The sequence below is a fragment of the Phocoena sinus genome, chromosome 16, assembly GCF_008692025.1.
Source record: "Phocoena sinus isolate mPhoSin1 chromosome 16, mPhoSin1.pri, whole genome shotgun sequence".
In the NCBI taxonomy this organism is placed as follows: Eukaryota; Metazoa; Chordata; class Mammalia; order Artiodactyla; family Phocoenidae; genus Phocoena; species Phocoena sinus.
This window is the reverse complement of record NC_045778.1, coordinates 66,052,767-66,341,124: the sequence shown is the minus strand read 5'-3', so window position 1 is coordinate 66,341,124 and position 288,358 is coordinate 66,052,767. Positions and strand designations below refer to the sequence as shown.

The 288,358-nt window shown below is 40.1% G+C and overlaps 4 protein-coding genes across 12 annotated transcripts; 1 reads left to right on the top strand and 3 right to left on the bottom strand.

The window, feature by feature from the left end:
* Positions 1-85,679: 85,679 nt before the first annotated feature.
* Positions 85,680-87,603, bottom strand: ADRA2A (adrenoceptor alpha 2A). The gene is given in 3 exon segments (XM_032608481.1): positions 85,680-86,549; positions 86,552-86,642; positions 86,645-87,603. Coding segments are annotated over 3 exon segments (1,395 nt in total). The 5' UTR covers positions 87,521-87,603; the 3' UTR covers positions 85,680-86,121.
* Positions 87,604-111,247: 23,644 nt separating this feature from the next.
* On the bottom strand, positions 111,248-223,938 carry SHOC2 (SHOC2 leucine rich repeat scaffold protein). 3 transcript variants are annotated; one of them, XM_032608664.1, is made up of 10 exons: positions 223,833-223,938; positions 182,780-182,844; positions 156,537-157,467; positions 141,460-141,597; positions 127,038-127,168; positions 122,595-122,783; positions 117,362-117,484; positions 115,275-115,412; positions 114,836-114,953; positions 111,248-113,348 (listed from the first exon to the last, which is right to left on the bottom strand). In XM_032608664.1, the coding sequence occupies exons 3-10, from the start codon at positions 157,237-157,239 to the stop codon at positions 113,140-113,142; spliced, it is 1,749 nt and encodes a 582-aa protein (XP_032464555.1). In that variant the 5' UTR covers positions 157,240-157,467; positions 182,780-182,844; positions 223,833-223,938; the 3' UTR covers positions 111,248-113,139. The 3 variants fall into 3 exon arrangements, with proteins under 3 accessions (XP_032464555.1, XP_032464554.1, XP_032464556.1); XM_032608663.1 differs by lacking the exon at positions 182,780-182,844 and having other exon boundaries at positions 223,833-223,904; XM_032608665.1 differs by lacking the exons at positions 141,460-141,597; positions 182,780-182,844 and having other exon boundaries at positions 223,833-223,904.
* A 285-nt stretch (positions 223,939-224,223) lies between these two features.
* Positions 224,224-241,088, top strand: BBIP1 (BBSome interacting protein 1). 4 transcript variants are annotated; one of them, XM_032609281.1, is made up of 4 exons: positions 224,224-224,400; positions 225,346-225,443; positions 236,280-236,350; positions 240,811-241,088. In XM_032609281.1, exons 2-4 carry the CDS (start codon positions 225,403-225,405, stop codon positions 240,975-240,977), a joined length of 279 nt encoding a protein of 92 aa, XP_032465172.1. In that variant the 5' UTR covers positions 224,224-224,400; positions 225,346-225,402; the 3' UTR covers positions 240,978-241,088. The 4 variants fall into 4 exon arrangements, with proteins under 4 accessions (XP_032465172.1, XP_032465173.1, XP_032465171.1 ...); XM_032609282.1 differs by lacking the exon at positions 224,224-224,400 and adding an exon at positions 224,419-224,698; XM_032609280.1 differs by lacking the exon at positions 224,224-224,400 and adding an exon at positions 224,756-225,228.
* A 1,380-nt stretch (positions 241,089-242,468) lies between these two features.
* On the bottom strand, positions 242,469-274,940 carry PDCD4 (programmed cell death 4). 4 transcript variants are annotated; one of them, XM_032608873.1, is made up of 13 exons: positions 274,523-274,940; positions 265,621-265,727; positions 261,775-261,822; positions 260,764-261,066; positions 259,089-259,183; positions 257,892-258,005; positions 255,542-255,763; positions 253,888-253,985; positions 252,835-252,949; positions 250,158-250,265; positions 248,658-248,768; positions 247,841-247,980; positions 242,469-243,199 (listed from the first exon to the last, which is right to left on the bottom strand). In XM_032608873.1, the coding sequence occupies exons 2-13, from the start codon at positions 265,661-265,663 to the stop codon at positions 243,139-243,141; spliced, it is 1,458 nt and encodes a 485-aa protein (XP_032464764.1). In that variant the 5' UTR covers positions 265,664-265,727; positions 274,523-274,940; the 3' UTR covers positions 242,469-243,138. The 4 variants fall into 4 exon arrangements, with proteins under 4 accessions (XP_032464764.1, XP_032464765.1, XP_032464767.1 ...); XM_032608874.1 differs by having other exon boundaries at positions 260,764-261,024; XM_032608876.1 differs by lacking the exon at positions 261,775-261,822 and having other exon boundaries at positions 260,764-261,024; positions 274,523-274,934.
* Positions 274,941-288,358: the final 13,418 nt, after the last annotated feature.

Below are 288,358 nucleotides of genomic sequence, written 5' to 3'. Positions count from 1 at the left end.
AGGACAAAAAAATCTATGAACCATAAAAGAAAAATATAATAAACTAGATTTCACCAAAATCAAAAACTTCTGTTCTTCAAAAGACTTATGAAAATTAAAACAATAGCATCATATTGGGTGAAAATGTTTGAAAAACACATATCTGACCCCAAAAATGAATACAGAACATATATTTTAAAAACTCAATAAGAAATAAAGGAGTAAAAGTGGGCAAATAATTTGAACAGTTTCCAAAAAAATGTTTATGAATAGTCAATCAGCACATGAAAAGATGCTCACATCACTCACTTGTAGCCAAAATTAGAAGGACTGACCATACCAAGTGTTAACGAGAGTGCGGAACAACTGGAATTCTCATACATTGCTAGTGGAAATGCAAAATGATACAGCCACTTTAGAAAAGAATATGACAATTTCTTACAATGTTCAACATATACTTACCGTACAACCCAGAAATCCCACTACTAGTTATTTACCCAAGAGAAATAAAAACCTATGTTCATTCAGAAACCTGTAGGTGAATGCTCATAGCAGTTTATTTATAATAGCTGAAAACTGCAAACCACTGTCCTTCATCTAGAAAATGCATTAACAAGTTTTAGTATATCACTACGGTGGGCTACAACTCAGCAATTAAAAGGAGGACCACTGATGTGTGCAACAACAGGGATGAATCCCAAAAGCACTTTGTTAAATGACAGAAGCCAGACACGAGAATTTCCACACCATATGATCCCACATACATCACATTCCACAAAAGATAAAACAATAGGGACAGAAACAAATCTGTGGTTACTGGGCTCGGAATGTGGAGAGGGGACTGATTGCAAAGGGCCACAGGAACTTTGTCAAAGTAATAAAAATGTTATGTATCTTTACTGTTTTGGGGGCTGCACAATCATATTCATTTGTCAAAACTCATCAAATTGTAAACTTTACAAGAGTGAATTTTGCTGTGTGTAAACATTATGCCTTGATAAACCTACATATAAAAGAAGTGATGGAGTTTGTCAGGCATATTAAATATAAATATCACTTTACTTACCAGCAAATAAAGATGAGAAGGCGGCTTTTTTTTGCGGGGGGCGCCTAGCTTGGAACTCCCTTGAACCTCCTGAATTATTAGCCTCTGGGCCAACAGTCACCATTGGGCAAAGTAGTTTACTGCCTGCAGAAACCTCTCTGCTCTACCTCCCTTAAAGAGGCTCAGAAGGTCCATATTTTTTAAAATGGCACTTCCTAGTTACTGAGCAATGTGCTCACAGTAAATAAATCACAAACATGTAGACTGAAATGGTTCTCGAAACAGAGACTAACATTTAAAAGGAAGAAAAGGAAATGAAAAGTTTAAAGCAGCATATGTGACCACCAACCATGAAATTATGATGCCAGAGAACAATTATACTGGTCCACAGACCCCCCCTTCACCCTGTCTCTCTCAACTCACCCTGGATGAGAGGAGACCCATCATCAGCAGCTTCTTCTTGGGGATGATGATGGGGGTGATAACAGCAGCAGTAGCACAGTGCCAGATATACCCTAAGCACTCAGTACATTTTCACTGACTGTTATATATTCTCATTCAGACCACAAGACAAGCCTATGAGCAAACACTTTAATTATCCCACTTTACAGAGCTGGAAAATGAAGCAAAAAGATGCCAAGTAACTTGCTCAAGTTCACACAGCTCTTAAGTAAAAGAGCTGCTGTGGTTTTTAATTTTCTGTATCGACTTGACTGGACCACAGTCAAGCCCTGAGAGCTGGTCAAACATTATCTGGGTGTGTGGGTGTGTGCGTGTGTGCGTGAGGGAGTTTCTGGATGTGAGAGTAACATCTGAATCAGTAGACTGAGTAAAGCAGGTTGTCCTCCCTAATGTGGGTGGCCTCAGCCTATCAACTGAAGACCTGGATAGAAGAAAAAGGCTAAGAGAAAACTCCTCCTTCCTGACAGATTGACCTGGGACATTTGGTCTTTTCCAGCCTTTAGACTCAGACTGAAACACTGGCTCTTCTTGGGTCTCAATCCTATTGGCTTTCAGACCAGAACATATCAATATATCATTGGCTCTCCTAGCTCTCTAGCTTGCTGACTACAGATCTTGAGACTTCTCAGCCTCCAAAATTATGGGAGTCAACTCCTTCTAATAAATCTCCATATTAGAAGGAGTTGATACATGAGATGTCCCAAGACTGATAGAGATGTGAGAGAGAGATGTGAGAGAGATGTGTGAGAGAGAGAGCAAGAGCGAGCCTATTGGACTATTGGATCTGTTTTTCTGGAGAACTCTGACTATTGAAGCTGGGCCTTCAATCCATGTATGTTGGACTCCAAAGCAAGAACTCTTGACAACATTGCAATTCTTCAGATACAATGTGTCAATGAAAAATCGACTTGTTTTCCTAAAAGGTGAATATCTTCTCCAAGTTCTAGGATGTCCAGAGTTGTGTTGTTGTTATTTTACATCTCTCCTTTACTTTCCACAGCTTCTAAAACTCAAAAACATAAAACACTTTGATCATACGTGGCTGTCCCGTGTTGGGACCCACAGTTTCTCATCCACTTGTAGTAACTTCAAAGTTCTCCCTAAGTCCCAAGTCCTGATAAAATGAGGACCTCCCGTTTGATTTGAACTTTTTGTCCAAAGCAATCACATAATAGGGAATCAAACACTGAAACAGGAGGCAAGGTGGCTAAGGGCTAAGATTAAGATCTAGGACAACATAGAATTATGGGAGAACTAGAAAAACAACTCCCATTCCGTCACCTCTAAGCTCTGTGACGTATAATCATACCCACCAATCTCCATCTTCACCATCAAGATCTACATGGAGGCAGGAGAAGAACATGGATTAGAAAAATGCCCAGGAAATGAACCAGGAAGAAAGCCCATTTTACCACCTGGATCTCTGATACAATGAGAGAAAACAACATGAAACATTTTCATTTCAGCCAGATCCTCCCAGAGTGGCTCCTCCAGCCTTCAATGGTAGGGATCTATTATCCATGAATACATCTAATCTTCTAAGATGGCCTATTTCTGGACTCTCCCACTCCTTAGGTCAGATGCTTACGCTCTGCTACATAAAGTGGTACCTTCTTTAAAATACCTCAAAAGGGTAACTGAACTGGTAGAGTGCTCAACAGTTCTCATTTCTGTATGATCTCATTGTCTCTGTTCTATGGCCCACGTGACTAGCTCTGGCCAAAGAGTTCTGAGCAGAGATGATGCGTCATTTGCAGGCCAGGGCATTTTTTGCTGAGTGGGATGTTCCCTCTGCTGGAAAACTGCAGTGTTGGGGAGAGGTTACTCCATCAGCCTGAGTCTCAAAAAGAAGAGACAAGTTCTAAGTTCCCCAAAGATGTGCAGCAGACATGTGCTGTGTGTTGTTACAGCCACTAAGATTTGGGGGTTACTATTGCAGTGAAACAGAGACTATCTTAAATGGTACAAGTTGTCAAAACTACCTCTTCTATGCCTCAAAAGGTATATTCGTGAATTAGATAAGCTAGTCCTTGCTGACCCTTCTGAACCATTCATGAGGTTTAGGCCTCGATCGAATCCCTCATCGGGTTTGGTATTTCTAGTCTGAAATACCGTAGCACTTAAAGTCCGCCCTGATTAATCTCCTCCACCATTATCATCGCCGAGCCCGCTCATGCATGCACTCTCACACACACACGTATACCGGAGCACTCACATGCACTCATACGTGCTCCCACATTTACACATCCTTCTCCATTCAATGGTGCCAGCTTGTCAAGGACCTGGCAACCTGGTACCTTCCTTGTTACATTGGTTGAAAGTGACTTCACAGAGCTACAGAAAGGATTTCACATAAAAGGAGTGTCCAGAGGGAGTGGCCTCTGGCCTCTTCTGTTTTACAGCTATGTGACTGAAGATGGGAAAACACAGCAGAAGGGGCTTGTACTGCTGAGTCAGATAAAGCAAGACAAATTACAGGAAGAATGAGATGAGCCCTGGAGTCAGGGACAAAGAAGGGAATAAAACTGCGGAGCCTTGAACAAATTCCTAATCAGGAAAATCATCAGATATTCCCAAACCAGGCTGCCCATCAGAATCCCCAGCTAACACTTGGTAAAATGCAGCTGTCTGAGCCTCGTCCTGGATGTCCTGAATCCGAATCTCTAGGGATAGGAACAGGGAGTATCACATTTTTACAATCCTGCCGGGGACTCTGATGATGAACCAGGTTGGTGACCCACTGGATTAGGAGAGGTATAAAGCCCCTTCTAATTGTGAAACCTCATGGTCTCTAAGTAAGGCTAGGGATATAAGAAATCAGTGTCCCCAGATGTGAAAACAGGTGCTAGTCTGTACTCAGGTGAACCTTGGTTCACTGGGTGAACTAATGAAAGGCTTTGATAAATGTGAACGGTAAAATGTTTGCAGAAAGGATAAAAAAATTTTAAATGGCCCTGTTGAGGCCGAGGCTGGACATGAGGGAGAACTTCCTGGAGTTCTATCTTCCTGGAATATGAAGATAATTCACCAGAAACTAAGCTAGGCTGCATGTGGTCAGTAACTTGCATTCCTTCAATTGGCCACATTCTCTAGTCCAGGAGGGGCAGGCTTCACGTGTATGTGACCTGTGCACTCACAGAGGGACTCGCTCCCAGAAGGGACCCCATACTTGGTTTAGGCTCTAGGGTTGCTGTCTTGAAATTCTTAATAATTTTATCGCTGAATGTGCGTTTTGTAAGTGAAGTCTGATGTGACAATGGAGGATACATATGAGCAGAGAGGATGTACACCAGGCAGCAGTACAGGCCAGGGGCAGCCAGGATGTCATGCGACCCTGTGGGGGAAGCCAGGGCTGGGACCTGAGCCCAGGTGGGGATGGCAAGGGCAGTTACAGCAGCAAGAATGGCTGCAACAGCCCAGGAAGCAGGAGGCCTGCTCACCTGTCAGTCCTCAGAGCCCAGCCCTGTGACATCTGCATTAATATGAACTCCCTGTCCTGAGTGCCAGGACAGGAACTGCTGGTGTTTAGGCAATAAACTTTGTCAGTAAATTATCACAGAATAAAAATGTACACATGGACATTGCAATAAAGCATATCCACGAGTTATCAGGATTCTTCAAAGAATCCAGTTTTGAAAACTGCAACATTGCAAAGCAACTATCCACAGGCTTCGAAACAGAAATTGGATTTCAAGGTGGTCACATTCCATGGAAAAGAACATTTTCATATGAACCTTTAAAATAACCAATTTTAAAAGAAGGACAGTTTTTAAATTAATTCAGCCTTGTATGAAGAAAGACCTAAACAAGCATTTGGAAATATATATGAATTGTGAAGCCACTTTCAGTTGCTTATGGAATCTTTACAAGTTACAGGAAATGTCAGAGAAAACATTAAAATGACACTCTGAAAATTTACATTTAAAATTAAATCCGAATTTACACAGAACTAATTTGTATGAAGAGTTAAATCTTTTTAGAAAACCTGTTAGGCCAGAATCATCAGCTCTAGATGTACCGGTCTATATTTCAAAATAATTTTTTAGAAATTTATCCTAATGCTATTATAGCCAATAAGATACGCTTAACTCCCAGTAACAGTTACATCAGCAGAAAGATCCATCTTAAAATTTAAAATGATCAAAACTTATTTGTGATCTTGCACTTGCAAAGAGCAACTCCTGCTGCTTTCAATTATATCAATTGAAAATGAAATTGCTAAAAGGATCAATTTTCATAAATCTGACAAATGGATTTCCAGAAAAGAGAGCCAGAAAAATCTTATGGTCAATCAATATATCACATTGATAAGGTATTATTTTTATTGTAGTATATAAAATTATGGCAACAAACCTATTTTTTTACTATTTATAATTGCTGTTACTGATATATCACAATTACACCATTATGTTTTATAAGTAATAACATATTTTTAAAGGAAAAGGTTGATGTTTTAACCTTTAACTGTACTTTTTTTTTTTTTTTTTAACAAAGGACCCCACATTTTCACTCTGCATTTGGCCAATTATGTCACTACCCTGCTTGAAGGGTAACTATTCTGAGGCTTTGTAGTAAACTTCAGGATGGGCCTGAGATCCCCATCTTGTCAAAGGTTTTTATAGTGATTTCTTCAAGTACAAGGGAGTACAGTGTATCCTGTAACCCAGAAACCAGGAGATTTATAGCAGCTATGTTCTCAGTGTCTACATTCTTAGGCATTCTAAGGCATCCTTGACCTTGGGTTCCTCCTTTTGCACTAAAGCCCTCATCTTCTGAAACAGAAGGAGCTGTATTTCAAGCTTTCACTCAGTGATTCATGAGTCCAGCATCTTTAAATAAAAACAGGGCAGGGAGGGGAGAAAGCATCAGACTTCTTTGAATTTGGGCCAGTCTTTCCAAACGCAAAATACTCAACAGCCAATTTCCCCTGGCTTTGTAGATAAACAACAAGATGACCTTTTATGTCAGAAAGGAACAGTGAAATTTCCATTTCCTTGTGGAACGTTGGGTTTGAAACCAAATTTTTCTTTGTTTCTTCAAGATAACAACCCACAAAATGTCCCAACAAATGCAAATTATGGAGTTCCTATAGCCAATCCAGATATTCAAACAAACGATCTTGCCTCTTTTCTAAACAAAATATTACAATTACATCCTTAGGAATGTTTCCCTGCAGGAGTAGAAATCCCCCCTTTCCCTATAATGTTGCATCCTGGGGCTCCTGAGAAATGATCCCCTGTCCAGTGACTGGGTATTGTGAAAGCAAGCCATACCCCGCTCTCCTTCCAGCCATTTCAGAACGAACTGAGGCCATTTCCCTGAATCCTTTCTGGGAAGGGAGGGTCAGGGAGTCAATTTTTCCCACGGGAGAAAAATGAAGCCATTGTCCATTCTCTGAATAACTTTTGATCCATTGTTTCTTTCCTGATCCCCCAAATTCCCTAAGAATAAAATCATAATTCTCATGCCACACACCAGTCTGGGGCTAAACCAAGATGGCTGTAAGAGTCATGTTCCCACCTTCCTTCAAAGAAACACCTGCTGCCTCCACGAGCTCTAAATTTCAGGGTGTCCTGGTTATTCTTTTTACAGGATTTCTTTAAATAACAACTGTTCGGGGTGGACTTAAAATAGAACTTGAGTTACAAAATTTTGGTTTACATGCAATCTTCCAGGACTAGGTCAAATACATACAATGAGGGGCTTCCCTGGTTGCGCAGTGGTTGAGAGTCCGCCTGCCGATGCAGGGGACACGGGTTTGTGCCCTGGTCCGGGAGGATCCCACGTGCCACGGAGCGGCTGGGCCCGTGAGCCATGGCCGCTGAGCCTGTGCGTCCGGAGCCCGTGCTCCACAACGGGAGAGGCCACAGCAGTGAGAGGCCCGCGTACCGCAAAAAAAAAAAAAAAAAAAAAAAAAAACAATGAGGTCCATACATGATTATTTTGCTTTTAATTTCTCACAAAACCTTTACTTCCATAATAAAATGTTGAGAAAAAATACTTTTAAAAACTTTGTTGGGTTCTGTTTAATTTGCTTTTTAAAAAAGTCCTGATATAAAAGCTCTTCGTCAGAGTTCAAAATGCGAGGGAGTTTTCTGCCAAACCATCCAATATGGTTTGAGAGAAAGAGAGGAGCAGGGGGAGAGAGAGAGAGACGTTGACCTTGAGGATATGAGAGGAATGAATAAAAGTGCACTAAGTGACCATAATGTCTTTCTCTGATCTCTGACAACCATCCCATCTCCACCTGCCTTATCAATATCAACATTCATCGCAAGCCCACTGGACCTAAAAGCCTCTGTGTTCCCACCAGCACTGGCACATGAGCAATGAATCAGGCACTGCTGGAGGTACAGGGTCCATCTATGAAATTGCCACAGGTAAGTGGACCCTAGATTGATAAGAAGCACTGCCATGACCATGGGAATCCACACAGCCGGACACGGGAGCAGTGCTTGGCCCAGAGCAGCCATAGATATCTATTTTTGGCTAAATGAGTAAGTGGCCTTTACCATCTAAAGATATCACAAACATGGAAAAATTCCACCCAACATTTGGATTGGAAGAGCAACAGACCAGTGGGCCAGACAAGAGCTATGTCAACTCGAAGGAAAGAGAGAGCTCAGAAGATGTTTTAGGAGGAGGGCGAGGCTAAGAACTTCACCCAAAGGTAATTCCAGACAGACCTTCTTTTGTTCCCTTGTCACACTGAGAGCGGAGATGAAGATGATACCTATAGGATTGCGGTGAGGCACCTTATAGATACCAAACAAACGGCTCTACTGGTGGGAGTTACCCTCAGCATTAGATGTCTCTGTTCACTTTCAGGGACGAGTGTGGAACCACCTATACCTCCCAAGGTTTAGAAACCACAACAAAATCATGACAAAACTGCTCCCTTTGTAAAGAGGTGGGACATGTACACAGCACAGGAAACTCTTCAGAACCAGCATTCCTGCTGACTCACTAATGGTAAAAAGAGGAGGACAAAAGAAGAGTCTTCCCTCCCATCCACAGTCAAGCAAAGTAGGCTGCAAATGAAGTCCACGCAGCACCAATGAGCTGGGTGGGTGATGGTGGCTCGGGAAGACACTTGAATGGCTGGAGGATGAACCTTCTGCACTCGCTTTGTTGAGGACTGGCTCCTTGTTCAAGCCAGAAAATTACTCTGTTTGTGAATAATATGTAATTGATCTCTTTTCTTTTCCCTTTTTTGCTTTAGTAGCTAATGAATCATTTTAAATGAATAGTTTAAAAAGCATGTGAGGCTGTCACATGACATACGAGTTGGGTACCCAAGCAAACAATCCATTCACCAAAAACATCTCCAGTATGAGCCACATTGCCAATGTCATTCCTGCCCTCTTAAGTGTAGTCACCATGCCCAACCTGGACCTTTACACGGAGACTTGTAAAAAATTCACTTGTCAACCCCTCCTCCACACACACACACACACACACACACACACACACACACACACACACTCTGCATGATTCATTTATGCCTCATTTGTTTGTTTACAATAATCAAGATGATACTGGGAAACTGAAGAAAATTCGGAACTGGGCCATCCTTACTTGCTCTTATCATAACACAGATCACACGAACTGAAATTCAAAAGGAGTTACTCCCCTTAAGAGAAGAAATGTGGGCTTTTGCTCTTTTAAATAGAGATTTAGGAAACAGCTACTTTACAGTCTTTTTTCCCAGTCATCTGACTTTTAATCTCTACTTCCTTTATGCCCAAATTTGCCACCTTTGCATAACAGGGGAAGGAAGGTAGAGATTGATAAGCCTTACATTTCAGGGGAAAAAAACCTTCAGTCTCTTCCAATGAAATTTTACCTGCCTGCCCAACTGCTGGCTGCCATTTATATGTACTTCGTGCTGTGTTTTCTCCACCTTCATGAAAATATATGAAAGTTCAGCCTCGGTAGAGACATAAAACCATAGGATTTTTAAAATGAGAAGAACCTAAGGGATCCCCTAAGGATTATTCACCCTATTAAAAGAATTAGCCATGGGATCCCTTAAAAGGACAAGGTCCTTTTTTGCCTTTAGAATGGAATTTAATTACAAAAATTCACATAGATAGGCTCACTTTTCCCGGAATATGCCCACTGTATATAGTGAAGTGGACCTACGACATTATTTGGTTTATCTTGTGAGAGCTATAATGCAAAAGGATAAAATACAAAATGAAAGTTCGGTGTTCATCTTACCATTGAGAAAAATATGATGATTAACTGCTCTCAAGCCTGGTCCCACCCCAGGGCCTTCTCATTCCTCCTCCTTCTACCTAGAACACTGTTCTCCCCAGAATATGAATGCCTGACTCCTCACTTCATCCAGGCCTCTATTCAAATGTCCTCAAAGAAAGTTTCCCTGGTCATTCCAGCTAAAGTAGCTCCTCCCATCCCCCTCTCCCTAATGAAGCCTTATTCTTCTTCACTGGACTTATTGCCACCTCGCTTATTAGAGCTCTTCTTTCATTATCATTTGCCCCTGACTAAAGTATAAGCTCCATGAAAACAGGAATTTTTTGTTTTGTTCACCAGTGATATTTCCAGCATCTAGAACTGTGCCTGACACACATATACATTAATAAATATTGAATGAGTGGATGAAGGAACTAGCAAGCGAAGGGGTACTTGGACAGGCCTCAAGCAGATTCTGGAGAACCTTCAGAATTTCTCATGCTGCCACACATCTGTGACCATCTCACATGTGACTTTCCTATAAGGTGAAGGAACTCTCTTCTCTGACAATTCCCTCCTAGATGGTGGTGGGTACGAAACAAGTTGTGTCATCCCTCTGACCTCTATTCATTTTATTTATCAGATTAACCATCTTCCCTCCCTATTTCCTCAGCTATTCAAAAACATGCCTGCTAGGTGCCAGAAAATATGTATGAACAAACAGGGAGTGACTAAGTAGTACAGTAAGAGCCAGGATGAGAGCAGGAGGGAAATGTGAGCCAATCAGGGGCCATGTTCTGAAGGATGAATCAGGGCAGCCAGAGAAGGATGGAGACATGGGCATTCCAGGAGGAAGAAACAAAAGACACACACGTATTAGAGCAGCAGAAATGATGAAAGGAAAGAAACTAGCTAACAGACAAGGCAAAGAAGAAGAAGAATAGATGAAATTTGAGTTTCTTGTTTTGGGTGAATGAAAAGTCTTTTGTAAAGGTCTAGCCCCTAATCGCCTATAATCCAAACGCAGACTGTTCTGTAATGATCCCTATTATTCTCATATGTGTAGCAGCCACCACAGCCCGTCCTGGGCATAGCTGCTGGCAGCCACTATGAAAGGCAGGACAAGTGGCGTCCCAGGCTGTGTGAGGGACCGAAACTGCTGCCTGGGCAGCCAGTTCTGAAAACTGTCAGATAAAGATAAGCCTCACCTGGCTAGACTCTCACAGCCATGAATTTGATGATAACCTTGGTAGAGATCATCTGCCTGGTTTTATTTTCTGGTCCATGAACAAAGAGAGGCAAGAAATGACACAGAGAGTCGTTCAGGTCCTCAAGTCCCCTGCAGCTCACCTTAGGCCTGAACACACCCAGCTCACAGCTTTACATCCAATTTTATAAAGAAACCCTATAGGCAGCTAGAGAAAACCTATCCTGTATCAGACATGATACCCAGTGCTCTTGAGGATATTATCTCAATTAGACCTGATAATAGCCCAGTGAGGTCATTATCCTCATTCCCTGTCTTACAGGTGAGCAGAGGCTCTGCAGAGGTACCACGGCTTTCCCAAGAGCACTTTATTATTGAGTAAAGAAGCTGAGAGCCTCAAGGCTAAATATGTCTGCCATCGAAAGGCCGTGCTTTTCCAGTTTACATCCAGCTGCCTGGACAGCAAGATACTTATCTAAAACCAGAGGTATTTATTTGGTAAGATGAAAAGTCAGGATATGATTGGAGAGAATGGATAAAAGTGCAGCTATAAGGGAGGACACGACGTTTGTCCTCATGGAGCCCCAGGGCCCCAGTGTCCTACCTGCCATAGCCCAGTGGTCCCTCTCCCCGTGTGCCAATGCCTCATCAGGACTGAGGCCAAGTCCCTGGCCTTATTCTTCAGTCCAAACACACAGTATCCTAAGGAGTTTTTAATGATGAGGGAAATGGTTTTGAGACAAAATAACTGAAACAAAGAGATACAACATCTAGACACCATAGGGTTTTTTCTTTTTAAAAAAAAATTTTCTGTTTCTTTCATAGGTCTTAAATATGTGGGAATAAATAAATATGCCTTGATAAGAGTAACTGGGAATACATATCTCCTTTTACTGTAAGCAACTAGGTAGTTGGAAAAATATACAAACAATGGTTTCCAAATATTGAATGACAGTCATTGCAGGGCTATGATCTCTGAAAAAAGAAAAACAAGATCAGCCCTGTTTTTGCCCTAGCTCTTGACCAGAGGAACTTTATAGACCACAGAAAGGGAGGAGAGTCCCAAGCAGGTGGACAATCTTGATGGACTGAGGATACAGACATCTCAATTTGAGTGGGCTGGGACAGCTGGACTTTGTAGAGGCAAAATTCTAGAGAGGAGAGAGCTAGGCAGAGAGAGTTTCAGAAAACTCCTCTGAGCCCCCTTCACTTTGCTGCCCAGTATTAAGGTGTGCATTAGTAGGGTGAAACTCCAGAGCCAGGAATATAATGGCCAGGGATTTGTAAGCTGAACACTTTGACAGCTGAAAGGACTGAAAGGAACTTATGTTCTGACCAGCCAGGGTAGTGACTCATCATTGATCACCACTCAGAAGGACCATGCCCTAGCAGTGGAGCTAACCAGATCTAGGGTAAAGGCTTCTATGGAACTGCCCTAACAAAACTGAAAACAAGCCCTGAAAGAATTAGGCTGTTCCCCAAGCAACATAACTCCCTGCCAGAACAAAGCCTCATTAAATGACACTAAGAGAAAACAAAATGAAACAACAATGTTATGGACTGAATTGTATCCCCCCAAAATTCATATGCTGAAGCCTTAAGCCCTCTCAATGTGACTGTATTTAGAGATAGAGCTTTTTAAGAGGTAGTTAAGCATAAATGAGGTCATAAGCCCTGATCCAATATGACTAGGGTCTTCATAAGAAAAGGAAGAGACATCAGGGGAGCACGCACAAAAGGAAAAGCCATGTGACTCAACTGGAGAAAAATCAATCAAATGAAACAGATCCAGAAGTGATGGAAATAGCTAAGATTTTTTAAACATCTATTAGAAACATGCTCAAGAACAAAGAATAACATTAGCATAATAAGCGTAGATATTAAAAACATAAAAAAGAGAACCAGGGCTTCCCTGGTGGCACAGTGGTTGAGAGTCCGCCTGCCGATGCAGGGGACACGGGTTCGTGCCCCGGTCCGGGAAGATCCCACATGCCGCGGGGCAGCTGGGCCCGTGAGCCATGGCCACTGAGCCTGCGCATCCAGAGCCTGTGCTCCGCAACGGGAAAGGCCACAACAGTGAGAGGCCCGCATACCGCCAAAAAAAAAAAAAAAAAGAGAGAACCAAAGGGAACCTCTAGACATGAAAAATATATCAAAAGGGAAAAATTTACTGAATGTAATTGTATCAGAATTCTACAGAGAAACAGAACGAATTTGAGATAGATAAGGATTGATTTTAAGGAACTGCCTTGCATAATTATGGAGGCTGGAAAGTCCAAGATCTGCAAGATGTGCTGGCAGCCTAGAGACCCAAGGAAGAGCCAATGTTGCAGTTCAAGTTTAAGGCCATCTCCTGTGAGAATTCCTTCTCACAGGAGAGAAGGAGGTCAGTCTTTGTTCTATTAAGACTTTCAATTGATTGGATGAGGTTCACCCACATTATGAAGGGCAATCTGCTTTCCTCAAATTCAGGAATTATGTCTTTAATCAAGAAGACATAATCCTAAATGCCTACGTACTAAATAAGAAACCTTCAAATTACACAAAGCTTCAAATAACTTAATAAACTAAAGGGAAAAACAGACAAATCTAAAATTATAGTTAGAGATATTAATAGTCCTCTCATTAATTAAAGTAGCAAAATAATCAGTAAAGTATATAAAAGATTTGAACACTTTGCAACAACTTAACCTAATTGACTATAGACACTACACCCAAGAACAATAAAATACACTTTGTTCCCAAGTGCTCATGGAAATTTCACTGAGATAAGTAATCTTCTGGGCCATAAAATAAATTTCAATAAGTTTAAAAGGACTGAAACATGCAGCGTAGGTTTTCCGACCACATTGAAGTTAGTAATAAACAAGAGAAAATATGCAAAATCTTGAATTATTTAGAAATTAAGTAAATGGACTTGTAAATAACCCCTGGGCCAAAGAAGAAATTACCAAGGAAACTAGAAAATATTTTGAACAGGATGAAAAGAAAAACCAATGTATCAAAATCTGTGCAATACAGCAAAGCAGTCCTTAGAGGGAAATTTAAAGATGTATCCAAGAAAAGAAAAACAATCCAAAATAAAAGGTCTAAATTTCCATATTAAAAGCAAGGAAAAAAAACAAACGTTAAGTCCAAAATAAGTAGAAGAAATGAGATAAAGAACAAAAATTAATGAAAGAGCTGACAAAAAAGAGAAAAATCTATGAAACCAAAAGCCAGCTCTTTGAAAAAATAAATGAGGAAAAATAAAAACAGAAAAGAATACCCCAAAATGTTAACATTTCTTTTTCTTGGACATTTAGATTATAGTTGTTTAATTTTATTCTTTACATTTTCTAAATATTTTTAATAAGCACGAGATATAGTCATAATCAGAAAATCAAAACCTTTTTTTTTTAAATTACCACTTCTGTGTTTATTTCAGAAGAATTTCAGTGCCTTGCTCTCCAAGGAAAGACAGAACTGTCTTCCCTAAAGTCTGTTGATCAGGTAAGGTAACTCAGAGAGGGAACACCTCCTACCCAGGTTTGCCACTTAAGAGATCCCCAATCTACTCCAGATGGCTCCAGTCCTGGAATGAATACACCTGCTTCTGCTCACTACACTACACCCTTTCACCTCCTGGAGAGCCTGATATACAATTAGTCCTTGTAACCCACCAGCACTTCAAAGTAGAACTGACCTCCTTCTCTGCCTGTCCCTCTCCTTCTATTCTCTTACTCTCTAAGTCAAGTCTGAATTCTTCCTCACCTAGACAGGCTTCTCCCCACCTTCCACTCATCCTATCCCACTGCAAGTCAGATCCACTGTTCTCTACCTCTGCCTCAGAACAGCTGTGACGTCCCCTTGAGAGGAAGCTGTCCCATTGTATTCTGCAATGCATCTGCATCAGTACTGAATGTGATACTAGACCCGATTCCCATTTGGTAACTTGTGTCTATTTCCAGCTGGTCAGAATCTTGAGAAAAGGAGAGGCCTTCCCTAACCTCCTTTCCAATATATTATTGGATTCAGAATCTGCTCCACCAAGATCACATAAGTTTTTCCTGATTAAACTTTACATGTGTAACAAAGGAAGCTGATTTATGACACCACCTCTAGAAAAACAGGGTTTTATCTATAAATACTGTAACGCTAAAGACATAAAGGCAGAGTAGGGCAGTTGGTAAATCTGTTTCTCACAGGGGCATAGGTTAACAAGTCTAAAACTACTTATATACTAGACTGAACAATAAATAAATACATTGAACATAATGAGAACCATGTTTTTCACTATGAGAGAAAGAAGATAAACCACAAGTGGGAGGGTGGGGGCGTGTCTAAAATGAGCCCTGCTGGATTTGAGTCAGAGATATCAGTAGAAACTCTTGATTTATTCAAACACATATACAAATGAACACAGAAATAAGTGTACATATGGAAGAGTAAGATCCATAGATCTGTGTGTATGTGTATGTTGTATATATCATTTCCTAGCTCTGTCCACTCAGAAAGCCTAGAATCAATGACATCCCAGTGGCAATGAGCACAGCTAATACCCAGATCTTGGTTTCTAAATACCATTTCCCAATAAAGGGCCTTGAAGCATCTCACAGTTCTATAAAGTAAGAAACTGCTTTAAAAAAAAAAAAAGAGGCATAAACCAGTTACAGAAAGACAAATACTGCACAATTCCACTTACATGAGGTAGGCAAAATAGTCAGATTTCATAGAATCAAAAAGTGAAATGGTAGCTGCCAGGAGCTGGGGGAGGAGGAAACGGGGAGGTCCTAGTCATTGGGCAAAATGTTTCGGTCAAGCAAGATGAATCAGCTCTAGAGAACTGCTGGACAACATTTTACCTATAGTTAACAATCGTGTACTACAGAAAAATTCCAACGTAAAAAAACATAAGGAATGAGAGAAACAGAAAAACACTATTAGAACACTACAGTCATAGTTGCTGCAGACAATATCCTTTAATGAGTGTTAACATTAATGGGTGAAATTTTAAGGAGAAACAGGATATTTGCATAGCCTCAAAGTATGTCTCCTAAAATATTTGTTAACTACTGTGGAAATCTTAACACATCCACAAATTCGTTGACACTTCTCCCTTTAGAAGGTGGAGTTTACTTTCCCTCACCTTGAGTGACAGCTGGACTTAGTGGCTCACTTCTAACAGACAAAGTATGGAAAGAGAAAAATAGCAATTTTACAGTGTAGAAACCTGGCAGACACTACCTTCATGAAGTGATCAAAGTTAATAACACCAGTGTCTCGTCATACTGACATCATGTAACCCACAATCTGATGTAATGAGTTATCATTTCTGAGGTATCCTTCCCCAAAATCTATAACCTTAGTCTAATTATGAGAAAATAGCAGACAAAACCAAATTGAGAAACACTACAAAATACCTCACCAGCATTCATCCAAAGTATCAAGGTCACAAAAGACAAGGAAAACCCAAAAAAACTGTCAAAGGCTGGAGGAGACTAGAAAGACATGACAAATAAATGTAAGGTGGTATCTTGGATTGGATCCAGGAACGGGGGGGGAAGGATTCTTGTGGAAAAACTTGGGGGACATGAAAAAATGTCTACAATATAGTTAACAGTATTGTGCCAACAATAATTTTTTAGTTGTAAAAAACGTACCATGGTTATATAACATGTTAACATTAGAGGAAACTGAGGGGAAAATATGTGAGATCTCTGTACTATCTTCACAATTCTTCTTGTAAATCTAGAATTACTGCAAAAGGAAAAAGGGGGGGAAAATATGGCTTCAATCAGCAAATCCAAAAGTTCAACTTTGAAAGATTAATAAAACGGATAAACTCCTAGGACAACTGACCAATAAAAGAGAAAATACAATGAAAAATGAAACAAATTAAAAGAAGATCTCTACATTGAACACTACAACACATTATGAAATAGGTAAAGAAAACGCAAATAAATGGAGGGCTATATCACGTTGGTGAACTGGAAGAGCCCATGTCGAAAAGATGTCAAATTCCAAATTAATCTACCAGTTGTGAGTAATCTCACTCAAAATTCCAGCAGGTTTTCCTTTGGAAATTGACAAGGGATTCTAAATCTATGTGGAAATGTGCAAAGAAAAAACCTTGAAGAATAACAACAAAGGACTTATATTACCTGAAGTCAAACCTTCGGTAATTAGGACAGTGTGGAGGTATTGGCATAAGAACAGACAAACTGACCAAAGACACAGAAGACAGTCTAGGGACACAAACACACAAAGATGCAGTCATCTGGGCTATAACAAAAGTGAATACGCAGCACAGTAGGAAAGGCCACTCTTTTAAATTACGGGCGCTAATTCAATTGGATATCCATATGGGGAAACATGACCCCTACCACACACCACTCACAAACATCAGTTTCAGATGAACAGTTGGCCTAAATGCTGAAAGGAAAAACGTAAAAATTTTATAAGAAAACACAGAGAATACTTTTTTACATTAGACTAGACAAAGATGTCTTAACCAGTATCACAGAAAGCACTAGCCAGGGGACTTCCTGGTGGTCCAGTGGTTAAGAATCTGTCTTGCAATGCAGGGGACGTTGGTTTGATCCCTGTTCAGGGAACTAAGATCCCACATGCTGTGTGGCAACTAGGCCCACGTGCCACAACTAATGAGCCTGCAAGCCACAACTAGACAGAAGCCTGTGCACTGCAATGAAGAGCCCACATGCCACAACAAAAGATCCCGTGTGCCACAACTAAGCCCAGATGCAGCCAAAAAATAAATAAATATTTTAAAATTTTTTTTAAAAAAGGCACTAGCCATAAAGGAAAAGATTGATAAATTACGCTATACTGCAATTGAGAACTTTTCATCAAAAGACATCATTAAGAGATTTTTTTTAAAGCCACAGATATATGTATTTGCAATACACTTATCTAACAGAAGACTCATCCAAAATATATAAAGAAATCCTGTAATCATTAAGTAAAAGACAGCCCAATAAAATAGGCCTAAGACTCGAACGGGTGCTTCTCTTTTGCTTCACAAAAGAGACTATCTAAATTAGCTAACGTAGATGAAAAGGTGATTGGTTTCAGTTAGTCAACAGGGAAAAGCAAGATTAAAAAGCTACAGATACCGCCATGCCCCCACCAGAATGGTTACAATGAAAAAGGCAAACCATGCCAAGTGTGGGAAAGGATGTAAATCAACTGAGACTCTTACACACTGCTGCTGGTAAAAGTACAAATTAGTACAACTATGTTGAACAACCATTTAGCAGTAGCTGCTAAAATTGAACATATGCATTCCTACAACCCAGCAACTTTACTCCCAAGAACATACCCAGCAGATATGGGTACATATGTTCACCTAAACACATGTGCAAGAACGTTCATCGTACCATAATAATACCCGAAAATTCAAATAACCAGGATGTCCATCAAGAGTAAGGTGAGTATTCATAAAAATACAATTGCATGATGTGGAACCAAATAAATCAGAAACACAAAAAAGTATAATTTGAAGTTCAAAAACGGGTAAAACTGATCTAAGGCATTATAAGGCAGGGTTGCGGGTAATCGGTGTCAGGAGGCCAGGTGGCATCCAAGGTGCTGATAATATTCTGTGTTTTGATCTGGAGCTGATTCGACAGGTATGTTCAGTTTGTGAATATTCATCACGTGATACATTTTGATTTGTGTACCTTTCTAAATGTATGTTATACACATTAATAAGTTTACTGGGGGACAAAAAGTTATATACATGCGTCTAAAAGGCATGTATATAGGTTACCAAGAGAGATATGAGCACCGTCAAACACACACTTTACTGATCAAGTGGCGTCCAAGAGCCTGTGTATGGGGTCAGCCAGTGGAAACAGAACTGGGAGGAAATAAAGATCCCCAATCAGCCGGGATGTAAGGCTCCGGTTAAAACAGCTCCTTTTGGCGAGCAGTCCTTGACTCAGTCGTCCCCCCTTTCCCATTTCTCTCTCCTTTTCCATCTCTAGTTCTTCTGCACGAGAATAGGGTTGGAGAGAGACAGCTCACATTGGACTCACTCCATCCCGAACCGTGTTTCCTAACCACCTCCCAAGTCAGGATGCCAAAGTCTAACAAGCAGCTTTCTGGGGGGAATGCAGTGCCAGGAAGACCAACTCTAAAGACCAGAGAAAACAGAGGCAGGTCACCAATGTGTCCGCCAAAGCTCTTCATGGGATAAACAAATGTGAAGACATTGGGAAAACATGTTTTCTGTCAGTAAGAAACTTGAGGCCCTGTCCTTCACCCTGCTATCAATCAAAGTATCTTGGTGATTTCATCTCAGAAAAAATATACGCTCTGATGACACCTGGGTCTTACCTGTGGACTATAAAGTCAAGATTTAAGAACAACGTAATGCAGGAAGCTTAGGGATTAATTAGGATTATCGAAATTCATCCTTAGATCACCAACTAAGCTCTGATTTAATGCCAAGTTCTTTCAAATGGGGGAATGCGCAGAACCATGTGACTGGCCTGTAGAAAACTGGAGTTGACCCTCTGTGACTCCCTTAGAACATGTGTCTTTAAAGTGTCCCCTCCATTGTCTGGCCTCCTGTGGCATTTCATGAGTCAGAATGTCCCAGGGACGGAGACACTTCCTGAGCTACCAACATGCTGGTGACCATTTTGAATCCTCACTGGGCACTTGTTGAGGTAGCTTCCTGGTCATGGTCACACTGGGTGTTTTTCCAGACCATGCTCAGGATCAACTTCCCTGCAATGCCCTTCCAATCACCCTTTCCCCCACCCTGCCCCTCCCCATGGCACCTGTGCCCCCTAGACACAGTTCTATCACTGCAGGGCTCACATGATGGCATAATTCCTTCAGTGGCTTTCTCCCCTACTGGACTTTGACCTTTACAAGGGTGGGGACAGTAACTTATACATGTTATCCACTGCTCCCTGCACAGTACTTAGTATCTTTTTTGCTCCTTCTGATAACACATGTAATACAAGGCAATATAAAATTCACACCTCAGAGAGATACAGAGTGTAGGCAATGAAACTTCCCCCAGAATCTTTCTGTCACAAGATAACCAATGCCAGTTTGGTGCGTATTTTGTCAACAATTTGTGTATCAAAAAATATAAATTATTAATAATTATAGTTTTTCCTGAAGATGGAACCATTGCCTACATGCCATTTTGCAAACTGCTTTTACCACTAAGTAGCATAAGACAGGAGCACACTTCCCTCATGAAGTACATGGCTCTGCCTTATTCATTTTAATAGTTGCACAGTACTCCATCTTTGGGAGGTCCTATAGTTTACTTACCTACTCCTCTACGGAAGGACTTCTGCATTATATCCATTTTCCTTGTTATACAAACAATACCACTGTAAACTTTTTTGTGCGTATCGTTTTGTGCCCACAGGGAGTATCTTTCTGGGTTACATTCTAGAAGTTGAAAGCCTGGGTCCTTACAGCTCTCCTTCCCCTCTGCAGAGAACTGGTGCAGTGTCCGTAGCAAACTGTGCCCCAGAAATGATTAACTGACCAAACAATGGGAGTCAATAAAAGAAATGGTCCTAAGAATACAATTTCTGTACCACTGCTAAAGCAGCTTTTGGAAACTGGCCCCTTGTGTTGTATGTGGTCCCTTAATATACAAGGATACACATGACAAACTCCTTCCCGCTAGGCTAAAGGCAAGGTCTTATTTGAATTTGTTCAATTCAGCAAATATTTTGAGCCTACCCTAAGCTAGAAGCAGGGCATACAATTACCAGCTGTAATTTCTGGTAAAAATTTGATGACTCCTGCTGAAATACTAAGCATCGTTACTAGCTTATTTCCCTTTATGCCTCGTTTGCTAGGAAGTTCAACACTCAGTGCTGATAAGAACTCTTTGGCCTCAGATTTCTGCTATATGCACTTGCCCTCCTTAGTGTTCATTGCACTGCTTTCTTACGTTTTTTTAACCCATATTTCTATAGTTCTATTGTATATGCAACTGAATTCAAATTCATGTCAAGGGGAATAACAATAACTAATTACTTTATAAAGAATTTACATGTGTCATTTCATTTAATCCTCAATTTTTAAAAGTTGTCATGAAGGTAGGACAGGGATTACCACTGTCATCTCAGATTTTCAGTAAACCGAGAATCAGGAAGATTAAGTGACTCACCCAAGACAACATGGCCAGGAAAACACAGCTTTGAGAATCTAACCGGGGTCTCATAATTTTGTAACTGAAAAAAAAAAAGAAAAATGAATTTATGCACCGAGTCAATATGAACACGCTTTACCGTGAAGTACACTCACCTTCTCTCACCCAGGCACCCACCTTCTCTAAATAAACAAATCAGAAGTTCTTGGGGGAGAGGCAGGGGAAGCAGAAGCCTGCCTCAGTATGTACCGAGACTAACAGTGCCCTCCACCATCACACACGTCGCGGTCTTTAACCGTGATTTCTCACTTTGCACCACAACACAGCTATTTCTCTGTCTCTTATGACTCCACCTAATTATTCCAGAATCTCCCAGAAATGTTAACTCACATGGCAGAAGGAGTGAAGAGGGAGGTTGGGGGAGGGGGTTATGTAGGGAGAAGGATCGGGGGTGGGGAGGGGAGAGAGAGAGTAAAAGGATAGAGTCAGCCAGTGAAAGATCCTTTCCAATGTCCAAACAAAACCCTTCCTTTTCTCCTTTGCTTTGCTATTTTGATGGCTGGGAGGAGTATGCTTTTTACACTGTGGCAATACAAATAGAACTAGGAGCTACATTTCACAATTTATGTAGCAGTTTCAGATCATTTTGAAAATCTATTAGAGTTGCAACAGTTAAAAATTTTTCCTCCTGGGAGAGTTTTTAGGAGGCATGGACCTGCTACCCTCCCAGCATCATGTATTTATGACCCGTATCCTGGGCATTTCACAGGCTGGTTCCTATTAATTTGCCCTACCAGCCTCTCTGAATACTTGACTCAGGGCTTTTCCCTGCTCATCTCTGGTATCATTCTTCTCTTTCCTTGGAGCTTGCTTACCTGACTCTCCATTGACTTTTGAAACCTGTGGATCACTCTCTAGATGAGACTTCAGATGGGCTGTCTTCATCCGCTCCCTAGCTGATGACAAGCCCTGGTACCACGGTGCCTCGTGACCACTGCCTGCTGCCCCAGCTCTGTAGACTCTAGTATCCGATGGTGATGGTTAATTGTATGTGTCAGGGTCTCTTTCACCCTCCCTCTCTCTCTCTCTCTCTCGTCCACTTTGAAGGGGTTTCAGACACCTGTTATTCAAAGTCCAAGCTGGTAGAACAAGTGTTTGGCACTTTTGTGAATCCTGCATTGCAGCTGAAGTGGTAATGTTCTTTAGGTAAGGGACATTCAGAGTCAAGAAAAGCTTGTTCTAGCAAATGGTGAAATTTCCAAAATGTATCTTTCTGGGACAGATCTGTGTTCCAAGCACAGTCTCGCACATCACCTGCCTTCTCGACAGCTCCACCGGGGTGACAAAGCAGCTTCAGCTCCACAAGTGCAGAACCAAACTGGCCTTCTTCCCCACCTCCAACTGTCTCCAGGTTCCCCATCATAGAAAACGGCATTTCTGTATGTTCAAAGAAGAAATGCTGGAGTCATTCTGACACCTCCTTCTCCCTCAATCATCAATTTTACCTGCTGGATATTTCTCCAATATATTCTTTACTCTCCCACCTCACTACCCTTTCAAACCACCATGATTTCATGACTCAGCTATAATGGCTCCTGGCCAGTCTTCCCACTCCTCACTCTTGACTCTCTTCAATTAGCTTCAACATTAGAACGCGCTTTTAAAAACACAAACCATTGCATAAACATTCCCATGGCTTCCTATTGCTTTTAGAATTAAGTACACAGATTTGGCTTTGGCTTACAGAGGCCTGCATAGGTCTGAGCCCTGCAAATCTCTCTCATAACATATTGGCCTTCTTTTGTTTGCTCAAATGCACTGTGTTTCCTGCCCCAGAGCCTTTGCACATGCTGCTTGTTGATATCTGCATGGAATGCTGGGCCCCTATTCAAGGTCACTCAGCCAACCCCTCGTCATCCCTCAGGTCTCAGCTTAAATGGCACCTTCTCAAGGAAGCTTTCCTGACCCTCTGTAAAGAGCTCTCACAGCACCTTGTGTTTTTTCATAGTATTTATGAAAACATAATCATTTCTTAAATAATTTATTAAATGCCTATCTCCCCCTCCCTAACCCCAATTCCCAAACTGTAAGCTCAGTGAGGGCAGAGACTATACCAGATGATATCCTACTTTCTATGTATACAACTGTGAACAAGATAGACGCAAAGAAAAACACTCAGTGAAGGTCCTTGGGAGGACAGATGGGAAATAAAGCGGGAGAATCAGTGAGAAGGACAGTTGGTTCTTTTTTGAACAAATTTCTCCTTTATGTTTGGAATACAGGAAAAATAGTTTCCTAGATGACTTGAAGGAAAGTTGTTTTTGAAGAAGTATGTGCATTTGTGTATGTATAAATATCAATATATTTTCTTTCTTCCTCATTACTTTAATAAGGAAATCCAAAAAATCCAAGCTTAGGCTTACACATAAAACTTGACAAAAATGGAACCATTTGAAGGAAAGGCATCAATTAAAAATCAAGACCATGTTCAGAAAACTCAACTCACTATGGCAAACCACCATCTTCCTGGATTCCAAATAACAGGAATAAACAAAGAACTGAAGAAATCCCTGGTGTCTACTGTACTTTTTGTGTGATAATCTTCTTTTAATAACCTTTTTTCCCCCTCTTCCAAAAACTGCACAGGTCCTTTGGGGACACTAAAAATTTTCCAAATCTTTGGTGGTGGCATCAGTGTAGTTCTAGAATTCATTGCTGTGGGACAGCATCGAATCTGTTTCAGCATCGAACTGAAAATGAGAAATGTCCAAACAGCTGCTAGATTGGAAAGTCTGTGCAGCAGGGTTCACACCAGTCCAATGTTACCTGGGCTCAGGGCTGCTGAGGGTAATGAGACCACATGACAAACATCCAAACACATCCATTCCACAACCGGCAACCCCGCCACAGCTGTCACCCTGAGAGATCAAACACTCCTAACATACAGCTGCTATCCAAACTACCTTTGCAACTATCTTTACGTACATAACCTACAAGTAGTACATGGCTACTTCTACCTGTTGAGGTTCAAAGAATGAGGCCTTGGGGAAGTGTCTAAAAAACATTTGGGGTCAAGTCTGGTGCCTAACTGGAAGGTCAAGCAGAGTAACATAATGTTTTGGTTTTCATAATACCTCCTACGTATTATCAAGGACATAGAAAGTCTCTTATATCACTTGGCTTTTCTACAGGCACTGCCCAAAGAGGACTTCTTTTCTGCTTGCATTTCTCAAAAAATTGTCTTGAGCTGTAGCAGCATGTAAGAAAACTGCCCTTACGTTTTCCATGGAAGTAATGGACCACCTGCATTAGAATCATGGGGTCGAGGGAGCTTGTCAAAATGCAGATTTCACAGCCCCATTCAGAACGTGAGGAAATTAAAATGAATCCACTGATGGAGAATAAACAAGGGAGTCCAAGGGGGCTTCTGACAGGACCTAAAGAATAAGAGGCACTGACCTGGGGGAAGGAGGATGCAGAGTGCTTGAGGCAGGGGAAACCAACGCAGGAAGACTACATGGGGGCATGCTTCAGAGAGTGGAAGGGGGGTGTAATGGGAGGTGGGTGAGAAGGAAACCAGATAGGATGGGGCAGAAGGAGCGGGCTGGGAATGGCGAGTCCTTGAAGAATCTTAAGCAGTCGAATACGGTGGGTGGTTTGTGTTTTGTAAAGACTGCTCTGATGCTGAGTGGAGAAGACATCTGGAGGGGCAAGAGACAAACTCAGAAGACCATGCAGATCTGGATGAGGCTAGTAAAAGTGGAAACAGAGAAATGTACAAGTCCCAGGGACACACACTCACAGACTGAAGGTCAGGGTAAGGGGGAGGAAATTTGGGACAACAGCCAATTTTGCAGCTTCTACAAGGGGAGAGCGGTGCCTTTTGCTCAGATGGGCAAGGCTGGGCATCAAGACGTCCCCTTGGACCTGTTCAATGCATTGGGTCTTACCTGTAAGGTGGAGATAATTCCACCAGCCTGAATGGCTTTTGTAATGATTGGAGATAATACATGCAAAGTTCTTTAAGAAACAGTAGGAGCTCAATTAATAAAAAATATTTTATTTTTTTAAATTAAGCATCAGAATATTTGTTGGTACACTGGACACGTTTAGGCTATAGTTCTTCCTTTTTCTTCCTAAAAACACCATTGTCTTGAAGCTAAACTGAATAACGCCCGCCACACAAATCCAACCTCAGAGATCTCGCACAGAGATTTTCTCTGCCTAACTCCAATGTCCAATACCTGACACCACACACTTGATTCACTTTGTCCTACTTTGTTGTCAGGAAACATCAGAACCATAAGAATTATGCTCCCAAGGACATGTGTGTGGACGCAGCTCATCAACTGTCAATCTCACATGCCAATGGCTTCTCCCCCTCTTTGGTCTCACCTCTATACTTCAAGCCCACGAATCTTCTCAAGGTTTCCCAGTACAGAGCCAACCATCACAATTTCACCACCCCTGAGACTTAAAGACGTTGCAGAGAAAATTAATCTCACGCTTCAATGGAGAGCCAAGGAGACCCTTGCCCCTGGCAATGAGACAAAGTAGGTGCTCACGGGGAAATCCCTGAAGTCCATTTTAAATGTCTTAATGTGATCAAGAATACAGCCCTGTTCACACCAGGAGAATTCAGATGGGCTTTGAGCAATTAAGCAGTTCCAAAACTGTTTGCTGGAAGAACAGGAAGAGTCACTGGGGGAGCAAGCGACACCTGATCCCTGACACTGGGTGACAGTTCAGCTTCTGTGCCTTTCATCAGATTTCGGGAAAGTAGGCTTGACATCAAAAGCCTTTGGCTGCCAGAAGAGGAGGAAAGTGAAGATCATAGCTGAAGCGACAAGTAAAGCCAGAAAAAGAAACATTCAATAACTCCAAAGCACCTAGAAAATGACATGATTGGGGACAGAGGCTGAGAGTTCATCACATCAGCCTCAGCAAGGACCAATCAAGCCTGTCTGTTCCAGGACCACAAGCACAGGAGAGTGAGTGGCAGAGTAAAGCCTTTGGAACTCTCAAGAGCCGGAGAGCTCAACCCAGAGGAGGGAGCAGTCCTCACCAAGGGACCAAGCCATTACCATCCAGCCATAACAACCGGATGCAGGTGGAGGGGTGGCAGAGGGCAAGAGCAGGCTGGCAGAGGTGCTGCTAAAGAGGCTGCCAGCCCCTCTCCATCCATCCTGATGGAGTGGACTTCCCAGCTCTCCAGGTAGATTGCCTGCATGCTGGCCTCTCTAATCAGGGAGAAGGCAAGGGTCAGGCTCAACCAACATGCAGCATCACTGGGACTGGTACAAACGTCATTCTACGACTGTAGTCACTGGTCAAAGGAATGTGAGACAATCCCATTGTCTTCTCCCCAAAACATCTGCCATAGGACATTTAACCGCGGCCCTGGTCACAGTGTCGTATCACCAGCATCGCGCTAAACAGAAGGGTGTCAATCCCATTTATAAATTATCTTCCAGCCCAAAGCCATTCAAACATTCGATAACCTTGCTGATCCCCTGTCAGGACTGCAACTGTGGAAGGAAGTCAACACCCAGCAGAGTAACAGTAGAAATAAGCCTTTCCAGCCTTTCCTTTGGTACGGCTATTACCAAAGGAGCATGACTCGTGTCTTGTCAATTGAAGTGTGAAGAGGCAGGGGTTGAGGAGTTTTTATTTTTCATTTGATTTTTTGAGACACAGCAGAATGTAATCAGCTTATGAGTTAAACAGAGACATCTGTCTGGTTCTACTTGAGACCTCCCAGCTTGCTGTACTTAGCCCAGAGTCCTTTTTAATAATAGGATAAAGATTTGGAAATATGCATAAACACCAAAAAATGGAGAGTGGAGCCACCCCCTTTCCATTGCCCTCCCCCCACTTCCCCTCAATCACTGATTCCCCTGCTCTCTCTCCAACAGGTGAGAACTGACAGCTTGTCTACAGCCAAACTACATCTAAAGGTCATGGCACCTGGAGGGGTAAGAGGGGGAGCTTCCAGAAAAAGGAGGGAAAAAGTCCTTCAAGATTGGGGTCTTCCCTGTACTGCCCTGGTTATGGATTCTAAATACTGCTGCCACTATTGGACACCAAGGGCCTGGAAAAAGTATTCAATTGGTCATTCAATGGGTATTTATTGAGCACCTACTTTGTGCCAGGCCCTTTGCTAGATGCTCAGGAGATAAAACACAATAGATATGCAAGTGACATGCAAGTGCGGATAGAGAACAAAAACAAACCAGCTCTATTTTTAGTTTTTTAAGGAACCTCCATACTGTTCTCCATAGTGGTTGTATCAATTTACATTCCCACCAACAGTGCAGGAGGGTTCCTTTTTCAAAGAGAAAAACAAATACTGTATGCTAACGCATATATATTGAATTAAAAAAAAAAAAGGTACTGATGGACCTAGTGGCAGGGCAAGAATAAAGACATAGAGAATGGACTTGAGGACAAGGCGGGGGAGGAGGAATCTAGGGCGAAGTGATAGTAGCATCGACATATATACACTACCGAATATAAAATAGTTAGCTAATGGGAAGCAGCAGCATAGCACAGGGAGATCAGCTCGGGGCTTTGCAATGACCTAGATGTGTGAGACAGGGAGGGTGGGAGGGAGGCTCGAGAGGGAGGGGATATGGGGACGTGTGTATGCACACGGCTGATGCACTTTGTTGTGCAACAGAAACTAACACAGTGTTGTGAAGCAATTATACTCCAATGAAGATCTATTTAAAAAAAAGCACACAAATGAGAAAGGTTAGATGGAGAAAAGGTTAAGGACTATGGGGGAGACAGAGTGATGGAAGAGAGGGTCACTGGGGGCTGGGTGCTTGCTACAATAGCCAGGGAGGGCCACTCTGAGCACACGACACCTGGGGCAAAACCTGGAGGCTATGAAGAAGGCAGGTTTCAGCAAAGGGAGCAGAAAATGTATCACTGGCGTCAGCAGGCATAGCGATGGAGCCATTCCCAGCCATGCAAGGTGAAAAGAGACAACAGACAGATGGAAGGAATTACTCACAGGGCAGTTCTGACTCATCCACATGCATGGCACTGTGCGCACTTATACATGCATATTTGCATATAAGACGTCCCATGTTCCTTCCATGGCTAGAGCGCCCATCTGGCTTTATTTAGCAAGCCCAAGGCAGATCCAGAGCATGTAAATAAATGGCCAGATGAATCTATCAACCCAGTTCACAGGCCACGGAAAACCATCCTGCACTAACAACAGGGCTTCCCGCTCTTCTACACTCTGAGGGTAGCATCACCTGATGCTCCTGTTGTATTAGGGAAACCTACTGGACATGCACGGAGAGCAAGGCACCTTTCCTCCAAATGCTCTGGAGCAGAGACAGAGCTCCCTCACATTTTACAGTGAGCTTGGGGCTGGATTTATGCTGGGTCATTGTGCCCCATTAAGGTTGCCATGGTTACACCAAGCCCGTGTTACCTGGACTTTTGATGTGCTGGTCGCAGGGGGCAACAGCTGCTTTGCTTCTTCTGTAATTTGCCAGGAAAGTGGCAGAGAGGCTCGAGGTAGAAATGCTGGATAGGACCCCAGGGTTCAGAGAGACTGCAGGTAGACAGGGCACACCCCCTTCCAATGAAAAAGCAAGGCTCTTCCCTAAATCTACTAGCCTGTGAACGCCAGCAGGGCAGGGACCCAGACTGATAAATCCTAGTCTCCCCCAGCACTTAAAACAAGACCTGGCGCATAACAAACTCTCAATAAGCGTGACGGATTCATTTTGTGGCAAGGGAAATATTCCTAAAAGAATTCAAAGGAAGAATCCACCTCGGGCACTACCTTCTTTAGAAGTCAAGGGATAATGAAGAGGTTACAAGGGAAACTATGTGGCTCTCACTGCAAACTGGAGATCAGAGCGAGTGAGATTTCTCCACATAAGGGAAAGGCTCTGAATACGTGGGAAGGGAGGCAAGTCAGTGTCAGCCTTCTGAGACGCAGACAACAAGACAGCGTTAGATGAGCAGAGGTTTATTTAGGGGAAATGTCTGTAAAGGATAAAAGGGGAGGAAGCAGGAGGGGGGAGAAGAGCCTTCAGACCACGATGCAGGCCTAACCCCCAGGAGAGGAGGCGGTGTGGGGGGGAGGGGGGGAGGGGAAATTAGACTTCAGGGCAGCTCCGGGAAAGCCTTGGCCAGGCTGATGGAAAGGCTCCGAGAAAAGGCTGTCTGTTAGAAGAGTCCCACGCTGAGGAGGAATGACCAACTCTAGTGACCCTGCTACACTCAGTCAGGGGCCGGGTGGACCCCGGGGAAATGTGGTCTCACCATGAACATGGCGGGGAATCGAAAGGCAGGCAGCTGAGGCTGTGCAGCAGCTGTGCTCCCTGCACCCCAGCAAGAGATCTGAGCAGGGCACCTCCATGACCCCCCAGAGTGGGGGGATATTTGGGGTGGGAAGGGGAGTCTGGAACCCTAATGGCTGGAGTCGTGGGGAATGTCTTCAGGCCACAGAGGCAAGATGAGGAGGTGGCTGGGAGGCTGTGCCTATCCCGGCTGGTTGCCTGCCAGTGTGTGCTCTGCCCTTCCTGCTGAAACCCAGAAACACCCTAGACTCCCGTGCAGCCGGAAGCGGCCATGTGACCCAATTCTGGCTGGAGAGATGGAAGCATGGAAGCAGAAACCTGCTGGATGTTGATAAAAAGGGACCAGCTAACTGGCAACGTGACAGGCTCTCCTCTCTTCTCCTCCTTCCTCCAGAATATGGACCTGAGGCCTGCAGGGGAAGCAGTCCTCTCGCTACCATGAGATAAGCCTGAGCATGAAAGCCATGTGCTAGAGATGGCAGAGCGCAAAGACAGAGGAAGCCAGGAAAACCTCCACCAAGGTGGAGCTGCTGCCCGTGGGAAGCCCACCTCCAGAATCCTTGTTATAAGAGAAAAGTAAACTCCCATGGGATTAAGCCCTGTGAGTCAAGCTAGCACTCCATGCAGCCAAGCCCAAGTCCCAAAATAATCCGGAGGAGATTCAGACGGAGAGTGAGCAATGGAACTCCTTGTCCTTGGACAAGACATTCAGTAAAATCCCCTCCCCGATGCCTTTGGAGAGCCTTGGCAGGGTCAGAGAGGGGCTTCTGGAGGGAGGTGGGCATGATAGAGTTGCTCCGTGTTTAAAGCATGCATAGGGCAAGAGAAGAGGCTGTCCAAAAGAAGCAGTCACCTGCACTATAAATGAACGACTCCCAAACCCTGCCCTCAAGTAGTTTACAATCTAAGTGAGGGGAAAAAAGCACAGAAATTCTACCTTAATCTAAACATTAATCTTTACATTCTGTGGCTTCGTCCCCAGGCCACTCTTACCCCCATGCCCACCACCCATGACAGACATCAGTAACAGTCTCAGGACTTTCCCCTTTGGGCCTAGGGAAGGCCTGGCATCCTCCCTGCCCTCAGGCAGCCCCTACCGCTCAGGTGAGGTTAGCCCTTGAAATGAGACCTATTTACCTGGCTGGATGTCATCTGCAAACTTGAAGATTTTAGGCCACGGAAAAGAAAGTTGCAATATGCTTTTTCCTCTTATCTCAACAGACTTAAGTAAGACAGTTTTCCCGTAGGGATCCCCAGAATATGATTTGCCTTTCAGTTACCAGTGAACATGAAACAGGCACCCAAACCCACCCCTCTCTTTATGGCTAATGTTAGAAAGCGATCTAAGTGATCCAGTCCTTCCTCTGGTCACCAGAGGGGGAACTCCTGCTTCTGAAGCTCTGGGAGGAGGGCTAGACCAGGGCAATCACCATGACAAACACTGTACATTCTCAGTGATGGAAAAGATTTCCAGGCCACACTTCACTTGTCACAATATCAGTCTCAGAATGTTAGCAGAGACGTTCACTTACCGTCACTGCTCCGTGGGTCAAGCACTGGAAATCTGATCAGTTCTGTGTTCTATGAAGGTATGGCTCATGGTCCAGAAAGTTAATTAAGGCCTCCAAAGGAAACAGAAAATTCCAGTCTTTAAAAAATGAAACCAACTGCCCGCCCCTCCCCTCACCTCCCCAGGAAACTCACCTGGAATCAATCTTATCTAAGTGCAAGGTCCACGGCCTTTTCCAATTGTCACATCAAGAAGTTCCCCATGGACTTTTTCAGTTTTTTCTTCAATCTGGAGGGAAAAAAAAATGATTAATAATCATGTAATTACATTGCCAATTCAATGACCATTATCACTGGATAGGGCCACCTCGGGGCTTCAAAGATGAAGTCCATCTGACAGTGAAGAGTTTAGTAAAGGGGTGTCACTGGTGATGAGGGGAGGCTTTATGAGAATCACAGTCACCACCTGGTTACATGATTGGAGTCCTACCCTTTTGCACTTTTTTCTTTTTTGTTGGGGGGGGCAGAGTAAACAAAAGACAGAGTATTTATTTGGGAAACAATAGTTTCAAAATTATCCCAAAACCAGAATCTATGGGCCAGAATACACCCCCTAAGCAAATGAGTGAGGTCTACATTAATTGCTCAGTTATTAAATAAAACTTTTCATTAACTGACTGTGTTTTCCCACATTTCCATGATAAGAATCACTTGGAGTGCTAGAGATTAATTCCATTAACTAATACATGGGGCCTGGGATGGGCCAGTAATTTGGAAATTTTAATTTTACAAATACTTCCAGGTGATTTTAATGATCAAGGAAATTTGGGAAACACTGATGAAACGTGCTTTTCTGCTTTCTTTGCAGATTTTAAGTCTTGAACACCTGGTCCCAGAATGACCCAGTGAAAAGTCTTATCCAGTCCAGCTCTAGGAAAGGAAAGTAAGTCTTCTGAACATTTGGTTCATTGATTCCTAGAAGACACTGTTTCTCATTTCCATTTCCAGCCCAGCTCTTCCAGATCAGGTTTTTCCTTGAGTTGAGGCATGGCAATCCAGTCATTTTTGAAGAGTGGTTTCTTATTAAAGGATTATCACATTTAATTAAATAACCTTTTCTTGCTTTTGTCTTGTTCCCTTTTCCCCTGAAACTTCTGTTAAGAAGTTAGGGTGCTTTGTATAGACTCAATATTCTGGCCTTTCCACCTTAAATCTCATACTGACGACCCCCTGTATACCAGCCTGGATCTCACTGTTCTCTTTAACAGGTCCCACTCCCTTTGGCTTCCGGGTCAAGATAATATCTCCTTCTTCAAGTTCATTATCTTCGAAATGTAGCTGATGGTGTAGGAGGATGGAAAAAAATCATGAAGGATATTTCACCCGCCTGCCTGAGTTAGCCATTGACTTTGAGCCAGAGCTTCAGGCTTTGAGGGTCAGGAATCTTCTCTTTGGGCACCAACACTCTGACAGGGCAGGAGGCCGTGGAGCTCTTGGCCTGAGTCGCAAGCAGCCCCTTCTTCTTGCACTCTTCCTGCATGTCCCTGGCGGTCTCGTCCAAGCACAGAGCGTAGCCGGCCACGCAGTCCACGACTGCGGCCTCCTGGCCGGCGCAGAAGCGCCTGCGCATCACCACCCCCAGCTGGAGCTCGTGGTGCAGGCTATACGCGTAGGTGGGCACGAGGACCCGCGAGCGCAGGCAGTGGAGGCTCCGGGGAAGAGCTCCGGCTGGCTTTCTCTGCAGGGCTGGCTTTCTCTGCAGGGCGCTCTGCATCTCCCCGACGGGGGCCGCGCGGCTCCTGCCCGAGCACACGATGCTCATCCCCCACCCTCAGGAGCGGGACGGCGGCCTGGCGGCTGCCGCGCTCCTACCCGTGGCCCCCAGAGTCACGTGGACTCTGCCTGACCGGCCATCGGACGCCTACAGCTGCCCAGAGAGGACCAACTACCTCGGAGCGCTGTCCCCCTGACTCTGACCTCGGTGCCTGGGAGTCGCGGTGCGAGTCCCCTTGGGAGCCGCTGTCTAGTGGCTCCCTCTGCGCTGCCCGGCCTGGGGACGCAGCCTGGTCCCCGGAGAGAGGCGGAGGCTCCGGCGCAGCTCTCCAGCCGACGCTGCCTCTCAGGTGGCCCTCAGCAGCCCCACACCGGGCCTGCAGACTTTTTCTGAGAAGAAACCCACGTGAGAGAGTGGCATGGACGTATATACACTACCAAGTGTCAGATAGAGAGCTAGTGGGAAGCAGCCGCATAGCTCAGGGAGATCAGCTCGGTGCTGTGTGACCACCTAGAGGGGTGGGATAGGGAGGGTGGGAGGGAGACGGAAGAGAGAGGACATGTACGCATATGGCTGATTCACTTTGTTATAAAGCAGAAACTAACACACCATTGTAAAGCAATTATACTCCAGAAAAGATGTTAAAAAAAATAAAAGACCAAACTTACCTCTCTTAAGCTGAACAGAAGAAATTAGGAAAAGAGAGGCAGACAGGAGCTGGTCCCATAGAAAATGTGCCTAAGAGAAGGTGGTCCAAAAGGCAGGCTGCTGTGCTCTGCTCTCCCTGCGCCACTTCCCAAGGCTCCTGCCAGCACCCACATGGCTAAAATACCATCTCTAAGCCCAGAAAGCCTCACTTCCGGCTTGAACGCCCAGCTCCCTCATCAGGACTTAAATATCCTAGCCATTTGCCCCACCTGCTTAGTTCAGGTAGTAACTGCCCATCACTGACTTACCTCCTTCACAACCTCCACTAAGCTGTGTCACCTGTGCCGCTATCTAGTGGGAACTCCTGTGTGTTAACCTGGCCAAGCAACAGCCCCCGTTACTCAATCAAACATTAGTCTAGGTGAAAGCATCTGTAGATAGGATTAAAGTCCTTAATCAGTTGACTTTAAGTAAGGGAGATTATCCCAGATGATCTGGATGGATCGATTCAATTAGTTCAGATACCTTGAGGGCTGAGGTTTCCCAGAAGCAGAAGGAATTCCCCCTGTGGAAGCAGGTTCAGCCCAGCCTGCCCTCTCTGACCACCCACCTATGGATTTCAAGCTCACCTAGCCAGACCCACACCTATGTGAGCCCCTTGCAATAAATCTCCATACATATCTCCTACTGCCTCTGTTTATTTGGTTGAACCCTGACTGATACATATGACACATCTAATTAAGAATGTTTTCTTTCAACCCACTCACCTTATTTTACTAAAAGAAATGTATTTTGTGCACAAAATTTATGTGCCTATCGTAAGTAGAAAACCAGTGCCACCTGCCATAATGGAAGGAAACCATAAAGATAAATACAATAAAAACAAAAGCAGTGCCATGGAATTCCAGCTGGATGCTATTGCCTGCCAAAGGCTCTGAGCGTGAGGCCCATCCTGCTAGTGTTAGAAAGAAAATGAAAGAGTGGTGATTTGGTGCTGGGATGTGCCTACGTCAAGGACAAAGTCTTGGGGAGATGCTGACCAGAAGGACTGATAGAGAACAGGGGACGGAATACACTTCTCACCATGTGCTCTCTGGAATTTAATGCTACCGCTGTGTATATCCCATCTGAATCCTCTCCTGTGCAACCAGAAGTTCCCATCCAACACCTGCAGATACAACACTGCAGGTTGTGGAAGGGTGGTCTGGGAGCCCACAGATCTCCTTCCCGGCGATCGCTCAGTGTCCGGAGCAAGTGGTCCTGGTTCAACTGCAGGGAGTTGCCAACCCCAACCGCGAGGACAGCAGAATCAGCCCACCTGCCTCATGTTTCCTATGCACCTGAGAACAGAGCCCAGCAGAAGGCTCCCTAGTGACATATTAGGGTGGCAAGTTCATGCACCTTCCCTGCTTCCCAAGGAACTCGCTCTGTGCCTGTCCGCTCTGCCAAGGTTCTTTGGAGGCAGATTCGTCATGTACAGGAATCAGATTCACAGCACACAGCAGAGCTTTTTTCTAATCTTCCACCTGTGTAACTAGATTACTTCTTGTTTGACAACTGGCTCTAATTGCTCACCACTAACCTGTAGGAAGCCAAGCCCGCGGAAAGACGCAAGAGGTGCTCCTGAGTCAGGGACTGTAATATATTTGGTCAGGCCCAAAATAGGCCAAATAATGGAAGGAAGACAGACTGAGGGTTCAAATTCCAGTTCCGGCACTTCCCAGTGGGGAGATCTTAAATTACACAAATTCTCTGACCCTCAGTCTCTTCATCTATGAAATGGACCCAATAATAGAACTGTGGTGGATGCCTGATATTTTGTCTTCTTTGGATTAAAGGGCCCCAGTTTTCTTTGGGAATACCATACCCTCCCAGTCTCACTCCATATGCTATGGATGGGGTGGACCTTACTCCTCCCCTCAAAGGACCCGGTATCAGCACATGACCCAGCTCTGGCCACTCAATCTAGTCTACCTCCCCGGTTCAGGTTTGAAGACTACCTTTGGAGCATGCAACCAAATGTAGTACACTCAGAGTGACTGCTGGAGCCACTAAGCAAAAGCACTTTCTTTCTACTGGGGCCTCTACGCTGGGAGGATATAAGCCAGAGCCACTCTCAGAGAGAGTTTCTGCTGAGAACAAAGTCAATATAAAGGAAGGCAAAGCAGTATGAGGAGAGAGAGGTCTGATCATATCATTTGAGCACCTGGATACAGCCAGGCCTAAAGCTATCCAGATTTATCCCAAAGGCTTTTCTTTTCTTTTTTTTTTTCAGTTTCATCATCCAACAAAACTAGCTTGGAAATTGAAGAGAGCTGAGTCAGGTTACTCTCACCTGCATCCTCACTAGGTAATTACACTTCCTAGGAAGATATGAAGGTCAAATGAGATGCTATAAAATCACTGAGCACAACTTGATGCACAGAAAGCACTCGATAAATACTAGCTGCGGTTTTGGAGGGTCTCAGTGGAAATAAGGCACCTAAAGTACTTCTCCAGTTGCTCGCACAGGGTGAGCTTATTCAATAATGGCGGCAGTTACTTCTCCATAGTAACCCCCTTAAGCATCCTTTCATTCATCCAGCAGCCCAACCAGCCAGTAGGCTCACGTGAGCATATTGCTGAAGCTCCATATTTCAGGCTCCAGACATAAAAGGTTAATAAACCAAAAAACTATTTTTTGTAAGTGGCAAAGCTCATTGTAGTCACCACCCAGCTCTGTGTGGTTTGGTGGACCTCGGCAGAGCTGTTCAAAATGGGAAAGTCATTTTGCTACCGATCAAATCAAGACGAGCTCTGAAAAGTAACCATCAGGCTCCTGCAGAAGCTGAACTTTTTTAAAAGGAAAAAAAGGGCCAAGGAAAAAATTCATCTTGTTTCTAAAATCCAGATTTAGACACTGCCAAGAGTTATGCATGACACACAACCCCACTACATCTTGATGACAAGAAAGATTTGATAATTACTTTTTTTTTTGAAGGTTGATGTACTTAACGGTTCTTCCAAAAATACCAATGAAGGTGGGGAGAGGAAGGAGCAGATGGAAAGTGACAAAATGTGTCAATTGCCAACATCATTTCACAACACCAGCAGTCAGAAGACGTCAGTTTCCAAGTGATGGAACTGCCATCTTTGGATCCAGCTACCATTGGCAGATTTCACCTGTACCTGCTTCAGACAAGCCCCCTGCTTTAAAAGACAAAAAAAAAAAAATCTGTTAAGGGAAATCATTACGGAATGAGTGTTGCTAGATAAACTCTTTTAAAATAATCTTTTGAAGGCTTCTGAATTCTTCCAAGGTCTATGTCATGGGCAGGCAACTTATGACCTTGGCTTTATCTTGTTAGGGTAAGGACAGGAGGGAGGTAAGAAATAATATTTATTGAGTAGCTACCATATAAGTTCTCTCCTTTAATCCTCACCCCCACCCCATAAGATAGGTAGATAGTAACCCCCTTGTAAAGATCTTGGGTTCTAAATAGCTAAGCAATTATGGTCACACTAGAGATGACAAGGACAGTCTTTGTCAGACTCCAAAACTTGTATGCCCAACACCACTGCCCACCCTATGAATCTCTTTTCTCTCCCATTCTCCCAATTATTTTCTCTCCTTTTATTCCTTCTCTATAAGAACTGGAGCTCAGTGAGAACATGAAACAAGTCTGTTCTGTCCAAAAAATATTTAAGGAAGGACACAGGAAAGCAAGAAGGAAAGTTGGTCTAGCCAAGCCACTGGTCCTCAAAAGTAGCCCCGAACCTGGGTAGATGTGATGACCAGCACTATTTGAGTGGCTTCCCTCTGTTTTCATCTTTCAGCCCTTTGAAGTCCATGAGGAGTCCATATCGATTAGAACTTTCCAATCAAGCAAAATCTAAAAAACAGGAGAATGAGCCTGAAGTTAAAATAACAGTTGTTGTTTTTTGACCTGGGTGCTTAGCATCTACCTAGCACTTTTTTTAACCATTTCATTTATATTAACTCAGAGAATCTCTATAGCAATATTATGATGTAGGTACTATTATCTCCACTTTACAGATGAGTAACAAGGCCCAAAGAGGTGAAGCCATGTGACTGGGATCACCCAGCTAATAAATGGTACGAACCAAAGCAGCTGGCTTTGGAGCCCATTTGGAAACCCATCACGTGAGTCCTCAGCGGGTCAGCGTATCCGATAAACTATGTTCATCCTAGACTTCAGTCACATCAGGGCAAGAAGACTTTGCCTGAAGGAACAAGGAGTCCAGGAAAGGAGAAGAGGTGCAGAGTTGCCCACATCCTCTCCAAACAGAATAAACCAGTGTCAGGATAGCAAGGGGCTTCCCCTACAGCCGCCCATCAAATCATCCCCCTGCCCAATCCCCAAAGATTCACATGAATCTTGGCCACGGAAGGTAAAATTACAGAGCCATTAAAATGAAAACTGCTGGAACCCTGGGCAGACTCAGGTGCTACCGAAGGCAGCCCCTGGATGCAGACATCGTCCTCTGCCTCTTGGTGTTGGTCAGCCGGGCACAGACGGCTCAGCAGGGGCAGCCAGAAGACAGGAGGCAGAGCCGCCACTCTTGGCATCCCTGAGATGGGAAAACCAGAGTGGCAGAGATGGCAGGTGCCTTGGGTTACCAGGAGGCGAGCAGACGTGTTCATGAGTCCTTTAAGGGATGCTGGCATCTCCATAGAACACATGAGGTAGAGACAGAAATTCTTATTAGTCACTATCATCAAGACCCTACTTTTACCCTGGGCTGGTATAATCTAGAATGTACAGTATCTTTATTGAGAAAAAATATAACAATACATCAAGCATCAGACAGGTATACATGCACGGGTACACACACACGGGTTTTGTATGCAGATGTGTGTATAGACATTATATGTAGTCATGCTTCACTTATCATTTTAAAAAGTATGTACATTTTCTTCTCCCCTGAGTCACAGAGTCGTTTGAAAAAGTAGAAAAGAAACTCTTACCTCTTGTGATTTCTTCAGTTTTCTGAACAGAGAGCTTCTTAGAAGAGTCATTCAGGAGAGAACCACTTGGAGCAACCTCTGGACACAACTCATAAAATGCATCTTGGCTGTTTTCAAGACCCTGCAGCAGCATCCCGCCCACCCCTTCTTTCCTACAGCCCTCTTCCTTGATGGCACACATGCTTTTCCTTCAGTCCTCACGGGTACCTGCTTCACCTGCTCAATCTGCTTGTAAATCCCTTTGACTAAGGACTGGCTCGCCTACTTATTTCACTCCCATCTTAGTGACCAACAAACAGAGATGAACCCTCAAATCTTTACTCAACATGTGGAGGTTGAAATTTGAAAAGGAGACGCCCTGGAATTAGCTCTCTCCATGTCATCCCGTCCTCTTGTCTGCTTCACCCCTGAGAGGCACAATCTCCAATTCTGGAAGGATCTGTGGAGATGGCCTGAGCTGGAAACCAAACCAAGTCAGAGAAGCAGCGTTGAAAGGCGCCACAAAGCTCTCTCGTACCATCGTTCTTTCAGCAAATGTTAATTGAGCACTTAGAGAATGCCAGGCAATTCTTAAAACCCGGTAGAAGTGTACATATATACACTACCAAACGTAAGGTAGATAGCTAGTGGGAAGCAGCCGCATAGCACAGGGATATCAGCTCAGTGCTTTGTGACCGCCTGGAGGGGTGGGATAGGGAGGGTGGGAGGGAGGGAGATGCAAGAGGGAAGAGATATGGGAACATATGTATATGTATAACTGATTCATTTTGTTATAAAGCAGAAACTAACACACCATTGTAAAGCAATTATACCCCAATAAAGATGTTAAAAAAAAAAAAACCGGTAGAAGGTCAAGCTATGAGATTAGCTTATTTCCGCAGTTGTCAATCTCTTCTCTTTTTGTCCGCTTTTAAATCATTAGAAATTTCACCCACATAGTGAATCAAAATCTTCCTCCTGATAACTTAAATCCTTTGATTTGGATATTAGTTTAAACTGCATTGTAATTAAATTATGAGGATTTAAGTGTAAAAACAAAACCTAAAAGGCATTGGGAAAAATATATAGGTGAACATATAATCTTAGGTTAGGAGAGATTTTTCTAGATATGACACAAAAGGAAAAATTGAATAAAATTTTTGATGGATTAAAAAATAAAATTTTTATGGATTGGACAATATAAAAATTTGAAATATGCATACACTAACTCAAAGGCAAGAAGCAAACTGAAAAGAAATATTTGCAACCTGGATGGCAGATAAAGAGCTAATAGCCTTAACATTAAAAACGTTTAAAGTCAGTAAACAAAAGATAATACCGACAGAAAAAAAATGGGCAAAAACACAAATAGGCATTTGTAAAACGAGATTAAAAATGCCAAATATGAAAGAAAAAATATTTAACCTCACTAATAATCCAAAACAAACAAATTAAAATAAGATACCACATTTCACTTATCAATCTGGCAAGTTATTTTAAACTCATAATACCCAGTACTAGGGAGAATGTGGGGAAACACGGGTACATTAGTGGCACAGCTAGGGAACAGTTTGGTCATATGCATCAAAAACAACAAAATAAAACCCTTTAAAATGTTCATAATCCTTTAAATCCTAGAACTTCTACTTCTAGGACTTTATATTAAAGAAATACTCAAGGGTGTGCACAAAAATTTATGTCCAAGGCTGTTCATTCCAGCATTTAATGTATTAGAGAAAAACTGAGAGGAAAAATGTACAAAATAAAATTTTGTAAATAAATTTTGGTAAATCCTTAGAATGCTTGCAATACCTGAAAATGGTGTTGCAACTATTATAGATAGGATGGATAAACAACAAGGTCCTACTGTATACCACAGGGAACTATATTCAATATCCTGTGATAAACCATAATGGAAAAGAATATGAAAAAGAATGTATATATATATATGTATAACTGAATCACTTTGCTGTACAGCAGAAATTAACACAACATTGTAAATCAACTATACTTTAAAATAAATTTTTTTAAAAAGAAAATGAAAACGGTGTTGCAGAAAAATATATAACTGAAAGTTGTTTATAATAGTGAGCTACTAAGCCAGTTTTCTAAACTATATTCTTTCAAAAACTATATATTTATATATACGTGTGTGTGTGTGTATTTGTCTAGGGGAAAAAAAATAGGTTATAACCCAATGGGTTAACAGATAATTGTGAGAATTAAGGATAATTATGCACCACTACCATCTCTCTCTCTGCCCTCTGTAATCTTCTAATTTTGGGGGGGAACGAATACGAGTTTCTCTTCTAATCGTAAAATTTTGTATTTAACCTAAGATTACATTCAGTGTTTTAAGAAGCTCTATCACACAATTAGTCCATGTTAAGTCTGTCACAAAAAATAAAGTCCAGGGAATTTTCCCCTGATCTTATGTGGTTGACTTTGGGGAACTAAATGCCATCTTTTGCATTTATCCCAGCAGAATTTCATTCATTTCTGACTTCCAGCCTGTTAGGGTCCTTTCGACCCCATGCTGCCATGGACACTTTAGCTTTCTGGCTCTGAACCTTTGGGAAATTTGATAAGCACGCTTTCTCTTCCCTCCTCCCCTCCCCACGGACACAGAATTGCGGACGGCCCACTGTGGGGTCATTTCCCCTCTCTAATCCTGCCTGGGCAGTGGGTCTGGAAGGATGAGAGACACAGCAATTTACCATGTCAACCCTCAAGACCAACAGGGAGCAGAATGGCAGAGGAGGGGAGATGGAATCAAAACAGAGAGATTATATGGAGGAACCACAGAAAAACATTCTGCCTCAAATCTGATTACAAAGCCGAAGAAATAAAACCTCTGAGGCCAGCTCTCCTGGTTGCCTGCTTCCTCCACAGACCCAGGCACTGTGGGCGACCCATTCTGCATCACTCACTTAAATGGCAACGACATCTGACAGACAGAACACTGAGCCGTGGCCGCGTGTGTCCCTAACGTGGTTAGAGTTGGAGAAATTATTCATCAGAGAATATACTAAAGCACTTAGGATCCCCTGGATGCATTAGGGGCAGGTTCTGTCAGCCTCCATGAAGCACCTCTGTGTGTTTATCCTGAAAACCCCTGAGCTGGCTCCGCACTGATGCCCTCATTACTCATCTCCATGACTCACAGCCATGTGGCCTCAACACAGCCCCTTGTCTCTCTTCATTGCCCTCCAGGACTCTTCGGGGCCACTTGCTTCCCTCTCCCTAGGTGCCACAGTCTCCAGTGAAGATGCAAAGGGCGCCCACTTGCTGTCCTCCCCCGATCCTCCCACGCCCCCTGTCCGACCAACCGGTCTCTGCTCCCCAGCATCTCCACCTGTCCTTCCTGTCCTTCCGCATCTGGCTAAAGCCCCTCCTCTTGATGTCTCCCCAGCTTTCGTTAGTGGAAAATATGCCCACTCTCAAGTGCTTACCCAGCACTTTCTTTTTTTTTTTATTGAATTATAGTTGATGTACAATATTATACAAGTTACGGTTGTACAACAGAGTGATTCACAATTTTTAAAGGTTATAGTTATTATAAAATATTGACAATATTTCCTGTGTTGTACAATATATCCTTGCAGCTTATTTTATTCTTAATAGTTTGGACGTCTCACTCCCCCACCTCTATGTTGTCCCTCCCCCCTCCCTCCCTCCCCACAGGTAACCACTGATCTGTTCTCTATATCTGTTAGTCTGTATCTTTTTTATTATATTTACTAGTTTGTTGTATTTTTTAGATCTCACACATAAGTGATAACGTACAGTATTTGTCTTTCTCTGTGTGACTTATTTCACTTAGCATAAGACCCTCCAAGTCCATCCATGTTGCTGCAAATGGCAAGATATCATTCTTCGTTATGGCTGATTAGTAATCCATTGTATACATATATCGCATCTTCTTTAGCCATTCATCTGTTGATGGACACTTAGGCTGCTTTCATATCTTGGCAATTGTAAATAATGCTGGTATGAATTTTGGGGTGCATGTATCTTTTCAAATTAGTGTTTTGGTGTTTTTCAGTTATATACCCAGGACTGGAATTGCTGGGTCACATGGTAGTTCTATTTTTAGTTTTCTGAGAAATCTCCATACTGTTTTGCACTGTGGCTGAACCAATCCACACTCTCACCACAGAGCACTTCCTTTTCCTTCTCTCCCGCATTTCTGCAACAAGCATGTAAGGGTAGTAGAGGGGTGGCTGGGGGGACAGCTGTTGTGAGGGAGATTATCATCTCATACAGAGAGGAAAGTCCACCACCTCCTGCTCCTTTATGCTTTGCATACAGCATAAAACCAAGTACATGGCCGTGGTGGGCCTTGGCTTGGGTTTCCTGTGCTCTGATTCCCTGTGAAATAGAATGGTTTTACCATCATTTCCAACAACCATTATTAAACACTTACCTACCTAATATTCTGAAGTCTGGGGTTAGGAAAAGATCTCTATGAAAGAAACTCCGCATTATAACTGCATTACTGTCATCATTAGTAGTAGTAATCACCTTCCTGTACTCTGCATCTTCTATGAACCAGGTCCATTCTGCGTGTTCTATGTACACTGTCTCTAACAATTACAATAATACCTCAAGGTAAGTCCTAACTTCATGTTAGAAATGGAAAAATTAAGGCAAAGAGAGGTATAGTGACTTGCCTAAGGTCTAATTACTCAAAATTTGTGACGTCAGGATTTAAACCTGTGATCTAACTCCATATTCCTTTTCTCTCCACTATTCAGTGTTTTCTGGTAAACTTTAAGACTCTTCCTGCGGATTGTGAATTACTAAGCCGTACTTAGGGATTTTTACTGGGGGGAGAATGGTGTCATGGTTGAGAACAGGATCCTGCAGTCTGGCATACTGGGTTTAAATCCTGGCTCCAGATGACAAGCTGTGAGACCTTATTCAGGGCATTCATCATCCTCATGGCTGAGTTTCCTCATCTGTGAAATTGCAAGTTAGCTCAATGAAATCCCAGCTATTGCAGTTCTGTGTGCCAAGCACACTATGGCAATGAGCTCATTAATCCCTAAAAACAGCCTGATGAGAAAGGCATACTCCACTTGGCAGGGAGACTTTTGAGGTGAAGGACTGGAAAGAGTTTTGAAACCACCAAACGTGAAAGATCCCTCAGAAATTTTTTTTAAAAATCCCAAAGTAGCTTGTAGGTAATTTGGAAATCATTTTGTGGTTTATAGAATGCCTACGATGCGCACATGTTCAGAGACATTGGGTTTACCGGTCGTCCTGGCAACCTGGGAAAGATTTGTTAGAGCATGAGAGGCGGAAGGGAGCCCTGTGCCTTTAGTAGCTCACTTAAAATCCTTCCTTCAATAAGTCCTTAATGCCAACAGGTAAAAGTCCAATGCCTGAGCATGCCCTACATGAATCCTATCAAGCTGCCTCAGGCCAAATTACCAGTCTTATCACCTCACACACTAACCTTCCATTCCTGCGTATTGCAAGCTTCTACTCATACCCAACTCTAATGTCCCCTGCTTAGTAGAGCCTTCAATGATTTCTGTGGAGAGAGGTCATTGTTACTGCAGCCCTGTAACCATGGTCCTTTCGAATACCTCTCTACTGCAGCACTTCTTACATCGTGTGTTAATTAAAGGTTTATGTGTCTGTCTCCACTGTTAGTCATGGATAGTGAACGGCTCAAGGTTGGAGTCATGTCCTGGTCATCTTCCATCTTTGTATCCCTAGTGCCTGCCCATGTCAAGTACCAAGTAAATAAATCAATAAATAACTTTTAATGTTAGTGAAAAAAATCAGTCCAGCAAACGAGAATTTTGTTTGGTCTTAATAAATAGTAGCTCCCTCATCCTCGTCATCCTCCTCCTCAAGCTCATTCAGATCCCAGCAACACAGCCAGTGTAACTGAGAAAACTTAGGACCCTCGAAGGAGGATTTTGTTGCATTGTTCTCATAAACAACCAGTGTCAATCGAAAGGCTTTCTTAGAGGTCTCAGATATAACTACCTTCCTCATACAGCCAATCTGCTATGAGATGGCAAAAGCACAAGGACCGTTCAAAGGTTGATTTATTGCTCTTGCAGAGGCATATGGAAGCCTGTGTTCACAGGGGCAGCATATGCAGTAGGCACCCTGGTAAATACTTGCATTATGATGAGTATTCATGGTGTAAAGCAGCTCTCCCACAGTGCCAGCTTGGAAGTCAACTGTCCACACACCTCTGGTTCAACCACCTCAGTTATGAAGGAAGAGGTGGTGTTGCAAGGAAGAAAAGCATTCAGTCAGAAGACCCAGGTTTAAGTTTTAGCCCTGCCGCTTAGCAGTTGGGTGACTTTGGACAAATCACTTGCCTCTCTGGGAAACAGTGTCCTTATCTGTAAAACAGGGATGCATCCCCTTGCCTTGTTGAGGGGATGCCACAAAATCAATACATCAGAAGGTATCTAGCATAGGCCTGATGGGGTGGACCATGGACATCTGTAGGGTATGAACTTGGCTCTGTGGCTTTGCTCAACTTCTTTCATGACCCTCAACTTCAGGACCCAGAATTGTATTCCTATCCATCTACCAGCATCCAATACAAGAGGATGAAGGAAGAGTAGAAAACAGAACGGAAAGACGGAGTCCTTGGAAGAAAAGGTACTTTATCCAATTGGACTAGAGGTGGGACTAAGAGAAAGCATCAGGGAAGACCATCACATACACACACACCCCAGACACTGAGTGTGATACTGGGGACAAATTCAGAGAAACACCCAGTTTATTTTGGCTCTATAAAATCTGACAAAGTACTCCCCTTACGGAAAGCACTTACCATTTGTGCCCAGTTTTATGCTGTGCACATTATTAAATTATACGTGGGCTTCACTTGCTATATGTCAGTATGCATGCTGCATCTCATAGTGTGTTGCTTATTTGTTGGAGTCAAACAGTCACTATTTTTAAAAATCAAAGGGTATGTTGGCTCTTGTTCATATTTGTGACTAAAGAAAGAACAACTTAAAAAATATTTGGATGCACCCATTCATATGGCAATTAAACAACAAAAAACTGTAAAATAACAAGTGTTGGTGAGCATATGGAAAAATTGGAATCCTTGTACATTGCTAGTAGGACTTTAGAATGCTACAGCCACTGTGGAAAACACCATGACAGTTCCTCAGAAAGTTAAACATAGAAGTACCATATAATCCAGCAACTCCACTTCTGGATGTAATATACCCAAAAGGATTAAAACCAGGAACTTAGATACTTAGACACCAATGTACATAGCAGCATCACTCACAGTAGCCAAAAGGTGGATACAACCCAAATGTCCATCAAAAGACGAATGGTTAAACAATATGTGGTATATGCATACAATGGAATATTACTCAGCCTTAAAAAGGAAGGAAATTCTGATACGGTGCTACAACATGGATGAACCTTGAAGACGTCATGCTAAGTGAAATAAGCCAGACATAAAAGGACAAATTTTGTATGGTTCTACTTATATGAGGCAAGTAGAATAGCCAAATTCATACAGACAGAAGAAAGCAGAATGGTGGCTACGAGGGTTAAGGAGGAAGAGGCAATGGGGGATTTTTGTTTAATGGGTACAGAATTTCTGACTGGGATGATGAAAAGTTCTGGAGCTAGACAGTGATGATGGCTGTACAACCTGTGAATGTACTTGGTACCACTAAATTCTACACTTAAATGTGGTTAAAACCGTAAATTTTATGCTGTGTCTATTTTATCACACTTTTTAAAAACTTTAAAATATATATGGAATCCATTTCTGTGACGCAGTGACTGGGATGCTTCTCAATTTCTCCTTCATCGTTTCAGTACAATAGCTGGCAGACTGGCAACAGGGGAAACGTCCCAACGTCAGTGCCTTTCTGGAGACCTGCATTTGGGAGGATCCTGAAGGGACAGTCTTTTCAATTCCTCCTTGTGAATGTCCAAAACCCGGCCAACAGGGTTGGCAAAAGGTTGAAGGAGCCCATTCCTTCTGGAGCCTGACACTCCCTGGCAGGTCCTTAACCGAAAACAAACCCACCCTATCATCCTGTTCTGTGCTTCTATATCCGGTCACCAAATGGCCAGTTGGGGCCCCTCAGAATCCAGTTAGGTAGCCAGAACCAATTCAACAAACTGGTGATATAGACTTAATACCTTAACAGGCTACCTTTCCCAGAAATCATATTTACATTTTCATTGGGTTTTCTGGAGACAATAGTTTAAATTGAAAGAGCAAATAAAAATCTGCTCTCTCAACAGATATTTGTTGCTATGGGACACACAGTAACACAGCAACAGAACACTCTTCCTTTCAAGGCTGCGCAGGTCACATGCTACAGGTAGCTGCAGTTAAGGCATGAGTTCACTGGCCCCAAAGGAAAGAACAGAACACTGGACATTGCAGAGAACCAAGGGCACCTTTCTGTTTTGTGCCAGCCTCAGCCTATGATAGTGATGCTAGAGATGCCAGGGGGCAGTCTCCTGGGCCCGGGTTCCCCTTTCAGAACCCATGTTGTGGCTGGACCACCCCTGTGGTGCTTATTATGACTGCAAGACGCCCTCAGCAATAACCATCAGGAAACTTTGAAAGAGAGGGTTCGTTACTCACAAGTCCTCGAAGGTACGCAGCACACCGGGGGCCACACAGCCAGGTCTCGTGGATGGTGAGGTCAGGGAGCCTGGGATTCTGCTTTTACTGGGTTTGAGGGTGGGGTTCACTCTTTATTGGTGAATTTAAAACATAAGAGTGGGGGGCTTCGCTGGTGGCGCAGTGGTTGAGAGTCCGCCTGCTGATGCAGGGGACGCGGGTTTGTGCCCCGGTCCGGGAAGATCCCACGTGCCGCGGAGCGGCTGGGCCCGTGAGCCATGGCCGCTGAGCCTGCGCGCCGGAGCCTGTGCTCCGCAACGGGAGAGGCCACAACAGTGAGAGGCCCGCGTACTGCAAAAAAACAACAACAACAACAAAAAAACCCCATAAGAGTGGGAATTAAAGTTCAGAAAGAAAAGAAAAAAAGAAGTGGGCAACCGGTCAGTTATCTAAGCCATCCAAAGATCTCTGAAACAAAGGAACTTGTCAGGGGTGAGGGAATGTGGCCTGGGTCTAGTCCTGTGGCTGGCAGTGTGTTTTTATTCAAGAAGTGAATCTTTGCCATCTTTGGAGTGGATATGCCTGAACAATCCAAGCTTAAATCGGGCACTCAGCTTACAGAAAGAAAAACCAGCTGGGAAGGCTTAACACTACCCTCTCTAAGCCTCTAAGCATGGGTCCCCTCACTTGTAAAGGAGACTCTTGGACTGCATTCTCTCTGGGGCCTTTTCAGACCTAACTTGCACTGATTATGCTCTGCTATGATATTCGACAGCTCAGCTCCAGCCACACAAGCCTCTCAAGTTTCTCACCTGAGCCACATGCCAAACAGAGGGCTTGGTGGGTAAATAACACCTTCTTCCCGCCCAGTTAATTCCATAGGTTTCCTGAACAAGCACAAGGCCAGTGCAGCTTTCATCCTCCGTGTTTGTGGTTATTGGATTACCCCCCCAGGTTCCAGCTAAATTCCATTAACTGAAAGCTGGACTTTTGAAACAGACTGAAATTTATTCCCAAATGAGCTGGGGCAGAGCCCTAGAGGCACCTTGGTTTTGCTGGCCAAAGACAGGCAGGATGAGCATCCCAGAGTGGCTTTGGTCCAAGAGGGTAAGGGGTTGATCCTTGAAGGAGGCAGGAAAGAAGGGGGGAGGGGGGGAGACGGGGGGTGCATGGATTCCACAAGGAGGAGGAGCCATGGTGAGCTGTCCGCCCTCTCCCAGCCCTCCTGGGCAGCTCAGGCCACGCCCTCCCAGACAAGCAATTCTAGTACAAACGTGTAAAGATTCTCAGGCAGAAGAACGGAAGAAAGGACTGAAGGGAAATCTTGGGCTCAGGGCAAGTTGCCCACCCCACTCAGCTGACTGAATAACCCTGTCTAAGAGCATCAGAGCAGCTGCCTGCCCTCAAGCTCTTGCAGCAGGTCCAGCATGTGCTGTACACTGGGCAGACATTATCTCATTTAATTTTCAAGCGAAACAGGAACTATTATCTCTTCTTTGTAAGTGATGGGACTGAGACACAAAGATGTAGGCTGACCATGCAAGAAAGCAGATCTGTAGCTCCTCCCAGCTACCCTCATAAATGACATTTTTTAAAGGCTCAATTCATGGCGTGCCTTTCACCCACCATCCACGATGCCTTCCTCATTTTCCTAATTAGAGGTGGGTGCCTCTCTAAAGTCCCCCAACCTAGGACAGCGCTTTCCCCTGCCTCTGTCCTTAGAAGAGATGGGCATACATTTGAGGCACCTCTGGACTGTACTTGGGTGCCAGGCTCATGTGTCTTGTCCATCTTGGATCCCAAGTGAGCTGAGCCCAGGGCTGGAGCCCACAAGGCCACGTGGGTAACACAAGAGGAAACCATCAGAATACAGGATGTTTTGCCAGGGGTTCCTTCCCAGGGCTGCAGACACTGAAAGGACCACCAGATACCCTGTCCCCATCCTCCAGGCCTGGGGGAGTGCAGGGCTGACTCTTGCCTACTGTCTGTAACTAACACCAAGGCCAGACCTTGTAGTGTATGAGCCCTGGGTATTTTCTCCGTCTTATGGAGCCAGTTGCCTTGAAAATATCCAACAGCTGTGCATTCCACGGTCAATTGTACGTGAATCACGTATCACAGGATCTGCTTGATTCTCTCATCACACTTTCTTTTCTTTCTTCCCTCAATCCTGTCAGGTCCTCCTGCTATTGTTATTACCTGGTCAGGATCACAAAGCCCGGAAATAAAAATGACTCACCAGAGAGGCCGGGCCAGCTCAGGGCAGAGCGGGGGTGTGGGGGTGGGGGGTGGGGGGCAGGATGGGGCAGGGGCGGGGCTAGGGCTGTCAGAGTGGGAGGAGCCTGTGAGGAAGCTTATGCAGAAGGAAACTGTTGTGAAACGTTTAATTGTCACGCTTGGGGGTAATTTATTATCAGGAAAATTAAGTGATTCCATTAGCCTCCTGTCGCTTTCCAAAATAAATTTGCCAGAGTGGGATGAGCGGGGAAAAGGAGATGAGAGCTGCTCTGTTTTAATTTGTTTTTCTGCTGATTGCCATATGGAGGTCCAGGCTCCATTTATCTATGGGAAGGGAGTTGGCGATGGTCCTGCGTGCGCCTCTCTGCTACATTCATCCCCCTGCAGCCACATTTCCATACCAGAACAAAAACCGAGCCCAGCTTGGGAAAATGGGACAAGTGCCCAGTCAATGCGGAAAGAGACCAGAGGCCTGGGAGGTGGAGGCAACTCTGCCACCAACTGGCTCTGGGGCCCTGGGTGACTCATTCCCGGCTCATACGTGAGATTCTCAAATGGTCATGCCCTCCCCGCCAACATCCCCTAAGCACCGACTGATTCAAACTTGCAATAATCCTTGTGCCTAAGTCCAACACTTGGCTTATAAGGAGAGCTCAATCAATGGCAATGGTCTTCTTCCCTCCCCACCGCCAGGTATACTGCTCTCTGTGTCTAACAGATGAGGTCCTGAGGGAGCCCATGCTGGAGCCAGAACAGGGACCCACATCTAGGTCCTCAGCCAGCACTCTAAGCCCCTGCCCTGCACTGTCATCTCCTCCCATGCGGGCCCAGGGAATGCTCTACAGGCTCCTCAGTCATCTACATCACAGCAAAGTGAAGTCCTGTCTCTGCCCTATTGCTTTCTTCTTTATATCTGAACTAGTCCAGAGCCTAACCAAAGGCAAAAGTGCTTTTTTGTGTTCCCAGCGCTTGACACTCAACGGGTAACCCAATATATATTTGTTGAATTAATTGATCTCTCTGTAATATGAAATTTCTTACTTAGCTGAATGGATAACCAGATCACAACCAAGGGACAGGGAACTGCGCCTTTTTTCACGGAGAATCTAAATATCTGGAGGAGAGCTGATGACGATCTCATAATTCCAGTAAAGAGAAGCCAAAGTATGCTCCTCTACCAAGAGCTCCGATTTCCTCAGCAACTCCATCGTGGCTCCAAAGAGATGAATGCCACCAACCGATAAGGGTGCCAGAGGCCATGGGCCACAGAAACCTGCCTTTCCCAGCCCTGGCCATGGACCCAGGGAGCAGCAGTCTTTCTCCTGGCACAGTTCCCTGGTCACTTCCTCATCTATAACCTGATAACAGAGCAGCAAGGCTCAGCCCCTGTAGGCAGAGCCCGGACCCAGGCACTGTGTGAGATCTTCTGGAGGTTCAGTGCCAAGGAGTCAGGGCACTTCATGGTCCAGGCAGACACCAAGCTCAAAGCCAAGGGGGCCCAACTCGGCCACATGCAGAGGCCCAAGACATGTGGCTGCCATTATCAAGGAGTTATCCTGGGTCTCCAGTCACATTCCGTGTGCTGGGAGTGAGACTTCCCCACCACGGACAATGTGTCTGACCCCACTCCCAGCCCACCATCCGCGTTCACTCAGTAATCCACATCTGGAAGGAACATATGCCCTGGACACAGTCTGGGTGGTTTTGTAAATCAATAAATAGCTCTGTTTCGCATAAACCACTCAAACTATTTGAAGATGTGCCTGCCAGGGAGCCAATGAACACCATCTGGGAGCGAGATCCAGGTGCCTGACCCAAGTTTTGCACATCCTGGTCCCCACTCTCCAAACGTGGGTGTGGAGGGTAGAGCCATCCCCATCTCTTGAACGATGGCTGCCTGGATCCCTTATCTATATCTGCCATGAGCTAGCTAGACAATGTCAAGCAAATCCCCCAAATCAGTGTGTCTCGAATTTTAACGTGCACACAAATCACCTAGCGAGCTATTGTTAAATCATAGATTTTGATATTTTGATATAGGACTGGGGAGGGACCTGAAATTCTGCATTTCTAACAAGCTCTACTACTGGTTAGAAATGTAGATGCTACTGGTCTGCAGACCATTTGAGTAGCAATGCCCTGAACTCTCTGAGCCTCAGTTTCATCCGTAAAATGGGGCTCACACTAGCTACCTCACAAGGCTGTTGGAGATTAAACACCATGACACACGGGAAGCACTCAGCAAAGTGTCTGGCACGTAATGGGGCATGTAATTAATATGAGCTTCCCTGCCCTTCCCCACCTTTCTAGCAGACCCCTGAGCCAGTGATTCTTGACCTTGTTTGGCTAAGAGACCCCTCAGAGAACCCAGTGAAAACTAAAGGCTCTTTAGCAGTCAGGATGGGCAAGGCTGTGCTGTGGTAACAACCAGGTCCAGAATCTTTGTGGCTTAACACAACCAAAGATTACTTCCTGTTCCTGCTACACGTCCAGCATGGGTCAGCAGGGCTTTTCCTATTATGGTCACTCAGAGACTCAGCCTGATGGAGGCTCCATCTCAACATATAAGTAAAAGTCCATGACCATCCTGGTGGAGGAAAGGCACACAGTGACTCACACGTTGTCACTTACAGCATCTGCTCAGAAGTGACCTATGTCACTTCCATTCACATTTCAAAGGCCAAAACAAGTCCCAGGGCGATGCCTCATTTCAAAGAAGCCAAAGAAGTACAGTCCTACCCTGTACCCAGAAGAGAGAGAGTCAGAAGTATTTGGTAAAGAACACTAAGGATTACCACCAACCTACTGCCCAGGGAAAAGAATGCAATATAGAAGCTTGCCCACAATTCCAGGAGGTCCATAGCTCCCCACCCCCCTCCAAAGCCTGGTCCACCCTTTACACTTTCTTACCATGGTCAAAGCAGATTGGGGAGAAGTAGTGCTCACTCATCAATTTGATAAATGTCAATTGAGTATCTACTACGTCAGGCATATTCTGGGTGGGAGGTCTATGCCCTCACAGATCTTATAGAGGGGATAAACAGATAATAAATGAGGAAGTTACAGCAGGTAGTAAGTACTGTCAAGGTAACGAAAAACAGTGTGATGTCACAGAGTAACTGGGAGGTGGAGAGAGACCTACTTTAGACAGAGCACTCAGGGAAGGCCACTCTGAGAGGAGACACCTGAAATCAGAAGTGAAGGGTCAGAAGGAGCCAGACCTGTGCCAAACTAAAAGAAGAATCCTCAATGGTGAAAAACTGAAAGCATTTCCACTAAGATCAGGAACAAGACAAGGTTGCCCACTCTCACCACTCTTATTCAACATAGTTTTGGAAGTTTTAGCCACAGCAATCAGAGAAGAAAAGGAAATAAAAGGAATCCAAATCGGAAAAGAAGAAGTAAAGCTGTCACTGTTTGCAGATGACATGATACTATACATAGAGAATCCTAAAGATGCTACCAGAAAACTACTAGAGCTAATCAATGAATTTGGTAAAGTAGCAGGATACAAAATTAATGCACAGAAATCTCTGGCATTCCTATATACTAATGATGAAAAATCTGAAAGTGAAATCAAGAAAACACTCCCATTTACCATTGCAACAAAAAGAATAAAATATCTAGGAATAAACCTACCTAAGGATACGAAAGACCTGTATGCAGAAAATTATAAGACACTGATGAAAGAAATTAAAGATGATACAAATAGATGGAGAGATATACCATGTTCTTGGATGGGAAGAATCAACATTGTGAAAATGACTCTACTACCCAAAGCAATCTACAGATTCAATGCAATCCCTATCAAACTACCACTGGCATTTTTCACAGAACTAGAACAAAAAATTTCGCAATTTGTATGGAAACACAAAAGACCCCGAATAGCCAAAGCAATCTTTAGAACGAAAAAAGGAGCTGGAGGAATAAGGCTCCCTGACTTCAGACTATATTACAAAGCAACAGTAATCAAGACAGTATGGTACTGGCACAAAAACAGAAAGACAGATCAGTGGAACAGGATAGAAAGCCCAGAGATAAACCCACGCACATATGGACACCTTATCTTTGATAAAGGAGGCAGGAATGTACAGTGGAGAAAGGACAGCCTCTTCAATAAATGGTGCTGGGAAAACTGGACAGGTACATGTAAAAGTATGAGATTAGATCACTCCCTAACACCATACACAAAAATAAGCTCAAAATGGATTAAAGACCTAAATGTAAGGCCAGAAACTATCAAACTCTTAGAAGAAAACATAGGAAGAACACTCTATGACATAAATCACAGCAAGATCCTTTCTGACCCACCTCCTAGAGTAATGGAAATAAAAACAAAAATAAACAAATGGGACCTAATGAAACTTCAAAGCTTTTGCACAGCAAAGGAAACCATAACCAAGACCAAAAGACAACCCTCAGAATGGGAGAAAACATTTGCAAATGAAGCAACTGACAAAGGATTAATCTCCAAAATTTACAAGCAGCTCATGCAGCTCAATAACAAAAAAACAAACAACCCCATCCAAAAATGGGCAGAAGACCTAAATAGACATTTCTCCAAAGAAGATATACAGAATGCCAACAAACACATGAAAGAATGCTCAACATCATTAATCATTAGAGAAATGCAAATCAAAACTACAATGAGATATCATCTCACACCAGTCAGAATGGCCATCATCAAAAAATCAAGAAACAGTAAATGCTGGAGAGGGTGTGGAGAAAAGGGGACACTCTTGCACTGCTGGTGGGAATGTGAATTGGTTCAGCCACTGTGGAGAACAGTATGGAGGTTCCTTAAAAAACTACAAATAGAATTACCATATGACCCAGCAATCCCACTACTTGGCATATACCCTGAGAAAACCAAAATTCAAAGAGAGTCATGTACCAAAATGTTCATTGCAGCTCTATTTACAATAGCCAGGACATGGAAACAACCTAAGCGCCCATCATCGGATGAATGGATAAAGAAGATGTGGCACATATACACAATGGAATATTACTCAGCCTTAAAAAGAAATGAAATTGAGCTATTTGTAATGAGATGGATAGACCTAGAATCTGTCATACAGAGTGAAGTAAGTCAGAAAGAAAAAGACAAATACCGTATGCTAACACATATATATGGAATTTAAGGGAAAAAAATGTCATGAAGAACCTAGGGGTAAGATAGGAATAAAGACGCAGACCTACTGGAGAACGGACTTAAGGATATGGGGAGGGGGAAGGGTGAGTTTTGACAGGGCGAGAGAGAGTCATGGACATATACACACTAACAAACGTAGTAAGGTAGATAGCTGGGGGGAAGCAGCCGCAAGGCACAGGGATATTAGCTCGGTGCTTTGTGACAGCCTGGAAGGGTGGGATGGGGAGAGTGGGAGGGAGGGAGACGCAAGAGGGAAGACATATGGGAACATATGTATATGTATAGCTGATTCACTTTGTTGTAAAGCAGAAACTAACACACCATTGTAAAGCAATTATACCCCAATAAAGATGTTTAAAAAAAATAATAATAATAAAAAAAAATAAAAGAAGAACATTCCAGGCAGAGGGAACAGCAAGTGCAAAGGCCATGTGGCAGGAAGAGATCAGTGTGCTGGATGGATGGACAGAAGGCCAGTGTGGTGAAGGCTTACTGAGTCAAGTGGGCAGTGGCAGGTGGTGTGATGGGAGGTGGATTCAGAGAGGTCAGCATGGGCCTGATTGTGCAGGCTCTGGGTGTGTGTTCATGCTACCTGACCCAGATCCTGGGTGTCCTTCCCCACTGCAAGGGGAGTCAGAGATATCCTGAAGACCGTGGTAAGGACTCAACTGTAATCTTAGGACAACACAGCCCGTAGCAGAAGCCGAGACTGTGAGGGCAGATGGCACTAGTGCTAAGCCCAGGAGCCTTGAGATGAAGATCCTCCATTAACATCTGCTTTCCCAATCTCCTCTCTCCCCTCTACAGGACCCACTTGAGGGCTTCCTTCTATAACTCAACACATCTCTCTTTTCTCTTGTATGAAGACCCATAGTGCCTTCCTCTTCTCCCCTTGGCTGCACCAGACTGGCCTCTGTGTCTCCAGAACAAGTTTTCTGCTTCCTTACCACCAAGTGTATGATGTTCCTCCTTAAAATTCTGTTCCACGTCCTCCCTAACTGAACATGGACTATTCTTCCTGCAGAAAACAGCTTATATCCCACCTCCTTTCTGACAACTCTAGGGATCCGCCCCCTCCCAACCGCAGCTGGAGCCAGCTGAGCTCTTCTTGAAATGTTACAACTTCCCCAGCAGCACTGACTTGGCCTAATGGCCTTGGTTACTGTTTCACACGCACTTCTTATCTCTGTGAGGAGACGGTAAGCTCCTGGAGGGCAGGAGTGATGAAGAGGGGCAGGTGCCCCTCGGGTACCCACCAGAGCGCCTAGCACAGGGTTGGTACTCAGAAAATGGTTTGACTTGTTAAGACAGAGGCAGCAAACTGGGAAATGTATCCACATTGCCATCTGTGCCCAGGCCCCCTGCACAACAGGGCTGGGCTCATCTCTGTATCCCCAGTCCCCTAACACAGGGCCTGGAGCTGGCCAGGACTCCATGAATGTTTATGAAATAAACGTCCAGACTCATCTTAGGTTGGTGATTTGGGATAAGTGACTTGACATCTCTGAGCCTCAGTTTCCTTATCTCTAAACCAGAGATGATGAGTTCCTCCCACATACGGTTATTCTGAAGACCATATAAAACATGAAAGGATTTTGCTAACTGTGGAGTTCTCACATATTACGAATGGCTGAGTGGATCCCTTGTCATCTCCCAGTGGACACCACACCCAGCTGAGTAGGATGTGAACCAGAGTCGACTGAAGTACCTCCTGCTTCCTACCAGAACAGGTCAGACCAAAAGCAAAGAATGACAGTGTTGTGTTCAGAGAAGAGTGTCTGTGCTTTGAAGGATGAGTGCCTTCTCACCCACCACGTCTGATAGCAACACTGCTTGCCCTCTGATTCTTTTTCTTGCCCTTGTGGGGAGAGGGGAGGGAAGCTTGGGCGGTCAGGTCTCATGCTGTTCTCAGTCCCCCGCCTCCTTCCATCTTGTTTACATTTCAGGGGGCTTATTTGAGTTGGGTGGCTCTGCAGAGATCTGCTCTGGCTTCCCGCACAGTCTGTACATCAGAGGAGAGCCTGAGTGGCAGTGATAAAGGTCAACGAGTCCATCATTTGTGCAGACAAGAGGTTTAGATCCTACAGGGCAGTGAATGATGCAGAACTGGAAGCCAGCACCTTTCAGCACCTACACGCCCAGGTGACATTCCCCCAGCAGACAGGGCTGAGGGACATTCTGGCTGTGCCGCGTAGGAACTGTGTGATCTTGGGCAAGTCCCTTAGTCCTGTAAAGCTTCAGTTTCCTCCTGGACCTACTGCATAAGGTTGAATAAGGTACAAATGCATCCAGAGAATGCCCGGAGCGCACTTAGCACAGTGCCTGGCGCGTGGAAGAGCCCAATAGATTGTAGCTATTTTCATTATTATACCATCAAGGCACAGGTTTAGGGTTTGAGAAGTATCCATTTGGAGGGCTGGAAGCTAGGACCCTGATGCCCACTCACACCTCCCCAAAGGAAAAGAGCCACAATCCCACAATGCGTGTCCCTGAGGCACTCCCCCAGGCCCACTCTACACACTCTCAGAGACAAAGGTGTCCGAGCCCTGTGAGCTTCTGCTGTACAACATATACAGAACAAACAGGAAAGTCTCTACACTGGCAGGTTCCCAGTCCCCGGTTGCTCATGTAATGGCCACATGGCGGAACACCACTTCTGAATAGGAAGTGAGGGAGGTGGCACGGACGGAAGGCAGAGCTCTCAAACATTCCTATCCCAAAGCCAAGACAGCCCAGGCACAATTCAGGACCACCATGGAAGTCTCACCTCACCAGCTGATGAACCAAGACACGTCTGCCTTCCCCCCTACCCCGTGCAGCACCCGTGTGCTGGTCACCCATCCACCTCACTCATCAGGCTCAGAAACCCTCAAAGGCAGAGCCGAGTCTGCTCGTCTTTAGGGACCCAACACCTGATGGACAATATGCACACAACAAATGTTTGCTTAAGTCAACTGAGTTGAGAGAATCCTATTTCTCTCCCCAAAGTGCAGAGAACAACAAGCTCTACCTAGTGGGGCAGCTCCCAGAGAACTCCAGCAGCTTTCCTGGGGCAGATGTACACCCAGACCAGTGACCAACCTTCTCTGCTCCATACTGGCATTTTGGTCTCGAGCTGTTAGTTACCTGTTCACGTCTGCCCCCCATCTGGATGGATGAACTTCTGAAGAGTAGAGACACTCCATCTTCTGGAGCAGAGGGGGCAGGATGAGGCTCACCCATCTTATTGAGGCCAATCCGCTTTACTCAAAGTCTGTTGATTTAAATGATAATCTCATCTAAAAAAAAAACAATCATAGAAACATCTAGAATAATGTTAGATCAAATATCTGGGTCCCAAGGCCTAGCAAATTTGACACATATAATTAACCGTCCTCTCTTCTTTCTAACAAATCGCGTTTCCTGAGGGAAGGGCCTAAGCAGGTCAAAGGTGAGCCTGAGGGCAAGGTCAACTAGGGTAGAGGGCCTGTGATGACCAACTCCAGTGTGGTCTCAGGCAGCATCAGTAGAAGTCAAGGGACCTGTTTGCTTTCAGGGAGGCTAGACCAGAGCTGTCCTGATTCGAATGTGCAGTGAATCACCGGGGATCCCGGGTGGGGGCCTGAGATTCAGCGTCTCTCACAAGGCCCCAGGGAATGCCTGCTGCCGGTCTGAAGGCCACACTTTGAGGAACAGGGTGGAGGGGTTAAGAGCACAGGCCCTGGGATTGGATTCCCAGGTCCAGGCCCAGCTCTACCCCCTTACTTGCTATATAACTCTGAGTAAGAGTGGTACTTACCCTGCATGAATCTCAGTACCCCCATCTAGAAAGCGGTGGCTAATGATAGTATCGACTTTAAAAGGTCATTGTGAAATTAAAGAGAAAATGAACACGAAGTACAGTGGCACAGAGTCCAAGCCCAGTAAAAGCTGTTGGCTACTACCATTAATACACTATGTGCACCAGATTTTTAAAGAGTCCATGTCAAGTAAGTTATAAATAAATCCCATATCCACTGATGAGCATGGTAAAGGGACCTAGACGTAAAACCACAGGAAGAACAATTTAAAAATTGACAACATTCTCCCTGGAGAAAAATCGATGTAGAAAGGAGGCAGAGGGGGAGTGAAGGCTCCCCAAAAAGAAATGATTAAGGGCTCCCTGAACACACTTGAAATAGATTGTTCGTAGAAATGAAGTGAGAATTATCCTGCAAGGTTCCAGAAGGTTAAACAAAGACCAAGAGATGGAGCTTCCTGGGAAGTCAAGATGGGATCAATAACAGGACTTGAGAGTAATCAAAGCTGTCCAGAAGTGAAGCGTGCTGCGTGGACTGAGAGATCCATCCGCCCCCAGAGCCGGGCCAGCAAACTGCACCACCACCCCTTAGTCCCAGGCCATGAGGCTGGTGTCACAAATCCATGGGACAATTCCTCAAACCCTCCAAGCACTTCTCGAACTTGGAGCAGCTGACATCAGTGGCTGTCCCTGAGAATGTTCTCCAACGTGCAATCCTGGCACTCCAGCCCTGCTATCCAAGGGCCTCTCCCGGGGGACACTTGGCACATTGCAAGCTTAGTCAGACAATTCATTCAGATTTCTCCAATTCCATTACCAGGCCCTTTGGGAGGAAAATGGGAAAAAGAATCAGTACATGTGCCGGCCAGAGAAGCAGTGTGTCCAAATAGCCCATCCCCCGCCCCCCCATGAAACCACGGGCCTGTCCTCCCGCAGCCTCCCAGACCAGGGCTGCCATGTCGCCAGGATGCTCCGGCAGCCACACTGCTTGGTCAGATGTTGGAACGCCTTATCTATACCAGTCAAGACAGTTCCCTCAGTACCCTCTGCCCCAGCCCCTACCCTAGGACCCCCGAATGCCCACAGTCTAGCAACCAAAGGGTTAACGTCTGGCACACTGGGGGTCTGGTCTGCCCAATAGCCAGTGACCAGCTGTGGACTATTTTGCTCGTCATTCTGTACTTTCTGGATGTGCCCCCAGGACTCACCGGCCAGGCGCTGCTCGCCTCATGCACGTGGCTGATAATTCCCTCCATGCTGAGCAAAGCCTCCTGAGAGAGAAAACACTGCTTCCCCAAACACATGTGGCTCCATGCAGCCTTATATCCTCATCTCCTGCCCCCCACGACACTCCCGGTACAAGAGAAGAAAGCCTGGGGGAGAAATAGGATGAAAAGGGCAGAACCACAGTAGGGAGGGGTGGGTACCTGGGCCCAGCTGCGGGGTTGGGTGTTGGACCATCTAGGGAGACTCTTTGCCCCAACACGGGAAGGAACAGCCTTCCATGTCCTCCTACCTCTCGGAGATGGGGGCTCATTTATTCTTCCTGCGGGAACAGTGAGTCACTCAAGGTCAAGGGCAGATCTGGGGGTCAGGCAGATAGTCCTAACTTCAAGTCCTGGCCCTGTTGCTCATACCTGTGTACTTGTGAGGTAACTAAAGCTCTCAGAACCTTGGTTTCTTCATCTGTAAAATGGGAATGAGAATACGAATAATACCTGCCTCGCAGGGATGTCATGAGATTAAAAAAAAGATTAAAGCACATAAAACACTTAGCCTGATCCTTGGCATTCCATCCTGAATCAACGTGGGAATCACACCTCATTGGAGATACCCTGGCCTCCAAGCCTGGCACAGAGCAGCCTCTGACTAAATGCCCATCAAACTGAATCAAGCTAGGTTCTGTCTGGAATACTCACCAGCTCCTAGGTCTGTCCTAAAGTGGATTCCAGGGGTGGAGGCAGCTGTGTCCTGGCACCTCCTCTCCTGTGTCAGCAGGACCCAAGGCCAGGGAGATGGGGACATCCCCATCCGAGCTCTCCCGGGGAAGACAAGAGCTCTGCCGAGTTCAGGGAGCCCACGGCTCATGCAGCTGAAGCCGCTTCAAAGTCACAGCTCCTTCAGCCCAGGGGCCGGGGAGGGAGACCTCCCAGTAGGCCTCGCTCCTATGTCTATCAGGCCCAGGCAGCTCTAGCCTGAATGTTCTAATGTCTCTCTGCCTGATGCCCATCCTGTCCTCAATTAAAGGGCCTCCTCTGCAGGGGCTTCTTGAGTGAGTCCAGAAGGGAGCTGGACCCACACCTGTCACAATTGGCCCCAGCAGGCTTCCCTGGCTGCTTGACCAACCCATTGAGAAAGGCCTACAGGCGACTGTGGGCCTGGGCACTAACCCCCAGCCGGCCTGGGCTCCTGGCACTGGGCGTATTCAGACAACTCTGTTAACAGTCGGTCACCTGTTGTGTGCCAGGCTCTGTGCCCCTTACAGGGGAGAACAGGGCACTCAGTCTGCAGAGGGAGGGAGGGAGAACGATGACAGCACCAGTGCCCATCATCTGAGGCTGCAGTGGAAAGGGCCACAGGGGCCTCTCACAGATGCAACAACGATCTGCAGGGTTCCCAGGGATGCTTTAGCGGGGACACAGAACTAGCACCCCATCCGTCAGAGAGGTGCTTACAGACCAGTGGAGAAGTGCTCCCAGGGGATAGGATAGAGATGACAAGAGAATATGGGTCGTTCCTGGTGAGGTGGGGTCGCAGGAAAGGCAGGGATGAGCATCTGAAGCACAGGGACACTAAGTCCATGCACCTGGGATCCAGGGGTGCTCAGAGAAACACTGACTTGGAGAGAAAGACACCCACATGCAGGGATCAGGGGAAGCGGCCAGAGGAGAGAGCCCTGGAAGCTGCTCTCACACATGCTGTCCCCCTTCCATGGAGCAGGGGGTGACCTCAGACCCTGGAGAACCCCAAGTACTAGTGCAGGTACCCACCCTCTCCTCTGTGAGAAGCTCCTGTAGAGACCATGCCCTAAGAGGTGAGTCTGGTTGCTTTTAGCCAGTCATGGTGGTCCTTTGGGCTTGGATATGTGATTCTGGCCAATGAGATGTAAGCCTGCTGGAGGGCCACTGGGCAAGGTCTCCTTGCGGGTGGGTGATGGCCACCAGATGGCAACAACATGGATATGTCACCTGGAGATACTGCATCCCTCCAGTGACCCTGAGGGGCACCATCCTGGAGACAGAGCTGAGAGAAGCTCAGAGCAGGTGCAGCTGGAGCTCAGGGGGCAGGGGGGATACCTCCCTGCCTCTGGACTTCTTATTATGAGCAGTAATAAATGTCTGTATGCCCAAGTCCATCCACTTAGAGTTTTGTTACCAGCAGCTGCAGGCCTTCTAAGAGATTTAGGGATCCCGTCTCCCCTCCTGTCCCCACATCCAGCTTGAGAAACGTCCAGAGCCTATCGAAACTAGGGTTAGCAAATAAAAATACATGATGCCTAGTTAAATTTAGACTTCGGGTAAACAAGGAATACTTTTTCTAGGATAAGTATGTCCTGTACTATACTGGGGACATATCTATCCTAAAAAATTATTCATTTGTTTATCTGAAATTCAAATGTAACTTGGCATCTTATATTTTCCCTGCAACTCTACTCCAAATCCCTCATCTTCTCTTACGTAGTAGTGGACTGTGCTCCAAAATGGTTCCACTGCTCTGGGGGGCTTCTGGGGGGGCACCAATACACCTCCTGGGGCAGCCTAGGATGTGCTCACAGAGCCCCACAGACCACCTTATGCCCCCCCAGTGCTATGGGGTTAGGGCTGGAGGGGGCCCAATACATGGTCCCTCTTCCCTACCACAGCCTAGCAAACGACCAAGAGAGAGGAGTGGGCAGGAGAGGAGACCAAAATATCACCTTGATGGCTGAGAAGCCGATTTGGGGGAATCATGGCTGAGAGCTGCAAGCACCTGGGCCTCCTAACAGTGAACCCCAGAATTAGACAAATCACCTACCCAGCCCCAGGCAGCCCTGGACCCTCCAGGCCTACTGTGGGCGGGGTGGGGGAGGGGAACTGCCATCTCCCTAACCCTTGGCAGGACCAAGAACAATGGAGACTTTCTCCCTCTGACTTGCTTCACTTAGTTTGATAATCTCTAGTTGCTGCAAATGGCATAGAATGGATAAACAACAAGGTCCTACTGTACAGCCCAGAGGGCTATATTCAACATCCTATGATAAACCATAATGGAAAAGAATTTTTAAAAACGAATGCATATCTATGTATAACTGAATCACTTTACTGTACAGCAGTAATTAACACAACCTTGTAAATCAACTATTCTTCAATTTTTTAAAAAAATCCTTCTTTAAAACAACAACCACGACAACAATGGAGACTCAGGCAAGAGGAAATGAAGGTTCTCATGACCTGTTTCTTCTCCCAAGCTCACTCATCAGCTAAATCCTGTCTGCTTTCCTCCCACACATTCCCTTGGGAGAAGAGAGGTCTGGAGTATTGTTCTAACAGGGAGGCGTCCACATGGAAGGATCACCTGTGGGGCTTGATCCCGCCCCCTTCAGCAGCTCCAGGGAGCCCCGCTGCCCCCACCAGCAGCAGGCCACTCACACGAGTGCCCTTTGATGCCGAGGCCTGGCCCATGGAGTTCCTAGTCAAAATGAGCCCTGGCCAACAAACAGAGCTCACGGCCAACCTGTCTTGACTCAATTTTCTCATCTGTGAAATGGGGAGAAGAAGAGCCCTTACCTCAGAGGGCTTGTTCACAGATAAGCCCACAGCCCATCAACCAACACAGAGAGCACACGGCATGGGCTGTGGCTGCTTCCATCCCTGGCCCCATCCCACCAGGCGGGGAAGTGGGGATGACTAGGCAAGGATGAGGCTCTTGAGGGAGGAGAGAAAAGAGGAAGAAAGGGAGGGCTAAGCTGACTTAGTGTGAGATCTGAACCTGGAAATCAGCTGGGGGTTGGGCGGTTTTGAGGAGGAAGAGGGATGAACTTATGAATGGGGGCTGGTCTGGCCTCCAGGGTGAGCTCAGGGAGGAAACAAGGCCCTGCAGGCAGCATGAGATGGAGGAAGGGAAACCCTCTGTCCCCCATCACACCCTCAGAACCACATGGTCTCAGAGCTCTGACAACCTTGGGGTCTCAGAATTCTGACAAGCATAGTGCAAGCTACGACTCAGGGCGTGGCTCCAGGCCCAGCCAGGGAGGTTCATGGGACCCGAACAGAAGCCACAGGAAACCAACAGCAGAGACAATGAACGAAGTAAAGGGCAGCTGGATAGACCCTTGGATACCTGAGTTCATGCCAGATTCCAGGTCAAGCATTCATTCCCTTGCTTCTTTACATATATGTTCATTCATTCATTCCACAAAATTAATTATCTCAACTGCCCTGGGCCCTGTGCTAAGCACTGGGTATATAAGGGTGAACATGACAACTATGGCCCCTGCCTCCATGGAAGAGCTTTCTTATGCTGGGAGAGCTGGACCCAAACAAATGCATGAAATAACTGCACATCATGGACAGTTCTGTGAGGGAAACATGAGAGCTGAGACAAAGAATTATAGAGTCCAGCTTTAGAAAGGTGATCAAGGAAGTCCTCGTCAAAGTGGTAACATATTCACAAGGATCCAACGGATGTGAAAGAGCCAGCTCTGGGAAGAGATTTTCAGGTAGATGGTGCAGCAAGTGCAAAGGCCCTGAGGTGGAAAAGGGCAAGAGGATTTAGGGCTGCAAGATCAATGCCCAGCCCTGTTCTCCATGTGGAGGCCACAGTGCTTCCCTCCACACTCCACCCTGGTTAGGGATGGCTCAGCCCATGACTGGGATGACACCTGCCGGGTGAAGGACCAGGAGTGCAGTCAGGGGACACGCTCAGGGTGAGGGCTCCTACACACCCACTCATTTAGTGGGGAGTCAGTCTCCACAAGGCAGTTAGAAAGCATGGCAGGCAGAGTATTCCTGGATGCCTGTTTGTGAGGCCACAGTGTAGGGAGGCTCCCATTTGTGATGGCTGGAAGCCTCCGGAAGGCTTCCTGGAGAAACCTCACAGAGGGCCCATTTGGACAGGCTGGGGGTGTCCAAAATGAAAACAACACAGTACAGGAGTGATTCCTGGCCATCTGTGGGGCAGAGAAGAAATTTTGGTGCCCAGGTCCACCACAGGGCAGCAATGATGTCATGGGACGGGGGGCAGTTTTCTTTATACTTGCTGGGGTGGAGGAAAAGGGAAAAAGAAAACCATTAAGAGTGCTTGTTGTCTGCCCACTCACCTCCCAGCCCTCTTTTCCTCTGCCCAACCAAACCCAGATCGACACTGGGATAGCCACCCTTTACACACACACACCACGTGCTTTGCAGGAACTGAAACCTACAGCTCAAGGGGTAGGCCCCAAATGGGCTAAGCCAATCAGTACATTCTATCTCCTGGTCAGAGTCCTTGGTCTGAGGGAGCACATGTGACCAAAGCCCACCCAGTCAGAAGGATCCCTGAGACTCTGTCTTGGCCTCTATAAGCCCAGCTATGCAGCCTGAGGCAGCCGGCAGTCACTGTGCATCAGACAGAGAGATGGAAAGAAGCTGGGTCCCTGGTGACATCACTGAAGCCCTGGATCAACCAGTCCTGCAACTTACCCACCTCCAGGCTTTCTGGTTACATGAACCAAACATCACCGTTCATGATTAAACCAGTTCAAGCTGGGAGTTCTATTCCTTACAATGACTGCAAAAGTTGTTCCACATCTAGTAAGTACCGGGCCCTGAATTAAGCTCTTCATTCACACTGTGTGATGTTGGAATTATCACTCACACTGCACAGAAGGGAAACCCGAGGCTCAGGGAAATGCAGTAATCTGCCCAAGGTCACGCAGCTGGAAGTGGCAGAGCTGATTCCAGGGCCTGGGCCCTGGCCCCATCCCACCAGTTCCTTGAGGCCCTGGAACCGAGGGTCTAAAGCCAGCCTAAGCCAGAGCCCTCACCCAGACTCTATGGAGGCCATTCCAGATGGAGGATCCCAAGGGCTCTGAGTCTTGTTCAGGAAAAGCTGGATAGGGCAGAGGACTAGACTTTGGGCTGGTGGAGCCCTGGGTTCTAATCCTGGCACCCCAATCAGTGGCTATCTGACCTTGGGCAAGTTGCTTCTACTTCCTGAGGCTTAGTTTCCCCATGTGTGAAGTCAGGGTTAAAATAAGTCCCTATTATGTCATCTATTACTTACTTTAAAATACTTATGTATAAACAATGTGAAGTAAATGTATATATAAATTTACTTTCATCTTCACCCTAAGGCAATTAGTCAATAATCGCAGTTCCCTGTCCAGACGCTCTAAGAAGGTGGTACCAGGCTCCCCTGGTGGCGCAGTGGTTGAGAGTCTGCCTGCCGATGCAGGGAACACAGGTTCGTGCCCTGGTCCGGGAAGATCCCACATGCCGCGGAGCAGCTGGGCCCGTGAGCCATGGCCGCTGAGCCTGCGCGTCCGGAGCCTCTGCTCCGCAACGGGGGAGACCGCAACAGTGAGAGGCCCACGTACTGCAAATATCCTTTTCTAAATTTGAACCATAGGGTCTGTAGCCTGACCTAAAGGAGACCAGATATACTTGCCATGGGTGAAATGATAGGGGTTCAAGGAACGGGGCTGGCTGGAAAGACTGTCTTTGCATAAACAGGATTCAAGAATTCAGAAACCCAGCCACCTAGCAGAGGACTAGTGTTCCCTTTGGTCGTGTATGCCCCACTCCCTACCTAATGGAGGGGTCTGTCACCTAATTTGCCTAGAAGGGTGGCAGGTCCTGCCATCCAAACACTTTCTTCCACCTGGAGTGGTTTCATGCATGGAGCTGTCCCAGCACCAAGGACAGAGCAAAGAGCTCTCCCAGCTCGTAGCAACAGGTGTGATGTTTTCATACACTTGCCTGCAGCTCTTCACATGGCAGAATCTGGTCATCTCCAAGTAGCAAGAAAAAGATGCAGAACTCCGGCCCAACAGTAATTGTTGGAAGATGCATATTGATGGGAAAAAAAACCTGACAAATATGGAACGGCCAAGAGGATTTAGGTGCCTTCCCAGCTTCTGCTTCCAGGTTGTTGGGAGGATTCATGGTAAGAGACGTCTGGCAAACGTTGTTATTATCATCGTTCTTGTTATTATTCAGGCCGCTCTCTCTGTGCTGGAGGGAGGAGCTGAGAAAGGGGGGGGAGGAGCAAAGAGGGGACTTGTTTGCTGAGACTTAAAGTCTAGCCAACAACACTCCCAGCCCCCAGAAACTGCAATACATTAAATATTAGGGCACAGGGGTTTTGAAGAACCCCTGGTAAGAGCCTACCCAAGGCCCTCCACCCTCATCACCCTAATCTCACAGCCACACAGGAGCTGCTAGAGCCCGCTTTCTCTGTCACCCACAAGCGACACATGACATCGAGATATGGCTACTCTGATGTGGACACACTTTGTCATGGAGCTATTTTGATGATGATTATAAGAATAACATCAGAAATAATCATTGTATCATACCTGGTACACAGTAGATGAAATGCGTTGGCTGTGTTCTTTACATGAAGATTCTCATGATATGATACAGTTGCTTATGAAATATACAATGGGGAAAGTGAGGCTTTAAAAAATTAACAAATTTGCCCAAACTCACAGAGTAAGTGGCAACAGGGATTTGAACACAGGCAGTCTCACTCCAGAACCTGTACGCCTAACCACTGGTTTATAAAACACCAACAGAATCCTACTTGGGGGATTAAATTAAATCTCCCCACCCTGGCCTGTCCAGTCTGTAGCCATATGACCTTTAAAATAAAAGGTCAGTCGTCTCACACTGGGGTCCAACATGCTGTGCCCAGCACAGCCCCCTACACACTCCAGAATGGTCTAGCCTCTACCCAGCTTCCAGAGTGAGCGTCCTACAAAATAGACACTGACTGCCTCCAGCAAAACCTGTGGCCCTTCCAATTCTGGACCCAACCTGGCTCCCTAGCCTCCTCAGCACGCGCCCTTTCATACGTCCTTGCGTTGCATGTGCTGTTCCCTCTGCCTGGAACATGTCCCCCTTTCTTCTCAGCCTTTAAGAGCCAGCTAACATGTCACTTCCTCTGTGAAGTCTTTCCTGATCCCTCCAGACAGACTCAGCCCCTCCATCATCTGTTTGCCCACAGCCTTGTGTTCAGTTCCCTAATGCAGAAGCACACATATAGGCAGGCAACTCAAGAAAAGCATTTGGTAAACTGCAGAGGACTGACTGCTGTGCGTCCCCTGGTTCCTGATGAAGTAGGGTGAACTCCTCCAGTGGAGAAAATCACCCCTCTTTGTTCCTCACAGCCTAGAAGGCACTGGTTCCTCCTCTTCGCCTTGGAAATGCTTTCTGAAATAAACAAGCTCTGTGTCAAGCCCAAGTTGTACCAACTTCAGGCACCTTGAACCCTAAATCCTGATGTTCCTTCATTCACGTCTGCCCCACTACGTGATTCACAACCATCACAGGCCTACTTGAGAAAGCCGGTCACACGGGGCCCCAGTGTGGGGAGATGGTTGGACTTTTCCCATGTGAATGAGCGACACAAGATATGAAAATAGAAATGGACAGAGGAACTCCACCCCACGGCTGATTGGTCTCCCTGAGCTAAAAAGGAGAACGAGGTTTTAAAACCCAGGCAAGATCAACAATGAACTGGCTTGTGGGGAGGAAAAGAGATGGCATTTTCTTGAGCTAAAAGGACTAAAAATAGTGTGAGGTTTTCCAAGAGGCTGTAGTGGTACTTCAGGATGTGGCTATGAAGCCTTTATTTCAACAGCTACTGGCGAGCTCAAAGCCAAGACCACTCACCGTGATGGTTGTGGGGACGGTGACAGACTGGTCACCCAGCTCCCGGGGGCCAGCAGAGCTGCACCTTGCTCCCATCTCCACGTCTTTCTCATGCTGTGCTCTCCCCAGAATGGCCTCCCCTCTCCCCAACACTGAGTCACGCCGCCCCAAGCCCTGAGTTCCAGCCACCCCTCTGAGTAGCGCTTCTCAAATTTTTTCCGCCAAAGCACCCCGAAGAGCAGAGGAGAAATTGCAGTGGAAGGTCGGAGCGAGGAGGGAAGCAATATCTGAGAATTGCCTGTCAAGGGCTCCGCAAGTATGAAGTTCCCCCCAAATCTCAGTTTTATCCTAAGAATTCACAAAAATATCTCACTCTATTTCAAAAACATAGTCCAAGTTTGTCTTAGTGTTTAAAAATCAGTTTGTTCTCTTATCTCACAGTTATAGTGTCACCCCAGACAGGAGAGCTGTGTTTATCCTGTGACATCAAGAGTCCAGTGACTCAACGTTGTGTGCGGTGCCCCACGGGGACAAAACAAAAGCTTTCACTGAGGACCTCAGCCTCAGAGCTCCTTCAGCCATTGAAGTAAATCATCTATCCATCCATCCATCCATCTACCCATCCATCCATTCAACAGATATTTACTAAACTCTTTTTAAATGCCTAGAACTCGTGATGTAGCAAGGAGGATCCCAGCCCTCCAGGAACTGTCTCATGGAAGAAACAGATGAGACTAGGCGTTTCATGGCTCTGTGACCAGTGTCCCAACAGGAACAACCAGAGGGCCTTGGGAGCAGGGAAGTGGGGATTGGGAAAGCCTTCCTTCCAGGAAAAGCACAAGCCAGGCTGCACCCCAGCCTAACAGTTAAGATCCATGTGTCCTTGGGCAAGCCAGTTAACCGATCAGTTTCCTCACCTGTGAACTGGGTATAATAACTTCATACCATATTCATTGGGATTAAGTGAGTTATTCAGTGCAAAGTGCTTCATACTAAGTGTTCAATAAATATGATATATTAAGCTGAGGCCAGAAGAATGGATGGAATTGGGCTGCAGGGATGGGGCAGAGATAAAGGAGGAGGGAGAGGAAGACTGTGTTCCAGACAGAGGGAACAACATGTTTAAGAACAAATATTCAATAAATATTTGTTGAACTAATAAGTTCTTTAAGGGAAGTGAGAGTAACACAATCTCCATAAGCCGTATCTGTTATCTATTGTTCCCTGGTATGTGCGTGCGTGCGTGCGTGCACGTGTGTGTGTGTGTGTGTGTGTGTGTGTGTGTGTGTGTGTGTGAGGTGGGAGGAGCAAAGTGGCACCTCAGCCATGCAGCCACAGGCCAGCCTGCAGCATTTTTCTAACCAGAGTGTCAGATTCTTAAGAACAGAGATTAAGTTCTTCCCTTCTTTAAGTCTCATAGCCCTGAGCCTTTAATCCCCCGAGGGTGACCAATTCCCCCCTCTACGCCCTCTTTCTGCTCTATCACCACCACGTCCATCCCTGAACTTGCAGGCAGAGGGCCTGGATTCAACTCCTTGCTCTCCCGGTTGGCAGCCCTGTGACCTTGGGCGGGTCGCCTGAGACTCCAGTGAGCAGGCTGGACCCCCACAATGAGCCGGTTTAGGGGCGCAGGGGGTAATGCAGTAGGGTGACCAACCATCCTGGCTTTCACGGGACTGAGAGATTTCCTGGGATTCAGGACTTTCAGTGCCAAGACCAGGAAAGTCTCAAGCAAAGAGGAATGAGTTGGTCACTCCCAGTCTTGGTTCTCCCTCTCATGTTCTGCCAACTCCTCTTCCCAGGTCTGAGTCACAAGTCAACACAGAGCAGCATCTGAGCCCTTTGGCTTCGCGGCTGACCCATGGGACCGCATCTATGTAGAAGGAGGGAGACAGAGGATGAGTAAGGCTTTGGTGTTGCTGCCATGTTTCCATACTGAAGGTTGGCATCAACCCATCGTTTGAGATGGGAGGGTTGGGCCAGAGTTTCTCAGAGATCGATGGAGGGCCAAGACCAGGCTAGCCAGCGGTCCACAGGGCTGGGGGCAGGGCAGGCTGGTCCGTGCCGCTCTCCAAAGGGTTGGAGGAATGGAATTTATGACGGCCCTGGTGGCACAGGCACACTGATCCTCCCCACAAGAGCTAATTGGGCCAGTCAACCTGATGCTGAGCCATCTGCCAAAGAGGGGGCAAGAGGCTGCAGGGTGATCTCAGCCGGGCCCTCACCCCACCACACTGGGAAATCCAGGAGAGCCCCCGGGGGGGCGGGCTCTGGAGATCACAGCAGGCTCCCTGCCGCCCCATCGGAGAGACATCTTGTGCTTTCAATTACCAGTCCCCATTTCTGTCCTGGTTTGGGCTCGAACGCCAGGCTATATTAGGTCATGCCGAGCCAGCCCTGCTGTGCTTTCTCATTAGCCGTTATCACATCGTATTTTTAGGGGCAGCCAAGACTGAGACAATGCCAGAGGGCTGCTTTTCTTCCTGAGTCCCCAAACACCACCTCCATTAAAAGATTACACTTGAAGGTCCAAGGGCCCCTGTAGTTGCTGCTGCAGTCGGCAAAGGCATCAGCTCCGAGGACAGCGGCAAGTGACCGGATAAATTGGAGGCAAGGAGGAAAGTGGTCGCTCTGCCTGTTTTTCCGTCCACTTCAGCCACCTACACTCACCACCCCGAAACCACACTGAGCTCCTGGTTTCTCCTGCCCCAGCGCAAAAGGAGAAAGATCCGAGATGCCTGTGGGGACCAAACTGCCTTCCTCGGAGCAGCCTCTCCTGTCCCTCCTGTCCCTCTGCAGACCCACAGCACAGCAATGCAGGGTTCCCGTGCTCTGGCGTCTGCCCTGCCCATCATCACTACAGCAGGAACATTACAGTTTGCAAAGCGCTGCCTCGTCCATGGTCTCATTTGACTGACCTATGGAGGTGGTGGTAGGATACCTATTTTACAGATGGGGAAGTCAAGGCAGTGTAAAGGAAGATGATGTATCCAAGCCACAGAGACAGTAAGTGGGAGGATCGGCCTTCACATGGCCCCAGGGCCTTGGCTCAGAAGCCAGGCCCAGATGCCCATTTTTGTCCACACGCTGGGTAACCAAGGAGAGGTCGCTGTTCATGTGTTTCCTCTCCCTGAAGCGCACTGCCCACTGCGGGAAGTGAGGGGTCCCGCAAGTGCCTGGGCCCTCTGTACTTCACTCCCACCACAGCTTCCTCATGCCAGGACAGTCACCATCCACAGGGCCGGGGACCAGGGCAGCAGAGAGAGAGGAAGTCCTTTCTGTGACTTTCCACTTGTCTCTGCCCCCTATTCCTGTCCAGTCCTCAATCAGTCTGTCTGTCTGTCTCTCTCTTCCTCCATACACACAGACACAAACACACATGCACACATGCCCCCAGGTGAGTCTGGGATCCAGCATCCAAGAGACCCCCAGGCCATCTCAGATGGGAGGGGGAGGGGTAAGGCTGCTCCTCTGGGGAGCTTAAATTTCTTTCCTGGCCAACAATCAAACACAGAGTCGATGTGCAAGGCCAGTGGGTGAGGGGTGTCTCCCACGGAGTGGGTAGCGGTCATCCTGGGGCTGAGATAGTAGGGAAGAAGGTCCCACTATCAATGCAGCCATTTTGAGAACAGGGCTGGGACTTTCAAGATTCCTGCAGCCATGAGATCCTTAGGATAAGACTGCAGACAGGAGAGAATCAGAAACAACTCCAGATGCCTTCCACGCTCTCTGTGGAAGAAGGGCCAGGGCAAGCCCTTCGCCCACAGCTCTTTGGCCTCTAGCCCTTCCATGTCATTCACAGGTCATGGCTCAGGACACAGACCACCCAAAAGGGCTGGCCCACGGGAAGGGCTGGCCCAGGGGAAGGACACCAGACCTGCAAGTCAATCCACCTCGTGTAAGTGGCTGTGGTCACTTCTGCTTCTGCCTCAAGCCATGAATCCAGTCTGACGCTTCTGAGGTTCAGTGCAGCTGTGAAGCACCTGAACACAGATTGGACAACAGAGCAGGCATTTAGCCTCCACCTTTCACTGGCCACTTCTGCCCTCTTCTGTCTACTCCACCTGTACCTCCCCTCCTGTCCCCAAGGTCTGCCCTCAGACTCTTCCCTCACACTCACTGACCACGCCCCACGCCCCTGACAGCAAAGGCCTGGGGGCAAAAGGTCATGCCAAACACCCTCTATAAGCAGGGCCCTGCGATAGACGCTGGGGGTTGAGGGAGAAGGAGAGGTGGATTTGTAGAGAAGTAAAGCACAGTCTTGACCTACCCAGCAGTTTCAGGCTAGCTTGAGACAAAGGAAAGGCTCACATTGACCAACCTCTCCCCCGCCCCAAAAAAACCCATCAAATCATATGGCAAGACAAATATTCAGAATTCATCCCTGTACACGGTGGAAGCAACAGAGAAAGATCCTAAGTGAGAAAAATACCTGAGGAATTTGGAGAGTTGGTGACACCCCAGCTTATCTTGGAAAGATGAGAGAAATGTGGTCCCCAGACATTCCTCTTTTTCTGGAATCACAGCAATTACAGTAGCTTGTAAGGAGCACAGGTCTGCAGACCCGGTGTACATATCCTTGACCACAGGGCTCCCTCATTTTTCACTGGACCCACATTCACACAGAGCTGATTTGCAGATATTACTGGCACTTATAGGATTCGTGCCCAATCACCGTTGCACAGCTTTGAAGGCTGAACATCTGAAAAAATGTGAAAAGAGGCAGAATGTAAATGCAGAAAGCTGGAAGCCCAAATGACGCGTGCTCTCAGCTCATACGGTTTCATTTTGCCAACTAGGTCAAAGAAGAATATCCCCAAAACTGAACACAAAAAAATACACATGCATTCCAACAACCTCTAAATCCATTTCCTGGAAGGCTTAGCCATGAAATAAATCACTGGGTGGCAATAGCTCCTATTCAGGGACAGTCAGCATTTGGGTCATGAGCTCGGTTGCCTTTGGTGCTGATGGCCATGTTGTAGTATTTGCTCAGCCAGGAGACTGTTGTGAGAACAACTGCTCTGTCCTCTTTAGAAACACAGGAAGGATAAGTTGGATCCTGGGAGTGGAAGCCCAGATGACCAGGAATCTTTCACCTCCTATCCACAGCAGAAAAGAATTCCAGTTACCATGCTGGCATCCTGATCTTGGACTTTCCAGCCTCCAGAACTGTGAGCAACACATTTCTGTTGTTTATAAACCACTCCATTGGGGCTTCCCTGGTGGCGCAGCGGTTGAGAATCTGCCTGCTAATGCAGGGGACACGGGTTCGAACCCTGGTCTGGGAGGATCCCACATGCCGCGGAGCAGCTGGGGCCGTGAGCCACAACTACTGAGCCTGCGCGTATGGAGCCTGTGCTCCGCAACAAGAGAGACTGCGATAGTGAGAGGCCTGCGCACCGCGATGAAGAGTGGCCCCTGCTTGCCACAACTAGAGAAAGCCCTCGCACAGAAACAAAGACCCAACACAGCAAAAATTAAAAAAAAAAAAAACCACTCCGTGTGTGATACATAGTCTGTGTTACAGCAGACTGAAGGGACTAGGACGACGACCCAATCACTGAAGTCAGGGAGGGAGTTACACTGGCGGGTTACTGGCCTGGGTTTAGCTCAGATGGTCACCTTGGGGCCCACCCCAGCTACATGGACTGAGAGGAACGCATCCAAAGGCAGATTGGAGGGGTGGTTAGGCCCCTCCCATTGGAGAGGGAATGGAGGCTGGGGGAGGGGGGCAGGGGCAAAGCACAATGCTCACCACAGGACCTACAGCAACCGGATCAACTGTCACTCATGGACTCCATCATACACGTGACCTTGATGAGCTACAGGCAGAAACCATCACCTCTGTTCCCTCTGCCTGGTGCAGGGGAGAGTCCTGGGGGTGCTGCCGTGAAGCTGGGATGTGCAGAAGGTCAGACAAAGTGTCTGACCCCATGAAGATCTTGGAGGTGGAGCCTAGAAAAAGCACTCTACATCTACTGCCCCCCTCCACTTTGCCTCCATGGTCCATGCCCGCCCCCCACCAGGGGAACTGTCTAGCCTCATCTGCAAAGGTGAGCCCAGCAGAGTATAAGTCATCCCTGTCACCCTCCTAGTAAGGCCCCAGGGACTGGGTCAGGGAGGCATGCCCAAAACATTCTCCGTGTGTTGCTGGGACAGAGAGCAGACATCACTATTACTGAGCGAGCATCACCATCACCACCATCATCATTACCACCAAGAGGAACCAAGACCCAGAAGACAAGAGCACATGCCAAAACCAAAACCCAACAAATTACAAGAGCGTCAGTGACCACGATGGCCACCAGGACAGCCCGGAGTCAGACACGATGGTGTAGGCAAGTGAGTTGCGATGAGTGGTTCAGGACCAATACTGTGAACAGTGAGTACAGCCAGAGCTGCTTGAAGGTTGAGCAAACATGATGATAAGGAGGCCCAGATCCTGCCAGGTCCAGGCCACACGACACAGAACCCAGAGCAGCTACTAAGGCAGTCCCAGCGTGACCCTGACTTTGAGGCTCTCCTCTTACGGTCTCCATGGAGAGTGGCAGGGAGCAGTTGAGTCACCCAGGGAGCAAAATAAAGGCTGGTGTCTTTGCTGCACCCACAAAGGGTCATCAGGACTGTGAAGCACTGAGTCACATGAGGTGATTAGTTCTGTGCCCTTTCTGGTCCTTCCCCGCTGAGTCAGGGCCAGTCTTAATGAGCCGAGACTACCTTTTGTGTTTCGGTTAAAAGCTGGGACAGGAAAACCTGTCCCAGCCAACTCCAATGTCCTGAGTACAGACAAACTCCTAGATCAGGGCTGTTTTAAACCTATCTATGACAGTTAATTTTATACATTTGTATACACATATTTGTATTTGAAGAATGAAATGGCTAGGCCACAGTACCCAGATATTTGATTAAACGTTATTCAAGATGTTTCTGAGAAGGCGTTTTTATTTAGATGAGATTAATATTTAAATAGGTAGACTTTAAGTAAGGCAGATTGACCTCCATAATGTGGGGGCGCCTCATCCTTTCCGCTGGGGGCCTTACTGGAAAAAGACTGACACCCCCCCTCCACCAAGCAAGAGGGGATTCTGCCAGCAGACCACCTTTGGGCTCAAACTACAGCTTTTCACTGGCCCTCCAACCTGCCAGCCTACCCTATAGATGTTGAACTTGCTAGCCTCCACAATTGTGTGAGCCAATTCTCTAAAATTAATCTACATAGATAGGTAGGTAGGTAGATAATAGATAGATAGGTAGGTAGATAGATAGATAGATAAACACACATACTCCTCTATACCCTCAAGGCCCTGCACAGAAGTACTCTCTCTGGGGATCCTTCCATGACCCTCCAGCCTGTGCTCATGTCAGGCCCCTTGGAATCTCTACAGCCTTTAAGTCTGTCCACATACCCTGGAACACCTGCCTTCATTCTCTAGTCATTTCAGGCACCAAAAGCACAGCAGAACCGCAGTTCTTGGAGGTCAGAAGACCTGCGAATTCGGTTGATTCAACCCGAGCCCAGAGAAGAAACATTTGACGAAATCAACCCCTACTTAAATACCTTTAGGATACAGAACTTCATCCACCTGGAGACAGGTTCTTCTCTGCTGGACAGCACACCCCCTGTTCTGTCCTGCCCAGTGGGCAGGTACATGTGGGGAGCATCACATAGTATATGCACCTGCTTTAGGCTTTCCTTTTCCCACTTGACACCATGCCTTCACTTTTGCACTCACCATTCTGTGTTTTATCCTGGTTCTCAGTGGTCATGTCTACTGCCCTGGGTGTACTCTATCACAGTAAGCGTCATTCACTCATTACCTAACAAACGTTTACTGGGCACCTACTATGGGTTGTAGATGCCTGAGATTCAGCAGGTAACAAAGCCCCTCCCCTTGTGGAACTTAAACTCTCACGGATAAAACATGATGAACACGTGGATATGACATGATAACCATGCAGCCATAACACCGTGGAGAAAGGTAATACGTTACCTATTTTTCAGAGAAGGACTTTGAGGTTCTGGAAAATGAAACAACTTGTCCAAGGTCATATAGACAGCCAGAGATGGAGCCACGGTGTGACCCCACTTCTAACACCAAAATCTAAGCTCCTCTTACCCAGGTGCTGGAGAGCTTGGGAGAACTTGTAGGCTAAGGGTAGCTGAAAGGGGAGAGAACTTTTCAAAAGCAAAATATCTACATTTCTCACATTTTCCTCTTGGTTTATGTCTGAAACTCTTCTGACAAAAGTTCCCCCATGAAGCAGGTACAGTAGAGCTGGTGAAGACACCAGTCCTCAGCCTCAAGCCATTTGAGCAAGAAGGAGTGGTGAAAAGACGTTCCCTCAGAGCCTTGGAGGATGGGCTTAGGCAGGCGGCAAGCCCAGGAGCAGCCCCTCTGAGTAGAAGCAGAGTACCCCTCCCCATGCACCCCCATTTGCCACCTTCAGGGACAGGGAGGGAAGGTGACAGGGGGTCAGACCCAAGGTTTAAGTCCTGGAATAATTGATGTCAGATCCCAGGTTCTTCCCACTATTAACATTCAAGGGTGTTGTGCAGCTTGGCTTTAAAGTTTGGGTATGATTTTTCTAGGCAGCCGGGGAAGAGTGGTGTGGCATTCCCCATGTAGGAGAAGCAGAGTTATGGAGGCAAGAGCAAGAGTGTTATCATCAGGACACAGTAAAAACAGCCTGGGGTGCAGCAAGGCAGGGAAGGGCACCAACCTGGCCACCAGGAGGCCTCTGTTTCAAGGTTGCTTCAAGAGAAACCATTGTGGTCACCATGGGTCTGGTCTGAGTCTTGGAGTTCATCCAGTCCCACCCTCTGGCTCTAATAAAGAACACAAGGTCTTCCTTTCATCCGGCTGGAAAGAGAGAAAGCTAACAGCCTAACAGTTCAAATCACCATCACAAATCTCCCTAAAACAGCGGTTCTAAGGGCGTGATGCTGGCACCACCCAAACTGGCCAGCCCAGCCTGACTCAGCCCAGAGCAGCTTCCTGAGCAAAAGGAAGCCTCCAGCTTCCAAACTGGAGCAGAAAAGATTAACAGTACTGGTCTCTGCCCTACGCGAGCACCGGCCTGGGCAACTCACTGGAACGCTAGGAACCATTATCTCCAAGTTACCGGTGGGGAAAATGAGGCTTGGTCATCTGTTCAAAGTTAAAATCAAAGCGATGTGGTAGAACCAGGATTGCAATCAGGTCTTCTGACTCTCAAGTCTTAACTTTAAAATGTCCTTCTCAGAAATGCCAGCCATTCCCTCCAAGACCTGGACACGTTCTCTGGGAACTCCTGGGAGAGAGAGCTCGCTAGCAAATAAGCACTTGTTGAAAGCCTAGGGATTGGGTTTTAAGCAAACAAGCAGGTGTAGAGAGTCAGAGGAAGAGGCGCTCAGGAGTCATGGGTCTGCAGCTGAGAGCGCCTGGCAGCAGGCAGAACAGACAGGTGTGCCAAGTTACGGGTTTCCTGAACTCCTTGCAAACGGGGCTTTTCTCCTGCAGAGTCCTGGTTAAGCCGGGTGCAGGAGTAAGCAGGGCGAGTCCCCGATTTGTGGGTTATCAGATTTTCTGATCCCAAGCGGAATCCATGGGCTGCTGAGGGCCTCCAACTCTCATGCTCTTGCATTGCCAACGAGGCTTTGGGAGGCTCAGTAGAGCACACAGCCTGTTGTTCTCATGGTCTCCTCTAATCCTCTCTGACCGTCGTAAAGACAAGGCGACTGAGGTTCAAAATGGGCAGCGAGTCAGACCAGGTCGCATGACCAGTTAGGTCTACAGACCACCAAGATGACGGAGTTAACGCTTCAAGATGTTTTCGTGTCAACGGCAACAGGAAGCTCTGAGCCCAGAACCACCCTCTAGAGATGGAAATTCACAGAGGGTAGGGGCGGTGGTGTACAGTACTTTGCAAGCAAGGGCACCTCTGAAATCCCAGTATCTCGGTCTGCACGGAGACTGGCCCTGCCCTTGAGTGACCTTGGGGGAGGCAGGGGCCCTAGACTTTCCAGGCCCCTGTCATCTCCAGGTTCTTTTTTTTTTCTTTCTTTTTTTTTTTTGCAGTACGCGGGCCTCTCACTGTTGTGGTCTCTCCCGTTGTGGAGCACAGGCTCCAGACGCACAGGCTCAGCGGCCATGGCTCACGGGCCCAGGCGCTCCGCGGCATGTGGGATCTTCCCGGACTGGGGCACGAACCCACGTCCCCTGCATCGTCAGGCGGACTCTCAACCACTGTGCCACCAGAGAAGCCCCCAACTCCACGTTCTTGCTCCCGACACACCCCCGCCCATCAGTCTCGACCCAGCAGCCAGAATATTGTTCCAAATAAAAAAAAATCGTATCACGTTCACCCTCTGCTTAAAATCCCTCCAGGGGCTCCCCATTGCCCTCAAGATAAGTCTTTCCAGGTGACTGCATGATCTGGCCCCAACCTCCTCCAGCCTCTCTGTCCTCCTTTCGGCCTCTCACGACACATGCTCCAACCAAAGTGGACTTCGTTTAGTTGCTTGAACATCTGTTTCTCCCACTCTCAACCACAGTCCCTTCGCCAGACCTATTCCTGCCCAGCCTTCAGTTCTCATCCGGCTGTCACTTCTCCAGGCCCCTCCCCTGACACCTTAGCCCAGGCCAGTTACCCGCACAGTGAGTCCCTGTCATCCACTGTCTCATCCTTGTCAGCCTGCTTTCCACTTCTCAGTACCCACTTAATATCTGACTGCCCCACAGAAGAAGAAGGTCCGCAGGGTAAAGATCTAATTATCGTGTTCACCACTCTACCCGCCTCACCAAACACGAATAGAGCGCTGTCAGTGATATGAGTTTGGGGACAGCTCCAAAAAATAGTTTTTGAGGGAATGAATGAATGAAGAAAGGAATCTATCATGCATTAAAACCCTCAGTGCCTCCTCTGAGGCCAACGCATGAAAAAGAATCCTAAAGGTGCGTATATGCTGGGAAGGAAGGCTAAGGGGTGTCCACGGGGGCCGAGTAACAAGCAGCTGAATCCCTAGTGTACCCAGGGGACAGATGGGGTCACTGAGCTGGGCCAGTCCCACCACTCCTCACCCAGGCCCAGCGTCCTGGATCATCACTTCCTGGCAGCTCAGCGTCTGCTTCTTGGCCTCCGAAGCTGGGCCTGAGCCACAGATGTGAAGACGGTCTAGAGAACTTTGGCCAAGAGCCAGCCACAGGGTGTCTGGGGCTCTCTCTCACCTGACGCGCCAGCTGGCAGGTGTGTGCGTCTGTGTCTGTGTGTCTGTGCATGTCTGTATATCTGTGTGTGTGCACAGCCTGGCCACACTCATAACGACTCCAATACACGCCCTCCCATCCACAAAGTCCAGGAGGAAGGAGGGCCTGAGTTTTTCTTCGACACCTGCCCAGTGGCCCACACAGCTGGCCATGGACAAATTGAAGGAACTAGGCACTGACCTCCCTCCAGCCCATCCTGAAAAGCAGCGACATCACTCAGCCTTTCTCAGGTGGTGGGTCCTGCGCTGGGTAGTGTCCACCTGCCCCTGCCGTTGCCTACCTGCTCCAAGCCCTGGAAGGTGGCCCCCAGGAGCTGCTGCCTTCCTCTTTGTCTCTGCCATGCTCTCGGGTCCTGGCTGCGGGCACACACCAGCAGGTGTGGGCGCAGGGGTGACGTGGCCACGGAGGCAGTGTTGACCCCCAGGGCTCTCTCTCTGCCCGTGGGCTACAATGACCCTCGACCAACAGCACCTTCCAGCCATCCTCCCTCCAAACTGCAGTTCTAATGGATTGAGTTACAGCTCCCTCCCTCCCCTCCCCTCACCCCTGACAGCTCCCACCAGGGCGCTTCACCTCCCCTTGTCAGATTTAACCCAGCTGCACCTTGTAAATAGTTCCTTTTTTTTTTAACATCTTTATTGGAGTATAATTGCTTTACAATGGTGTGTTAGTTTCTGCTTTATAACAAAGTGAATCAGCTATACATATACATATGTCCCCATATGTCCTCTCTCTTGCATCTCCCTCCCACCCTCCCTATCCCACCCCTGTAGGTCGTCACAAAGCACCGAGCTGATCTCCCTGTGCTATGCGGCTGCTTCCCACTAGCTATCTATTTTACGTTTGGTAGTGTATGTAAGTCCATGCCTCTCTCTCGCTTTGTCACAGCTTACCCTTCCCCCTCCCTATATCCTCAAGTCCATTCTCTAGTAGGTCTGTGTCTTTATTTCCATCTTACCCCTAGGTTCTTCATGACAATTTTTTTTCTTAAATTCCATATATATGTGTTAGCATACGATATTTGTTTTTCTCTTTCTGACTTACTTCACTCTGTATGACAGACTCTAGGTCCATCGGTCTCACTACAAATAGCTCAATTTCGTTCCTTTTTATGGCTGAGTAATATTCCATTGCATACATGTGCCACATCTTCTTTATCCACCCCTTCTCAGTGCACCATCTTGTTTTCCTCAGATGCAGATTCCAAAGAGGCCCCAAGTTCCTGCCCTTGAGCAGACTGGTGCCTTAAAGGCCACTCCCACCTGGGCTCCCACACCCTCCTGAGCTCCCTGGGGTCAGACTCCCCCCTCCATGGAGAACAGGACAGCCCGGCTGCTAAGTAAACTGCTACAGAACCCGCGTCAGCTTCTCCAAAACGGCCAACCCCATCCTCCAAGCCTCCTCCTTCTGACTCAGCTCCACTGCCTGACAGGCGAGTGGAATTGCAGTGTGGGGGGCGGGGGGAGCACCTCACAAGCTGGAGGGGCTTTTATAAGTAGGATTGACAGCACAACCCTGCTCTTCCCTTCACACCCCTTATGACCTCTTCATCCGGTACATACACATCTACCCTCAACTCCCCTGCTGCTTACTCCCCAGATCCCGGTGAGTGAAATATCCATTTAAAACAGGTGTTCACACACACACATCCATTCACAGACACAGACACATTCACATCCACTTTTCACACATGTATACACACACACACACTTATTCACATGTTTACACACACACACACACACAAAGGCACAGCCCACATTTGAAAAACACACCAAACTCGCTTTTACCCCAAGCATCAGTAAAGCCAATGACTCTTAGAGCTGGCTGTCCCCAAGAAGAACATTCCTTCCCGAGCCAGTGGGCCTCACCTAAAGCAGGGACAGGAGAGAGCAGAGCCAGCATTTCATAGAAGCTCAAAACCCATCAACAGAAAAGCCTGGTGAGATCCCTTGGCCTAGCAAGATCCAACAAGTGTTCCAGCAAAACACAATTCACTGAGATGCTCTGTGAAAAATGAGATTCTGCAGTCCAGGGAGTTTGGGAAACAGCATACCATATCATCCCCTTTTGAGAATCACAATCCACCCTGGCATAGCCAAGGTTCTGAGAGGTCCTAAACAAAAGATACTTGTTAAAGGTCACTTAACCCAGCATTTCATCAGCTAAATGATGTAGATGGATAGACAGACAGACAGACAGAGAGGCAGATGATAGATGGGAGAGAGAAAGAGAGAGACTGATTTTATAGTTACATAAATTCAACAGAACAGACTTTTAAATAACATGGATCCAGATCAACGATTTTCATTTTATAATGAAGACATGGGGGCTCAGAAAGGGCTTTGCCCAAGGTCACACCGCTGGTAAAAGGCAAAGCTGGCGCTAGAGCCCAGGCCTCTTAATGCTCTTTCCAATAGGCCCTGTTTCCTTTTCCATTTAACTCTAACCCCCAGGACTTCTGGTGATGAAAGAGATGGATGCTATTTCCAAAACAGACCCTGGTGCTTGTGACTGCACTCAGTGAATTCGCAGGGCTTCCCTCTCAAGTGTGCTCTCTGCTGAGGAAGGTGCTCTTTCCTGCATCCCAGACTCCAGGCCCACCGTGGCGGGGTGGCAGGGCCCAGGACAGAGGCCTGCAGGTGAGGGTGATGTTGAGCCCTGGCTCTGGGTACCTGGATCCTGCTGCTCTGCTGGAGCTGGGGAGGCGGGCTTCCTGATGTGTGTCCCCAAATGGGAACAGACACTTGCCATGCTGTCCCCAGGGATGGGGTTGGAGAAAGGAAATCTGGGGCCTGACCTAGGCCTCGGGGCACCGCCTAGGCCTGGCACTGCTTCATGGGGCTCAGCTGCTAGAACCAGATCTGCCTTCCTGCCCCTGCTCCCTGGGCATCTCTGAGCTCCTGCAGCCACAGCGACCTCTACCCCACCGCACGCTCACCGTCCAGAAGGAGGCACGTTACCCTCAGTGGACACTCAATGTCCACTACTGCCCCCAGCTATCGCTGTTGCATGGCGGCTACTTAATGCCTCACGCAGAGACATCCTGTCTCCCTACAGCGCCTTCAGGATTGCTGGGCGCAGGGCAGGCCCTAATCTCTGCTAGCTTCCCAGGGACGAGGGCTGGGCTCTGCAGGGCACACACATGGTTGGAAGAGTGCCTGCCAGGGTGTTCGGCGTTTGTAGCAACTCACCATGTCCAACAGCGAGATGAATTCCTGTTGGATATCTGTGGCAACAGGCAGAGAGTCATGGGGAGGCGCAGGCTCGAGGGACCCCAGGAAGCCACAGAACCAGCCTGCTTTTCAGGGTCTCAGTGCCCCCCACCACACAACATGGGAGTTGAGGATGTAGGTGGATCCTTCCAGCTCTAAAACCCTGATGCAATTCTATCATAGAATCATACAGAGGGGAAAGCCTAAGCCACTTTGTTGTCATTCTCTTCTCCAGCCCTTTAGCACAGAAGAAATTGAACAAAGACTTGCAGGGAGGATGTAGCACTGGTGCCCAGGCTCAAACAAGGCTGCCCCTCCCCTAACTCCAGGCATCCTGTGGGAGTGTATCTGGCAAGACACACTTCAGACCCCAAAGCCAGTGGTTTTTGATGCCCCAACCAAAGTCGCATAAAATAGAAGACTCCACCACAGTGACAGGCCCAGATAATCAGGACCAGGTATGGACAGGAAGCTGTAGGGTGACCGTCTCATCTCCTGATTTTTAGGCTGAGAGCCCCGAGTGAGCCATTTATCTTCCTCAAATCCCCTCCCCACCTGAGACCTTTTAGACTGTGGCTTGAGCTCTCTGCAGTGAACAAACAGGGATGCCCCCAGCATCCTAGCCTGGCTCCAGCCCTCTCTCCCCCACTTTCCCCAGGCCTCATCCATCTCTGAGGCTTCTCTGCAGCTGGAATGGAGGGGGGTGTGTGGTATATGACACCAGAGGCCTGCCCTCTGTGGCACCAATGCCCACACTTCCCTCTTTCCCAGGGAGCAGGGCCACTTCCCTGAAGACGGAGCAGAACACAGAGTTAATAGCAAGCAGTGTTTGTATCTGCCCCATGTCTGGGACACACAGCCCAGTTCCTGGAGACCTGCCAGGGTGGCCTACTGTCTGGTACTGTTGCCTTTGGGGCAATGGTTGCCTTGAGCGGGGAGGGACAAGGAGGCTGCAGTGGGGGTGGGGAGCAGGGCACAGCCCGAGACCAGGCAGCCTTGGTGCCAAAGGCCATGGCTTCTGAAGCTCCAGACAAGGGTCGCTGGAGCCAAGGGCCTGCCCACTGTCCTCTCTTCAGCATCAGAGGTCCCTGATGACGGTGGAAACTCCTTCCCACCTCTAACAAAACCCCTCAGAACCATGGTCTTTCTTCTCCCAGGCTCCTCAAAGCCCAGATAACTTCTCAGGGCTCTGCACCCTCCCACCCCTGCACACCTACCCTCCTTCATAAGATAAGGAGATGCTGCAGGTGCTGCCCAGAGGGAACACGTGGAGGAGAGCTGAAGCCCTGCTTCCGGGGGTGTCCAGAGCTGGGCTGCACCTGTGTTGTAGGCGGCTGGCCTTACAAACCCATCTTCCCCCAAACCGTGACCTGTCACTTCTGACTGCCCCTCAAACCCAGCTCCTGGGGCTGCGTCTCTCCTTCACCAGCGTAGCATCTGATTATACACATCCAAGAACTATTCCGCTCTTGGGCAGCTGCTTCTAACTGAATGTCACCCAGAGCTGTGGGACCCTAAGCAGTCACTTCCTCTGGAAAGATGAGGGGCTGGATTCCTGGATCTCTAAGGACACTTCCAGCTTCAAAGTGCCATACCCATAACCACAGGGCAGGGGTCTTAGGCCCTCCTGGACATCAGGACAGAACTTGATATTACAGGAATGCAACAGGAAGCACCCCAACCTTCTGCCAGAGACCATTCAAGCCACCAACAAATACGTGGTTCCCTTTAGGTGTGTTTATACCACACTTGGTGCATATACCATACTATGGGCTATATACCACATGTTATATATCATCACACTGTAAGGTGTGGCACACATTTTGGAATATATGGCACACTTTGTGCATGTACCGTACTTGGGGAATATATACACTTTGAGGCATAACAAACTTTAGGGCATAAAGACACTTTACAGCACGTACACACTTTGTGTATATCTCCACACTTGGGATATACCCCATGCTCTGTGGATACAGAACACCTTGTGTAGAGACCTCACTTCTGGGAGCATTCTGCAAAGTGTTAGTGATGTAACTCTGGCGAGGCTGCAGGGTGAAGAGCACAGACCCTAGAACCTGACCATGCTGCATGCAGTGCACTCCCACCACTGTGATGAACCTTGAGCAAATCACGTGTCCTCTGAGACTCAGTTTCCTCACCTGTTAAATGGGGATCATAATAGTACCTACCTCATGGGGTTTGGGGGACGATTAAATGAAACGGAGCTTATAACAGACTTACCATCATGTCTAGCACAGAAGAAACACATGGTAAATGGCAGCTTTGTTATTGCTTGTACTTTTAAAGGTGTTTTATAATGCATAAGTATCTTTGAATTTCAAATATACATAAATTCAGACATTCCCAGAGTCTTAATGATTTTGAAAACTCAGATAACAGACAGACCATTTAATTCATATTTATTTCACATTTGATCTGTAAACTTTTTATTTAAAAAAAAATTCCACTGTCATTAACAACATGTGCTGACATTAGTTTTCCTTTAGTGAAATAAGAGCACAGGCCTTAAAGAGTCTCTGTCTAAAACATGGGGAAACTTGGAATGTAAACAAGGTCTCCACCCTCCTCCCTTGACTTTGGGAGTTCATTAATGACTTGATCTCAACCAGAAAAAACAGGGAGGAAAAAATGGACAACACTTTGATACCTAGGAGCTCTTGGGGCAGGAACTGTACAGTTTGGCAGGCCCATTTGTCTCTTCAAACTGTTTACCTTGGGCAAATTGTATCAGGTTTGCTTCTTCCACATAATTTCCACTTCTCTGTGTCTAAAAACAGCAGGTAAAAGATTCCCCACAGTCAGCACTTTGGGGGAGGGAGGAGTGCACATACATACAAGATGGAAACATACATATTTTTCAAGCAGTGGCCCCCGAGGAAAGGAGGGAGGGGACACTGGAAAGAGGAGGTTTTAAAGTGAGGTACTGGGGCGAAGAAGGATGCATCAGAGGATAATGGCTTTATACACAGGGCTGCTGCAAGGCAGAAAGGTTCATTTACTTCTGTCTTGGTCCATCATTGTAATATTTACATAGGAAAAGGCAATTATGCTGTTAGGCACAGGGGAAAAAATGGACAGAAATCTTTTCCCCCTCAGGAAATCTCAAAGCAGGTCCAGTCCCAAGGGACAGTCACCAGTTGCTGGTGAAAATGACACAGAGGGAGGTAATGACAACAGAAAAGGGCTCACATTGCAAAGAGGCTTGCCCTGCGCTAGCCACAATGTGTCTGCCTGGAGAGCATCTCCAACAGCCAGGATGCCAACATCAAAAGCCAAGCGACATAGCGGACAACGTGTACTATCAAAAATAGTGTATATTTACAAGGGGGGGATGGGAGGGCGGGCAGGGCTGCCCTGAGCTTTTGTTTAAAAATAGAGTCGGGGGAGGAGGAAAGCCAGGGCTGGGTACCCCCATCTATTAACCCTTCGAGAGCCATCCCCTCTGAGCTCTCGTGCTTGCTCTGAACCACAGTGAGAGCTGGATCCGGGGGAGGTGAAAATACTTTTAGGAAACAATACTGATTTGGGGGCCCGCCCAAGAACCCAGGAAGATGGCTCCGAGTGAGGAGCGGCCCTAAGAACAATTGGGGGGGCGGCGTGTGCCCTCACGGTCCCCCCCCACCCCCCAGCCAGTACTTTTCTCTGGTAGGAGTGCAGATGCCGGCAGGGCGCCGCAGAGCAACCCTCAGGCCAAGAAACTCGGAATAGGCAGGACCCAGATTTCGGAGTGCCGGGACTGCGTAGACGCGGCCCTGGATCCCAGCGGCCGCTGTCGGCGCGAGTCTGTTCGCGGGGCGCGGACTCCGCGCTCACACGATCCGCTTCCTGTCCCCCCGGCAAAGGATCTTCTTGAAGGCGCGGCGGAAGTCGTGATTGAAGATGGTGTAGATGACCGGGTTCAGCGAGCTGTTGCAGTAGCCGAACCAGAAAAAGAACTTGAAGAGCGTGCGCGGCACCGAGCAGCCGACGGCCGTGAGCGTGTAGGTGAAGAAGAAGGGGAACCAGCACGCCACGAACACTCCGATGACCACCGCCAGCACGAAGGTGAAGCGCTTCTCGCGGTTTTGCCGCCCGCGCCAGCGCGACGCCTTGGCGCCTCCGCCGCGCTCCTCCCCGTGCCCGGCCGCGGGTGCCCCCGGCCCCGTCGCCCCTGGCCCGCGCCGCGGCAGGCTGTCCCCGGGCTTCACCTGGCTCGCCCGGGCCTTACCCTTGGCCCGGGGGCCGCGCTCGGACCTGCGGGTCCCCGGGGCCGCTCGGCGTGCTCGGACGAGGAGCTCTCCTCGAGGTCCAGCGCGTCGGCGTCCCGCGGCCCCTGCCGGCGTGGGCTCCCCCCGGGGCACCGTTGAGCTGGGCCGGCAGCGACTCCGCCTCGGCGCCCACAGGGCCCACGCCGCGCTCCGGGCCCAAGCCGTTGGGTCTGCGCTTGGCGCCCCCCGGCAGCGTGGCGGCGGCATCAGGACCCCTGCGACTGGGCGGCACGCGGGTGCGGCGCTTGGCGATCTGGTAAATGCGCACGTAGACCAGGATCATGATGAGGCAGGGCGCGAAGAAGGAGCCGATGCACGACGAGATGACGTACCACTTCTGGTCGTTGATCTCGCAGCGCGGTTCGGCCGGCTGCTGGCCACCACTGCCTCCTTTCTTCTCGATGGAGATGAGCGGCGGGAAGGAGATGACGGCCGAGATGACCCACACGGTGACGATGATGGCCTTGATGCGGCGTGGCGTGCGCTTCAGGTTGTACTCTATGGCCTGGGTGATGGACCAGTAACGATCCAGGCTGATGGCGCACAGGTGCACGATGGACGACGTGCAGAAGAGCACGTCGAGCGCCAGGTAGGTCTCACACCATGCCTTGCCGAAGTACCAGTAGCCCATGACCTCGTTGGCCAGCGAGAAAGGGATGACAAGCGTGGCCACCAGGATGTCGGCCGAGGCCAGAGACACCAGGAAGAGGTTCTGGGGCGCCTTGAGCGCGCGGCTGGTGAACACGGCAATGATGACAAGCACGTTACCGAACACCGTGAACAGCATGAGCAGGCCGGCCAGGCACACCAGCGTCAGCGTCACCTGCAGGGAGTAGGGGGTGGCCCGGGCGCCACCCCCCGGGGCCTCGGTCCCGTTCCAGCTAGCGTTGCTCGCGTCAGGCTGCAGGGAGCCCATGGGCGCGAAGCTGCCTTCGGCCAGTGCCTGCTCCTGGCGGAACATGAACGCGGGTGCCCGCTCGCCTGGGCCTGCTGCCAGCTGCCTTCCGGCCGGCGCCCGTTGAGCCTCCTCTTCCTCCTGCGCCCCGCTCGCCCCAACGCGGCTCACATGGAGAAGCGGCCTCTGGGAGGCCGAGCCCGAGCTGGGGGACCGCTAATGGCCCATGGGCCCGGCTCCCGGGAAGCGCGCCCGGCCCGCGCTTCGAGCGCTCGGGGTCGGCGCCTTCTCGCTCCCAGCTCCTAAGCACAGCCAAGTTTTATTCTAAGCGGCGGGAGAGAGTAGTAGGTCGAGCCGATGAGGAAAGAGAGATTTATTCTCAAGAAGAGAGAACAAAAATCATCGGTGCCTGATGACTTGGAAGGATAACAGGAAATTAAATATATCTCTATCTATATCTTTGACTCTGGAGCCTGAGCGAAAGCAAGAGGTCTTACCGTGTGCGGGGCCCGCCCCCAACCCGAGAGGCAGCCGAGGGGTGCTGATGCTGGCTTGGGGTCCTATGTCTGTCTCCTTACATCCCCGAAGCGATTATCGACTCTCTCGCTTCCCCCAGACGCTGCGGGGTCGGCGAGGCCCGGGCTGGGGCCAGGGCGCAGACTCTGCCGCCTCTCGGAGCGCCGCGGGACTTCCAAAGTTGCGTGCCCTGCAGGGGCTGGGGCGCAGCGCGCGGAGGTCGGAGGCGGCGGCGGGGTGAGGGGTGTGCGGGCCGCATGAAGGCGCCCCCGTCCTAAGGCGGGCCCAGGCGGGTGGGCGATCGGCCCTCCAGGAGCCGCGGCCGAGGCAGGGGGTCTCCTGGGCGTCGGCCCGGCGAGCTTCGGGCGCTGAGCGCGACGGGACAGCTGGGGTCCGAGGGCAGCGTGAGTTGGGGCAGGAGCGCAGGGCTTGGGGGAGAAGGTGCTGGGGGTGGCCGGGCGGCGGCGCGCCGGCTGCTGGGCGTCTGCACCGAAGCTGGGGCCGGTGCTTCTCCGTGGCGCTCACGGTGGACTGGTTTTATAGCCCTAGGATCAAGCCGGCGTTGCCGAGCAGCCGGCGTCACCCCCACGTGGGAAGCCGACCCTCCCCCGCCCCTTGCGCCTCCCCTCCGCGGGTCTGGAGTCCGCGCCGGGCGCCGGACCCACTGGAGCCCTGGCCCCCTGGCAAAACTGGCCCTTTGGGGAGGCGGGTACCTTGAGCGAGGGATTTAAAGAGCGTGCCCGGGCAGTGAGGAGCGGTCCCTGCTGGGAATTGGCCAAGCATCTCTGGGACCGCCGAGCAGAACGCGTCGGGCACCCGGGAGTGCCCACATCGAGCTGAGTGGGACTCGGGCGGAAAGGGTAGGGGACCCCCGGCCGAATCGGGAGACGCAACCACCGGTACGGGTCGCATCCGGAGCAGCCCCGCAAGTGCTCCTGGCGGCGGGGCAGTGGGGCTGGTGAGAGAGGAAGGTGCACGTCCGAATCCAACCCCTGGGGCGAAATGGGAAGCATCCCCCGGGGAGCGGGCCCCGCCAGAGTTCAGAGCTCCGCTCTGGGGAGAAACGGCCACTTGTCCCAGCTGCAGAGCTGTCTGAGAGACACTAGCAGGCAGGATCTGAACCGCGCCCCCTAGACCGCGGTGAGGAGGGGTCCTGGAGCGGAGGCCACGCGCGGCGGCAGAGCGAGGGCGCACTGACACCTGCCGGCCGCTTGCCGTCACCGCTGCGAAGCTACAGGCCAGCGCCTGTAGCCTACTCCCGCCCCTGCAGTCCTTTGCCTACAGAGCCTTCTCCCATCTCAGGACAAATTTGTGTCCAAGCTCAGGAAAAGAGAACCCAGATTTCTAATTGCACTTTGTCATGTTGGAGAAATCTTCCTAAGGATACACTCTTGTGTGTGTACCCTCTCCACCAGCGAGAGTGAGGATTGGTCTGATAAAGTCACATCAGGAAGGGCTCGGCAGGCAACAGAGCCCAGGACTGGCATTCCACCCTGGACCGGCACAGGGCAGCCCACCCTTCCCGCAGATCCGAGAGGCCTGGATTCTGCCTGGCTGGTTGCTCTGCTCTGGCCTTCTCTGAACCATTGTGTCTTTGTTGAGGCCAGAAAGCTAGACTCCACCCACCCCCCCCACACCTCCATTTCAGATGCACACACGCTGCGTCTTTCAGTAAGGGGAGGATGCCGGCCAAGAGAAGAGAGAATATTTTCTATGTCCTCTCTGATAGGAATAGCACGGAGTGGGGGTGAGTGCAGTTTTCCTCTGCCTGCTAGATGTCCTGAGATAGATTTTAACGTTTGCTAGAGTACCAGCTTGCATTGTGCTATCTGCACTTTTCAAATAAACAGCAGGCAGTTTAAGGGTGAGGCCCAGGAGGATAGGAACTGTCAGCAGGAGAGAGATTAGACCTAAAGAAAAATTGTCTTATTTAAGGACCTACTAAACCAAAATACCTTATGTAGTCAACTAAGCTGGAAGTTCCAAGTATTGAGCAGATTGCCTCTCTGCCTGGCAGGGTTCAGGATCAGGGGCCGAGGACTAGATTAAGGACCTTGAGCATCACCCTCAACAGCAGCTGATGTCTACAGCCCCCACCAGTGATACAGGCCAGTGATACAGTGATTGATGCTGTTGCTCTTGAGGTAGGTAGTCCTGAAGTCTGTACTTTTCAGAGTACTTCACAGGTGTCTCATGTGACTTGAGTACGTTTATCTCCCGATTTTTGCTCCAGTGGGATGACCTCCTTTCCAGTCTTAATTCTGAAGAGCCTTTCTAATCCCCTTTTCTGGAGCATCTGAAGAAAGTTAAGGCAGAATTTCCTCCCTCTGTTGAGTCCATTCTTTTCCATCTTCTAACCAATTCTCAGCTCTGTATATTCTGTCAGGGGGCAGAGACATTGCACTAGGCTCAGCTGGAAATGTGGTTACACTCACCTTTGCACAGAAACTAGGAGCCCCAAACCTCAAGTATGAATGCTAAGAGGGCCCAAAACCAAAGCCCATGGCAATGTGGACTTCACTGTGTTGTTCCCAGACCTTAGGGACTGAGTTTTGAGAGGCCATCAACTCCCATCTCCACACCAGCTGCTGACACACATCTCTCCTTCCTATCTCATTTCAGAAGCAAAAAGGGAAATGAAAATACAGGCCACAGTGCTTTCCTTTCTTGGAATCTCTGCTGCTAGCCTGTGTATGATACCTCTTGTCACATTTTCTAAATGCTTCCCAAACAGCCAGTCATTTTCTTAATTCCTGGGTTTGGAAACTTTTCTCCTAAAATGGAAACAGGCTTTTCAAAGAGCTAGGGTCTCGGAGGCCAATACACCACAATTATTAATAATAACAATAGCTGCCTTTTGTTAAGTTCCTAGGACGCAACACGTCCAGGGCTATATACAGAGCCCTCTTACATGCAGAGTTCTTCCTCTGGATACACATATCTTATCACCAAAGGCACTGCCTCCTTAGTTTGACACTCATGGTCAGCATCTCTGAGCTTTAAAAAGCTGTGTGGATGCCATTTATTTATTTATTTATTGCTAGAAGATTTAGTGTTGTGCTTGCTCAGTGAGACAGCATTGAGCAGAGAGATAGCCACAAAGACGATAATTCTTAACCAGGCCTGTATATCAGCATCGCCTGGTAAGGTGAAATACACTTGCTGGTGCTCCACCAGGGTAATTATGATTCATCAGGTCTGCGATGGGATGCAGAGTGTGTATTTTAACGAAGCTCTGTGGGAGATGCTAATATGCGTGCTCAGTTAAGACTCACTGCTCTAAGTAATAAATCTCACTGGGGGCAGGAGTGATGAGCAATTGCCTTGGTGGGGGCAAGAAGGGGGTGTCCAAATGACCTGGGAACTTTTATCAAGCCAGCCTGAGCTACCAAGAATGGGCTCCAAATTGAGAATAACTGTCCTGATTCTTCTGGGACAGCCAGGAGGGTGTCACAACCCTCCAGGCACATGAGGCATAACAAACAGTTGAGAGCCACTGTAAATATGGAGGTTGGCATTCCTGGCCTGAGGAGAAGTCACTCCTGGGCACACAAATGGGGGTTCACTATTATTTCTACTAGTAGATACTACAGAGGATCTGAATAGACATTTTCCCAAAGAAGACATACGAACGGCCAACAGGCACATGAAAAGATGCTCAACATCGCTAATCAGCAGAGAAATGCAAATAATCAAAACCACAATGAGATATCACCTCACACCTGTCAGAATGGCTATCATCAAAAAAGATCACAAATAACAAGTGTTGGTGAGGATGCAGAGAAAAGGAAACCCTTGTGCACTGTTGGTGGGAATGTAAATTGGTGCAGCCATGGTGGAAAACAGTATGGAGATTCCTCAAAACTTAAAAACAGACTAACATATGATCCAGCAATTCCACTCCTGAGTATATAACTAAAGAAAATGAAAACATTAATTAGAAAAGATATATGCAAAAAATATATATGTTCATGACAAGAGACCCCAACTAGCCAATCTTGAGAAAGAAAAACAGAGCTGTAAGAATCAGGCTCCCTGTCGTCAGACTATACTACAAAGCTACAGTAATCAAAACAGTATGGTACTGGCACAAAAACAGACATAGATCAATGGAATAGGATAGAAAGCCCAGAAATAAACCCACATACCTGTGGTCAATTAATCTATGACAAAGGAGGCAAGAATATACAATGGAGAAAAGACAGTCTCTTAAATAAGTGGTGCTAAGAAAACTGGACAGCCATATGTAAAAGAATGAAATTAGAACATTCTCTAACACCATACACAAAAATAAATTCCAAATGGATCAAAGACTTAGATCTATATGAGGCCAGGCACTATAAAACTCTTAGAAGAAAACATAGGCAGAACACACTTTGACATAAATTGCAGCAATACCTTTTTTGATCCACCTCCTACAGTAATGAAAATAAAGACAAAAGTAAACAAATGGAACCTAATTAAACTCACAAGCTTTTGCACAGCAAAGGAAACCATAAACAAAACGAGAAGACAACCCTCAGAATGGGAGAAAATATTTGCAAATGAAGTGACCAACAAGGAATTAATCTCCAAAATATACAAACAGCTCATGAAGCTCTATGTCAAAAAAACAAACAACCCAATCAAAAAATGAGCAGAAGATCTAAATAGACATTTCTCCAAAGAAGACATACTGATGGCCAAAAGGCACAAGAAAAATGCTCAACATCACTAATTATCAGAGAAATGCAAATCAAAACTGCAGTGAGGTATCACCTCACACCAGTCAGAATGACCATCATGAAAAAGTCTATGGACTTCCCCAGTGGTCCAGTAGTTAAGACTCTGCGCTTCCACTGCAGAGGGCTCGGGTTTGATCCCTGGTTGGGGAATTAAGATCCCACATGCTGTGTGGTATGGCCAAAAAAGGAAAAAGGAAAGAGAAAACGTCTACAATCAACAAATGCTGGAGAGGGTGTGGAGAAAAGGGAACACTCCTACACTGTTGGTGGGAATGTAAATTGGTACAATTACATTACCACTATGGAGAACAATATGAAGGTTCCTTTAAAAACTAAAAATAGGACTACCATATGATCCAGCAATCCCACTCCTGGGCACATATCCAGAGAAAACCATAAATGGAAAAGATACATGCACCCCAATGTTCATTGCAGCACTATTTACAATAGCCAAGACATGGAAGCAACCTAAATGTCCATTGACAGAGGAATGGGTAAAGAAGATGTGATACATATATACAATGGAATGTTACTCAGCCATAAAAAAACAAACAAAATAATGCCATTTGCAGCGACATGGATAGACCTAGAGATTATCATACTAAGTGAAGTAAGTCAGACAGAGGAAGACAAATATATGATATCACTCATATGTGGAATCTAATTTTTTTAAAAATTATATAAATGAACTTATTTACAAAACAGAAACAAAGATTTCAAAAACAAACTTATGGTTACCAAAGGGGAAACATGGTAGGGGAGGGATAAATTAGGAGCTTGGGATTAACATACACATACTACTATATATAAAATAGATAACCAACAAGGACCTACTGTATAGCACAGAGAACTCTACTCAATATTCTGTAATAACCTGTATGGGAAAAGAATCTGAAAAAGGAATGAATATATGTATATTTATAACTGAATCACTATGCTGTACACCTGAAATTAATACCACATTGTAAATGAACTTATACTCCAATAAAATTTAAATATATATGTATGTATATATATATATATATATATATATGTTCGCGGCAGCATTATTTATAATAATCAAGATATGGAAGCAACCTAAGTACCCATCAATAGATGAATGGATAAAGAAGATGTGTTATATATATATACAATGGAATATTACTCAGCCATAAAAAACAGCGAAAGCTTGCCATTTGTGACAACATGGATGGACCCTGAGGGTATTGTGCTAAGTGAAATAAGTCAGAGAAAAACAAATACTGCATGATTTCGCTTATATGTGGAATCTAAAAAACAAATGTATAAACAAAACAAAATAGAAACAGTTATAGATACAGAGAACAAATAGGTGTTTGTCAGAGGGGAGGGGGTGGGGGAGAAGAAAAATAGCTGAAGGAGATTAAGAGGCACACACTTTCAGCTCTAAAATAAATGAGTCACCTGTATGAAATGTACAGTGTGGGGAATTTAGTCAATAATAATGTACTATCGGGGCTTCCCTGGTGGCACAGTGGTTGAGAGTCTGCCTGCCAACGCATGGGACACAGGTTCATGCCCCGGTCTGGGAAGATCCCACATGCCGCGGAGCGGCTGGGCCCGTGAGCCATGGCTGCTGGGCCTGCGCGTCTTGAGCCTGTGCTCCGCAATGGGAGAGGCCACAACAGTGAGAGGCCCGCGTACAGCAAAAAACAAAAACAAACAAAAAACACACGGTCATCCGTCTGAACGTGATGAGCAGGTGGGGAACACAATGTTCCCACTGCCGCCCATGCCCCACACACAGCTGGAACCGAATGCTGCAGTAAACTACAAACATCTGTCAAGTCACTGCATTGCTGACACAGGGGCAGGGGCAGAGAGGGGGTGGCAGTCACCAGAAAAATATCTATTGCTTCCTCTGAGCTATAATTTAATTCCTCCACTTTCTTGCTACCAGTGCTGGAGCTCTTTGCAAGCACATTGTTCCTGAAGGTGAATGTAAGCTAAAAGAAAAGCATCACCTCCAAGAGTGTTGTTGGAAGGAGCTGCCTTACTTACCACCTTCCGTGTTTCTCGTCACTGACTGGCAGGTCCATCCTGCTTTTCGCATGAAAACAAGTGTGAAGTCCTACCGCCACCTTCATCTTTTTTCCAAGGTGCTAGCCCATCCTGCCCCCACCTGGAAGATGAAGCCAAGTGTTTTCTGCCCCTGCAAGGGCCTCCGGCCAAGACCCAAAAGACAGCAGTCTGTGCCAGGATCAACTCTACCTTAAGGATGCCAAGAAAGGTTGGGCTCCCATCTGGCTCTTTGCTGCTGCCAACCTTGCAGGACATATGTGTGTTTCCCCTAAAATGTGACTGCTGAGAGCTGTCCGCACACATGAAACTTACTATCACCTCCTGAGTTTTCCAGGTCAGTTCTCACAAATAAGGGCCCTTTCCCACCACATCCAGGTGAATTGCCTTGACTGCTTTGTCCAGAAGCATAAGAAAAAGCACACCTTGAATCAGTTATGGCGAGTGATGGCTATTTGTGGCACACAGGTGAGCTAGAGCCACTGGCCCTTGGGTGTAAAGGAGATATCTGTCACCAACATTAATAACTTTTAAACTAACATTCATTAACCAAATTAGGTAAGGTGAATCACCCTTCACATTCACGTAAAGAAACCATGGAGACCCCATGCGTGAAACACACACACACACACACACACACACACACACACACACACACACACACACACAGTATAAAAGGTAATCTGGTCATTCTGCTCCCTGGAAATGATTTTTTTTTCCATTCTCCCTAGTTAATGACACCAGCAAAGCACAAGCTTCTCCCTTCTAAAGGGAGGGGTGCCTGCCAGCTCCTGGGAAGCATTAGAGTGGAGTCATTAAGAATTTGAGCTTTGGAATAAGATAAACCTGGGCTCTGGTCCTGCTTCTGTCACTTAGTAACAGTATTAACTTACTTAACCTTCTGGACCTTGGTTTTCTCATATGGAAATGGGGAAAATAGTAGTAAGCACCTCATGCAGGCTCTTAAGTGAGTGTTAAATGAACAAATACATGGAAAATACATAACACAGTGTTCAGTATTTAATAAATGCTTGACATGCATTAAGTACCTTTGTTTATTTGGCAAAACTTTCTTCTTTATTAATCTGATTCTTCCTCAGACAGATGCAAAGAGATCCTAAGACCTGCCCACTTAAAGTTTGATAGTTAATAAATTGCCATGAGAGGGACTTCCCTGGTGGCGCAGTGGTTAAGAATCCACCTGCCAATGCAGGGGACATGGGTTTGCTTCCTGGTCTGGGAAGATTCCCTCATGCCGCAGAGCAACTAAGCCCGTGTGCCACAACTACTAAGCCCATGTGCCACAACTACTGAAGCCTGTGCACCTACAGCCCGTGCTCCACAACAAAAGAAGCCACTGCAGTGAGAAGCCCGCACACTGCATTGAAGAGCAGCCCCTGCTCACCGCAATTAGAGAAAGCCTGCGTGCAGCAATGAAGATCCAATGCAGCCAAAAATAAATATTTTTAAATTGGCATGAGAAATAAGAATTAAAAAACAAAATAAAACTGGGGAAACGTGACTTTAATGAGTTTTAACAGGTATTTATTCCTTTTTGTGTGTGCAAATGGCAAGGGAGGGGGTGGAAGTCCCTTGCCTCGAGACTACATAAAACTAAAAAGCTTCTTCTGCACAGCAAAGTAAAACCATCAACAAAATGAAAAGGCGACCTACAGAATGGGAGAATATATTTGCAAATCATGTATCTGATAAGGGGTTAATATCCAAAATATATAAAGAATCCACACAACTCAATCACAAAAATATAAATAAATAATCTAATTTTTTTTAATGGGCAGAGGCTATAAATAGACATTTTTTCCAAAGAAGACACACAGATGGCCAGCAGGTACAAGAAAAGGTGCTCAAAATCACTAATCATCAGGGAAATGCAAGTTAAAACCACAATGAGACACCACCTCACACCTGTTAGAATGGCTATTATCAAAAAGACAAGAAAGGGAACCCTTGTGCACTATTGATGGGAACATAAATTAGTGCAGCCACTATGGAAAACAGTATGGAGTTTCCTCAAAAAATGAAAAATAGAACTACCATATGGTTCAGCAATGCCACCTCTGGGTAAAACACTAACTCAGAAAGATACATGCACCCTCACGTTCATTGCAGCTTTACTTACAATAGTCAAGATATGGAAGCATTATTTACAATAGCCAAGGTATGGAAACAACCTGTGTCCATTAGTAGATCAATGGATAAAGAAAATGTGGTATATATCAATGGAATACTACTCAGCCATAAAAAAGAAAGAAATCCTGCCATTTGTGACAGCATGGATGGACCCTTAGAGCATTATGCTAAGTGAAATACGTCAGACAGAGAAAGACAAATACCATATGATCTGACTTGTACATGTGGAATCTAAAGAAAATTCAACCAAACAAAAAGAAAACCAAAAACCAAGTTCATAGATACAGAGAACAGATTGGTGATTGCCAGAAGTGAGGAATAAGGGGTGAGCAAAATGGGTGAAGGGCAAAGGGTACAAACTTCCAGTTATAAAATAAATAAGTCATGGGGATGTAGTGTACAGCATGATGACTACAGTTAATAATACTGTATTGCATATTTGAAAGTCACTAAGAGACTAAATCTTAAAAGTTCTCACAAGAAAAAATAATTTGTAACTATATATGGTGATGGATGTTAACTAGATGTATTGTAGTGATCATTTCACAGTATGTACAAATATTGAATCATTATGTTGTATACCTGAGGCTAATAAAATGTTATATGTTAATTTATATCTCAATACTAAGTGAATGAATGAATGAAGTAAATTAAACCCAAAACAAACAAGGAAGGAAAAATGAAGGGCAGAAATCAATTAAAAACAGGACAACTATGGAGAAAATATCTATAAAACCAAAAGCTGATTATTTGAACAGATACATAAAATTGATCAACCTCTAACCAAAATGACCAATGATACGACACAGGATAATGATACCTGGTGGCTGCGAAGAGACAGGGCATGTTCATTTTCTCTTAATGGTCACTCTTCACTTCTTGGTCTATTGATGTTGAAAGCCAGATTTTGAACTGAGGGTGAATAAAGTGTGAAGACAGAGTAATTATAGCACATATTTCTAAGCTAATGGAAATTCTTAAAACTCTCTGGCAAAAGAAGAATCACCCCAACGTGATATTAGGTTAAAGGAAGCAGAGGTAAGGATTTCCTGGCTGTGCCTTAAAGAGATGTTTGTTAAGTATTAAAAGCCTTTTATCTTCCCAGACTTTGAATATTTTGGTTTCTAATAAGAAATAAATGAAAATTATTTATTTTTTGATCTAGCTAAACTAGTTTTTTGTGTATATGTCAGGCAATCACCAAATAATTTTTCTACAGAAACTGTTTAAAATAATTTCAAACTTACAAAAAATAAGAATAGTGTAAAGAAGATTCATATGCCCTTTACCTAGATTCACCTATTTTATCCCAATTGCTTTATCATATACTTTCTATGTGTGTATGTATGTTTGTGTCTCAAACACACACACACATAATTACACAATATTACTTTTCAGAACTACCTGAGGGTAAGTTGCAAATATCGTGGAACTTCACCTCTAGATACCTCAGTGTTTATGTCCTAAGAATAGAAATGTTCTTTTACATAATCACAGGACAGTTATCAACTTCCATTGGTACATTATTTTATCAATCTCCCTTTGTATTTCAATTTTGTCAATTGACCCAACAGCATTTTTTCTCCAATACAGAAGTCAGTCTAGGATGCATTTACGGTAGGTCCCCTACATACGAACCTTCAAGTTGCGAATTTTCAAAGATGAGAACATGTGTTCCATCAACGTCAGGCGTGAGTGAAATTGCAGCTTGCCCTCCATCTCCTATTGCTGGTGATCCTTCAGCTCTACCATCTCCCACCTCCTCTCCTTCCTCCAATCAGTAACTCTTCTTGCCCGTTCCCTTGATGGCAGCCCCTGTATGCCAGCCGTTGTACTGTACTGTAAGATTAAAAATGTTTGTGTTTGTTATGTATTTGTGTGAAAAGTATTATAAACCTATTACAGTACAGTACTATATAGCCGATTGTGTTAATTGGGTACCTAGGCTAACTTTGTTGGACTTACCAACAAATTGGATTTACGAACGGGCTCTCAGAATGGAACTCGTTAGTATGTAGGGGACTTACTGTACTTGTCATGTCTTTATAGTAGCCGCCAACGTATTATTCTACAGCCTTTCTTTGTCTCTTATAACATTGACATTTTTGAAGAACAGAGTTTCATTTTGTTTTTTAATAGAAGATTCCTCATTTTGGGTCTGTCTGATGTCCTCCTGATTAGGTTCCAGTTATACATTCCCAGCAGGAATACTAATATGTGTGACATTGTATCCTTCTTAGTGTATCACATCCAGAGTAACTTCATATCCATCTGCCCCTCATTGGTGATCTTAATTTTAATCACCTAGCTAAGATGTTTATTGGGTTTTTTAAAAAAATAACTATGATTTTCCCCCTTGCAACTAATGAGCAATCTGTGGGGACCCACTTTTTGGTCATGCAAATGTCCTGCTCCTCATCAAAACTTCTCCCCTAGATTGAACATCCATTGATGGGACTTCCCTGGCAGTCCAGTGGTTAAGACTCCGTGCTTCCACTGCAGGGGGCGCAGGTTGATCCCTGGTCGGGGAACTAAGATTCCACATGCAGCGAGGCCAAAATATAAAATAAAAAATTATCATCACTGATACTTGCTTGAATCATTTTTTACTGTGATGGTTGCAAAATTATTTTCTCAGCACTGCCTCTTCATTTACGACATTGCACAGAACCCTCACTTCTTCCCTGTTTATGTGTCTATCACAAATATGGATTCATGGCTTCCTATTTTTTTCATGATTTATAATTAAATACTGCTCTTATTTTGGTGTCCAAATAATCCCAGATTTGGCCAGTCTTTCAAGCTCTCTTCTCTGTCATTGTGACATGCTCCCATTAATTTGGGGAGCACTTTCTTGCTCTTACTTAACAAGATGTTTCAAGGATTCTGCAGCCTTGGAATCAGCCATTTCTCTGAGGAGCCCTGGATTCTGTTAGTGGGGTAATAGAAACAAAGATCTGGATACGAGGAGTACTCTTTGCTCCTGGGGTGTCTGCTTCTAGGTCCTTCCAGTGAGCTAAGAAATATACAAATGTATATACACATACACACACCTAGATACACACACACACATACATGTGCACATGTACATATTTTGGAAATCATGAGCTTACATTGTTATTTCCAGTGTCAGTCCATCCCCACAGGGTTCTGTCTTGCTTTCCCCATTCCAAATGTGTATGACACCTCTTTCATAGTGAGAATCCTGGCTCTCATCCATTTGCTCAATTTTATAATACATATAAAATAATTTCAGGATCACTTCACCTAAACCACTACAAAAAAAAAATCAAGTTCCTCAAAAGATTTCAGAGATAACAGTAGGCTAAATGAAAGAAGCCAGACACAAAATTCACATATTATATGATTCCATTTATATGCAATATCCAGAATTGGTAAATTCACTGTGGCCGATAGCAGATTTCTGGTTGCCAGAGTCTGGGAGAAGGGAGAAATAGGGAATGACTGCTTTGGGGTATGAGGTTTTCTTTGGGGGTGATAAAAATTGTTGGAACCAGATGGAGGTAGTGGTTACACATAATGAATGTACTAAAGACCACTTTGAAATATTCACTTTAAAATGGTTAATTTTATGTTATGTGAATTTCACCTAATTTTTTTTTTAAAAGAATTCAGAAATCATAAGCAGTTTGCCCCTATCCTGCAACCCCAAAGACTGAGGGAATACAGTCAAATACAACTGAGTTTGTACATTTGCTTCCAGTTTTTGGGTTTTTCAATTTCCCATTCCAATCCTTGCATATTTTATATTGTGAATGTGCTGACTATGCTTCCAAAAGTGAAAGCTATACCCAAAAGTTATACTCAGAGAAGTGTCACTCCCACCTTTATCCCTTCCGGTCTGTAATACACCACCACTTGAACAAACTTAATCGTCTTCCTTCTATAAAGATAAACATATATTTATTTTTCCTCTTTCCCCTTATTTCTAAACAAAAGGTAGTATATATGCAATATCCACTTCCTTTTTTTTTCTTTTCTTTTGCGGTATGTGGGCTTCTCACTGTTGTGGCCTCTCCCGTTGCGGAGCATAGGCTCTGGACGTGCAGGCTTAGCGACCATGGCTCACGGGCCTAGCCGCTCCGCAGCATGTGGGATCTTCCCAGACCGGGGCACGAACCCACGTCCCCTACATCGGCAGGCAGACTCCCAACCACTGCGCCACCAGGGAAGCCCTCCACTTCCATTTTTTAACTGAACAAGTTACCTCCGGCAAGTGACTCCATATCAGTGCATAAAGCCTTCTCTTCATATAGTGTTGTGTAAAATAGTCTATAGATTTCGATTAGATCAGTTGATTGGTGGTGCTATTGAGTTTAACTATGTCCGTATTGATTTTCTAACTGCTGGATCTATCCCTCAGAGACAGAAGGGTATTGAGGTTTCCAACAGTAACAGTGGATTGATCTATTTCTCCTTACAGTCAGTTCTATCAGTGTTTGTCTCACGTATTTTGATGCTCTGTTGTTAGGCATCCACACATTAAGAATTATGTCTTCTTAGAGAATTGATCTTTTAATCATTTTGTAATGCCTCTTTACCTCTGGTAATTTTCTTTGCTCTTAAGTTTGTTTTGTCCGAAATTAATATAGCTACTCCAACTTTGATTAGTGTTAGCACAGTATATCTTTCTCCATTCTTTTGCTTTTAATATATATGTATCTTTATATTTAAAGTGTGCTTATTGGAGGCAACATATATTTGGTCTTGTTTTTTTATCTACTGTGTCAATCTCTTTTCATTGGTGCTTGACGTGATCACTGATATAGTTGAATTAATATCTAACTTCATTACCCTTGTTCTCTTTTTCTGTCTTCCATAATTTTTCTGCCTTCTGTGCTTTGAATGGAGCATTTTATGATTCCATTTTCTCTCCTCTTAACATATTAAGTATATTTTAACTTTTTTTAGTGGTTGACCTAGAGTTTGCAATATACATTTATGACTAATCCAAGTTCACTTTCAAATAATACCTACATCACTTAATGGGTAGGGCAAGCACTTTATAGTAGAGTGTTTCCAATTCCTCTCTCTCATCCCTTATGTATAACATTGCTGCCATTTCACTTATCCATAATCTATAGTCACCAAATATATTGTTATTATTTTGAACAGTTATGTTAAATCAGTTAAGAAAAATGGAAGCTTTTATTTTACCTTATTTGTTCCTTAATGCTCTTCCTTTATGTAGATTGTTTCTCACCTATATCACTTTCCTTCTTTCTTAAGAATTTCTTTTAGCAATTCTTGCAAGCCAAGTCCATTGGTGACAAATTCCCTAAATTTTAGTTGTGTAAGGATTTCTGAAGGAAATACTTCGCAGGGTACAGAACTCTAGGTTGGTTTTTTTTTCTTCCTCTCAACACACAAAATATTTTACTCCATCCTCTTCTTGCATGATTTTGAAAACAAGTCTGATGAAATTCTTCTCCTTGCTCCTCCATGCGTAAGGTTTTTTTTCCCTCTGGCTTCTTTCAAATTTTTTTCCTTTACTTTTAATTTTTCTGTCATTTGAATGTGCTATGCCTAGGTGTATATTTGAGGGTATTTATCCTGTTTGGTATTCTCTCAGCTCCCTGGATCTGTACTTTGGCATCTGACATTAAATTTGGGAAATTCTCAGTCATTATTGCTCAAACATTGTTCCTCTCTTTCTTCTCCTTCTGGTATTCCCATTACATGTACATCAAACTTTTTGTAGATGTCCCATAGTTCTTTTTTTTAAGATTTATTTATTTGATTTATTTTTGGCTGCAGCAGGCCTTAGTTATGGCACAGGGTCTTCATTGAGGCATGCGGGATCTTTCATTGTGGTGCATGGGCTCTTCATTGTGGCATGAGGGCTTCTCTCTAGTTGTGGCTTGCAGGTTTTCTCTAGCTGTGGTGCGCAGGTTCCAGGACACGTGGGCTCTGTAGTTGTGGCGCACAGGTTCCAGAGGGTGTGAGCTCTGTAGTTTGTGGCACGCAAGTGCTAGTTGAGGTGCATAAGCTCAGTAGCTGTGGCATGAGGACCTAGTTGCCCCACGGCATGTGGGATCCTAGTTCCCCAACCAGGGATCGAACCTGCATCCCCTGCGTTGTAAGGTGGATTCTTCACCACTGGACCACCAGGGATGTCCCTGTCCCATAGTTCTTGGTTTTTTTTTTTTTTGTCTGATCTTATTACTCTTTGCTTTTCATTTGAAATATTTCTACTGACATATCTTCAAGCTAATTCTTTCCTCAGCAGTGTCATCTACTGAACCCATCAAAGGCAGTCTTCTTTTCTGTTATGGCTTTCCATTTCTACCATTTTAAAATTCTTAAAATTTCCATCTATGCTTATATTACCCCTTCTTTCTGGCACATCGTGTACTTTTTCCATTAGAGTCTTTAGCATGTTAGTCATTATTTTAAATTCCTGGTCTGATGATTCCAGCATCCCCGTGATATCTGAATCTGGTTCTGATGATTGTCTCTTCAAGTATCTCTTTTAGTATGCCTTATAACATTTTGTTGAAAGCTAGACATGACATATTGGGTAAAAGGAGCTGATGTAGATACGGCTTCAGTGATGTGGTGCTAAGAGGGTGGGGGAAAGGGAAGTGCTCCATAGCCTTATGCATAGCCACATCTTTGTGCTTTTGCTCCTAGGCTGTGACCAAGAAATACTTAGTTCTACTCCCCGCTGCCCCACCTTCAGTGGGACAGGAAGGCTAGAGTTAGATATTTCCATTCCCACACGTGGAGAGCTGGAGGGACCTATAGTTGGATATTTCTCTTCCCCAAGAACAGTCAGGCCCTGATAAAACCCCAAAGGTTAGGCTCTGGTAAAATAATTTCTCTTGAGGGCAGGGCTTTTTAAGAACAGAAATGCTCTCCGTATATTTCAAAATGGCTACTTTTTACCTCCCCATGCTAGAAGTATGAAGAGATTCTTCTCCAATCTTCACTGTGAGAACCTGTTAGAGCTTCTGGAGATAGAAACTCAAAATAAGTGTGGGGACCCCTTTAGACTGGGCCACAGCAAGTTTTTAATTCTCAAGACTTGTCCATGCTGAACCATCAGCAATTATTACAGTTTAGGTTTCCTACCCCAGCACTGGTTTCCATGGAAACTTATGCTCATCGATTTCTGCTCTGGTAATTGTGATTATCTGTATCCACTCACCTCTCCAATCTGGGGGGCAGCAATTTTCCCTGTGACCTCAATTCTCTGACAAATCTAATAAGAGTTGTTTTCAGTTTGTTTAGCTTTCCCTTTGTTGTTAGGACATAGTGACAACTCCCAAGCTCCTTACATGCAAGACTAGAAACTCGAATTTTGTTTTTGTTGTTGTTGTTGTTTTTTATAGCATTTATCAGCCTCTAATAGACTGGAAGTTTTATTATGTTCATCACTTGCCTTACTCCACTAGAATGTAAGTTTCATTTATTCTGGTGTTTTGCTCACTAATATATCCTGCACCTAGCTCAGTGCCTGGCATGTCAGAGAGTGCTCAAATATTTGCTGAATGGATGCCCACCATTTCTTCATATCCAAGTCTAGGGTATAGAAAAACAAATGAACTTCAATGCAGAATCCTCTATCAGCCATACCACAAAAGATAACTGTGATAACTTTACTTTGGATTTATACCCGGCAGGCCACCTGGATTCAATGGTCTTGGAAGCAAATGAAATCTAGTTACAGCACCTGTCACTCCATTGTTCCCTTGGATTAATTTAAACTGATCAGGATGGCTAGCCAGGAAGCCACCTTTCTTAATTACTACTCACAAAGCTCCAAACATCTCTCTCCCAAAGCTGAATTTTTAGTAAGGAGAATGTGTTCACAGCTAAGCATACAACATCACAAAGTCAACATGATAGAGTCAAAAGAACACTGCACTAGTAGAGGTAGTCCCCAGGTCCACTGCACTACTTATTAGTTGACTTAACAAGCTCTTTGGTTTGGTTTATCTTTAAAATAGGTAATATCTACCTGAAAGGGAATGGTCCATGTGATGTCTTTGAATCCCCAATTCTAAAATCATTGATCCTTTGTCCAAAACAAATATTTCATTAGTAATATTTCACCTATAATCAAGATGAAAGACTACCCACACAAAAACAGTAGCAGTTAAGTATATAAATTACACATTATAGACTTAAGTCTGACACTCTGTATCTTGCACTTGGTTTAAAAGGATGAGAAGGAAAGAAGTGGGGAACTCAATCTAAATTGTTCAAAATTATGGCTGTTACAATGTATGATTTTTCAAATTAGCAGATTCTTAACGGAGGAAAATTTGATTTGGCTTTCACCTGGTTAACCTGTTTAAATCAGGCCTCACTTCATCAGCTTTCACTTGAGTGACCTATTTCAACTGGGGCCGTGCAGATGACGTGGTTTATTGGGAGTGGAGTAGGAAGAATACCGACTAAGGAGTCAGAAGACGCAGGCTCTAATTTCAATGTTGACATGATACTCACCAGTGTGTAACTCATTTAATTACCCTGGATATTCTCTCATCTTGAAAATAAAGATAATGGAGTCAGATTTACATAAAAACTAAAAGAACAGCAAGGGAATAATGAAACTAGCTTAGTTACTTAGAGTAATACACAATTGATCCTTAAAGCTAAACATAACCCAAACCAAGAAAGTAGGAAAAATTATCAATGTTGTTTTTTAAGATACAGAAGTAAACCGAATCCTTAATAAAATTGAATCCTCAATAAAATTCATAGGCCATGGAATTGTAGTAATTCAAATTATTTTAAAATTCACTGTTGGAGAAATAATAATAGAGTGGAAAGTTATAAAATAACTGCCAAGGCAACTTGGTATAAGCAAACCCTTTTTGACCTTAGAACTTGTTTTAAAGACTTCCCTTGAAAGAATTATTTGTATATTTTAGAATATTTTAAAAAGCTGGCATTTACTACATGGTATTCAAACTGGAGAAACGTAATCTCGACAAAGAGTGAGTGGTGTGTGTATGCGTGTGTATGCATATAAAACGAAAAAAGTAAATCCTAATACTCGGATATCTCATCTGTGATAGCATCTAATCAATGTGGTAAGACTAATTGTCTTGGGAAAAGTAACAGAGTAAGTTATGACTATACAAAAGCATAAAACTAGAAAAATTTTGCTTCTGCAATCTGAATTAGGAGTTACTTAGAAGAATTCTTGACTGTACAGGGTTCTTTTCAAGTTGACATCAAAGGTCAAAATGTGTAGATTACTTGCATCTACGCTGATGTTCAAGGAAGGAAAAAGAAATCACCAAACATTTGGTGGAAAAATGGTTATCACTCCAAACCCAGGCTCCTTCATAACTCATTATGTTAATATTTTATTCTCTAAACCAGTCTATCAGTACTTTTAATAACTCAATTAGTGTCCTCAATTGCCTTGGGGTGGCCTTTATTAAACAGTAACAGGAGTTGCTCTGGAGGTTAGAAAAACTGAACTCTCAATGAAATCAGCTATTCTTAATTTTTTTTAAGCAGATTACTCAAATAGGTGTGAAATTCATTAGATTGTAATCTCCTCAAAGGCAAAATTTTGTGTCCGTAGTGTGTGTTTGACAAGATATATGATAAACATTGCTTTGCACCAAGTAATAGTGCTAGTTAAAAGTATGGAACCTATAATAAAACTGAGCAACACATAACAACCCTCCAAATCAAGAAAACCCAGAGAACTTCTTTACAAATCAGTCACCTGCCTGAGTTAAAACACATAAAGTTCACTTCATTTATGTTTTCACCATTGTGCTCTTTCTCATATTCATATACATGTACTCACATACACGTGACTAGTGTGACTGAGAAATTAATTTTAATTAATCTAACTAGCCACATGTGGCTAGTGGCAACTATTTCAGACAGTGCAGAGTCCTAGAAAAATGGGCATAGAAAGTAAAATGATATTGAAGAATACATTGAGAGGTTAGAAAAACTAAACTCTGAATGAAATTGACTACTCTATTTCCAAAATACCATATTCCTTGTCTCCTTCACAGTTTTACTACAGCTACTTCTCAATTTCTGCAGATTCTTCCCTTTCTCTGCAAAAGCTAAATGTTGGAGTTCATCAGTATTCCACCCTCTTCCCATTCTCCATGTTCTCCCTAGGAAATTCTTGCTTCAATTACCATCTATTTGCTGGATCATCAGTTTCCAGGCCTAACTTCTAAGCACCAGATCTAAGTATCTAATTGCTTACTTGACATCTCCACTTAATGTCCCACAGGTACTAGAACGCATCTTCCCCTCACACCCAGACAACTAAAAGAACCTGGTCCTCCTGCAAAGTACCATAGTTTAACAAATACATGCAGGTGCTTAAGCCATAATCCTGGAAGTAACCTTTGATTCTCTAACTCACTTTTTCCAACCAGTCATCAAGTCTTACTAAACTTTCTTCCTAAGACTCCCTTAAATGTTTATTGCTTTCCATCCCAATGCTACAATCCCAATCAAAGCCACTGTCATCTCTCACCTGGATCACACCAACAGCCTCCCATGTGGCCACTTGGCTCCTAGTTTTGATTCCCTCCAATCCATTCTTCTCAAGATGGCCAGAGTGAAGTTTTAAAAATATTCAACACATATCATAGAATGTTAAGAGGAAAGATGACAGTTAATCACATTGTGAACAGGACAAATATTTGTTATCTGCCCTGATAAGTTTTCTTCAGCCAATTAAATAGTTCCCACTGGGTAAGGTCTCTTTTACCCTTATAGCTTTTGTTCTCATTAACATTTGAAAACACAACTTAATGGTCTTTATTAGCCAATATTAAAACTTTCTTTTTCTAGGAATCCTGTACTCAATTTCCACCTTTAGTTACCAAGACATCTTAAACGGCAGACTTTCTTATTAAAGGTTACAAACAAAACAGAAAGCATTTTCTTCAATGAAGGCTCAGAGAATGGCGAATTACCTCTAATAATTCAATGTCTCCATTATAGGACAGTCTTCATTACAGGATATATTCATTATATACTGTTTTTTAAAAATCCCCCAAAATCCTGTAAGTTTGGAATTTTGTAAATAGTAAATATGAACAATATAATAATTATGCTGAAGGTCACTATTCACCACACAAAATACTTTGTTGCACTTTTTTTGTGCATCTGCTTTTGTATATCTTATGCATGCCATTTGCTTTTTTAAAGTTTTCCAGAAGATTAAATGGTAGTGAAGAGTCATTTCTCTTAGTTCCACATTCTTGTGGTTCAATGACATTGCAAAGACTGATTTCATGTCCAACTTCAGTTACACATAGGATTGGAGCTTTCTTAAAAGATTCAATGGCAAAACATTAAAAAATACATTATTTATACTGAATACCTTACTACTAATGACTGACTAAAAAAGGTAATTTTTATGTAGTCAAAATAATCAACAGTATAAATCAGGTTAAAAGTACATTTTCTGAAGGCTGTTTATACCTTTTAGCCTTGAGTCATAACTCAGAATAGCACAAACCACGTTAAACATCAGTGGAAGGCTGATTTTTACTAGGAGAAAAGTCAAAACTGTTAAATATTGTTCTCAGGTATCATTTTTGTAGTGTTCTGTCTATTCCTTGTAAACTGTGTACTATGTAAATTATCATGTATCTAATTAAAAACAAGTTCTGGTGTGCAGATTGAAATATGATCAAAAGACACCATCATCATATAAAATACTTTGTTTCTTTCTTAATTACAAGATAACTTTCTGAACTCTGTTAAAAATGAGTTTCGAGGTGAGAAATGAGGAAAAAATATACATCAGTATACTTTTCTATTAAAGACTAATATTAAATGTTTTGAGCCATATATGAAACATTCCCTTTGGTAGTGGAATGAGGTTTTATGTGCTAGCTAGCTAGCTAGACATATTGAAAAATAATTTCTACAAAATCATGATAAAAGTGGTATAGATGACTAATGCAAATGTTATTTGTATATTAAGCCTCATCAGACCAGTGGAAGGTTAAATTCAGCATATAAATAATACCAGTAATGATAAAAGGTAAATTAGATAACATATGGAATCTAAATAATAATGGTCACTGATAAAGCACCTACAGGCTCTAATTAGACTTTTAGAGTAAGATCCTTTTTAGTAGTACCTATAACAAATAAACTGATTTTAATGTCATTTAAATATTATTTGTTATTAGGATTGTTAGGATGGAGCTCTAATAATTTGCATGAAGATCAAATTCTCTCCACTATTCCACCTAGTGCCATTTGTGCAAATGAGGAGGGAAAATGCTCCTTCCTCAAGACTCTTTACTTCCATGTACCAGAAATTTGACATAATATCATGATTTTGTTAGAACAAGGCACTTTACTGCCATCTGCTGAAAAACTGTCATAATAAATATGCAAATTTATGATGTGACTAAATCCCCCCAACATGTAGTGTTGTATGCTGCACAACCTGCAAAACCCGTACCTGACAGCCCTGCCCATGCTACTTTCAATAGTGGACACTGTTCCTCCTACCAAACTTTAAAAAGTCCCCAGTCTGAAACACTATAAACTACTATCCAGTTGAAGTCTTAATCACTAACAGGTATTTATATTCAAAACAGTTTACATTTAGAATGTATGCTATCAACAGGAAAATAAGTGTGTAAAGAGAAAGTTTTTCGAAAGGTACTGAGGACCAACTTCAGTTTTAAAAGTTAAAAAAAAAAATTCGAACCTTATTTATACTTTAACTTAAATTTCAAAATTAAAAATTAAACCCACAAATGTTTCCTTAGAATTAGTGTTGTCAGGTTTAAGACGACATTCTATTCAATAACAATGTACTGATATGTTTTATAAAACATTCTCATAATATTTTTGTAATACAACAGCATTCAAGATACTCCCTTAGATACCAAATCAGTATTACAACTCTTGCATATTTAAATTCTGAGATTTGATAATTAACCAAAGATTGTCATGTGTATTCCAGTTCCCCAAATTGGCTCTTAAAGGCTAAACCAACCAAAAGAATAAGGCAAGAGAAAAGTTCTAGCTAAAGATATGTGGTATACCATCTTCTTCTGGTATAGGCAGAAGGAAATCTTTCTTCACAAGTTACGTATTTTAGTTAAATTTGAAAATTTCAGGAATGTATTCTTTTTCCTATTTTGGGTTGTGTCATTTGCTTTCATCTAAGTTTTAATCATGCAAGAATAACCATATATCCTGGTTTTCCAGACAGTTCTGATGTATGGCTACTGGCCCAACACAACAATTTATAGCCCCCTTTCCATTTCAAAGTGTACCACTTTATACACTTTAACCACGACCCTTTCTTACTGATGAACAATTACAAATTCTGCAAGCTGAAATTTGGACTATTTATACATGGCTTAGCAATAACTGAGATGAAAATCAAAAGTTACAACAAAAGTTATCAGAGAAAGACTAAATTGTGATGTATAACAGTTTATCTATTTTAAATGATTCAGGCTTTTACAGTGAGATAAATTAGAAATACGCAATTACATTTATAGAGCTCATTTCAATTGTATTATCCACCTTTTACTAAAAGTACAAATAAATATTTTATGTGTATTTTCTCCTGCAAGAGTTTCTATCTTCTATTGTTTTCATATGTATCCGTCAAATCCATAAATTACTTAGCATCTCCCGATTCTTTCTGTATGAAATAATCATTTGGGATTTTAAAAGTATTAAACTACCACAAAAGGATTGTTTGACATTGTCAGTTTGCTACTATATATATTAACAAAAAGCAAAGTTTAGAGCTATGTTTTTACAGTGTAACATTCTATGACATTTTCTATTTACTGAGCCTCACAGAGAAACCAAACTTAATTTCTTTTAAAAAAAAAGGACAATTGATGGACATGGTAATTCGTCCCACTGCAGTTTTAGGAAAATATTAGTTCATATGTAGTCATTCAACAATATCCCTTACTATACTCAAACTACTTAAATATTAAATATGATCACACAGGATAATTGGGAAATTAGAGTCCATTTTAGTTTTGTGTTAGAAGTAATGAAATTCATGAGTTCTTGCAAGGCGGCAGCCATACATGTGACACATTTTATGCATCTTAAAAATATATATATAATTCCTCAGCTATAGATGGTTTGCCTGTTATATCACTTCTACATGTAGGACTGTGATCACTTTGCATTTCTCCTGCAAACTAACATAAATGAGAGTAGGGGGACCAAAATGTTTTAAAAACCATATCTATATTCATTTTTAAGAAACAATACCCATATTTTTTTCAAAAAAAAAAAGACATTAGGTTACTGCCTTTAAAGTTCAAGTTCCATTATCTTAAGATATAAACACATCTGGATATGAGATTTTTAAAAACCACACATACACACAAGCTCTAGGTAGAGCTGTAATAAACAAATTCCTTTTATAAACACAACTTTAACTGAAAAGCCACAGTAGATGGAAAAAAAGAAGAAAGGATATTACTTGGTAAAATCCAGTGACATCTACAATAGTTTTACAGCACATTTAAGCATTCTACGGTTTTATATCTTTACCTGCCTTCCATTTCTTAGTTGCTCCTTTAAAAATTGCCAATTACGTCTACAGGTTGAACCTCAAACTTAGTCCTGATTTTGAGTGCCAGGAAAAGCAAAACAACACTCCAAATTTCTATCTTAATGTTATAACCTTACTTCAAAAATGGTTTTATTTAAACTACAATGCCCATCTAAATGGAAAAAAAAAGAAAAGAAAACCAAGCAGCAATATGTAATTATACATAATAGTTATTCATTATATGGGAAGTGTTTTTTAGGATGATATCTAGAATGCACTTGCTCTGTGAGTCTCTTCAAAACTTAAATCGACTAGACTGACACTATCAAAAGTAAGCATACTGTAATAAGGGGCACACACAATACTGCTAGCCTTCAAAGCAGTAAAGCAAAAGAAAATATACCAAACAGCACATGCATATCTTACAGAACTTCCACTGAACTATCAATGGCTTCTATGCAATGTGCTCTTTTCCATAACTGTATTAACTACCAAAAAAGGAAAGATGAGATTGAAATCAAAGGTACTGAACTGAATTGTCTGAAGCCAGTACTCCACATGTGGGGAAAAGTGCATTTAGTTCAGCAGCAATATAGCACAGTGTGAAGATATTGTGCTTAGATGCAGATATTCCAGAACTGAAAGATGTACAAGGCAAGTCAAGATATAAAACCATAGTACACTGTTAAATAACCTTGAAACATACATATATTGCAGTGTTCAAAGAAAAACATTCAATTTCATTGTACAAGGCTAGGGAGAAATCCTTAAAGTTACCTATCGTAGTTTATGATATAATAAATACATATCTATATAGCATTGTATATACATATATAGAATGTGTGTTTACGTGTATCTTTGTCTTTTTTTTTGCCAAATTATTCTGTTAGTTTTTGTGGATCTGCAACTTTCAGGAATGAAAACTCCTTTACACTACAAGTTTCTGTTCCCCCAAACTTAAGAAAAGATATTTATACTAGAAAAGGTCTCAATACCCTCCCCCCAAACCCAAAGACTCACTTCAGATATTCTGCTTCACAATTGATCAGAGAAACATAATTAAAGGAATTCTAGAATTTCTGACTGTATCTTTTCACTTTGCCAGTTGTTTTAACAAGCAAATATCTTTTAATATTTAAATCAGCTGATGCAAATTCTTTAGCAGAGGATATAAACTCTAGATTTCACTGATCAAAACAGAGCAAATCAAAACCAAAAAAAAAAAAAATCCAGTGATTTACTCTGACTGTAAACAATATATAAAATTCAAATCTCAAATTTCAAAATAAGTTAAAGAAAAATTATACCTTCAGGGCCTATATACTATAAAGATCTGACAATTGGTAAGGGGAAAATATATATGAAAAGTTGCAACAAAATTGTTTGCCCAGTATTTTTGCTAAGAGAAAGTATATCTAACTATACTACCTCTGGCCCTTAAATTTAATAACTTCATAATTTGTTGGCAAATGTTTTAAGCAAACTGGCATATCATTTTACACAACAGAAAACATCCATCAAGTTCAGCAAAGAAAACTTATATAAGCCTTTTGTACAGAATTTAAAAAAATCTAAATGGCTATGATTCCTCTATTAGCAGAAACACATAACGCAGTCTTTATAAATCTGCCAAATATATCAATATCTACATAAATAGATACAGATATAGATATGAAACATTAATGGCAGTCTATTTAAGAACAGTGTGTGGGACCAGCAGATTTGTATCAGACCATGGCACGATATGGACCCTGCATCTTTAGGAACTGAATGATGAAAGAAGGACCCCCAGCAACAATCTGAGGTGGAAGATGGCTGAGTGGACAGTTCTCAATACTCATGATTGAAAGCTTGCTGCAAAGAGCCAGCTCAAAGGGAAGGCTATGCAGGTTGGGGTTGTCATTCAAATACAGCTCTTCTAGATTCTCCAGTGTACCTGTTTTAAAAAACAAAATTATTTCTTAAGAAAATTAATTACTATTTAAAAAGTTCAACTGGGCATGATCCTTATCCTGGGTATTATGAATACTGAACACACATTTCCTTTTACTCTCTTAGTTTTAAAACTCTCTACAACTGTGGATCTCAAACGTTCCCACATATTCACATAAACTGATGTCCAGGTCATGCTCTATACTAATTAAATCAGAATCTCTTCCTTTATGGTTAGTTTTCAAGCTTGGAGTTTTTTTGAAAAAACATATACTACAACTCCAGAGACTCTGTTTGGGATAGCTTGGCATTCATGTGTATATTTTCAAAATTCCAGAGGTAAGTTTATTATACAGTCAGTGCCTATAAATCACTTTCCTCTTGGAGAAAATGTGATAATCTCTCTCAGTAATAAATTTCTCATGTGAAAGGTTTTTGTTACTTTGTATAAATCTTTCACTAAGAGAGTTATTACATATTTGACAGTAAGCCAAAAATCAATTTATGTAATCTTTTAAAATTTTTTCTTAGACTGTCTTAGGATACTCATACTTTCTAGGCAAATGTTTCTAGCAATTGCATGAGGCCAGATGGATAAACATACTAGAAATAAAAGTGTATAGTTGCCTTACTGTTTCCAATTTTTAAACTTCAAAATTTATAATTATTTGATAGTGGTATGTAGAAAATAAAAAAAACAACAGTTACTAGGTAATGGATTTGTTCACATTTAAGATTTTATTTATTATTCAGAGCAACTCTATGAGAAGTTACTACTATCCTTATTTTACAGGTAGGAAACTTGAAGCTTAGCGAGTTTCTTGTACCTTATCCAAGCCACAAAACCAATAAGCAGCAGAGTTGTCTATTGTACTCCAAAACCATTCTTAACCACTAATCTATAGTGCCTCTGAAACAGCATGGTATATAGATGGGAGAATATAATACATGGGATTACTAATTTTAGAATTACTATGTGACCTTAATCAATTAACTCTCTGTAAAATGAGGCAATTTACACTGCCTAAAATTTAAGGTGTTTACATTGATAGTATGAAATAATGGATATGAAAACACTTAGAAAATTCTGAAGTACTCTCAAATATTAATATTAATCAAATATTAATATCAATCCTAAAACCTCACAAGGGAAGGTTCTTTTGGCATAAGACACTACTAATTTAATTCAAGCTTGTGTAATTTTTAAATTTGGAAGAAAAATAACTCTTCTAAATTGAGGTTAAATCTACTGAAATGTAAGTATGCTAAAACATTGTCAAATATAACATTAACCCTAAAACCCCATGAGGAAACCTAATCAAAACCAACCAACCAACGAACCACTACTGGTGCTCTATAAAAAAATCATGAGCCTGATGTAACCTGATTAAGATGAAAAAAATAGTAGATTTGTTATATTTATCTGAAATACTGCTTGAACACACAAAAGCAAATTATTACTACAAAGTCAAGTATCCAAAGGGTTCATACCAATTTCCTCAGGAAGATGAGTAAGTAGGTTCTCTCCAAGGCCTAGATGTGTAAGATTGGTAAGGTGACCAATGCCTCTCGGAAGAGTGGTTAATTGGTTGTTTGTCAAGACTAATTTCTAAAAGATTAACAAAATAAAAGACGGTTACATATATATTTCCTAAAACATGTAAATTTTTAAAAACTACATCTAAACTACTAAACCAATAAAATAAACATAGAAATTAGATTGGATAATATAAGAATCACTAAATAAGCTTTTCTTTCAAAAAACATCATTTGTTAGGAAGACAAAAGCAGATAGGTTACATGAACATAAAATTCAGCCCTAATGCTATATAACAGGAAAATCTGTTTGGTCCAAGAATAACATGCAATTTGGAATGCATTACAAAAACCTTAATTATATACCTATAAAATCATCAGGATAATGTTTTACCTGTAAATCCTTAAGATAAGCAATTTCATTTGGCAAGGATTCTAATTTGTTCTCCTCTAAATCCAACTCTCTTAACTTCCTAAGGTTTCCAAGACCATGGGGAAGCTTCTTTAGAAGATTGTTTGATAGTATCAGAACCTAAAGAGAAATTTTTGATAATGTTTGACAGCTCACAAAACAGAATTATGTGTTATTGTGTGGCTTAAAATTTATTAAGCAATGCTAATTTTCTAAACAGTGAATATTAAGGGTAATGTTTAATTATATAACAAGACATTAAACTTACTATTCTAAAAAAAAATCACCATAGTTATTGGAAACAAAATAGTTTAAGACAAAACTAATAAAAGCAAAAGGAAAGAATTTAATTTTAACTAAATTACAAAAAATATAAAATTATTAACTACTTGCACTAAGATTCATACAGTTAATGGTATTTTGATACTGAATAGTTACAAATATGTATCTAATAGGAAACCAATTATTTATTCAAAACTCCTTACTAACCATCATTTAAGGGAGACAATTGACTTCTAAACTGCCCATATCAATCCACTACAGTTATTATTTGTAGAAAATTTATTACATTGCAAGGCATCCTGAAATATCCTGAAGAAGGGAAAAAAAAGGTTGAAGAAGATAACAATCCTTATTCTCAGAGAAGTTACAATGGGGGAGGGTTAGGTGGGGAAACAATACTGGGTATAGGGATAGTGAAAAGAGCACTAAATGAAAAGATCTATATAAAGTTCTGGCTAATTTTTTATGCCCACTTATTTCTCCCAAAGTTATACTACACATAATGAAGTAAACATATTCAGTAAGACCAAGAAATGATATCATTTATTGAGCTATCATTTACTGAGTGTACTACTATTTGCATTGCACTGTACTAAATGAGAAATGTGCATTATTGCATTTAATCCTAACTAAAACTTTATGAGGAGAATACTATCATCCCCATTTCACAGCTGAGGAAACTGAAGCTTGGGCATGTTAAATCCATAAATAGAGAGAGTTAAAGTGGAACTGTACCCAGATCTGTTCAGCTTCAAAGCTCCTGCTATTAACCCCAACACCGTACTATTTCACCTTACTAAATACAATAATAATAGAGAAATTAGATTTTTTAAAAACATGAATACAGAGGACATTTTTAGAAATGCTTATTTACTATTAGTAAACTTTTTCATCAAAGGGTGAAAATGTTAGTAACTTAGAGGCAGGAGAAATCATCCTTGACTGAGGAGGTGACAGGAAGATGGATCTTTTAATTATGAGAAATAATTTTAGAAGAAAAATTTATGGGGATGAGAAGAGAGCATACTAGATATTGGGAACAATAAGACTAAAGGTACAGAGCTAGAAATATGCACACACTGCCAACAAAGAAAATAATCAACTTAGTAAATAAAAGAGGAGGTGGGTATTCAGGACGGAAAAGTAGGTCAGAATTACATGAAGGGTTCTGAATTCCCATCTGAGGACCCCATAATTATTTTAGAGGGCAATGGTGCAACATTCTTAAATAGAGCTAAGAAAAAAATATGTTCTAAAAGATGCTAAGTTTTAGAGACCCTTTCTTTCAAAGATACTTTATAGCATTCAAACCTACCAACTTTCAGTGGGCAAGAGTAATTCAAAAGCATTGAGCCCAGATTAAGTCAATATTTCATCATCCTAATAGGGCTGCATGTTTAAGAGAGCACTAACATTTCTTTTTTTTTTCTTTTCTTTTTCTTAACTGATTAAATCTGGACTTTATCTATTTATTTATGGCCATGCTGCATGGCATGTGGGATCTTAGTTCCAGACCAGGGATGGAACCCATGCCCCCTGCATTGGAAGCACATTGTTGTAACCACTGGACTGCCAGGGAAGTCCCGAGAGCACTAACATTTCTATTGGGTTGGCCAAAAGGTTCGTTCGGGTTTTTCCGTACCATCGTACAGAAAAACCCGAACGAACTTTTTGGCCAATCCCGGTAATTATGATCTTCACCCACTTAGAAATTGTTTAACTGGAAACTTCACAAGTGAGAAAACTGTGGAAGAGTCTAAGGAGTTCTAGATGCTCTTTATACTCACCTCAAGAGAAACAAGACCAGACACATCCTCAGGGATCTTTGTGAGCTGATTTGTAGCTAAATTCAATTCTACCATACTGGTCCAAGTTCCAAAATCCAAGGGAAGTGATGTCAACTGATTGTCCTGACAAAGACAAAAAGAAGCATTCAAGGTAAAACCACAAAATCAAAGCGCCATATGTACCTCCCTATAGAAAGAGAATTCTTAAACAGAAAAAGTCATTCCCTTTTTTGATGTCTAAATATATTGGATGGGCCACAAAGCACCTTTGGTTTTCTAAGTAAAAATAAAGGACACATTTTTTCATTTTCACCAAGAACTTTATTGAACAACGTATTCACCCTTTTGTTCCACTACGTTCTGCCATTTTTCAGGCAACTTCATAATTCCATCTTCCCAAAACTTTTTATGTTTTTGAGCAAAGAACTGGTCCAGGTGCCTTTTACAGTCTTCCAGGGAATTGAAAATTTTCCCATTAAGAGAATTCTGTAAAGACCGAAATAAATGGAAACCCAAAGGTGCAATGTCTGGTGAATACAGCAGATTAATCAGAACTTCCCAGCCAAGCTGTAACAGCTTTTGCCTGGTCATCAAAGAAACACGCAGTCCTGCGTTATCCTGATGGAAGATTATGCGTTTTCTGTTGACTAATTCTAGACGCTTTTCGTCAGGTGCCGCTTTCAGTGGGTCTAACTGCAAGCAGTACTTGTTGGAATTAATCATTTGGTTTTCCAGAAGGAGCTCATAATAGAGGACTCCCTTCCAATCCCACCATATACACAACATCATCTTCTTTGGATGAAGACCAGCCTTTGGTGTGGTTGGTGGTGGTTCATTCTGTTTGCCCCATGATCTCTTCCATTCCACATTATTGTACACTATCCACTTTTCATCACCCATCACAATTTGTTTTAAAAAGGGAACATTTTCATTACATTTCAGTAGAGAATCGCATGTGGAAATATGGTCAAGAAGGTTTTTTCGCCTAATTTATGTGGAACCCAAACATCAAAGCGATTAACATAACCAAGCTGGTGTAAATTATTTTCAATGCTTGATTTGGATATTCTGAGTATGTCGGCTATCTCCCGCATAATATAATGTTCATTGTTCTCAATTATTGTTTCAATTTGATCGTTATCAACTTCAACTGGTCTACCTGACCGTGGAGCATCGTCCAGCGAGAAATCTCCAGCATGAAACTTCGCAAACCACTTTTGACACGTTCGATCAGTCACAGCACCTTCTCCATACACTGAACAAATCTTCTTTTTGTATTTCAGTTGCATTTTTACCTTTCTTGAAATAATAAAGCATAATATGCCAAAAATGTTGCTTTTTTCAATATTCTTCTTATTCTTCAATATTAAAATGGCTACACAAAAATTCACCAATTTTGGTAAGTCTTTTTTTAAACGCACAATGACATGACAGCTGTCACATACAATCTAACAAAATTGTTTTGAATGAAGTTAAAGACAACTAAGTGCTACTAGAGCCATCATACGGAAAAAACCGAACGAACCTTCTGGCCCACCCAATAGAAAGAAAAGAAAAGGAACAAAAACTCTAAGCCTCCGAAGTTTTTCAAACAGTAATTAGGTTTTTATTTTTAAGTCTAAACTAGAAGTTTGTTCCCTATGCGATTATCTGTGTTGGATATGGAAGAATACACTATACAGATGAACACTTAAGATTTCAAAGGTCCCAGTGATAAATATAATGTTTTTCTCACTTCACAGTAATGTATAGAAATCACTGAATAAAATCTGAATGTTCATGAGCACAATGGAAGAAGACATATCTAACTATAGCCCACAAGGAATCCAGATAAGCTCAGCAATTCTAGAGATGCTGAACAATAAAGTAGGAGAGGAAAAAAGTTGTAATAAGAAAGCAAATTAAATCATTAAAACACTAAGTCTCCATGATTTTACTTTAAGAATCCATACGAAAAGATGGTAAAAACATACTTATCATTAAATAATAAAAACAAATGATGAAACACTGTGATTCTAATTTTATTTAAAAATTAGATATAGCTATACACAGAAAATATAGTGAAATACATGCCAGTGATTCATTAGTTTTTTTCCCCCGCTTCCTCATATTCACTTATATTACCACACTGTTGTGTGCTCAGGGTATTCTGGTACTGAGATGGGACCATCAGTATTCCCTGTCCCAGTTGGGTATCAATGATATATGCCAATTTATTAACAGCAGTGGAATTTTAAAATTTTATGTCCTTTTTGTTCATCTGTATTTAAAATTTTTTCTGCAATGTACATTAATTACTGATCTCATTTTACACAAAATCATCCATAAGAGAAATCCCAAGTAGCAAACATCCATTGGAAAGCCAAGTTTTTCTTTTATTATAATATTTAAACTTATTACCTATTTAAACTTCTTATCTACCTATGCCCAAACTACTGATAGTTATTAGCACGATAAAGCATTTTCATTAAAAAAATTTACTACTGATGTTTATGTGAGGAGGAGAATGTCAGGCATCATTTTGACTTCTTTCAAGAAAAAGTTCTGTTAACCATTTGTCTCGATTTTGAAGAAAAATTAATTTCAAAGCTCTATGCAAATTTTTTTTTATCATTTCACTGAAAACAGCAAGCTTTTCCAAGCTAACATATTACAATAACATAATATCCATAAAAATGTTTAACCAAATGGGACTTCCCTGGTGGCGCAGTGGTTAAGAATCCGCCTGCCAATGCAGTGGACAAGGGTTCGAGCCCTGGTCCGGGAAGATCCCACATGCCATGGAGCAACTAAGCCCATGTGCCACAACTACTGAGCCTGTGCTCTAAAGCCTGTGAACCACAACTACTGAAGCCTGTGTGCCTAGAGCCCGTGCTCCGCAACAAGAGAAGCCACTGCAATAAGAAGCCTGTGCACAATATCAAAGAGTAGCCCCTGCTCGCCGCAACTAGAGAAAGTCCGTGTGCAGCAACGAAGACCCAATGCAGCCAAAAACAGATAAATGAATAAATTTATTTTAAAGAAAATGTTTAACCAAATGAATACGTGGACTGCTGTCTAAGCCTCGTATTACAAATTAAACATTCAGAACTAATGCCATTACCACTGGTAAACCTCATATATATAACCAGACTAGTTAACAGTACATTTTACTTGTTTAAGATTATAAGACTATTTTGAACTTCCACTGGTTCACTTATTATATACTTCCAAACAATTATAAAAGATACATATACTTATGAAGAAGTATACATAGAATTAAAAATTAGACTGTAGTTTAAAGAACGACAATTATTCTGAAATGGTTCAAAGACAAAAGGATGTAGTATGATACAATATAAAGAACACTAAACCTGAAAGCAGGAAATCTACGCTTCCTGGATTCCTACCTCAGCCATGAATTACTTATGTGGCCAATTATTATTACCTGTGGGCCTAAAGTTTGTTCACTACAAATTAAATCACTGGACAAATCATTTTTCATTTCTTTCCTCCTTTTGCAATAAAATTCCTTTTTCTTATTACAAATGTGAAATTCATTCACTGTAGAGAATACAGACAAGTAAAAAGAAACTAAAAATCACCCGTTAGGAAAAAATATTTGCAAATCATCTATCTGACAAGGGATTAATATCCAAAATATATAAAGAACTCATACAACTCAACAGCAAAAAAACCCCCAAACAATCCAATTAAAAAATGAGCACAGGATCTGGATATTTTTCCAAAGAAGACATACAGATGGCCAACAGATACATGAAAATGTACTCAATATCACTAATTATCAGGGAAATGCAAATCAAAACCATAATGAGATATCACTTCACTGCTGTCAGAATGGCTATCATCAAAAAGACAAGAAATAACAAGTGTTGGTGAGAATGTGGAGAAAAAGGAATCCTTCTGCACTGTTCGTGGGAATGTAAATCGGTGCAGTCCCAATGGAAAACAGTATGGAGGTTCCTCAAAAAATTAAAAAGAGAATTACCATATGATCCAGCATTTCTACTCCAATGTATTTACCCAAAGAAAACAAAAACACTAACTCAAAAAGAAATATGCACCTTTATGTTCATTGCAACATTATTTACAACAGCCAAGATACAGAAACAACCTAAGTGTCCACCAATGAATCAATGGATAAAGAAGATGTGGTATATATATTCAATGGAATACTATCCAGTCATAAAAAAGTATAAAAACCTTGTTATTTGTGAGGACATGGATGGACTTTGAAGGCATTACGCTAAATGAAATAAGTCAGACAAAGAAAGAAAAATACCATATGATCTCACTTATATGTGGAATCCAAAAAAAACAAACAAGCAACAGCAATAACAAAAACCAAGCTCAGAGAGAAAAAGAACATATTGGTGGTTGCAAGAGGCAGGGGGTAGAGGGTAGATGAAATGGATGAAGAGAGTCAAAAGTACAGCATGGTGATTATAGTTAATATTGTATTGCATATTTGAAAGTTGATGAGAGAGTAAATCTTAAAAGTTCTCATCACAGAAAAAAAAATTCTGTAACTATGTATGGTGATGGATTTTAACTAGGCCTACTGCGGTGATCATTTAACAATATATACAAATACCGAATCATTATGTTGTACATCTGAAACTAATATAATGTAAGAGGTCAATTATACCTCAATAAAAAAGATAAAAAAAAAAGAGATCACCCATAAATAATTCTGATATTCAAAGATAAACATTATATTTTAGTAAACACTGGCTATATGTATGCATATAAATTTATAGATATTTAATATATAATTGAACACATTAAAAACAGCTTTTCAAAACAATGTGTACAAAGAGAATCTTTACATGCTTAACTTTTTCCTACTTAATAAATTGAGAGTATTTCAACTGGTATTTAATATTCTTCTAAACTAGAGTATTTGTAATTGCTTCATATTATTTCACTGAAGATATAGTACTTTTAAGAAATGAAATCCCTATTAATTTCAGTAAGTTGGTACCAGTTAAATGGAAAGCTCTGCAATAAATATCCCTACAACTATGCTTTATGGATATTCATGATTATTCAAACTGCTAAGGATATTGCATGGTTCTAAGCTATTTGTTGTCTAGCACAAATTGTCCTGAAGTATCCTTATTATCAGTTTAGATTCCCATCAGCAAGAAACAAGTACCCATTCTGATAAACCATAAATATTAGAAGTACTAGTCATAGTAGTTATTTTCCCCTAATACAAATAGAGGCTTACCTTCATATTCAGCTTACTTAATACTTTTGCTCTGGAGAAAATTCCAAATGGGATTTTGTTGATTCGATTGTGTTCCATGTTGAGGGAATAGATGGTGGAAAACTGAGATGGACCACCTACTGGATATAACTGGAAGCAGTTTCTAGCTAAGGTCAAACTATTCAGTTTCACAAGACTTGATAAAAGACTCTGTAAAAAAAAAAAAATGAAATAAACATAAGAATTAGAACTGTAACAAGACTTATTCTGTAGAGTACAGAGCAGCAGTCCCAAACAAATGCCTCAAAGGGCCTTGCAGGTAACAAATGACAGAGACCGGTTGGACCGGTTCTGTGATGCCTCACCTTGAGAAAAGTCACTCACTACTCAGCTCTAGCTAACTGTTGCCTTGCAGGAATGTGAAGCCAATGTAGTCAGATTTCCAGACTTTACAAAGAAACAGGAAATTCATTTACTTATATTAAATCTCTTGATTTTTATTCTTTGGCTTTAATTTATTTAAAACAGTCTACAGGGTAAAGAAAATATATCTGTGGGTAAGAGGTGTTTCATGAGTGGCTAGTTTTAGACTTCTATAAAAGCGGAAACATTGGTATCAGACAGTCCTGGGTCTGAGTCCTGACTCTGCCACCTGCTATGTGATCAGTCCTATCCAGGTCTTAGTTAAGTACCTATCTCTAAATTATTACTAAGGTTAATATAATGCTTAGCACAGAGTAATGTGTCATTCAGTAATTTAAATGTTCCTTTTAGGGATATTAAATTCAGAAGATAATATACTTCCTCATATTATATATTGCTTTTCCATACAGTAAATTTCTGAGGGAATATACATCTACCAAACAAGTATTTACTTAGCATATAACCCCATATTCCCTCTTACTTCAGTCTCCCACCATGTAACCACAGTGCTAGGTGTTATAAGAGTCTCTGCCATTAAGAAGACTAAATCCCACTTAGAGAAATAAAGCACACAGATAGGAAAAAGAAAATAATATATAACTGTATATAATCAGTAATAAAGTATACAGAATAGGCTCTTGCTATTCAAAGTCTGGCTCAAGGAAGAGCAGCATCAGAATCCCCTGAGAGCATGCTAGAAATGAGGACTCTTAGGCCCCACTCCTATAGAATCATAATATGAGTCTTAAGATTCCCAGGTAATCTGTATGTTCATTAATGTCTGAGAAACACTGGTGCAGGCTATAGTTTTATATCCTGGCCCTATCTTTTAGTAGCTTGTGACTTTGGGCAAGTTATTTCTCTGAACACTAGTTTTATTCATTTGTAAAATGATGATGCCTTATTTTATAGGCTATAATAGAGTTTTTTTAAAGCAATAAAAATATATAAACAGCTTTACAATACCTCGCATTATAATAAGTGCTCAAATTTTAAGTCACTTCTTTATTTAAATTCAAAGAAAAGAATACTGGAATAACCAGAAAAGCAAGAAGAAGGCTGAGAGTCTGAGAGTGTGCCAGATCTTAAAGGATGAAAAAAAATTTTAAATACTCAGAGAAGCAGAAGAAAATATTCTGGATTGATGTAAAAGCCCAAGCAAGGAGAAAACAAACATTGTGAGGTGTGTGTTTTAAATAATGTTCTAATTTTGGCTATCCACCATGAGGAAACTGAAGACTTAGTACCTGAAGTGTCAGCTGTGATTTGCAAGGCCCACTGAAGGAAAAAAATAACTATATAATTGAAGTTATAATTAGTGAAGTGAACTGAAACTTGTCCTTTATGATGAACATGAATAAGCTACTCAACATTTGTCAATTGCTATACACAGAAAAAAGAAAGAATAGAGAAAGAGAAAACTTTCACGGCAGTCAAGTCAGGGAAAATGTCTACATCCTACTTCACTGTAAATAAAGGAGTTCTATTGAGTCTCATGGCAAAAATGTTATTTTTATTATGCTTAGAGCTGACTTACTTTATTGAATTGATATTCTTTTATGAAAAAATGTTAACACCTGAGGATATTTGAAAAGGGGCAACAAGAATGCAGCTCTCCAACCTTTCCATTCTTAGGTCATGCTATGAAGCTTTGGGGTTGCTTATCATTGCTTTAGAGTCAGGCACATCTGGGTTCCCATCTCACATCTTCTACTTACCAGCCTTGTGATCTTTGGTGAATTAATTAGATAATATATCTCTCACCATATTTCCAGAAAAAATATTTAAGCGTGACAAATTTGGCCAAAAACATGACTTCTCTTAAGTCTTATTTCCCTATTTGATGCGACTACCCCAATAACTAGTAGGATTATAGTGAAGATGTAAATGGAATAATACATGTAGAGCTCCTAGCTTTATGCCTTGAGTAGATGTGCTTAAATTCATTAAGTTCTTTCTCCTTTTGTGTTTATGTCTACATTAAAACTAGTCCATTTTCAGACAGTCTTCAAATGGAAAAGTAGTCATTTTGCCAGCTCTGATTTCAGCAATATAATGCGCCCCCAGTGAAAACCACTTTCCTGATTTTTCTTGCCAGCTTGAACGTCTAAGTGCTGTTTAATGGATTTTATTATTTTTCTTATTGTGATTATAAACGCAGATAATTACACATTTGCATTAAGAATACACTACTTCCAAAGCACATAGACTACTTTTAAATAAAACAATATTTTCCAATATTTGAACAAGGCCAATCAAGGATTTCTCCCATAGCTTCTCTATCTGAAAACAGGCCTGTTTAAATACACATACACCCTTTCTTCCACAGCCAGACTGAAGAGAGCTGTCTTCTTTATAATTCTCTTATCAAAAATAAATCCTAACTTATTTCAGTAACAAAATATTATATACTTAGCACGTGTCTTTATCCTAAGAGGTTTCCAATAATTATGTTTCCCTTCAGTAACAATAAGACTGGATATATAAATAAATATTAAAATTTCTCACTTGGTGAAACTTGATATACACCCAGTCTTTATATTTAGGCATACTGACATTGTAAAAGCAGTCAGTCTTACTTAAGCTCACAAATCACATCTTAAAAAAATCCCAACAAGGTCTAATTAATATGCTAATTATTTCCCTTATTATGGATATGAATTACTGTTAAAAAGAGGATGACATTAAACAGTAGAACCTCATCCATTCTGATCACTGTAAATTACCACCATCACAGAAATTAAAAAATCCAAACAGTCTAGCTGTCAGGGCGATATCTACAATCTGTGGAGTCTAATCCTTATCCCACTTAAACTACTACTAACAATAGTACTCTTTTGCCACAGGTGATATACTGTCATAGTAGTTTTAGTGAACTGGTCCAGACTAGAAACTACAATCCTGGGAAACTCATTTTTGTACTCTAAGTTTTTTCTGAAAACGCAAGCATCTAGATTAATAGGAACCAAATTAATAGGTGCTACTTTATTTCTGTATGCCTAAGAAACAAATTAATTAAATTTATTTGATAAACTAATTGCTACAAACCTAGAGCCTCACCTACTCAAATTGTTCATTATAAATCAAAGCATACATCTGAAAAACATTCATCCAAAGCACCTTTATTCTTAATTCAAATACACACACACACACACACACACACACACACACACACAGATGGGAAAATTAGTAATAATCTAAACATAATAGGGCTACTTATATAGTTTTAATTATTAGAGAAAAAAGACTTTGCAAAGTTCAATCAATCCATAACTCCACAATTCCATTCTTTTGCTTGTTAGAATACTACAGTAAGATATTATGCTTGAATAACTACAAGCAAACTTACTAGTTGTTGGGTACGCTAAAACAGCAGGTAGCAAAAGAAATGGCAAGAGTAAAAAATAATAAAGTTGAGAAAAACAATTTAAAAAAGAATATTGCATCTTGCCCAATTAATCTCTATGCAAAAGTGAAAATATTTTTCTAACAGAACCAACAAAACCCAAATTTAAAATAATGTGTTAAAAAAAATAGCAGATTCTGGTGACTGGTATTGCTAAACAGGCTTTAATGTTATTGTATAAGCAGGGCAATAATTTGAGTCACAGGCATGTTGCAGCTCGTATTAATCTGGATAATAAGTAGTGTATTCTATATAGTCATTCTTTTATCATCTTTCTACAATATCTTTTTTCTTTTATTACTGAACTGGGTGGGGTAGCTGAGTTTTAAAACCAGCTATACAACCTCTCCTCAATGGCTTTTATTGTCAAGTCCCAAATGACATGAGAAAGATTTACATGGTACTAAAGCGGAAAGTAGAACACTGATTTTCCACCTTCCTTTCTGTTCCTATAATCATATCTACTCTTTCTTTTTCGGAATTTTTATCTTAGTGGTGGGCTATATGTCCACAGCATACCCATTATTTAAGCAATTTCAATCATCATATTATTTACCCAGCTGTAAAGATTGACTAGTTTTCCCTTCATTATCTTGCAGGCTTGTTTCAAGAGTTTACCGTAATCCACTTCTTACCTCTGGTAAAGTAGAAATGTTATTGTTCTCTAAATTTAATTCTTCAAGTGCACTGCATTTTGCCAATGACCTAGGTATTGCTGACAGTCTGTTATATCTCAGACCAAGACGACTTAAACTGGACAGGTTTCCTGTGAACACACAAAAAAAGGGAATTTCTTTTAATCCGATGAGCCTGTCACTGTCCCAGGCTATCAACCAGTATTTATGAATTACTTTGAAGCACTATTTTAGCAAGATCCTTAACTTTTTGTACCAAGAAACTGCACACTACACTCTATCAATTAGGATGAAACTGAAACCACTTTCGTGCCCTCTTAGAGAAATAATGAAATACACAGCTATAAGTCAATTTTAAAAATCAATTATTGTAAAGTATTGTCATACTTTAATAAAAAATAACCTTTAGATAAGGCCTAATTGAATAACATCAATTAGTAAAACATCAAGTAGTAAATATTTTAAATTTATAATAGTTAATCCCATTTGTATCTATGCGATAGTGATCCAATATAGAACAAATGGCTATATATAAAAATGTGCATGTAATTTTGAAGAAAAAATTTTCAAATTTCTAAAATGGTATTATTTAAAATATAAGATGCACAACTATTTTGTGAGATCAGAAAGGTTCGATATTTTCCACGAATTTAAATATAAACATTCCAAAATTTCTCTAAAAAGTTGACCTGATGGTAAAAAAATTTCTCTAAGTAATTTTTTACAAACAGAAGTGAAAGTTATAGTCTCTCTTATTATCTAAACATATCCAGCTTGAGCATATTAGCCACTATTGAATAACTAAAATAAGCAAAGCATAAAAATAGACATTTTCTACTTTTATTGCTAAGACCCATGGCAAGCTACATGTAAACTACATGGATGAATATGATGATATCTGCTATCATAGAAGGTTTAAATCAAATTTAATTTCCCAAATATACATCAGAAAATAAGTTCACTTTGATAGCAAAAAAGATAAGAGTAATGAGAATTTAGTTCAATGTATTTCTTTGCCATGACTGGTTAATTTCTTTTCTGATTCCACATTGCAATTGTTGCTATAACGTTTTTAGTTGGGCTAGGTTAAAATGTTAAATGTAGCCTCTAGTTTTAAATTAAACAGTATCACCAGTATTAGAAATGATAGGCATACTTCATTTTACTGTACTTTGCTTTATTGTGCTTCACAGATACTGCAACTTTATGTATTGAAGGTCTGTGGCAACCGTGCATTGAACAAGTCTGTTGGTGCCATTTTCCAATATCATTTGCTCACTTAATGTCTCTGTGTCCCATTTTAGTAATTCTTGCTATATTTCAAACTTTTCCATTATTATTATACTTGTTATGGTGATCTATGACCAGTGATCTTTGTTTTTGTTTTTGTTTTTGCGGTACGCGGGCCTCTCACTGCCGTGGCCTCTCCCATTGTGGAGCACAGGCTCCGGACGCGCAAGCCCAGCGGCCATGGCTCACGGGCCCAGCCACTCCGTGGCATGTGGGATCCTCCTGGACCGGGGCACGAACCCGTGTCCCCTGCATCGGCAGGCGGACTTTCAACCACTGCGCCACCAGGGAAGCCTGACCAGTGGTCTTTGATGTTACTAGTATAATTGCTTTGGGGTGCCACAAACTGCACCCATTTAAGACAGTGAACTTAAATTGATAAATGCTGTGTGTATTCTGTCTGCTCCACTTACCAGCTGCTTCCCTGTCTCTCTCCCTCTCCCCTAAGATACAACAATATTGAAATTTGGCCAATAATAACCCTACAGTGACCTCTAACCAAGTGAAAGTTAGAGTCGCATGTTTTTCACTTTAAATAAAAAGCTAGAAATGATTAAGCTTAGTGAGAAAGGCATGTGGACAGCTAGGTTGAAAGCTAGGCCTCTTGCGCCAGTCAGCCAAGTTGCAAATGCAAAGGAAAAGTTCTTGAAGGAGATTAAAAGAGCTACTGTAGTGAACACGTGAATGATAGAAAAGGAAAACAGCCTTATTGCTGAAGTAAAGAATGTTTTAGTGGTCCAGATAGAAGATCAAACCAGCCACTACATTCCCTTAAGCCAAAGCCTAATTCAGAGCAAGGCCCTAACTCTGTTCAATTCTATGAAGGCTGAGAGAGGTGATAAAGCTGCAGAAGAAAAGTTAGAAGCTAACTGAGGTTGGTTCATGAGGTTTAAGAAAAGAGATGGCTCTCCATACATAAAAGTACATGGTGGTCTTCCCTGGTGGCGCAGTGGTTGAGGGTCCGCCTGCCGATGCAGGGGACGGAGGTTCGTGCCCCGGTCCTGGAAGATCCCACGTGCCACGGAGCGGCTGGGCCCATGAGCCATCGCCGCTGAGCCTGCGCATCCGGAGCCTGTGCTCCGCAACGGGAGAGGCCACAACAGTGACAGACCCACATACCGCAAAAAAAAAAAAAGTACAAGGTGAACCAGCAAGTGCTAATGTAGAAGCTGTAGCAAGTCATCCAGAAGATGCAGCTAAGATAACTAATGAAGGCGGCTACACTAAACAAGGTTTTCAATGTAGACAAAACAGCCTTATACTGAAGATGCCATTTAGAACTTTCACAGCTATAGAGGAGAAGTCAATGCTTGGCTTCAAAGCTTCAGACAGGCTGACTCTCTAGACTTCTAGAATTAGAAGTGGAGCCTGAAGATGTGACTGAATTGCTGCAATCTTATGATAAGACTTTTAACAGATGAGGCACTGCTTCTTATAGATGAACAAAGAAAGTGGTTTCTGGAGGTGGAACCTACTCTACTGGTAAAGATGCTGTGAAGACTGTTGAAATGACAACGAAGTATTTAGAATATTACATAAGCTTTCATTGATAAAGCAGCGGCAGGGGTTTGAGAGAACTGACTCCAATTCTGAAAGAAGCTCTATTGTGGGTAAAATGGTATTACATACCATTACATGCTGCATGAAAGGAAAAGTCAGTCAATGCAGCAAACTTTATGTGGTTTGATTTAAGAAACTGCCACATCCACCCAAGTTTCAGCAGCCACCACCCTGATCAGTCAGCAGCCATGAGGACCAAGGCAAGACCCTTAAGGCTCAGATTATGGTTAGTACTTTTTATCAATAAACTATTTTAAATTAAGATTTGTACATTTTTTTAGACATAATGCTATTGCACACTTAACAGACTACAGTACTGTATGAACATAACTTTTATATACACTGGGAAACAAAAAATTTGTGTGATGCTTTATTGTGATATTCGCTTTGTTGTGCTGGTCTGAGATGGAATCTGTAATGTCTCCAAGGTATGCCTGTATAGAAGTGGATGCCTGTGTCACACTTAACTTTTTGGAGATAAATATTTTTATGCCTTTCAACTTTCAGCAACTTTCTGATGTTTGTCCATTTCTTTCTTTTTGCTTTGACCATTTTTCAAAAAGTTGCTGTACGAATAATTTTCTTTCTTAGATATGTCTAACATTACTCCAATATTTACAGAAAATATATATTAGCCTATAGAATAAGTTAAGCCTTAAACCTAGGAGGGCAGTCACCATGCCTCATATTCCTTATCCTGTTATACTCATTTGCATCCTTCCCTTTTGCTGAAGAAAACAGTGATCAAGATTCTAAGAAATGACTAAATGGAGCTAATTTTTACCCTTTACATTTTCAAGAGCTAGTATTGCTATCAAAAATACTCTGGGGAGGGCTTCCCTGGTGGCGCAGTGGTTGAGAGTCTGCCTGCCGATGCAGGGGACGCGGGTTCGTGCCCCGGTCCGGGAAGATCCCACATGCAGTGGAGCAGCTGGTCCCATGAGTCATGGCCGCTGAGCCTGCGCGTCCGGAGCCTGTGCCCCACAACGGGAGAGGCCACAACAGTGAGAGGCCCACGTACAGCCAAAAAAAAAAAAAAAAAAAAAAAAAAACATACTCTGGGGATTTCGCTGGTGGTCCAGTGGTTAAGACTCTGTGCTCCCAGTGCAGGGGGTCCATGTTCAATCCCTGGCCAGGGAACTAGATCCTGCATGCCACAACTAAAGATCCCACATGCCCCAACGAAGACCGGGTGCAACCAAATAAATATTTTTTAAAAATACTATGATAATTCTATACCATAAGTCTAGCCAACTATAATGTGAAAAAAACCTTAGCAACCATTTCAATTCCTGCAATTAGAACTATTACAGAGGTATGCTATGCTCATTTATATTACTTTCTTATAAGAGTGCTTGGAAACTGGGCCCAGAGTTTGCTATTTATGATTAATTAAGATTCCAACAGGCAGAAAACTGAATTTAAAAGCAACAATAAAAACTACCACTTAGCAAAGACAAGTTAAATTTGCCTTTAAATTGTTTTCTAAATTAACTAAGGATGCTTCACTAGTATCTTTCTGATGACACTCCAGTGAGATGTGTCAATTTTGGAAGGGGAGAAAAAACAAACAAGCAGAGGGCTGGGTCACTTTTCAAAGCTCCAGAGAATTTAGAGATCAGAAATAAGGGCAAGAATAATATTTACTATTGTTGTCACTGCACTGTGACATTGAATTTGATACAAATGTTACTTAGAAGTTGGGATGGCAAAAAATAATCTGCTTTATGATGAAGTATGTTAATTAGTCATATTTCTAATAGCAAAAAATGGGGACAACCTATATGTTCAAGAATAGATGAATAATTATTTAAATTGAAGGCACCACAGTGTAATAGAAAAAACAAAGGATATTATATTATCTATGTGACCCTGGGCAAGTTATTTAACAAGAGTCTATCTCCTCACTCATAAAGTGGGGATAATGCCACCTATCCGACAGGGTCACTCACACAATGTGTGTAAGATACTTAGCACAATGACTGATACCTAACAGATCTTCAAAACATGATTTTATTCTACGGTATTTCTATATTCTGTTACAGTCTGTACCTATTAAAATTATGTTACAAAAATCTTTAAGATGTGAAAGACTAAGTTATGATATTAAATGAAAAAAGCCAGATAACAAAATCACATGCTTTTTATTACCTCAACATTGTAAAAAACACATGCATGCAAAAAGAGTGGGGAAAAACACATCAAAACTAACAGTTAGGGCTTCCCTGGTGGCGTAATGGTTGAAAGTCCGCCTGCTGGTGCAGGGGACACGGGTTCGTGCCCCAGTCCGGGAAGATCCCACATGCCGCAGAGCGGCTACGCCCGTGAGCCATAGCTGCTGAGCCTGCGCGTCCGGAGCCTGTGCTCCACAACGGGAGAGGCCACAGCAGTGAGAGGCCCCAGCAGTGAGAGGCCCACGTACCGCAAAAGAAAAAAAAAAAAAAAAACAACCAAAAAAACCCTAACAGTTATCTCTGCATGATAGAATTATGGAAGATTAAATTTTTTTCTGTAAACTTGTCTATAATTTCCTTAATTTTCTATAATTTTGTAATTTTAAAACACCCTTTTGATAAAGTCTATAATTCTAAAGTCATTTTACTTTTAAAAACTGTGATATCTTTATACCAGCCTTTTATTCAATGAATATTTTACATTTTGAAGAAGTTTTATACTAATGTAGACCAAGATGTTTGGACATTTTACATTGTGAGGCTCATTTTCTCCATACAGTGAGGATATGAGCTAAGTTGTGGAAAAACAGAGCACGGTAGTTTGAAGTTTTAGATAGCCATTCTGATAATAAAGACAAGAGATAAGAAAGATACCCAAGAAGTAGCTGTAAGAGCCATCTGAGAGTACTCAGCACGGACTTTAGCATAAGATATGCAAAGTGAATTAATGGCAGAGCTAGAATCAAACTCAGTTGGCTCCTTATCAAGTAATCATTTTTTGTGAATTTCATCGACTCTGCTCCAGTGAGCTTGTTTCCTCCTGACACAGAAGGATGATATGTTCATTCTTGCCTCCACACTGTTTGACTGTCCTTGTTGTGCTCATGGAATGCATTTCTATTCCATACTGAGTCCAGCATATTTGTTCATGAAGCTTTCTCTGGCCATTCTATGAAGACCTTATTGATCTCCCTATAAACTGGACTCATGGCCACACATTGTTTTCATCATACGTTGGCATTTACTTATATTTGGTCTTATGTTGTTAGCTGTTTCATGGATTAGTTACCTCCCCCAAAAGACTGAAAATCCTTTAAGTAAGGGAGGTTGCTATGTACTTCTGTCTCCATACAGAATTCAGTGCTAAGCACACAGCAGGCATTCATTCATACTTTCTTAATAATTATAGAAGCTAAAATATTTCACTTTGTCCTCCTTTCCATTAGGAACAAGATGCAAAAACTTAAAATTATATGAAAGGTTCATAAAAAGATTTTTTCTTTGACCCATTCTCATCTTATAAAATAGCCTGTCTATGAAACACAGATGTTAACTGGACATGGTTTTAAAATACATATCAGATTTCTCTGGTCTGAGTACAAATTAGTTCTTCTACAAATATCTGCAATAATTTTTTCTGAGACACCCAATGTCTACGCAGCCCATTTTTAAATATCAGAGAACAAACTAATCATTTCCAACTCTTTGCACTCCTCCCATCCCACCAAATCATTTTTTAATTACAAAATATATACATGCAACTTACTCTCTTCCCCAGAGAACAATGGTTTGTAGTCTAATATGTACCTATTGAGATCTTTCTGTAAGCATTTACTTACACATATACAAATACAGGATTTTTTTTAATGTTTCCGTGTTTATTTTTCCATAAATGGGATCATTTTACGTACTTTTCCCCCTATATAACAGGTCACAGAAATATTTTCTGGTGAGTAAATTCAGATATACTTCATTTTATTTAACCATTGTATTCTACGATGTGCACCATTATCTAAACATTCCCCAATTGACAGCATTTGTTTCTAATTTTTTAAAAGGAATTCTATAATGGACATTCTAATACATACCTGTGCGTACATGTGAAAATATTTCTGATGTATCAAAAGATATAGATTTTTTTTTTTTTGCGGTACGCGGGCCTCTCACTGTTGTGGCCTCTCCCGTTGCGGAACACAGGCTCCGGATGCGCAGGCTCGGTGGCCATGGCTCACGGGCCCAGACACTCCGCGGCATGTGGGATTCTCCCAGACCAGGGTACAAACCCGCGTCCCCTGCATCGGCAGGTGGACTCTCAACCACTGCGCCACCAGGGGAGCCCTGATATAGATATTTTAAATCTTGATAAGACAGTGCCACTAGGCTATATCGATTTCATTCCCACCAAAATTGAAGGACAGCGGCCATTTACTCATATCCTTTCAAAATGGGGAGGGAGGGAAGGTATCAATATTTTATCCCTTGTCTATCCCGTGCCCACGGCCACTATAGCTACAAGGCTGGTAAAGGTGGAAATTTTCTTGCAAGCAGTGATAATGTCTGACTACAAAGAATGTCAAAATCTTCTGATAAAATTTTAATTTGCTATACAAAGTTGAAGATAAAAGAGGCTCAATCTTAAAAAAGAACTGGAAGTAAAGAAGCTCATCCCTTTCTCTCCTTCATACCACTGCTTTCCCTATGAAAGAAAGTTGTTCCATCATAATAAAATGGCAGAAGCATTTACCAAAGGGTCTATGAAATCTGCCAGAAGAGGAAAGGGCTTATTAATAGCAGAAAGTCCCCATAATTTTGCTCCACCAACTGACATGCCTCAATAATTGTTTACAGTAGAAAAGTAGGTGAATACAATATTTTAACCAATTTTTATTCTCAATGAAACCCAAAAACTTTCTCTGGTAACAAAGATTAGTATGGTAACCAAATTCTAAATGCTTATCAACTCACAAACCCAGTAAATAGAACCACATTCCTGAAATTTCTCTTCCAAAAGCAAAATAAGCTTCTCAGTTTTTTTTTTTTTTTTTTTTGCTTCTCAGTTTTAAAGTCAGAATAGGTTTCTAGAAGTTAAAAATTACAAAATGGGGAATTCCCTGGTGGTCCAGTGGTTAGGACTTGGTGCTTCCACTGCAGGGGGCACAGGTTTGATCCCTGGTCAGGGAACTAAGATCCCTCATGCCGTGCGGCACAGCCAAAAAAACTAAAAAATAAAAAAAAATTTTAATTAAAAAATAAATAAAAATTATAAAATGAAAACGAAGTAGTGAAAATGCCACATGAAATTATCTAGTACCAAAACTAGTGGTTATTTAAACAAAAATGATACCTCCTACTTTCCTAAACATTTTTTTTTTCTTTTCTCCTTTTTTTTGGGGGGTGGAGGGTGGTGTAGAAGAGCCTGAACTTTAAAAATTGTAACCTATGAGAATATGCTATTCTGATGAAGAAACTAACATTTGCAAAGCACTTGTCACTTTCTTGAGAGCATGGCATGTTCAAGGAGTCATCCACATTTTGTCAAAGTCCGTTACTCCCAGCAAAACAAAAGAGGTGAAAAAAAGTAAGGATAAAATATCAACGCTTTCTTATGCCAGAAGAAAACCTGACATCAGAAGTCTGGCATTTACCGTGATTCACCCCCTGCAGTGGTTTCAACTCTAACCTCTTTCAATAAGTGGTTTTAACCACAAACTAAACTGCAACCTAGAAATCAAGCCATAGCTTGCTTTAATATTGATCCATTGTGACTAAGAAATAAAATCAATGTTGCTGAGCTTCTGTGTATAAATGTAGGCTGATCACTGCCAATCACTGGCATTCAGTTGTGCTTAACTTTGACTGTAAGTTGCTCTGTGTTCTGCTCTGACAGCTTGCTTTCTTATGCTGTCAGATTTTTAAAATATGGAAACATCAAATGGCTATGAGTTAAAATTAGATGCTTTCAATTTCAGCAAATATAATCAGCATTTTTAGGTTAATTTAGTCTTTTGAGTAAGACTCTACCTCAAATAGTCTTTATCTTATTTTAACAAAGTAGCAAAAAATCAGTAGAAAAGGCACACAAGTTATAACGATGAAATAATGTCAAAGGTACAATTTTTTCCAGAAACATTAAACTGAGAAACTGAAAATAAACTGAAAAGTTATACAAAAATTCTTAAAAGTTAAAAACTCAAAAGAATGCCACCATTAAAAAACAAACAAACAAGTTGTTACATGTAAGCAGCACTGTAATTACCTAAAATTGAATCACTAAAACTCTGCTTGCTGATATAACCATAATTACTGTAACGCTTCTTCAGAGACCACTGCAACAAAAAGACCTCTGTGAATTGTTCTGTGCTCCAGCCTTGAAGGCAAGGACTTGTTGCTTATTTCTCTCATTCTGAAAAGAAATAGAAAATAAAATATTTTTTCCTACTTCAGACCCTCCTCTCCCTGATTTCATAAAACCACCTGAGACCTCAGAAGGCTTCAAGATATCAGGTTCATAGCTTGAAACAAAACGACTTCTATAATGAATCTTAACATTTTCTTTAGTTTATAGCTGATTCTTGAATTAGAAAATATTCACATGAAAAGAATATACTTTATACTCTTCAACAGGGCAGATTAATGGTTAAATCAGAGAAACTCTAAATATGTTTTTAAGCGCTCTTTCACTTAACAGCAACCAGCTGCCCCTCTCCCCATTTCCTTCTGCCTCTTCTTCACATCCTGAGTTGTCAGTGATCCTGGCACTGCTCAGCCTGGAAGTAAATGGCAGTGCGTGCTGCCAAAGAATGGTAACTACTCTAGGAGTATTTGTGTTAAATAAAGAGAGGGTTTAAAATATCTGGGTCTACTTACAAGAAAAAGAAAAGGCAAAGAATTAAAGTGATTTTTGGAAAAGTGATTTTAAGGCGATAGAAGATTTGATTTTTCAATTGTGAGTTTAGGGCTAGTTTCTTTAGACCAGGGAAAAGAGCAGGGCAACTTCTGTGGGACTAGCATCAACTCTGCAGGATAGGTGTTATTTTTTGTTGTTGTTTTTCATTTTAAGTTATACTTTTCAAGAAGCAGACCAGAAAAGAGAAGAAAAGTATCAGGATAACTATATTCTAAAAGTCTGCCACTGACGGTTTGGGGTGAATTGCTCTTCTCCAGTAGATGAGAGGGAGGATCTCAAAGGTCAATTATGACTGCTGAGATTTGTAACAGACCAAGACCAAAATGTTCTGATTTCTCACCAAATCTCAACCTTCCGCTATACAATCAAAATATGGGGAATGAGAGGGATGGAGAAAGGCAAAAGAATTATTTTAATAAACATGGTATATGATAAATGACTACAATATTATAAAAACTTTCAATAAACAATACTTATTCACTTTGCTACTACTTGGAAAAACAGCTGTATTAGTTTGCTGACAACTATCAAAGCATATAAAAATAAATGAGATATTTAAATTTTTATTACTGTTAATGTTTCAGTTCTCACTGATTTACAATACATATTTGTAATCTGACCATGTAGAATGTGCTAGAAGTGAGGCACCTGTGTTATTCTGAGATAACATGTCAACTAGTAGAGATTAATAATGAAGTCAAATGTTTTCATATTAATAAACACACTTGAAATACAGAAGAATTACTTCTGATAGAAGAGAGAAAAGAAATGTAAAATTAAGAAAGCCAGGAGAAAGAAGGATACATGGAGAAGTTACCCTTTGTCAGAGGAAGTGAATCCATAGGACCCTAGTCTTACTAACTGGATGATTTTACCATCCTCCACTACCTATGCTATCTCTGTTTGCCAAGACTATTCATTTTAGTACTTTAATTGCATCCCTCTTTGATTGTTATTTAACAAGACAGGAAAACAGACACATGCATAAAATACTAAATAACAAAATATTGTTAGATAATTTGAGAGTAAGAACAGGGCTGATTGATGATCATGCCCATTATAGAACTCTATATATCCATATGATCAGTTGAAAGAGTAGAGGAAATTATGTGTATATTTAGGAGAAAAGAGTTCTAAGCAGAGAAACTGAGAAGTATAAAGACCCTGAGGCTAGAACTTGGCTGATGTGCTCAAGGAACAATAAAGTATATGCATCTATAATATCCTAAGAAATATACAATAATTATCCCTCAATGAGAGTGATAAGGACGTAACTTTATAACATTTCAAGCATCTTTAATTTCAGTTCCCCTGTCTGATTTGCTAGAGTAAACAACCTTTACTTTTTTCTAAGACTGAGCAAGCCTTTAATTTTATAAGTTTCTTTTCTAAAGTGCTTTCATGTTTCATTCCACCGAAAAGTGATCATGTTAAAATGCATTATTCTTTCTTTCCTCCTTTACTATTAAAATTAGTTGGTTGTTCAAAATAAGCAAATTTAGACATATTTCAATGTAAGAACATACAACACAAAGTAAATATGTCAATATGTAATTTAAGAAAACTATACTGAAATAAAGATTAAACCTATATGTTGAACTGGCTCAGAGTATCCTAGGGAAATGGGCCCTGGGATATAATACAGTTCTTGAACTTTAGAAATAAAGAACACTTTGGGTGGCCAGGCACAAAGATTAAGTCACTTATAATGGAAAAAAAATTAGACTGGCCTCATACTTTATATTCAATTCCAGAAGACAACAGAGCTACCTCCTAGTTCTCCTAAAATGCTCAAGGAAAAGTAGTTGAACCCAGTGATTTTTACATCCATCAAACTGTTTTTTAAGTATAAAGGTTACAAACATACAAGAACTAGGGAACTACTGTTCATGAACCATTTCTGAGAAAACTACTACAAGATTGACTTCAGCCAACCAAGAAATGACTTGGGCAATTATGGCAACAGCATTGATGATGAACATTATGACTAAAATAAAAATACAGACTGGCATAACAAGACATAACATAAATGTTGCATGTCCTAATAATAAAGCTAATAAAAATTGGGAGGAAAAGAGACCAAAAAGGGCAAGTAGTAGAATAAATTCACTGATTGCCTCATCTACATTACTCTACTCAACAAAAATAGGATACACATTCAATTGCACATGGAACACTTATCAAGATAGACCATACAATGAGCCATAAAATAAGTCTCAATACATTTAAATAATTCAAGTCACACAAAGTATGTTCTTGACCACAACGGAATTAACCTAGAAATCAATAACAGAAAAACCCTTGGAAAACTGTCAGATGTTGGGAACTAAATAACATACTTTTAAATAACACACAGATCACAGAAAACAAAAGGGTAAATTAGAAAGTATTTTGAACAAAACAAAAAAGAAAACACAAGATGTCAGCATTTGTGGGATGTTGTTAAAGCAGTATGTAAGGCAAAATTTATAGCACTAAATGCCTGTATGAGAAGAAAGGTCTCAAATCAATAATCTCAATCTTCCGCCATAAGAAACTAGAAAAAGAATAAAACTCAAAGTAAGCAGATGAAAGGGAAGAAGAAAGGTCAAAGTGGAAATCAATGAAACAAAAACCAAGGAAAGAACAGAGAAAAATCAATACTTTGAGACAATCAATAAAACTGGTAACATTGATAAACCTCTAACCAGACTGATTAGGGGGAAAAAAAAAGAGAGAGAAGATATAAATTACCAATATCAGGAATGAGAGAAATGGCATTACCACAGATTCTATAGATATTGAAATAATAATGGAATATTATGAACAATTTTATGCCCATTAAATGTGACAACTTAAACGAAATGGACACATTCTTTGAAAGACACAAATGACCAAGTTTTCTCAAAAAGAAAGTGATAACCTAAATAGCCCTATGTCTATCAAAGAAATAGAAATTGTTTTCAAAAACATTCCAACAAAGAAAAATCCTGACCCAGGTGGCTTTACCAATTAATTTTATCAAATATTAAAGGAAAAAATATGTCAATTTTATACAAACTGTTGCAAAAATTGAAGAGAAGGGAGTACTTCCCAACTTATTATATATGGCCAGGATTACCCTGAAACTGAAACTAGACAAAAACAGGTTTTATAACATTATGTATGAATATATTGTTAAAATTAATTAAGTAAATCTAATTTTTAAAACATCTACCAGAATGTATGTTTTTTCATTATTTCTTCTTGGTAAGCAATTTCAATCTTATTATCTGGGTTTTTGTCAAGTTCAGGGAAATATTAAATTATATTTTATAGCTTCTTCATTGTCTTACTCTATTCTCTTTCTAGAACTTCTAGTCCTGTCTCCCATGACTTTTTTTTTCATTTATTTTGTATTTATTTGGTATTTTTCTGTCTGTTCTAGACTCTAGGGGACAAGAATCAGAAAGATATAGGTTCTAATGGCTAGCTATTATATCCTGAAGAAGTCTCAGATTACTCTTCTGTGAACAGGTGTCATCTAACCAAAGACAGTCTATTGTAACTTATTAAAAAATTCCATAACAATTGCTTCTGTTTCAAGTAGTGGTAGACTAGATAATTCAAGCAACCCTCCCACTGAAGAAAACTAAAAACACTTCTAAAACAAAAATCAGAAAGCTAACAAGATAATGACTAGTAACCAGGCTGGAAACCAGCTGGGAACCCAGAAACAAGCAAAACACTGGAGAAGATTTTGTCCCGAGAGTGCTTTCCTAGCTAGAAGATGCAGCTGAAAGGCTAAGGCATGTTTCCACCAAAAGTCAAAATCTAGAGCCTGCCAAGGGTGGGGAGTCTAGTAATCAATATCAACTGGGACCCTACAGGGCTGCACCCTAGTACAAGGGGTAAACCGGAATTAAAACAACCCTCCAATTAGTCTGCCGCTTGTCTCTGAATCATTTGGGGGGACCAGAAAAATCACAAACCTTAGAACACAGATGGAATAAAGTGGTCACCCTAGGTACCTGAGAGAAGCAAACAAAAAAACAAAAATCCTTCTGGAGAAAGATAACATTATCATAGGCCTCAAATGATTTAGTAAGAGAACCTTGTAAATATTCATTACCAAAATTATATAAACTTAGTACAGAGTAATTTTTTCTAATGTAAAAATTCCCTCTACTGTTTGTATAAATTTGGGGTCATTTAGAAAAAGAAACAAGAATATATAAATATGGAACACATCAGAGTAAGTGCAATCCAACTTTCTGTTCTTTGGCTATGCACTTTCAAAACACATTTTGCACTCTGAGACATCTTTTAGTCCCTCAATATTAAGATGAACAAACTTTAAAATATACTGGCCATGTTTTAAAAACTAAACAGCAATGATTTTATTTTTTCAGTGTGGTCTATTTTAGCAAAGAAGGGACCGCACCCTATACAAGAGCATGCAACATTCTGAAATAAGCAAAAACAGAAAATGCACCCATTCTGCAATTTAAGCAGATTTATAGAACATATACATATTACTCAATATTCTATCTCCTTTACAATTTAATTGAGACCATTTCCTAAAATTTAGTTATTTTCTTTGCCTGGAAAATTAAAAAATGATTTTAAAATACTGTCTTTTAGAAGTTTTACCACTCTGACAACACTGAATTTTAATTTTTTATTATCAAAATGGATTTTAATGTCCAAGTAGCTATAAATGATGAACAGTATCTTCTTTCTCCTCTCATACCTATAGTATCTGGGAGGTCTAGCAATTCATTGTGCTGCAAGTCAAGGTTGGTTATCTGTGTGCAGTTTCCAATCTCCTTTGGAAGGTGTTCAAGTTGATTGTGAGCTACATCCAGCGTAATGAGGTTACATAATTCACCTGTAAATTGACCAACATAAAAATTTAATAAGAATTTTTAAAGAATATATTAAATAATGAAAGAAAAAACATTTTCTATATCATAACTATACTTTTTCTGAAAAAGTAAAAGTCAAACACAAAATTTGAAGCTGTTATTTGAAAATGACATTTTGCAAATATTGAATTATGAAGCTAATATAAGGTTATATGTCAATTATACCTAAAGAAAAAAGGAAAATGACATCTGATAATGTTAAAATGTTGGTTGTAAATCAGTACCAACCAATATTATATATTTTTTTAACTTAAAGTAACCAATTTAACCACATTTACATTTGTATATTCCATTACTTCAAAAACAGCTTACTAATTTTTTAAACCAAATTAAACACAATAATATCAGATACATCTTGAGTTTAACTTGAGGGTCACCTTTACCTCAAAATATGTATGCTTTCAAATAAGCATATGTTCTGATGTTATATAAATATGTAAACTGAGATTTATAAATTAAAACTGCTTCTCAATTTAATAGTACTCCAAAAGGATAGAAAATAAGGTATTTTTCTCCTCATTCTGGTTGAAAGGACTGTATTTGGCAATTCAGATTATTCTTAGTGTTTTTCTGTCTTCAAAAACTTATTTATAAAAGTTATATTGGCTCTCTCATGATTTTCCTTTTTTTTTTTTGGCAGAGGTTGGAAATACTGAAAAAGGAAGATAAGCAAATGAAGTGCATAAAACTGAAAAATGGGTGTAGGGCATGTTATTAAGCCACATATTACAAACATAAGTAACAAAAGAGAAAGTAAATTGGATTTCATCAAAATTTAAAACTTACCTGTATCAAAGGACACTATCAAGAGAATGAAAAGACAACCCACAGAATAGGAGGAAATATTTACAAATCACATATCTGCTAAGGGATTAATTATCCAGAATGTATAAAGAACTCCCATAATTCAACAACAAAAAAACAAACCACCCAATTTAAAAGTGGACAAAGAAGTGGAACAGACATTCCTCCAAAGATACGCAAATGGCCAATAAACACATGAAAAGATGCTCAACATCACTAATCATTAAAAAATGCAAATCAATACGATGAGATACCACTTCATACCCATGAAGATGGCTACAATCAAAACAAACAAACAAAAAAACAAAGAAAACAAACAAACAAAACAAATGTTGGCAAGGATGTGGAGAAATTGGAATCCTTGTGCTTTACCTCCAGGAGGCCCACCCCAGGTTCTCAGGGTGAATATAAAAGTCCCCTCCTATTTTCACTTAGGCATATCATATTCAAAATCATATACAGATAATCAAAGACAAAGAGAAATTTCTGAAAGAAGATAGAGGGGGAAAAAAAAACACCTTACCTATATAGGAATAAGGATAAGAACACATTGGACTTCTCTTCAGTAACCATGCAAGCAAGAAGAGAACGGAATGAAATATTTAAAGTGTTGAGAGAAAAAAAGAAATCACCAACCTAAAAGTCTATATCCAATGAAATTATCCTTCAAAGTAAAGAAGAAATAAAGACTTTCTCAGACAAACAGATATTGAGGGAATTTGTTGCCAGCAGACCTGTCTTGCAAGAAATATTAAAATAAGTTCTTCAGAAAGAAGGAAAATGATATAGGTCAGAAGCTCAGATCTACATAAAGAAAGGAAGAACTTTAGAGAAGTAATAAATAAAGACAAAATAAAATCTTTTATTTTCTTATTCTTAATCTAACAGATAACAGTTTGTTAGAAGTATTAACAGCAACAATATAGCAGGTGATTATAGATTAAGGATAAATGAAATGAATGACAGCAGTGTTACAAGGGACAGGAGGGAGGAACTGGGAATATTCTGTTTTAAGGTACCCACACTACCCCTGAATGGTACAGTGTTATTTGAAGGTGGACTTATGTTAGCTGTAAATCCATATTGCAAACTCCAGGGCAATCACACACATACATACATACATACACACACAAAAAAAATTAAAACAAGTATAAATGATATGTTAAGGAGAGAGAAAATGAAATAATACAAAATGCTCAATTAAACCCAGATAATGCAGAAAAATGGTGAAAGACAAAAAAAAAAAAAAAAGAACAAGTTCAACTAATAGAAAACAGTTCCAAATACAGTTGATATTATAAAGCAACTATACTTCAATAAAAATTAATTTAAAATAAGCCAACTAAATCAATAAACACTTCAAATGTGAATGTGAATGCACCAAATAAAAGACAGAGACTATCAAAGTGGATTAAAAAATGAGACCCAACTAAATAGTACTGTCTTCGAAAAACAGACACAGGTGGATTAAAAATAAAGGGATGGAGAAAGAAACACAATGCTAATGTTAATCAAAAGAAAGCTGAAGTAGCTACATAGATTTCAGACAAAGTCAACTTCAAAGCAAGGAAAATTATCAGAGATATAGAAAGCATTACATAATGATAAACAGAACATATCTCCAAGACATAATAATCCTTAAAGTGTAAGCAGCTGCTCATCTCTTCCATATCTAGTATAGTGCTTAGTACACAGAACCATGTTCAACTGAAAGAATAAATGATGATAACTGGGGAAAATAAAACTTGGATTCTAATACTCTTCAGGCCAGAAGTAATAAATATTTTTTGTATTTGCCGCAACCTTTCTAATAATACTTGAAGTTGTTTCAGTTCCCATGAAAGTAAATCCCACTACTTTAAAGGAATATGCACAAATTCAAAAGTGTATAGAGTCCCAGCAAGTAAATAAAGCAAGTCGGGAGGAGACTGTCGCTAACTTTAGCCTATTCGGAACAGATATGATTCAACTCAGGTCAATTATTGCTACACCACAGGACTTCTCAACCTCAATACTGAAGTACTTTGGACCAGGTAATTCTTTGCTGTAGGAGGCTGTCCTGTGCATACGCAGCACCCCTGGCCTTTACCCATAAGATGCCAATAGCACCTCCCCACCAAGTCATGACAATCAAAACTATCTCTAGACATTGACAAATGTCCTTTTTTGTAACACTGCCAAAATTGCCCCTGGTTGAGAATCACAGCAACGTTGGGACGAGAAAGCTCAATATTGTCCAATTCTCATGCTTGTCAAAAGAAGCTGGAAATTTATATTTTCATATAAAATCTTCTAATGTTCAAATACTAACAACTAATTTTTAGGTTGAAACAGAACAAAACACTGTGTTATCGAATGTATCTGTGGGCTTTTTTCAATGTTCAGGATGTCAGTTTGACACCTCTGAACACAGAAGCAGATGAATTACCAATATCTTAGGACAGGAACTTACGTATGACTATCTAATATTAAACTAAAAAATAAGTGTTTTTAAGAAGCAGGGAATATAATTATCTAGACTCAAATTAAGTTAAACCCTAAATCCTTTTTTGATTTATATAAGTCACCATATAATAACTGAATTATTTTGAGTATATATTCTCTCCAGAAAATTATCCTCCAGCAATACAACACTCTGAAAAGTCAGGAAATCATGTTAACACTGATACATTAAGAAGAGTGTCATCTAATAACACTAATACTTCTTTCTCACAATCTAGTAATGACGAAAAGTTTTGAAAATGCTTAAAACTCAGGAAATGTGATTTAAGTTTTTAACAGCATCAGCACACAAAAGTAACATGATTTTTAAATTTTATTTTAGTCCATGAAATACAATAAACTCACAAGTAAATTATATATATTATTGAGTTAAATTTGAAACTTTAGATTTTCCCCAAAATCCACGTATACATTTTAAAGGACTCATGCAAAACATTTTCTCTTAGGAACTTTGAATTTTCTTCAGTCTAATGAAAAAGATCTTAAAAACTTCAGGAAAGTTTATAATTAATAAAAGATAGTTTCCAGGAAAATCTAAAATATTTTTGGAACTAATCCAAAATGTCCTATTAAATGCAATTAACAAAACATTTTTAGTGTGAGAAGGAAAAAAAAAGAGTTTAAGATCTCTCTTATTTAGAGCAACACTCCTAACTGCCCAAGCTTTTCTTGTTCATATTCAAATAATCAAAACCATTTGAAAATTCTGAATATATGATAAATTCTGCACTAGACAATACTGTGCCAGGATAAGAGCTTGTGTTACAAATCACAAAAGACAGAATATTAAATATTTAAGGAGTTCATAAACTACTTTCACACTATTTATTATTTCTATACTCTGTCCAGTTAGTACTTTAAACATTTTACTATATGATCCAAATATTATTAACAAAATATAAGTTCATCTCAGATGGTTCTAAAGGACAATAATCAAGATCTTAACAGTGACTTGTCTCTGGCTGGGTTGAAGAGTGGTTTTTATTTTCTACTTTATATATTTGTATTTTGTGATTTTTCCTTGTTTTTACACATTTTTTAATCCAAAGAGAAAAAAAAAGGGAGATTCAGGAGGTAAATACTAGCAGTCTCTCCTACACTGTACATGGAAGAGCATTTTTTGACTCTTAAATAGAAGTTTCCTGTCTGTGGAGCAGATGTATCTTTTAGTGAAAATGAACACATCATGTTATCATATTGATGACACAAGCCATTAATACGATGCATCTTATGACTCATATTCCATATTTAGTAAGCAATCTTTTAAGTTTGACTTCCTACATAGATTTGCCTACAGAGAGAACACAGACTTCATTCACTGATCCATTCTACAAATACTTATTAAGCACCTACCATGTACTAGGCACTATTCTAGGGACTGAAGATACAATAGGGAAAAAAGAGATAAAATTCCTGCCTTTGGGCTTCCCTGGTGGTGCAGTGGTTGAGAGTCCGCCTGCCGATGCAGGGGACATGGGTTCGTGCCCCGGTCCGGGAAGATCCCACATGCCGCAGAGCCGCTGGGCCCGTGAGCCATGGCCACTGAGCCTGTGCGTCCGGAGCCCGTGCTCCGCAACGGGAGAGGCCACAACAGTGAGAGGCCCGCGTACCGCAAACAAACAAAACAAAAAAAAATTCCTGCCTTAATGGAACTTATATTTTAATATGGAAAAAATAAATAATATATAACCAAGGTGAGGACGTATAAAAGCTATAAAAGAAAATAAAGCAGGATAAAAGAGTGTGATGGGGGGAAGGGGAGATTAGAGATATTGATAGTAAGTAGAAGGGGAAAGTAACCCCGATGGAGTAGCATTTGAGTATACACCTGAATAATGGGAGAAGAAACAATGGAAATATCTGGGGGAAGCTGAGTGAACAGCAAACACAAAGACTCTGAGGCAAGACAGTAGTTTGAAACACAACAGAAAGCCAGTGTGGCTGGAATAATGAGTAAGGAAGAAAGTGATAGGAGATGAAGCAGCCCGGAGTCAGGGTCTTGTGGGCTAAGGTAAGGACTTCAGCTTTGACTAAGGAGGTAGTGGTGAGGGTAGTAAGAGTAGTTTTTTTGTTTGTTTTTAGAGCAGTTTCAGGTCTACAGAAAAACTGCACATAAAGTACAGAGTTCCCACATACCCCACCTCCCCACAGTTTCCACTATTATTAACATCCTGCATTTGGTGCATTTGTTACAGTTGATGAACCAACATTTATACATTATTATTATTAACTAGAAGTCCATATTTTACATCACCACCCACTCTTTGTGTTGTCCAGTTCTACAGGTTTTGGTAAGTGCATAATATCATGTATCCATCATCACAGTATCATACAGAAGTTTCACTGCTCTAAAAATCCCCTGTGTACTCGGTGCTTTGTGACAGCCTGGAAGGGTGGGATGGGGAGAGTGGGAGGGAGGGAGACGCAAGAGGGAAGACATATGGGAACATATGTATATGTATAGCTGATTCACTTTGTTATAAAGCAGAAACTAACACACCATTGTAAAGCAATTATACCCCAATAAAGATGTTTTAAAAAAAAAAAAAAGTTGTACTTACATATAAAAAAAATAATAATAAAAAAATAAAAATAAAAATAAAAATCCCCTGTGCTTCACTACTCATTGATCCATCTCTCTCCTGGGGCCCTTGGCAACCATCGATCTTTTATTTTGCCTTTTCCAGAATGTTGTATAGTTGCAATCATATAATATGCAGCTTTTCCAGATTGACTTCTTTCATTTAGCAATTTGCATTTAAGGTTCCTCCATGTCTTTTTGTAGCTTGATAGTTCATTTCTTTTTTACCACTGAACAAATATTCCATTGTATGGGTGTACTAGTTTACTATTCACTCATTTATTGAAGGACATCTTGGTTACTTCCAATTTTTAACAATTATGAATAGGACACCTAAAAACATTTTGTGTACAGTTTTTTGCATAGACATAAGTTTTCAACTCATCTGAGTAAATAGGAGCATGATTGATAAGACTGTATGGTAAGACTATGTTTAGCTTTGGAAGAAACTGCCACTGTCTTCGTCTTCCAAAGTGTCTGTACCACTTTGCATTCCCACAGTAATGAATGAGAGTTTGCACCAGCATTTGGTATTGTTCAACCAACAACAATAGAATGAATAAATAAAATCATGGTATATTCACACTATGAAATATTATGCAGTAATGAGAAGGAATATTCTCTAACTATATACACCAATATGATGAATAATGTGAAGGACAGCTCTTCCTTATAGAAGAATTTCAATTAATAAATGCAAAAGGAACAAGGGAAATTTTAAAAAATCATCATTAGAATATAGTAATAATTGTTTTGGGGAAGAACCACCAAGGAACTCTCAGTATTTGTTTTGCAACTTTTCTTTAACTCTAAAATTTGTCCAAAATGGAAAGCTTAAAAAAGATAAAGTTTAGGGCTTCCCTGGTGGCGCAGTGGTTGAGAGTCCGTCTGCCAATGCAGGGGACGTGGGTTCATGCCCCGGTCCGGGAGGATCCCACATGCCGCGGAGCAGCTGAGCCCGTGAGCCATGGCCGCTGAGCCTGTGCTCCGCAACGGGAGAGGCCACAACAGTGAGAGGCCCGCGTGCCGCAAAAAAAAAAAAAAAAAAAAAAAAAAAAAGATAAAGTTTAAAGTAAAAATGATGGCAATATATTATTATGGGATTTATGATATATGAATAACATAATATATATAACGTATATTGTCATATATTGTATGACAATAATGGCACAAAAAACAGGAGAAACAGAAGTGTTCTATTGTAAGGTTCTTAAGATACATGTAAAGTGGTATAATATTATATAAATGTAGACTGTATTGCTATGATATGTACTGTAAATATTAGAGCAGACACTTAAAAAAGGTATCAGAGATGTACAACTAATATGCAGCAGTTGAGATAAGTGGAATCTATAAAAAAATCCAAAAGAAGGCATGAAATGAAGGGTAAAAGGAAAAGTAACAAATGGCACAAATAGAAAATAGCTAGCCAGCTGACAGATTTAAACCAATCATATTGATAACTATATTAAATGTAAATGGTCTAAACCCTCCAATTAAGGCAAAAACTGTCACGCTAAAACAAGAGACCTAACCATGTGATGTCTACAAGAAACAATTTTAAATACATATAAAGACACAAAAAGAAAAAGACAGAAAAAGATATGGCTATATCAAATAAAATCAGAATTTAGAAAAAGAGATACTACCAGAAATATTACCATAAAGACAGATGGTTCATAATGATATAAACTGCCTCATCAGAAAAAAAAAATCCTAAGTATATATATACAACTAATAACAGAATTTCAAAATGTAAGAAGCAAAAATAATAGCACTAGTGGGAGAAAGACAAATCTACTACTATAGTTGGGTATTTCAACACTCATTTCTTACTAATTGAAGAAAAAAGTAGACAGAAAATCGATAAGGGTATACAAGAAATTAATAACATCATCAACTAATTTGACCTTGCTCCAAAAATAACAGCAAAATGCACCTTCTTTTCAACTGCATATAGAACATTTACCAAGACAGACTGTATTTTATAAATCAGTAACAAAAAATAGGGAATTCCCTGGCAGTCCCAATGGTTAGGACTCCACACTTTCATTGCTGAGGGTTCAGGTTCGAACCCTGGTCAGGGAACTAGGATCCCACAAGCCGCATGGTGCAGCCAAAAAGTTAAAAAACGGGAAAAAAAATATGAAAACATCTCTGAAATACTTGGAAATTGAACAATGCACTGTTAAATAATCCATGGATTAGAGAATAACAAGAGATATTTAGAAAATACTTTGAACTAAATAATAATGAAAACAGAACATATCAAAATGTATGTGCTGCTGCTAAAATAGTACTTGGAGGTTTATAGCTATCAATGCCCTTACATAATGCAAAGAAGAAAGATACAAAACCAATCTAACAACTTAAGACAGAAGACAAAGGACATATTAAACATAAAGTAATAAGGAACTAGATAATTAAGAGCAGAAAACAAAAAAAATGGAAGATAATTTAAAAAATAATAAAATCAAAAGCAGTTTTTTTGAAAGGACCAATAAAGCCAATATCAGGACTGAATGAAAGAGGGATGTGATAATATATATATTACAAACTTTAGAAGAATAAAGAACCATTATGAACTTTATGCCAAAAAATTCAACAGATCAAATAAAATAGACAAATGCTTTGACAGATTCAAACTATCATAGTTCAACTGAGAAGAAACAGAAAACCCAAATAACTTCCTATTAATTAAGTTAGTCATTTAAAACCTTCCTACCAAGAAAACCCCAGTCCCAGATTACAAGGCTGATAAATTCTTCGAAACATTTGAAGACATAATACTAGTTCTTCACAAACTCTTCCAGAACATAAGAGGAACACTCTCCAACTCATTCCACAATATGAAGCCAGCATTGCCCTGACAGAAAACCATTACAAAAAAAGAGAAGAAAAAAAAGAAATTACAGATCAATATCCATGATGAATATAAATGCAAAAAATCTTTAAATTTTAGTAAATTAAACCTAGCAACATACAGAAAGGCCCTATTAAAACATATCTATTAACAGGCACTCAAATACTGGTAAATAAATAATTTAGGTTTCTTTCATAAGTTGTGGCCTTCTGTATATTATCATTTGACTCACGTTAATAAGGATGCTTACATTTTTAAAGTAACTCTCGTTCCTGAGCTTATAGGGTTACTTTTCAAACATTCAGAGCTTAGCTCTATAAAAATCACATCAAATCTTACTAAAATACATTTGTAAAACTACATAATTAACAAGGGCTGGAAATACTTATTACACAAGCTTGAATAGATTTAGGGACTTAGGTCAGAATATACACTATTATATTTGCATAAATTTGTCTTGAAAGCTTAATTCTCCCTTTCATTGCAAAGAAAACTTTAGTAGTTCTTCTGAGCAAGCGCTTCTGTAACTAAGCAACATGGACAACAGTGTCTATATTCTTTGAATGGATAGCATGCTATCATTAGAGTACAATGATTGCCCTCCTCCCTACACCTTAGCAGTGTGGGAAGTCAAATGTATCCTCTGGTTCTATCAGATCCTTCTAAGATGGTTGAAGTGTTGTTTTTTTCTCTGTTCTCTTACATCCTCCTTTAGCAATAAGAGTAACTTTTCCAGGTTTCTGTTGTTTAGTGAAACACCTGACAATTTGATAACAATCAACTAAGTTAACAGTTCATTTCTAGGCCTCTAAGGTTTCTTACTGATTTCCAGTGAAAAGAAGTTATTTATTAACAACTATGAACTCCCTTTCCTGATTTCGTTTTCCTGCCAAACTAAGTTACTCATTAGCACTTGTACAAAACACTCAAATGAGATCATTAAATAATGTTACCTGGACCATGAAAGCAATTGCAGCACCTCTGGCAGTCCTAGGAGAACTTCAAGAATTTTAGGAACTAAGGGTTACAATTTGGGTTAATATTAAAAATTGGGTAATAGTATTTGGCTTCACTAAATTCACTTCAAGCCACATTTACTGAAAACCCACCATTTATTACCTGCAAAAATTCATAGAAAATTACATAATAGGGAATTAAGTAAGATCTCTAAGGTCCTTCAATTTAAAAAAAATTGCTGATTCTGTTCTTAGTATTTTTATATATATTGATTATACATACATACACATTTATTATATATTACTTGACATAAAATATAACTGCAGTACTATAGTATATATAGTAGAAAACTGACTGTTTTCAATAAATGTTAATGAGTCATATGGGTTAAAAAATTGCTGTTTCTAACTTCTCATATATCTGAATGCTGTGTGAGTTTTTTTTTTTAATGAGTAAAAATGATCTGGGTTCTCAAAAAGCATACATAACATAGCAGATCATTCTCCTAAGACAAATTTACACAAAATTGTATACAATATAAATGATGTAGCATTTTATTGAACATACAATATAGGACAGATTTTTTTAAGATTCCCTCTAACTTAGCCATTTTTATAAATAATAATAAATAGGAGGAAACTTTAAGGAGAAGCAATCTTAAACCAGCCTTTAATTCAATGAAGGAAAAGTTGTAGGAATATTAGTAAGAGACAAAGATGGAGTTTATTTCTGGTTTCAAAGAGTAATCATTTTCTTTCTAGAAAAACAAAATCATTTAAAACTTCACTAATCAGAGTTTCCTTAAGTAAAGTGATTAATTATTCAAACTGACAACCTGATGACCCTCACTCTAATCTATTCAGGCCCACCCAAAAAAATTTACAAAAGCACATCTCTAACATGAAACTCAAAGGAACCGGGCCAGTTGCGGGGGGAGGGGGGGCGATGCAGGGAAGGATGGGGTATGGGAGTGGTTATTTACTGTTTTCCCTCTGAAAACATGATTTCTTGAGTGCCTTGGTGTTCAGTGAACAGTCTCTTTCAAGATTAAAAATGGTGAAAGGAGGTATGGGCAGGAAGAATGAAACACTAATCTAAAAAAGCAATGACTAAGGTTTCCATCTATCTTATTTAACACAAAAAGATAGGAAATTTACTTTATTTGTCCATGACTTACCATACAAAAGGAAAAAAGTAAATCAATATTACCAAGTGAAGAGTTTTCTTGGCTGCTCTCTAATGTATTATGTCTGGCTCTTCGTATGTCTTTCAGTATCCTTTTACTGCTTTCTGCCAGTATTCACCCACGTGAATATGCATCATTAGTATCAAATCACATGGCATTAATAAAGATACTATTAATGCTTAAACAGGTATTCAGATTTTAATATAATTTCCCTATAAAGGCAACAGCACAGCTGCTAAATTCCAAATACATTATTTAAACTAAATACTAGGCTATGTTTCACAAACTTCTAATTTCTCACATTCCTCAAATATACTGCTGAACACAAACTGGATGGCATGATTGAAAGTGGTATACTCATAAAAACAACAGAGAAGAATAAGCACTTAATATGCATAATATAAATCTAATATATATATATCTATAATAATGTGGATCTAATACGTACAAATGAAAGTTTAACAAAATGATAATTAGCATATATTTTGAATTGTAAATTCTCTTGTTATGAGTTTCAGCAGTAAGTCAAATTGCGTTAAAGACGTATAACTTTTAGAAATGTCAAATTCCATTTTATTTGATCTGGGTGCATGAGTCTTATTTTGTAAGCATTCTCAAAGGAGCTCAGGATTTTGGGGGGTTTTTTGTAATTAAAAAAGCAGTAAAGCAAGATCTGCATCACAGAAAATAACTATTTCTGTCTTTCCTTTATAATAAAAGATAGCCTTCAAGAGTTAAAAACAAATCAGTAATAATCAGGAAACTATAAATAAAAAACATAATGAGATACCACTTCACACTCATGGAATGGCTATAATAAAAAAAGACAGATAATCACAAGAATGTTGACAATATAGAGGAATTGGAACCCTCATACACTGCTAATGGGAAGGTAAAATGGTGTAGCCACTTAATAGTCCAGTATTTCCTCAAAAGATTAAACATAGAGTTACCATATGACTCAGTAAATCTACTTCTAGGTATACACCGAAGAGAAATGAAAACAAATGTCTACACAAAAACTTTTACACAAATGTTCATAGTAATTTTATTCATAATAGCCAGAAAGTGAAAACAACCCAAATGTTCAACAACTGATGAGTGGATAAACAAAATGTGGTATAATCATACAGTGGAATATCATTCAGCAATAAAAAGGAATGATGTACTGATAGATGCTATGACCTGGATGAATTTTGAAAACATTATGCTAAGTGAAAGAAGCTAGCCACCAAAGACTATATATTTTATGATTCCATTTATATGAAATGTCCAGAATAGGTAAATTTATAGAAAAAGAAAGTAGATTAGTGTTTGCCTAGGGCTAAGGAGTTGGGAGAAAACATGGGTGGGGTGGGGTAACTGCCAAACAGAACAGAGTTTCTTTCTAGGGTGATGAAAATCTCCCATAATTGTTTGTGATAGTGAACAAGTCTGTGAACATGCTAAAACCAACTGAATTGTATACTTCGAATGCATTAATCATATGGTATGTGAATTATATCTCAATTAAGCTGTTAACATTGTCCCCTCTCAAAAAAAAAAAAATCTACTGTAATAGCTTTCAACTGCAGCTACACTTGGAATAACCCAACTTACTCGTTAAAAGTACAGATCCCCTGGACCTGCCAGACCAGTAAATCATAATCTATGGGATGAGACCCACTCTTCTAGACTAGTGGGAGCAGTACAGTGAGACCTAGATTCAAACTCTGACTATGCCATCTTCTTAACTGTATGATCTTTAGTAAATTATCTAATCTCACTAAATTTTCAGTTCCTTTTTCAGTACAATGAGGTGAGAAGTACCTATTTCATTGGATTACTGTAAGAATTTAATGAGATATTAGATGTAAATTTACATGTACAAAATAGTGTATGTTATATGACATACTGTGCTCAAACAACAGCTACTCTTATTATTACAATTACGTTATTTTTACTAGATCTTTATTTTCTTTTTCCCTATAAGGAAACAGATAACGCAGACTTCAGCAATGTTTCTCCCAAATCCATGCATGTAAGTTAAACCTTATAAATTCTAACTCCTTATAAGAAATATTGTTTTATTTTTTAAAGCAGTTTACTTTCTATCTGATGCTCTGCTCGGAAATAAATGACATTTATTAAGTTACTATTTTTATAGAAATACAGAAATTACAAGAACACAAAACTTCAATGTCACTAATGGTGGGAGGCCGCTCATTAAAAAACAAATCAATGGTTATTTTATAAATTACAAATTTAGGAATAAAGTTCCAAAGATTAGGCAGCCACAAAAATCAACCATTTAATTAAATATAATTTGCCAATTTTTAAAAATAAATTCACTTTTTAGTAAAAATGTTGTAACCATCTGCTCAAGAGCAAAGTGAAGTAAATTTAAAGTCCTATGAAATAATTTCCTGCTTAAGAAATGCATGTTCTTAATTCCCAGGTAATTTGACAACATCTTTTAAAGAAAAAAAAAAATCCTTAAAGAAAGACTTTCATATGAATGAAAGCCAACGTTTTAGAATGGAGTGTAACACATGCACAAAACAACAATAAGTACAAAGACTGGAAATAACATTTTATATTTCTACATAAAAATTCAGCATTTCTTTCCCCAACAGCTTATAATTCTATTCTACAATGAGTCATACAAACAGGTCAAATTTTGACTGAATCTGGTACAAAAATCAAATGTCATTCAACAACCACATTGTTATCTGAAGACATGGAAAGGAACATATCCATTCGAATTCCTAGGGATATTTTAGTATCTCATAAGTGTGTCACACTTTATAAATACAAGTACATTGCTTGAGAAAAATGACTGTGGATTTTCTAAATACATTTAATTAAACCAAAATTAAATTAAGTGTCTGGTTAGAGCTAAATATAATAGAACACCATACCTAAAATTTAAACTGCATCTTTCTCAAAGCTAAATAAAAATTTTAAAACACCCAGAGAATATTATATCTCTACATAGCTGCACAGCCTAAAAACAAAGTTTCCTTCATCAACCACTATAAGACCAATGCTCAACCAATATATTTAACCTGTTTTATTCAGAATAAATTTGTCTTTCACACACAAAAAGGGAAACTTCCCTTTAAAAGCTGTATAATCAATTTTTATGTCAATTTTTCAAACTCTCATAAAAAGGGCCCACAAAGATAATACCTTCTATCAATTTCTCAAAATTGGTAAGTCAACGGTTGACTACATTCCAAAAGTTGCTGAAATTTTTTTTTAATCAAAAATATCAAAACAACTTCTTTTTACTGACTTGTTTACACACGTGTATTTCCTATTTTTTATTCTACTATCTATTCTTTTAAAAACAGTCCCCTTTTTTCAGTACAATTTAGCTTTACATATAAAAACAAGAATGAAATCTACCAAAATACTAACAGTGTTGGCATTAACTATCGCTAACTTTTCTACTTTTCTGTATCCTTAGATTGTTTTTAATGAACATGTAAGTACTTTCAAAATGAAATTTTTTTTTCAACTTTCTTACAACCCTGCTTCTTCACAAGGCTCTGATATGCCAATCTTTTGTGGTAAATTAGGTAGAAAAGTAATATGAATTTAAACAAACACTTTTTAGGTAAAAAAGATGTCAGAGAATGAGAAAATGCAGCCTTAAAGCACCTTATATAATCATATCTTGTAAATACTTTAAAAACAGGTGGTAACAATTAAAAAATTAGGTAAAAATTTTTTTCTGCTTCAAATTTACTTTTTTCCAATGAAAATGAAAGCAGATTAGATTTGTGTGAAAAAGGCCCAATTACATCTACATTCTAACTAATTATCTAGGTCTATAAAATAATCTCAAACCGTGTACTATTAATATCGCTATAACTGATTAAAGTAAACCATAAAGAAGACAAAACTTAGAAACCAGCTGTTTTTTAGACAAGTATCAGATATTTTCTGATATGGAAAAGCACTGGACAAAATTATTGAGCATAACAAATACTACAAACAATAATAGTAACCCAAGGCCTCTTACCAATTTCAGCAGGTAGTTGTTTGATTTTGTTCTCTCGAATGCTAAGCATGCTGAGTTTTGACAGGTTTTTGATGTCTTTTTCCACAGTAGTTATTCGATTAAAGCGAAGGTAAAGAGTGGTAAGAGAATCCAGCCTATACACCACTGAAGGAATTTCTCTCAGTTTATTATGCCGTAAATCAAGCATCCGCAGCTTCTTCAAGTTATCAAGAGAGTCAGGCAAACTGGTAAGTGAATTTTCACTTAGAGCAAGTGTCATGAGATTTACTAGACAGCCCACTTCTGCTGGGAGGGACTGTAATTTGTTGCTATATAAATAAAGTTCTGTTAATTGAGTCAACTCTTTGATTGATGATGGCAATATGTGTATAGACCTCTTGGATAAGTCCAAACGCATTGAGTTCTCTTCCCGGCATTTGTTGAGCTCTTTAATCACCTCTGCATTGCTAGATTTCTTTCTAGTCCCAGGTGCTGGATTTGGCCGTTTGATCGTATTATCAACTGAAAAAGCCACCCCTGGTTGGGCAGCACTGGAGTCCTTCTTTCCATCTTTGGCATCTTTCCCTTTGGTCTTAGGTTCTTTTCTTTGCTCTCTTTCCCAAAACCCTCCAGAGGCTTTTGCCTCCTTTTCTCTCTCCTTGGCTGATGGTGCTTTGGGATCTTTCTCTTTAGAGTCTTTTTCTTTTCCTAAACTACTACTCATGGTGACTCAATCTTGGGCAAAAACTACATGAACTCCTTTTATTTGCCAACAACAGAAACTGGAATTCAAAGATGAAGAGACAAAAATCCTACACAATCAAAAAAGGTGTTGGCTTGAAGAAGTAATCGCCATCTGTTACGTGTTGGATCTAAAAGCACTATGCCCATTTCTGATAACTCATTCCAACTGGTAAAATGGTGCTGGTCAATCAATGATTCATTAGAATTCCTGAAATATAATACAGAGAGAGTATTATATTACTTTAGATTATAAATTTATATTAAGTAAATGGGCTCTGTAAAACAATCTTACTGAAAATTTTGCTATTTTCCTAAGATTTGATACAGTAAATATTTATTGAACACCCTACTTTGCAAAATCCATTGAAACATTATAAAAATTAACAAGGCGGGGCTCTCTCTTTAAGGAATTTACAATCTAACAGGAAGAGGTAAGATAGGTATTGCAAGTCACCAAACTGCAAATGTTTTTAAGAGCTGAAAAGTGGGAGAAATCACAACAGCAGCTAATGTCTGAGCGCTTTCTATGTACAAGCACTATTGTATTGAATTTACAAACATTATAACCGCTCTATGAGATAAATTCTTATCTCTATTTTACACACAGGGACAACTGAGGCACAGAAATATTTTTAGTAATTAGCTTTGGGATCCTGGAAAAAGCGGCAGAGCTGAGATTCCAATGTAGGTGGTACACTGCCTATATTCTTAGTCACTACGGTAAAACTGCTCTATCTGCAGCTAATTACCAGATTCTAGGAACTGCAAAGGTAGCTTTTTAGTTGATAGTGAGAAGGATTAAAGTTCTTAGAAGTACAAAAGGTTCACTGGTAACATGACTGACCCAAAATGATCCAGAGAGATTGAAAAGATGAGGGGAGGTGGAAGTGAGACAGCACTAGCCTAATAAGATCTATTCTTGGTATAAGATTATAATGATTATCACATTTAATAATTATTTACTTAAAAAACCACATCAATAGACCATATATACTAAATATATTCCTTAGTCTTACATTAAATGCCGATGTGAAAGCTTTACAATATTGAATCTTGAATTACAATAAACAAGACTTCTGATTCCATACAAGATGGAATAAGCCCACTCTACCTTGTTCCTCACATTAATTACAACTTAAAACCCTGACAAAATACATGAAGCAACTAGCAGAATATTCTGAAAGGTAGAGAAAAGAAGGCAGACTGGTTAGAAACCTTGGTTTGCAGATGACCTGGTGGTTAGTACTCTAGGGGTTTTTTGTTTTGCTTTGTTTTTATTTCCTATATATCCTGGCCTGGGCAGTAGAGAAGCCCATAAACCCAAAACACCAATAAGCATGGACTAAAACAAGGTCCAAGAAAAGTCTGCTGTCTCTAGTCAAAGGACTATGAAGAGAATAGCACTGCAGGATGGAACCCTTTTGACTATACCCCTCCTTATTCCACTTGAACACCACATAAGAAGTCATGTCCCACCCCCTCCCAACTGCACTGAGGCCACAAAGACTGTAGAGTAAAACTCTGCCAACCACCCAGCTCTGCACTAACTTGAAGAGAAGCAGTACACATCCCGCTTGGCATCAGTACTGCAGCCATGGAAACTATGGAGGAGAGCCCTGTTGACCATCCCCACCCTGTACTTAGTAAATGTCAGCCAAGAAGTGGTAGCCCTCTCCCTCCCCACTGGTGCAAAAGCTGTACTATGAGGAAGAATCCTATGGATCATCCCCTGCCGTGCACTAAGCAAATGTTAGCAAAGAGACAGCACACCACTCCTTCACAACTAGAGGGGGAAGGAGAAAATTATGGAGAGGAGGGAGCTGGAGAAAGGGATTCTTTCAATGTGTGTATTCCCAATCACACTCCTTAGAAGCTCAGCAAGAAACCAACCAGAATGAAAACAACAAATGCTTTGAGAACTGAACAGTAGTGTGGAATATCACCTATTTTTCAGATTGGCCTTGGGGTGGCATACAAACAGGGCAAACCAGAATATCCCTAAAAAGCACATTAAAAGGATCATACACCATGATCAAGTGAGGTTTATTCCAGGAATGCAAGGATTCTTCAATATACACAAAACAATTAATGTGATAAACCATATTAACAAACTGAAGGAGAAAAACCATATGATCATCTCAGTAGATGCAGAGAAAGCTTTTGAAAAATTCAACACCCATTTATGATAAAAACCCTGCAGAAAGTAGGCATAGAGGGAACTTTCCTCAACATAATAAAGGCCATATATGACAAACCCACAGCCAACATCGTCCTCAATGGTGAAAGACTGAAAGCATTTCCACTAAGATCAGGAACAAGACAAGGTTGCCCACTCTCACCACTCTTATTCAACATAGTTTTGGAAGTTTTAGCCACAGCAATCAGAGAAAAAAAGCAAATAAAAGGAGTCCAAATCGGAAAAGAAGAAGTAAAGCTGTCACTGTTTGCAGATGACATGATACTATACATAGAGAATCCTAAAGATGCTACCAGAAAACTACTAGAGCTAATCAATGAATTTGGTAAAGTAGCAGGATACAAAATTAATGCACAGAAATCTCTGGCATTCCTATATACTAATGATGAAAAATCTGAAAGTGAAATCAAGAAAACACTCCCATTTACCACTGCAACAAAAAGAATAAAATATCTAAGAATAAACCTACCTAAGGAGACAAAAGACCTGTATGCGGAAAATTATAAGACACTGATGAAAGAAATTAAAGATGATACAAATAAATGAAGAGATATACCGTGTTCTTGGATTGGAAGAATCCACATTGTGAAAATGACTCTACTACCCAAAGCAATCTACAGATTCAATGCAATCCCTATCAAACTACCACTGGCATTTTTCACAGAAGTAGAACAAAAAATTTCACAATTTGTATGGAAACACAAAAGACCCCGAATAGCCAAAGCAATTTTGAGAACGAAAAACGGAGCTGGAGGAATCAGGCTCCCTGACTTCAGACTATACTACAAAGCTACAGTAATCAAGACAGTATGGGACTGGCACAAAAACAGAAAGACAGATCAATGGAACAGGATAGAAAGCCCAGAGATAAACCCATGTACATATGGTCACCTTATCTTTGATAAAGGAGGCAGGAATGTACAGTGGAGAAAGGACTGCCTCTTCAATAAGTGGTGCTGGGAAAACTGGGCAGGTACATGTAAAAGTATGAGATTAGATCACTCCCTAACACCATACACAAAAATAATATCAAAATGGATTAAAGATCTAAATGTAAGGTCAGAAACTATCCAACTCTTAGAGGAAAACATAGGCAGAACACTCTATGACATAAATCACATCAAGATCCTTTCTGACCCACCTCCCAGAGAAATGGAAATAAAAAGAAAAATAAACAAATGGGACCTAATGAAACTTCAAAGCTTTTGCACAGCAAAGGAAACCATAAACAAGACCAAAAGACAACCCTCAGAATGGGAGAAAATATTTGCAAATGAAGCAACTGACAAAGGATTAATCTCCAAAATTTATAAGCAGCTCATGCAGCTCAATAACAAAAAAACAAACAACCCAATCCAAAAATGGGCAGAAGACCTAAATAGACATTTCTCCAAAGAAGATATACAGACTGCCAACAAACACATGAAAGAATGCTCAACTTCATTAATCATTAGAGAAATGCAAAACAAAACTACAATGAGATATCATCTCACACCAGGCCATCATCAAAAAATCTAGAAACAATAAATGCTGGAGAGGGTGTGGAGAAAAGGGAACACTTGCACTGTTGGTGGGAATGTAAATTGATACGGCCACTGTGGAGAACAGTATGGAAGTTCCTTAAAAAACTAAAATAGAACCACCATATGACCCAGCAATCCCACTAATGGGCATATACCCTGAGAAAAACCATAATTCAAAAAGAGTCATGTACCAAAATGTTCACTGCAGCTCTATTTACAATAGCCTGGAGATGGAAACAACCTAAGTGCCCATCATCGGATGAATGGGTAAAGAAGATGTGGCACATATGTACAATGCAATATTACTCAGCCATAAAAAGAAACAAAATTGAGCTATTTGTAATGAGGTGGATAGACCTAGAGTCTGTCATACAAAGTGAAGTAAGTCAGAAGGAGAAAGACAAATACCGTATGCTAACACATATATATGGAATTTAAGGGAAAAAAATGTCATGAAGACCCTAGGGGTAAGACAGGGAATGAAGACACAGACCTACCAGAGAATGGACAAAGATATGGGGAGGGGGAAGGGTAAGTTGTGACAAAGCGAGAGAGAGGCATGGACATATATACACTACCAAACGTAAGGTAGATAGCTAGTGGGAAGCAGCTGCATAGCACAGGGAGATCAGCTCGGTGCTTTGTGACCACCTGGAGGGGTGGGATAGGGAGGGTGGGAGGGAGGGAGACGTAAGAGGGAAGAGATATGGGAACATATGTATATGTATAACTGATTCACTTTGTTATAAAAGAAACACACCATTGTAAAGCAATTATACTCCAATAAAGATGTAAAAGAAAAAAAAAAAACTATATTGGAACCAAAAACCACAAAAATGGGTTAGGGCATGTATTCTGAAACAAAACAGGTTGACTGCTAAATAGAAGGCTTAAAAAGAAATCAAAATTTTATAAGTCTCAAAATGTCCAGGATATAATCCAAAATTACTCATCATACCAAGAACTAGGAAAATATCAACTTGAACGGGAAAAGACAATCAACAGACACCAACAATAAGATGACAGATGTTGGAATTATCTGACAAGGATTCTAAAGCAGGTCTCAAAAAACAAGACCAAAAAAATGCTCCAACAACTACATACACTCTGAAAACATACAAATAACTATAAAGTCTCAACAAAGAAAAGGTAAATCGAGAATCAAATGAAAATTTTAGAGCCAAATAATATAATAAATGAAATTTTAAAACTCACTGGAGGGGCTCAATAGGATAATGGAGATTATTGAAAATTCAGTGAATTTGAAGAAAGATCTGTAGAAATGATCCAATCTGAGCAGCAGAAAGAAAATAGATGTTAAAAACTCAAAAGAGGGTTTCCCTGGTGGTGCAGTGGTTGAGAGTCCGCCTGCTGATGCAGGGGACACGGGATCGTGTTCCGGTCCGGGAAGATCCCACATGCCACGGAGCGGCTGGGCCCATGAGCCGTGGCCGCTGAGCCTGCGCGTCCGGAGCCTGTGCTCTGCAACGGGAGAGGCCACAACAGTGAGAGGCCCGTGTACCGCAAAAAAAAAAACTCAAAAGAGCCTCAGTAAGCTGTGGGACAGAAACAAAAACGTCTAATATTTGTTTCTTCAGAATCCCAGAAGAAGAGAATGATATAGCGCTGAAAATTATTTAAAGAGACAATGACTGAAACATCTGAAATTTGGCGGGAAGGGGTTGGACTTACAGAGACAAAAAGCTGAGCAAATCCCAAACAGAAAAAACCCAAAGAAATTCATTCCCAGAATATGATAATAAAATTGCTGAAAACTAAGGCAGCCAGAAAACAACATAAACCTATAGGGGAACAATGATTTGAATGACAGTGGATTTCTCATGAGAAATCAAACAGGCCTAAGGAAGTGATATTTTTCAAGTGTTGAAAAAAAAAGAAGTCAACCAAGCCTTCTTCATTCAGCATAAGCTTTCTTCAGGAATGAAGGAAATATAATGACATTTTGAGATGAAGGAAAACAAAGAGAATTTGATGCCAGCAGATCTGCTCTAAAATAATTGTCAAAGGAAGACCTTCAGACAAGAAAGCAAACAGAATGAAAATTAGAACATAGAGAATGAAGAAAGATCTATGGAAAGAGTAATAATATGGATTAATATAACTGGCAATTCTTTTCCTCTTCAGTTTTGTAAATTATGTTTGACTGCTGAAAGCAAAGAATGTATCTCTGAGGTGGTTGTCAATGTATATAGAGGTACTAAGACAAGTATATGACAAGGGAATGAGAGTGAAAGGATCTGAGTGATGCTAAGATTACTACATTGTATTTGAAGTGGCAAAATGTTGATACTAGTAGACTATGATAACTTAAGAATGTATGTTGTATTTCCTAGAACCACAAGAAAAAATATAGAAAGAAGTATACTTAAAAACACTACAGATAAATTGAAATCTTTGTTCAAGTAACCCAGAGTAAGACAGGGAAAGAGAAAAAAGAAAAACAGAGGGCACAAAAAGAAAATTATGAACTGGCACATTTAAATCCAAACGTAGCAATAATTACATTAAATGTAAACATTCTCAACACACCAATTAAAAGAATTTGTCAGAATGAGTTTTTAAAAACATGACCCAACTATATACTGTCTACAAGAAACTCAATTCAAATTTAATAACAAGGGGGAGGGTTAAAAGTATAGAAAAAGTTATACCATGCAAATGCTAATCAAGGAAAGTTTGAGTGGATGTATTAATAGCAAAATAAAATTCAGAGCAAAGAAAACTACCTGGGACAAAGAGGGAGATTAGACTATAAAAAGAAAATGGTCATTTCTCCAATAAGATATAAGATAAAACATTTCCTAACTGTGTATGCACCAAAGAACAGAGCTTCAAAAGACATAGTAAAAACTGATAGAACTAAGAAAAATCCACAAATCCACAATTACAGTTGGGGATTTCAAAGCCCTTCTCAGTAACGGACAAACTACAGTACAGAAAGTTAGCAAGGATATAAGATAACAAACAAATACCATAAATCAAATGGATTTAAATTGACATTTGCAGAATACTCCATTTGATAAAGTAGAATACATACTCTTTTCAAGGCATATGCAAACATTCACCAAGATAGACTGTATCTTAGATCATAAAAAATCTTAAAGAACTGAAATCATACAAAGTATGTTCTCTTACTATGATGGAATTAAACTAGAAATCACTAATAGGAAGATAACAAAAATCTCCAAACACCTGAAAATTAAACACCATACTTCTAAATAATCTGTGGGTCAAAAACAGTAATAAGGAAAATTAAACTATACATTGAGCTGAATAAAAATAAAATTATATCAGAATTTATGAGACGCAGCTTAAGTAGTGCTTAAAGGGAAATACATATTACTGAATGATTATATTAGATTACATTAGAAAAGAAGAAAAACTGCAGATCAATAATCTAAGTTCCCACATCAAGAAACTTGAAAAGGGCAAAAGGAACACGAAGCAAGCAGAAGGAAATACAATATAGAACAGAAATCCATGAAATTGAAAACTGAAAAAGCAATAAAGAAAAATCAATAAAACCAAAAGCTGGTTCCTTAAAAAGATCAACAGAATTGATAAACATCTGGCAACTCTGACAAAGAAAAAAAAAAAAGAACACAAATTACCAATATCAGGAATGAAACAGAGAATATAGTTAAATACTCCACAGACATTAAAAGAATAATAAGAGAACACTAAAAATAACTCTTTGGATTTAAATTCAACAAGTTAGATAAAGTGGACCAAATCCTTGATAACTGCAAATTACCAAAACTCACCCAAGATTAAACAGATCATCTAAATAGTCCTATCTATAATTGCTAAAGAAACTGAATTAATAGTTTAAAACTTTCCAAAAAGGAAATTGCTAGGCACAAATGATTTCACTGGAGAATTCTAACAAAGATTTAAAAAAGAAATAACACCAATTCTACACAGTCTCTTCCAGGAAGTACTCATTTTATGAAGCCAGCATTATCCTGATACCAAAACCAGATAAAGACAATACAACAACAATAAGGGGGAAAAAAAGCAAGCAAGCAAGCTACAGGCCAACAGCTCTCAGAAACAGAGATGCAAAAATCTTCAATGACATATAAACAAATCAATACAGCTTTTACTACTCCTATTGAACACAGTACTTAAAATCCTAACCAGTGCAATAAGGCAAGAAAAAGAAACAGCATACAGATTACAAAGGAAGAAATAAAACTGTCCCTGTTTGGAGATGAAATGATTATCTATGTAGAACACTACAGGGATTCTCAAAAAACTCATAGAACTAATAAGAGAGTTTAGTGTGGTCAAAGGAAACAAGGTCAACACACAAAAATCAATCATATTTCTCTTTGTTAGAAACAAACAAGTGGAAACCAAAATTAATACCATTTGCAATCACTCCAAAAAATTAAATACTTAGGTATATATATAATATGGAATATGTATGCTTAAAACTATAAAACAATGATGAAAGAAATAAAAAGTGACCTTCATTTAAGTTTCCTCCATTTCTTTTTGGGTCTGGATAGCTTTTTACTGCTACACAATATTCCATTGTCTGGATGTCCCATAATTTATCTATTCACCTACTGAAGATCATCTTGGTTGCCTCCAAGTTTTGGCAATTATTAATAAAGCTGTTATAAACATTCTTGTGTAAGTTTCTGTTCAGACATAAACTTTCAACTCATTTGGGTAAATACCAAGGAGAGTGATTGCTGGGTTGTAATGATAAGAGTATGTTTAGTCTTGTAAGAAACTAACAAACTGCCTTCCAAAGTAGCTATACCATTTTGCATTCCCACCAGCATTGTTGCTCCACATCTTTGCTAGCATTTGGCAACGTCCAGTTGATTTTGACAAACATGCAAAAGCAACCCAATGGAGGAGAACAGCCTCTCAACAAATGCTGTTGGAATAACTGGACCTCTATAAGCAAGAAAAAGACCTTTGACCTAAATTTCATACCTTATAAAAAAGTTAACTCAAAACGGATCAAAGATCTATGTGAAAAAAAAAAAACTATAAAACTTTTAGAAGAAAACATAGGAGAAACTCTTTATAACCTATGGTTAGGCAAGGAATTAATAAGACAGCAAAAGCACAAACATTAAAGGGAAAAAACTGATAAACTGGACTTCATCAAAATTAAAAACTTTTGCACTGTGTATCGCTCAGTTAAGAGGACAAAGAGACAGGCTACAGCCTGGGAGAAAATGTACCAAGAATACATAAAGGACACCTTTAATCAGTAAGAAAACAATCAATCCAATTAGAAAATGGGCAAAAGACTTGTAGAGACACTCCACCAAAGATAAAAATGACAAATAAGCACATGTAAACATGTTGGACATCATTAGCCATTAGAAAAATGCAAATATAACTACACACTTACTAGAAAGCTAAATTTAAAAATACAGATGTTACCGAGTGCTGATGAAAATGTGGAGAAACTGATGAAAATGTAAAACGGTAGAGTCACTATGGAAAACAATTTGGCAGTTTCTCATAGTTAAACATACACTTGTAGCATACAACCCAACAATTGCACCCCTAGATATTTGTCCTAGGGAAATAAAAACTTGTGTTCACACAAAAATCTGTAAACAAATGTTCACAGCAGCTTTATTTGTAATACCTCCAAAGTGAAAACAACCCAAACGCCTTTTACTGGGTGAACTGATAAACTGTGGTACATCCATACAATGGAATACTATTCAACAATAAAAAGGAACAAACTATCCTTGCACACAAAATCTTTGGTGAATCTCAGGGGCATTAGGGGTTAGTGACAAAGTATCAAAAGGTTACACACTACATGATTCTGTTCACATAATATTCTTAAGTGACAAAAGTACAGTGATGGGGACAAGTCAGCAGTTATCATGGCTTAGGACTAGGGTGGGAGTGTGACTATAAAGGAGTAGCATGTGGGAGCTTCTTTGAAGTGATGAAATAGCTCTGTACTTTGTGGTGGTGGTTATTGGTGGTTATAAGAATCTACACATGTGATCAAATTTCATAGGACTATGAACCCCCACCCTCCAAAAAAAGACTGCATGGAAAAACTGGTGAAATCTCAAACAAGAACTGTAGTTTCATTAGCAGCATTGTGCCAATGTCAACTTCCTGGTTTTGATAATTGTACTACAGTTATGTAAGATGTTATCATTGGTGAAAAATAAGTAAAGGGTACAGGAGAACTCTCTGTACTAATAATTTTATAAATTCTATGAGTCTAAGATTATTTCAAAAGAAAAATGTAAAAAATAAAATACAATGGACGATACAAATCTACCGTATGTAGATTACAAAGAAGTATACTGGCGTTTCTTAAATAAGTGAAAGTTTAAAAGGCACATTTGAAAAAAGCATATTTTGAAAATCAAAATTTTTTAAAATAAGTGAATAAGCAATTCAAATTGGCTGGGAAAAGATTCTCTCAATCTTGTTCAGTATAAGATAAAAATATATACCCATTCATAGATATCACTTGATTTGGGAAAGTACATATTTCAACTGACTGGACTATAAGCAGAAAGAAAAAATTTAAGTGGGAATGCAGTGAGGGAAACTTTAGGACAAGGAGTCCTTGATATATATACAAAGATATAAAACTAGCAAAAGTACCACAGACCACAAGTTGCAAGCAGTTGTATCCGAAGAAGCAGGGTGTTTTTGTTTTTGTTGTTTTTAGGTCAATTCCATATTTTATTTGTATTTGTATTTAAGAAGGCTACAATGATGCCTGGCATATGACAAATATTTTTTGAGTGAACAAATCAAACAATTCATCTCTTTTATATAAACTGCACAAAATTATAAAGCTAACAATCAGATTATTGTTAGTGACTATATTTTGCAACACATTTTATACTGATTGTTCATATCAAGTTCTTTGATCTTTTATTCAATCATGCTACATGTTAGAAAAGCAGAGGTCAGAAAATATATATAAATTTTTATGAGTATCATTAATAGTAAAACCACAAAGAGTCAATAATAGAACAAAAATGAAAATAATCTGTCAGATCTCTCAAAATTTGGAGTATTGTGCCATTAGGAAAATTTTTGAAGATAATTCAGTAGTGGTAATGACTATCATGTTGGGGTGAGGTTAAAAAAGGAAAAATGCTGAATATATTATGATAAGTAGCCAAGGAGGAATTACTGCAAAATGTTTTATGTATATGGAAAAGCATTAGAAAAGAAAATTGGAAAATAATGGACTGTTTTATTGTGGAGGTAATGGGACTATATATAATTTAAAAAAATTTTTTATTGGAGTATAGTTGATTTACAATGTTGTATTGTTTTATTTTTATTAATCCTACCTTAATAGTACTTATACCAAAAAAAAATTAAGCATATTCAAGGACATTGGCTAAAGAAAAAACAAAACAAAACAAAACTGTAGCGTGACAGACAATCTCATAGTCTGAGCTTCACAGAAAATAAGGCCCGAGGCAAAACTTAGGTGCTAGAACCTGTTTCTCCATGCCTTCAACCTGAGCTGGCCTTTTTAACTTTCATTAACCTACAAAATGTAACAAAAACAATTTTGTACCAATTTAGACTGCAAGAGGCCTTGCATGCTTCTGCGCTCTCTCTCCAGACCCTTGCCTCTCTATGTGAACAGACCAGGGCTAGACTGGTATAGTAGGGTGGTCTTTAAAGTCATGGATTGTAAAAACCTGCTGAGCCCACAGAAGCCACTTCAGGCAATTAGGCACATATGGACAGTAAATGAAACTACACAGGTGACTCTACAAAGCCCTCAATTTAGTAATTTTTATCTAAGCTTCATGCTACCCACATACTTAATAAGCCTATTTCCACTATTTATAACTCTTGTCATATCCTATGATTATTATGACAATGACCTCTAAATTATATGAAAGTATTTTACTCGTTGTTTCTTATATGCCTTTATACTCTTCCCTCTCCCCACCTGGCATGTAAGTTCAATGAGAGCAGAACTTTTTCAATGCTGAACGAATCTGCTCTTAAGTACTGGTTGAAACAAAAAACTACAGAAGACAGAGCAATGAGATTACCTCAGATAATGTGTTTCTTGGTTAAAAAATTCTATTTTTCCCTGAGGTCCCCTGAAAGAAGTCTTACTCCATAAGACTTCCATAAGATAGAGTCCTTGTCTGTCTTCTTCACAGGTATACTGTTAGCATCTGTATCAGTCTGGAATATAGTAGATGCTGAATAAATATGAGCTAAATGACTAAGTCAAATTGAGAGAGTATCCCTGATAGTATGGATAAATTTAAAACTTATTTATAGCTTACAAACTAAGACTATATAACATATTAAAAGAATGAAATCAGATATTTAACTTAATTTAAAAGAGAAAAGTGTTTTAAGAAATCATTGCACAAAAAATGACTTTACTATCCTTTTAATGCCAACATAAACATTTTCTTGTCACCTAACTAGGTACTGACAGATGATTCTAGATAGCCAAGTCTTTGATTCTTTATTCACAGAGTCAATCAGTGGCAGAGGCAGGAATGAACCAAAGCTTTACTTTCTAGGGATCTTTCTGCTACCGCATTCTACTATACCATACATACATATCTAATGGATAAGTTATTTCCACTTATAACATACCCAGCTACTTGAGTAAATTATTACAAATTCTTTCCTATATAAATACATAAGAATTTAACTTATTAAAATCATTTACAAGAATCACACTTATTTGTATCTTCCCACAAAGTTAGGTACCATGTTAAGTGTTATATTAACTGAATTGAGGAAACAGAGCTTTTGTTCCCTGGGAGCTCACAACTTAAGAAAAGTTATACTGATTTGGACACAATGTCAATGCTGTATGTTATTAGCTAGATCATATTTTAGGCTATAGCAGCCTTTTTTTTTTCTCATGTAGGCTCAGAACCAGAAAGTCACAAATTTTATTTGTTTTGAACCAACTTACTACTAAGGACTCCTGCCCCAAATAATTCTAGTTCTAAACATGAGTATATTCCTTTTCCTCTTCACATAAAAGCAGACAATATTTTTCAGAGTTTATATTTTGACATATTAATAAAAAACTTTCAGCATTTCCACATTGGTAAGTCTAACAGTCAGTTCCTCATCCTTGTCTTACTCAAAACTATCGACAGCATCTAACAAGACTGATCATCCTTCTCTCCTTGAAACACTCTACAATTGGCTTCCAGGATACCACTCTCCCTTGGTATCTCACTGGCACTCCTCAGTATCCTGTGCTGGTTCCTTCTCATCTTCGCAATCTCCAAACATTAGAAAATCCCAGGACTCACATCTCTTCTCTGTCGTACTCACTTTCAAGTAGGGACTCGATGATTTCACCCAGTCCCATTATTTTAATGCTACCTACACGCTCTCAATGCTCAAATACCATCTCCAACCTGGATGTTTTTCCTTAACTCCAGAGATCTGTATATCCAGTTGCCTATTTGGCATCTCTACTTGGATATGTAACAAGCATCTCAAATTAAAATGACTTAAGTTGAACTCCTGAATGTGTTCCATCTTCTCAATCTTCTTCTCCATCTCAATAAATGGCAAGTGCATCCTTTCAAATGCTCAGGCCAAAAACCACGGAGGCTTCCTTGACTCTTCTTTCACTCAATCTGACATCCAATCCATCAGAAAACACCATTGCTCTATCTACCAAGAATCCAACCACTTCTTACTACCTCCGCATTTAAAAGCCCCCATCACCTCTTGCCTGGACTGTAGCCTTCTGGCCTCCTATGTTCCATCTTTACCCCCTTAACAGACTGTTCTCTTAGCAATCACTGTGATCCATTTAACTGTTAAGCCTGATTATGTCAATCTTTTACTTTAAAAAATCTGATGGTTTCCCAGGCTCTTACTCTGACCTTCAAGAGCCCTTTCATGCTCTAGTCCTTTCTCTCTCTATATAGTCCTTTCTCCCAAATATCCACATTGCTTGCTCCCTACTTAAATATCTCATTCTTGACTACAACATATAAAATAAAAATATCTCTTTCCTATTCTTCTTCCTCTGCTTTATTTTTCTTCGCAGCACTCACTACCTGGCAAAAAATATACTTAATGATTGATTTTGTTTATTGTCTCCCTCTCTCCCAAGAATGTGAGCTCTCTGAAAGCAAGGACTTCTGATTGTTTGGTTTACAGCTGTATATTCAAGAGCCTAGAACCTGGCCAATACTAGATGCCCATTAAGTATTTAACACATAAATGAAAGAACAAATGAAAAAACCCAGATAATAATTTTTTAGAATTCCTTCCTCTTTAGTAAATATAAATGATCAGTTTCAAAATACCTTTTATACCTCAATAAAACAAAAACTAAAATGAAAAATATAGAAGGCACAATATAGAATTGTGTTATTTCCCACACCTATCAAGAGTTACCACTACAATAACAAGATACAAAGGTTTTCATTGAGTGATATTATGACATATACTATTCAACTTAAGATACTTTTGTTTATTTTAAGATTGCTTCTGTCACAGCTGTTTGTCAACTTGTTTGGGGAACAGAAACAGAGGAAACAGAAAGGCAGGAAATTTTAATAAATTTTTTTCATATAATTGAAAACAATTATCCTAAAATATCTTTTATACCCTGCAAGTACTGACTTGAAAAGATTACTTTTTGTCTCACATTTCTAATCCATTTATTACTATTCCCTAGAATTAAGGAAACATTCTAATTACGAATTCAAAAACTTCTGTCCAAACTTTGGACCTGAAAGGAAATACTACCAAGAAAACCCCAAGGGAGATGTGAGGAAAGAGAAAACAGTGAGTGTTTTTTACATAAAAAGGACACTATCATCATCTAAATAAACTTTTATCTAGTTCTCACTGGGCACCTGAATTAATGATGCCATACATAAAAGACAAAATTAAACTAGCAACATATTGTACTAATAAGTAAGCAAAGCAGACTAATGCAAAAGGAGAAAAAGAACAATGCTGAATTACAATGAACTGATATGCTCAATTTTTAAAAAATGAAAACATTCCAATTCATATATTCCTTAACTTTTTTCATCCTATAACAGCAAGTAGAAATCTCTGGGAAACCTAACAAAATAGTGAGTAACATTAGCTGAAACCTGCTTGACACACAAAGGGAGCAACATACTGAAATCCATAGCTTGCTGTTTCCTTTAAGTAAGGGGAACAAAGTCTCATAAGTGGAACACTCTTAGTCTTTTGGCGTTAACTAGCCCCTGATCATAAGTCACTGGCTTCATGTTGGTTTATCCTCTCAGTTTTTAACCTTCCACTAATTATATCAAATCTCTACTGTTCATATTATACATGAGGCGTAAGGTTTAAATAAACTTAGCCTTTTCTCATGCCATTCTCAAGTCACTAAAGTTCCAAACACTTCTCCCCTCTACCCACTAGACTTCTGTATTGCATTCTCCTTTGTGTTCACTGTCTTCAGGCTCAGTCATTTTCCCATGTGTCCTCACAATGTAAGACTCTTACACTCCAGAGTTGCCAATCAATCAATTCTTAACATCTTAACAACTTGGGTCACAAGTCCCACTTTTGGAGCTGAGCTTGCTGATAATTTCTCCTTTGACCATTCCAGCATTTCTTAAACCAATTACCTCTTCACAGTTTTAATTTTAAATCCTAAACAATAATCCAATCTCTACACCAAGTTTTAGCTTTTTCTATTTCTTTTCCCCCTGGCTTCCTCGAATGATCAATTCCCAAGTGTCTCAAACTCCACGTTATTTCCTATTGTGCCTAATCCCCACAACTCTTCCCATATTCTTAACCTTCACTAAGCTATTATGTAAGATTCCAAATTCATCTCCCTGACTCTAAATTCTAAACAGCAACCCCTTCTCCATCCCAACCAGTGATGCCCGACTAAGCATCTTCAGGCTAAATCACTGATTTGAAGCCACTCCCCTACTCAACACACACACAAATAAGTACACATACATATACCTACACATATGTATAAACACACATTAGGTTTCTCCATAATCAGGCTCCAATCTATCTTTTCCATGTTTACCTTTTGCACCCTTAATACACTCTCCATTCCAGTCTTACCATACTATTGACACAGTAGGCTTAAAATGCTTTTCATATAACCATATCTTTGCTCGGACTGCTCCTTCTGTGGGGATGATCTTTTCCTCCTCTCCACATTTACTCCCTAGTCTCCCTGGCCATACCCTGTATACACTATCCTCATCAGTATTCTATTTCCTGAACAGAAGGTACTGCTTCCTGTGTCCATACCTATACTCTTGCTGTTTCCTCCTCTGCTTGTACGTCTTCCCCATTCACATCTGTTCCTTTTCCAAGTACCACCTTTCCAGATGAACCCATAAACATCTCTTGAGACTTCTAGGAATCACTTTTGCCAGAAAGTCTTTCCTATATTCTCCTGATTAGGCTAGGTATCTAGCCTCCTCCTCCTGGGAGAAGCTCTTATGAATGTCTGTCACTATATAACATGAATTTTTAAAAAATTACTGGTTTTAAGTTCCTAGGTAAATCTTTACACCTCAAATTCTTGTTAACTTTCACAACAGCAGTATACTTGTCTTTTATATATTCTCTCTGTTCCTTTTAGGATCTGTGTTTTTCTTATTTCTTTAGTAAATCTGTAATAACATTGTTGAGTGTCAAAAAATTAAGCACATCTATTCTGCATCCTGAACAACTCAATACTAAAGCAACTGAATGTTGCAGAGCAAGTTGGGCATCCACCCGAGTGATCGTGGGAGGTGACAAATCAAAATGTCCCACAGCAGAAAGAGTCATAGCCCAAGCAGATTAAAGAGGGTATAAGTATAGAAGACCCACTGCATCTTGGATTGCAGAGCCTGGGTGAGATGAGAAAGACAATCCCACAAACGGCAGCTCAGTATACGGTATCAGAGCCTGAGCAGGACAGGGTGGATATCAACATGTACTGGTAACACACAAGAGGTATTAGAGTTCAAGTGAGGTGGGGATGGGTATCTTCATAGGGAGATGGCTCAGCATGGAGAATCAGAGTCTTATTGGGACGAGAAGAGCATCCACAGGTGGTGACAAACTAGTGTGTGATACTGTAATCTAAGAATGGTGAGGAACATGTCTACATGGAGGGGTGGGTGGTTAAGGGGTAAGGTGGCATGGCATGGAAAGTTACGAGTCCAAGCAAGGTGAAGAGGTCATCTATGCAGAGTGGTCTGACAGGGGAAATCAAAGTCTGGGTGAGGTGGGGGGTGGAGGTTTGGGAGGACTTCCAAACATGGAGGCCTGTCAGCACAGGATGTCAAAGCCAAGTGGAGGTGACATCAGAGAAAACAGTACAGTAAGTAACTGAAAATTCTCTCCTCCATAAAAACAGCAAGAAAAATGACAAAAACAGTTCGAATAAACTCTATCAGAACTCTCAAAATTAGCCAAGAGCTTGCACCCAGGATGCATTTACAAAAAGGAAGAAAGGATCTCAGTAAGAACAACGAGCTTTGTGACATTTTAACTTGCCCTAGTCCCTTCCCCTGCTCTCCTAATCCATGACAGCCTTGAAAAATTACAGTCCACATTCCCAGCTCAGCTTAGCAGACACCAGACGGAACAGAACAAAGCAGGAGCTCATTCAAAGCTTCATTCACCAACAACCCCTCCGAATTATCACTATTTGACCTGTCTTGGTGGCTCCTGGAAAGACCCCATTTGCAACACTATCTGTATTTGACTTAACTCAGAACTTACTCAGTGCAAAAGACCTTTTCCCCAAGAGGACGTTTGTTGAAAACAATTACAGGCGAGTATTTTATCCTCACAGTTGCTTAAGGCAGTGAACAACAGTTGGGACAAACAGACTAATCAAAAAGATTGAAAGGAATATCTCAGAATGAGATATCATAGGAACTTTGAAAAGCTCCCACGTTCCTGGGAATCTAGAAGCTTATGTACACACTTAATGCTATGTGCATGGCTAGAGCTGTGTGTACACTCAGCAAAGACCTGAGAAGGCCGCAAGGTATCACTTTTGACAAACTAACTTTGGAGCTGTGTACAAGCAGAAAGCAACAGCTAAGGCAGTTAACTGCCTGGATGAGTGCTGAAGGTATGCCCTAATACACACAGAGGTCTTTGGCAAAGACTGGGAGATTTACTGGTTGCAGGTATTTAAAGAAATCTCTGCCCAATCATTAGCCAACCACTAAGCTAACCAAATAGTGACTTCAGTGGCCACATGAAACAGAATTATTTCACAAAGTTACTACACCAACAGCAACCACAATAAGCAGGAACAATAAACACCCCCAGAAAGGGGGCAAAATCTAATTTCCATAATTGCCACATTTTGTTATTTAAAGTGTCCGTTATTTGGACATTTTTATGCTATCTAAGATGCTCACGTTATTTAAATGTACATTTAGTATTTTAAATGTCCATAGTTTTTCAATAAAAAATTACAAGATAGGCAAAGAAATAAGAAAGAATAGCCCAAACACAGGAAGAAAAGCAAACAACAGAAACTGTCCCTAAGGAAATTCACATGTTGGACTTACTAGACAATGACTTAAAGCCAGCTATTTTAAATATGAGCTAAAAGAAAACATGTCTATAGAACTAAAAGAAGGCAAGAGAAAAATGTCTCACCAAACAGAGAATGTGAATAAAGAGAAAAAAAGTTACTAAAAAATTTAAATTCTAGGGCTTCCCTGGTGGTGCAGTGGTTGAGAGTCCGCCTGCCGATGCAGGGGACATGGGTTCGTGCCCCGGTCCGGGAAGATCCCACATGCCAAGGAGTGGCTGGGCCCGTGAGCCATGGCCGCTGAGCCTGCGCGTCCGGAACCTGTGCTCCGCAGCAGGAGAGGCCACAATAGTGAGAGGCCTGCGTACCGCAAAAAAAAACACAAAAAAACCCAAAAAAACAAAAAATAAAATTCTAGAGTTCAAAGTACAATAACTTTGAACTCTAGAAATGAAAAATTCTCTAGAAAGGTTCAACAGCTGATATAAGCAAGCAGAAGAAACAATGAACTCAAAATAGGTCAACTGATATTATCCATTGAGGAATAGAAAGAAAAAAGACAGAAGGAATAGAAAGAAAAAAGAATGAAGAAAAATACACAGAGCATCAGAGATCTGTGCACACCATCAAGTGAACATTTTAAATAACAATACACATAAATAGAGTCCTGGAAGGAGACGAGAGAAGGTGGCAGAAATACTGGAAGAAGTAAGGGCCAAAAATTTCCTTCCAAGTTTTGAAGAAAAACATTAATCTACACCTCCAAGAAGCTGAACAAACTCCAAGCAGAATAAACTTAAAGAGATCTACACGTAGGCACATCCTTACCAACTGCTAAATGACAAAGACAAAAAAGAAAATCTTGAAAGCAGCAAGAGAAGCAACTCATCATGTATGAGACATAAGAAGATTAACAGTCACTTCCACAAGTCATTTCTTTTCAGAAAATATGGAGGCCAAAGGCAGTGGGAAGACATATTCAAAGTTCTGAAAGGAAAACCAGATAAACAAAAAATGTCAAGAATTCTATATGCAGCAAAACTACCCTTCAATAAAGGTAAAATTAAAACATTCCCAGATAAGCAAAAACTAAAAGAATTTGTTGCAGACCTGCCCTACGAGAAGTGCTAATGTGAGTCCTTCAGGCTGAAATGGAAGGGCACTAGACAATAACTCGAATACAAATAAAGAAAGAGCACTGGCAAAAGTAACTACAAAAATAAATATAAAAGACACTATAAATGTATTTCTTGCCCATAGCTTTTTTCTCCTATCCAATTTAAGAGAACTGCACAAAGCAGTAATTATAAATGTGTTGATGGGCACACAATGTACGAAGATGTAATTCTGTATGACAGTAACAGCAAAAGGTGGGGTGGGGGGAGTGGAGCTAGCTATATAGGCACAATGTTTAAGTAGACTGTTGAAATTAACGTGGTTTAATCCAAACTAGATTCTTATGACTTAATATGTTAATTGTAGGACAGCCACTAAAAAATGACAAAAGAATTTTTAAAGTACTCTAAAAAATATCTAACACAGAAGAAGACAGTGATGGAGGAAAAGAGAAACAAAAAACATGTGACACACAGAAAACAAAGTAGCAGGGTGCAAATTCTACCTTATCAATAACTAAATGTAAATAGATAATATTAAATCCTCAACTTAAAAGCCATTAGTTCGTAGAATGGATTAAAAAAAAAAGTGATCCAACTGTATGCTTTCTACAAGAGATAACAGTTTAGATTAAAACACATGAATAGATTGAAAGTAAAATGATGAAAAAAGGTATACCACACCAATACTAACCAGACAAAACAGACTTTAAGACAAAAATTATTACTAAAGACAAGGGACATTTTATAACAATAGAAGGGTAAATCCATCAAGCAGATAAAACAATTACAAACACATATGCACCTAACAGAGCATCAAAATATATTAAATGAAAACTCACAGAATTGAAGGGAAAAAACAGATGATTCAACAATAATAGTGACTTCAATACCCTACTTTCACTACTGGGTAGAACAACTAGACAGATCAACAAGGAAACAGAAGACCTGAACAACACTATAAGCCAACTAGGCCTAAGAGACATTTATCAATACTCCACCAAACAACAGCAGAATATTCACACTCTTCTCAAGTGAACAGAAAACATTCTCTAGGACAAACTATATTTTGGAACATAAAACTTTAAGTTTCTGTAAGTAAAATGGAAAATACATTCTCCAACCACAAAGTAATAAAATTAAAAATCAACAAAAGAAAGAAATCTGAAAAATTCACAAATATGTAGAAATTAAAAACCACATTCCTAAAACAATCTATGAAGAAACCACAAAGGGAATTAGAATCCCAAGCAGATGAGAAGAGTGTCCACACAAGAGGGTGTCCAATTCCCTAGCAAAGGAAGTCAGAGCCCCTGTAAGCCAAGGACGGTGTTACTAGAAGTGGCCTGATGTGGACTATCAAACCTGAGCCAGGTAAGGAGAATACATAGCTCTGCAGACCCAGGTATTTGGCAGACATTTTCTTAAAAATGAAGCAAGTGAGCCCATCACTTAACATAAAACAACTGAGAATATTTGTTGCCAATGACAAAATGAGAGTTAAAACAAAAATCAGAACTTTGGAAAACACGTATCTTCTATCATGAGCTTGAAACGCTACTCAGTATTTAAAGACTTTTTTTTTTTTTTTTGCGGTACACTGGCCTCTCACTGTTGTGGCCTCTCCCACTGCGGAGCACAGGCTCCAGACACACAGGCTCAGTGGCCATGGCTCACGGGCCCAGCCACTCCGCGACATGTGGGATCCTCCCGGACCGGGGCACGAACCCGTGTCCCCTGCATCGGCAGGCGGACTCTCAACCACTGCGCCACCAGGGAAGCCCTTTGAAGACTTTTCTGATGAGATCAGTGGCATTATTAACAAATGTGGATGTTTAAAATATTGCACTATAAAGTGTGCCAACATTTAGGAAATCTACATAACTCAATAAACCAGTATTTTCCAGTTGACTAATTTATGATGATTCGAAAATCACAAATGGGTAACAGAGCCACTCACATTACAAGACAAATGAATGAGCCATATTTTAATGGAATGAAAAGTCCACAGGTTGGCACTGGAAAAGCTGAACATCCATAGGCCAAAACGAAAAGAAGAGAGGAGAGAGAGGACAGGAGAGGACGAGGAGGAGGAGGAGGAGGGAGGGAGGGAGGGAGGGAGGAGAAAAATAAAAAAGAACCTCAATCTAAATCTCACACTGTACAAAAATTAATTCAATTAATTTAAAATTAATTAAATAAAAGCGAACTCAAAATTATGATTTTTTTAGATATAAAATGTAAACCTATAAAACTTGGAGAAGTAAAGAAATGAGAAAATCTTTGGGACCTAGAGCCAGGTGAAGATCTCACAGGCATGACAACAAAAGTACAACCCATAAAAGAAAAAGATTGATAAACTGAACTTCATTAAAAATTAAAAATTTTGCACTGCAAAAGACCCTGTTAAGAGGATGGAAAGACAAGCTATGGGAGAAAATATTTGAAAACCTCATATTCAACAAAGGTCTTACATCTAAACACATAAAGAACTCTCAAAACTCAACATTAAAAAAACAACCCAACTGGAAAATGGGCAAAAGAGAGATGTAAACATTTCACCAAAGAGCAGATACATATGGCAAATAGCACAAGTAAGATGTTCAACATCATTAGCTATTAGGGAAATGAAAATTAAAACCACAATGAAATATTACTACACTCTGTCAGAGCACCTTAAATAAATAAAAATTAGTAAATTAAATGCGGACAAGAATGCAGAGAAGCCAAATATCTTATATACTGCTGGTGGGAAGGTAAAACAGAGGTGAATATAAAAATTCTGAAAAAATAGTTTAGTGATTACTTATAACTAATTAGTTATAACTTATAACTAATATGTATATGGTACATATACCTACCATATAATCCAGCATTTCACTCTTTGGCATTTACCTCAGAAAAATGAAAACTTGTGCTCACACAAAAAACCTGTACACTGGGACTTCCCTGGCGGTCCAGTGATTAAGACTCTGCACTCCCCAGTGTTTAAGAATCTGCCTGCCAATGCAGGGGACATGGGTTCGAGCCCTGGTCTGGAAAGATCCCACATGCCGCAGAAGCAACTAAGCCTAAGCACCACAACTACTGAGCCCGCGCGCCTAGAGCCCATGCTCAACAAGAAAAGCCACCGCAATGAGAAGCCCGTGCACCTCAATGAAGCGTAGCCCCAGCTCACTGCAACCAGAGAAAGCCCGCACGCAGCAACAAAGACCAAATGCAACCAAAAATATAAATAAATACTCCGCGCTCCCAATGCAGGGGGCCTGGGTTCAATCTCTGGTCAGGGAACTAGATCCCACGTGCCGCAACTAAAAGATCCCACGTGCCGCAACTAAAAGATCCCACGTGCCGCAACTAAAAGATCCCACATGCCACAACTAAACATCTCACGTGCTGCAACTAAAGATTCCACATGCCGCAACTAAATATCTTGCATGCCGCAACTAAAGATCCTGCACGCAGCAATGAAGATCCTGCACAGAGCAACGAAGAACCGGCGTGCTGCAACTAAGACCCTGCACAGCCAAATAAATAAATAAATAATATATTATTTTAAAAACCCTGTACACCAATGTTCATACCATTTATTTGTAATCCCCCCACCCACCCAAAAAAGGAATCAATCCAAATGTCCTTTGGTGAGTGAATGGTTAAACTCTGGTACATTCACACAAGGTAACACCACTCAGCAAAAAAAGGAATGAGCTACTGATATATGCAACAACCTGGCTGGATCTCAAGGCTATTAAGTTTAATGAAAAGGTCAATCTGAAAAGTTTATATACTTTATAATTCAATTTATGCAACATTTTTTGAACTGATGAAACTATACAGATGGAGAATGGAACAGGAATTTTCAGGGGATAAGGACAAGGTAGGGAGGGAGAGTTCCTCTGAGGTGATAAAACCATTCCATATCTTAACTGTGAACCTATACATGGGATAAAAACATGCAGAATCATAGACACACACAAAAACACCTAAAAAAAAGGCAAAAAACCGAATATGGTCTTATAGTCCCGTATAGTATCAATGTCAATCTCCTGGTTTTCATATTGTACTCCAATTATATAAGATGCTAACATTAAGGGATGCTAAGTGAAGTGTTATTTTTGCAACTTCCTATGAGTCTATCATTATTTCTAAATAAAAAGTTAGGGGGGAAAAGTTCATTAATATAGGTTTAAATTCTACATTGCAGTTAATCTTCGAGAAGTTATTTATCACTGCCATTTTAAACCAGTTATCATTGAATATCTTCAATTATCTGAAAAGGATATTAAAATATTCCAACTACATATATGTTTGAGGACTGATTTTCTTCATATTCTTCAGCCAAAATAACATATTGCAACTGATTGAAACAATTATGAGAATTCAGCCATTATCTGTTAAAGAAGACATTAAGGAAATTTGCAAAAAATGTGAAACAAATCCACCTGTTTTGAAAAGTAATTAATTTTCATAAAAGTTTATATTACATGTAATATGTCTTTTAAAAATTAATTTTTAAATTCCTTAATTTAAATTTCTAATATAGTAAATATGAGTAAATATAACCCTTATATAAATAAGTTCTTAAGTTCCAAATAATTTTTTAAGACTGTAAAGTTGTTCTTAGGCCAAAAGGATAGAGAACTGCTGCTAAAATACTCAGAGATGATGGAGCATCAGATGAACACCTTACTCTCAATTAATTTGGAAAAAAACAGGTTATTTTACTGAACTCCAAACTTCTAAGTTTGTGAACACTTAACAACTTTTAAAATGTTAATTAGAAATAACAGAAACAAAAGAACATGCTACAGACTAGGAACAGATCTTTGTAACTCATTTCTAAAAAAGGATTTGAGTCTAGAAAACATAGCAGATTTCTAAGAAAAGGCAAATACTGCACTAAGAAGTGGGCAGGCAACTCACAGGAGATATTTAAAAGTCCATTAAATACTCAATAGCACTAGTAATTAGAGAAATATGAAAAGCTATAATTGCCATCAGGTTAGCAGGTGAAAAAGTCTGCTAAAACCAACATGGGAGAAAGTGGAGCTGTGAGAACTCACACTCTGCTGGTAAAAGTATCAATTGTCAAAACAACTTTGGAGAGTAACTTGGCAAAAATCTGATGAATTAGAAAATGTCCAGGTAAACCCATTTGATCTATCAATTCTACTTCTAGGTATTTACAGTATGAAAACTTCTATATTTGCACAAGGAGCCACTGCGGCAAGGTTATACTACCCAATGGAAAAATAAATCACTACACCTAAAGGAAGCAACAGAAACAGATCTCAGAAGAGATGGTAAACAATGAAAACAAAAAGACAAAAAACAGAAAATTCCTTCCAGAATTAGCTCAAGATGGCAGAGTAGAAGGATGTGCACTCACCCTTTTTTATGAGAACACCAGAATCACAACTAACTGTTGAACAACCATCCACAAAAAAAATGCTAGAACCTACCAAAAAAGATACCCTACATCCAAAGACAAAGAGTAAGCCACAACAAGACAGTAGGAGGGGTGCAACTGTGATGAAATCAAATCCCATACCCATGGGTGGGCAACCCACAAACTGGAAAACAATTATTCTACAGAAGTTCTCCCACTGGAGTGAAAGATCTGAGCCCCACGTCAGGCTTCCCAGTTGCCTGGGGGTCTGGCAACAGGAGGAGTCCCCGTCAGAGAATCTGGCTTTGAAGACCAGCAGGATTTGATCACAGGACTTCCACAGGACTGGGGAAAACAGAAACTCCACTCCTGGAGGGCACACACAAAGTCTCGTGTGAACCAGGACCCAGGGGAAAAAAGCAGTGACCTCTTAAGAGACTGGGCCAGACCTAACTGCTAGTACTGGAGGATCTCCTGCAGAGGCAGAGGGTGGCTGTGGCTCACTGTGGGGACAAAGACACTGGCAGCAGTAGTTCTGGGAAGTACTCATTGGCTTAAGACCCTCACCTCCCGGAGGCCACCATGAGCCCCACCAAACAGCCTGTAGGCACCAGTGCTGGGTCGCCTCAGGCCAAACAACCAACAGGGAGGGAACCCAGCCACACCCATCAGCAGACAAGTGGGTTAAAGTTTTACTGAACACAGCCCTACCCACCAGAGGGACAAGACCCAGCTCCACCCACCACCCCTTCCTCCCAGTCAGGAAGCTTGCACAAACCTCTTAGATAGCTTCATCCACCAGAGGGCACACAGCAGAAGCAAGAAGAACTACAATCCTGCAGCCTGGGGAACAAAAACCACAATCATAGAAAATTAGACAAAATGAAACAGCAGAGGAATATGTCCCACCTGAAGGAACAAGATAAAACCCCAGAAAAACAACTAAGTGAAGTGGAGACAGGCAACCTTCCAGAAAAAGAATTCAGAATAATGATAGTGAAGATGATCCAGAAGCTTGGGGAAAAAATGAAGGCAAGGATCAAGAAGATGCAAGAAATGTTTAACAAAGACCTAAAAGAACAAAAGAACAGATGAACAACACAGTAACTGAAGTGAAAAATACACTAGAAGGTATCAATAGCAGAATAACTGAGGCAGAAAAATGGCTAAGTGACCTGGAAGACACAATGGTAGAAATCACTGCTGAACAGAATAAAGAAAAAACAATGAAAAGAAATGAAGAATATCTAAGAGACCTCTGGGACAACATTAAAACACACCAACATTTACATTATAGGGGTCCCAGAAGGAGAAGAGTGAGAGAAAGGACCTGAAAATATATTTGAAGACATAACAGCTGAAAACCTCTCTAATATGGGGAAGGAAACAGTCACCCAAGTCCAGGAAGCACAGACAGTACCAGGCAGGATAAACCCAAGGAGGAACATGCCAAGACACATAGTAATCTAAATGACAAAAATTAAAGACAAAATATATTAAAAGCAACAGGGGAAAAACAAGTAACACACAAGGGAATTCCCATAAGGTTATCAGCTGATTTCTCAGCATAAACTCTGCAGGGCTGAAGGGAGTGGTACAATATATTTAAAGTGATGAAAGGGAAGAAGCTACAACCAAGAATACTCTATGTAGCAAGGCTCTCATTCAGATTTGACAGAGAAATCAAAAGCTTTATAGACAAGCAAAAACTAGAAAATTCAGCATTACCAGACCAGCTTTGCAATAAATGCTAGAGGAACTTCTCTAGGCAGGAAGAGTCCAGCAACTTTAGCAAACCTGTACATATACAGACTGCTATATCAAAACCTCATGGAAACAGCAAACTGCAAAACTACAACAAGATACACACACAAAAGGAGAAAAAGCCACCCAAACACAACACTAAAGATGGTCATCAAACCACAAGAGAAGAAAACAAAAGAGGAAAGGAAGGGGTTTCCCTGGTGCGCAGTGGTTGAGAGTCCGCCTGCTGATGCAGGGGACAGGGATTCGCGCCCTGGTCTGGGAGGATCCCACGTGCCCGCGGAGCGGCTGGGCCCGTGGGCCGTGGCCGCTGGGCCTGCGCGTCCAGAGCCTGTGCTCCACAGCGGGAGGGGCCACAACAGTGAGGGGCCCATGTACCACAGAAAAAAGAAGAAAGGAAGAAAAAAGACCTACAAAAACAAACCCAAAACAATTAAGAATATGGCAATAGGAACATACATATCAATAATTACCTTTAATGTAAACGAATTAATGCTCCACCCAAAGACAAAGAATAGATACAAAAACAAGACCTGTATATATACTGTCTACAAGAGATCCACTTCAGACCTAGGGACACATACAGACTGAAAGTGAGGGATGGAAGAAGGTACTATATGCAAATGGAAATCAAAAGAAAGCTGGAATAGCAATACTCATTTCAGACAAAATAGACTTTAAAATAAAGACTGTTAAAGAGGACAAACAAGGATACTACATAATGATCAAGAGATCAGTCCAACAACAAGATATAACAATTGTAAATATATATGCACCCAACATAGGAGCACCTCAATAAGGCAAATACTAACAGCCAAAAAGGGAGAAACCAACAGTAACACAACAATAGTGGGGGACTTCAACAACCCACTTCCATCAATGGACAGATCATGCAGGCAGAAAATCAAATAAGGAAACACAGGCCTTAAATGACACATCAGACCACATGGACTTAATTGATATTTATAGAAGAGCATTCTATCCAAATGCCACAGAATACACGTTCTTCTCCTGTGCACATGGAACATCCTCCAGGACTGACCACATGCTGGGCCACAAAAAGCAAGCCTCAGTAAATTTAAGAAAATTGAAATCATATCAAGCACCTTTTCCAACCTCAATGCTATGAGATTAGAAATAAACTATAAGAAAAATATGTAAAAAGCACAAACATGTGGTGGCTAAACAACATGCAACTAAACAACCGATGGATCACTGAAGAAATCAAAAAATACCTAGAGACAAATGAAAACAAAAGCACAACAATCCAAAACCTATGGGATGCAGCAAAAGCAGTTCTAAGAGGGGAGTTTATAGCAATAAAATCTTACCTCAGGAAACATGAAAAATCTCAAATTAACAACATAAACTTATACCTAAAGCAACTAGAGAAAGAACATCAAAACCTGAAGTTACTAGAAGAAATCATAAAGACAGAGCAGAAACAAATGAAATAGAGACAAAGAAAACAATAGTAAAGATCAATGAAACTAAAAGCTGGTTCTTTGAAAAGAAAAACAAAATTGATTTTGTTTTTGAAAATCCTTTGAAAAACCTTTAGCCAGACTCATCAAGAATAAAAAGGAAAAGGACTCAAATCAATAAAATTGAAAATGAATAATAAGTTACAACTGACACCACAGAAATGCAAAGGACCATAAGAGACCACTACAAGCAACTGTATGCCAATAAAATGGACAACCTGAAAGAAATGGACAACTTCTTAGAAAGGTACAATCTCCCAAGACCGAACCAGGAAGAAATAAAAAATATGAACAGACCAATCACAAGCATAGAAATTGAAGAACTGTGATTTAAAAACTTCCAACAAACGAAGTCCAGGACCTGATAGCTTCACAGGTGAATTCTATCAAACACTTAGAGGAGAGCTAACACTTATCCTTCTGAAACTGTTCCGAGGAACGAAAACTCCCAAATTCATTCTATGATGCCACCGTCACCCTGATACCAAAACCAAAGATATCACATGAACAAAAAATTGTAGGCCAATATCACTGATGAACACAGATGCAAATATCCTCAACAAAATACTAGCAATCCAAATCCAACAATATATTAAAAGGATCATACAACAAGATGAAATGGGATTTATCCCAGGGATGCAGGGATTTTTCAACATCTGCAAATCAATCAGTGTGATACACCACATGAACAAATTGAAGAATAAAAACCATATGATCATCTCAACAGATACAGGAAAAGCTTTTGACAAACTTTAGCACCCGTTTATGATAAAAACTCTCCAGAAAGTGGGCATAGAGGAACATACCTCAACATAATAAAGGCCATATACGACAAACCTACAGATAACATCATACTCAACGGTGAAAGGCTAAAAGCATTTCCTCTAAGATCAGGAATAAGACAAGGATGTCCACTCTCACCACTTCTATTCAACACCGTTTAGGAAATCCTAGCTACAGCAATCAGAAGAAAAAAAAGGTATCCAAATTGGAAAAGCAGTTAAAACTCTCACTGTTTGCAGATGACATGATACTACACATCGAAAATCCTAAAGATGCTACCAGAAAGCTACTGGAGCTCATCAATGAATCTGGTAAAGTTACAGGTTACAAAACTAATATACAGATATCTGTTGCATTGCTATATACTAACAATGAAAGATCAGACAGAGTAATTCAAGATACAATCCCATTCAGACTCTGGGAGGGCTCATGCCAAGGAGTACTTCCCAGAACTTCTGCTGCCAGTGTCCTTGTCCCCATGGTGAAACAGAGCCACCTCCCGCCTCTGCAGGAGGCCCTCCAACACTAGCAGTGAATATAAATTATATTTAATAAGGAACATTAGAGACGAGGGGAAGATGGCAGAAGAGTAAGACGCAGAGATCACCTTCCTCCCCACAAATACACCAGAAATACATCTACTCGTGGAACAACTCCTACAGAACACCTACTGAATGCTGGCAGAAGACCTCAGACCTCCCAAAGGCAAGAAACTCCCCCACGTGCCTGTGTAGGGCAAAAGAAGAAAGAATAAACAGAGACAATGGATAGGGACGGGACCGGCACCAGTGGGAGGGAGCTGTGAAGGAGGAAAGGTTTCCACACGCTAGGAAGCCCCTTTGCGGGCGGAGACTGCGGGTGGTGGAGGGGGAAAGCTTCGGAGCTGCGGAAGAGAACGCAGCAACAGGGGTGCAGAGGACAAAGCGGAGAGATTCCCGCACAGAGGATCGGAGCCGACCGGCACTCACCAGCCCGAGAGGCTTGTCTGCTCACCCGCCGGGGCAGGCGGGGCTGGGAGCTGAGGCTCGGGCTTCAGGGTCCGAGCGCAGGGAGAGGACTGAGGTTGGCGGCGTGAACACAGCCTACAGGGGATTAGTGGCACCGTGGCTGGCCAGGAGGGAGTCCGGGGAAAGGTCTGGACCTGCCGAAGAGGCAAGAGATTTTTTCTTCCCTCTGTTTCCTGGTGCGTGAGAGGGGACTGGGAACGCTGCTTAAAGGAGCTCCAGAGACGGGCGCAAGCCGCGGCTATCAGCGCAGACCCCAGATACAGGCGTGAGACGCTAAAGCTGCTGCTGCTGCCACCACCAAGAAGCCTCTGGGTGCAAGCACAGGGTCACTATCCACACCCCCCCTTCCAGGGAGCCTGCAGCCCACCACTGCCAGGGTCCCGGGATCCAGGGACAACTTCCCCGGGAGAACGCACGGCGCGCCTCAGGCTGGTGCAACGTCACGCTGGCCTCTGCCGCCGCAGGCTCACCCCGCACTCCATGCCCCTCCCTCCCCGCCACTGGCCTGAGTGAGCCAGAGTGCCTGAAGCAGCTGCTCCTTTTAACCCCGTCCTGTCTGAGAGAAGAACAGACGTCCTCCGGCGACCTACACGCAGAGGCGGGCCAAATCCAAAGCTGAGCCCCTGGGAGCTGTGAGAACAAAGAAGAGAAAGGGAAATCTCTCCCAGCAGCCTCAGAAGCAGCGAATTAAAGCTCCACAATCAACTGGATGTACCCTGCATCTGTGGAATACATGAATAGACAGCAAATCATACCAAATTAAGGAGGTGGACTTTGAGAGCAAGATTTAGATTTTTTTCCCCTTTTCCTCTTTTTGTGAGTGTGTATGTGTATACTTCTGTGTGAGATTTTGTCTGTACAGCTTTGCTTCCACCGTTTGTCCTAGGGTTCTATCCGTCCGTTTTTTTTTTTCTTTTAATTTTTTTCTTAATAATTATTTTTTATTTTAACGACTTTATTATATTTTATCTTACTGTATTTTATTTATCTTCTTTCTTTCCTTCCTTTCCTCCTTCCTCCCTCCCTCCTTCTTTCCTTCCTTCCTTTCTTTCTTTCTACTAATTCTTTCTTTCTACTTTTTCTCCCTTTTATTCTGAGCCATGTGGATGAAAGGCTCTTGGTGCTGCAGCCAGGAGTCAGTGCTGTGCCTCTGAAGTGGGAGAGCCAACTTCAGGACATTGGTCCACAAGAGACCTCCCAGCTCCACATAATATCAAAGGGCGAAAATCTCCCAGAGATCTCCATCTCAACACCAGCACCCAGCTTCACTCAACGACCAGCAAGCTACAGTGCTGGACACCCTATGCCAAACAACTAGCAAGACAGGAGCACAACCCCACCCATTAGCAGAAAGGCTGCCTAAAATCATAGTAAGTCCACAGACACCCCAAAAAACACCACCAGACGTGGACGTGTCCACCAGAAAGACAAGAGCCAGCATCATCCACCAGAACACAGGCACTAGTCCCCTCCACCCGGAAGCCTACACAACCCACAGAACCAACCTTAGCCACTGGGGACAGACACCAAACACAATGGGAACTACGAACCTGCAGCCTGCAAAAAGGAGACCCCAAATACAGTAAGATAAGCAAAATGAGAAGACAGAAAAACACACAGCAGATGAAGGAGCAAGATAAAAACCCACCAGACCTAACAAATGAAGAGGAAATAGCCAGTCTACCTGAAAAAAGAATTCAGAATAATGATAGTAAAGATGATCCAATCTTGGAAATAGAATGGACAAAATGCAAGAAACATTTAACAAGAACCTAGAAGAACTAAAGAGGAAACAAACAATGATGAACAACACAATAAATGAAATTAAAAATACTCTAGATGGGATCAATAGCAGAATAACTGAGGCAGAAAAACGAGTAAGTGACCTGGAAGATAAAATAGCGGGAATAACTACTGCAGAGCAGAATAAAGAAAAAAGAATGAAAGAACTGAGGACAGTCTCAGAGACCAATGGGACAAAATTAAACGCACCAACATTCGAATTATAGGGGTTCCAGAAGAAGAAGAGAAAAAGAAAGGGACTGAGAAAATATTTGAAGAGAATATAGTTGAAAACTTCCCTAATACGGGAAAGGAAATAGTTAATCAAGTCCAGGAAGCACAGAGAGTCCCATACAGGATAAATACAAGGAGAAATACGCCAAGACACATATTAATCAAACTGTCAAAAATTAAATACAAAGAAAACATATTAAAAGCAGCAAGGGAAAAACAACAAATAACACACAAGGGAATCCCCATAAGGTTAACAGCTGATCTTTCAGCAGAAACTCTGCAAGCCAGAAGGGAGTGGCAGGACATACTTAACGTGATGAAGGAGAAAAACCTGCAACCAAGATTACTCTACCCAGCAAGAATCTCATTCAGATTTGATGGAGAAATTAAAACCTTTACAGACAAGCAAAAGCTGAGAGAGTTCAGCACCACCAAACCAGCTTTACGACAAATGCTAAAGGAACTTCTCTAAGCAAGAAACACAAGAGAAGGAAAAGACCTGCAATAACGAACCCAAAACAATTAAGAAAATGAGAACAGGAACATACATATCAATAATTACCTTAAATGTAAATGGACTAAATGCTCCTACCAAAAGACACAGATTGACTGAATGGATAAAAAAACAAGACCCATATATATGCTGTCTACAAGAGACCCACTTCGGACCTAGAGACACATACAGACTGAAAGTAAGGGGATGGAAAAAGATATTCCATGCAAATGGAAACCAAAAGAAAGCTGGAGTAGCAATTCTCATATCACACAAAATAGACTTTAAAATAAAGACTATTAGAAGACACAAAGAAGAACACTACATAATGATCAAGGGATCGATCCAAGAAGAAGATATAACAATTGTAAATAATTATGCACCCAACATAGGAGCACCTCAATACATAAGGCAAATACTAACAGCCATAAAAGGGGAAATCGACAGTAACACATTCATAGCAGGGGACTTTAACACCCCACTTTCACCAATGGACAGATCATCCAAAATGAAAATAAATAAGAAACACAAGCTTTAAATGATACATTAAACAAGATGGACTTAATTGATACTTATAGGACACTCCATCCAAAAACAACAGAATACACATTTTTCTTGCTTAGAAACATTGTGCTCATGGAACATTCTCCAGGATAGATCGTATCTTGGGTCACAAATCAAGCCTTGATAAATTTAACAAAACTGAAATTGTATCAAATATATTTTCCAACCACAACGCTATGAGACTAGATATTAATTACAGGACAAGATCTGTAAAAAATACAAACACATGGAGGCTAAACAGTACACTACTTAATAACAAAGTGATCACTGAAAAAATCAAAGAGGAAATTAAAAAATACCTAGAAACAAATGACAATGGAGACACGACAACCCAAAACCTATGGGATGCAGCAAAAACTGTTCTAAGAGGGAAGTTTATAGCAATACAATCCTACCTTAAGAAACAGGAAACATCTCGAATAAACAACCTAACCTTGCACCTAAAGCAATTAGAGAAAGAAGGACAAAAAAACCTCAAAGTTAGCAGAAGGAAAGAAATCATAAAAATCAGATCAGAAATAAATGAAAAAGAAATGAAGGAAACGATAGCAAAGATCAATAAAACTAAAAGCTGGTTCTTTGAGAAGATAAACAAAATTGATAAACCATTAGCCAGACTCATCAAGAAAAAAAGGGAGAAGACTCAAATCAATAGAATTAGAAATGAAAAAGGAGAAGTAACACCTGACACTGCAGAAATACAAAAGATCATGAGAGATTACTACAAGCAACTCTATGCCAATAAAATGGACAACCTGGAAGAAATGGACAAATTCTTAGAAATGCACAACCTGCCAAGACTGAATCAGAAAGAAATAGAAAATATGAACAGACCAATCACAAGCACTGAAATTGAAACTGTGATTAAAAATCTTCCAACAAACAAAAGCCCAGGACCAGATGGCTTCACAGGCGAAATTCTATCAAACATTTAGAGAAGAGCTAACACCTATCCTTCTCAAACTCTTCCAAAATATAGCAGAGGGAGGAACACTCCCAAACTCATTCTACGAGGCCACCATCACCTTGATACCAAAACCAGACAAGGATGTCACATAGAAAGAAAACTACAGGCCAATATCACCGATGAACACAGATGCAAAAATCCTCAACAAAATACTAGAAAACAGAATCCAACAGCACATTAAAAGGATCATACACCATGATCAAGTGAGGTTTATTCCAGGAATGCAAGGATTCTTCAATATACGCAAATCAATCAATGTGATCAACCATATCAACAAACTGAAGGAGAAAAACCATATGATCATCTCAGTAGATGCAGAGAAAGCTTTCGACAAAATTCAACACCCATTTATGATAAAAACCCTGCAGAAAGTAGGCACAGAGGGAACTTTCCTCAACATAATAAAGGCCATATATGACAAACCCACAGCCAACATCGTCCTCAATGGTGAGAGACTGAAAGCATTTCCACTAAGATCAGGAGCAAGACAAGGTTGCCCACTCTCACCACTCTTATTCAACACAGTTTTGGAAGTTTTAGCCACAGCAATCAGAGAAGAAAAGGAAATAAAAGGAATCCAAATCGGAAAAGAAGAAGTAAAGCTGTCACTGTTTGCAGATGACATGATACTATACATAGAGAATCCTAAAGATGCTACCAGAAAACTACTAGAGCTAATCAATGAATTTGGTAAAGTAACAGGATACAAAATTAGTGCACAGATATCTCTGGCATTCCTATATACTAATGATGAAAAATCTGAAAGTGAAATCAAGAAAACACTCCCATTTACCATTGCAACAGAAAGAATAAAATATCTAGGAATAAAACTACCTAAGGAGACAAAAGGCCTATATGCAGAAAATTATAAGACACTAATAAAAGAAATTAAAGATGATACAAATAGATGGAGAGACATACCATGTTCTTGGATTGGAAGAATCAACTTTGTGAAAATGACTCTACTACCCAAAGCAATCTACAGATTCAATGCAATCCCTATCAAACTACCACTGGCATTTTTCACAGAAATAGAACAAAAAATTTCACAATTTGTATGGAAACACAAAAGACTCCAAATAGCCAAAGCAATCTTGAGAACGAAAAACGGAGCTGGAGGAATGAGGCTCCCTGACTTCAGACTATACTACAAAGCTACAGTAATCAAGACAGTATGGTACTGGCACAATAACAGAAAGACAGATCAATGGAACAGGATAGAAAGCCCAGAGATAAACCCACGCACATACGGTCACCTTATCTTTGATAAAGGAGGCAGAAATGTACAGTGGAGAAAGAACACCCTCTTCAATAAGTGGTGCTGGGAATCCTGGAAAGGTACATGTAAAAGTATGAGATTAGATCACTCCCTAACACCATACACAAAAATAAGCTCAAAATGGATTAAAGACCTAAATGTAAGGCCAGAAACTATCAAACTCTTACAGAAAAAAATAGAACACTGTATGACATAAATCACAGCAAGATCCTTTTTGACCCACCTCCCAGAGAAATGGAAATAAAAACAAAAATAAACAAATGGGAGCTAATGAAACTTAAATGCTTTTGCACAGCAAAGGAAACCATAAACAAGACGAAAAGACAACCCTCAGAATGGGAGAAAATATTTGCAAATGAAGCAACTGACAATGAATTAATCTCCAAAATTTATAAGCAGCTCAATAACAAAAAAACAAACAACCCAATCCAAAAATGGGCAGAAGACCTAAATAGACATTTCTCCAAAGAAGATATAAAGATTGCCAACAAACACATGAAAGAATGCTCAACATCATTAATCATTAGAGAAATGCAAATCAAAACTACAATGAGATATCACCTCACACCAGTCAGAATGGCCATCATCAAAAAAATCTAGAAACAATAAATGCTGGAGAGGGTGTGGAGAAAAGGGAACCCTCCTGCACTGCTGGTGGGAATGTAAATTGGTACAGCCACTATGGAGAACAGTATGGAGGTTCCTTAAAAAACTAAAAATAGGGCTTCCCTGGTGGCACAGTGGTTGAGCGTCCACCGGCCGATGCAAGGGACATGGGTTCGTGCCCCAGTCCGGGAAGATCCCACATGCTGTGGAGCAACTGGGCCCGTGAGCCATGGCCACTAAGCCTGCGCGTCCGGAGTCTGTGCTCCGCAACAGGAGAGGCCACACCAGTGAGAGACCCGCGTACCGCAAAAAAAAAAAAAAAAAAAACTAAAAATAGATCTACCGTATGACCCAGCAATCCCACTAATGGGCATATACCCTGAGAATACCATAATTCAAAAAGAGTCATGTACCAAAATGTTCATTGCAGCTCTGTTTACAATGGCCCGGAGATGTAAACAACCTAAGTGTCCATCATCGGATGAATGGATAAAGAAGATGTGGCACATATATACAATGCAATATTAGCCATAAAAAGAAACAAAACTGAGCTATCTGTAATGAGGTGGATAGACCTAGAGTCTGTCATACAGAGTGAAGTAAGTCAGAAAGAAAAAGAGAAATACTGTATACTAACACATAAATATGGAATTTAAGAAAAAAAAAATGTCATGAAGAACCTAGGGGTAAGACAGGAATAAAGACACAGACCTACTAGAGAATGGACTTGAGGATATGGGGAGGGGGAAGGGTAAGCTGGGACAAAGCGAGAGAGAGGCACGGACATACATAGACTTCCAAACGTAAGGTAGATACCTAGTGGGAAGAAGCCGCAAAGCACAGGGAGATCAGCTCGGTGCTTTGTGACCGCCTGGAGGGGTGTGATAGGGAGGGTGGGAGGGAGGGAGACGCAAGAGGGAAGAGATATGGGAATATATGTATATGTACAACTGATTCACTTTGTTATAGAGCAGAAACTAATACACCATTGTAAAGCAATTATACTCCAGTAAAGATGAAAAAAAAAAAGAAACACTCCCATTTACCATCACATCAAAAACAATAAAAAACCTAGGAATAAACTACCTAAGGAGACCAAAGACCTGTACTCCAAAAACTATAAGATGCTGGTGTAAGAAATCAAAGATGACACAGATGGAAAGATATACCATGTTCTTGGACTGGAAGAGTCAGTATTATCAAAATGACTATACTACGGAAGGTAATCTGCAGATTCAATGAAATCCCTATCAAATGCCATTAGCATTTTTCATAAAAGTAGAACAAAAAAATCTTAAAATTTGTATGGAGACACAAAAGACCCAGAACAGCCAAAGCAATCTTGAGAATGAAAAACGGAGCTGGAGGAATCAGGCTCCATGACTTCAGACAATACTACAGGGCTATAGTCATCAAAACAGTATGGTACTGGCACAAAAATAGAAATATAGATCACTGGAACAGGATAGAAAGCCCACAGATAAACCCACGCACCTATGGTCAATTAATCTATGACAAAGGAGACAAGACCGTACAATGTGTAAAGACAATCTCTTCAACAAATGTGCTGGGAAAACTGGATAGCTATGTGTAAAAAAATGAAATTAGAAAGATTTTTAACACCATACACAAAAATAAGCTCAAAATGGATTAAAGACCTAAATGTGAGGCTGAACACCATAAAACTCTTAGAGGAAAACACAGGCAGAACACTCTCTGACATAAATTGCAGCAATATCTTTTTCGATCCATCTCCCAGATTAATGGAAATAAAAACAAAAAGAAACAAATGGGACCTAATTAAACTCAAAAGCTTTTACACAGCAAAGGAAACCATAAATAAAATGAAAAGACAACTCACAGAATGCGAGAAAATATTTGCAAATGATGTGACGGATGATGGATTAGTCTCCAATATTTACAAACAGCTCGTGTGGCTTAATATCATCAAAACAAGGAATCCAATCAAAAAGTGGGTAGAAGACCTAAATAGACATTTCTCCAAAGAAGATATACAGATGGCCAAGGGGCACATGAAAAGATGTTCAACATCGCTAATTATCAGAGAAATGCAAGTCAAAACTACATTGAGATATCACCTCACACCAGTCAGAATGGCTATTACCAAAAAATCCACAAACAGTAAATGCTGGAGAGGGTTTGGAGAGAAGGAAACCCTCCTACACCGTTGGTGGGAATGCCAATTGGTACAGCCACTATGGAGAACAGTATGGAGGTTCCTTAAAAACTAAAAACAGAGCTACTATATGATCCTGCAATCCCACTACTGGGCATATATCCAGAGAAAAACATGGTCCAAAAGGATACATGCACCCTGATGTTCATTACAGCATTGTTTACAACAGCCAAGATATGGAAACAACCTAAATGTTCACTGACAGAGGAATCAATAAAGAAAATGTAGTATATATATATACAATAGAATATTACTCAGCCATAAAAAAGAATGAAATAATGTCATTTGCAACAACCTGGATGGACCTAGAGATTATCATACTGAGTGAAGTCAGAAAGACAAAGTGAAATATCGTATGATATTGCTTATACGTGGAATCTAAAAAACAGATGCAAATGAACTTATTCACAGAACAGAAACAGACTCACAGACTTAGAGAACAAACTAATGGGGAAGGGTGGGGAGAAGGGATAGTTAGGGAGTTTGGGACTGACATGTACACAGTGTTATATTTTAAATGGATAACCAACAAGGACCTACTATATACAGAGAACTCTGCTCAATATGTAATAACCTAAATGGGAAAAGAATTTGAAAAAGAATAGATACGTGTACATGCATAACTGAATCACTTCACTGTACATGTGAAACTTACACAACATTGTTAATCAACTATACTCCAATATAAAATAAAAAGTTTTTTAAAAAAAGACAAAAAAATATAAGTTGCAGAATGGTCAAGAATGGTTCCATGTGTATAAAGTTTCAAAACATACAAATTAATGCATATGGCCTGTGAATACATACATACATACATACACAAAGGATTGAGAAACATCAAATTTGGGATGGTGGTTTCTAAGCTGTAGTTCTGGGTAAAGACAAGGTAAGATAGAACGCTAACCCAATGTTTGACAAGTGGATTTCATAGAGTCCAAAGTTATGTTTTCATTTTGAAGCAAATGCTCAAATGAACCTTGAATTCCTCTCCTGGCTGTTTGAAAGATCTAGAAAGACATCTTCACTAGTTATTAGAAGAATATTTATTTAACAAATACAATGAGAAGTAATGTTTTATCTATCAAATTGATTAAAAAATAAAAAGGAACCATGCTGGTGAGGACACAGAGAAACTTGCACCCTCACAGACTGCTGATGGGCATACAATCCAGTAAAGACTTTCTGAAAATGTGGCGTCTTCATAATATGATTGACTTGGCACTTTTTGTTTGTTTGAAGAAAAATATAAATGTATGTGAGAGTTACACATCTGTGTAGGAACACAGAAAAAAATAAAAGAATATACTCTCAAACTGTTCATTTAAGTGCTTGCTCCTCTCTCTGGAAAAGACAATGGAGTTAGAGGTTATGAGAGAGAGATAAGAGGAAATGCCAGGGAATGAGGTAAAGTTATGTTGAGAAGTTGAGAGCAAATCATAAAGGGCCATGGATACTGAACTAAAAGAGTTTGGACTCTATCACAAATTCTTCACCTAGGATCTTACAAGCACATGGAGGACAGTGATGAAACAGCTATGCATTCTGAGCCTGACTTATCTGGAAAGGAAGTTATGTGTCTGCATGTGCCACAGTCTAGCAGTACTGAAGGAAGACAGATCTGTCATCAAGACTTCAGCTAAGCCCTTTCCCAAAAAGCAAATCTCCACTCCCTCTGCTTTTACCTGCCCAGTCCTAATGGCGTAAGACTTGTTACCTCAGCTTAGATAGGTTGAGAAGTTTATCAACTACTATCACGATTACCTTTGATTTCCCAAGTAACCCTCTATGAAGTAGGCACCCCGAGAGTGTTATTCTCATTAACAGATGAGTTAACCAAGGTTTATGGAAGTTAAATCATTTGCCCAATAGCACGGTGGGAATCTGACAATAACACCACTAGAGGTAGCAGCAGTGCTAAATGCTTTTTAGCTCATATATCGTTAAGTCCTTGCAACAATTCTGAAGCACATTAAAGTCCATTTATAGATAAGGAAACTAAGGCTCAAGAGCAATCAAACAACTTGTCAAAGACCACACAGACCATAATTGGCAAGTCACAAGTAACATAGTTCTGACTGTAAAACCCTTGTCTTAACCAATATACTATTTCAGAATACATTAAGTGGTTATACATAATCATGTAAATAAGCAGGATTAGACACATGAACCAAGGAAAATTTCTGACAAAACAAGACTTGAAAAGGTAGGACTGCTTTCTATAGTCTGAAGAAATGCTGAATAAAAAAAGCCAAAACAGAAAATCTAAATATCTGTCTTTAAAAAATTATTGCCCCCCCATACAGATCACACTAGTAGTTTACTTAGCAATCTGGCATTTAAAAGGTAAATGTTTTCCAATAATATATTATTATATGTCTATATGCATAATTCATATAACCTCAAGTTCAACGAGTTCAACTATTTTCTATTGGGCTTCCCTGGTGGCGCAGTTGTTAAGAATCCGCCTGCCAAAAAAAAAAAAAGAATCCGCCTGCCAACGCAGGGGACACGGGTTCGAGCCCTGGTCCGGGAAGATCCCACATGCCACGAAGTAACTAAGCCCGTGCACCACAACTACTGAGCCTGCGCTCTAGAGCCCGCAAGCCACAACTACTGAGCCCACATACTGCAACTACTGAAGCCCGTGTGCCTAGAGCCTGTGGTCTGCAACAAGAGAAGCCACCACAACGAGAAGCCCGCGCACCGCAACGCAGCGTAGCCCCCGCTCGCCACAACCAGAGAAAGCCCGCGCACAGCAACAGAGACCCAACACAGCCAAAATAAATTAATTAAAAAAAAATTATTTTTTACTGAGTGGTATCTTCTGGAAAAGTATGATAAAAGCAATATATTTTATAAATTAATTTGAATTCAGTACCTTAGAGTTTAACTCTACAACCATTTAGGCCCACTTTTCCATTAATAGAATATATAAATGTTTCAATAACTGACCACTAGGAAGTGATGATGCATCTCAATTTAGAAAAGAACCTGACTCAGGCATCCTTGGCCCATGCACTAATTAGTAAAAACTAGCACTGACTATTCCCTTACAGTAATATTGTCATATAATCCAGCAATCCCACTCCTGGGCATATATCCAGAGAAAACCATAATTCAAAAAATACATGTACCCCAATGTTCACTGCAGCACTATTTACAATAGCCAGGACATGGAAGCAACCTAAATGTCCGTCAACAGAGGAATGGATAAAGAAAATGTGGGGTGTGTGTATGTATATATATACATACACACACACACACACACACACACACACACACACACACACACACACACAAATGGAATATTACACAGCCATAAAAAAGAACAAAATAATGCCATTTGCAGTGACGTGGATGGCCCTAGAGATTGTCATACTGAGTAAGTCAATGACAAATATCATGATATTGCTTATATGTGAATCTAAAAAAATGGTACAAATGAACCTATTTACAAAACAGAAATAGAGTCACAGATGCAGAACACAAACTTATTGTTACTAAGGGGGAAGGGGGGAGGGGTAAATTGGAAGATTGGGATTTGACATATACACACTACTATATATAAAATAGATACCTAAAAAGAACCTACTGTACAGCACAGGGAACTCTACTCAACACTCTGTAATGATCTATATGGGAAAAGAATCTAAAAAAGAGCGGATATATGTATAACTGATTCACTTTGCTGTACAGCAGAAACTAACAAAACATTGTAAATCAACTATACTCCAATAAATTTTTTTAGAAGAGTACATGCTTATTTTTTAACTAGTTTTCTCTTGTCTAGGATAAAGAGAATTATTCAGATAAGTGAGGGGGGAACTGGATGTCCAGAGACTTTAGGAGTTCTAGCTATATTAAATTTGACCCACCTTATAATCTAATTCAGTCTCTACCCTGTATTCTCATGTTAAATGTAGGTATCACCTAGCTAGCTTCTGTCTCTAAAGGATTTTGGTTAAAAGTACTACAGAAAAACAATTGCAATTAAAAAAAAAAAAAAGCATAAGATCCGGGGCTGTGGGTTTGGGCTCCAAATCCCTTGATTAATTACAATGTGATTTTTACTTCCCTTACATTTCTAGGCCTCAGTTTATCTGAAAAATGAGTTTGGGGAATTATATGATCTCATAGGTACCTTAAAGCTCTAAAACTCCTACTGCTACGTCTTCACAGAAAGTAGTTCCAAAGACCAATTGTGGGTGTTCAACACACAGTAGGATATTTAAGAATTACCTTCAGACTGGAAAATTCATTCTAACAAAATGTCCAGGTCAAAACCCAAACCCTTAGAATTACAGAAAAGATACTTCCAAAATTAAGTGTGTTCTGATTATATTTACATTCTGGGACAGTAGTTACCATCTATATATATTAAAAAGCTTACTTGGTCCACATGGCTATAGGTAATCATAGCTGCAAATGTTTGGAAATACCCTTACAATGTATTAATCACAATATGTCCTGTAATACAGTCTCAGCATTTCCCAAAACGTATTTCTACAACATCTAGTTCCATGGTCAAATAGGTTTAGAATAAAATGTGTTTCTGCTGTCTGACAGCAGAAATTATTAGTACTTTTAATATAATAATGTACTTTTTTTTTTTTTGGCTGAGTTGTGTCTTCGTTGCTGTGCGCAGGCTTTCTCTAGTTGCGGCAAGCAGGGGCTACTCTTCGTTGTGGTGCATGGGCTTCTCATCGCGGTGGCTTCTCTTGCTGTGGAGCTCGGGCTCTAGGCGCATGGGCTTCAGTAGTTGCAGCACACGGGCTCAGGAGTTGTGGCATGCAGGCCCTAGAGCATGTGGGCTTCAGTAGTTGTGGCACATGTGTCCAGCAGTTGCGGCTCACAGGCTCTAGAGCACAGGCTCAGTAGTTGTGGCTCGCAGGCTTAGCTGCTCCGCAGCATGTGGGATCTTCCTGGACCAGCAATCAAACCCATATCCCCTGCACTGGCAGGCGGATTCTTAACCTCTGTGCCACTAGGGAAGTACCTAGTATAATAATGTACTCTTGATGACGAATATAATATACAAGATTTCCCAATTTATTTGCATCAGAAAACCTTTTCTGAGGAATATCTGTACCACATAGTTTCAAGTGAAAAGCACAAATATTTAGCAGTAAATAAAGGTCACTGTTAGACAAATTAGAACACTGATAGAACTTTACAGAATTATTTTAAAATTTGATATTTAAAAAAACACTGGATCAATAATTGGAGTAACAAACACTTAAAACTGAAATCTCCAATAATCTACCAGGCATTACAATTCTCTTTAAGGATATTAGAATGAGCTTTTGTATCTGGGGCTAACAAAGTAATATATTCAGTCACACAGTCATATAGGAATGGGGTGGAAAAAATATCTACCTTCTCTGAGCTGTCACCCTGCTCCTGCTAGTAGACAAAGGGTAGGTAAAACAGAACTGGGTCAAATGAATATATGTTCAAATCAGAGAACAGAAGAAAGCTTGCCCACTAAGCTATCAAGATTTTTCAAACATATTTCTTTTAATAGAGTCATTAAGTGAGAAAATAATTGACATTTCCCTTGAAAAACAAGATGCCATTCAGAATACCAGATTATTCCAGAACTAACATGTATTATGCCAAAAGACTTAAAATAAAAAATTCTAGTGGTAGCAACTAAAGTACAAAAGTTCAATTTTCAGATTCAACTGAAAAAGGAATCAACATCTAAATAAACTAAAGGACTAAAGAGTACTCTAATTCCTAACTACAGGCATTAGTTTCTAGTCTCATTTTTAATGCTTTGTAATGTACAAGGCTTCAGAAATATAAATTAAGTAATACAATCAAACTCAAATGTTTGTGTTTTTTTAATTAAAAAAATGATCTAAAAGAACCTCTGTAAATGAACTGTTTTCAACTTTCAGAAAAGTACATCAGCACATATTTTATTCCTTGTACTTTTTTTTTTCAACTGACAAAATAACTTTAATGACCTCTAAGGTTAACATTTAACTCTAAAGTTTATGTTTTTTTGTTTTTGTTTTTGTTTTTTTTGCAGTACGCAGGCCTCTCACTGTTGTGGCCTTTCCCATTGCGGAGCACAGGCTCCGGACGCGCAGGCTCAGCAACCATGGCTCACGGGACCAGCCGCTCTGCGGCATGTGAGATCTTCCCAGACCAGGGCACGAACCCGTGTCCCCTGCATCAGCAGGCAGACTCTCAACCACTGTGCCACCAGGGAAGCCCTGAAGTCTATGATTTAACCACATAATGAAGGCTACTAACACTATACATATATATATATATATATATATATCTCCCTTGACATTCAAGGAAAACCTGCCATGTTAATTTTGGAATTCCTATCTACAAATACCATGGTAAATATAATTCCCGAAGATCATAAAGTATCACAAAACCAAAACAAAAGAAAGTAGATGTATACTTGAATCTCAATGAGAATACTGTATATGCAATGGAGTAACATGTGAGCTAATGAATAAAAAGCTCATTTAGGGGGCTTCCCTGGTGGCGCAGTGGTTTAACCCCTCATTTTTGGATTTCCTTCCCATTTAGGTCACCAGCGAGCACTGAGTAGAGAGAGTCCCTTGTGCTATACAGTAGGTTCTCATTAGTTATCTATTTTAGTAGGGTATATACAGCAATCCCAATCTCCCAATTCATCCCACCCACCCCCATTCCTTGTACTTTAAAAATTATCTTAATTCTGACAAAATTGGACCTACAGCCCTTATGATTTTTGGTTTAAAATGGCAGGGTAAAAAATGATGTGACCTCTTTCTCCTCCTGAAAAAATCTCAAAACTAAGAAAACAATGAGAAACAGAAATACAAACTACACTTTCATCCTTAAGCACACCAGGAGACATCCCTAACCACATATGTGAGAATGCAATGGGTTAAAGAGGGATGCTGGATGGTCTCAAGCAAGGGAGAAGGCTTGCAGCTTCAAATCTCAAAATTATCATACCTCAGTTCTCTAAAGTACTTGGCATGGCCAGAAGGGTAAGGCCAACAATCCCTTGTTTGGCATATCGGAAGCTTTCACAGATTTCATTTTGCATCACTGATACACAGGAAAATCAGAACTGAACAAGAAATCATAGAGTTTAAAAGGGTACATGTTTTCCGGGGGGTGGGGAAAAGACTATTGTACTTCAAGGATTCAAAGAGAATTCTTTGAGAATCTACACAAACTCACTGCTACCTAAAAATGAACAAGAGAAGGAAGTCAATAGTGGATCAACATGTATAGAGTCTTCAAGGTCAAAAAATCTGACCAAGAATTAATACTGAGTCTAACAATATAGTTCAGTATAAAAACAACAGGTAAATATTAATAAATACGTAAGAACTCAAGGAATATTGTTCCTATGAACTGCTCTTGAAGAAAACACTAGTTTATAAAGTTCAATCATCCAGAAGACAAATAGAAAAACTGTGACCTCCTGGGCCTCAGCACCACCCACCAGTGGCCTAACACCAAGTCTGGGACCCCGAGGTCCCACAGCCAGAGACCCCAAGACACAGCTCCATGTACCAGTAGGCCAGCACTGGCACCAGGACTCAGCCTCATCCACTGTTGGGCAGGCACAAGCCCCTGGAACCCCTGGGCCTCAGCCCCACTCGCCAGTGGGCCAACATCAGTCCCAGAACTATTGTGGCCCCACAGCCAGCCATGTAAAGACCCAGCCCACCCACCCACAGGCCAGGACCACCCCAGGACTCCTCTGGCCAAGTAGCCAAATTTGCCAGGACCCAACCCCACCCACCAGCGGCCAGCAGCCTCCACAAAAGGCAGGGCCTGGCAACCAACTAGACTGGGGGCCAGCCATACCTGAGTGTGCCCATAGTAGGCAGCCCACCACAACATAAGTGCCGACAGAGCCCACAAAGAGGACATTCCTAGGACTTACAACTCTGGTGACCAGAGGGGAGTGTGCTATTGGGATCCATAAGACATCTCCTATATAAGGCCACTATTCCAAGATCAGGAAATATAACCAATCTACTTAATACATAGAAATAAAAGTAGCAAATTAAGCAAAATCAGGGGAACAGAAGAATATATCCCAAATGAAGGAACAAGTTAAAACCCCAGAAGAACTAAGTGGAGGTATGGAATATACCCAATAAAGAGTACAAGGTAATGATCCTAAAGATGTTCAAAGAACTCCAGAGAAGAATCGATAAACACAGTGAGAAGTTTAACAAAGAGTTAGAAAATATGAAGAGCAACCACAGATGAAAACGATAACTGAAATAACTAATATATTAGAAGGAATCAACAGTAGATTAGATGATACAGAGGAATGGAGCAGCAAACGAAAGTCAGAGTAGAGGAAATCACTGAAGCCAAAAAGAAAAAAGAATAAAAAGAAATGAGGACAGTTTAAGAAACCTCTAGGACAACATAAAGCATACTAACATTCACATTATAGGGATCCCGGAAGGGGGTGGGGGTTGGGGGTGGCACAGAGAACATATTTGAGTACATAATAGTTGGAAACTTCCCTAACCTGGGAAAAGAAACAGACATCCAGGTCCAGAAAGCACAGACAGCCCCAAACAGGACCAACCAAAAGAGGACCACACCAAGACAACTGTAATTAAAATGGCAAAAATTAAAGATAAAGGGACAATATTAAAAGCAGCAAGGGAAAAGCAACAATTTATGTACAGGGAACTCTCATAAGACTACCAGCTGTTTTTCAGCAGAAATTCCACAAGCCAAAAGGGGATGGCCTGATATATTTAAAGAGATGAAAGAGTAAAACCTACAATGAAGAATACTCAACCCAACAAGGCTTTCATTCAGATTTGGAAGAGAGATCAAAAGTTTTACAGACAAGCAAAAGCTAAAAGAGTTCAACACCACAAAACCAGCTTTACAAGAAAGGTTAAACCCACACCTAGAAATATGAAAATTACAAAAGGAAAAATCTCATTGGTAAAGGGAAATATACAATAAAGGTAGTAGATCAATAAAACTTGTAGGAAGGATAAAAGACAAAAGTAGTAAAATCATCTATATCCACAGTAAGTAATTAAGGGATATGTAAAACAAGAAGATACAAAATATCTTACACCAATCAAAACAGTAAATGAGAGAGGGGGAGTAAAAATGGAGGGTTGTTAAAATGCATTCAAACTTGAGATCAGAAACTTAAAATACTCACATACATAGGTATAGATTGCTGTAATATAAACCTCATAGTAACTACAAACTAAAAGTCTATAATAGATACATACACAAAAAAGAGGAAAGTATCCAAACATAACACTAAGGATAGTCACCAAACCGCAAAAGAGCAAAAGAAGGAACAAAAAGCACTACAAAAATAACCCCAAAACAAACAAAATGGCAACAGATACATACCTATCAATAAATACTTTTAATGTAAATGGACTAAATGCTCCAAACAAAAGACAGGGAGTAGCTGAATGGATACAAAAACAAGACCCATATATATGCTGCCTACAAGAGACTCGTTTCAGGTCTAAAGACACACACAGACTGAAAGCTAGGGAATGGAAAAAGGTATACCATACAAATGGAAAATCAGGGTAGCAATATTTATATCAGACAAAATAGACTTTAAAACAAAGACTGTGACCAGAGACAAAGGACATTACATGACGATAAAAGGATGAATCCAAGAAAAAGCTATAGCAACTGTAAATACATATATGCACCCAACAAAAGAGCAGCTAAATACATAAGGCAAATATTAATACATATAAAGAAAAAAACTGACAGTAACACAGTAATAGTAAGGGACTTGAATACCCCACTTACATCAATGGAAAGATCATCCAGACAGAAAAATCAATAAGGAAACACTGGCCTTAAATGACACATTTGACCAAATGGATTTAATAGCTACACAGAGAACATTCTATGCAAAAAGCAGAATACACACTCTTTTCAAGTACATATGGAACATTCTCTAGGATACATCACAAGCTTGGCTACAAAACAAGTCACAGTAAATTTAAGAAGAATAAAATCATATCAAGTTTTCCAATCACAAGGCTATGAGACTAGAAATCAACAACAAGGGAAAAAAACTGCAAAAAGCACAAACACATGGAGGCTACACAATATGCTACTAAACAGTCAATGGATCATTGAAGAAATAAAGTGAAATAAATAAAATAAATACCCAGAGACAAATGAAAATACAATGAAGCAAAATCTATGGGACATAGCAAAAGCAGTTCTCAGAGGGAAGCTTACAGTGATACAAGCATACCTCAGGAAACATTAAAAATCTCAAATAAACAACCTAACCTTACACCTAAAGGAATCAGAAGAAGAAATAACAAAACCCAATGTTAGCAAAAAAGAAAAAAAAAAAGAAATCATAAAGATCAGAGCAAAAATAAATGAAATAGAGACTAAAGAATAGAAAAGATCAATGAAACTAAAAGCAAGTTCTTGAAAAGAAAAACAAAACTGATAAGCATTTAGCCAGACTCATCAGAGAGGGCCCAAATAAACAAAATCAGAAATGAAAGAGAAGTTACAACTGACACCACAAAAATACAAAGGATCACAAGAGATTACTATGAACAAACATACACCAGTAAAATGGACAACACAGAAGAAAAGGACAAATTCCTAGAAATGTACCATCTCCCAAGACTGAATCAGGGAGAAACAGAAAATATGAACAGACTAATTACCAGGAATGAAATCAAATCATTAATCAAAAAACCCCCAACAAACAAAAGTCCAGAACCAAAGAGCTTCACAGATGAATATTATCAAACAATTTGAGAAGAGTTAATACATATTCTTCTAAAACTACCCCAAAAAATGGCAGAGGAAGGAATGTTTCCAAACTCATTCTATGAAGCCAGCCATCACTGATACCAAAACCAGACAAAAAACACTGAAAAAAAACAAAAAAATTACACCCAATATCACTGATAAACAGAAGCAGAAATCCTCAATGAATGAAATATTAGCAGACCAAATTCAACAACATATTAAAAAAATCATACACCATGATCAAGCGGGATTTCTTCCAGGGGTACAACGATGATGGTTCATTATCCACAAATCAATCAGTGTGATACACCACATTCAGAAATTAGGAACTAAAAATCATATGACCACCTCAATAAGATGCAGAAAAGCTTCTGACAAAATCCAGCATCCATTTATGATAAAAACTCTCAACAAAGTGGGTACAGAGGGAACATATCCTAACATAATAAAGGCCATTATGACAACCCTAACATTACACTCAATGGTGAAAGCTGAAATCAGTTTTTCTAAGACCAGGAACAAGACTTGCTGCTTTTACTCACATATTATAGGAAGTCCTAGCCACAACAATCAGAAAATAAAAAGAAATAAAAGGAATCCAAATTGGAAAGGAAGTGGTGAAACTGTCACTGTTTGTAGATAACATGATATTATACATAGAAAATCCTAAAGACACCATCAAAAAACCCACTAGAACCCATTAATGAATTCCATAAACCTGCAAGATACCATATTTACAGACAGAAGTCTGCTGCGTTTCTATACACTAACTAAACTATCAGAAAGAGAAATTAAGAAAACAATGCCATTTACAACAGCATCAAAAAGAATAAAATACCTGGGAATAAATCTAATTAACGTGGTAAAAAAAAAGATCTGTACCCAGAAAACTATATGACTCTGATGAAAGAAACTAAAGATGATACAAACAGATGGAAAGATACACCATGCTCATGGACTGGAAGAATTAATATTTTTCCATACTACCCAAGGCAGATTCAATGCAATTTCTATCAAAACACCAATGGCACTGTTCACAGAATTAGAATAATAAAATTTGTATGAAAACATAAAAGACCCCAAAAAGCCAAAACAATCTTAAGAAAGAAGAACAAAGCTGAAAGTATCATGCTACCTGATTTCAAACTATACTACAAAGCTATAGTAATCAAAACTGTATGGTACGGGCACAAAAACAGACACATAGATCAATGGAAACAAAGGGAGAGCTCAGAAATTAAGCCCATGGACTTATGGTCAATTAATCTACCACAAAGGAGGCAAGAATACACAGAGGGGGAAAAGACATCCTCTTCCATAAACGGTGTTGGGAAAACTGGACAGCTACAAGCAGCTACAAGCAAAAGAATCAAACTTTCTCAGACCGTATACAAAAATAAATTTAAAATGGATTAAAGACTTACATATAAGACCCTGAAAGCATAAAACTTTTCCAAGAAAACAAGCAGTACACTCTTTGACACTGGTCTTAGAAGTATTTTTTTGTATATGTCTCCTCAGGCAAGGGAAACAAAAGCAAAAACAAACAAATGGGACTACATCAAACTAAAAGTTTTTGCATTAGTGAAGGAGACTATCAATAAAATGAAAAGGCCACCTACTGAATGAGGTTAGCTATTTGCAAATGATATATCTGATAACGAGTTAATATCCAAAATATATAAAGAACTCATACAACTCAATGCCAATAAAACAAACAACCTAATTAACATGGGAAGAGAACGTGAATAGATATTTTTCCAAAGAAGATACGGATGGCCAACAGGTACATGAAAAGATATTCAACATCTTCAATCATCAGGGAAATGAAAATCAAAACCACAATGAGATATCACCTCACACCTGTCAGAATGGCTGTCATCAAAAAGACAACAAATAACAAGTGTTGGAGAGGATGTGGAGAAAAAGGAATCCTTGTGCACTGTCAGAGGGAATGTATATTGGTACAGCCACTATGGAAAACAGTATGGAGGTTCCTCAAAAAATTAAAAGTAGAACTACCATGTGATCCAACAATTCCACTCCTGGGTATTTACCCAAAGAAAACTAATTTGAAAAGATATATGCATCCCTATGTTCACTGCAACATTATTTATAATAGCCAAGATATGTAAACAACCTAGGTGCCCATCAAATAGGTGAATGAATGTGGTATATACAATGGAATATCACTCAGTCTTAAAAAAGAATGAAATCTTACCATTTATGACAACATGGATGGACCTAGAGAATATTATGCTAAGTGAAATAAGTCAGAGAAAGACAAATACCATATGATTTCACTTATATATGAATCTAAGAAACAAAACAAATGAACAAACATAACACAACAGAAACAGAGTCATAGATACAGAGGACAGGTGGTTGCTTACAGGGGTGGAGGAGAAGAGAAATAGGTGAGGGAGATTAAGAGGTACAAACTTTCAGTTACAAATTAAATGAGTCACGGGTCTGAAATGTACAGTAGGTACATTATAATGTACAGTACAATTACATAATATCTTTGTATGGTGACAGATGGTAGCTCCCCTTATCATGATGATTATTTTGAAATGTACAGAAATAGTAAATCACTATGTTGTGTACCAGAACTAACACAGTCCTGTAGGTCAATTATACTTCAAAAACAAACCAAAAAAACCTGAAAGAAAAATAGATCAGATCTGTGGTTACCATAGGGGGAGGGGAGATTAGATGAAGGCAGTCAAAAGGTACAAACTTCGGGCTTCCCTGGTGGCGCAGTGGTTGAGAGTCCGCCTGCCGATGCAGGGGATACGGGTTCGTGCCCCGGTCCGGGAAGATCCCACATGCTGCAGAGCGGCTGGGCCCGTGAGCCATGGCCGCTGAGCCTGCGCGTCCGGAGCCTGTGCTCCGCAACGGGAGAGGCCACAACAGTGAGAGGCCCGCGTACCGCAAAAAAAAAAAGGTACAAACTTCCAGTTATAAGATAAACAAGTACTAGGGATGCAATGCACAGCATGATAAACATAATTAACACTGCTATATGTTACATATGAAAGTTGTTAAGAGAGTAAATCCTAAGAGTTCTCATCACAGGAAAAAAAAGTTTTTCTATTTCTTTAATTTGTACAAATCTTTAATTCATATCTATATCAGATGATGGATGTTCACTAAATCTATTATGGTAATCATTTTATGATGTACATAAGTCAAATCATTATGCTGTAAACCTTAAACTTACACAGGGCTGTGTATCAAGTATATCTTAATAAAACTGGAAGAAAAAAAGAAAAACTACTGACAAAAGGACAAGTTTTGAGCATAAATTCCATTTCATTATTGGTCTTAGACTTTAAAAAAAAGAGAGAGATGTTTATGGCTACAGAATATAATGTATATATTACAATCCCAACAATGCTGTTATATAACCAACAAAAACTGGAGAGGAAATGGACTAAGGTGTGCTTACACCTTTATACTGTACGCTTTATACCTTTAAGTATACTTCAATTGTTACAGCTCGATCTATGTCTTAATCTCTTAGCTATAAAAGATGAGGAAAAAGCATAAATATAGATAGTATAATAAATATAGATGAACTAAATACACTCATTAAAGGAAAAAGTCTGATAGTAGATCACAAAACAAAATATAACTATGCGTACTAGATTCACCCCACCTCGCCCAAATTTGAAAGGATGAAAATGAAATACAGGCAGATTCTATATGTTCAAAATGACATAGGTATTATATAGACACAAGGATATTCACTGTAACACTATATGTAACAATATATTCAAATAACCTAAATATCCATCACCAAGGGCCTGGTTACATAAATTATTTTTTATTCAGTGAAATATTATGTAATTATTTAAAAGAATGGGGCAACAACCATGTACTGGTATTAAACAATTGAGATAGTAAAGCATACTGGCTAATAGTAAGGACTCTGCAGACAGACTGCTGGAGTTGAACTTCTAGCTCCACAACTTATTAGCATTTTACTTAAAATTTCTATGCCTCAGTTTCTTCCTCTGTAAGAAGGGGATAAATAATATTATCACAACTCTCAAGGTTGTGAAGAAGATTAATAATGAATACCAAAATGCTTTTTAGAAAAGGGCCTAGAACATACAAAGCACTGCATAAGTATTAGATTAGTTATAGTTAAGTGAGAAAAACCCAGCTGTAGAACAGCATAGTATGCTATCATTTATGAAAAAATTAATATATTAATATATGCTTATATATATATATAAATTATCTGTAGAGGTACACACAAAACTGATAGTGGTTTCCTAGGAAGGGAAACCAGGCAGAAGAGGTTTCAGAGTGGGAGAGAGATTTGCTTCACATGTCTGTATCTTTTGGACTTTGTATCATAAGCATATACTGATCAGATAAAAATCAGTACTTAAAAATCAGTACCCTTAAAAATGTTAAGGAATCTAGGATGACTGAACACAATGCTATTTTTCTGATTAGTTCTCTGACTACTATGCCTAAGGTATGTTTACTCAGATCAAAGGTCATAAATAGCAAACTCTCAGAGACAAATGTATTTCTTCAAAGTACCTATGAAAGTTCAGATATTTAATATGTTACTACATAATATACAAAGGGTATTTATCTTTGGAGACAACACTACAAATACAAATGTTAAAAAGTGTTCATAGCAATGTGCATATAAATAGCAAAACATTAGAAATAACCTACATGTACATCAGTAGTCTCAATAAATTATGGTGCCACACAATGGAGTATTATTTAGACATTTAAAATGACAGCATATACATGCAGTATAAATTTATGTATAAAATTATAACTTTGTTCACAAATGATAAACAGTAAATTATGGACTCTTTCTATACAAGAATACAGATATACTTCATTCCTTTTCATTGCTATAATTTGTGGTATGACTACACCATAATTTACTTAATCATTCTCATATCAACTGACATTTAGGTTGCTTCTATTAGCCTTTTTTTTTTGGCCAGTACAAACAATGCTTCAACCAACATAAATCTTCATACACAGGAACCAGTATTTCCATAAAGCAGATTCCTGAAAGCAGACTGTTTGGCCAAATCTAATGTGCATTTTAAATATTTATGGGTAGTTCCAAACTGTCTTCTTCTAAAGAGATGGCATCAATTTATACTCTCCCAATATTGCCAATTATTATTTGTTCTCGTTTTTGTCAATCTGATGTATGAAAAATGATATATTATGTAATCTATACTTCCTTGATTAGTGAGGGTGAACAAATCTTTCCATTCTTTCACTATTTGTGGTATTCAGACAAAAAACAGACCATAGCTACACTATGTTTAACACACATTGTGGTTTAAATTTTTCTTACAGTGCCAATATTTAATAAATGGGAGCTTCACATACAAATTCAGACCTCTACTTTCATTTTTAAAAATTCAAAAGAAGTGGGCACCACTGGGTTAACATTTCTTAATGACAAAAAGCAACTGGTGCTAAATAGAAGTTGTGCCCACCCAGTGCTCTCCAACTCAACAATCTCATATATTAACCTTACTGAGTTCACTTATGTTACCTGCCTGATCTCCTGTAGGAATTTAAGTTTAGCACCCCATTACTATTGAGTTATTTGTTTACATACTAGTTATCAGAATTCTTCCAATGAAGGAGATATATATGTGTGTGTGTATATATATATATGCATATATATATACATACACATATAAATACATGTAATTATATATAATATTTTCTCTCGATTTTTTTAACTTAATCATATTGTTCATCTATTATATATATATAAATATATATAAAATCTTAAAGTCTAAAAAACACCCATCAAATGATAGCAATGTTTACCCTTGGTTATTAGGATGGCTTTCACTTTTATTTATCTCTGTGTTTTTTTAATATATACAATAAGCATTCCCTCCTTTTATAATCAGGGAGGGGGGGAAGGTATGTTCATTTTGAAACAGAAAATGATAGTTTGGTTATGTTCACTTTTAACCTGACAAAGGATAATAAAATATATTTATAAAGAAAACCTGAATATATAATACAAGAGGAGCTCAACATAATCAAAGCCCATTTAAATTAGTCTACAACAGCTCATGAGGAACTAAATATATTCAATACTTCAGATGTGAATTGTAATGTACATTGTTTTACAAGAGATATTCAAAAGTACCTGGAGTGATCTGATTCACATTGAAGTTATAAACCAAGTTTTTGAATATTGGCAGTTCAGAAACCAGTCTTTCCCTCCATTTATGAATATTTCAATTTTTATAAATATAAAAACTATATTTTCATCCAGTCAACATTTTATTTAATACATACTAAATGCTATGCACTGTGCAAGATGCTAAGTATGCAACAATAACAAGGCGAAGTCCTTACCTGTAAGCTCACCAACAAGTGGAAAAGGCAAAAAACATAGTGTGGTAAGAGCTGTTGAAGCACAAAGAGAAGGCACTTAAACCAGCCTTGGAGTTTGGGGGACTCAGGCTTCTTCTTAAAAGAGATAACACCTAAGAAGGAATCAACTAAAAAGAGTGGGAGGGAGTCAGGAATCCTGTAATCATCCTGACTCCTCTCTCTCCTTCAACTTTCATATCCTAACAATTACTAAATCCTACCCATTCTTCCCATAAAACTTCTCCTGACTCTTCAACTTCTCTTCATTCTCATTGCCACTACCCTGTTCCAGGGTACACTGAATACTCTCCTCTAACAGCTTTGTAACTGGTCTCACAACATGCACTTCCCATCCTGTCCCTAACCTAACCACTACACTGTAATTAGAGTGATCATTCAAATATTCAAATCTAATCAAGCAACTGTCCAATTTAGAACACTTGGAGGGGAGAGTAGGTGGCCCCACAAACACAGCCCTCAGGATAAAATCCAAAATTCTTAGCAATAACTACCAAGCCTTTCAATATCTGGCCCCTGACTTAGCCTGCCATAACTCCAACATTCCCCACCTTGTCCTCTGGTCACATGAACTTCTTTCAGATCCCATAGCAAGTCCTGCTATCTCTTGTCCCCAGGACTTTGCATGAGCTGTTTCATTCGACCAGAAACAGGTTTACAGTTCTTCATTGAGCTAACTCCATGTATCCTTCAGATCTCAGTTCAGAAGTCAGGGAAGCCTTTCTTGACTACTCAAAAGCCTTTCTGAATACTGCCTCCCCCTGCTCTGTGTTCCCATTTAAAACTCCCCCATTAGAATATTTTTCACACTGTATCATACTTGTCAGGTTAGTTGTCTGACTCTCTCATTTAAAGTAGTGGGAAAACTGGGAGCCTTTTGTCTTTTTCACAGTTGTATCCTAATAGTTATAAATAATACCTGGGAGTTATATTTACTGAAAGAATTATAAATATTTGTTAACTTGGCTTTATCTACCCTACTAAATAGCAGCCTCCTTACAATTTCTACTCTAAAGTACTTTACAACTTCAAAGATACTATTAACTTTTTATTAAGCACTCAATAAGCATGTATTAAACACTTGCTGAAGACAGTTGAACAATAAGCAAAGACAAAAACCTTGTCTCATTGCATAGTTTCCCTATACTCTACTTAAAATTAACTCTAAATCACTCCGATTTTTTAATAAATACCTAAAAATGGCAAGATTTCAACTATTTTCCTTTGTTTTTAAAGATCTGAAATGCTCCTTACTCTTTTAAGTAGTTTAAAGGACAATAAACTGCTCTCCCCTCCAAATCACATAAAGCTATATATTTCTGTAGTTCAAAAGTCAAAAAAAGGAATCTTCAAAACTGGAAGACCAAAGATCAAGAAAGCATCCAAAATTAACATGTTCAAGGGAATGTTATTGTTCAGAGAGAAATGGAAAAACACATCCTTAAACAGCATGAGTGAACATGAGGTGAGAGTACTTTTCATGGAGGCTAAAGAAATAGCTGTAAATAAAGAAATAAAATGCTCTGTATTAGTCCATGTTAATTAGAATCATGCCAAGAGTGTACAACTCATAGCACCTCTAAAGTCATTCATTCAGCTTTTCCCCTGTGGTAAAGAGGCAAGATGAAATAGTTTGGACTGACATGGACAAGGACTAAATTTTATATAGTAGCAAATACATGAGACTTTTTCAAGAAATCTGGTGTTCTTCCTTATGGGAAGGAATAAGACTTATTACGTAATTTTGATTCTGAGCAAACAGAAGTTTTAAGCAAAGAACTGAAAATTTGTTTACTCAACCTAAAAGTCAATCCATAACTGAGACTACAGCCCTCTTGTATAACACTTCAACTCACTATATATATATAAATTGCAAGATTCTCCAGCGAAAGAAAAGGCAGGGGTGGGGTAGAAGGGATTTAAATGTCTCAATATGATTAAGATATAATAATAAACATCAAATATCTTGAGCAAACTTTATCTGAAAAACTCTTATGCCACACAATCTCAAAAAAAGATGTGCTTGTGAATATTTGTTTAAACTGCCTTTCTTTCCAATGAACTCAAGTCGTCACACAGAACCTAAGTATTCCCAACATACACTTTACTCTTCATTTAACATGGGCTAATTGGCAATAAATCAAAAAGCTGGTTACCTAATTATCAGTGTAAAGCACAAGAGATAAAATGTAATTGCTATCTTAGGTTATAGGCACTAAGGTGACTACAGTATTCACAAAGTATTTTCAACTTAAACAAATGATTTTCAGTACTTTTAAGCTAAAACTTAATTACATTTAACTGCTTTGTTTTTGTATGTATAAACCCACACATTCTTTCACTAGGTCTTATCTGATTATAAATCCTTTCCATTACTCATTCTATAAACTATTTTTCAGAAACTGTCAGAAAAAAATATAAACAAAAAAAAATTTACTACACATAGCAAAATTAGAAGTGTGGTCTCAAAGAAGGTATCTTATATTTAAGCATCAGTATTTAATAAGTTGCCATTATTATAAAACAAATAGCCTTTCTCACATTCACAGAGTTCATTTTTGAGATTATTTAGATGAAGACCGTATGTTCAACTAATTATTTATCTAGTCGTCCTAATAGCTGTTAAAATAGGATTTACACCGCGCATTTTGGGCCTTAAAAATATAATCTTGTTATCTCTGTATTACATTTTTTAAAATATCCCAAAGCAAAAAATCTTCCTCATACAAGATCAAAAGAAATACGTTGAGCAACCAGGCCCAATTTAACTTAGGGTTAATAAAGAATTTCTCCCATCAGAAGCTACTCTAAATATTGACAGGCATCCCTCGCTTATAGTTTTGAATATACATTAAAAAAAAACCCACACATTTATTTTTGTAATTTAACACATTAAATCTAACCAGTTCCCAACTGGTATGTACCATCTACTATTGTGTGACTATAATTGCAAAATATGATTCCCACCTACTTTACAGAAGCTGTGATGTAAAAAAATTCTTACACCACAAAGATGTAAATCCCATTTAGTAATGTGCAGGTTGCAAGTGATATAGTACTTAAATTATGCCAGAAACGAAAAACATTATTTGGCCTTACTTAATTTCAATTACTCTCAGAAGCAACTCAAATATTATCAAATTGTTAGTTATAAAAACTGGATAATGGTATGGTCAGAAAAAAGATGTGTCAATTAATAAATTATTTGTATTTTTAGACATGAATCTACATTTGCAGATCATTCATCTTCAAAGAATTTGAATATAATAAAATATAGCAAAACTTCAATTATATGAAACAATTTCAACTTTCTTTGATAAAACAAAAATCTTCAAGATCTTACCACAGGATCATTATTATTATATCAATTATCACAGTGTGTGTGTGTGTGTGTGTGTATGGAAATGTCAGGCATAAGTGTGCTCCTGTTGAAAAAAGGTCAGATAAGTTTTTTATATTTTTGTATGCAGATAATTAGTTATGCATCAAAGTGTTGTTGACAGAGCTGACTCTATAAAAATTATATAGCTTACTTTTAAGGCAAATTTATTGTCATTCCTTTTTCATATCACAAAAATCTTTAAACTGAGACATTTAACTCTAATATCCATTTGCTTGATATTATAATTAGTGTAAATCAACTCAGTCCCTTTTTTAATTAACAAAATAAGCTGGTAAAAGTATGTTTTATCAAATGCCTTCACAATATACTATCCTGAACCATGGATATAAACTAGTGGATTTCATTCTTTATATTTAGTTTCTAATCAGTTTCAGTATCTGGTTCTCACAGTCTGACACAATGCTGCAACGTTTGGGTTGCACAACATTCTACGGGAAATGTTTAAAATTATTTCCACTGAAATATTTAAGTCCTGTACACAAGCATCATGGAAATGTTTACATCAGTTGTCAAACTTTTTAAATAAAAATATTAAATTTTAATAGAATTTTTTTTAATGTTTGTGCTTCAAAAATAGTGACTCCATTTTTAAAAAGTCATTTTTCTCAAGCCCCAAAACAATTCTTGCTTTTCATGCCTTATTTGCAACCTAAAACATTACTACCTGATCTACGTCACTCACTCACTCACTCACTGACCATCATTATATTTGATCACCTTTAGGTCCTTACTGCCCAAAGCCCGACAGTCTCACATGTTTTGGCACTTCAATACACTTTGTTCTTGTCCTAAATACTCATGTTCTGTGCGTACTACTATAAGCTATTATATAACAGGAGGTGGGAAAAATTAAAAAATATTGCAGCACTACAAACCATTTAACATGCTGAGTTTCCACAGTTGCTTAGTGGGTGTTCTGAAACTAGGCCATATTTCTAGTATTAAGAATTTCAAATCCCTACTTCCAAAGTACAGAAGTAACTATTTTCAAGATTAAATCATAAAACCTAACTATTTTAAGCTCCCTGGTATATAAGCATCCCATTTCTATGAGTTTAAAACTGTAATTAACACATGGTAGATAAACCAATATTTGTTTTAGCAACAAATAAGAAATAACTAGCTCTTTTACCCATCATTATAATACTCAGAGAATTCAACAGGTTACAAAACTAAGACAAAATGCAATTTATATGAACCAGAACTAAAGCCCTTCAGTGAAATATCAAATTCTTTATCCCAGAAGATATAAAAAACAAAGTTGAATTAAATATAATCTATTTCAGGTCACCCAAGCAAAGAAGTAATTATGACCTGCAATCTAATTTTTCTAGTCCAGGTTACCAAGAAATACCAAAAATAAATAAATAAACAAAACTTACTCTCTTTAACAGTTTAAAAGTTGCAGAAATATTTATGTCATTTTGTCATATCACTGCAACAGGTATGTTTTCATTCAAAACTGATGAAAACATGTTGTTACTCAATTTTACATATTTCATACCTCAGTACATAAAGAAACACATGGTAGGTATAAAACCTACAAACTTTAAGGCAGTAATATTATACTGCACTGATTCAGTACTTTCAGACAATTATTTGCTTCAACTTGGTTTTACTCAGTAAATACTTACAATACCTATTACGTTTCGTCTCATTAAGCGAATCTTCCCAATAACAAAAGATTAACACATTAAAATTCTTAACTGTATCATTTTAGATGGAAATCTTTCTGAAATATAATACATGCTCCTGCGTCATCTTTAACAAAATTTACTAACAGCAATTGATCTCATCATGATCCTACATCATTTTTGCTACACTGTTCTCCATATAAAACAAATGACATCTTAAAAAGATTTCAAATGTTTATCCCATAAATTTGCCTTAAACTTCTATATTCTTTTAAATGTGTTATACCTGCTTTTTAAGTATTTTACCCTTGCTCTTATTTTCAACTTTCATGTGGCCTCGAGGAGTACCCCAGTCCTTTTTACATTTGGTTAACAAACTTTTTAAAATTGTACATTATAAGGGTTTAGAGAGCCCTCAATTAAGACCTAGGGGATTCTAAGAGCAGGAAATGTGTTTAAGAGCAAAAGCACTATGACAACTCTTTGTTCTTTTCAGTGGCCTGTTTGTTTGGGGGCCCGAGACTATTAAACTAATTTTCTATTAAGAGCCTACAAAGTCAAGACATTGTATACTGGAGAAATGGTAGTAAAGGCGGCGGACATACTTGATGCTCATCATGAAGCTTACAGTCTAGCAAAAAAACAGACAAACACATCATTACAAAAATAATTTAGTGTTATAAAAAGGAAATACAGGTGTGGTAAGGGACCTTAAAACAGGAGAACCTAACTAGAGATCAAAGGCCTCCCCAAGGATATGATATGGAGGCCTGAAGGGCAATTATAGGAAGTTAGCCAGGTGCAGAGAGCATGGGGTTGTATCCAAAGAGATGATACCAGAAACGTTTTAGTTTCCTAAAAAATAACCTTGAGATAAGTGAAATGTTATAATATTTATGAGGTAATTGCTAAAACGTGAACATTTAAAAAGGATTTCTCAGATTTCTATAATGAAAATAACAGGAAGAATCAAAACCAAAAAAAAAAAAGGCAACACAAGAAATTTTAAATGGGAAAACTATGGCATTTTGGAGGGAATGAAGCTTGGAATGACAAATAAGGTCCCTCATTGTGCCCTCAAATAAATATTAAATCATACTATATGAAAAATTACTTAATATTCAAGTTCAGAGAACTTTTAAATCATATAAAGCCATATAAAGACTTCTACCAGGATATAACTGCTGATCAGTCTGACTTACCTAAAGCAAACAGTGACACTTTGAAATAAGTATGAGAAGAGGTTGTTTTTGTTGTTTTGTGGTTTTTTTGTGCTTTTTTTTTTGCGGTATGCGGGCCTCTCACTGTTGTGGCCTCTCCCTGTTGCAGAGCACAGGCTCCGGACGCGCATGGGATCTTCCTGGACTGGGGCACGAACCCGTGTCCCCTGCATTGGCAGGCAGATTCCCAACCACTGCGCCACCAGGGAAGCCCGAAGAGGTGTTTTTAATGTTCTCAGAAGAGTACATTTTAAATGCTGGTATAATAAAACCTTACCGTGAGTTCTAAGGAAGGAAATTCATAAATGTTACCTTAACGTGATGCATACATGCTGAGAAATATATATTTAAATATGATTTTGAAACATTTTATCATTATCCAAGTTCTAATTCTCAGAATTATTCCACATTAGGCTGATATGTTCTTGTATTTAATTAAAATATTAATGGAAAATATACAGTTAAAAGTTTTAAATAATAATTTGGAGCAGCTCCCCAACATTAATGGAGATCCATAGTTCAAGGCCCAAATTAAATGAGGTACACAAGACAGAACAATCTCTAAAAATGATAACTTTAATGAGAGCCTACTGTATCACTTAAAAGATTAGGTCATACATGGACTCCAAATTGTTATTCCCTGCAGTTCTCCAATGGACCTTCACATCTCTAACTTCTATGCTTTTTCTACCCTCTACCTATCCAACTTATTCCTCAAGAGTTAGTTCAGGTTGTAACCTTCAGTAAGCATTGCTGGTTATACAGGCAGTCTGAATCTTAACTCATCTGAGTTCTTCAGTGTATACTACTATCAAAGCGCTTGTCACATTGTAAAACAATTTACTGTTTGTCCCGTTCATGCAACAAACCATGAACTTACTGAAAGCAGGAAACATAGTATATTTATTCCTGTTCCCTCACAGTATGGGACACACACGGCACTCAGTAGAAGGTCTATGACATTAGTGAGTATGAAATTAGTAAGTTAGTAAGAAATAAGTTAGTAAGAAATATTTATAGAACAAAATTTTAAAGCTAACTTAAAGACTATCTGCAAAATTGTTAAAGTCCTGAAAGCAAGAAGAACTGTTGTACAACACAACAGTGGACACTGAGAAAGCCCAAATTTAACTGATGAAACTAACTCAAAATTCTAGACATTATCTGTGTCAGAAAAAGTCATTCCACTTTACCTCAAAGACATCAGAAAAACTAAAAGAAAAAAGACTTATCTGTCAACTGTGAAATTACTTAATTATATTTTCAAGATTTATAAATAGTGTTTGAGGGCAAATAAAATGCTTAAACTGTGTGTTCACAGTGCTATGAACATTAGAAGATAGACATGCCAAAATACTTCATAAAAGTCTTTCAGGTTCATTTCACATAGGGACCAATTATACCCTCTTTTAAGATCACCTGTAATGTTTTAGCTTCAAGCAATATGTTCATTCTTTCCGATAAAAAAACCTTTACCTTTTACAGCATGAGCTACTTTTTGCAATCAGTTCTAATCTTTAGAAAAGTTGGAATGAGACATATAGTGTGAAATAATCTAATTAGTTCTTTAAATCTTGATAATGGCAATATCATACTTTCTCAAAAAGCACATATGTTACCAACATCTCAAAAGCTGAAGAGCCCTCTGTAATTAGAATACTCTTTTCACATGTTAGAACTTTGATTTGCTGAGTTAAAGATGATGTGCTGAAAAACTGGGAATCAGGAGAAAATGCCAAAGACAGAAGGAACATTAGTTTACCTTAAAATAATGCAGTTACGTATTTTAGAACATAACTCAGTTTCTTAGACTTATGCATGCTCTTTTCTACCTGCACTGGTTGACAATTAGATTTCAGAACACACTATAATATATCAAGTTCAAGCACACCATAGGTCACCTTGTAACTCAGAAATTTTTCATATTTTAAAAGTCAGTGTAGATAGTTAGGAAAATACAAACTTTATTACATTAACAGAAAAAAATATTTCCAGAAAGACCTACAGCACACAACTTTGATACAATGTAAAATTCAGAAGACAGGAATAGCAAATTTTACATATATATTCTTTAGCGGGTTAAAGATTTAACCTTAAATTATTAATTATAATATGCCTAATGTATAACATGTAATGCATGAAATGTAAGTCCAACAATAAGCAAAAATAGCAACCAATTTAGTATCTGCAGTACTCATTTCTCAAGTACCACATAAAAGTACTTTACCACTCTGCTGCTAAATGACAGCCAATTTCTAATTCATCTATAACAAAGTATGTACTAATTCCCCACTAGTCTTATAAAACTTTGACATTTCTGTATCTAAGTTTCCTCTCCTAATTGATATAAACTAGTTCAAGAACACTTCCACCACCACCACCACCACCACCACCACCCCCAAAAAAAAGAACACTTCCACCAAGCCCAAGCTATAGACCTCAGAACTCACTGAAGGACTTGGGGTCAACTTGTTTTTATGGGTTTTTTTTTATTGTTTTGGGGGTTTTTTGGCCTTGTTTGGGGGTTTTATTACTATAAGCATAAATTCTATGCTTTTCCATTCATGAATGATACATGAATGATATAGTGAACTGAATCCTATAAAGATATAGTCTTTCATTTAATCTTCAACCTCCAAAAAACTTCATCCTTATATCTGTATGTCAGGGTTAGTGTATATTTTTTAGTAAAAAAACACAACAGATTTTGATATTTTTTCTCATAAGATTATATATAAAATCTAAAAACTATTTAAACTGTTTTAAAGGACATCTTACAGAAATACTAAATTACACAACAGATATTGATAATCCAGCATATGTTTAAAACAAATATGAATGCAGTTTAACTGTCTGGATAACAAAGAATTTCAATTTTATTCACGCTTCCCCTCAAAATCCATATAGGTAAGCCAAGGCAAAAAAAATACCAGCAGCTATTCAGAAGCCATCTATGAGCATTCCACACAGAATTCCAGTTTATATCTCTCTTGAACGTGGGACAAGCCCTGTCCCAAGTCACTGAAGAAACAATATTTAAAAAGTATAATTCCAGCAAGCATAACAAAAGAATTTATAATTTTAGTGTTCGTTTTGAAAAGTGGAATGTTTCACATTTCTGACTGGTTTCTAGTTCACAAGTTGTTGTATGAGTCTTACTTGCTACAATTATCAAAACACAGCTCTGATCAACTTTCTGAATACAGTAGTTTAAAAACTAAAAAAAAAAAAATCCATCTGCAAGTTATTAATGTATTTCTTAATATCACTCTTTAATCCACAACAATTCATAACAAATAAGAGAAAATCTTAAACAATTGAAAACTGTATTAACAATCAGAAACCAGAAAACAAGTGCCAACCTGAGATAAATGTTTTCTTCAAAAACTGAACACTTTGGGAAAATTAGTAACCTTAGAGATAGACCAAGTCCATATCTCCAAACTGGCATTTCAAGAATACAGTTTTATATGTCAGCTTTATCTTACATTTAAGCCATCTGAAAGTCACAAAACTTAAGACAAAGCCTTTATTTCTCTGCTACTTTTAAATGCATATTCATAATTAAATAAAACTTTTACAGTGTACCTGATTTCCAAATTAGTATTTAAAAGATTTATCACATTCAGTCTAAGATCCTTATGTTGGGAATGGTCATTTACATACTTATTCCTAATAATTCTTGTCACTGTCACATAGAAAACATCAACACTTGACAGATTCAAACTATGAACTAAGCTTACTGAATGTTACAAATTGTACCCAATAGCTATGTCTCTTCAAATACATAGTAACAGTTACAAGGGCTATGGCATGTAAAGCTGAGGGTAGAGGTTAGCAACTAATAAACAGGTTTTTTAAATTAAGACAATCTTTCAGTGTTGATGCTACATTTAGATAAAAAATACTTAGTTACACAAGTGTACCCTAAGATTCTGAAAAACGTAACAAAAAATAGTTTTAGATACAATTATCCATTATTCTGAGCAGATACGAGAAAGTACTGACATTTATGAAGACGTGTACAAAACTGCACAGGTGTAAGCTTAGATGTAGACTGTTGGTACTTATCGTGAGGGAGGCAAATACTATACAGTCCACATCTGCAACCCAATTTTGCTTCAGCATCCCCAAAGACTTAGAAAACATTTTTTTGGGTAGGTTGCAAAACATTGCTTCCTCTTTTATTCTCATCACCCCCATTATAATACAAAGCAACAGACAAGAAAATCAAATCACCAACTGCAAGGGTTGAAGGCTTAATTAAACACACACACTCAAAAGCATCTTCTTTTCAACTACCGAAACGGTATTCATTTCACCTGTTTGTACATCCATATTAACACAATTACACAAACCCTCTGTTGATTTTTTTAAAAAAAGGAGCAATTAATGGCTTGGCGTCATTATTCTTCTACCTAGGAAAGGGGGGGAGGGGGATGGTACAAAACAATGGATACTGAGGGGCTGGGGAAAAATCGTTTTGTCCTGAAGCCTCTAGCATGGGGCGGGGGGGGGGGGGGGGGGGGGGGAAGAAGAGTACTTTTCCTCTGTCCCTAAAATCTACCGCGGAAAGAGGTTGCCATTAGGTATGTCCAACAGAGCAGTCTTGGATGCCTACAACTCGCTTCACCAAGCAACACACCCAAAGCCGACTCACCACTCTTCAAGGAACGGAGAGGAGACGGGGAGAGCGCGGTGGGCTTTGGGGAAGGGGCGAGGAAAGACTCCACCCCATAGCACTACCGCCGCGCCAGGGCCCCCGCCAACGATTCACACGCCCACGGGGCGCCCGGCAGCTTGGGCGCGGTGACCCCGGGAGCCCAGTGGAGCAGCACCGTCCTCCGGGCGCCCCCGGCCCCGGTTCTCGAGCCGGTTTAGTCCTCGCCCGGGCGCTGTCCTGGTCGCCCGCCGCCACCGCAGGCCCGGCCCCGGACGCTGTCAGCCGGCCGGCTCGCTCTCGGTGCTCGGCTGTGGGCCCCGCACGAGAGCCGGCTACTAGGGCCCGGCCCTCCCGGCGACAGCACCCAGGAAAGCGGCGGCGGCGGCGCCTCCCAGGGCCCCGGCCCCTCGGGCCTCGCCCCGGCCCCGCCGGCTCGCGCCTGTCAGGACGCGCGGGGCCTCCCCCTATCGACAGCCCGCCCGACCGCCCGACGGGCAGGAAGGAAGGCAGGAAGAACCGGCCAACAGGCACCCTCCCGCCTCAGCGGCCCCTAGTTACCGTCAGGAGCCGCGACTCCGCCATCCTCCTCGCTCGTCCTCCTTCCTCCTCCTCCTCGGAGGCGACTCTGCCCAACCGCCGCCCCCCGCCCGCCCCTCCCCCACTCGCCCCGCCCCGCCCGCCCGCCCCTATACACACTCTCGCTCCTACCGCCCCGCCCCACCCCTCCGGTGCAGGCCCGTCAATCGCTGGGGAAGAAAAACAGGCGGAGCCAGGGCAACAGACGCTGCCCAATCAGAGTGAGGCACTGTCGCCAGCGACGCTACCCAATCAGAGTAAGGTATGGGCGCCTGCTTCCCTCTCTCCGCCCTTTTCCTTTCCTCCGCTCCTCAACGCGCTCTCTCCCGCCCACAGGGCGCCGCTGGCTAGCTGGGCCACAGAGAGAGCCTCCAGCTGGGTAGAGAGACAACTCTCAATCCGAAGTTACTGTTGACGCTAAGGCAGCCATAACTGATAATGGCATCGGGAGTTTCCGGGCCTCCCGTCTCCTGTGTGACGTAGTTTTCCCTTCGCCCAATCTCATAGTTGCCCTGGGCAACAGTTGAGCCGTCTGGGAAGAGAGGCATCTGTAAGTAGGCCCAAAAGAGAACCAAACGTGACCAGACATCCCATGTTAAACAAGTTAATTCCTATTCCGGACTACCTGCCCGGGTTCGGGGATAGAGGGAGCAGGTTTCCTGGCCCTTATTCTGCTGGGACGTCTGGTCACTTACTTAGGCGGACAGGAGTTTAGGGCTCCGGAATCCCCTGTCTTTCCCGGAAGTTGCCTTTGACACTTCTGAATGGGGTCATGGCAGAAGGATGGGAATAGCTTGCGCCCCCCTTGCCCCAGGGAGTACCCATTCTGACAGGAGTGGCGAAGTTAGGTAAGTGTCCCTTGGTCCCGAACCGTGGGTCAGGCCCGAGCAGACCGAACGGCCCCTGGGAGACAAAGCGCAGATGGGGCTAGCCGGACTCAGAGCCGCTTCCGCTGGAAGAAGGTTTTCTTTCCGGGCTGGCCAGGCGGCGGCCCGCCCCCCACCCCCCTCCGCCCCTTTGAGGTTCCCTGTGGGGTGAGGCGGCTCAACCGGCTGCCGTCGCCGCGCGCTGCTGCAAGCTGGGACGGGAGGGGCCTGGGTGTGGCCCCTAACTCCGGCGAAGTGGAGCTCCTGACGACGCCCCCGCAAAGTCTGTTACGTACTTTCACCCCCTGACCTTTGAGGAGGGAGAATTCTGGAGCTTGAGGAAATCATTTTCCATTCCCAGCTATAAAGGAAAAAGATGGTTACCCACCACCGCGGCAACACCTCTAAGTCTTATTTTCGCACTTCCTGTCTTCAGATTCTGAATTTTCTCCCTTTTCTTTGTTTCTCTTCTGGTGGGGGTTTGTAAGCATTGACTGCAGCTCTGGATGAAGGTATACTGCCCTAATCCTGCGTGTCTACGGTTTATTAAACAATGTGAATATTCGTAAAACTATCGTATTAGTTTTATATGGCTCTTTACCAGAATTGTCACATATTATCTCATGTAGTTCCTTCTGTAGGTTTTGAGTCAACAGCTGTGAGTCATCTTGGTAATATCGGTTTGGATGCCTAAAGCTGCGGGAAAAAGGATCAGGAGAACTTTCAGGTAAACTGAAAATTGTTTATATCCAGGCCAGTCAACAACAAGGGTGCACACCTACCTTCTTTGCTTAGTTTCTTTTTGTATCCTTAGTACTCATGCTCCAGCCAAAATGAACTATGTATTCTTTTCTCTAACAAGGTTTATCACTGAAGCACCAACCTTTTGTGATTCTGTATCCATGTCCTAGTTATAATTGGAGGTGTGTTTCCAGATTCTCCCCAGCAGGAAGTAATTTTCTCTGAGCTTACCTAGCACTTTTTGTACCTCTTTTATGACAACCACTATTTTGTATAACAGCTGCTTGTGTTCTTAGCTTCACTACCATATTTACTCCTAAATAGAATGGTTTGTATCAGATTTATCTGCCTGTTAGTTTACCCTGCACATGATATTATTTTGATAAATACTGAAAAATGGAATATATTGGGTGTCTCCTGGATGCCCAAGATGTTGCCAGCAAAGTTTAAGGGAATTTCAGTTTATCAGAAATTCAGCATAGTCCCTGTTACTCAACCTTTTCTTAGGCTTCCACTCTGAAGTCTCTTCAAAATGATTTCTTCCCTCCATATTTTATTAAAGAAATATTCATAGATTAAAAATTTTAAAGAATACAATAAACATTCATGTAGGTTTCACCTAGATCCAACAGTTGTTAACATCGTGCCATATTTATTTCACTCCTTCTCATACACTTTTTGTCACTGAGACATTTGGAAATAGGTTGCAGACACCTATTGTTAAGCAGACATCTCTAAAATTCCCAACATGTATTTCCTAAGAATTATAAAGTTCTCCTGCAAAACATCATTATCACAACTAAGGAAGTTAATGATTCTGTAGTCTTTGAAATTCAATCCAAATGTATGTACATTTTCCCATTTGACCCAAGAATGTCTTTTTTTTTTTTTTTTTTTTTTTTTTTTTTTTTTTTTTTTTTTAATGCGTTACGCGGGCCTCTCACTGTTGTGGCCTCTCCCGCTGCGGAGGACAGGCTCCGGACGCGCAGGCTCAGCGGCCATGGCTCACGGGCCCAGCCGCTCCACGGCACGTGGGATCCTCCCAGACCGGGGCACGAACCCGTGTCCCCTGCATCGGCAGGCGGACTCTCAACCACCGCGCCACCAGGGAAGCCCCAAGAATGTCTTTTATACCTTCTCCTCCTTGCAAAAAAAAAAAACAAAACCAGGATCCAGTCATGGTTTATATATTGTATTTGGGTATTATAACTCTTTGGCCTTAATCTAGAACAGTTCCCCCATCTCTCTTTCCCTTGTGACATTGTCATTTTGAAGTGTTCAGGCCAGGGGTCTTTTTGAATATCTCCTTTTTTCTTATTTCTTGTAAATCAGAAGTTGGTCTGGAGGTGTGATTAGATTCAGTTTAACATTTTTTGCAAGAATACTTCACAGTATTCATACTTTTCCAATCATGATTAAGTCTTCTCAAATGAAGCTACTTTTACCATACCATGAGCTGCTTGTTAAATCCATCCCACTTCTCAACATAACCACCCTTCTATGATATCCTACAAAGAAGAGTTTGGTATTTAATCCTCTTGTCTACGTAGAGTATGAGAGTGCCCTGCAATGACAACATAGACTGTCTACCTTTTAATAAAGTGTTGCTGCTACTTTGCGTACACTTGGAGCTGATGCAATGTAACCTTCAGCAAAGTGTACTGATGTCAGCATAGTTTCATGAGTTTTTAACTCCTGGCACCCCAGGGACAGTTGATGAAAGATGTGTGGGCCCTGCAATTCAAATACAGATGAATCTTGATGTTATCAAAGCAGAGACTGAGGCAACTGCTGGCCATCTGGCCACATCCAATTTCGGCAATGTTATTTTTCTCCCTGAAACTCTTGCAAGTCCTAATTAGTCCTGGTATTTCTGTGATAGGCTTTTGGTAGCATTCATCAGAGCTTATTAAAAATTGCAAAATCAAGATTATACTTAGCACTTAGTACATTAGGTACAGTCTGTGTCCAATGGATAGAGAAGTGTTTGCAGAATTTACTTCATAATCACAAGAGGAAAACTCCCCAGATTGCCAACCTTTTGTATTCCTTCTATCCTAGACTTATATTTGATCATGAAAGATAAGCAGAAGGAAGAAAATGCACTTAAGGGGACAAAAGAAAATGGTCTGGTAGGGCAAAAATTCTTAGATTGATATAGAATGTTTTTAGCCTTCATATTGAAAGTTAAGTAATGCACTCCTTCAGTTACTTCTTTTGTGTAGAAGAAAATTTGCTCATGGTGGGACTATGAAACAGTTTTAAGTTTACTCCAGATTCAAATAAGGCAAAATAATATACCAATTAAGACCACAGATTTTAGAATCAGACCTGGGTTTCAGGAACAGGCACATTCATTAGCTGGTGACTTTGGACAGTTTACTCATTCTGTTTATCATCTATTAAATGGAGCTGTAAAACCTCTTAGAATTGTTGAACAGAATGAGTCAAACACATAAAATGCTTTATTTTAGCATAGTGTATAGTATATGGTCAGTGTATGGTAGTTATTATTAGTAGCTTCTAAAGCAGTCCAATCTGAGTACATTGTAGGCATTAAATATTTACTTATTGAATGAGTGAATGACTTTAAGTTGGTTCTCCAACTTTAATGTGGGGAACTTAATTAAAAATTAGAGATTCTGATTCATGAGTCTGGGGAAGACTCCTGAAGAATCTGTATTTTTAATAATTGTCCAGGGGATTTTGATATAGGTGATCTGAGGTTCAGGCTTTCAGAAATAGTAAAGTATCAAACAATTCTTTATTTCCCCTTCCTTGAATACTATTGAAGTAGGTTTATATCTCTGATGCTGAGAATATAAAAAGTTCTTCAGATAACGTTTTTTTAAAAAGGTTTAACCCTTCTTTAAAGGTTAGTAGCTAACAGTTTTAGAACCACTTTCTAGTACTGAATTTTGAAAAAACAAATTATTAGAAAAAGGTATTCTGCATGAGTAGGATATGTCATTTTCTACTAATTTAACAGTAGTGTCTGCTACTGGAATGTAACAGAACCAATGGCATCATCCAGGTTCACCCAAGAAGAGCAGTTCCTGTTCTTAGGCCTAGGCATGTTTCAGAAGCTAGACACTGCACATATTATTCACATGAATCTGGATTAATTAGCCAAATTGAACATGTTGCAACATTTTTCTACCAGCAGATGCCAGATAGCAAAACAAAACAGAATCTACTCTAGTTTCCAACTACATGACATATGATGTTATTTGGCATCTCTGGTTGAACATTATCAATCCAAATTAAGCAGTCTGCTAGCATGTGGTCAACCACTTGAGTGAGAGTGAGCATTACTAATTTGTATCTGCTGAAAAACACGTTTTTTGGGACTCCCTCTTTCACCTTTTTTCATGTTAGTTTACATTCAGAAATCTAATATGCGTTTGAAAATTCATCTGTCAGTCAACCACACAAGTCTTGCATAAGACAAAAGATAAATTTTTTCATTTTTGTTCCTTCCATTCCTGCCACCCCCATCGACAACCTGCAGCAGGGAGATTGAACTTACTTAAAAGGAATTAATAAATAGTCACAAAAGAAAAATATCCTTTACTGTATTCTACATAAACAAGGTTGCTTCCAGTGCCTCCCTCGGTTCCCAGAGATTGTATTTTCGCTTCTTAATGCCCATTAATGATAAAAGAGGATCGTTTGGCATGTAATATATTGGCGTGGCTCTGTTTTACTGAAGTTGTGAAGTCAGGTGCCTATAGTTGCCGGGCAGGTAATGTTAAGGGAAACAATGGGCAGTGGTGGGGATTGGAGAACTCCCCATGCTCATCTAAATGGGGCATCACTTCCCAGCCCCAGCCAAATTTTGCCATCTGGGGATATGGACCTGGTGTTACCAGATTTGTCAAGAGGAACTAAAATGTGGACTTCATGTGAAATATCCTGATTTTTAAAAATTTTTTTTTTGTTTTGAAATCTCTTGACTTTTAAACATTGGTTTGAATACTTTTTAAACATTAATCAAGCCAGCAAAACATTTAACTGGGTAGCACCAAGGGCTACGAGTTTATGACCTCTGTGTTTCTTGCATAAAAACGCAGTTGGTACTTTGGTTGAAAATTTCAGAATGCTTTAGAAATGTTTCCTTTTTTGCCGTATTTCAGGTGCATTTACTTCTCTAAGTAAGGTAACAAGTCACTTATCGCCTCCATCAAAAATTAAAGATAGAGGGGCTTCCCTGGTGGCACAGTGGTTGAGAGTCTGCCTGCCGATGCAGGGGACACGGGTTCGTGCCCCGGTCCGGGAAGATCCCACATGCCACGGAGTGGCTGGGCCCGTGAGCCATGGCTGCTGAGCCTGCGCGTCCGGAGCCTGTGCTCTGCAACAGGAGAGGCCACAACAGTGAGAGGCCCACATACTGCAAAAAAAAAAAAAAAAATTAAAGATAGACTCTTATGTATACCAAGTGTCTATTTCCTTGATTGCAATTTAAAAGGTTTTTACTCTTTTCCACCAAATTAAAAACTTGTTCACATTTTCTCAACCTTGAATTATATTAGGAAATAAGTTTTCTTTATTATCATATCTTTAATATATTTAAGAAAAATGGGATTTCCCTGGTGGTGCAGTGCTTAAGAATCTGCCTGCCAATGCAGGGGACACGGATTCAAGCCCTGGTCCAGGAAGATCCCACATGCCGTGGAGCAGCTAAGCCCGTGCGCCACAACTACTGAGCCCACGTGCCATAGCTACTGAAGTCTGCACACATCTAGAGCCCATGCTCCACAACAAAAGAAGCCACTGCAGTGAGAAGCCTGCGCACCGCAACGAAGAGTAGCCTCCACTGGTCGCAACTAAAGAAAAGCCGGCGTGCAGCAACGAAGACCCAACGCAGCCCAAAATTAATTAATTAAATTTAAAGAAAAGAAAGAACAATCTGGTAGCCCATGCTCTTTAAAAGTAAATAATTAAGACAGATTTTTAAAGGAAAACATCTTTAAATAGATCATGCTCTTTTGTAGGTACTGTGGTGGTGATGAGGATTCAGAGGGTTTTTAAGTGTGGGAAGGCACTTAACAGGAAATCTACAACAAGTTTTTTATTATAGAGATATGAAAATTAGACATGGAATAATAAATGTCATACTGTATTTCTAAGCACTTTTACATTCACTTTTCATTTGAACCTTGCAACTCAAGACTGGTACTAAACATGTTTTTTATGAGAAAATCAAACCTCCAATTGGTTAGGAAATGTTTTCAATGTCACAAAGCTAATTAGCCAGAGTACAACCCATTTAAAGTATAAATATGGAATATACTGACCCGAAAAAAATGAAAACAAACAAAAATGCCAGTACAAGCTTTTGTTTTAAATCATACATTAGATTATACTGTTGCAGCTTGTTTAAAATACTTGGGATCCTAGAATACTCTGAAGCATTCAATTTCAGAATTTAAAAATGGGGTTTTGTACAATTAGGATAAGCTGGTAAGTTTAGATAAATTAATGGAGGAGAAAAAATGATGAAAAGCTAATGGTGGACTAGAAGTGGTAGGCACACCACTTGACCCACAGAATGGCTCTTTTGGGGCTCCTATCAAAGATCAAATATTAGACTAAGGAGACTTTAGTATGACCTAGGAGGAGAGTTTTTAAAACATCCAAATCCTGGCCTGAGCATTTTTAGAAGCTAAGACTTGGCTTTGGCATCCACAGTATGTTTCCATTTTGATATTTCTGATCCATATGTATATGTTTTGAGTTACCAGGAATGGAATTTGGATTTGAGTAATCTATTCCTCTTCTCTGTCTGCCCCCATCTGACTGTAGTCTACATTTTCCAGCTGGCTAGATGAAAATAGAGTACAATTTAAAGCTAACAGTCCTGTTTAGCTATTTAACCCATGATCTTGGTCTCAACAGTATGTTCTCATATAAGCTAATCTATGAAAAATATGCAAAACTTGTAAGCTTTTCAAGTGTTGCTTATTGCTGATTAAGCTTGAGATCTGACATTTCCAGTGGCAGCATCTTTTAAAAATAAGACTAATGCTATAAAACAAAACCCACAGACAAAAAGCAGTATTTTTTCCTACTAAGAGTTTTTTTTAGCCATTAACTTTATTCTTTATGCTCAGTAATTATATTATTGATGTGTAATTTATTTTTATTGATTTTCACTAATAATTGGAATAACTCAATCCAAAATATTTTAAGTTTTCATTTAAATTTATAAACATTTTTGTGGCAGAGAAGTATGGTAGGATAATTACTAAAATATGTTCAAGCATGAAAACATACATTAAAATAAAATTAAGTGGAGTGGAAATAGAGATGTAGGGAGAAAAAAAGATACAAAATTTCTGACTTATAAAAGAGTTCTTGGGACTTCCCTGGTGGCACAGTGGATAAGAATCCGCCTGCCAGTGCAGGGGACACAGGATCGAGCCGTGGTCTGGGAAGATCCCACGTGCCGCAAAGCAGCTAAACCCATGCGCCACAACTACTGAGCCTGCGCTCCAGAGCCCGCAAGCCACAACTACTGAAGCCTGCACGCCAAGAGCCCGTGGTCCGCAACAAGAGAAGCCACCGCAATGAGAAGCCCCAGCACCGCAATGAAGAGTAGCCCCCGCTCACCGCAACTAGAGAAAGCTCACGCGCAGCAACGAAGACCCAACACAGCCAGAAAAATAAAATTAAATCTTAAAAAAAAAATTTTTTTAAGTTCTTCATTTTTTATTAATGTATGATGGTAGCTATCAGATTGCTATGATATTTTGATTATATATATATTTTTAAGGATTAATATGTTATTTTTAAATATGCTGGAAATTTTATCCTTTGTAACTAAACTTATAACAAATTTATATGTCTATCTAGAAATGTGTAAAAGGTGACCTAATTTCTCTGCCTAGTTTTTTCAAAAGGGTTGTACAAGGATAAAATTTGAGGACTACTGAACACATTCTTAAGGTTCAGAAGGACACACTAGTGCTCTTGTCCAGTCCCACACCCATAATTTAATTTGGTTGTCAAAGTACATCTAGTTTGGTTATCAAACTAAATCTCCCCAGAGATTTCTAACTTGTCCAAGTTGTATGACTAATTTATGTTATCAACATGTGTATGATTGACTTAAAGTACTAATCCTGCCTAGACATAAATGCTTTTCAACTCTCACGCCAACAACTTAGTAAAATTTTTCATGACAAAGATTTGGTTTCCCTCTGGGTTCTTTTGTGTTAATTTTAGACATCTAACTCAAATGCTACAACAGGTTTGGTTCCTTTATCATGATTTTGAAACACATTATCCGTCAAAACCATTATCTCTGGGAGAAATTACAAACTAAAGAAACTGGGGGGAAGGGAAACAGCAGATTATTTTCTAATTACCCAGACTAAAAGCTTCAAAAAGTGACTAATTGACACTGCATTCTCTAAGCATTAAAAGTTTGGGTTCTATTACTGTAGGAATTTTCTTTTACTTTTTTTTTTTTGCGGTACGCGGGCCTCTCACTGTTGTGGCCTCTCCCGTTGCGGAGCACAGGCTCCGGACGCGCAGGCTCAGCGGCCAAGGCTCACGGGCCCAGCCACTCCGCGGCACGTGGGATCCTCTCGGACCGGGGCACGAACCCGTGTCCCCTGCATCGGCAGGCGGACCGTCAACCACTGCGCCACCAGGAAAGCCCCATTTTACTTTTGCAATTTAATGTTTTCTCTTAAAATATGGCTTGCCCATCTGTATCATTTTAAAACCTGGCATAGTACTCCATGGTATGGTGGTTCCGTGATTTATTTGACCTGTGACATGTGCCTGAATGCAGTGCCCTAATGAACATTCTTATTATATCTTTACACACTCATGCTTTGTTTCTTTAGTGAGCATTACTAGTAGAAGGTTTGGGTCAAAGAAAATGTGCATATTTAGTTTTAGTAGATACTACAAAATATTAAAAGATACTATAAATTATCCCTCTAAAAAAGCTGTACCAACAAACCTGCCCACCAATAGAGAGTGTCCATTACCCTATACATTCCCTAACTGAATACTAGGCTTCTGATTTTCTTGCAATCTCAAAAGATACAACACACACACCAAAATGAGACCACAATGATTTTCACTTTCTTAATGAAGCTATAATGATTTTCCTGTTCAAATTGTAACCACCACAACACCCAGCCCTCCTAAATCCCCTTAAACTGTTTTATTTTCTATAACACTTACTACCATTATGTTATTTGTTTCTCTCCCCATACTCTAGACTGTAAGCTCTGAAAGAGCAAACATTTTTTTCTCTTTTGTTCACTAATGAATGGTGCCTGGCACATGGTAGACACTCACATATTTATTGAATTGAATGATGTGGCACTTGAATAATACACATGAATTTCATCCCTAGCTGATATATTTCTTCTTTGGCCCATCTATCCCTGGTGGTACACACATATTACCTTACCAATTAGAAAGTACCCTTAGGGGTAGCCACAACTCCTTAGGGTGCATCACACCAGGCAAAACACCCATGCTTGGCTATTAGCAGATACCCTGGAGAAGAATATAAATGCTCCTTCCTACGCTGGGCTCCCTGGGCAGTTGATTATCAAGACAGTGTAGCCTTGGCAGTGCTGGGCATCCAACCACCACCTTGCTTATTTTAGCCCTCCCTTCCTGTTCCTCTCCTGCCAATGCCTAGGGGGGCCTAGGAACAAGAATCAACCCAAGCAAAGTAGACACTCCACCCAGGCAAGTGACAGCACTGATCTTCCCCACACCAGGCCCAACCCACTCCCTACAAGGCCTTTGGCTCCACACCCTTTCCAGTAACAATGGAAGCTTACTCAGAGAATTAAGGTTTGGTAGGCTTGTTTTCCGCAAGCCAGATTTTGGATGTGAAAGAGGTATAAAGAAGAGAGAGCAAAAGATAGTGATTAAATTCTGAGTAACTAGAGTTGCTACTCTAAAACAGCTAAGATTTAAGTATTTGTTCATCATTTTATCATTTTGGTGATTAAAAATTTGGTGATATAAAAACCCTTAGGGCTTTCCTGGTGGCGCAGTGGTTGAAAGTCCGCCTGCCGATGCAGGGGACACGGGTTTGTGCCCCGGTCCGGGAAGATCCCACATGCCGCAGAGCGGCTGGGCCCATGAGCCATGGCCGCTGAGCCTGCGCGTCCGGAGCCTGTGCTCCGCAACGGGAGAGGCCACAACAGTGAGAGGCCTGCGTACCGCAAAAAAAAAAAAAACCCTTAGATGCTATGCATTTCTCTCACATTCATCAACATTTATAATGTCTATCCTCCCTTTCAGTAGCGTATCATGTCAGATTTGTACCAAATAAGGGCCTAATGAATATTTTCATTGTGTTATCCTTAATGGAGAGGCTAAGTATTGTTTGTTATAGTTGTATTCAGGCTACTCAGAGATCTGCAATATTACTAACCTTCAACAACAACAAAAAAAAGAATGATCACTAGTTACCACTGGCAGGCCTAAGTAACAAGAAGGAAAGAATGTGTCAGAAGGAGAAGCTGTGCATTCTGAGTAAATTGTATATTGCATTTATCTCAGATTCTAGGTAGTGATGAGTTGCTTTATTCCTGGTCCATTCCCTACTTCATCTTCATTCCCAGAGAGAGCAGTATAGGGGTAAGTTTCAGTGACAGTTGTGGAAAGCAGATAGAGCTTCCTCAGGAACTTTAGATCTTCCAGAATAGGAATTTGAACAAGAAGGGGAAGAGGCTTGGTGGATGGGGAGTATGAAGCTTTTTTTAGGAATGTCAAAGTAGAGGTAATGGGAATAACTAAGACCAGAAGCAGCTTCACTTGATTATAACTAATTTGCAGTGGGTGGTAAAGGCAGGCACCAAGCCAGCATCACCACATTATAAATAATCTTTCTTCTGTGGTGGTGATGTTGTGAAAGATATACAGTGAGTTGCATCAGTATGGCGAAATATCACAAAATGGGTGGGACTGTCTAGAGTAGCATCTGTGTTTGGAAAGGGGTCATGCTACAAGTTACAGTCCAGAACACCTTGAATATATATAACATGGCATAAACTGGGATGTAACACTGGGAACGGTTGTCATCAGCCAGAGATGACATATATGCTGGGATATTCATAACAAAATACTCACGTGAGGGTATTCACTGATGCTTCACCACAGAGTATCTCTGTATTAGAGGAAAATAATAAACTGAGAGCACACCTCACTTCTGGTATTCAAGAGCCAATATCACCTGTTTGTGTTGCTTCCTTACAGATTGCAGCTGTGTAGCCAGTAACTGATCCTTAAGATGCTTTTTGTCATTATAGCAAAGGAATTAAAGTAGAAACTGGCTGTTAGTTACTGAAGGAAGTGGGGATGTTAGGCAGTATTTACATACTACCTCCTCCTTTCCCTAACAGTCTGCCTTACCCCACCTTCCAAATGGTCATGTCTTTTACATCACCCACCATTCAGGGGAGATGCTATCAGCTGCACATAAATCCCTTTGGTTTTCCTCAGCTGGATAGATAACTATTGGATAATTTACCTTTGCCTGAAAAACTTAAGCCCAATTTTCACTAGGAGGGGAAAAATTTAGAACATGCAGCCTTCCAATTACCACCACCACTTATGAATGAAAGTTGACAAGATCTGCATGCTTATATGAACTATCTCAACTTTGTTTCAATGAAAAGACTCACAGGTAATTAATGGGAAAATTATGCAAGGATAGGATAGTTCATTTTCTATAGGAATTGTGATTTTCTTAAACTACAATGGAAATATCTATCTCAAGCAATATGCTTTGGGAATTCATTCTTGAATAGTACTAATAATTGTTTTCTCATTGAAGGAAGAAACTATCCAACAATTCAGATATGGCAGAAATGAAGTCAATGTTCCGGGAAGTTCTTCCAAAACAAGGTATCTAAGTTACAAATACTTAGGTCATAGAATATTGTAGGAACCTAAAAACTAATAGGCAGTGTCATGTAGCAGGCTCAATAGCTAAATAGCTGAAACTATTTTGTGTTCTATACACACATACTCTCCACCTTTACTATGCTTCTGTCATGAGTAGGTTGTAAAGGAGTAATCCATTGCCTCCCCGCCCCCACTAGTAAAAGGATGTAAAATGACGGTTGGATTGTTTCTTAAATGTAGAAATTCTGTTACACTCAAGATTGCAGATTACAATAAGGAATTTCCAGTGGAAAAAAATAGCACCATAATTTACCATGATACTAAATAAGGTCTGAAAATGGGGGAAAAGAAACCTAAATCAAACAATGTAGCAAAAGCTGAATTACAATTACATTCAGTAATTTGAGTATTCATGTTAATACCATACTTTACTACATATTTGTTGTTGTTGTATTTCCATTTCTTTTTTTTACTGAAGTATAGTTGATTTACAGTGTTGTGTTACAGGTGTATCGCAAAGTGACTCAGTTATACATACATGTATATCTACTTTTTTTCAGATTCTTTTCCCTTATAGGTTATTACAAAATATTTAGTATAGTTCCCTGTGTTATACAGTAGGTCCTTGGTGTTTATTTTATATATAGTAGTGTGTCTATGTTTATTCCAAACTTCTAAGTTATCCCTCCCACACCTTTCCCCTTTGGTGACCATAAGTTTGTTTTCTGTGTCTGTGGGTCTATTTCCGTTTTGTATGTAAGTTTATTTGTATCATGATTTTTAGATTTCACATATAAGCAATATCATATGATATTTGTCTTTCTCTGTCTGACTTACTTCACTTAGTATGAAAGTATCTAGGTCCATCCATATTGCTGCAAATGGCATTATTTCATTCGTTTTTATGGTTGACTAATATTCCATTGTGTGTGTGTGCATGTATGTGTGTGTATATATATACACACATATATATATACACATATATACACACACACACACACACACATATATATACCACATCTTTATCCATTCACCTGTCAGTGTACATTTAGTTTGCTTCCATGTTCTTGGCTATTGTAAATAGTGCTGCAGTGAACATTGGGGTGCATGTATCTTTTCAAATTATGGTTTTCTTCAGATATATGTCCAGGAGTGGGATTGCAGGATCATATGGTAGCTCTATTTTTAGTTTTTTAAGGAAACTCCATGCTGCTCTCCATAGTGGCTGTACCAATTTACATTCCCACTGTAGGAGGGTTCCTTTTTCTCGACACCCTCTCCAGCATTTATTATTTGTAGACTTTTTGATGATGGCCATTCTGAACAGTGTGAGGTGATACCTCATTATAGTTTTGATTTGCATTTCTCTAATATTAGTGAAGTTGATCATTTTTTCATGTGTCTATTGGCCATCCGTATGTCTTTGGAGAAATGTCTGTTCAGATCTTTTGCCCATTTTTTGATTGGGTTGTTTGTTTTTTTGATATTGAGTTGTATTAGGTATTTGTATATTTTGACGATTAATCCCTTGTCAGTCTCATCACTTGCAAACATTTTCTCCCATTCTGTAGGTTGTCTTTTTGTTTAGTTTATGGTTCCCTTTGCTGTGCAAAAGCCTTTAATTAGGTCCCATTTGTTTATTTTTGTTTTTATTTACATTACTCTAGGAGACAGGTCCAAAAAGATATTGCTGCAATTTATGTCAAAGACTGTTCTGCCTATGTTTTCCTCTAGGAGTTTTATAGAATCAGGTCTTACATTTAGATCTTTAATCCATTTTATTTTTCTGTGTGGTGTTAGAGAATGTTCTAATTTCATTCTTTTACATGTAGCTGTCTAGTTTTCCCAGCACCACTTACTGAAGAGAGTGTCTTTTCTCCGTTGTATATTCTTGACTCCTTTGTCATAGATTAATTGACCATAGGTGAGTGGGTTTGTTTCTGGGCTTTCTATCCTGTTCCATTGATCTGTATGTCTGGTTTTGTGCCATACCATACTGTTTTGATTACTGTAGCTTTGTCATATAGTCTGATGTCAGGGAACCTGATTCCTCCAGCTCCATTTTTCTTTCTCAAGATTGCTTTTGGCTATTCAGGGTCTTTTGTGTTTACATACAAATTTTTAAATTTTTTGTTCTAGTTCTGTGAAAAATGCCATTGCTAATTTGATAGGGATTGCCTTGACTCTGTAGATGGGCTTGCATAATATAGTGATTTTGACAATAATGACTCTCCTAATCCAAGAACATGGTATATCTTTCCATCTGTTTGTGTCATCTTTGATTTCTTTCATCCCTGTCTTATAGTTTTCAGAGTTAGGTCTTTTGCCTCCCTAGATGGGTTTATTTTCCTAGGTATTTTATTCTTTTTGATGTGATGGTAAATTGGATTTCCTTATTTCCTCTTTCTGATCTTTCATTGTTAGTGTATAGAAATGCAACAAATTTCTGTGTATTAATTTTGTATCCTGTGACTTTACTGAATTCATTGATGAGCTCTAGTATTTTTCTGGTAGTGTCTTTAGGATTTCCTATGTATAGTATCATGTCATCTGCAAACTGTGACAGCTTTGCTTCTGCCTTTCCAATTTGGATTCCTTTTATTTCTTTTTCTTCCCTGATGGCTGTGACTAGGACTTCCAAAACTATGTTGAATAAAAGTGGCAAGATTGGGCATCCTTGTCTTGTACCTGACCTTAGAGGAATGCTTTCAGCTTTTCACCGTTGAGTATGTTAGCTGTGGGTTTGTCATATATGGCCTTTATTATGTTGAGGTATGTTCCCTCTATGCCCAATTCCTGGAGAGTTTTTTTTTTTATCATAAATGGATGTTGAATTTTATCAGAAGCTTTTTCTGCATCTATTGAGATGATCGTGTGGCTTTTATTCTTCAATTTGTTGATGTGGTATATGGCACTGATTTGCAGATATTGAAAACGCCTTGCTTCCCTAGGATGAATCCCACTTGATCATGGTGTATGATCCTTTTAATATATTGTTGGATTCAGTTTGTTAGTATTTTGCTGAGGATTTTTGCATCTTGCTCATCAGTGATACTGGCCTGTAATTGTCCTTCTTTGTGGTATCTTTGTGATACCTGTGGTTTTGGTATCAGGGTGATGGTGGCCTCATAGAAGGAGTTTGGAAGTGTTCCTTCCTCTGCAATTTTTTGGAATAGTTTCAGGACAGGTGCTAACTCTTCTCTGAATGTTTGGTAGAATTCACCTGTGAAGCCATCTGGTCCTGGACTTTTTTATGGGGTATTTTAATCACAGATTCAATTTCAGTGCTTATAATTGGTCTGTTCATATTTTCTATTGCTTCCTGGTTGTCTTGGGAGATTGTACTTTTCTAAAAATGTCCATTTCCTCTAGGTTGTCCATTTGATTGGCATATAGCTGCTTGTAACTTCTCCTTTTTCTAGTTTTACTGATTTGGGCCCTCTCCCTTTTTCTTGATGAGTCTGGCTAAAGGTTTATCAATTTCATGTATCTTTTCAGAGAACCAGCTTTTAGTCTCATTAATCTTTTCTATTGTTTTTGTTAACGTCCCAAGCAAGATGTTAGCCTTCAGATGAGTACTCTTGTATATGTTTGCCACCTGAGAACCACAGTCACCTCACACCTCCCCAGCAGACCCTCCAAGACCAGCAGGTCCATTTTGCCCACGCTCCTATCAAGTCACTGCACTTTTGCCCTGGGTCCCAGGGCACACAATACCTGGTATGTGTGTTCCAAGAGTGGAGAGTCTGCTTCCCCCAGTCCTGTGGAGCTCCTGCATTCAGGCGCTACTGACCTTCTAAGCCAAATGCCCTGAGGGCTCCCCTCCTGATGCCAGACCCCCGGGGTTGGGAGCCTGACATGGGGCTCAGAACTCTCAATCCTGTGGGAGAACTTCTGCAACGTAACTGTCCTCTGGTTTGTGGGTTACCCACCCTGGGTGGTATGGGATATGATTCTATTGCGAGTGTGCCCCTCCTGCCATCTCACTGGGTTTCTGCCTTATGTCTTTGGATGTATCTTTTTTGATAGGTTTCAGTCTTTTTTACCGACGGTTGTTCAGCATTGTGATTTTGGTGTGCTCACAAGAGGGGGTGAGCTCAAGGTCCTTTTACTGTGCCATCCTGTTGTTCCTCTTATTTCTATGTACATTGTATTTCCCCCCAATTTTTTTTTGAGATTAAACGTTTGACACAAAAAGTTGTCTCGTTGTAGCTTAGGATCTTAAAAAATTCAATACCTTATGAACTTCCTAGTATTAAATGTTGCTTTTATATTGAAGATATGCTGTAGGGTAAATGTTGCTTTTATATTTTTATACTGAAGATACACTGTGGGGGGAACTATGAGAACAAGAGATTTTTCAACGTCAATGGATTAAGTTTTTACACCTTAATTCTAGCTGCAAATCCAAACCACCAAACAGCTGTGTTATCTCACTCCTTCTTTCTTTTTAACTTTAGGGCAGTTGTCTGTAGAAGATATAACCACAATGGTGCTGTGTAAACCCAAGCTTTTACCCCTAAAATCTCTGACTCTGGAAAAACTGGAGAAAATGCAGCAAGCAGCACAGGATACAATTCGCCAACAGGAAATGGCAGAAAAGGAACCACCGCAAATAAGTCACTGAATGATAACTTAGCACTTCTGCAGAACACCCTACACCTTCCTTATTATTAACAATAGCTAGAAAATAACCTGCATCTGTATGCTGAAAGCAGTATGTATTAATAAAACAGATTTTATTCCCATAATATAAAAATAACCAAGATTAATAAAACTTGGATTGTGAATTTAAACACTCCGATTTGGGGCTTCCCTGGTGGTGCAGTGATTAGGAATCTGCCTGCCAGCGCAGGGGACATGGGTTCGTGTCCCGGTCTGAGAAGATCCCACATGCCACGGAGCGGCTAGGCCCGTAAGCCACAACTACTGAGCCTGCGCGTCTGGAGCTTGTGCTCCACAACGGGAGAGGCCGCGACAGTGAGAGGCCTGCACACCACGATGAAGAGTGGGCCCCGCTCACCGCAACTGGAGAAAGCCCTCGCACAGAAACGAAGACCCAACACAGCCAAAAACAAATATAAAATAATTAAAACAAAAAACACTCCAGTTTGTACTGAACAGAAGCAATTTTAAAACTTTGAACCCAGATTTTGGTTTTTTTTTAACCCAAGTTTTTAGAACTGCCAATTATTGTCCACCATTCCCATCAATTTTCTAGATAACATTCTTAGGCACAAGTGAGTAAATGCACCTTTTATAGTCAGAGAATCCTGTAAATGTTTATTAAAAACTGAATTTGAAGCATTTTGTGTCATGACACATTTAAGGCTATCTTGCCTGACCAACTGATACTACTAGTAATGACAAAACTGTATTTCTTAAATTTAATTTTTAAGAAACCCTCACCTATCCAGTAGTTACCTAAGCTTTTAATTATACTGATTTTACGGACTTACCTGGCCACCTTAGTCTTCCAGGTGTCAAACACAATTTTAAAACCCTAAAAATGGAAATTAATATGGACTTGAAAGAGCCCATGAAGTAAATATGAACATAAAATTGGAAGTTTTCGTTCTAAAAGACTGTAGCTAAACCTGTAATGGGTATGTTCTAAGAATACCTCTGTGAATTCTCAATGTAATTCTCGGTTGGTTTGCTGCAGTCAGTATCAGACAATTTAAATTAGTATGGACCTTGAGACCTTGCTGAGTGTTTAGGCTTGGCAAAAGAGGTCAGAAATGTGATCATTCTTTAGATAACTTATTTATTGGTAACTATTTTCTCAGACACTGGGTAAATGTAAAACTATGAGTCTTTGAAGAATAATTTTTTGTAACACAAGCATTACTTGGTAATAGAACTTAAGAATTATGAAAGGTATATATGTTTTAGAAATTTCATTAAGCTCTAGATAAGATCAAAAACAGGTAAGTGTGCAAGTATTTCCCACCAAGTATAATATTAAAATAATTCATTTACTACTGTACTCTTGTTTTAAAAGTTTGCTAGGAGCAAAGTTTAAAATTCACTAGGTTCAAACACGCTCTTTTATATGATTTAAAATTTGTTGTGTGAAATACGTTTTTTGAAAGCCCTAAAATAAAGGTACTCCCAATAAAGAATCAACACTGCTTCACATGTTTTATTTTGTCATACATTCTTCTAGAACTGGGTTCATTCGTCCAGTTTTGTAGAAAAATAGATGTTCCAGCCACCATTTACTTAACTGTCTAGTCTTTAAGACTGAGCAATGTTCCCTGGAAAGATGAATAAGTCTCATAACTAAGTCATTTTTAAAAAATTCTTTAAGACAAAGAAAGAACTTTTTTTTTTTTACTCCCAAAGCACAGTATTTCAACAGCAGCAGCCAACATGGGGTTTTAGCAGCTTAACTTTACCCCCTAAATAAAGCTTTGTATAAACCAGTGATTTTACTACAAAAACACTGTCCTTGAAAGAAAGGAGTGGCAGTCAGACATCAATGCAAAACTTGGAATGATTATGTCATAAACATGGCACTTAAAAAAGGTAGCTTATGAGAATATCCCACTTAAGAAGTGGTTACTTTTCTGTCCCTCCTTTACACGCTCAAAAAAAAAAAAAAAGAAAAAGAAAAAACACTTACTTTAAAAATTTCCCTTAAATGTAAGTTTACAAAATTTCAAAAATGCCTTGTACCCAAAACAAGTGCTAAAAAAAAAAAAACCAAAAAACTGTGCTAACAACTCTTACAATTCAGATATATATATTTTTTATAACATCTAAGACTGCAAGAGTTCTTATATTCAGTAGCTCTCTGGTTTAAGACGACCTCCATCTCCTTCACTTACAAAACGTTTTCTGCCCCTGCAATGAAAAGAACACAAACATGAAAACAGATACAAATTCTGACTACAGTCAACTAAAAGAATTTAAAACTTCATCTTTTTTGGTTATTCATTAATTTCCAAAGCAATCCACAGATTCAGTGCAATCCCTATCAATTACCAATGGCATTTTTCACAGAACTAGAACAAAAAATTTCACAATTTGTATGGAAACACAAAAGACCCCGAATAGCCAAAGCAATCTTTAGAAACAGAGCTGGAGGAATCAGGCTCCCGGACTTCAAACTATACTACAAAGCTACAGTAATCAAGACAGTATGGTACTGGCACAAAAACAGAAATATAAATCAATGGAACAGGATAGAAAGCCCTGAGATAAACCCATGCACATATGGTCACCTTATCTTTGATAAAGGAGACAAGAATATACAATGGAGAAAAGACAGCCTCTTCAGTAAGGGGTGCTGGGAAAACTGGACAGCTACATGTGAAAGAATGAAATTAGAACACTCCCTAACACCATACACAAAAATAAACTCAAAATGGATTAAAGACCTAAATGTAAGGCCAGACACTATCAAACTCTTAGAGGAAAACATAGGCAGAACACTCTATGACATAAATCACAGCAAGATCCTTTTTGACCCACCTAGAGAAATGGAAATAAAAACAAAAATAAACAAATGGGACCTAATTAAACTTAAAGATTTTGCATCGCAAAGGAAACTATAAACAAGACCAAAAGACAACCCTCAGAATGGGAGAAAATATTTGCAAATGAAGCAACTGACAAAGGATTAATCTCCAAAATTTAAAAGCAGCTCATGCAGTTCAATATCAAAAAAACAAACAACCCAATCCAAAAATGGGCAGAAGACCTAAATAGACATTTCTCCAAAGAAGATACACAGATTGCCAACAAACACATGAAAGAATGCTCAACATCATTAATCGTTAGAGAAATGCAAATCAAAACTACAATGAGATACCATCTCACACCAGTCAGAATGGCCATCATCAAAAAATCTACAAACAATAAATGCTGGAGAGGGTGTGGAGAAAAGGGAACACTCTTGCACTATTGGTGGGAATGTAAATTGATACAGCCACTATGGACAGCAGTACGGAGGTTCCTTAAAAAACTACAAATAGAACTACCATATGACCCAGCAATCCCACTACTGGGCATATAACCTGAGAAGACCATAATTCGAAAAGAGTCATGTACCACAATGTTCACTGCAGCTCTATTCACAATAGCCAGGACATGGAAGCAACTCAAGTGTCCATCAACAGATGAATGGATAAAGAAGATGTGGCACATATATACAATGGAGTATTACTCAGCCATAAAAAGAAACGAAATTGAGTTATCTGTAGTGAGGTGGATGGACCTAGAGTCTGTCATACAGAGTCAAGTAAGTCAGTAAGAGATAAACAAATACCATATGCTGACACATATATATGGAAGCTTAAAAAAAGGTCATGAAGAACCTAGGGGCAAGATGGGAATAAAGACACAGACCTACTAGAGAATGGACTTGAGGACACGGGGAAGGGGAAGGGTAAGCTGGGACAAAGTGTGAGAGTGGCATGGACATATATACACTACCAAATGTAAAACTAACAGCTAGTGGGAAGCAGCCAAACAGCACAGGGAGAACAGCTCAGTGCTTTGTGACCACCTAGAGGGGTGGGATAGGGAGGGTGGCGGGGGGGGAGGGAGACGCAAGAGGGAAGAGATATGGGGATATAATAATATGTATCACTGATTCACTTTGTTATAAAGCAGAAACTAACACACCATTGTAAAGCAATTATACTCCAATAAAGATGTTAAAAAAAAAAAACCACAAACAAGAAAACAAATTCTGACTACAGTCAACTAAAAGAATTTAAAACTTCATTTTTGGTTATTCATTAATTTTTGAAGGGGTGTATTGTCATTTATATTTTTAAAAGTCAGCATTCCTCTAAGTCTTTTGAAAAGACTTCCCCTGATACATATCCTAGAACATATCAAATGAACTGCTTAATCTGAGCAGTTTTTAGTTAAATAAAAGCTTGATGACTGAAATAAGTTCACTGTCCAAATGAAGTCGTGTAAAAAAAATTAAAATATAAATAAGGCAGACATTATTATGCTGTTTGGAAATTTAATACAAACATGCCTCAAAATTATTGTGGGTTCAGTTCCAGATCACCACAATAAAGTGCTATCACATTACAATCACATAAATTTTTTGGTTTCCTGAATATAAAACTATGTTTACACAATACTGTGGCCTATTAAGTGTGCAATAAGCATTATGTCTAAAAACCCAATGTACATATCAAAATTAAAAACTACTTTATTGCTGAAAAATGCTAATTATCATCCAAGCCTTTAACAGGTCATTAATCTTTTTGCTGGTGGAGGGTTAGAAATACTGAGAACTACCAAAATGCAACACAGACACAAAGTGAGCAAATGCTTGTTGGGAAAATGGCACCAATAGACATCAACGCTGGGTTGCCACAAGCCTTCAATTTGTAAAAAACACAGCATCTGCAAAGCACAATGAAATGAGGTATGCCTGTATTTATTTCTAGTATGTCATTAATATTATTTGAAAGCTAAACACTGAACCAAATAGGAAACACCAACATGATTGGGAATTATGCAAACTAGAGCTACAGAAGCTATCAAAATATCTATGTTTAAAACAGAAAAGCCATAACCTGAATGTGGAAAAACAGAGTCCAATTAATTCCAGTATATGCCCCTTTTAAAAAAATATTTACTTATTTATTTATGTTCTTTTTTTTTGGCTGTGTTGGGTCTTCATTGCGGCATGTGGACTTATCTCATTGCAGCACGCAGGCTTCTCTCTAATCGTGGCATGCGGGTTTACTCTCTCTAGTTGTGACTCGTGGGCTCCAGGGCACATCAGCTCTGTAGCTGTGGTGCGCGGGCTCCAGGGTGCATGGGCTCCAGGGTGCATGGGCTCTGTAGTCACAGCGTGCGGGCTCCACAGCACGTGGGCTCTGTAGCTTGTGGCACGCGGGCTCTTGTTGAGGCACACGAGTTCAGTAGTTGTGGTGTGTGGGCTTAGTTGCCCCGCAGCATGTGGGATCTTAGTTCCCCGACCAGCAAATGAACCCATGTCCCCTGCATTGTAAGGCGGATTCTTTACCACTGGACCTCCCATATGGAAGTCCCATATGCCCCATTTTGAGATTTCTGCTATTTCAAACTCAAGAGACCTTCCTCTATAATGTAACCACACACTAGCTACATGTAGTGACAGCAGCCCAAGAGGAACAGTTGAACAGCAGCCTAAAGCAGTAAGTGCTAAACACAACTTGAGCAGGATTAGCCCTTATTATTCTCTGACCCTAGACCAATACACACAGGCATTCAAGGTCACACATAAATGTGCACTCCGTCCAAATAAGCAAAAGGTTAGAGATAAAAAGTGAAAGTTCTATGGAATACATAGAAGGTTTAGACATCTCTTCAAATGATCCTTGAAAGTAAAGCCACAATAGAAGTAACTAGTTAGACCTTTGAATAGAGGCTGAAAAACTTTTTAAAAGAGCCAGTGCCAAAGTGTTAACCCCTTTCCATACTAAGTCTAAATGTAAACCAGCTATATTTTCCTGAACGTAAAGGCTTCACACTATAATATTAGGAGATCAAGGCTGGAAATGAAGCAGCAAGTAGCAGAAAGCCTTGCCAAAGCTGACAGTTGTTACTGATGTATACCACTTGGCATATCAGTACATCAATGATGCCATCACCGAAACAGAGATCTACATTTTCAAACATTTTTAACAAAACCATTAAAATGTATATTCCACCATTATCTTTTTCTTCTCTCTTAATGGCTTCTAAACTTTGTAGAGCAAAGGACACTATCGGGAAGTATTTTTTGAGATTTAATTCTCACAGTGCACTTACATAAAAATACATAAAGACTGAAACTTCTTCATATAAAAATTACAAAAACTTAAAATATAAAACAGACCCAGACCAGAGGGTTAGCTGTTGCTAAACTTTTGTATCTATTACAATACAAACTTCATTATAAGCTTTAACAATAACAAAAAAAATTCATCAACTCCTAAGGAGTTTGAACCTAGCAGCACATATATAATACCTCCAAAAGAATCACACACACACTTTCTAGAGCGGTAAAATCCAATGAGTCCCAATTCTCCATTCTATGAGGGAGCAAAAGGAACCCACATGAAATACAGGAATGAACCTAGATCTTAAAAGCCAGAAAAAGTCTGGATCCATCCTTGGCTTCTACCGTGACCTTAGAAAAGGTACATTACACTGCCGTAAGCCTCAATTTTTTCATCTCACTGGTGATAGCTACTCTGAAATAATATTTAAACCGCTTAGAACAGAGTCTGGTACACAGAACTACTCCACAAAATTATTTTCCTTCCAATGAACTGTGGCTTCATGAGGTAGTCCTATACAGATTTACAAGAGAACAAAATAAGCTTCACCCTTGTTTCTCCATAAATTCAGATAATTTTCACTGATGAGTGACTTCAGGGAAGATACAATTATTTTTCAGACACAGCTGGAATGACAGAAAATTAGCTTAGCCCTCCCAAGCACCTCAGCCAGTATTTCACAGTGAGAAAGTAATAAACAAAGTACCTTGAGGGACAAAGATCTCTGAGTTGTCTGGAAATTATTCCAGCCTGAAAACATTCTTCTACAAATCGCTCAAGCACAGAGTATGAATGTGGGACATCCAGATTAATGTCTGGAATTTCACTGTAAATTCTCTCATAACCCTAAAAACAATGGAATTACATAGAGTTGTTAGCCCATATAAAATACATAATGCCATACAACCCATCACTATTATCAATCTATATTTAAGGCCAAATGTTCATATAATTAGACTGCAGTCAGATCCTAACCTCGAAAAGTACGAAGAGTAAGTCTATTTTTTTTACAGAATATTTTCTTTAAAACTGTTCTCTCAAAAGAGCTTCAGGCAGACATTAGACGTTGGACACACTTCTTCCCCATCTACTTCTCTATAATACATTTACTACATTTTTAAAAAATAAAAGGCCAGTAAGAACCTCACCAATATTTAATAACAATGCATACAATTTTAAATAGGAATAAATTAAGTACTTTATAAATTTGTTAGAAATTCATGTTTCTCTCTAGATATAAAAAAGAAATTATCGTATCTTAGAACTCTTGAAGAACACATACACATCACGTTTTTCAAAATACAGGTTCAAAAATACTGGAGTATTTAGTACTTTCCAGGAAATGGCTATAAGAGGTTCAAACATAAACAGTACCATTTATATATATATATATATATATATATATATATAGGCATAATATTACTACACAAGCCTAAAAGAAAATTCATTGACAATTCGTAATCTGTATTCAATCATATATAAGATGTAAGCCTAAAAATTGTTCAAAATAATGTTATACTTACTCTTTTCATTTGGTCTAGAGTAATGGTAGAAGATTTCCAAAGAGATTTTAATAAGTCCAAAATCATTTTAAATGTACTTTCTCCAGTTGACTCTAAAACCATTACAATGGCCTAAAAATGGAATAAATGATTGAATTATTGCTCATTTTCATATAAGAAACTGCTCCTAAAATCTATCAGATTTCATCTCTAATATGTGTATATATATGTATAGTGAGGATGATTATAATTATAATTTTTGTGACTTTGTTTGAATAAAAAAAAAATCCAACAAGGACTCAGAGGCAAAAAATATACAAATCAATTATCACTGCAAAGTAAAGGAGCTGTTGCAGTGGAGGATTACTGGACTGAATGTCATGTGACATAATATGAGTGTGTTTCGTGTTCGGCAGTTGCAATCATTGTTGCTTTTGTTGCGATCATCCATTTACAATGCTTGGTGTCAGTTTATTTATCTCTTGTAAAAATAAAATACAGTGTGTGTGTCGGGGGGGGAAATAAATAAATAAATAATAAAAGATGAGGAAACTAATACTTTAAAAGTTAAAATGAATCACTCAAAAGCACACAGATGAGAAGTGCAAAGCTAAGATTTAAATCTAGAACTGCTAAACATTATCTAAGTACTTTTCATTTAACTCAAACCTCATGGCATTATCATTATCTGAGATAAAATGACAGATGCTATATAGAAATTAAAGCCAATGCATTGTGTTAACATACTGCCAAACATCTAATACAATATGTTAAGGGGGCATATTCTGGAATGAAAACATTATTTTAATAAAGATATTATAAAATAAAGGAAAAATCTGGAAAGTACGTATCATGAATATGAATGTTTTTATAAAGTTAAAAATACTCTTACTGTATGATCCAGAATTTCAACACCTAGGTATTTACCCGAGAAAAATGAGAAGATATGTCCACACAAAACCTGTGAGTGAATATTTATGACTGCTTTTTTTTAATAATCACTCAAACTGGAAACAATATGGTAGGTCTAGTCAATGGAATATCACCCAGCACTAAAAAGTGAATTTACTGTTACATAAAATGACATGGACATATCTTAAAAGCATTATGCTACCTGAAGAAGGTCAGATACACAGTATGATTCCATTTATATGACTGATAGTCTGGGAAAGGCACAACTATAGGGACAAACATTAGATTAGTGGTTACCAGGAGATGACAGTGGTAGGGGAGCAGGTTAGCCCCAAACTTTTGGAAGTGATGGAAATGTTCTATATTCTGAGATAGTGATTATGTGACTTGATACATTTGTCAAAACTTCATTGAACTGCACAGCTAAAGAGTATATTTTACTCTAAATTATACCTTGATAAAAAAAGAAAAAATTGTAAAACCCTCTCCCCCTTAATATTAAAATTTTTAAAAGAAAACAAAAATGTATGTTATTAAAGAAGCATTATGTCACTGTGGTGCAAAAAGGAACACTTAATAATTCTTTTTGGAATGTCAAAGTAATCTTACTTCATATACAAGCTCATGGTGAAAATGAGGTACTTCCAGTTCCTTAAGGCAATGTTCAGCTTCAGATATGTCTCCAGAGAGTAAATACTCTTTCAGCAGCATAACAATCTATTAGATTTAAAGATTGAGATGTGTTAGAATTCTTGATTTTTAAAAAATTCTGTTTTGCCTAAGGATTTATTTACCCTCATCTCAATATAGTACATGATAAATAGGTCACAGACAGTTGTCTAAGAATAGTCTTGACATGACACTATCATAACAGAATTTTTTAATAATTAAAAAGCAAATCCCCAAATTTTAAATGGTTCATAGTCATGAAGGTAATGCAGTGTTTCAGTGTGTTTCAATAATCCACTGCGATCGATGAGTAGACTTAAGATGTGTTTGGCCTGAGTTGTGACCATAATGCTTCAATGCTCCCTGTAAAACAAGGGACCTTAAATACCACTAGAGGGCACTAACTGAAAGTCTCAAAATGAATTTTTAAAGTGGTGCAAACCCATTTCCATCAGCATGACACTAAGTGGGAGCCCCAAAATGAGAGATAATAGGGCTTTACTAGACAGGGCAAAGATTTCCAAAGCAGTTTTCTCTTTTCTCTACAACTGAAGATTTGAGGACCATTATTTAAAACGTTCGTCAGTAATTCAGCTTCCAGTTATAGCCAAGGAGGCAAGTCTTGACTCTCCCGTTGAAAGTTGCACAAGAACATCTATGGCTCCAGAGAAAAGAAGTTTTTCAACACAAGAACTTCAACGAGGAATGTCCTCCCCTATACATCGCCTGTTAAAATAATCTTTGCACCTAGTAGACACTCAATGAATATTGGCTGACTGAAATCTCATTTAAGTATGTTCTACTTTCAACTTCTACAATGTATTTCCATTAAAAGTATAGTAAAATTTGATCAACAGAATATATCTTGATGAATAATTGCTATTATCATGCTTTAGGAAAATAAATATTTGAAGCATGTTACTTGAATAAAGTATTTTCACTTTATAATTATAAGCTAATATATTTATTATTTAAATTACATCACTTAGTTTTTTAACTTTGTTATTAATTTAAAGTATTTAAGTGTTTCCCATTGGGTCCCATGCATTGTTGAGAACGATAAATTATAAATACATGTATATATTTCTAAAAGTCCTCTCTGTCCAACTCATCCTTCCATGTAAAATAAACGAATATCCAAATAACGTCAACCTCATATATTGGTAGTTTTACTTCAATTTTCATCGTGACCATTTTTTGTTGTTGTGATAATTCACATACCATAAAACAGTTCGGCAGTTTCTCAAAATATTAATTTTGAGAAGCATTATCATCCTAAGAATATTAAATCTTTCAGTCCATAAACATGGGATATCTTTCTACTTATTTAGGCCTTATTTAATTTCTTTCAACAGTGTTTTGCAGTTTTTGGTGCACAAGATTTGCACTTCCTTTGTTAAATTTATTCCTTTGTATTTTAATCCTTTTTATGCTATTACAAATGCAACTGTTTCTTAATTTCATTTCAGACCATTCATTGCATTGCTAGTATACAAAAGACCTAGAATTAAATTCTGTACACTGATCTTGTATCCTGCAACTGTGCTGAATTTGTTTATAATAGTTTGGTGTTTTTGTTTTTTTGAGAATTCACTTGGATTTTCTGTATACAGATCACGTCATCTGGGAACAGAGATAGTTTTACTTCTTCTTTTCCAACTTAGATGCCTTTATTTTATTTTCTTGCTGAACTGCTCCGGTATTTCCACTCTTTTTATACCTCAATTTTTGTAATAACTTAAAAAATTTTTAAAAACAGATATTGCAATCATGACATTACAAACACCAACTCATCTACCTTAACATATATAAAAACAAAACTGGTCAAAGCTCTAACAATATTTAGAGCTCCTTAACACTCAAACTTGGTATACATATCATTAAAATATTTATTAAATATCAAAACTATAGTCACATGAAAGTCACATGATTTTTGATTATACTCAAAAATCAGAAGCACATGTACTATATAAATCTTCTAATTTTCTTAAAAATCTTCAAATAGGATTAACTACTTTTTCTGGTTTCTTATTATAGAATATCACTTTGCTGCCAGAAAAAAAAATCCATAGAGAATAAATCTGGTATTAATGCAAAAACCAATTACTTTTTCTTTTAAAGAATGCATACAGGTAGTGAACTTCCCTACAAAAATCTACCACTCTGATCTACTCTAGTGTTCATAACGCATAACTTACAACCTGAGACCATCCAGTTTCAAACTGCTCTTATAAATATGGACATTTACTGAATAACTACAAAACAGAAACTCAGTCTGAAAAATTTTACATTCCAAGAAAAAGACTTTAGGTATTCCTTTGAGGTTCCTACACAGCCTTCTTCATGAAAACCCCTTTAACTTCATGAAAGCCCCTTTAACTTAACACAGTCTTAGTTTAAGTCAGAGAAACCATAAAAATTTAATAATGACTATATAATTATTGTATAATTTATAGCAAAAGGGCATAAATCCAAAAATATAAGGATTATTCCATTTTCTACCTGCAGCTATAAGACTGAAATTAATTTTTGTCCACAAAAATACCAGCTAGAGGGCAGAGTTTGTTTCCCTGAAGAATACATACAAATTAAGCTAAAGACAATGCCCAGTAGTTACCTCTTTAACAAGGTGGTTAAGAGACTGCTGCCCACCTCCAGAGCCCCAAACACTGTCCTTGCGCTTTCCACCTTTAGACATACTCAGAAGCACGGTAGCCTTGTCCAGAGCAGCTCTACAAAAAAAAAAAAAAAAAAAGTTAATTTTGACATATGGACATGCTTGAGATTGACCAAATTATGGATGAAGTTGGGGGAAAAAACCCCATATACACTAAAAGCTTTCATATAACATAAAAGCAACCTAAAGTTCAGAAGTCTCTTAAAAAACTATTTTTCAAGATAAAAAGTTGGGAACAAAAAAAGTTACTTCTCATATTAATATTCTCTCACTCATTTCCATTTCTTGGTCAACAAAAGTCTAATAACGTTATTTCAAAATTACTGATCTAGCCTGAGAAGGAATGTTTCACCTAAAACTAACTTTTACATAGATCCATGCCTTTCCACCAGGGCAACCATGCCACTCTGACCTGAAGTAGTCCTAGAAAATTAATATCTATACCTGTGAAAACCTAAGACATAGCTAAGTACAAGTCTAGGTTTCCAGGAAGTTATGAAAAATCACCGAGCACAACTCCCAAATATCACATTTAGCTTAAAATTATACCAAAGAAAAAAGTGAAAAACATTATTTCCTAAGATTTCTATAGCAAATAAATATAAAATTGAAAACAGGGCTCCTTTGTTAATACTGTCCATCTTATTAGAATATTAAATAATTACAGAATATTAAAACCTAAAGGGACCTTAAAAAACATTCCAAGTCCCATCCTTTCATTTTATAAATAAGGAAACTGAGGCTGAGAGAAAAGTGGTTTGACATAAAGGTAGCTAACAGTTTAGCTAAAACCCAGAACTTCTGCATTATAGTACTGTCTTCTTTCTGTTATATCATGTCAAGAATCTCTCAATTTTGTTTTAATGGTAAAGAGTACACAAAAATGACAAATAGGTGTCCACAAAGTCTGATTAATTCAAGTGTCATTTCAACAGAATCCTGTAGAACTTTCCCCTATTTTGAAAGTCTAAGTAGGAAAATTAATTTACTTACCTAGCCTGTACACAATCTACAGTTCCTTTGTAACTATCAATATAGGTATTACATAAAATTCCATCTCCAACAGCTCTAGCAATAAACTGGCCCACCAACTATAATAAGAAAAAAAAAAGAGCTATATAAAAAAATCTAAAAGCTTTATAGGACACAATTTCTAAAAACATAAATGATAAAGAATGGTTGAACTACACAGTCAATACCTAAGACATGTTGGAGTATTCAAAAAACACCTATTTAGTACCTACTGTTTATGCCTGGCATACACTCCCACATCTTAACCTTCAAGTTAAAAGCCATGGGGGCATAAAATATCTCTTTTGCTCACTACTGAATCCCTAACACGTTGCACACTGCTTGAAACATAGCATATAATCAAAAATACTTGCTAGTAATTCAATGACTTAATAGTCAAGAGAAACATCTCTTCTGGAAAGAAAAAAATTGGACTATGGTCTCTCAAAACTGTTTGATTAAAGGAATTTATCTGAGGGGGAAAAGCTGTGCAGAAATATTTAACTGAAAGTATGTTCATAGCATTATTTCTTAAAAAAACTGGAAACAACTTAGTGTCTAACAGTAATTGTGTGGTTGAATGGTATATACGTAAGATGGTACACCGTGTGGCCAAATATGTTTACCACATTTTATGGTGTAAGAAAAATCAAGTTTACCAAGTAACATATACAGTATGATTCCACTTTTTATTAAAACAAAAAACGTAAGGATATGTAAAAAACATACACTGATATATACCCACAAAAAGTAGAACAGAAGATTTAAACACCAAAATGTTAACAGTTAACAGTGGTTATTTTTGCTGGCCTTTCTTCCTTTTGCCTTTTATTTTTCAAAACTTCTATAATGACTATTAACTTATGTACAGTTTTTTTTAAAGTATGGGTATTGTATAAAAAAAAAAATCATGTTTGAATCACAGTTCAATACTGACACAGACTACTTACTGTCTGTCACAGGAAAGTAAAACAGAAACAGCATTTATGTTAACCTACCTATAGTCTATACCTAAATTAATGTTTAAGTAAAGTGCTCCTACCTTGCTTTAAAACTCTGCTCAGGTAAATAGCAATGATTTCACACATTTTCAATTTCAAACCAGAAAGTCATATTATAGTGTCAAGCATGTATGAAATCTAATAAAAGTAAAAGGCTTTGAACAGAATCTAAACAACAAAAGCATACATAAGTCATGAATTTTCTAATTATTTCCCCACAAAGCTACAAAAGGGAACAATCTTATTTATCATTATTTTTATAATAAACATTAGTGAAGCAAACTCAATCCTCAATTATAACAATCTACATTTTTTAAAAATCCTAGCTCATGAAACATCTTAACTACATGTAATAGAGAATATACAGACAGCAAAAAAAACATGACCTAGAAACTATACAGAGCATGGGGGGGAAAGTAAGATATAAAATTACAGTGTGATGAAAACTATGTTGCGGGGGTGGAAACAGCTAGGGGAAAATACACTAAAACATTAGAGGCCTATGTTTGTGTGACAGGGAATATGGGCCAGTTTTTCTTCTTTCATCTAATAAAATTTCCTAGCAGTATGTATTAGTTCTATACTTGCAAGTGAAGTAGACAGAAAGAATGAACAAGAGGAAGAATCATACAAACCTGTGGTGCTCTAGGAGTATCCAATGCTAATTCAGGTAGATCTTTCAACAATTTATCAAATGATTTTTCTACATCATTTGTGCTCATTACTGTCCCACAAAGGTCAGAAAGAAGCTTAGATGTCATTTCTCTATGACTAGCTTTTCCCTCCAATGCCAATGACACTGCCAACACTGGTACTCCACTTTTCATTTCGCCAAGATTTAAATCTCTTAGCATTTCCTATTCAAAAAAAAAAAAAAGTATGTCACTGCCTATAGTTCAATTTAATTTAATTTTATTTTTGAAAAACATCAAGATATTACCCATATATCCTTCTCTCTCCTTGACTGGAAAAAATCAGAGAAACACTCAAAATTTGGGGATAAGATAAATACATCTTTTTCTACATATAAATACTGATCCACTTTAAGCTTCAACTGTCTGAACATCACTAAAATCAAGAATGTGAACTACACCTAAAATAGTTTACTAAACTACATAGTATTGCTAAGTTTGGTGTTAGGAGTTAACTAACCCTCTGCCTTATACTCTATTACTTCTAGAAATAGTGTTTTATGAGCATTTGTAGGGAAATTCATTTTACATTATCATAAGCTGTTTATACTCTCTTCACCCAAATATTTATACTTTCATATAAAGTTTAAAATGAGATCTTAAACCACTGTTTTTAAGTGGGATTATTGTTTTAAATGCTGGGATGAAGTAAAATTTTCTCTTGAAAAATATAATAGCAGTAGCTAATACTTACTGACCACTTACAGTGTATCAAGAATTATAACAGCCACCTTAGTTTATACTCTTTGAGGGATGTATTATCATCATACTCACCACACCCAAAGCACAGAAAAATTAAGTATTTGCTGAGGGCACCCAGAGGAGTGCCCAGGTTGGAAGTGGAATATAGGCAGTATGACCACAGAGACTAACTTGTAACTCAGTTACTTAAAGTAACGACTACTAACAAGGACACCGGTTAGGTAAGCTGAACAAATACTTGGTTTTATTCCTACAAAACCTCAAAGCTATCAAACCTCATATTACCAGACAAACCAAGAAAACCCAGTCTAGGGGCTGCCCGGGTGGCGCAGTGGTTGAGAGTCCGCCTGCCGATGCAGGGGACACAGGTTCGTGCCCCGGTCCAGGAAGATCCCACATGCCGCGGAGCGGCTGGGCCTGTGAGCCATGGCCGCTGAGCCTGTGCGTCCGGAGCTTGTGCTCCGCAACGGGAGAGGCCACAACAGTGAGAGGCCCGCGTACCACACACACAAAAAAAGAAAACCCAGTCTGAATTAAAAGAATCTAAATTATAAAAATCTTCTATGGAGATGCAATTTTATTACTTTAAGTCAGTAATACTAAATTACTGAACTAGACCAATAATTAAAAATTTTACCCTTTTAGATTTACTTTACAAACAATTCCTAACACAGTAAATGTTCCCATACAAATTATGCTTCAAAAACACATTTGTGGGGCTTCCCTGGTGGTGCAGTGGTTAAGAATCCACCTGCCAATGCAGGGGACATGGGTTTGAGCCCTGGTCCGGGAATATCCCACATGCCACGGAGCAACTAAGCCCATGTGCCACAACTACTGAGCCTGTGCTCTAGAGCCCGCGAACCACAACTACTGAAGCCCGTGTGCCACAACTACTGAAGCCCATGTGCCACAACTACTGAAGCCCACGTGCCTTGAGCCTGTGCTCCACAACAAGAGAAGCCACCACAATGAGAAGCTCGCACGCCACAATAAAGAGTAGACCCCGCTCACCACAACTAGAGAAAGCCCGCACACAGCAACCAAGACCCAAAGCAGCCAAAAATTAAATTAATTAATTAAATAAATTTAAAACAAAAAACCACCACACATTTGTTCTCTTGATTTCTGTATGCATTCTTTTCCAAACTTTTGTATCTGTGTTCTTTTCTGGACAGAGTACAAAGATAAATTTTATTCTAGTCCTAAGCATTGAAATGAATGTCAAAAAAATGGAACTGAGGCATTTTTAATGAGATCCCTAAGGACATTTTAGAAGGTCCATAAATCCCTTGAAATTGTTAATTATATTTTATAAACTATCAATTATAAAAATGCTATAATTATAAAAATTATTGTGTTGTGCCATTTTTCAGAGAAGAAAATGGCACAAAGCCCTCATCTGATCCCAAATAGATAAGAAGTGGTCTAAATAAAATTTTAGTCCATTTCTTAGTTAGAAATTCATTTATGCATAAGAAAATGCTTAAACTTTTTCAGTGATCCAAGATCATTCTGAATACGATGTTTTGCTTTTAACAGTGTCTGCTCTCCTATATTAAATAAATTATACTTTCAACTTTAAACCTACCGCAACTTCATTAGTATCTCCGTGCTCAAAATATTCCTGTATGATTGGTGTTAAAGTCTTCTCAAATGCCGTTTCATCCAAAGGCAAAACTACAGTTTCATAAACACAGTTTTCCTGGAAAGGGAAGCGGCAGAAAGTTATAAATTAAAGAACAAAATATTCAGATGAACTGAAATTGTTTCACAGTTTTATACTCCAACTGGTTAGTAATACCCATTCAGGGCAAGATAAAGAGATGCTACATGCTTTGATCACTTATGTAATATAAAAACAGAATCTATGTCACTGTTCTTTTATAAAATCTGAATACAATAAACCAACATACAGATTAAAACCACTAACTACAGCAAATATATGACTTGCTTCTGATCCCCCATATCTTCTGTTAATTTTTTTTCTCTCTCCCACTAAACCAATACTTCAGTGACCAAAAAGCTTTAAGCTTCCTATCACACCTAGTATTTTCATTAAAACTGCACTTAAAAAAAAAAACGAAACAGCAGGAGCCAAAGCCTTCATGATTAGTATTATAATAAAAAAGCCCTTATAACAAAAATCAATGTTGTAGTGACAAAAAAATCTCTTAAGGAAAAAGCATTATTCAACTGAAATTTCAAAAAGAATAAGATGTCCAATAATCTTCTATCCCGCTTCTCTGCAAAAAAAGCCCTGAAATGTTTATATGCAACTTGTGACTGGCTTCAGTCTAACAACATACTTTCAAGTCTTTCAAGGCTATATATGAAAATTAGAACATTTAGCAAAGACTTTATAGTACTTGAATCCTACTGGTTTTAAAATATATTTTTCATGTTCCCTTAGAAATATTTTCATGTCTAATTATTAAATTCAGAAACCAAGTGCAAATTATTCATACATTACTATCAGTTAACTTGGTTTTCTAATCCAAAATTAACCTGACAGTCTGAAAGGACTGAATATATATATGATTTAGATATACATACTAATGTGTGTAATATGTGTACACACATATATACACACTCATATACATATCAGATAATCACACAAATTATAATCACACATTATAAAATTATATATATATATATATGATTTGAATGGTATAGAGTATACATATAGAATACATGATTTGGCAAATATATGAGTATACTACAAACATGAGGTCAAAAAGTTTATAAGTATTTTAAGTATATATTACAGAAAGTAAAACACTTCTACCTGGTCATCATCATAGTTAGGATCTTTCACATCCACCTCCTCCACATCATATACCTGTCCAGGTGTACCCCAGACACCTTTGCCTCCAGCACCACCTGAAAAAGTTTAGAACTGAGAAAGGAGAGCGCATAATGTCCATAGTTCATAAATTTTAATTGAAATCTGAAATAATTCTAGATGTTCAGGTGTGAATTCAATAGCAGTTAAAAAAACTGTATTTTAATTTCTATGCTAGTGATTTTGCCAGTTGAGAATTATATGTTAAGCCTCTTTTTATTCAGATCACTGATTTTTCAGTAATGATTAGATATTACATAGTTTATAACCTATTTCCAGAAAAACAAGTTGAAATAGCCTACAAAGTTAAAACTAAAAAGGCAGATGCTTTAAAATAAAAGCAAAAACAAACAAACCAGAAAAATAGCTGTAGTGGTGACCTCAAGGCAAGTGATACTGCAGTGGAGCTCTAAATTCTATCTGACATATCTTGGGAACAGCAACAACAAAATAGAAATATGCTGAGCCAGAAAGATGTGGCATGGAAAACGCCACAAGGGAAAAATTATTCAAAAAAGAAGTACACTGACCACCATCAAATGTTTTAAAGTCAAATACTCTTTAGATATAAAAAGAAACAAATACTTCACAACTAGAAATACGTTACAAATAACTAATGCTATTGAAGCATTAACAGAACTAATCATCATTTCTACTTCTCTACATACAAATTCACCAGCAGAAGTTTAACAATTCCAACTTTCAAAGTTGCTTTACTAAATAAATGTATTGAAATGTTTTTATAAGCTCAGTATATTGCATTATTTTTAAAGAACTTGTACAGTATCACCAGTTTTGGGGTGGGGGAGGTTTTTATTTTACACATAGAGTATAATTCTTGCCACCAGAGCAAAACAGAATCTGATAACTAGGTTTCATTTTGACCCAGCCAATGGTTGCAGAGTCATTCAACAAAAATAACAATTTCTGACAGGGCACAAAAACATTTTACAAGTATCCTAGGCCATAATTTGAAGCTCCCACCATTTAGAAGTTGGTGAAATCTCCAAACTGCATCAATATTCTACGACAGACAGAGGCTGACAGACCCCTCATTCAACAAATATTTAAGTACCCAGATTGCTAGTCACTACTCCAGGCACTGGAGATACAGCAGTGAAACAAGACCATTCCACTCCAGTACCTAAAACAAACAGACCCGAAAAGAACTCAGAACCAGATCTACAAAATTATCAAAATTCTGACCCAGATATTACCAGTCAAATTATATTTATCATGTATTCTTAACAATGGACGTAACTAATTAGATTCATTAGATAATAGACATGATGAATTTCTGACCCTACTTCTTTCAAGCAGAATTAGAGAATACATGCACAATTCTTAACTGTGAAGAACACTGGTGTGTATTTTGCTGGAAATATGAGATAAAGTACTGCTCAAGAAAACTAATCCACTCAAACAAGAAAAAAAGGTTCAACTTAAAAGAAAAAGTGGTATGGTCCTCAGATTATTACTATGTAAAAACATATACAAGCCATAAAACTTTAACATTATCACTGTTTAAATTTCTCTCATTCTTAGAACAAGGAAACTGTAGTATAATAATCAGATAATATTTTTTTCATTTGTGTCTTTGGACGTGGTATATACTAACCTTTCTTTGGTAGTCCCCTTCCTTTCCCAGATCTGGATCGCCTATCTAGCAACCTTCCCTTTGGACTGGTTGGTACAGTTACTCCACTTCTAAGGCCTTCACTTCCGTTATCACTAACGGAATCGCCTCTGCCGGAGTCCCGGGACGAGTTTTTTCGTAGCCGCCTTTTCACCTTGGCATTAATTCTAGCTTCATTAATGGAGGATGCCGAAATCCAATTTCCATTTATCTCATTCTTTATTTCCTCAGTCCCAGCATTTTCTTCATCACCAGAAAACAGAGAGTCACTTAAATTATCAGGCTCTTAAAAAGAAAATGAAGGAAAAGAATTCTAAGTATTTTAACCATCTACTGCTATACCAGTTATAGTCATAAGTTATACTAAGTTGAATCACATGAAATTATCATTTTTGTAGGTGACAGTCACATATTGGCAATTTCATATGGCCCAGTCCAATACATGACGACAAACTAATAGTACTTTTCACATTACCATGCCAAATGAGCTAAGGCACTGAATGTTAATGAAAAATTTTACTGAAAGCATGTTATTTCATGTGTTTACATCATAAAACCTACGTTAATATAAACACCAAATACAGTACAAAACCTTTGAGACTTTTATGAGCTAAGACAGTCAAGCAATTGGAGAAAGTAAGAAAAGACTAAGGATCTTTAGGGAAGGTAGATAAACTAATATTTACAGAATGCCTATTTACCAGGCACTAGGCTGGGCACTTTGTCATTTATCCACAAGTTTGAGAGCTATTTACTACATTTATACAGATAAGGAAACTAAGGCTAAGACTGTTTAAATAACTTGCCAAATATCTCATAATTAATTGTGGACACTTAGAAAATAGTACTAATCCAAAGAGCATGAAAGGCATTTAGCAAATATGTGATCATATACGATTACTGTGCCAAACTGCTGATGCTTCACTGCTTTCAAAGAAAGCCATCATCTCAAAGTTCTAATTCATCTCTCCAAACCTGACTCACACTACTTACCATTCTCTGAAAATCTTCCAGACTGTGTTAAGATTTGTACATTATTCCCTGAAAGACAGCAACATTACGAGTTCCCAAAGGTCCTCCATTTAGAATGTCATCCTCACTGCTCTTTTCAGTTACCAAAATCCTTTAGGATATACAGCTGGAGTCTTACTTCCTCCATGAAAACTTTCCTAACAATTCTAGCCACAATAACACTCATACACTGCTCATTTACCACATCATGGAAATCACTTTATTTCTTTTTATATGTCATTGCTTTTCCAAATAAGTCATAAGCCTCAAAAGAGGAACCATGCCTATACTGTAGTTTTTGTATCCTCAGCACCTAGCAGAGTATCCTTTATACCATCAACTCCAATGTCAATGGAGATCAAATGACATGGAGACACTGGGCATTACTCCAAAAACTTTTTAAGTCAGAAAGCTACTGAATTAGTTATCCCTGGGCCCAAGTTTTGTTCATTATGGCTCACTCAACTCAGAGCTGAACCCCTCAAATGTTTTTAAATATTCCTAATAATTAGAATGTGTCAAGTCTATATGCATGGGCTATAACATGTTTTTTTTTAAGTAGTATGTAGAAACTAAAAATTTTTTAAATCAACCTATAAAAAGAAGCACAGATGTGTTAAAATCTTTACAATTCTTGACAAAAAGTATGAAAGTTAGTAACAAACCCTGTGGTAATCAAAAAAACAAACAAAATATTAAGTAGAGCCAAATTACTTCGGCAGTCTCATAAGTAGTCTGCTGCCTTCAGTCTTCAAACCATTGTCCAAACTGCATGGAGACTGATTTCTCCCACTGAAAACCCTAAGTATTCCTATTGGGTCGAAATGACGTGTAAACTCATTACATTGCAATGTTAGGTCCTTCATGATCTTGCCCCAATCACTAGAATAGCTGCTGACCACTCCCACATTCAAATGGTCAGAGCTGAGATTTGATACCGTAGGTAGATGATGGGGGAATTAGTTTGTCAGAGGAATACAGGATATACTAGAAAAAAAGAGAAATTATAAAATGAGAAACCAGCTAAGAAAATGTTGCAGTATTCAGTCACAAACTAACTGGAAAGGGCAAGGTTAATAACTTTGGGGTAAATAAGAAAGTGACACTTTCAAAGAAAAAATAAAGGGCTTTCAAAGAGAATAAAGAATAAAACAGTGTTTAAAAAATTTTTAGACTAGGAAAGGAAGCCAATGTTAGGAGGGTCAGTTTGAGGCATCATCATAACTAAACTACTATGACTAGTAGTAACAGCAGTAGCAGTAGTCATAATAGTCGTATTACTTCTATCATTACCATCAGTACTGTTACCTACTGTATCAGGTTCCAAGCACTTTACATACATGGTCTATAATCCTCACAAAGCTCTATAATGAAGCTGTTTATCCTCATTTTTCAGAGAGAAGATGTTTCATAGAAAAGTTATATATCTAAAAAGGACTGTGGCCAGGATTCAAACCCACATTTGAATCTTAGATGACTATAACTATAGAAAATACAAAGCTAGAGTATAGCAGAGTGGTAACAGCTAAAGAAACAAGCAACAAGGGAATGAATACAAAGAGAGAAAAGAAGAGGAGGAAAGGGAAGGAAAGATCAAAGATCAGACAAATCAAACGGCATTTCATGTAAGAGTGGATGACTGAAGAAAACATTAAACATCTACCTCTAACATATTGCTTTCATTATTCTACAGTTAAGGTAAGCTGCCACAACTAATCCAGAAGATAAAGGCCTCTCTTAGAATGCTTTAAAATGTCCCTCAGAGTACTAAAGTATTCAAGCAATCATATTTCCTATACTTGAGTTTCTTCTCTTCAACTATTTTAATATCCTTTCAAATACACATTTATGTATCTACAACAGCAGACACATCTAGGTATATTTTATATATTAGGTCTTATAATTTTTAACCCATGTTTGTATCAATTGCTCTTTTATATTTTGCTATTCATACTCACCTAAGTTTTGGGGTTCCATAACCCCCACTGATCTGACTTTAAGAAGACCAAAATTAAAAAGATAAAAACCCTGAGTACAGAATCTGGTGACTTCTTTTCTACTGTGTACTAATTCCCTCTTTCTGAATTCTCTGATATCTCAATAACCAACCCAACTTATATTACACCACAGTACCAGATGATCACATTTTCAATTACTGGTCCACTGAGTTACATAACTATAATTAACAATATTAGCTCATTTTCATTTGTGACATACATAATATGTGCTATGGGCATGACACACATGCATGGTATCTCACTTAATCCTAACAATAAACCTATAAAGAGGGCATTTATAATCCCAGCTTTATACATGAAGAACTGAAGGTCAAAGCAAATAACCCACTTTCCCCAAGTAACAGAGATGGTAAAAGTAGAAATTGGAATTAGTACACTAGTCTGACTTGGACTATTTGTTACAGGAAGCATTTATTGCAAAGAAGGTCTGCCTTAGGCTCCTCAAAGTACTGAAGTATTTAAGGAAGTACTCAGCAGAGGCATCAAGAACAAGATTAAAACAAGGACTTGTTATAGTTAGAAAACAAAAAGTATAAAACTTAGAGCTGTGCCATCTAATAGAAATATAATGCAAGCCAAATACGTAATTTTAAATTTCTCAGTATTCATATTAAAAACTAAAAAGAAACAAGTAAAATTTATTTTAATATATTTTATTTAATCTAATAGATCCATTATATCAATTCAACATGTAACCAATAGAAAAAATTACTGAGGATTTCATCTGTTTCTTTCATACCAAGTCTCTTGAAATCTGGTATGTATTTTGTACCTACGATACATCCCAATTCTAAGTCACATTTCAAGTGCTCAACAGCCACATGTGACTACTGGCTATACCAGACAGTGCAGAGAATAGACAATTACCTATCTGTGAAATATATTCTTACATTTCATTATTACCATTCTAACCTCAATGAAGCAGGGACATGATACCAATTTGTAATCCTAAAAAACAAGTACTCATACAGCTATTGTATATAAAGCAGCACCAAAATAATCATTAATTATTGTAATTTTTTCAACTATAATTTTCTAGTACACTTTAAATCAGGTTCGTAAATACAAAATAGCAAAGAAGTTTCAACTTCAAAGTATGCATTCAGATCAAAGAAAACTATGTAACTGGACACAACAGTGAATTAAAGTCACTGAAAAAATGAAGCTGTAGTATTAAAAAATGAAATACGTTAAACATATTTCCAGAGATTTTTTCAATATTAATCATCAAGCAAAGAATCATCTAAAGTGTACCAACATGAAAAGTTCTCACTCTTGAGACTATTTCAAAATCCTAATTAACTCTCTACAAAGATTATTCTGAAAACTATATATACATTTTCAGTGATCTGAAGTTATTTAGCTTTTGGACATATTCCACAAAACCGTTTTTATGATAATAATGTACTACTAAAGCATTATGGAAAATCAGGGAAAATACACAGTTAATTTGTAATATACAGATTATTAGTTAGGAAAGATATCAATGATACCAATAGTTTATATTATAAAGACCACTAACTAGCTCATGTGAGAACAGTAATGAGCAGGTTCACTATTCTTCTCCTCTTCTACACCATACAGTTTATTATGAACAGTGGAGAATAAACGTATGAAATGTGAAAGGACAGGCAGAAAAATACAACATGTGATGAATTTCATAAGAATCACAAACTTGATTTTTAAAATATGACCTGTTTTCTTATAGCATGAGTAAGATGCTTTTTAAAGTAAAGAAGTTTTCATAAAATTTGGTATGGTCTGAAACTTGCTCACAATACAGTCAAGGTTCCTTCAAGATATTATTTACCTGTAGGGTTTACATTCAGTATCTGCTCGTTTTCTACATCCATCGTTCCTTAATTTCACTTGCACTGATTAAATTACCAAATGGAACTCTTCCTCTGGGATGTATTTCTTTAAAAAGAAAAAAAAAAAAGCTTCAACATCTTCCAAACCAATATAATTAACGTAAATTCAATTTACTTACTCAGACTGTTAAAAAAAAAAAATCACCACATAATTCCATTTTTTTTTTAAAGCATTCACTCTACTTTCAAAGAGCTTCCCCTAATTAACATTTGGTTTCAATCTTCTTGATAAGTTTATCTGTGTCAAAAAAAAAAAAAAAAAAAAAGCCTGTATTGCTGAATGTGCCAAAGCACCCCTTTAACTTGGAATAAAAGATGTGTTTGCTACCGTACGACCCAGCAATCCCACTACTAGGCATATACCCTGAGAAAACCATAATTCAAAAAGAGTCATATACCACAGTGTTCATTGCAGCTCTATTTACAATAGCCAGGACATGGAAGCAACCTAAGTGTCCATCGACAGATGAATGGATAAAGAAGATGTGGCACATATATACAATGGAATATTATTCAGCCATAAAAAGAAACGAAATTGTTTGTAATGAGGTGGATAGACCTAGACTCTGTCATACAGAGTGAAGTAAGTCAGAAAGAGAAAGACAAATACCATACGCTAACACATATATATGGAATTTAAGAAAAAAAAATGTCATGAAGAACCTGGGATAAGACAGGAATAAAGACACAGACCTACTGGACAAATGACTTCAGGATATGGGGAGGGGAAAGGGTGAGCTATGACAAAGCGAGAGAGAGGCATGGACATATATACACTACCAAACATAAGGTAGATAGCTAGTGGGAAGCAGCTGCATAGCACAGGGATATCAGCTTGGTGCTTTGTGACCGCCTGGAGGGGTGGGATAGGGACAGTGGGAGGGAGGGAGACGCAAGAGGGAAGAGATATGGGAACATATGTATAACTGATTCACTTTGTTATAAAGCAGAAACTGACACACCATTGTAAAGCAATTATACCCCAATAAAGATGTTAAAAAAAATAATAATAAAATGAGAAAAAAAGAAAAAAAAAGCTTCAACGTCTTCCAAACCAATATAATTAACGTAAATTTAATTTACTTACTCAGACTGTTAAAAAAAAACACCACATAATTCCATTTTTTTAAAAGTGTTCACTTTACTTTCAAAGAGCTTTCCCTAATTAACATTTGGTTTCAATCTTCTTGATAAGTTTATCTGTGTCAAAAAAAAAAAAAGCCTATATTTCTGAATGTGCCAAAGCACCCCTTTAACTTGGAATTAAAAGATGTGCTTGCTACCATACGACCCAGCAATCCCACTACTGGGCATATACCCTGAGAAAACCATAATTCAAAAAGAGTCATATACCACAGTGTTCATTGCAGCTCTATTTACAATAGCCAGGACATGGAAGCAACCTAAGTGTCCATTGACAGATGAATGGATAAAGAAGATGTGGCACATATATACAATGAAATATTACTCAGCCATAGAAAGAAACAAAACTGAGTTATTTGTACTGAGGTGGATGGACCTAGAGTCTGTCACACAGAGAGAAGTCAGAAAGAGAAAGACAAACACCATATGCTAACACATATATATGGAATCTAAAAAAAAAAAAAAGGTTCTGACGAACCTAGGAGCTGGGCAGGAATAAAGGCAAAGATGTACAGAATGGACTTGAGGACACGGGGAGGCGGAAGGGTAAGCTGGAACGAAGTGAGAGAGTGGCATGGACATATATACACTACCAAATGTAAAACAGATAGCTAGTGGGAAGCAGCCGCACAGCACAGGGAGATCAGCTCGGTGCTTTGTGACCACCTAGAGGGGTGGGATAGGGAGGGTGGGAGGGAGACGCAAGAGGAAGGAGATATGGGGATATATGTATATGTATAGCTGATTCACTTTGTTATAAAACAGAAACTAACACACCATTGTAAAGCAATTATACTCCAATAAAGATGTTAAAAAGAAAAAGATATGTTTGCTATACATGCTTATTTCAAGTTAAAGGAATATATACACATTCCAAATTTTTTAGGAATACCAGGCCTCATAATTAATCTGCTATACATAGATATTGATTAGTTTGTTACCAATGAACTCTAAGAACTAGTACTCTAACATGCAAACAACACGGTTTTGGTTTAAAAAAAAGACACGATTGACTTATTTTTCACACTAAAACATATCTGAAGGCAGATAAATCTGCCATTTCATCACGTAGGCATCTGTAATTACTGTTCTAAGACTGAGATCAGGAGAAATTTTTTAACATCTTTATTGGAGTATAATTGCTTTACAATGGTGTGTCAGTTTCTGCTTTATAACAGAGTGAATCAACTATACATATATCCCCATATGTCCTCCCTCTTGCATCTCCCTCCCACCCTCCCTATCCCACCCCTCTAGGTGGTCACAAAGCACCGAGCTGATCTCCCTGTGCTATGCGGCTGCTTCCCACTAGCTATCTGTTTTACATTTAGTAGTGTATATATGTTCATGACACTCTCACTTTGTCCCAACTTACCCTTCCCCCTCCCCGTGTGTCCTCAAGTCCATTCTCTATGTCTGCGTCTTTATTCCTGTCCTGCCCCTAGGTTCTTCAGAACCTTTTTTTTTTTTTAAGATTCCATATATATGTGTCAGCATACGGTATTTGTTTTCCTCTTTCTGACTTACTTCACTCTGTATGACAGATTCTAGGTGCATCCACCTCACTACAAATAACTCAATTTTGTTTCTTTTTATGGCTGAGTAATATTCCACCATATATATATGCCACATCTTCTTTATCCATTCATCTGTCAATGGACACTTAGGTTGCTTCCATGTCCTGCTTATTGTAAATAGACCTGCAATGAACATTGTGGTACACAACTCTTTTTGAATTATGGTTTTCTCAGGGTATATGCTCAGTAGTGGGATTGCTGGGTCCTATGGTAGTTCTATTTTTAGTTTTTTAAGGAACCTCCATACTGTTCTCCAAAATGGCTGTATCAATTTACATTCCCACCAACAGTGCAAGAGAGCTCCCTTTGGGAGAAATTTTTAAAATCAGCATTTTCTATAATGAGAGAATTACTTTTATAATCTGAAAAACCCTTTTTTTTTTTTTAAATCTTACCTATTTAAGAAAGGAATAAGTACAATGATATTAGCATCTCTATATTTTAGACCTTGGTTTCAAAATGGCTTAAAAATTATTAATGCTGGAAGGTTCTGGTTGATGAAATCAGTTACCTTTTATTTAGACAATTAGTGATAAAAATCAACTGTTATTTGTAAAAAAAAAAAAAAACTATCAAAATATATTTTCATAAAAACTATGACCATAAGATTTAACCAAATGTGATTTCAGAATCTCTCTGGAAATATTTTTTAAATAGTGGTTTAGAGTACTTAAGTATTTAACTGTTTAAGAATTTATCTGAAAGTAGGCATAGAGGGAACTTTCCTAAACATAATAAAAGCCATATATGACAAGCCCACAGCAAACATCATCCTCAATGGTGAAAAACTGAAAGCATTTCCACTAAAATCAGGAACAAGACAAGGTTGCCCACTCTCACCACTCTTATTCAACATAGTTTTGGAAGTTTTAGCCACAGCAATCAGAGAAGAAAAGGAAATAAAAGGAATCCAAATCGGAAAAGAAGAAGTAAAGCTGTCATTGTTTGCAGATGACATGATACTATACATAGAGAATCCTAAAGATGCTACCAGAAAACTACTAGAGCTAATCAATGAATTTGGTAAAGTAGCAGGATACAAAATTAATGCACAGAAATCTCTGGCATTCCTATATACTAATGATGAAAAATCTGAAAGTGAAATCAAGAAAACACTCCCATTTACCATTGCAACAAAAAGAATAAAATATCTAGGAATAAACCTACCTAAGGATACGAAAGACCTGTATGCAGAAAATTATAAGACACTGATGAAAGAAATTAAAGATGATACAAATAGATGGAGAGATATACCATGTTCTTGGATGGGAAGAATCAACATTGTGAAAATGACTCTACTACCCAAAGCAATCTACAGATTCAATGCAATCCCTATCAAACTACCACTGGCATTTTTCACAGAACTAGAACAAAAAATTTCGCAATTTGTATGGAAACACAAAAGACCCCGAATAGCCAAAGCAATCTTTAGAACGAAAAAAGGAGCTGGAGGAATAAGGCTCCCTGACTTCAGACTATATTACAAAGCAACAGTAATCAAGACAGTATGGTACTGGCACAAAAACAGAAAGATAGATCAGTGGAACAGGATAGAAAGCCCAGAGATAGACCCACGCACATATGGACACCTTATCTTTGATAAAGGAGGCAGGAATGTACAGTGGAGAAAGGACAGCCTCTTCAATAAATGGTGCTGGGAAAACTGGACAGGTACATGTAAAAGTATGAGATTAGATCACTCCCTAACACCATACACAAAAATAAGCTCAAAATGGATTAAAGACCTAAATGTAAGGCCAGAAACTATCAAACTCTTAGAAGAAAACATAGGAAGAACACTCTATGACATAAATCACAGCAAGATCCTTTCTGACCCACCTCCTAGAGTAATGGAAATAAAAACAAAAATAAACAAATGGGACCTAATGAAACTTCAAAGCTTTTGCACAGCAAAGGAAACCATAACCAAGACCAAAAGACAACCCTCAGAATGGGAGAAAACATTTGCAAATGAAGCAACTGACAAAGGATTAATCTCCAAAATTTACAAGCAGCTCATGCAGCTCAATAACAAAAATACAAACAACCCCATCCAAAAATGGGCAGAAGACCTAAATAGACATTTCTCCAAAGAAGATATACAGAATGCCAACAAACACATGAAAGAATGCTCAACATCATTAATCATTAGAGAAATGCAAATCAAAACTACAATGAGATATCATCTCACACCAGTCAGAATGGCCATCATCAAAAAATCAAGAAACAATAAATGCTGGAGAGGGTGTGGAGAAAAGGGGACACTCTTGCACTGCTGGTGGGAATGTGAATTGGTTCAGCCACTGTGGAGAACAGTATGGAGGTTCCTTAAAAAACTACAAATAGAATTACCATATGACCCAGCAATCCCACTACTTGGCATATACCCTGAGAAAACCAAAATTCAAAGAGAGTCATGTACCAAAATGTTCATTGCAGCTCTATTTACAATAGCCAGGACATGGAAACAACCTAAGCGCCCATCATCGGATGAATGGATAAAGAAGATGTGGCACATATACACAATGGAATATTACTCAGCCTTAAAAAGAAATGAAATTGAGCTATTTGTAATGAGATGGATAGACCTAGAATCTGTCATACAGAGTGAAGTAAGTCAGAAAGAAAAAGACAAATACCGTATGCTAACACATATATATGGAATTTAAGGGAAAAAAATGTCATGAAGAACCTAGGGGTAAGATAGGAATAAAGACGCAGACCTACTGGAGAACGGACTTAAGGATATGGGGAGGGGGAAGGGTGAGTTTTGACAGGGCGAGAGAGAGTCATGGACATATACACACTAACAAACGTAGTAAGGTAGATAGCTGGGGGGAAGCAGCCGCAAGGCACAGGGATATTAGCTCGGTGCTTTGTGACAGCCTGGAAGGGTGGGATGGGGAGAGTGGGAGGGAGGGAGACGCAAGAGGGAAGACATATGGGAACATATGTATATGTATAGCTGATTCACTTTGTTGTAAATCAGAAACTAACACACCATTGTAAAGCAATTATACCCCAATAAAGATGTTTAAAAAAAAAAAAAAAAGAATTTATCTGTTTAGGTAACATAGGTTAGATGTAAGTCCTTCCAGCCATTTATAATCATTTCCCCAACAGTGTGACCTTTTTTTAAGATATAAAGTGCACAAATTAATAAGAATGACTAATAAACTAATTACAAAAAAGCATTTAGTTTTTATATAACATAACCTACTGTTAGTTGTCATTTTAGAAAGACGATATGATGCCTCCTGAAACGCAAAGGGAAAACTGACTTTTAAATTCCTCAATATGTACCATTCTAACATCTTACAAGTTTTACAGCCCTTTTCTCCAGAAAACTTCTCCTTTCTCCTACCAACTTCAGATTTAGGGGAAAAAAAATGAACCTCAGAAATAAGTACATAGAGATAATGGACATATATACACTACCAAACGTAAGGTAGATAGCTTAGTGGGAAGCAGTTGCATAGCACAGGGAGATCAGCTCGGTGGTTTGTGACCGCCTGGAGGGGTGGGATAGGGAGGGTGGGAGGGAGATGCAAGAGGGAGGACATATGGGGATATATGTATAGTTGATTCACTTTGTTATAAAGCAGAAACTGACACACCACTGTAAAGCAATTATACCCCAATAAAGATGTTAAAAATTAAAAAAAGATATATATACAAAAATAGTTTGCAAACATAAACATTTAGTTTCCTCCAGGACTGAAAATGCCTTATCTGTTTCATTTCAGTATATGAATTACATGCTATAGGAAAGTGAAAATGTCACATGATACGTGTGTGAGATTTTTAAACTGGAGTTACATTTAAAAAATCATTTTCATTCTTGATACAAATATCTTCAAGAGAATACTTTCTGCAGAACCCAGCTAATAAAGGAAATGATTATAACTAATGTTTTAAAAGCCCTTTATAATTCAAAAAGAATTTTACATGCATCATTTCATGTACCTCTCCGAACAATCTTGAGGTAGGAACTCCACTTTGCATACAACTAAACAGATTCAGAGAAGGTAGATCACTAATCTCTCCAAAGAGAGATAGCTGCTCACTGGAAGAACCAGGATTAGAACCCAGACCTTCTAAATCCACTACTGTTTGCACAAGTTCAACGCAAGACTTTAATATCTCACAGGAAGGCTTTTCTAGGGTTAACAGAGAGAAGCTTACTAAAACACAGACCCCTACTGTTAAAACAAATTTTTAAATACTGCTTTTCAAACACTAAAAATAATACCTAAACTATTACACAAAAGACAGGCAAAGAAAATTATCAGGTAATTGACTACAAATAACTTACCAGGTTTGTTTTTATTAAATATTTATCACAACAACAAGAAAAAGTCCTGTCTGGGTCTTTTGGCAATGATAACACATTCAAGAACTCAGGCACACTTGACAGCAACACAGGTGTTTTAAAAGAGTTTACAGAAAGATAAAGATGTGCTCCCTGTTTTTACTCTCTTCAAAGTAATGACGGTTTCCAGTTACTTAACAATCCTTAAAATTTTTGCCCCAAACTTAAACGTAAAGCAAAAAATCTAAACTCCACATCCTTCATACTAAACCATAAAATTAATTTTCAGTAAGAAAACAAAACTGTAAGTTAGACAAAAGGCTGAAATTAAACATTGTTTTCATTTCTCCAATGTGTTTCACAGAAACATACAATCAGAAGTATTCAATTGCCAAGACATTTACTAAAAGAGTCTGGCTTTCCCACCTCACCTCCCCCCAAAAATCTATTTCCTGAAATATACCTCATAAACCACTTCGACATTTTTTTGGAGTCAAATTTAGGCCATATATTAACTACCACTTGTATTCATTCCAGGGCTACAATCATAGCTAACTAGCCATTTAAAACAAAATCAGCTAAAAGCATTCGACCACAATGATGCAAAAATAAGCAGGAAAGAAAAATATCATTTATTTTTGCACTCCTAGCAACCATGTTTCCTTTCTCATTACTACAACAGAAAAACCAATCAAAATATAACTCAAAGACGCTTGCTGAGATATTACGGAGTTTAATAAACCTGGAATAAAGTAAAGTTAAGGGCATAAATACCAATAATTTACAACACATCTGCAGTGGTCCTTTTTTAAAAAAAAAGTGAAGGGTGGTTCCTAAAAAGCCTTACATTAGCAAGAATGCCAACATTCTAAAATTTAACAGTGAAAATGCAACAAAAACACAGGCGGTGACTTTTTTCTCCCCCAGAGGAAGGTGCATTTTTAATCATTTTAATCATCTGTAGATATCACACAGTTGCTAGCTACGCGGTCAGTTCTCACTAGGGCGTAAGGAGACAGGCGATTTTGACGTCTGCAGTTTTGAAGCTCTTGGAAAAACAAACACCCTCCCCTTGAACACTGCAGCACCAAACTGACAAATGCAGCCTATACAGCAAGCGTTTCACAGAAGGGGGCTCCCTTCCTGCCTTTGTTTTCTCCTGGAAATTTCATTTAAACTAAACAAGCGACCCTTTACCCGACGTTGGGGGGGGGGCTCTGCGAAGTACGCGCAGGGCCCGGGCGGCGGGCACGTGTCCGCCTCCCAGAAGCCACTCCCGCCGCGCAGGCCGGGACTCTCGCAGCACCCATTCAAGGCCGACCCCCGGGGGATGCTGGACCGGGGCGGCCGGAGGGCCGGGTCTGGGAAGACGGGTCGGGGCCCCAAGGAGGCCAGGGGGCGGGGAAGGCGCAAACCTTCCTCACAGGATTTCAGTCAGGCCAGAAACTCGCCTCCAGACGCCCACCCCCAAAGGAAAATGAAAACTCGGCCTTCTGGGGGACGAGGAGCCCCTCGCCGGCGAGCGCCCCGCGCGCCCCTCTAAGCCCGGAAGGGGTCCGGGAGGCGGCGGGCCGGCGCCGCCACGCTCTGGGCCCAGGCCTCCTCAGCCCGGGGCGTTGGGGCCGGCGCGGCTGGGCCTGCCGAGCTCCAACGAGGCAGCGGACCCCTCCCCGCCGGCTCGGACCAGACCTGGCCGCGGCCTCCACGCCCCCTCCCCCTCCCAACGAGCGGCTGCCTCCGAGAAGAGGCAGGGGCTGCGGGAGAGGTCGCAGTCGTCCCAAGCGCGTGAGCCGTGCCGCCGCTACTGACCCCTCAGGCCGCCGCCGCTCGTCCACGTCCCTGGTCCGCCGGCCCCGACACAGCACCTCAGACCCTGCAGCCGCCTCGAAGCGTCTCGGGCCAGTTTCGCTCTGTTTTTGTTTTGTTCTACCCAGTAACACGGAGGCGACAGGTCAGCGTTTATTGGCCGAGGTGAAGAGCTCTTCTGGCCAATCGTGGCGGTAGAGCGGGAGTTGCGGAGGGAATGGGAGGGAAGTGAAACGTGGAAAGCTGGGCAAGGGCGCGGGAGGGCGCATGCGCATCGGGCTCCGGGGCCTGGCTGGAGCGGGAGCAAGAGCGGGGAGGGAAGCTGGAGTGGGGGGAGGCTGGGAGGCGCGGCGGGATGGAAGTGTGGGAGAATCGGGCTGCGGACTAGGCTGAAGCCGCTCACCCATTCTCCTCACAGGCCGGTCAGAAACTCGGCGGAAGCAAAGGCTTTGGGCTTCCTGAGGGGCCCTGCCTCAATTTCCCGACACTCCTCAAGGGGATACCCTTAACCTCTACATTTCCTTCTCCCGCTGGCCCCTGCTCTCTCCTTAGCTCCTACTGTGTGCAAACCCCATGCTAAGAAGATTTGCGAATGTGCTCGGTCCTTTGAGGTTGAAATCACTCCCATTTCGTAGATGAGGAAACAGACTCAAAAACTCTTTGAAGTCCCGTTGCTAAGTATGCCTAATCGAGTCCCTGGGGTTCAAACTCACACACGTATATGGAATCTAAAAAAAAAAAAAAAATGGTTCTGAAGAACCTAGGGGCAGGACAGAAATAAAGACGCAGATGTAGAGAATGGACTTGAGGACACTGGGAGAGGGAAGGGTAAGCTGGAACGAAGTGAGAGAGTGGCATGGGCAAATATACACTACCAAATGTAAAATAGATAGCTAGTGGGAAGCAGCCGCATTGCACAGGGAGATCAGCCCCGTGCTTTGTGACCACCTGGGGGGGTGGGATAGGGAGGGTGGGAGGGAGACGCAAGAGGGAGGGGATATGGTGATATATGTATGCATATGGCTGATTCATTTTGTTGCGCAGGTGAAACTAGCACAACATTGTTAAGCAATTATACTCCAATAAAGGTGTTAAAAAAAAAACACACATTCCCAGCTCCAAGGTTGAGGTTTTCAACCATGGCTATAATTTCTTCATTGAACCTTTGGCCTCCCGTGGCTGTTCTCTGCATCTTTTCCTCCTGGCTGCGTTCTCTTTGGCTAGTCTTTTCCTCACATTCTCCCTAGTTTCCCTATTCTCTCTGTCGTCTCAGGAGAGGACTTAGCCAGTATCTCTGGCCAGATTTTCTGATTGTCTGATGTGCAACACCTGAATGGTCAATTAGTCTTTCTGGAACCAAAGTGAGTTCCTTCCCCTGGCTTACCCCTTTCTGCCAGTCATCCTGCCTGGGAATCATCTCTAATGCTATTATTTCCCTACACACATGCAACACACATACACACACACACAACAAAAATCTGTTGCTAGCTTCCCATTACCTGCTTGGAGCATTACCTCAGCCAGGCATTCAAAGCCCCATGGATGGGCTTCCCTGGTGGCGCAGTAGTTGAGAGTCCGCCTGCGGATGCAGGGGCCACGGGTTTGTGACCCGGTCCGGGAAGATCCCACATGCCGCGGAGCGGCTGGGACTGTGAGCCATGGCCGCTGAGGCTGTGCGTCCGGAGCCTGTGCTCCACAACGGGAGAGGCCACAACAGTGAGAGGCCCGCATACCACAAAAAGAAAAAAAAAGCCCCATGGTGTGACTTGAAGACTTTCTAGCCATATCTCTCCACACCCCTCCCAGTCTACACACACCCCTCCCAGTCCACACACACCCCGTGACTGCAACCCACTTGGACTACTCACTGTTCCAAATGCTTCCCCACCACTTTGAAACGCCTCTCCTCTTAGCTCTGCTTGATGCAGTCCTATCCATGCCTCATGGGTCTCCCACACAGTCCTCCTTAAGCCTCTTACTTGATATGATCTGCCAGTCTCCTGATTCCTCTATTGGCTTGTTGCACCTCTAGAGGCGCTGATCACATTCTACCTGACATTTTATCTGAGTCCATGTCTCTTCTCCCCCATTAGACTGTCACCTTGTTGACAGCAAGACCTGTGTCTTACTCATCTGTTATTGTTGTAGTGCTTAGGAAGATGTCTTGCACATTTATTGTACCAGTGCAATAAATACAACTTGATCCAGGTTCACAAAGGTTCTCAGCAGCTGATGCTTATCCTCATCTCCTGGCCAGGTGCCTCCTGGCATGGCCAGGTTCTGAATTAGCTTCATGAGTCACTTTTTAAAAGCAAAGCTTCCTGGTCAAATTCAATTTTGTTTTGTTGTTTCTTTCCATCACCTACAACTGTCTCCTTTCCCTTCTCTGTCAGAGCGCCACTATCCTCCACTGATCACTGACTTCTGGCTCCTTTTTTATCCATCCCGTTCTTTCTCCCCGTTTTCCCTTTCTGACTCCTGCTAGATTCTTTCATTTACTCATTTAACACATAACCTATGGCACACACAGGCTGCAATGGGCAGGCACCCCAAGAACGATGAGATAACAAGAGTGGGATAAAATTACCCATTTTTAAAAGCATCTAAAACAACCGCTATCTTTAAGCAAATTACCCCCAAAAGGACCTATTATAAAGTAAAATGTTCACATTCTTTTTACCTATTATCTCAAAGACCACCCATGATGCCTGGCATCCCAGGACCCACCTTAGGGAATGCCCCTCTAGTTGGATGTGGTTGACCAGTTTGGACCAGGCAGTCAGGAAATGAGGTTCTAGTCCTAGCTCCCCTCACTAGCTACCAGAAAGAACTTCAGCCCCTCTCAGGACCTCTGTTTTTTCACTAGTAAAATTCAGAAATTGGCCTCTGTTAGCAGTTCCCAGGGTGTTTTCCAAAGAACCTGAATTTTGTGGAACTTGAATGCATATCATTTTTTAAAAAGGGGGAGAGATTGTTCCATAATTAAATTGACTTGAAAATAAATTGTTTAAACAAAGTTAAAACTGGTTTTCAGTTTTTTGTTTTGTTTTGTTGCCCCAAATCTTCTCAGTATCTTTAATAAGCTGATGTGCCTTGAGAATCTTGAGGGACCAGAGTAGGAAGCTCAGTAGTGTTTCCCCAACTGACTTAAACACAGAACCTAAGTAACAGAATCAGTGTTACTCAGAAACCACTTTGGAAAATACAGATGACAGCCTCTGTCACCAATATTCCTGCCAGCTGTTTTGAACACTGGCCACCTGCTCTAAACATTTTAAAAGAATAAAAAAATCAAAAGAATAAGCTGAAAAATGGAAAAGTATCCAAGCGCCAAGAATTTTTGCCCACCAAATCAATCCACAAATATTTGTTGTGTGCCAATTCTGTGAAAAGCACGGAGCTGATCCATGTGTGTTCTTGGCAAAAGGCATTGTGTTCTACCTTAGGGTAGGTGATGCCTGAAGCACAGAGCTGCCCAGGCTTCTGGGCCACAACGTACCTTTTCATTTCACATTATAATTGCTCACAAACTGACTTTTCCATTTCCTAAAACCCTGTGCCTATGGGTTATGTTAATTTAGCTGTCGGATGAGAGAAAAGGAGAGAGCCCTTCCCCCTCTCCAGAATGATGGAATTACTACTTCCATTTCCCTTAAGAATGACCTATTCCAGGAGCTTAGGCCATGAAGGGCCACCGCTGTGGCCCAGGATGAGATAACTATTCAGAGATGGCAACAGAAGCTCTGTGCTGTGTGTTCAGATAGACATTATGTACCTCGTCTTCCCCAGACCCCTCAGGTTTAAGCACTGTTGATACCTAGAGGTGCACAAAGAGTGTTTAATTTGTTAGGGTGTATGGAGGCAAGGTGAGGGTAGAGGGTGGTTTCCAGTCTGCTTCTTGAGACAAGTTATTGACTGTGTCCCTAGCTAGCTGTGTTGCTTTGGGTGTTTCACTTCCCATCTGGGTTGATCAGATGTCCCTGATTTCTTGCACTGTGGAGTTGGCCCTGCAGGGAGTCTCTAAAGAGCCATTTCACTTCTGACACCCCATGATGCTGGGCAAGGCACTGAGACGGCACCTCTGGGGTCCTGGTAGTGGGGGACAAGAGATGAGAGGGTTTGCTGCTGGTGGCAGGGGAGAATTCTACCAGGTGTGAACAGAGGGACTGTCACTCTCAACCCAGGGGCTTTCTCTGAATGCAAAACTCAGATAATATCACGTCCCTCCATCCCAAAGCCCGGTGTAGGGTTGGGAGTACTAATGAGTTAATGTGGGTAAGTTACTTAGAAATGCACAGATGCTAGGCAAAAGATAAGCACCTCAAATTACTGCTATTGCCTGTGGAACTCTCTAAGCCCTTTTCATTTGTTGGGCAAAACCCCATTTGAGAACATGAGTTTCTTAGCAACCACTGTTTATGCCCGTGAATGAGATCAAGAAGAGGCAAAAAAAAAAAAGAGGCCACCTCTCTCTGGGGACTGAGGGATGCCTTAGCCCACTTGCTTCCGAAGAACTTTCAGATGCTACCGTCACAACAACTTTATTGCTTGAACTGATATCTCGCCTCCTATTCAGTCAAACCAAGGACTGAATTTTAAGGCACTGAATTCTTCTTTAGCACAAATGGTAAAAGACATGAAGCATGCTCTGAAGAAAGAGAGAGCTGCATAAAGAATTCTAATAATGATGACAGTAGCTGACATTTGTGTTGTTTTAACACTTACTGAGCACTTTCACATATACTTTCACGCCCTCCCTGTGAAGTGGACGAGCAGATAGCACCCTCTCTGCTTTACAGGTGAGGAAAATGAGACTTGAGTAGATCACTGGTAACCATGGGACTTTTATACTAAAAGGAAATTTGGGGATCTCTAGTCCAAACCCTTCATTTTACAAATGGAGAAACAGAGACCCGGAGAAGTTAAATGAGTTGTCCAAAGCGATACAGCTAGTTAGTAGCAGAGCCAGAGTGCAAATGAGTTCCCAGTGTCTCAGCCTTGCACAGGCTAGGGAGCATGTTGACAGGAAGAGTCCAGACCTTCTGGCACTCAGGCCTGGCCTGGACTATCTCTGCCACTCAACTTTGAGTCTCTTGGATAAAAGTTAAATATATGAACCCATTTCTGGTCCCCAGAGCCTCCTGCTATCAGATGAGCCCATTTTAAGGAAGTGGGCTTACTGGAAGTGAGGAAGGAGGGGCCGTAGGGCCTGGGAGGCTTTGTATGATGTTCAGAAGCTGTTGATGGGGGCATTTTCAAGTATCTCTTTCCTAGAGTAAAGAGCATAGAGTAATGTGAAGCACAGCACAAAGAAGTTGATGCAATGTTTAAAAATAGTGTGTACCAAGAAAGGCGAATGAGGTTTTACTTCCCCAATTCAAGTTTTGAGGGCTTTTCTTGGTGCATTCGTCTTTGTGTTCTTCCCCCCACCAAATCACTCCTGCTACCTGAGGGTTTAGAAACAAGCAAAATTAGGGTTGAGAAGCTCCACCAGATCATCTTTTCCCGAAGTCCATAAATTATGACACATCTCCTGCACCTGGCCTGAGTTGTAAGCCTGTGAAAACTCCAGCTCCTCAGAACTGTGCAATCAGGGGACCATTCAGCCCAGTGCTTCCAGCGCTTGCTAAAACTGCCACATCCTGCATTGAATTCATTGTGTTGGGTCTGAGTAGAGAAGAACTCCTCCAGTTGTGTCTCTGGGGCTTTTTCTTTTTCTCTTTTGCATTCTTCTGGGTCCTCAGCTAGGCTTCACACTTCTCAGAGTTCATTCCCTCTTCTCCAGTGAGCCCTGAGTGCACATAAACTGCCATTATGCCCTCGTCCAGTCTGCATCCGAACAGTGCCCGCTTGCCTCCCAAACGAGGCAGTAGAGCCCAAGGAGCCTGGTGTGAAATGATGTGGACTTTTTTTTTTTTTTTTTGCGGTACACGGGCCTCTCACCGTTGTGGCCTCTCCCGCTGCGGAGCACAGGCTCCAGACGCACAGGCTCAGCGGCCATGGCTCATGGGCCTAGCCACTCCGCGTTATGTGGGATCTTCCCGGACTGGGGCACGAACCCGCGTCCCCTGCCTCGGCAGGCGGACTCTCAACCACTGCGCCACCAGGGAAGCCCTGATGTGGACTTTTTACCCTGGGAAATAAGAGTGAGTGGTCATGGGTGGTGATTAAGAGAGGCTGATCTACAAAGAAACACAACCAGGGAAGGCTGGAGGGGGTGGAGAGTGGGCTTAAGAGGTCAATGCTGGACAGAGGGAGACACACAAAGAAAAGGAAGTTAATGAAGGGAACGAATCAAACCTCTTTTTATTTTGGGAAAAAAAAGAAAGTAGTGTAAAGTAAGAAAAGAAAAGGGCTAAGCCAAGACATATATTTCTTTTTATTATTAAGTGTTTATAATAAAATGAAGTTAGCCCCATGTAAGGTCAGAGACAGAAGAAGATCCTGGGAGATGGCCTAGTGAGACCAACTTGCTCAGAATACAGATGAAAACACTGAGGCCCAGAAAGCGGAAGAGGTCTGGCTCCAGGCAAGGTACAGACAGCCACAGCACCCCTCCTTGCTATGTGCAGCTTTCCTCTCTCAGTATGGTTCTCTGCAGCGTCTTGGCCTTCAGTCCTCACTCTTCCTCCTTTCTTCCCTTCCTCCCTTCCTCCCTCCTTCTTTCCTCCCTTCCTTCTTTCCTTTCTCCATTCCTTCTTTTCTCTTCTCTCTCTTTCCTTCTTCCTTTCTTTCTTCCTCCTTCCCTCCGCCTTTCTTTCCCCCTTCCTTCCTCCCTCCCTCTTTTTCTTTCTTTTTCTTTCTTTCTTTCCTTGCTTTCCTTTCTTTTCCTTTCCTCTCCTTTCCTTTCCATAAAGGGCAGCTTCCACAAAGAAAAACCAGGACTGACATTTTAAAGCAGCCTCAGGAAATCCCCGAACTCTACATTTAACACAGTGTGATTGGCAGCTCTCCAGCACAACTGACAAAGCCAGCATCTCAGTAGGAACTAGCAGGCGACAAAGTACAAGAACCAAGAATTCAAAAGAAAGAAAAAAAAATAACTTCTGAGGGGGCCACTTAAAATCTTACCACCATTTCTTGTGTTGTGTATGTGTATGTGCACGTGTGTGCGTGTTTTATTTTTAGAAAGCTCTCTTTGAGGTCAGTGAATCTAGGTCAGTGATTTATTGATGAGCTTCAAAGGGTACAAGAACCTTCTAAAATTTTATGCAAATTTTATTAGGAATATGTATATTCTGGTCCAAGGAGTCTGTAACTTCTTTTAATAAGACCCCCAAAAGAGTCATAGCCCAGAAAAGATCAAGAACTTCTGGAATACAGCATGCTATTATGTTGAGGCTCATCTTCAGAGTGAATGTTCCACCAAGAAATGCCACTGGCTTCTCCTTGGTACGTCAAACCAGATGCAGAATCAAAATACCTTCAAAGTAACCACAACAAGGAAACAAATCAAAATCAAATTGGTTGTTGAGATAGCAGTGGTCCTAAAAAGAGCTGGAATGACATTTTGGAACATCCTAATACTCACTCCAGTCAGGTATGACAGCTACCTTCTATTTTGTTGACTTCCATGGGTCAGTTATATAAACTGAACCTACCATGTATCTTAAACAAAGGATATAGCTCCGATATCCACAAATTTATCTTTTAAAAACTCTTGAACTTACTTAAGAGAGAAGACAATATATGTTGTCTCTCAAAATATGCTCCACAGATGTTCCAGCACAAAAGCTAGGATGAAGTAACTTGGAGAAAACTCCTGAGTGTCTCCCCTGTTGTGGGATCACAATAAACAATGGTGCTTTAAAGGTTCTGAGAAATCCTAGCATAAGTAAACTCATTCAGTTTTCTTTAACCCAATGTTTGCTGACCTTGCTTGACCATGGCACTCTTTTTTACATAATGTCTATTCAAATCTTATGAAATACACACTGGAAAGCAATGATACAGTAGAATGTGACCTGAGTTAGAAGGCAAGAGGCCTGGATTACAATCCTAGTTCTGCTACTAATTGGATGTGTGACTTTAGGCCATTTGACTGCCCTAAAGGTGTAGAACTTAAAACATCTCCCAGATTCTTTCTGGGGCTGTGATCTGTACAATATGATGTCTTGGATTCTGCTTATAGCCATTTTCTATGATTATGCATATTTTCATCCAGGAGACTGTATAGTAGTACCTGCTATCCTGATAAGCCACTGTCGCTTAAGAATCCTTCAAAGAGAGAAAGTAAATATCTAAGCACTAGACAGGATGGAACCACACTGCAAAGTGGGGGAGGCTTTATCACTGTGATGAGTGCATGTGAGAAGCTCAAAGCCATAGACCTTAGTAAACAAAAAGGCTACTGACAGGAGGCCATGTACATTTGATGGGGCTGTTTTTTTTGAAACTGCACAACCTCTTTAGAGCCAGCAAGGTTTTACCAAGCATGACCTTAAAATCGAATGCCTCTTTTCAAAGGGCTAAATGTATTCCCACTGGCGTTATTATCCTCTGGGAGAATCCCCTATCTCAGAGAAAAGGAGTGCCGACTCTAGCTCACTTTCAAACGTGTTTGAGTCTGTAACAGCCTGATGGCAAGTTTTCCCAGGGACTACTAGAGGCCTGGGAACACTAAGTACCACCTGTGAAGGTCCTGGGCTCTTGCACAATCAGTGAATTAGCCCAGGGTGACGCACTAAGACTACATACGCTTTCTGCATCCGAGGCAAAGGAAGCTCTATAAAAATTTTGCAAGCATAACATAGGGAAGATGTCATAAAAAGCAGGGGCCCTGGGCTGCAGGGAACAGGGCCAGAGATAAGTTGGGACGTGTTCCACAGAAGGGCTTTCCCCAGCCACCACTGTGGCAGTATATGTGTCCTTGTATCCAGTAGGGGCCACATGTCCACGCAGGCTATGCTGTGTGGCAGCTTCTTGCTACATATAGGGAATCTTTCAAAAATAAATCTTTCTCTAGAGCCCACAAGTCACAACTACTGAGCCCACTCACCACAACTACTGAAGCCCCCGTGCCTAGAGCCCGTGCTCTGCGACAAGAGAAGCCACCGCAATGAGAAGCCCGTGCACCACAATGAAGAGTAGCCCCTGCCCGCCACAACTAGAGAAAAGCCCGCGTGCAGCAACAATGACCCAACACAGCCAAAGAAATAAAATAAATTAAAAAAAAAAAAGAACAAGGAAGATCTCTATACACTTCAATGGAAGATTCTCTAAGACTGCATTAGGTAAATATTAGTGTTAATATATGACAATTTCTGTTACAAGAAAGAGGGAGAAATATGAATATTTGACTTCTTTATATTTACATAAAGAAAGGATATACAAGAAAAGAATATAACTGTTTACATCTATAAGGGCTAAGGGGAGATGAGGTATACAGGGTCCAGGATGGAGGCAAGATCTCTCAGCATATACCTGCTTATATTCCTATCATTTCTGGACATATTAAAAAGTATAACAGGGCTTCCCTGGTGGCGCAGTGGTTGAGAGTCCGCCTGCCGATGCAGCGGACACGGGTTCGTGCCCTGGTCCGGGAAGATCCCACATGCCGCAGAGCGGCTAGGCCCGTAAGCCATGGCTGCTGAGCCTGCGCGTCCGGAGCCTGTGCTCCGCAACTGGAGAGACCACAACAGTGAGAGGCCTGCGTACCACAAAAAAAAAAAAAAAAAAAAAGTATAACAGCCTAGGTTCTGGAATCAGCAGAACTGGGTTCGATCCTGGCTCTTGTGTTTCCTAGTTTTGAGCAAGTTATCTCATCTTCTCTGACCCTCAGTTTCCTCACCTGTAAAATCACCTGGATCATACATTACCTATTGCGTTAGGGCTGTTGTTCAAAAATAATATTTGTAAAGTACTCAGCAGGGTGCCTGACATATTGTAAGTACCTAATTAATAATAATACTTTGATTGATGTTGATATTACTTTTAACTTATTGAATTCTGACTGATCCTTCAGACTCGGGTAAAATGTGAGAAGTTTTGCCCAGGTCAGGGCCTAGTGAAGCGTTTCTTTCTCCATCCCGCCCACAATAGGCCTGTCTGGTCTTATGCTGTTCTCCCAGGCTCAGCTTTTTGTTTTCACACTGGCTTCCCATTAGACTACGGGCTCCTGAGGGGCTAAAACCCTGCTCCTCCATCAGGCACAGAGTAGGGGATCGTCAATAAATGTCTGGCGAAAGAATAAAGGAACTAATACAATTTTGATTTTCTGTACAAGAGCCTGTCTGAGGCTGTCAGTGGGAGTTTCACTTCCTGGTTTGGCCCAGCAGATGCCTGCCTGTCACTCGCTGGGTCTGCAGGGAGTTGCCAGGAGAATAAACTGCAAGAAGCCGCCTTCAATGCTCGTAGCTAAAGCCTGGCTTTGCTGAGAACATTCCAAGGAGGGGAACTGTGGCAATGTGTAGGGGCCTCCAGGAACGGCAGGAAGCCAGAGCTCTCCTGGGAGGCCAGGCACGCTGGATCTGGGCAGAACGTGCAGAAGAACACTCCAGCTGTCCCAGGAACACGCTGACCTGATGGGCTGGGGCAGGGTTGATGTTTCTGTCTCAGCGCAGGGGCCGGGCCCAGCAGCCCCTGAGCTATTCCTGCTCTCACTGAGCCTGCTTCACTGGGGAGAGCACAATTCAGAGGAACAGCTGACAAAACTAAAACCAGAGTGCTGAAGTGCTGCTCAGGAAGTTGCAGGTCTGGGAGCCAGAGCAGAGCACAGGTACTCGGGTGACACACCACAAGAAAGCTGCCTGAAGGTCAGAGCGTATAGCACCTTCACTTGATGTGCATCTGGGTGTTTCTTCTTTTCAAGAGTCAAGTCAACAACACCTACTGTTGTCAGGCAGATCGGGGTCTAGGGCTGGCCTCTGCCACCTACCAGATGGCTGAGCTTAGACAAGTGGCCTCTCTGAGCCTCATTTTCCAGAGCCTTTGGGAGACTTAAGCCAAAAACATATACTAAAGGATTAAGCATTTACATAATAAATATGTTTCCTTCCTTCACTATTGAGCACTATTGAAGGTGAAAGACAAGGTCTCCAGTAAGAAGATGAAATCTTATTCTAGAGATAACACACACACTACGCACAACATACACATACACCACATACATACACACCACACGCACACACATATACACCACACACACCTATACACGCAATGTACATATACTATACACACCACACGCACACACATACACCACACACACCTATACACACCATGTACATATACTGTACACATACACACCACACACACACATACACCACACACACCTATACACACCATGTACATATACTGTACACATACGCACCACACACACACACATACACCACACACACCTATACACACCATGTACATATACTATACACATACACACCACACACACACCTATACACACCGTGTACATATACTATACACATACACACCACACACACCTATACACACCATGTACATATACTGTACACATACACACCACACACACACATACACCACACACACCTATACACACCATGTACATATACTATACACATACACACCACACACACACCTATACACACCGTGTACATATACTATACACATACACACCACACACACCTATACACACCATGTACATATACTATACACATACACACCACACACACACCTATACACACCGTGTACATATACTATACACATACACACCACACACACCTATACACACCATGTACATATACTGTACACATACACACCACACACACACACATACACCACACACACCTATACACACCATGTACATATACTATACACATACACACCACACACACACCTATACACACCGTGTACATATACTATACACATACACACCACACACACCTATACACACCATGTACATATACTGTACACATACACACCACACACACACACATACACCACACACACCTATACACACCATGTACATATACTATACACATACACACCACACACACACCTATACACACCGTGTGCATATACTATACACATACACACCACACACACATATACACACCGTGTGCATATACTATACACATACACACCATACACACACACACCACACACACCTATACAAGCCGTGCACACATACAACAAACATATACATCATACACCACACACATACTCCTGCTAAGTTTAAAACATTCATGAATCAACGACTCCAAATTTCACAGCTCTTCCATTGGCTGCTCCCTAAATGGAAACAGGTCGTCTTTCCCCCCAGCTGTTTCTGGGGCAGAGTTCCTCTAAATGTGGGTCTGTCTACTCATGGTGATTTTGTTTCCTTTTCTCGGTCAACAGTCATGCGACACCACTAACCCAGGTGTTCTCCATAGATCTGTCTTTTTATTAGTTTATAAACCTGGGAACTGAGGGAATGCTTCCAAAAATTCCTAGACCCCACCATTTATTGAGTGACTACTGTGTGCGTGGGTGTATTCATGGCATCTGATCCTCAACACAGCCAGCGAAACACTTCTGTTATCCCCTTACACAGCAGATAAGAAAACTGAGGCTCAGAAAGATTTTTTAAATTGCCCAAGTCCTTCCAAGCAGTAAGGGGCAGGATTTGAACCTGAGGACCTATAAGCCTGAGCTGCTTCCACTGCCCACTGCAGCCTGGCAACACAAAACCCAGTTGGAGCCCTTGAGGAGTTCCTACTCCACGGCCCTGATACCACCCAGGCTGTTTCCCTCCCAAGTTTCTAACTTGGGTCCCTCTTGGCCCAAGCTCTCTCTTCTCCTCTCTGTCCTCCTCCCTCTAGGAGCAGCAGGCTTTGCCTCCTTGGCGCAGTGCCCTGAAGGCATAAGGCTGGAGGCCTTTACTTCCCTTGCCCCCTTCATCATGGCCAAGGCAAACTTCTCATTGGAAAACACTGCACCCTCCGGCCAAAGGTTCTGTGTGATGTTCTAATACCTGCCTGATGGGTTTTCTGTGAAAAGACTCATCTGGGGTGGCTGGGCTGCCAGGTCTGGGACAGGCAGAGCTCATAAACAGCTCCTCCAGCCACAAAGCTCAGACTAGACGAGCCAGGTGCTGCCTGCCTCAGTGCCTAAACCCTCCCTGGCCTTGGTCAGCCAGAGCCCCCTTCTGGGAAACCAGCAGGACGGCTGGGTGTACAGGGGCTGAGGCAGGGGGCCCCTTCACAACAGAAAATAGGTTTTGGGCTCAGGCAGACCCAGGTGTCAATCCCAGCTCTACCAACTTCTACCTGTCTGACTTTGGGAAAGTGGCTTCTGCTGACTGAACCTCAGCTCTCTCAGCTATAAATGAAACAAATAATATCCACGGCCCCTAGCCCTATGCTTGGGTCTCAGTCTCCCTGTCTCTAAAATGCAAGGGAGGGTTGGGCCACATGACCTTGAGGTTTCTGTGTAAAATGCGCTCCATCAGGCTGGGTTGAACGTGTCCTTTCTGCTTGTGGGACAGTGGAGAATTTGATGTCTTGTTGTGTCTCTCAAGGTGAACTCAGCCCTGGGGGAGAGTTTTCAGTTAAATTCAACAGTTCTTACTGAGCACCCCACAGCAATCTGTACCGTTTTAAGGACTCAGGGTACAAAGATAAGCGTAGGCCCTACCCTTCAGGAGCTCATAGACTAGACCAGTAGGAGTGATAAGACCCATAAAAATAAGTATAATATGCAGTGCAAAGTGATAAGTGTACTAGGAGGGGTACAGATAAAAGACTATGAAGGCTGAGAGCAGAAAGAAGGTGATTCTAGGCTGGGAGGGAGATAAAGCTGTGGCTAGTCCAAGAAGGGTCTTGAATGGTAGTTTGCACTTTAGGGGGCCAGACTGTCGGAAGCTGTTAGAGGCTGTTGACCAGGGCAGGG

Coding starts and splice junctions, on each gene's coding strand:
- SHOC2 (XM_032608664.1), bottom strand. CDS start 157,239: ATGAGTAGTAGTTTAGGAAAAGAAAAAGACTCTAAAGAGAAAGATCCC. Junction 122,784..127,037: donor ACATTTCTACTTTACCAGAG/GTAAGAAGTGGA, acceptor TTTTTTTTACAG/AGTCTTTTATCAAGTCTTGT. Junction 114,954..115,274: donor CTTATCTTAAGGATTTACAG/GTAAAACATTAT, acceptor TTAATCTTTTAG/AAATTAGTCTTGACAAACAA.
- BBIP1 (XM_032609281.1), top strand. CDS start 225,403: ATGCCTAAAGCTGCGGGAAAAAGGATCAGGAGAACTTTCAG. Junction 225,444..236,279: donor AGGATCAGGAGAACTTTCAG/GTAAACTGAAAA, acceptor TTCTCATTGAAG/GAAGAAACTATCCAACAATT. Junction 236,351..240,810: donor GGAAGTTCTTCCAAAACAAG/GTATCTAAGTTA, acceptor TTTTAACTTTAG/GGCAGTTGTCTGTAGAAGAT.
- PDCD4 (XM_032608873.1), bottom strand. CDS start 265,663: ATGGATGTAGAAAACGAGCAGATACTGAATGTAAACCCTACAG. Junction 261,067..261,774: donor TGGAAGATTTTCAGAGAATG/GTAAGTAGTGTG, acceptor TTTCTTTTTAAG/AGCCTGATAATTTAAGTGAC. Junction 258,006..259,088: donor CTAACTATGATGATGACCAG/GTAGAAGTGTTT, acceptor TTCCCTTTCCAG/GAAAACTGTGTTTATGAAAC.